The 220,131-nt window shown below is 43.3% G+C and overlaps 8 protein-coding genes and 1 long non-coding RNA gene across 11 annotated transcripts in view; 7 read left to right on the top strand and 2 right to left on the bottom strand.

The window, feature by feature from the left end:
* Positions 1-19,170: 19,170 nt before the first annotated feature.
* LOC311127880 lies at positions 19,171-19,720 on the top strand. Its single transcript, XR_014613153.1, has 4 exons — positions 19,171-19,268; positions 19,375-19,402; positions 19,505-19,539; positions 19,633-19,720. It is a non-coding gene; the product is annotated as an uncharacterized lncRNA (long non-coding RNA).
* A 7,554-nt stretch (positions 19,721-27,274) lies between these two features.
* On the top strand, positions 27,275-51,017 carry LOC311127949 (myotubularin-related protein 10-like). The gene is made up of 16 exons (XM_084159851.1): positions 27,275-27,877; positions 28,061-28,121; positions 34,069-34,205; positions 35,206-35,278; positions 37,517-37,659; positions 43,101-43,194; positions 43,534-43,681; positions 44,248-44,335; positions 44,583-44,671; positions 44,948-45,078; positions 45,741-45,810; positions 47,237-47,307; positions 47,459-47,631; positions 47,966-48,136; positions 48,308-48,490; positions 48,774-51,017. The coding sequence occupies exons 1-16, from the start codon at positions 27,821-27,823 to the stop codon at positions 49,395-49,397; spliced, it is 2,313 nt and encodes a 770-aa protein (XP_084015977.1). The 5' UTR covers positions 27,275-27,820; the 3' UTR covers positions 49,398-51,017.
* Positions 51,018-51,754: 737 nt separating this feature from the next.
* On the top strand, positions 51,755-57,718 carry LOC311128410 (ataxin-1-like). Its single transcript, XM_084160532.1, has 3 exons — positions 51,755-51,885; positions 54,063-55,228; positions 55,722-57,718. The coding sequence occupies exons 2-3, from the start codon at positions 54,200-54,202 to the stop codon at positions 57,117-57,119; spliced, it is 2,427 nt and encodes an 808-aa protein (XP_084016658.1). The 5' UTR covers positions 51,755-51,885; positions 54,063-54,199; the 3' UTR covers positions 57,120-57,718.
* Positions 57,719-64,636: 6,918 nt separating this feature from the next.
* Positions 64,637-81,263, bottom strand: LOC311127271 (zinc finger protein 821-like). The gene is made up of 6 exons (XM_084159075.1): positions 81,163-81,263; positions 70,789-70,908; positions 70,557-70,660; positions 69,493-69,591; positions 68,794-68,960; positions 64,637-67,921 (listed from the first exon to the last, which is right to left on the bottom strand). The coding sequence occupies exons 2-6, from the start codon at positions 70,859-70,861 to the stop codon at positions 66,982-66,984; spliced, it is 1,383 nt and encodes a 460-aa protein (XP_084015201.1). The 5' UTR covers positions 70,862-70,908; positions 81,163-81,263; the 3' UTR covers positions 64,637-66,981.
* Positions 81,264-81,354: 91 nt separating this feature from the next.
* LOC311127270 (AP-1 complex subunit gamma-1) lies at positions 81,355-109,507 on the top strand. The gene is made up of 22 exons (XM_084159074.1): positions 81,355-81,444; positions 90,733-90,936; positions 91,067-91,191; positions 93,567-93,708; positions 96,783-96,879; positions 97,561-97,637; positions 98,917-99,012; positions 99,116-99,196; positions 99,286-99,440; positions 99,554-99,667; positions 99,841-99,981; positions 100,521-100,575; positions 100,870-100,992; positions 101,249-101,338; positions 101,466-101,590; positions 101,710-101,814; positions 101,959-102,100; positions 102,743-102,869; positions 103,210-103,305; positions 103,539-103,699; positions 103,887-103,985; positions 104,237-109,507. Exons 2-22 carry the CDS (start codon positions 90,736-90,738, stop codon positions 104,336-104,338), a joined length of 2,454 nt encoding a protein of 817 aa, XP_084015200.1. The 5' UTR covers positions 81,355-81,444; positions 90,733-90,735; the 3' UTR covers positions 104,339-109,507.
* Positions 109,508-111,822: 2,315 nt separating this feature from the next.
* Positions 111,823-156,772, top strand: LOC311128440 (PH domain leucine-rich repeat-containing protein phosphatase 2-like). The gene is made up of 19 exons (XM_084160584.1): positions 111,823-112,138; positions 117,365-117,645; positions 122,202-122,335; positions 134,099-134,289; positions 134,800-134,925; positions 140,288-140,442; positions 141,634-141,780; positions 142,325-142,555; positions 146,093-146,295; positions 146,412-146,472; positions 148,371-148,466; positions 149,168-149,323; positions 150,231-150,431; positions 150,969-151,131; positions 152,862-152,992; positions 153,154-153,267; positions 154,118-154,312; positions 154,546-154,777; positions 154,950-156,772. The coding sequence occupies exons 1-19, from the start codon at positions 111,935-111,937 to the stop codon at positions 156,240-156,242; spliced, it is 4,314 nt and encodes a 1,437-aa protein (XP_084016710.1). The 5' UTR covers positions 111,823-111,934; the 3' UTR covers positions 156,243-156,772.
* A 5,394-nt stretch (positions 156,773-162,166) lies between these two features.
* LOC311127800 (MARVEL domain-containing protein 3-like) lies at positions 162,167-168,092 on the bottom strand. Of its 3 annotated transcripts, XM_084159679.1 has the most exons (5): positions 167,976-168,092; positions 167,847-167,893; positions 166,132-166,457; positions 163,957-164,054; positions 162,167-163,290 (listed from the first exon to the last, which is right to left on the bottom strand). In XM_084159679.1, exons 2-5 carry the CDS (start codon positions 167,856-167,858, stop codon positions 162,680-162,682), a joined length of 1,047 nt encoding a protein of 348 aa, XP_084015805.1. In that variant the 5' UTR covers positions 167,859-167,893; positions 167,976-168,092; the 3' UTR covers positions 162,167-162,679. The 3 variants fall into 3 exon arrangements, with proteins under 3 accessions (XP_084015805.1, XP_084015807.1, XP_084015806.1); XM_084159681.1 differs by lacking the exon at positions 167,847-167,893; XM_084159680.1 differs by having other exon boundaries at positions 167,847-168,070.
* A 2,311-nt stretch (positions 168,093-170,403) lies between these two features.
* On the top strand, positions 170,404-200,136 carry LOC311128187 (ubiquitin carboxyl-terminal hydrolase 10-like). Its single transcript, XM_084160194.1, has 15 exons — positions 170,404-170,651; positions 179,237-179,305; positions 179,803-179,848; positions 180,231-180,290; positions 181,218-182,501; positions 186,149-186,240; positions 186,362-186,471; positions 186,716-186,774; positions 186,865-186,968; positions 191,840-191,939; positions 192,147-192,324; positions 192,928-193,093; positions 193,897-194,041; positions 194,989-195,054; positions 198,091-200,136. The coding sequence occupies exons 1-15, from the start codon at positions 170,625-170,627 to the stop codon at positions 198,276-198,278; spliced, it is 2,694 nt and encodes an 897-aa protein (XP_084016320.1). The 5' UTR covers positions 170,404-170,624; the 3' UTR covers positions 198,279-200,136.
* Positions 200,137-213,483: 13,347 nt separating this feature from the next.
* LOC311127838 (cysteine-rich secretory protein LCCL domain-containing 2-like) overlaps positions 213,484-220,131 on the top strand; it is a 20,336-nt gene continuing 13,688 nt past the window's right edge. The window contains exons 1-2 of the mRNA XM_084159718.1: positions 213,484-213,629; positions 215,652-216,042. Of these exons, the coding sequence (XP_084015844.1) occupies positions 215,767-216,042 (276 nt within the window). The 5' untranslated portion in view covers positions 213,484-213,629; positions 215,652-215,766. The remainder of the gene's footprint in view (positions 213,630-215,651; positions 216,043-220,131) is intronic.

The following is a 220,131-nucleotide window of genomic DNA, read 5'->3' as shown; positions in this document are numbered from 1 at the left end:
CCAAATAACATGAATGTGAAATAATGTTACAGTATGACATTTAATGGGTGCTCATGTGACAGATGTAAACAACCGTGTGAACACAAATAACTGGAGCAGTAGGATGAAGACAATGCACTCATTGTTCACCGTGTCAAATATAGAAAGAGTTCACCCAAAATAATTGAGTTTTTCGTTTTTCTATCCCTGAACATATACGATGGCAAACAACCCATTTCTCACAGCCAAATGTCAAATGTAATTTGGTTGACTGGATATTTATAAAGCTTTTGCAAGTCAACTCCAACTGCGTCAGCTCATCTCATCTACTGTCACCAATGTGTAGCACACACAAATGATCTCCTGTGCACCAGATCTTTAACTGGGTACGGTTTGGATGTGGAGTGAGGCAGGGAGGGAGCCGGTGTAACATGTGGGTGAAACCTGTTTGACAGGCCTAACAATGGCATGCAGGGCTTGCAGGCTGCCCATGACATTCTGTAACAGGTTATGCTGCTGCCATGAATACCAACTGTTTGATTTCAAACATATACCTGTAGAATGCGTGTGTGTGTCAGTGGCATAGCTCTGTTTCCCACCCAATTGGGAGCCAGGCCCAGCCAATCAAAATTAGTTTTTCCCCACAAAAGGGCTTCATTACGTATCCTCATCAGTTTTTTGTGCATATGGAACATTTCTGGGATATTTTATTTCAGCTCATTAAACATGGGCCCAACACTTTACATGTTGCGTTTATATTTATGTTCAGTCTACAAACCATCTACTTGGGACTATCCAAATAAAGTGCTAACAAACGTTTTTTTTCATTTTGCCATAGTTTGTACATCTCAATTGGCAATAGGCAGAGAGAAAAATGTGCAGTTTTATAGCTAATCTCTTGCTACTTTACATATTTTGCCATGAGGCTGAGAGAAAATGTTGCTGTTTTAGAGCGAATTTCCTGGTGTTCTACACACTTTGCCATGAGGCCGAGAGGAAAAATGTGCAGTTTTAAAGCTAATTTCCTATAATTCAAGAAAAAATAATCATAGTTTATGATGTGTTCAAATGCTATCCCCCCAACCCAACATCTCCTAGGACCACACATTGCGGGGGCTGCGTGCTGCGCCAGTGGCATGTGTGTGTGTGTGTGTGAGAGTGTGTAAGAGAGATGTCATTTTGTTATTCAAAGATTTGGAGAGCCTAATAATTATTCAAAGATAACATGAACATTGATAATTGATAAAAAGTTACAGATGCATGGCAATGCCAGGAAAAACAGGTAAGTATCGCCATCTGCAGGACAAAAGCTTTAAGCACAAACATAAGCCAGAGAGGAACTTGATGCTGCAAAAGGATGACTGGTTATTTAGATATATTTTGTTCTTATTTACCTTGAGATACTTTGACTTACTTCTATTTAATATCCCAAAACAAATGTTTTTGTCATATCTTCAGCACAATGGCGTAGTAAGTAGTCATATAGATATTAATATTCCTATGCAGATTATTATAATGGCTAGAATTTTGAGACATGTCAGGCATAAATACGTGTAGCATCAACTCTTCAAAAACTAGTTTCATTTTCAATGAAATGTACAGAACAGCAAAATAGTTGGGAGTTCTGTAAACTATAACACACTCACATACTGTATATCATCCATTCACACACCACAAACCCCCTCTGTTCATTCTGTCTTCCTGTTATGGTCAGCTCTGCTTCCTCATTATGTGAATCAAGAAAAATAAAAAATAATTATAAGTACAAAGATCATGGACGTGCTCTCTATCTTCATTCTAATGACTCTGGTAGGAAAATGTCAAGGTAGGTAAATATTTTCTCAACAAAGTTTAAGACTTGAATAATAGAGTTTGTGAGTCTACAATCGAGAAGCTTGATTCTAACTTTGGAAACCTTTTTTTTTTTATCTCAAAGGGAACATTTATCTAATTTATCAAGGGGAAAAAAAAGATATATCTCTACAATGTAACGGAAGTTTTTGGCAGATTGACCTAGATCAAAACAACAAGGTGGATTGCACTTTTAATTACACTGCTAATGACAATAAGAAGACATGTAACCAGGATTTGGGGAAGAACATAACACTTGAACTAGAAGAAAAATCCTGCATAAATCTAAGTATTAAACAATGTTTTTATATGAAATTGGAAAGAAACATCACTGGATTTTTTGCGTGTTTCCGCAATGTCCAATCAATTGATGGATACCTATTCCCGTTTAAACCATCAAAAGATCTGGTGGCTTTTTATATTGTGGCATTTGTTGAATCAGAGAGTGAGTTCACATTTACATTTCCTAACTTTCACAATTTCTAAATGATATACAACTCACATTACAGTATACTGTACAGTAGGCCTATATTGTGTATATACAGTGCATTCGGAAAGAAAAACCCCTTGCCTTTTTCCACATTTTGTTATGTTACAGCCTTATTCTAAAATGGATTCAATTGTTTCCCCCCCTCATCAATCTACACACAATACCCCATAATGACAAAGCAAAAACAGGTTTGTAGAAATCTTTGCACAAAAAAACAGAAATATCACATTTACATAAGTATTCAGACACTTTACTCAGTACTTTGTTGACGCACCATTGGCAGCGATTACAGCCTTGAGTCTTCTTGGGTATGACGCTACAAGCTTGGCACACCTGTATTTGGGGAGTTTCTCCCATTCTTCTCTGCATATCCTCTCAAGCTTTGTCAGGTTGGATGGGGAGCGTCGCTGCACAGCTATTTTCAGGTCTCTCCTGAGATGTTCGATCGGGTTCAAGTCCGGGCTCTGGCTGGGCCACTCAAGGACATTCAGAGACTTGTCCCGAAGCCACTCCTGCGTTGTCTTGGCTGTGTGCTTAGGGTCATTGTCCTGTTGGAAGGTGAACCTTCGCCCCAGACTGAGGTCCTGAGTGCTCCGGAGCAGGTTTTCATCAAGGATCTCTCTGTACTTTGCTCAGTTCATCTTTCACAAGATCCTGACTAGTCTCCCAGTCCCTGCCGCTGAAAAACATCCCCACTGCATGATGCTGTCACCACCATGATTCACCATAGGGATGGTGACGGGTTTCCTCCAGACATGACACTTGGCATTCAGGCCAAATAATTCAATCTTGGTTTCATCAGACCAGAGAATCTGGTTTCTCATGGTCTGAGTGTCCTTTAGGTGTCTTTTGGCAAACTCCAAACAGGCTGTCATGTGCCTTTTACTGAGGAGTGGCTTCCGTCTGGCCACTCTACCATAAAGGCCTGATTGGTGGAGTGCTGCAGAGATTGTTGTCTTTCTGGAAGGTTCTCCCATCTCCACAGAGGTACTCTGGAGCTCTGTCAGAGTAACCATCGGGTTCTTGGTCACCTCCCTGACCAAGGCCTTTCTCCCCCGATTGCTCAGTTTGGCCGGGCGGCCAGCTCTAGGAAGGGTCTTGGTGGTTCCAAACTTCTTCCATTTAAGAATGATGGAGGCCACTGTGTTCTTGGGGACCTTCAATGCTGCAGAAATGTTTTGGTACCCTTCCCCAGATCTGTGCCTGGACATAATCCTGTCTTGGAGCTCTACGGACAATTTCTTCGACCTCATGGCTTGGTTTTTGCTCTGACATGCACTGTCAACTGTGGGACCTTATATAGACAGGTGTGTGCCTTTCCAAATCATGTCCAACCAATTGTCCAATCAAGTTGTAGAAACATCTCAAGGATGATCAATGGAAACAGGATGCACCGGAGCTAAATTTCAAGTTTCATAGCAAAGGGTCTGAATACTTATGTAAATAAGGTATTTATGTTTTTTATGTTTAATAAATTCGCAAACATTTCTAAAAACCTGTTTTCATTTTGTCATTATGTGGTATTGTGTGTATATTAATGAGGATTTGTTTTATTTAATCATTTTTAGAATAAGGCTGTAATGTAACAAAATATGGAAAATGGGAAGGGGTTTGAATACTTTCCACATGCACTGTATATATATTATATTTGAATTAATATGATATTGAGATTCCTAATTTTACAATATATTTATGAAAATATTTTACATGAAATTATGTTCTGTTTCTGTAGTGGTGATACCTGACCCTGGTGTGGAAACTAAAACTGTTACCAAACAGCATGGAGAAACAGTCAACCTTACATGTCATTTCACAATAGCCGACCATTTTTCTAACATTCCATTCTCAGTGTATTGGATCAAGAACTTCAGCGGAAATAATTGCACTTGTCTTCATTCTTATTATTTTGATTCTAATGTTGGACCATCATACGACCACCATTGTCTCATTGATGAGGCCCTGCTTAATAAAATGTCAAATACTTCATCTACACCCGTAACAAACCCTCACTTTCATAACCTTAAGATCAGCAATGCCACATATTCAGACAGCGGACAGTATGTGTGTGCCTTACAGGTGCTTAAAGGTCCAAAAGGGCACTGGAAGGTAATAACTAATATCACAGTCACTGTGAATGGAGAATTCAACAACCACACCAACAGGAATGACACAGCCCTGTTAGATACACCTGGTGAGTCACAGTATATTGTTATCACTAATACATAATATGATCATGAATAATACCTCATTGATCTTCATTCTGAATGCTTTGTGTTTTATTAAAAGGGGGTCCTTACATACCACTGTATGTAGTGGGAGCCCTGTTCTTCTCCTGCCTGTTTGTTACTGCCATTGTCATTGTCATGACGAAAAATACCAAGATTTCACAAGGTGAGTAAAAACCCACATACTGTATGTTCTATTATCAAGTATGTATTTTTTAATCATCATAATGTTATTGACATGGCCTTCTGTTTCTTTCTGCCTCCAGCAGAATCTCACACTCTGAGGATGAAAAGGTATTTCATTATTTGAAAATAACATTTCTGATAGCCATGTATCTATTACATGTTACTAATATGGAATTTTATAATAATAAATACTTTATTTAATCATTGCAGAGACCAAGATGGAGAGGAGACACTTGACTCAGACTGTGAGTTGTCATATTATTTCCATAAAAGGAATTTGCAGTACTGACAGGTTTTCAAACCCATTTAACCCCACTGCTTCCTCTTTCTGGATGTAGGCTCCCCATACGCTGAGGTTAGAGGAGAGGAGGAGGGGCCCTACTCACTTGTGAGGCTGACTGAAGTGAGAGATCCTGTGACTGCACAGAACGGGGCTGAGGAACATGCTGCTGTTGCTGCCGAGCCCTATTCTGTAGACATGTTCAATACTGAGTATGAGGCCTTTGACCCCCAGGCCATTCAGACACCATCCACCTGACCACCTCAGGATTGGAGCGAAAGTATGAGTTACTAACAACCATTAGTTACTCATATCATGTAGATAAAGTTAGATAAAGATAATGTTTTCATGATTGGTCCTTCATATTGTGTTTAGACCAAGGTTGGGATGGGGCCACCAGGGGTTTGTTTGGGATGGAGGGTGAGAGGGGTTGAGTGTTGGTAAAAACAATATTTTGTGATTCTTATTGATTGTACAGGTTATGTGACTCAATAAAAAAAAGTTAGTTCACAAAAATTAAGTTAAATTAAAGAGAAAAGGAGGATTTACTTTCTTTTTTAATTGAATGTTTTTGTGCTCACTCATGCTGGACTGAACATTTTCATTAGATGGTGCTAGTGCTCAGTCCTACAGTTGTGCTTACTGTTTCTCTGATATTGTGTGATATGTGTGATTCCCTAATTATTATGTAACATTGAATAAACATTGCATATATAAAATTAACGTGATTTTTTTTTGGGGGGGGGGAATCAATCATTGCAATATCAATTGGAATATCAATAGGCGATAGTGTATACTAAACATGATTAATCAAATCAAATTTAGTCGTAAATAGACATATATGAACGGACCAGATTATACTTTTTATTTATTTATTTTAACTTCCATCAATGTAAATGTCTGCACCACTTCCCATCCCCCATATGTTTTTTTTCTCGCAAATATATATATATATATGTATATACAGTGGGGAAAAAAAGTATTTAGTCAGCCACCAATTGTGCAAGTTCTCCCACTTAAAAAGATGAGAGAGGCCTGTCATTTTCATCATAGGTACACGTCAACTATGACAGACAAATTGAGAAAAAAAATCCAGAAAATCACATTGTAGGATTTTTCATGAATTTATTTGCAAATTATGGTGGAAAATAAGTATTTGGTCACCTACAAACAAGCAATATTTCTGGCTCTCACAGACCTGTAACTTCTTCTTTAAGAGGCTCCTCTGTCCTCCACTCGTTACCTGTATTAATGGCACCTGTTTGAACTTGTTATCAGTATAAGAGACACCTGTCCACAACCTCAAACAGTCACACTCCAAACTCCACTATGGTCAAGACCAAAGAGCTGTCAAAGGACACCAGAAACAAAATTGTAGACCTGCACCAGGCTGGGAAGACTGAATCTACAATAGGTAAGCAGCTTGGTTTGAAGAAATCAACTGTGGGAGCAATTATTAGGAAATTTAAGACATACAAGACCACTGATAATCTCCCTCGATCTGGGGCTCCACGCAAGATCTCACCCCGTGGGGTCAAAATGATCACAAGAACGGTGAGCAAAAATCCCAGAACCACACGGGGGGACCTAGTGAATGACCTGCAGAGAGCTGGGACCAAAGTAACAAAGCCTACCATCAGTAACACACTACTCCGCCAGGGACTCAAATCCTGCATTGCCAGACATGTCCCCCTGCTTAAGCCAGTACATGTCCAGGCCCGTCTGAAGTTTGCTAGAGTGCATTTGGATGATCCAGAAGAGGATTGGGAGAATGTCATATGGTCAGATGAAACCAAAATATAACTTTTTGGTAAAAACTCAACTCATCGTGTTTGGAGGACAAAGAATGCTGAGTTGCATCCAAAGAACACCATACCTACTGTGAAGCATGGGGGTGGAAACTTCATGCTTTGGGGCTGTTTTTCTGCAAAGGGACCAGGACGACTGATCCGTGTAAAGGAAAGAATGAATGGGGCCATGTATCGTGAGATTTTGAGTGAAAACCTCCTTCCATCAGCAAGGGCATTGAAGATGAAACGTGGCTGGGTCTTTTAGCATGACAATGATCCCAAACACACCTCCCGGGCAACATCTATTGGTCTCGGGGTGTTTCCAAGGGTATGGAAGTCGGCCATAATAACGGCCATCTTTAAATCAGGCGACCCTGCTGACGTGAGTAACTACAGGCCCATTAGTATACTACCTGTGGTGTCAAAGGTTGTTGAAAAGTGTGTAGCAGAACAACTGATTGCCCACCTCAACAACAGCCCCTTCACATTACATTCCATGCAGTTTGGCTTCAGAGCGAAACACTCCACAGAAATGGCCAACTGCTTTTTTCTGGAAAATGTGAAGTCCAAGATGGACAAAGGGGGCGTTGTTGGGGCTGTGTTTCTGGACCTAAGGAAGGCTTTTGATACTGTTAACCATGAGATTCTCATCACAAAATTGTCCAAGTTCAACTTTTCCCCCGATGCCTTGAGATGGATGAAATCATACCTTGAAGGCAGAACTCAGTGTGTCAGAGTGAGCAATGAGCTATCGCCCACTCTTAGCTATGATGTGGGTGTGCCCCAAGGGTCAATACTGGGGCCCCTCCTGTTCAGCCTGTACATTAATGATCTGCCTTCTGTCTGTACTGGGTCTGAAGTTCAAATGTATGCAGATGATACAGTGATATATGTGCATGCAAAGAGCAAACAACAAGCTGCACAAGAACTCACTACTGTAATGGTCCAGGTTACAAAGTGGCTCAGTGACTCGTGTTTGCATCTCAATGTGAAAAAAACTGTTTGCATGTTCTTCACAAAGAGGGCAACAGATGCTACTGAGCCAGAAGTCTATGTGTCAGGGGAGAAGCTCCAGGGGGTATCTGATTTTAAGTACCTTGGCATCATACTTGATTCCAACCTCTCTTTTAAAAAGCATGTGAAAAAGGTAATTCAAATAACCAAATTCAACCTAGCTAATTTCCGATTTATACGAAATTGTTTGACTACAGAGGTAGCAAAACTGTACTTCAAATCTATGATACTCCCCCACTTAACATACTGCTTGACTAGTTGGGCCCAAGCTTGCTGTACAACAGTAAGACCTATTCAGTCTGTCTACAAACAGGCTCTCAAAGTGCTTGATAGGAAGCCCAATAGCCATCATCACTGTCACATCCTTAGAAAGCATGAGCTCCTGAGTTGGGAAAATCTTGTGCAATACACCGATGCATGTCTTGTATTCAAGATCCTAAATGGCTTGGCTCCCCCTCCACTCAGTATTTTTGTTAAACAGAAAACCCAAACATATGGCAGCAGATCCACAAGGTCTGCCATGAGAGGTGACTGTGTAGTTCCCCTAAGGAAAAGCACCTTTAGTAAATCTGCTTTTTCTGTGAGAGCTTCCCATGTCTGGAATACACTGCCATCAGACACACACAACTGCACCACATATCACACTTTCACAAAATGCTTGAAGACATGGCTAAAGGTCAATCAGATTTGTGAACATGGTCCCTAGCTGTGTGTTGCCGCTTTCCATGTCTGTTGTCTGTAACTTGTGAGGTGTGGAAACATTTTGTTGCTTTTATGAATTTTGTCTTGCTGCTTTTTGTTCTATGTTGCTCGGTCTGTATGCTACGTCTTGCTTGTCCTATGTTGCTATGTCTGTATGCTATGTCTTGTTCTATGTTGTTATTGTCCATATTGTAATTGTTTTTAATAACCTGCCCAGGGACTGCGGTTGAAAATTAGCCGGCTGGCTAAAACCGGCACTTTTACTGAAACGTTGATTAATGTGCACTGTCCCTGTAAAAATAAACTCAAACTCAAACTCAAACTCAAGGAGTGGCTTCGTAAGAAGCATTTCAAGGTCCTGGAGTGGCCTAGCCAGTCTCCAGATCTCAACCCCATAGAAAATCTTTGGAGGGAGTTGAAAGTCCGTGTTGCCCAGCGACAGCCCCAAAACATCACTGCTCTAGAGGAGATCTGCATGGAGGAATGGGCCAAAATACCAGCAACAGTGTGTGAAAACCTTGTGAAGACTTACAGAAAACGTTTGACCTGTGTCATTGCCAACAAGGGGTATATAACAAAGTATTGAGAAACTTTTGTTATTGACCAAATACTTATTTTCCACCATAATTTGCAAATTCATAAAAAATCCTACAATGTGATTTTCTGGATTCTTTTTTAATATGATGAAAATTACAGGCCTCTCTCATCTTTTTAAGTGGGAGAACCTGCACAATTGTTGGCTGACTAAATACTTTTTTTCCCCACTGTACATATACATACATACACATACATATACACATACATACATATAAATACATATATACATGTCCTTTTAAAAATATATTTCCCTTCATTACTTTCCAACCCCACCACCCCTTCCCTAATTGGAGTAGACTAGTGAACAACAACACATAGGCCTCTACTTCCAGCTTATACATACTATGTACATTTTATGGATACAGTCAATTTTACAATAATTATAATTTGTTTGTTTTTACTCCTGAACTTCCTTTGCCCTCAACCTTCCGATCATTTTCATGATGTCCATCCGGTTTGCTTCTATATGCCATATCTTTCTAACTGTGCTCTTTCACAAAAGCTCTCAACCTATAACCTATATACTTATTATGGACACAGTATGCTTTACATTAGTTATCTTGTTGTTATTAGTTGTTATTAGTCCCATCCTTCAGCTCCATTCAACACCTCCCATCTATCTCTTAACACCATCCATATTGGATTTCTATTTGCCATATATTTTCAACTGTACTGTGATGTTTCACAAAAGTTCTGAACCCTTCTATTCTCATTGTTTCTACAGATTGTAAATTGAAAATAAACATTTTTGCTAAAAGTATTATTAGATTATTGATCGATGACTATGACTTTTCAGATCACCCAATAGTGCTATCTGCAGGGTTAGTTCCAGGTAAATATTGCAATCCTTCAGCCATTCCTGGACCTGTGACCAAAAACAAGCTACAAATGGACAGTATCAAAACAAATTATCTAATGATTCTGTCTCTTCGCAGCAAAATCTGCAGAGCTGGGAAGATTGTATGCCACATATAAATAACATTATATTGGTAGCAAGAATTTTGTATAATAATTTAAATTGAAAAAATCTACGTTTTGAATCCGGCGTCGTTTTGCGTATCAGTTCATAAACACTATGCCATGGAATTGGTACGTCAAAAATCTCTTCCCAACTATTTTGCAATCTATATGGGACGGCTGTCAATCCTTTGGTCCTTAAATGAAACTGGTATACTTTTTAATTTATCACAATTTTCTTTAACCAATTATGTTATTTAATGCAGGGCCGACAGACAAGTTCCTTACTTTTTCCCCCTTCCACTTTCCTCTTCCATTTTTGTGGTAATGCTGCAATTATTTGGTTGTAATTTTGGGTAGAGCAGTCATTTCCATATGTTTTTGTTAGCTGCATGTGCGACATAACTCCACCAGTCCTACCTCTGATATCATTTACGAAGAATATATATTTTAAATTTTTTGTTGTTGAAATGTTATGTTTTTTTAATCAATTAGTATATTTGAGTTTAACCACAATATTTGTTGCATTATTTGTTCTGTCGTTTCTGGAGTATTAAATTGAAATTGCAACCAACTTTCTATGGCTTGTTTTAGAAATAGTGATATTTGGGAGATGATTTCCTTTTCAAATAACTGAAAGTGAGAGGTTGTAATCTGAATAAAGGGAAAAGGGCCATTCTTGAACATGGGGTGAGACAATCTTACTAATTTGCTAGAGAACTAGTTCGGATTTAAGTATAACTTTTGTATGACTGAAGCTTTTAGTGATAGGTCTAATGCTTTAATATTTAATCATTTCTGTCCTCTGAATTAATATTCATTATATAAATAGGCCTGTTTAATTTTGTCTGGCTTGCTGTTCCAAATAAAATGGAATATTTTTTTCTCATATAATTTAAAAAACTGTTTGCTAGGGGTAGGCAAGCCCATAAGCAAATAGGTAAACTGGGATAATACTAAAGAGTTAATCAGGGTGATTTTTCCACAAATAGACAGGTATTTACCTTTTCATGGTAGCAAGATCTTATCTATTTTTACTAACTTTCTATAAAAATGTATTGGAGTGAGATCATTTATTTCATTTGGGATATGTATTACGAGTATATTCACATCACCATCAGACCATTTTATTGGTAAACTACATGGTAATGTAACATTTTTATTTTTTAGTGATCCAATACATAATATAGTACATTTATCATAATTTGGTTGTAATCCAGAGAGGTTAGAAAATGTATCTAGATCCTCTATGAGGCTGTGGAGGGATTCAAGTTGTGGATTTAAAAGAAAACATGCATCATCAGCGTACAATGACACCTTTGTTTTTAAGCCCTGGATTTCTAATCCCTTGATATTATTGTTGGATCTGATTTTAATAGCTAACATTTCGATGGCCATAATAAATAGATATGCCGATAGTGGACAACCTTGTTTTACTCCTTTTGACAGTTTAAAACTTTCGGTGAAATAGCCATTATTTACTATTTTACACCTAGGGTTACTATACATGATTTTAACCCATTTTATAAGAGATTCTCCTAAATTGAAATGCTCCAGGCATTTATATACAAACTCCAGTCATACTTTATTTTACATTTAATTTAAGTCATTTAGCAGACGCTCTTATCCAGAGCGACTTACAAATTGGTGCATTCAACTTAGGATAGCCAGTGGGACAACCACATCTTGATCACAGTAAGTACACTTCTTCAAACAAGCAGCTGTGAGCAACGTCTGTGCAATCAGGGACAACGACATCTCGATCACAATAAGTACATTTCTTTAAACAAGTCAGTGCTAGCTGGTGAAATAAGTCAGGTGTTAGTTTAGACAAAGGACAGTGGTAGTAAAGGGGGGGTAGAAGGATTACTATTAAACTATTCCAGGTATTCCTTAAAGAGGTAGGGTTTCAAGTGTCTCCGGAAGGTGGTTAGTGACTTCACTCTCCTGGCGTCGTGGGGCAGCTTGTTCCACCATTGGGGTGCCAGAGCAGCGAATAGCTTTGACTGGGCTGAGCGGGAACTGTGCTTCCGTAGAGGTAGGGGGGCTAGCAGGCCAGAGGTGGATGAACGTAGTGCCCTCGTTTGGGTGTAGGGTCTGATCAGAGCCTGAAGGTAAGGAGGTGCCGTTCCCCTCACAACTCCGTAGGCAAGCACCATGGTTTTGAAGTAGATGTGAGCTTCAACTGGAAGCCAGTGGAGTGTGCGGAGGAGCGTGGTGACGTGAGAGAACTTGGGAAGGTTGAACACCAGACGGGCTGCAGCGTTCTGGATAAGTTGCAGGGGTTTAATGACACAGGCAGTGAGCCCAGCCAACAGCGAGTTGCAGTAATCCAGATGGGAGATGACAAGTGCCTGGAGTAGGACCTGTGCCGCTTTCTGTGTAAGGTAGGGTCGTACTCTACGAATGTTGTAGAGCATGAACCTGCAGGATCGGGTCACCGCTTTGATGTTAGCAGAGAACGACAGGGTGTTGTCCAGGGTCACGCCAAGGTTCTTTGCACTCTGGGAGGAGGACACAATGGAGTTGTCAACCGTGATGGCGAGATCATGGAGTGGGCAGTCCTTCCCCGGGAGGAAGAGCAGCACCGTCTTGCCGAGATTCCGCTTGAGGTGGTGATCCGACATCCACACTGATATGTCTGCCAGACATGCAGAGATGCAATTTGCCACCTGGTTATCAGAAGGGGGAAAGGAGAAAATTAATTGTGTGTCGTCTGCGTAGCAATGATAGGAGAGACCATGTGAGGATATGACAGAGCCAAGTGTCTTGGTGTATAGAGAGAATAGGAGAGGGCCTAGAACTGAGCGCTGGGGGACACCAGTGGTGAGAGCACGTGGTGCGGAGACAGATTCTCGCCACGCCACCTGGTAGGAGCGACCTGTCAGGTAGGACACAATCCAAGAGTGAGCAGCGCCGGAGATGCCCAACTCAGAGAGGGTGGAGAGGAGGATCTGATGGTTCACAGTATCAAAGGCAGCAGATAGGTCTAGAAGGATAAGAGCAGAGGAGAGAGAGTTTGCTTTGGCAGTGCGGAGAGCCTTCATGACACAGAGAAGAGCAGTCTCAGTTGAATGACCAGTCTTGAAACCTGACTGTTTAGGATCAAGAAGGTCATTCTGAGAGAGATAGCAGGAGAGTTGACTAGAGACAGCACGCTCAAGAGTTTTGGAGAGAAAAGAAAGAAGGGATACTGGTCTGTAGTTGTTGACATCGGAGGGATCGAGTGTAGGTTTTTTGAGGAGGGGTGCAACTCTCGCCCTCTTGAAGACGGAAGGGACATAGCCAGCGGTCAAGGATGAGTTGATGAGCGAGGTGAGGTAAGGGAGAAGGTCTCCGGAAATGGTCAGGAGAAGAGAGGAGGGGATAGGGTCAAGAGGGCAGGTTGTTGGGCGGCCGGCCGTCACAAGTCGCAAGATTTCATCTGGAGAGAGAGGGGAGAAAGAAGTCAAAGCATAGGGTAGGGCAGTGTGAGCAGGACCAGCTGTGTCATTTGACATGCTGGTATCAAATGACTTTTCAAAGTCTGCTATGAATAGCAGGCCTGGTTTCCCAGATTTTTCATAGTGTTCTATTGTTTCCAGTACTTGCCTTATATTATCTCCAATGTATCGTCCATGTAAAAAACCTGTCTGATTAGAATGAACAATGTCCGACAATACCTGTTTTATTCTATGCGCTATACATTTTGCTAGGATTTTTGCATTACAACACTGAAGTGTAAGGGGCCTAAACATTTTTTCATGGACTGGATCTTTATATTTTCCACTTGTATCCTGTTTCAGTAATAATGAAATCAGACCTTCTTCTTGAGTGTCTGATAATCTACCATTTACATAGGACTGATTAAAACATGCTAATAATGGTCCTCTGAGTATATCAAAACAGGTTTGGTATACCTCGACTGGTATGCCATCCAATTCTGGAGTTTTCCCAGACTTAAAGTCTTTAATTGCATCCAGAAGTTCCTCCTCTGTAATTTCACCTTCGCATGAGTCTTTCTGTAAGGCTGTTAATTTTACATTATCAATAGAAAAAAAATCCCTACAATTAGCTTCAGTTAGAGGAGATGGAGGCGACTGAAACGAAAACATATGCTTAAAGTACCTTGCTTCCTCCTTCAAAATATAATTTGGTGAATCATGGGTGACTCCGTCATTTGTAACCAGTTTCAGTAAATTATTTTTGGTAGCATTTCTATGTTGAAGATTAAAAAAGAATTTGGTGCATATTTCCCCATATTCCATCCAGTTTGCTTTATTTTTTTATAATATATTACACTTGATCTTTCTTGAATAAGTTTCTCCATTTCTTTTTGTTTTTCCTCTAATTCATTCTGAGCCTCTATGTTACAGTTTTTATTGCTATCTATCTGTTCTGTTAGACCTTCTATTTCCTTTGTTAGTATGGACTCATTTGACCTAAATTGCTTTTGTTTTCGAGATGAGTACTGAATTGTTTGGCCTATAAAGGCACATTTAAAGTGTCCCATACAATAAGGGGATTTGCTGTACCTATGTTATGTCAGAAAAAATCTGTTATGAATTCCTCTGTCCTAGTTAAAAACAAGTTATCATCCAATAGGCTTTGATTACGTTTCCAATATCCTCGCCCACGTGGAAATTCAGTAAGAATAACGTATATGCCAATTATATGATGTCCAACCGCATTCTGTAACCGATCAACACTTTTTAAACTTTTGGTACCAACGAGAATGACATAAGAAAGAAGTCAACACGACTAGCTTGATTGAGTCTCCACCATGTATATCTCACTAGGTCAGGATATTTAAGCCTCCATATATCTACTAGTTCTAATGTATCCATGACATTCATGATTTCCTTGACTGGATATTTATAACGTTTTTGCAAGTCAACTCCAACTGTGTCAGCTCATCTCCTCTACTGTCACCAATGTGTAGCACACACAAATGATGACATCTCCTGTGCACCAGATCTTTAACTGGGTACGGTTTGGATGTGGAGTGAGGCAGGGAGGGAGCCGGTATAACATGTGGGTGAAACCTGTATGACAGGCCTAACAATGGCATGCAGGGCTTGCAGGCTGCCCATGACATTCTGTAACAGGTTATGCTGCTGCCATGAATACCAACTGTTTGATTTCAAACATATACCTGTTGAATGCGTTTGTGTGTCAGTGGCATAGCTCTGTTTCCCACCCAATTGGGAGCCAGGCCCAGTCAATCAAAATTAGTTTTTCCCCACAAAAGGGCTTCATTACGTACAGAAATAATCCTCAGCAGTTTTTTGTGCATATGGAACATTTCTGGGATATTTTATTTCAGCTCATTAAACATGGGCTCAACACTTTACATGTTGCGTTTATATTTTTGTTCAGTCTACAAACCATCTACTTGGGACTATCCAAATAAAGTGCTAACAAACGTTTTTTCATTTTGCCATAGTTTGTACATCTCAATTGGCAATAGGCAGAGAGAAAAATATGCAGTTTTATAGCTAATCTCTTGCTACTTTACATATTTTGCCATGATGCTGTGAGGAAAATGTGCAGTTTTAAAGCTAATTTCCTGTAATTCAAGAAAAACTAATCATGACTTATGATGTGTTCAAATGCTATCCCCCCAACCCAACATCTCCTAGGACCACACATTGCGGGGGCTGCGTGCTGCGCCAGTGGGTGTGTGTGTGTGTGTGAGAGTGTGTAAGAGAGATGTCATTTTGTTATTCAAAGATTTGGAGAGCCTAATAATGATTCAAAGATAACATGAACATTGATCATTGATAAAAAGTTACAGATGCATGGCAATGCCAGGAAAAACAGGTAAGTAACGCCATCTGCATGGCAAAAGCTTTAAGCATAAACATAGGCCAGGGAGGAACTTGATGCTGCAAAAGAATGACTGGGGAAAGGGGGATTTAGATATATTTTGTTCTTATTTACCTTGAGACACTTTGACTTACTTCTATTTAAAATCCCAAAACAAATGTTTTTGTCATATCTTCAGCACAATGGCGTAGTAAGTAGTCATATAGATATTAATATTCCTATGCAGATTATTATAATGGATATAATTTTGAGACATGTCAGGCATAAATACGTGTAGTATCAACTCTTCAAAAACTAGTTTCATTTTCAATGAAATGTACAGAACAGCAAAATAGTTGGGAGTTCTCACATACTGTATATCATACATTCACACACCACAAACACCCTCTGTTCATTCTGTCTTTCTGTTTTGGTCAGCTCTGCTTCCTCATTTAGTGAATCAAGAAAAAGAAAAAAGAATTCTAAGTACAACGATCATGGACGTGCTCTCTATCTTCATTCTAATGACTCTGGTAGGAAAATGTCAAGGTAGGTAAATATTTTCTCAACAAAGTTTAAGACTTGAATAATAGAGTTTGTGAGTCTACAATCGAGAAGCTTGATTCTAACTTTGGAAACCTTTTTTTTTTATCTCAAAGGGAACATTTATCTAATTTATCAAGGGGAAAAAGAAGATATATCCCTACAATGTAAAGGAAATTTTTGGCAGATTGACCTAGATCAAGACAACAAGGTGGATTGCACTTTTAATTACACTGCTAATGACAATAAGAAGACATGTAACCAGGATTTGGAGAAGAACATAACACTTGAACTAGAAGAAAAATCCTGCATAAATCTAAGTATTGAACAATGTTTTTATATGAAATTGGAAAGAAACATCACTGGATTTTTTGCGTGTTTCCGCAATGTCCAATCAATTGATGGAGACCTATTCCCCTTTAAACCATCAAAAGATCTGGTGGCTTTTTATATTGTGGCATTTATTGAATCAGAGAGTGAGTTCACATTTGCATTTCCTAACTTTCACAATTTCTAAATGATATACAACTCACATTACAGTATACTGTACAGTAGGCCTATATTGTATATATACAGTGCATTCGGAAAGTATTCAGACCCCTTGACTTTTCCCACATTTTTTTACGTTACAGCCTTATTCTAAAATTGATTAAATTGTTTCCCCCCCCCTCATCAATCTACACACAATACCCCATAATGACAAAGTAAAAACAGGTTTATAGAAATTTTTGCACATTTCTAAAAAATAAAAAACGGAAATATCACATTTACATAAGAATCGAAACCCTTTACTCAGTACTTTGTTGACGCACATTTGGCAGTGATTACAGCCTTGAGTCTTCTTGGGTATGACGCTACAAGCTTGGCACACCTGTATTTGGGAAGTTTCTCCCATTCTTCTCTGCATATCCTCTCAAGCTCTGTCAGGTTGGATGGGGAGTGTCGCTGCACAGCTATTTTCAGGTCTCTCCAGAGATGTTCGATCGGGTTTAAGTCCGGGCTCTGGCTGGGCCACTCAAGGACATTCAGAGACTTGTCCTGAAGCCACACCTGCATTGGCTTGGCTGTGTACTTAGGGTTGTTGTCCTGTTGGAAGGTAAACCTTTGCCCCAGTCTGAGGTCCTGAGTGCTCTGGAGCAGGTTTTCATCAAGGATCTCTCTGTACTTTGCTCCGTTCATCTTTCCCAAGATCCTGACTAGTCTCCCAGTCCCTGCCGCTGAAAAACATCCCCACAGCATGATGCTGCCACCACCATGCTTCACCATAGGGATGGTGCCGGGTTTCCTTGTTTCTCATGGTCAAAGTGTCCTTTAGGTGTCCAAGCGGGCTGTCATGTGCCTTTTACTGAGGAGTGGCTTCCGTCTGGCCACATTACCATAAAGGCCTGATTGGTGGAATGCTGCAGAGATGGTTGTCCTTCTGGAAGGTTCTCCCATCTCCACAGAGGTACTCTGGAGCTCTGTCAGAGTAACCATCGGGTTCTTGGTCACCTCCCTGACCAAGGCTTTTCTCCCCCGATTGCTCAGTTTGGCGGGGCGGCCAGCTCTAGTAAGAGTCTTGGTGGTTCCAAACTTCTTCCATTTAAGAATGATGGAGGCCACTGTGTTCTTGGGGACCTTCAATGCTGCAGAAATGTTTTGATACCCTTCCCCAGATCTGTGCCTCGACATAATCCTGTCTTAGAGCTCTACGGACAATTCCTTCGACCTCATGGCTTGGTTTTTGCTCTGACATGCACTGTCAACTGTGGGACCTTATATAGACAGGTGTGTGCCTTTCCAAATCATGTCCAACCAATTGAATTGACCACAGGTGGACTCCAATCAAGTTGTTGAAACATCTCAAGGATGATCAATGGAAACAGGATGCACCGGAGCTCAATTTCGAGTTTCATAGCAAAGTGTCTGAATACTTATGTAAATAAGGTATTTCTGTTTTTTATGTTTAATAAATTCGCAAACATTTCTAAAAACCTGTTTTCATTTTGTCATTATGGGGTATTGTGTGTATATTAATGAGGATTTTTTATTTAATCATTTTTAGAATAAGGCTGTAATGTAACAAAATGTGGAAAAAGGGAAGTGGTCTGAATAGTTTCCACATGCACTGTAGATATATTATATTTGAAGTCATATGATTTTGAGATTCATAGTTTTACAATATGTTTATGAAAATATTTTACATGAAATTATGTTCTTTTTCTGTAGTGGTGATACCTGACCCTGGTGTGGAAACTAAAACTGTTACCAAACAGCATGGAGAAACAGTCAACCTTACATGTCATTTCACAATAGCCAACCATTTTCCTAACATGCCATTCTCAGTGTACTGGATCAAGAACTTCAGCGGAAAAAATTGCACTTGTCTTCATTCTTATTCTTTTGATACTAATGTTGGACCATCATATGACCACCATTGTCTCATTGATGAGGCCCTGCTGAATAAAATGTCAAATACTTCATCTACACCCCTAACAAACCCTCACTTTCATAACCTTAAGATCAGCAATGCCACATATTCAGACAGCGGACAGTATGTGTGTGCCTTACAGGTGACTAAAGGTAAAAAAGGGCACTGGAAGGTAATAACTAATATCACAGTCACTGTGAATGGAGAATTCAACAACCACACCAACAGGTATGACACAGCCCTGTTCGATACACCTGGTGAGTCACAGTATATTGTTATCACTAATACATAATATGATCATGAATAATACCTCATTGATCTTCATTCTGAATGCTTTGTGTTTTATTAAAAGGGGGTCCTTACATACCACTGTATGTAGTAGGAGCCCTGTTCTTCTCCTGCCTGTTTGTTACTGCCATTGTCATTGTCATGACGAAAAATACCAAGATTTCGCAAGGTGAGTAAAAACCCAAATACTGTTAATACAAATTCTATTATCAAGTATGTCTTTTTTAATCATCATAATGTTATTGACATGGCCTTCTGTTTCTTTCTGCCTCCAGCAGAATCTCACACTCTGAGGATGAAAAGGTATTTCATTATTTGAAAATAACATTTCTGATAGCCATGTATCTATTACATGTTACTAATATGGAATTTTATAATAATAAATACTTTATTTAATCATTGCAGAGACCAAGATGGAGAGGAGACACTTGACTCAGACTGTGAGTTGTCATATTATTTCCATAAAAGGAATTTGCAGTACTGACAGGTTTTCAAACCCATTTAACCCCACTGCTTCCTCTTTCTGGATGTAGGCTCCCCATACGCTGAGGGCAGAGGAGAGGAGGAGGGGCCCTACTCACTTGTGAAGCTGACTGAAGTGAGAGATCCTGTGACTGCACATAACTGGGTTGAGGAACATGCTGCTGTTGCTGCCGAGCCCTATTCTGTAGTCATGTTCAAAACTGAGTATGAGGCCTTTGACCCCCAGGCCATTCAGACACCATCCACCTGACCACCTCAGGATTGGAGCGAAAGTATGAGTTACTAACAACCATTAGTTACTCATATCATGTAGATAAAGTTAGATAAAGATAATGTTTTCATGATTGGTCCTTCATATTGTGTTTAGACCAAGGTGGGGCCGCCAGGGGTTTGTTTGGGATGGAGGGTGAGAGAGGTTGAGTGTTGGTGAAAAAATTATTTTGTGATTCTTATTGATTGTACAGGTTATTTGACTTAATAAAAAAACTTAGTTCACAAAAATTAAGTAAAATTAAAGAGAAAAGGAGGATTTACTTTCTTTTTTAATTGAATGTTTTTGTGCTCACTCATGCTGGACTGAACATTTTCACTAGATGGTGCTAGTGCTCAGTCCTACAGTTGTGCTTACTGTTTCTCTGATATTGTGTGATATGTGTGATTCCCTAATTATTATGTAACATTGAATAAACATTGCATAAATAAAATTAACGTGATTTTTTTGGGGGGCGGGAATCAATCATTGCAATATCAATTGGAATATCAATAGGCGATAGTGTATACTAAACATGATTAATCAAATCAAATTTAGTCGTAAATAGACATATATGAATGGACCAGATTATACTTTTTATTTATTTATTTTAACTTCCATCAATGTAAATGTCTGCACCACTTCCAATCCCCCATATGTTTTTTTTCTCGTAAATATATATATATATATATATATATATATATATATATATGTATATACAGTGGGGGAAAAAAGTATTTAGTCAGCCACCAATTGTGCAAGTTCTCCCACTTAAAAAGATGAGAGAGGCCTGTAATTTTCATCATAGGTACACGTCAACTATGACAGACAAATTGAGAAAAAAAAATCCAGAAAATCACATTGTAGGATTTTTAATGAATTTATTTGCAAATTATGGTGGAAAATAAGTATTTGGTCACCTACAAACAAGCAAGATTTCTGGCTCTCACAGACCTGTAACTTCTTCTTTAAGAGGCTCCTCTGTCCTCCACTCGTTACCTGTATTAATGGCACCTGTTTGAACTTGTTATCAGTATAAAAGACACCTGTCCACAACCTCAAACAGTCACACTCCAAACTCCACTATGGCCAAGACCAAAGAGCTGACAAAGGACACCAGAAACAAAATTGTAGACCTGCACCAGGCTGGGAAGACTGAATCTGCAATAGGTGAGCAGCTAGGTTTGAAGAAATCAACTGTGGGAGCAATTATTAGGAAATGGAAGACATACAAGACCACTGATAATCTCCCTCGATCTGGGGCTCCACGCAAGATCTCACCCCGTGGGGTCAAAATGATCACAAGAACGGTGAGCAAAAATCCCAGAACCACACGGGGGGACCTAGTGAATGACCTGCAGAGAGCTGGGACCAAAGTAACAAAGCCTACCATCAGTAACACACTACGCCGCCAGGGACTCAAATCCTGCAGTGCCAGACGTGTCCCCCTGCTTAAGCCAGTACATGTCCAGGCCCGTCTGAAGTTTGCTAGAGTGCATTTGGATGATCCAGAAGAGGATTGGGAGAATGTCATATGGTCAGATGAAACCAAAATATAACTTTTTGTTAAAAACTCAACTCGTCGTGTTTGGAGGACAAAGAATGCTGAGTTGCATCCAAAGAACACCATACCTACTGTGAAGCATGGGGGTGTAAACATCATGCTTTGGGGATGTTTTTCTGCAAAGGGACCAGGACGACTAATCCGTGTAAAGGAAAGAATGAATGGGGTCATGTATCGTGAGATTTTGAGTGAAAACCTCCTTCCAACAGCAAGGGCATTGAAGATGAAACGTGGCTGGGTCTTTCAGCATGACAATGATCCCAAACACACCGCCTGGGCAATGAAGGAGTGACTTCGTAAGAAGCATTTCAAGGTCCTGGAGTGGCCTAGCCAGTCTCCAGGTCTCAACCCCATAGAAAATCTTTGAGGGAGTTGAAAGTCCGTGTTGCCCAGCGACAGCCCCAAAACATCACTGCTCTAGAGGAGATCTGCATGGAGGAATGGGCCAAAATACCAGCAACAGTGTGTGAAAACCTTGTGAAGACTTACAGAAAACGTTTGACCTGTGTCATTGCCAACAAAGAGTATATAACAAAGTATTGAGAAACTTTTGTTATTGACCAAATACTTATTTTCCACCATAATTTGCAAATAAATTCATTAAAAATCCTACAATGTGAATTTCTGGATTTTTTTTTCTCATTTTGTCTGTCATAGTTGACGTGTACCTATGATGAAAACTACAGGCCTCTCTCATCTTTTTAAGTGGGAGAACTTGCACAATTGATGGCTGACTAAATACTTTTTTCCCCCACTGTACATATACATACATACACATACATACACACATACATACATATAAATACATATACATACATATATATATATATACATGTCCTTTAAAAAAATATATTTCCCTTTATTACTTTCCAACTCCACCACCCCTTCCCTAATTGGAGTAGACTAGTGAACAACAACGCTTAGGCCTCTACTTCCAGCTTATACATACTATTTACATTTTATGGACACAGTCAATTTTACAATAATTATATTTTGTTTGTTTTTACTCCTGAACTTCCTCTGCCCTCAACCTTCCGATCATTTTCATGATGTCCATCCGGTTTGCTTCTATATGCCATATCTTTCTAACTGTGCTCTTTCACAAAAGCTCTCAACCTATAACCTATATACTTATTATGGACACAGTATGCTTTACATTAGTTATCTTGTTGTTATTAGTTGTTGTTAGTTGTTATTAGTCCCATCATTCAGCTCCATTCAACACCTCCCATCTATCTCTTAACATCATCCATATTTGATTTCTATTTCCCATTTATTTTAAACTGTATTGTGATGTTTCACAAACGTTCTGAACCCTTCTATTCTCATTGTTTCTACAGATTGTAAATTGAAAATAAACATTTTTGCTAAAATTATTATTATATTATTGATCGATTGACTATGACTTTTCAGATCACCCAATAGTGCTATCTGCAGGGTTAGTTCTAGGTAAATATTGCAATCCTTCAGCCATTCCTGGACCTGTGACCAAAAACAAGCTACATATGGACAGTACCAAAACAAATGATCTAATGATTCTGTCTCTTCGCAGCAAAATCTGCAGAGCTGGGAAGATTGTTTCCCACATATAAATAACATTCTATTGGTAGTAATAATTTTTATTGAACATTTCTACGTTTTGAATCCGGCGTCGTTTTGCATATCAGTTCATAAACACTATGCCATGGAATCGGTACGTCAAAAATCTCTTCCCAACTATTTTGCGATCTATATGGGACGGCTGTCAATCCTTTGGTCCTTAAATGAAACTGGTATACTTTTTTATTTGTCACAATTTTCTTTAACCAATTATGTTCTTTAATGCAGGGCTGACAGACAAGTTCCTTACTTTTTCCCCCTTCCACTTTCCTCTTCCATTTTTGCGGTAATTTTGGTAGAGCAGTCATTTCCATATGTTTTTGTTAGCTGCATGTGTGACATAATTCCACCAGTCCTACCTATGATATCATTTACGAAGATTATATATTTTTAAATTTTTTTTCGAAAAATAATGTTTTTTTATCAATTAGTATTTTTGAGTTTAACCACAATATTTGTTGCATTATTTGTTCTGTTGTTTCTGGAGTATTACATTGAAATTGCAACCAACTTTCTATGGCTTGTTTTAGAAATAGTGATATTTGGGAGATGATTTCCTTTTCAAATAACTGAAAGTGAGAGATTGTAATCTGAATAAAGGGAAAAGGACCATTCTTGAACATGAGGTGAGACAATCTTACTAATTTGCAAGAGAACTAGTTTGGATTTAAGTATAACTTTTGTATGACTGAAGCTTTTAGTGATAGGTCTAATGCTTTAATATTTAATAATTTCTGTCCTCCGAATTAATATTCATTATATAAATAGGCTTGTTTAATTTTGTCTGGCTTGCCGTTCCATATAAAATGGAATATTTTTTTCTCATATAATTTAAAAAACTGTTCACTAGGGGTAGGCAAGACCATAAGCAAATAGGTAAACTGGGATAATACTAAAGAATTAATCAGGGTGATTTTTCCACAAATAAACAGGTATTTACCTTTTCATGGTAGCAAGACCTTATCTATCTTTGCTAAGTTTCTATTAAAATGTATTAGAGTGAGATCATTTATTTCATTTGGGATATGTATTCCGAGTATATCCACATCACCATCAGACAATTTTATTGGTAAACTACATGGTAATGTAACATTTTTATTTTTTTGTGATCCAATGCATAATATAGTACATTTATCATAATTTGGTTGTAATCCAGAGAGGTTAGAAAATGTATCTAGATCCTCTATGAGGCTGTGGAGGGATTCAAGTTGTGGATTTAAAAGAAAACATGCATCATCAGCATACAATGACACCTTTGTTTTTAAACCCTGGATTTCTAATCCCTTGATATTATTGTTGGATCTGATTTTAATAGCTAACATTTCGATGGCCATAATAAATAGATATGCCGATAGTGGACAACTTTGTTTTACTCCTCTTGACAGTTTAAAACTTTCGGAGAAATAGCCATTATTTACTATTTTACACCTAGGGTTACTATACATGATTTTAACCCATGTTATAAGAGATTCTCCAAAATTGAAATGTTCCAGGCATTTATATATAAACTCCAGTCGTACTTTATCAAATGCCTTTTTAAAGTATGCTATGAATAGCATACCTGGTTTCCCAGATTTTTCATAGTGTTCTATTGTTTCCAGTACTTGCCTTATATTATCTCCAATGTAGCGTCCATGTAAAAAACCTGTCTGATTAGAATGAATAATGTCCGACAATACATGGTCCTCTGTAGCTCAGCTGGTAGAGCACGGCGCTTGTAACGCCAAGGTAGTGGGTTCGATCCCCGGGACCACCCATACACAAAAATGTATGCACGCATGACTGTAAGTTGCTTTGGATAAAAGCGTCTGCTAAATGGCTTATTATTATACCTTTTTAATTCTATGCGCTATACATTTTGCTAGAATTTTTGCATTACAAACTGAAGTGTAACGGGCCTCCAATTTTTTTAATGGACTGGATCTTTATATTTCCCACTTGTATCCTGTTTCAGTAATAATGAAATCAGACCTTCTTCTTGAGTGTATATCTCACTAGGTCAGGATATTTAAGCCTCCATATATCTACTAGTTCTAATGTATCCATGACATTCATGATTTCCCTAAGAGCATGAGGGTGATAGTTTGTAGTGTGATTTCCTTTACGGTCCATTGAGCTATTTAAAACAGTATTATAATCTCCCACCATAATAATAGAGTATTGTATTGCTTGCAGGGTTGATCATTTATTCTATATTGTCAAAGAAGTGTGGATCATCATTATTTGGTCCGTAAAGGTTAATGAGCCATATCTGTTTATGGTCCAATAACATATTTAAAATCATCCATCTACCTTGCGGATCTGTTTGGACAATTTGCACATTCGGATCGAAATTACTGTTAATTAATATCATATTTTTCCACACACTTAATCTAGAATTGTTGAATGAGTTTCCTATAAACAATAGATATTATATTCCTTCTCTTTGAGCCATGTAAATATTGTTCTTATTTTGTTATTATCTGCTAAGCCATTACAATTATAACTGGCTATACTTATTTCACCACTTACCATAATGAGATACAAGTTTCAAATATATTTATCATAATATATGTTTGTAAATTTACCAATACAAAAGACCATAGTGATTGAGTGTCCATATAGCTGTACCATGATATTTCCATTGCTACTAAGTAACCCTCCAATTGTTCTCCACTATTCCCCCTGCTAAAGCCCCTCCACATCCCAAGTCATCCCAGTGGTCGGCATACCACCCCCGTCCCCCCGGATCCCTAGGTCCCCTGAGAGGCCAGGACCCATCCTTCAAAAACAGCACACAGTGCCACCCACAAAACAGAAGCAGGTCAACCGCCAAAAGCATTTCCAATGCTCTCACCTCAATATATACAGTATATAGCTATTAAAATTATATATCTATTCAAATATCTTGCATATCTTAATTTCCATCATTATCAATTAATATGCGTAATAATATCGGCAGTTCATGCGAAGGATTGTTACCTATAATCCGGATTGCCATTGTATTACATTACATTTTTGTCAAGCAATTATTATTTTAGCAAACAATTATTGTGGTTCATCCTATATTCTCCCTAACATCCTTACCCCCTTGCAACAGATGTGGGATACACACACACACACACAAGCACATGCTCGTACACACTGAACCCCTTTCTTCCACAATCAACCAGAAGCTCAGATGCTCAACGGTTGTTACATCCCAGAGCCCAACTCAAGAAAGGACCTGATTTACGAATGCATATACAGTTATAGCTGTTTGTGAAAGCATGCAAGATTGAGGAAAAATTTGAGATTTGATTAATCTATGTCAAGTCCTAGGTGATGGAGATCAGATCCACCCTCTTCCCCTGAAACACAAACACTCTGGTCCCCCGTTGAAACCATTTTTCCCAAGCATCTCCATGCAGTCAAACCTTTGATTATTTTGTGCCACCAGGGCCACAATAATTTGCCCCCCTCTCTGATTGTCCGAGTGTGACCCACTCCCCATTGGTTACTGCATCCAGTGTTGCCAGCACTGCCACTACCTGGGTGGGGGTATCCCACCAGAATCCCCACCAGCTAGGTACAAGGTCATCATTTTTACATCTTCATTTTAGTCATATAGCAGACGCTCTTATCCAGAGCGACTTACAGTTAGTGAGTGCATACATTATTTTTTTTATTTTTCATACTGGCCCCCCGTGAGAATCGAACCCACAACTCTGGCGTTGCAAACGCAATGCTCTACGAACTGAGCTACATCCCTGCCGGCCATTCCCTCCCCTACCCTGGACGACGCTGGGCCAATTGTGCGCCGCCCCATGGGTCTCCCGGTCACGGCCAGCTACGACAGAGCCTGGATGCTGGATGCCACTCATGCTGGACTGAACATTTTCACTAGATGGTGCTAGTGCTCAGTCCTACAGTTGTGCTTTCTGTTTCTCTGATATTGTGTGATATGTGTGATTCCCTAATTATTATGTAACATTGAATAAACATTGCATAAATAAAATTAACGTGATTTTTTTTTTTTTGGGGGGGGGGGATCAATCATTGCAATATCAATTGGAATATCAATAGGGCGACAGTGTATACTAAACATGATTAATCAAATCAAAATTAGTCGAAAATAGACATATATGAACGGACCAGATGATACTTGAGGAATCAAGAGAGTGAGAGAAATCACTTTCTGGGGCCCGCCCATGCCCTCCGTTGTAGGTCAAAAATCCTTAAGTTATTTTTTTCTCTCCCAGATCTGTGATTGAGCGTGTAGCATAGACCGAAGCTCCTCCCCTGTCTGTCTTTGTCTCCACCCGAATGTAGACATGGCGGTTGTGTCCATATCAAAAAGGATTGCAAAGCGTTGGAAATAATGCTGCTAGCTAAATCAGTTATCACTGCTGTATGTCAGCAGGGTTTACGTTGTGGAGTTCTTCTCCAGCAAGTTAGTGAATTAACCCACGGTCTGAAGCAAGGCGTTCGCAAAGTTCTGCAAATGGAATGCTTGCTAGTAAAGTTGTTTGACGAACTAAAACTTGCTTGCTAGCAGCTAACTACAAGGCTAGATGGCTAACGTTACTAGTAACTTGCTCGCGAGGAGGACAACCAGATCTCGCCAGCACAGCACAGCAGCTGTGTGTTGACACGAAAGGAGAAAGCCAGCAAGCTATCCCAGCCTGATCCAAATGGGGAAATATATCTCGAAAGATTGACTGTATTGTTGACTTCACATTTTCAGCAGTTTCTTTTTTAGATGTTGTTATTGTGCTAACCAGTTAGCTAACTTTTGACATTTTCTCACTGAAATCTTGGAAGTATCCATTAATCATCTTTAGTTATTGGACTCAAGCTATTAATAATGTTTTCTGTGAAGCCCTTGAAACCAACCTTTAAATCCTACCTTCTGCCTGTACAGGTGAGTAACCTTACTTGACTAACTACGCTACGTTACTGTGTCCTCAGCATACTACTTGCTACTACTGAGTAGCTAGCTAGCTAGGATTACTAGTCAAATTCACTAGCTAACGTTATATGTTGTGCATAATTTAGTTTGCTTATTATAGACTAACAATCTGTCTCTGTTTTATCTTTCATGCAGACGGATCTGAAAAAAACAACACAGCCACCAATCAAGAAGTTAGAGGCCAGGTTACTTCCAGGTGAGTTTACAGTTCCCTCTGCCACAGCTAGCTTGTTGTTTCTGACTGTTCTATTTGTAACGAACAACTATGTGATGAGTACGTAGAGGCTACAGAAATTAAACCACCCATCAAAATATCCCTCTCCTGAAAAAGAACCAGTAAAGGCTGATCTCATCCAGCTATAGTCTTTCTTCTCATGCTAATGTAGAATATTACTGATATTTCAATGACCAGCCAGTGAAAACTCCTGTATCTCTTCAGCTAAATGTAATTGCTTGTTTTGAATGTGTAGTCTGTCAGTGCACCTCACTTGTGTTTTTGCGCACAGGTCTTTTGCATCCCTTATTGTCGCATCATTAGGCTGTGGTAATCTAATCTAATTTAGTCTATTTTTTCTGGGCTGTCTCAAGTCACCGTGGCAATACAGTGCCTGCCTGGCCCCCTTTTCATCACAACAACTAACAGCGCATAATTTATCCTAAATGAACAATGGGCTGGTTCATATATTACTTCCTGATTTTGCAGTCAAATCCCAGCTCAGTGAGCATGCGAGTTGGTTAATGACTGTGTCTTAATAACAAGAGATTCACAAGGGTATTTCCTGTTCACAGAGCATCAGTCACTAAAAGCTATTTCCCCCATTTTGTGTGTTTTTCTTCACCACTTTGAGTTTTTAATGTGTGGCAGGGCCTCAGGTTTGTTGACTTTTTTTCCATTAAGTTGGCAGTGTTTGTGTGTGAGCTAAACTGACACCCAACCTCTCCATATTAGTAGTCCCCTGTAACTCAGTTGGTAGAGCATGGCGCTTGCAATGCCAGGGTTGTGGGTTCGTTTCCCACGGGGGGCCAGTATGAAAATGTATGCACTCACTAACTGTAAGTCGCTCTGGATAAGAGCGTCTGCTAAATGACTAAAATGTAAATGTAAATATTACATTTTGCTCCAGTGTATTAAGATATACAAAGAGATATTTAAAACAGAATGAAAATAATAAAGTCTGTATGTGTCTACCCATCACTCATCAAACTGTGTACAGGGAGGGGCCACTCAATTCATGTTGCCCGCCACCCATAAACTATTGTTGCAAAAAAGCCAGTTATCATTCTTTAGCATTTCGGTTCATTCATTTCGGTTCATTCATGGCTGTTATGGAGGCCGAAGCTCACTGATATAGCGGAGCAAGATTGAGAAACACTTGACCATGTAACATTGAAGTATCATTATGCCTATATCTGAGTCTGAGGACATGTAGCGAACCAGAGGTTGTGCTGTGGGACTCATTTCCCTTTGAGGCGTTCACTCCTTATAATTAAGCAACAGAGGATGGACCTTCCCTATTTCTAAAATAGAAGCTCCTTGCATGGTTTTGCTTGCGAAGCTGAAATAAAAACAAAACCTCCCTCTTGCACTTTATTGCTGTTTTCTCTGCTCTGCAGGGCTCTACACTGACCTTTTTTTTTTTTTACAAGGAGCACATATGCGCCTAAGTTGGAAAATGTTTGTGTACACAAAGACATTTAGGAGCACAATCACAAATATTTGATGTAATAAAGCTAGAATCCTTAATTTTTAAGAATTGCACAGGAAAATATTTAGGTGCTTATGTGAGTAAAACGGTCAAACTGTAGAGCCCTGCTTTGGTTGTATAGTTTTACCCTTCTCTATTTCTCTAATCTATTTCAGTGGATCCTTTTAAGACGCTGGTATGTTTTATAGAGGGATACCCACTGTTACTTGACTGTAGGTTATTGGTTATTGATGGGTTCTGCCAGTGTGTTACAGTGAATGCTGGCAGTGAAAGTAAACATGACACACTCACACAGTGCCACCTGTCCTTGCTTTACAAAATAAGATCGTCACCTCCTCTCACTCAACTGGCCTACAAACAGTTTAGCCTACAGTGAATCTCAGGTTTGATTTTACACCATGGTCTATGTTCTGATCTTTAGTTGATGGCTCTGTGAGGGTGGCCCTGAATGGAGAGACTTTGGCTTTGTTTGTCGTCCTCCCAGCTCCTCGGCAGTGTTGCTATGCGACTTGAATGTGACCCATTCAAATGGGTCTCTGATTGAATGGTCCATTCAAGTCCACATCACACTGACCAGACAGAGGACCACAGTGGGGCTTACTCATCTCAACAAATCAGCTCAACAGTCCTCCTCTCTCTTCCATCTTCCTCACTCTCTCTCTGTTCATCTGTCCTCCTCCACCTCCTCCCTTAATTTCTGTAGCTCTCTGTTTATCTCTCTGTCCTCCTCAGATTCTATCTTCATCCCTGGCTGGATCCTTTGCTGGCTGCCCAACTCTAATTAGATAGTGAACAGTCTGCTTGCGTTTCTCCCTCTTCTCTCTGAATGTTTTTATTTTTCTCCTCCTCTAGGCCTAGTTCTCTCTCTCTCTCTCTCTCTCCCCCCACTCTCTCTCTCTCTCTTACTCTCTCTCTTTGTATGTGACTTGTGTTTCTGGAGTGTGTATGGGTGTCCAAACATAGATGACCAACATTGACTGTCTTGTTGAGGCTACTCGCTGACACACGGTCCCCTTTATTACACACATTCATCTGAACTGTAGGCATCTGTAATGATAGTTAGACAGGTACTGTAATAGATTTTCCACTGTTGTTTTCTCAGCAGGAGAATGTGAGCTGAGGCCTCTCCTGAGGCGGTGGGGAAATGTGCCTGGCAGTGGTGTTTGCATGAGGCAAAGCTAACTCTCTGTACACTTCTCACCTCTCTAGGCCACATACTCCTGCTGTCCTCAGTCTCTCTTCACAACTTAGTTTGTTAGCACAAGAGTTCTGCTCTGTTAATCACACAACCTATGCTAATATGGGCAAAGTCATGAGTTTCTCAAAAGGAGGTGTTCTATCGCTATCCATCAACAATGTGTTGGTGTTACTGGCGCACTGTACTTTACTATTGTACACTAGAATGCAGGTGGAATGCTGAAGCGTATCTGTCCCTTTAACGGCTCTCTTTGTGTTGTAACTGAGGCATTTCTCCCTAGTCTCGTGTGACTCAGAGAGGATTGTGATAATCACTGTATACATAGGCCATGGTGGGTTTCTCTGAGTCTGTGCCCCTCGCCACCAGCTGTCCAAACTGTGATCTGGTCTGCTAGGTGCTGTACACAAACCCAGGAGGCCTGCTTTGAAAACTACAAAAACACAGGAAGAAATGCCAGGTTGTGGTTAGTCAGGTCAGTTGGCAGGTCTGATCACATGACTAGCCGTATTCGCTTTAGGGTTTTGTGGACTTAGTCAAAAAGGAGAACCTCATCCTAGGAAGTGTTTGTTTCCTCCAGTATGGTCACATGATATACATGTTTTTGACATGCCAATCACAAATAGGATAGGCCTTGTGACTATTCTGGATCTGTGTTACCACTGGTCACATGATAGACCCCGACCTTGGCCAACTGACATTTATCTGAATAGGCATTGAAAGTAGCCAACTCTGTGATAAAAAGAGAGTGCTGTGATGTAAGCGGTTGATGACATGAGCACAGTACTGTTTGTTAGATGCTGTGGTAACCCAGGTTACTTACTGGCAGAGTTGCAGTCCAGTGGGGGTTAAAGGTTGCAGTCCAGGCTGTGTGTAGCTGTACTGTACTCTTGTGTCAGACCCGTCAGCATTCTGCCTCCCCAAAAGAGGAGTTAACTCATCAAGTCTGCAGATTATTAGACCCAGCTGTGGAAGTAAACACAGTAGTGATGGATTGGGGTGATGGTGGTCGGTAGCTGCCTTGTCCCAGAATTACGAGAGACCACCTATTTCTTCAGTCTCTCTCTCTGTTCCTTGTCTGATCTTAATCCATGCTGAGAAGCATGACAGTAGAACTCCACCCTACTATCCCCACTCCCCATCTCCAATAAGACTCACAGGCCATAACGCTTTATTGTTACATTCTTGTGCATACATTAAATAACTTGTGATGCAGTGACAACGGTTTTATAATGTAGCTTGTAAACAATGTTTTACATGGAAACAGGCAAGAACAAATAGGCCTAGCCTTGGACGTAATTCATAAGTAACATGTTCAATTTTGTTTATTTGTCATATACAAGAAGTAGCCTACACAATAACCATCAGCATTTCATTTCACTGTGTACTCCATGTGTATTTGAATGTACGGCCAGGCTCTAATTTGAATGTACGGCCAGGCTCTAATTTGAATGTACGGCCAGGCTCTAATTTGAATGTACGGCCAGGCTCTAATTTGAATGTACGGCCAGGCTCTAATTTGAATGTACGGCCAGGCTCTAATTTGAATGTACGGCCAGGCTCTAATTTGAATGTACGGTCAAGCTCTAATTTGTTCATAGACAATGCAGCGCATAATCTGAATGAATGCATCAAAAGAAACCAGCTAAATAGACAGTGACAGATTACAGTTGGGCTGAATGGGTTAAGCTCATGCTGACTCTCAGAGGAAAAACTGTCATTTTGACATGTGAGGATCCTGTTTGCAGTGCTGGGCCTGGTTTTCTTTGGCTGTTCCCTGCCTGTCCTACGGTAACCCTCTGCAAAGCAGCTCCAGCTGTTATGGGCGGGCTGGCCTATAGTCTAGCGACGCTGCAGTGTCACTCACAACCATAGTGCCACGATATTAAACCAGAGGGAATCTGCACTGCATTCATGTACTAGTCCATCATACAGTCTCTTCTACTTTAGTTCTTTTCTTCATGCATTGGTAAATTCATGCTTAATCTATCATGGAAAGTCAGGAATTTTGCACTGTGCAAAGGTAGTAGCTTTATTCATTGAACTGGTCATTCTTTAGATTTGAAATGTTTGAGAGAGACAATGGTTTGCCATAAACATTCATGTCCATCAATGTTGCCAGCGAGGTTGAGAGCTCATTACTGTCAGACCTCTTAGGTCCCTGTTCAGTGACACAGGAAATGGCAACATCAATAAAAACAACGTGAATGGTTTAGTCCAGAAACGTACGGCCTAGTTTAGGACTGGGTACACCTGTCTTTGATAAAGAGGGGTTTTGATCTGAATGTAAAACTTGAGAGGAGGACCTCGATCCATCAAGCAGCCTTACTAACCAAAGCAGTCTCTGTCCGTTTGAGGCTGGGCTCTCAGTTCTCTTAATGGCAGATCGTTTTCCCAAGAGGAGGACAACTAGGCCCATCTGATCCCCATTCTCAGGCTCTGGCTCATGGGGTTTCCCTGGCAAGCCTGTAGTGCATGGGCTGAGTCTGTGAACTCTCACTGAATGGCCAGAGAGAGAGAGAATGATCCTGGAGTAGAAACAGTCAGCCGTGTGTGTGACTCATGGGCTCTTTTTATATTCAAAAATAAATACCTCTTGGAGCCGTGTGCATCTGTTTGTGAGGAGGAGAGGAAAGTCCTGTAAATGGAGGGAACTCTCTTTGGTTCAGACACCAGGTTGTTGTCAGGCTGTGGGTGTTTGTGTTTGGTCCTGAGATGCTACTGGAACCAAAGAGGGGTTAAAGGGTGATGAAAGGGTAGAGGTCACAACAGGCTACTAGGCCTATAGGTTAGGGAACAGAGAGTGTTGTGTTGACCTCCTCTGTCATGAAGAGGTCTAGCTATTCTCTGACAGGTATTTCCATCACCCTGACCCAACGCCTCAGACTCAGGCTGGAATGTGGGGATCATTAGAGCCAATCCGAGGGCCTGAGAGGAGAAATGCACAGATCACTCTCCAGCAGCGTAACAGGATGCCTCTGGCTGGATGGCAGAAACCAGAATGAGACTAGGAGATAGACATCTCAGTATGTGATCATTCCACTTCCATAGCACATTTTCCCCAGCTTCATTAATGTCATATTACTTTGTCATCAGCCCATGTTTTGTTTCATCGCTATAAGACTTAAAATAACTTTGGTTAACACTCACACCTTCTATTTCTGTCCCTTTTAGGCCTTCTACCTCTTTTCCTTGAAACCTCAATGTCATGGTTAATGTTACTTCCTGTTTGTCATCGTCAGGGGAGATTGTGGTGAACGAAGTGAGCTTTGTGAGGAAGTGCATCGGAGCAGACAGCAGCCACGATGACCTTTGGGGGAAGCTGATATGCACCAACTTCAAGGTTTCCTTCATCACCCATGATGCCCTCCCCAAGCAGGTATGTTTTCAATGTGAGTTCACTCCAGTGGAGGCTGCTGAGGGGAGGACGGCTGGAGCGAATGGAATGGCATCAAACGCATAGATACCATTCCACTGATTCCGCTCCAGCCATTACCACAAGCCCCTCCTCCCCAATTAAGGTGCCACCAACCTCCTGTGGTGCACTCTCTATGTGTGCCTCTCTCTCAAAAATGACTGTAGCTCTATGGGCTGGTTACCCGGACATGGATTAATCCTAGACAAACTCCATTCAAATGAATTTTTAGTCCAGGACTAGTCTTAATCTGTGTCCCGGGAAACTGGCCCTACATGATCACATGTGAGTTTATTGGAGAAGGTGTGGTCAAGGTTGTCACATGATAAGCAGCATGTGAGATAGGCCATGTGGGATGTCTCTTGTGAAATACCCATCAACAAAATGGTTTGTAGGACACTGCCGTCTTTCTTCCAGTGTCAGCTTTCAGATGTTTTATGTGACTTCCCACACTGTGCTTATAGACCACCTGTTTTGTGTTAAGCTTATTTTGATGCCGTTGCCTCTTAAACAACTTAAGTGAGTCATCCCAGACATGTTTACTTGAAAAATGAAAGTTTATAGGACTCATGGACGGATTGCACTATTCTTGGAAATCCTGCCTTGATCTTAATGGTCCTTATTGATTGCAAAATATTGCAAAATTGTGGATTTGCCTTTTCAGTTCAAATGGGGTAACTTTTAGATTCACACATTTGCTTGAAAGTTGTCAATGATCTCCATTCATCAGCTGATCCCATGTTAATCATTACATTTCACTGAAATACAAAAACGACAGTATCATCATCAGTGTTCCTGGCAGAGCATTTCCAGATGGTTCAAATGTTCTCTTCTCAGCTGTTGATAACATGTGGTGCAGTCCCACTCCGCTCCAGTTAAAACCTCTGGTCTCCCTGGCACTATTGTGTGCTTTTGCCCCAGGTACCTCCACTCCTCACCATGTTGTGTTCTGTTGTCTCCTCAGAGGTTCCAGGTTGCCAACCGGCTGCTTGGAGAGCACGATGTTCCCCTGGCGTGTGTGGAGCAAGTTGTGACAGGTAAGACCATGTGCCATTATGTTAACCATGGTGACGAGATGGTAAACAAACTCAAACAGCCATCTCCACCAAAAGTAGCCTGCTCATATGACACTGGCAGTCCCTTTAGTCCAGAAATAAAGAGCATTTTAGGTTCCTGACAGGCCATGTTGTTTTTTTAATAGCCAGTGTAAAATAATTCACCTATGAAACGCATTGCCCCCGACAATTCTGTCTCTATGACAGATATCGTGGATTTTGTCAGACCCCGCACACTTCTTGGACTGCTATGGCTGTACTGCTTCATCTACACCCAGCTGTTGAATTATGAATGCACAATGGGCAGGTTGTGCTCTCCTCCTCTGAAATCCCCTTGAATGTTTTTTCTGATGGCTGAGGGACCAGTCGGATCTCTCAGATCCAATCACGTCCCATCTGGCTGACCCCAGTCTCTGTGTTTAGGTTTTATTTGACTGTCCTGTACCAGGCTGATTTTAGACACACACCATTGACTGAAATCAGTTTTGGTGGCTGCCTGCCTTCTCCCCCTGGTCACCAATCCGTTTTTAGTATCTCCATAGATGAGGTCATAGCCCAGACAGAGGGCCCTGGGCCTGGCTGAAAAGCCTGGTCAGGATTAACCTTGTTTGTGTAACTCATAGCCTCACTCTGCTGACATGGCTGGGAGCGTGGGGCTGTTGTGCTGAGCTGATAGAGCATGAAGCAATGTTTTCTACTCATTACGCCCTCAAACAAAGGTCCTTTATGAGAGCCTTGGCTTGGCAAAAACACTGACCCAACGCTCCACCCACCACTCTGTAATGGACAAACAGAGACAAGGCATAGGTCTTGTCCTTGTCTGGTAAGTTAGTGAAGGTGTGTGCAGGTGGTGGTACACAGGCCAAGGCTGGATTCCTGGTGTGCCATGGAAACATGCATATCATCCCCTACTGAACAACAATATAAACGCAACATGCAACAATTTCAAGATTTTACTGAGTTACAGTTCATATAAGGAAATCAGTCAATTGAAATATATTAATTAGGCCCTAATCTATGGATTTCACATGACTGGGCAGGGGCGCAGCCTGGGGTGGGCCTGGGAGGGCATAGGCCCACCCACTTGGGAGCCAGGTCCACCCACTGGGGTGCCAGGCCCAGCCAATCAGAAATAGTTTTCCCCACAAAAGGGCTTTATTACAGACAGAAATATTCCTCAGTTTCTTCAGCTGTCCGGGTGGCTGATCTCGACGATCCCGCAGGTGAAGAAGCCGGATGTGTCCTGGGCTGGCATGGTTACAGGTGGTCTGCGGTATTTAGTCCGGTTGGACATATTGCCAAATTCTCTAAAACGACGTTGGAGGCAGCATATGGTAGAGAAATATCATTCAATTCTCTGGAAACAATGGTGGTGGACATTCCTGCAGTCAGCATGCCAATTGCACACTCTGTCAAAACTTGAGACATCTGTGGCATTGTGTTGTGTGACAAAACTGCACATTTTAGAGTGGCCTTTTATTGTCCCCAGCACAAGGTGCACCTGTGTAATGATCATGCTGTTTAATCAGCTTCTTGAAATGCCACACCTGTCAGGTGGATGGATTATCTTGGCAAATGAGAAATGCTCACTAACAGGGATGTAAACAAATTTGTGCACAACATTTTTGACAAATAAGCTTTTTGTGTGTATGGAACATTTCTAGGATCTTTTATTTCATCTCATGAAACATGGGACCAACACTTTACATGTTGCATTTATAATTTTGTTCAATTTATTTAAGAGGGTGAAATAAACAGTTGAGTCTTGTGAGCCACTGGAAAATGTTTTACCATATGTTATACTCGAGGAACCTCTGAAAAAGATGCTTCTGTATTCAGAATAACAGAAGTATATTTCGAGTACTATGCCAGAAAGGGATGTCCGGACATGAAGAATGAGGTTCCTCATTTGTTTTTAGACAGCTGAAGTCTATTGGATCAATTTCAGTTCCTACTTGATTGAATTTCTCTGAAGCTCTGTGGTGACATAGATACTCGGTTTTTCTGTGGGAAGCTGCCCACTTCACACATTTTACATTTACCCCACACTATACTAGTGTTGTCCCAGATCTGTACTGTATGTGCTTTAGCCCAACTCCTCTACAAAACATTAGGCCTACAGACCTGGGTCCAGGCTACTACTGTTACTATTTGACTCTCCATTCGCCCTAATAAGCACTGTCTCACCCCTGGTCTTTGTTCTGGGTTTGTTCCTCTCAGTGAACGATGCTAAGGGGAAGCAGAAGGTTCTGGGATCTAACCAGAAGCTGAAGTTTAATCCCACCGAGCTCATCCTTTACTGCAAGGACTTCCGAATCATCAGGTTCCGCTTCGACGAGGCTGGGCCCCAGAGTGCCAAGAAGGTTTGTGATATAAGCTTTTTGAACAAAATGGACACTTGATGTATAAACACAATATAAATTGACGTGGTGTTGACTCTTGAATTGAACCTGAGGCTAGATACCAGCCATCTGGCATGGTAATCCTCCAACTCAACTCCGGCTCACCACTACAGTGGATTAGTTTCTAAGAGGATTTCACTGGTAATTCACTGTGGAATGGAATGCCTCTGCTGTCAGTATAGCTGTTCCCAAAAGACTGCCACTGTCAGATTTAAATATTTTTTAATCATCTCTTACTAGCCTACATGATTATCAGAGTTAAGTCCCATTATGTGAGTATGATAGCAAACATGCTGGCAATGACACTAGTTAATCATTCATTTTGGATGAGTAAAAATGCCATGTGTACTATGTCCTCTTCTCCCAGAAAACCAAACAGGACTGTATGTGTATGGTAACCCCATTGACAACCACACTGAGGTGGCTTTTGGAGAGCGTCTCCTTGAAGCGTTCTGGGGCCATGTAGGCTGCCCTGTATCCACCTTTCTATGCCTTTCCTCCTCTCTCCACCCCTCTTCTCCTCTCTCCACCCCTCTCCACCCCTCTTCTTCTCTCTCCATCCGGTTGAGCTGCTCTCTGATGAGGGGATTAGAGTCTATCTCTCTTCCATCTGGCTGAGAGCCTGAGATTGGCCAGAATTAGCTCAGTCTGACTCAGGAAGAGTCAGGGTGGCGTTGTCAGCATGTTATTAACAGATTGTATTGCTTTACATTTGTATTGCCTTTTAAGGCACTGTTCTCTAATAACTTTTTTTCCAAGTAAGAGAACGAAGTCAATGAGATTATGCTTAGATATGTGTACAGAATGACTCGATACACATGTCATGGAGCGCTGCACAACAGCTGTTGTTGCTAGGCAACCTACGTAGAAACTAGTGTAAAATGAACCTTCCACATTGTTACTCTGACTCATCTCTCTGAGCGAGTGGTGGATTATAGTCACAGATGTGTCATGTCTTTAGAGTGGAACCAAAACACCGCTCTTCTGTACACAGCCCATCTGAAATTAGCCCACCCAACTACCTCATCCCTATATTGTTATTTATTTTGCTCTTTTGCACCCCAGTATCTCTATTTGCACATAATCTCTTGCACATCTAGCATTCCAGTGTTAATACTATTGTAATTATTTTGCACTATAGCCTATTTATTGCCTTACCTCCATAACTTGCTACATTTGCACACACTGTATATATATTTTCTGTTGTATTTTTGACTATGTTTTTTACCCCATATGTAACTCTGTGTTGTTTTTATCGCACTGCTTTGCTTTATCTTGGCCAGGTCGCAGTTGTAAATGAGAACTTGTTCTCAACTGGCTTACCTGGTTAAATAAAGGTGGAAAAAAAAATAAAAAATAAAAAAAAGGGCCCCAGTACAGCATGTGAAGAGTCGTGGGCGAGGTGTGTTGGTGGTTTGTTTTCCTCAATGCTTGTTTTTGTTTGGTGTGAGGAAACAACGGCTTCCCTAATTTCTGACAGCAAAGCCAACAAACTAACAGGCCTGGTAAGAGCATTCACCTGGAGTTACCGAGCCCTGTGGGCCTGTTGAGCTCATGCTGGAAAATGTGAGGCAGTGAGAAGGAGCAGGGGAGAAGGGGGCCGGGTAGGAGGCGAGAAGGGGGCCGGGTAGGAGGGGGCCGGGTAGGAGGGGAGAAGGGGGCCGGGTAGGAGGGGGCCGGGTAGGAGGGGAGAAGGGGGCCGGGTAGGAGGGGAGAAGGGGGCCGGGTAGGAGGGTGAAGGAGTCACCCTGGATATAACCTGCCAGCCCCTTAGAACATGTGAAGCCCGGATAGAGAGGCTTTAAAGTCACCACAAAACCAACCAGGGAACAAAACGTCTATTCAGCCCTCTAGTTTCTGATCACTCTGCAAACACAGATGCTGTTGCACCCCAGGTTCAGTTCCAAAGGTCTCAGAAGCCAGGGGGCTGGAAGTGAATTCTAATGTGTTATGTGGAGGAAGGCCTCCAAGAGTTCTTAGCAGCAGCCCTGAGTCCTCTGCATGGCCGTGGCAGGGAGACCGCAGACCTCAGTATATCTTCCTGACCGCCTGCTTCTATGTACACACGCTGACCTTAGATCTCCAGCCAGAGCGCATGGTGCGTGCCACATGGGAGCATTTTATGTCAGAGAAAGGGGGAGCTAGCGCTTGAAGCGCCTCAATACACACCTGAAAGATATTGAGCTAAGAAGTAACTATCAACATTACCTGGCTACTCTGCCTTCCAGGGCTGTTTAAAAAAAATAATCTACAGAGACATTAACATCTTTGTTGGTTGGGTAACCCATGACAATTAGATTTGTTCTGTCTTGGGCACTCTTATGGTAACTCCTGGTTGTTTACGATTACACATGGTGTTTTTTAAGAATGGGTGTTTCTGCTGTAAGTATTGGAATGGTACAGAGTGGGATTTAACTGCGCTCCCTCACTCCCTGTGTCTATTTCTTCATAGGGACACACAGTGTAATTACTGTGGGGAGCTAAACCAGGGCTCGGTCCTTGTTTTTCTTTGTGACATATGGAATGAAGCCATTCTATAATAGCTTATTATACCGAAGGAAATTACAGAGTTGGGAGCAGTGTCTCTCAAATACACATGCAGACGCGCGCACACACACATACATGAACACAAAAGTTCCTTCCTTGCGTCCTGTGTTTTGGTCGCAGCTCCTCCGGTGAATGGACAGCATTGTGTGCTTCTATGCCACTGCCACTGACGGAAAGCATAAAAAACTGCCAGACTTTCAAATGTTTGCTTTGCTTTTCAATGTTAGCCTTTTATTAGAAATAGAGCGACATAAATTAATGTCTTAGTCACTCACTTAAAATGAAATACAGCACGTGGTGAAATTACTTGTATTTTTATTAATGGTGAAATTCAAGGTTGAAAATAAATTTGACTCTTCATAGTATTCCTGTGTGAGGGTTCTATCTACCCATCAATGTGCAGAAAACAACATGATTTAGTGCCTCAGCTGTTGAGAATGTCTGGGCTAAATAATAAATTCTGCTCTTTAAATGGTGGGATTTTGTAGCAACGGTAGAGGCCCCTTGTAGCCAAGCCACAGCTTGAAGTGTTATTGAAAGTTCCCATGCAGGTTCCTGAGTCTTTAGCCAGTAACAGCATCTCCTCCAAATGAATAAAAACAACTCCTGAAACAGGTGAACAGAAAAACATTCTGGCCGTGGTCAGCAGACTCCGAGGCAGCCAGAACGTGCCTCAGAGTGCATTTCAAAGACACAAATCATTGAAAAGGGACAGCATATCCTATGGAGTCACTGAAAACTGTCTCCATTCACAATACAGAATTATCTGGCGTCACGTCTCAAAGATTCTAGCAGACCATCTCCCTTAGATTGTATTGTTGGGGCCAGGAGTTTTTCCAGACTCCCTGACCTGACAAGTGGTGCATTTCCATACAGGATTTACCCCAGTGTTTTACCCAAAAGGCTCAGACTTTTCTGTTTCCATCTATGCGTGCCGGCACCCGTGTCTCACTGGGCCATGGCTCCGGCAGATCTGCTCTCACCTGGGGCCAAAGCCAGGCCACTGGTACTTTTCAGGTTGCAATTACATAACAATGGTTAACTATGAACTTTAACACCTTCTCACAAAGCAAGTCCTCACTGCTAGCCCTAGCTATGGAAACAATTTCCCTAGTATAAGATAAAGGCATATGCACTAGTGTAACACTGGTGTTACAGTCAAAAAGCAGCAAAGGAAAACTTCCAGGCTTCAGTTTTAGGCTATAACTATGCCCTACAGTGCATTCGGAAAGTGTTCAGACCCCTTGACTTTTTCCACATTTTGTTACAGCCTTATTCTCAAATGGATGAAATAGTTTTTTTCCCTCATCAATCTACACACAAGACCCCATAATGACAAAGCAAAACACAGGTTTTTAGAAATTTTTGCAGATGTATAATTTTTTTTACAGAAATATCAAATTTACGTAAGTATTCAGACCCTTTACTCAGTACTTTGTTGAAGCACCTTTGGCAATGATTAAAGGCTCAAGTCTTCTTGGGTATGACGCTACAAGCTTGGCACACCTGTATTTGGGGAGTTTTTCCCATTCTTCTCTGCAGATCCTCTCAAGCTCTGTCAGGTTGGATGGGGAGCGTCGCTGCACAGACATTTTCAGGTCTCTCCAGAGATGTTCGATCGGCTTCAAGTCTGGGCTCTGGCTGGGCCACTCAAGGACATTCAGAGACTTGTCCCGAAGCCACTCCTGCGTTGTCTTGGCTGTGTGCTTAGGGTCGTTGTCCTGTTGGAAGGTGAACCTTCGCCCCAGTCTGAGGTCCTGTACGCTCTGGAGCAGGTTTTCATCAAGGATCTCTTTGTACTTTGCTCCGATCATATTTGCCTCAATCCTGACTTGTCTCCCAGTCCCTGCCGCTGAAAAACATCCCCTCAGCATGATGCTGCCACCACCATGCTTCACCGTAGGGATGGTGCCAGGTTTCCTCCAGACGTGACGCTTGGCATTCAGGCCAAAGAGTTAAATCTTGGTTTCATTAGACCAGAGAATCTTGTTTTCTCATGGTCTGAGATTCTTTAGGTGCCTTTTTGCAAACTCCAAGCGGGCTGTCATGTGCCTTTTTACTGAGGAGTGGCTTCCGTCTGGCCACTCTACCATAAAGGCCTGATTGATGGAATACTGCAGAGATGGTTGTCCTTCTGGAAGGTTCTCCCATCTCCACAGAGGAACTCTATCACTCTGTCAGAGTGACCATCGGGTTCTTGGTCACCTCCCTGACCAAGGCCCTTCTCCCCCGATTTCTCAGTTTGGCCGGGCGGCCAGCTCTAGGATGAGTCTTGGTGGTATCAAACTTATTCTATTTAAGAATGATGGAGGCCGCTGTGTTCTTGGGGACCATCAATGCTGCAGACATGTTTTGGTACCCTTCCCCAGATCTGTGCCTCGACACAATCCTGTCTCGGAGCTCTATGGACAATTCCTTTGACCTAATGGCTTGGTTTTTGCTCTGACATGCACTGTCAACTGTGGGACCTTTATATAGACAGGTGTGCCTTTCCAAATCATGTCCAATCAATTGAATTGACTACACTCCAATGAAATTGTAGAAACATCTCAATGGAAACCGGATGCACCTGAGCTCAATTTCGATTCTCATAGCAAAGGGTCTGAATACTTATATAAATAAGGTATTTCTGAAAACCTGTTTTCGCTTTGTCATTATGGGGTATTGTGTGTAGATTGCTGAGGAAAAACGTTAATGCTATCCATTTTAGAATAAGGCTGTAATGTAACAAAATGTGGAAGAAGTCAACGGGTCTGAATACTTTCCGAATGCACTGTATGTACTGTATATTTGCCTGGACCTGTTCAGTTCCTTCCTTTTGAAGTCATGTGTGTTGCCCCACCCTGTGATTTAAGGTTTGCCTGGCCATCGCTCACTACTCCCACCCCGCAGATCCCCAGCTGCTGTTTGGTTTTGAGTACGTAGGGAAGCAATACTACGGATCTTTGGGTAGGTACACAGTACACTGGTTAATCATCTGGTTCTGAGTGAAAAGGCTTTGACACACCCTTATTCCCTGTGACCTGCCAAACTGTTCAAGCTATCAATAGCATCCCCACTGTACATGTCTTGACATGTGAGGAACCTAAAGGAAAACATGCTGAATACACTGTTAACACAACAATGTGATCGATTGAGTTTTGTTGAAACACTGGGGCATTGGTTGTATCAAATGTGGCTCTTCAATAAAGAACAGATATTTACAATTGTTGCAATGTTTGAGTTGAAGGAAACACAGCAAGCAGGTGTGTGTCTTTAATTTGCATGCGCTCACTGTTACATGTGAAGGGGAGCGAGTTAATGGAGGAGATCCCGGAGGAGGACTGCAGATACCCCTATTTGACCGGCCCTCTGAATGGGACAGAGAGATCAAGAGAACGGGTGCAGCAGAGTGGAGGGTGTGCTCCATCAACGAGGGCTACGTTGTCTCACCCAGGTGGGTGGTCCTCTGTAGCTCAGCTGGTAGAGCACGGCGCTTGTAACGCCAAGGTAGTGGGTTCGATCCCCGGGACCACCCATACACAAAAATGTATGCACGCATGACTGTAAGTCGCTTTGGATAAAAGCGTCTGCTAAATGGCATATTATTATTATTATTATTATAGGTGGGGCCCACATAGTTTAGGGGAGTGGGGAGGGAGGGTTCTGCAGGCCTGAGCTCATTTTCTAAATGACATCATGGATTATTACCAGATTTGGATTATGATTAACATAGCTCATTAGAGTGTCATAATCCTCATCAGGCATAACGGTAACGCTTTATGTAATACACTTAGGTAATGGCTTACATTAACACTTTATGTAATATAATCTTTGTTGAGATGGAAATGTAGTAATTGCTGCACTTGCTGCTACAGATTTGAGGTTAGATCTTTTCATATTGTGGTGAACCATTCAGAATCTGCTGTGGCTAATATGGCGCCTGACTCAATGAAATAAAATGTTAACCTCTTGCCATTTGGAGCATCTCTGCATATTTCCCTCTTATCTTTCTCTCTGCAGTCTCCCAGAGTACTTTGTGGTCCCAGTGTCCCTGGCGGATCAAGACCTGAAGCAGTACTTATGTTTTTTCACTGCTCGCCGCATCCCTGTGAGTGGCCGGCCTCTTTCATCCCCAGAAAACAACAGCTTTTGCTTAATAAAAGCCTTTCTCACTGTTTTAGACAGAATTCCCTAGACAGACCATTTCTATCAATTATTAATGACTCTGATTTGTTAAGTGCTTTGAGAGGAGTAACTATGCATTTCAGCTTATGTGAGCGTTTGTAAGTGAGAGAACGAGGGAGACTTTGTGTGTGACTGCTGAACCATGACAAGCTGGTGTGTGTTTCCCCAAGTTGTGGTGCTGGAATCACCCCAACGGGAGTGCCCTGGTGCGCATGGCCAGCATCAGTGACCCACTGCAGCAGAGGAAGCTGGACCAGAGGTACAATAAGACTGAATAGAATATCAATGAATACATTTGTATTTGTTGATGTTTTCATATTGTTTACTACAATCATCTGTTTTCAATTTTCTTTCAAATAGTGTGATTATCATGTCAGCACTGTGATTTGTTCTTTTGGCATAACTGACAAGCGAGATTGCCAAACTATTCTGTCCAGACTCGCAGTACCAAAGATAAGTAAATAAACTGCTTGTCAAATAAGCAGTGCTGTTAAGACCATTTCCAACAGTCTTTTCCTGCTCTGTGCTGTGGTAGGATCTGTAGTGCCATAACAAAGAGCCACCCACAGCGCAGTGACGTCCTCAAGTCCGACCTGGACAAGAACCTGCCCAACATCCAGGACATACAGGCTGCCTTTGTCAAAGTGCGGCAGATCTGTGTCATCGGTAAGTTGGAGGAATTGAAATGTTGGGCCTCCCGAGTGGCTCAGCGGTCTAAGGCACTGCATCGCAGTGCTTGAGGCGTCACTACAGCCCCGGGTTCGATCCCAGGCTGTGTCACAGCCGGCCGTGACCGGGAGACCCATGAGGCGGCACACAATTGGCCCAGCGTCGTCTGGGTTAGGGGAGGGTTTGGCCAGCCGGGATTTCCTTGTCCCATCGCGCTCTAGCGACACCTTGTGGTTGGCTGGGCGCCTGCAAGCTGACTTCGTTCGCCAGTTGTACAGTGTTTCCTCTGACACATTGGTGCGGCTGGCTTCCGGGTTAAGCGAACAGTGTGTCAAGAAGTAGTGTGGCTTGGCAGGGTCGTGTTTTGGAGGACGCATGGCTCTCGACTTTCGCCTCTCCTGAGTCCGTAGGGTAGTTGCAGCGATGGGACAAGACTGTAACGACCAATTGGATATCACGAAATTGGGGAGAAAAAGGGGTAAAAGTAAAAAAAAATATATATATATAATAATAATACAAAATATATAATGAATATGTGATAAAAAAAATCCTAAGTCGTTTTTTAATGAAGGCACTTTGTTGTTCTTAGGCTTTTATTGCTGCTCTTAGGGATTCTGAAAGCTCTTTGGATGTTTCACTGTGTGTTTGTTTGTGTGCAGAGCCCTTTGAGGAGTCTGAGGAGAAGTGGCTGTCGTCCATGGAAAGCTCTCGATGGCTGGAGTATGTCAGGTATGTAGAAATATTTAGTCGCCACTGGCGTTCAGAGCCCTGCAAAATGACCTCCAGCAGGCCACAAATGTGCATGTGTCTGCTCAAACGGTCAGAAACAGACTCCATGAGGGTGGTATGAGGGCCCGACGTCCACAGGTGGGGGTTGTGCTTACAGCCCAACACCGTGCAGGACGTTTGGCATTTGCCAGAGAACACCAACATTGGCAAATTCGCCACTGGCGCCCTGTGCTCTTCACAGATGAAAGCAGGTTCACACTGAGCACATGTGACAGACGTGACAGAGTCTGGAGACGCCGTGGAGAACGTTCTGCTGCCTGCAACATCCTCCAGCATGACCGGTTTGGCGGTGGGTCAGTCATGGTGTGGGGTGGAATTTCTTTGGGGGGCCGCACAGCCCTCCATGTGCTCGCCAGAGGTAGCCTGACTGCCATTAGGTACTGAGATGAGATCCTCAGACCCCTTGTGAGACCATATGCTGGTGCGGTTGGCCCTGGGTTCCTCCTAATGCAAGACAATGCTAGACCTCATGTGGCTGGAGTGTGTCAGCAGTTCCTGCAAGAGGAAGGCATTGATGCTATGGACTGGCCCGCCCGTTCCCCAGACCTGAATCCAATTGAGCACATCTGGGACATCATGTCTCGCTCCATCCACCAACGCCACGTTGCACCACAGACTGTCCAGGAGTTGGCGGATGCTTTAGTCCAGGTCTGGGAGGAGATCCCTCAGGATCGGCAGGTAGCTTAGTGGGTAAGAGCGTTGTGCCAGTAACCGAAAGGTCGCTGGTTCTAATCCCCTAGCTGACTAGGTGAAAAATCTGTTGATGTGCCCTTGAGCAAGGCACTTAACCCCAATTGCTCCTGTAAGTCGCTCTGGATAAGAGCGTCTGCTAAATGACTAAAAAAAAAAAAAAAAAAAAAAAGATACCATCCGCCACCTCATCAGGAGCATGCCCAGGCGTTGTAGGGAGGTCATACAGGCACGTGGAGGCCACACACACTACTGAGCCTCATTTTGACTTGTTTTAAGGACTTTACATCAAAGTTGGATCAGCCTGTAGTGTGGTTTTCCACTTTAATTTTGAGGGTGACTCTAAATGCAGACCTCCATGGGTTGATACATTTGATTTCCATTGATAATTTTTGTGTGATTTTGTTGTCAGCACATTCAACTATGTAAAGAAAAAAGTATTTAATAAGATTATTTCATTCATTCAGATCTAGGATATGTTGTTTAAGTGTTCCCTTTATTTTTTTGAGCAGTGTATTAGACCTTTTATTTACAGAACAAGTACAGGATAATTTTGGTTGGACTCAACTTTTGGTCAGAGTTAATGAATGTCGTACTTAAGAAGATGTATGTGTAAATGTTACATATTTGTACCTAGAGTAAAGTCAACTGTATCCTTTCATATTCCTGGCTCCAGGGCCTTCCTGAAGCATTCAGCCGAGGTAGTCTACTTGCTGGAGGGAAAACATGTGTCTGTCATTCTGCAAGGTAAAGAAACACATGGTTTTGTTCTTTAGTTGTTTGTCTGTCTCTGTCTGTTTGCTGTCTGTGTGTGTCTTGTCTTTCTGTCTGCCTGTCTAACCTGTATTTCTCACTTTTATTTTCTCTCTCTCTTCTCTCGTCTCTCTCCTCTCTCCAGAGGAAGAAGACCGGGACCTGAGCTGTGTGGTGTCCTCTCTGGTACAGCTGATGCTGGACCCTCACTTCCGTAGCCTCGCTGGCTTCCAGAGCCTGGTGCAGAAGGAGTGGGTGATGGCTGGCCATCGGTTCCTCGACCGGTGCAACCATTTGAAGAAGAATGACAAAGAGGAGGTAGGCTCTGTCTATTTGATACTTGACATGTTGCTTGACATGGATATGTACTTTGAAATGTTGTCATTGTTTTTGTGCCCAGTGATTTTAATCATTTTACATTTACATTTTAGTCATTTAGCAGACACTCTTATCCAGAGCGACTTACAGGATCAATTAAGGTTAAGTGCCTTGCTCAAGGGCACATCAGCAGATTGTTCACCTAGTCGGCTCAGGGAGTCAAACCAGCAACCTTTCGATTACTGGCCCAACGCTTTTAATCGCTAGACTACCTGCCACCCTTAATCACAATATTCTCTACCTTTCCTTCTCTTCCTCTCCTCCATTCCCTCAGTCTCCTCTGTTCCTGCTGTTCCTGGACTGTGTGTGGCAGATTATAAATCAGTACCCAGCAGCCTTTGAGTTCACTGAGACCTACCTGACTGTGCTCAGTGACAGCATGTGGATCCCTGTCTTCAGCACCTTCCTCTTCAACTGTCCCCAGCAGCGCACTGAGAACAGCATGGTGAGGGGCTCACACACACAAAAAGACACAAACACAGGAAGCTCCCCCTCAACCCTCAACAACAAAATTGCGGTTGTATTCAACTCCGTCAACACACCTCTGATATGATGCAGCTCAGAACTGTGTGCAGCTGTGTGCAGTATGAGTAACCATACCTGTCCTGCTCCACAGGACTTTGCTAAGAGTAAGTGCATCCCTCTGGGAAAAGAGACGGCCTTGCGTTTCCCCCCTGTCTGGGACTGGTCACAGCAGTTTACCCCCAAAGACCAGGCCCTCTTCAACAACCCCATGTATGTTGGCAAAGGTGCCACCTGTGTGCAGAACGGAGCAGTGAAATCCTTCAGACGCACCAAGGTCAGTTTGCTCTCTTGGTTTGAGAATGACAATTAATACAATGAAACTACCCCTTAACAGGATAAGTACATTTAAGTTCTAGACAGGCAAATTAGGGAGCTTTGCAAGAATAGCTATGCAAGACTATACAGGGACAGTCACAGATACCTGGCAAATAACCTGAATTCTTGAAGATCAAAATGTCATGTTCATCAAAGTAAAATCAACACCATCTACATGTATGTACATTCTAAATTCTAAATTGAATAACTTGTAAATAAGTTTGTGTTCCTTTCTCTTCCAGAAAAACTACAGTTCTACACTCCGAGGGATGCCCTCTTCCCTGAGGAACATCCTGATGGATGGCCATGACAGCCTCACCCTGACCAGGCGGAACTCCCTGGTGCTGCGGCTCAAACCAGACTTCTCCCAGATCAGAGAGGTGGTGGAGAGCCCAACAGAGCGCTTCTTCAAGGACTGGTTCTCCCGGCCCGCAGACCTGCAAGGGATGCTCATCCCTCAGCTCCTGCCTTCACACCTGGCCCTGTGGAGGCTCTACTTCCTGCGCTGGGTTCCTGAAGCACGCATCCCCAAAGGCGGCCCTGTTACCGCATACCACAAGCTCTCCCAGCTGGCTGATGAGATAGAGATACTGCAGAGCCAGCTACGCCAGTACAAGGGGGCCACTCCGGCCAGCACCCCGACCTCCACCCCCAGCGCCCCCCCATCAGACCACAGCAGGATGTACTTTAAGGCCGGCTCCACCCACGAGCCCTCGTCAACTCCAGAGTACCTCAGCTCCTCCTTCCCCTTCTCTCCTGTGGGGAACATGTGCCGCCGCAGCATCCTGGGCACTCCTCTCAGCAAGTTCCTGAATGGAGCAAAGATATGGCTCTCCACTGAAACTCTGGCCAGTGAGCCACTCTGATGTCCCGTGGCTAAAGTTCTCACTCAAATCAGTGCTTAGCTCAGTTGAATGTGATGATGTGGCAGTTTGTTTTTGCACAAGATTATTCATCTTTGCTTAAATCGCACATTTCTTTAGGGTTTTGCCAGGGTTGCTCTCTGTAGGGTGTCAATTTTGATTTCCAGTTTCACTTTATTGTTTTAGATTCAGTTGAGTACATAGAAGAATGTTAGTGGAATATGATTTTGTAGTGACATTGATGTAGCGCTGATGACACTTTTAGAAGGAAAACAGGAGCTATGAGGAGGAGGAGTTAAATCTGTGGTAGACACTTATCTCTTTATTTGTATCACTTAATATAGTTTAGTTGTATTTCTAGAGACCTTCTGGTAAGGTACTGCATTAATTCTAGAATGAATAATAACCAAATCATGAATAGTGAAAGGAGAAGGACCGACAGGGCTAATTATTAGTAGGCCTTCTTGCAGGAAATGATCATCAATCACGCAACACACCAATAAAATGCCAGGGAACTGGCACTGGAAAATGTCTTCACTGTTCAAGACATTCATCAATCAACTTTTCCCTTGATGGCTTTGGCATTGAAATGGATCAGTATATGGACATGTAAGCTTTGGCGCTGTGGGCAGTGAAGAACCACTGGGCAGGCTGGATACCTGTCCTATCATTACTGTACACCAAGAGCCTGAACTGATGCTGCTAATGGCTGGACACCGCCTGAACTGATGCTCAGACAATCGGCATGTCCGTTCACCATAGCCAGGTGATGTGGGTTTGAAGTGGAGACGTAAACAGTTGGAATCTGTTTTCTCTAATGAGCCCGCATTGCTCATTCACCTGATATTCACTAGACGAATCCCAAATATGAAGTGTTCTATGACATAACTACTGGTAATGGTGGTTGTTGTTTGAATCATGAGAAGGTGAAAATAATATTGGTAAATAATGTACAGTTTTTATTGCTTGAAATTACTTATTTGACTATTTTCTAATTATGGTACTTACTACTTTTAGTTTATATTCCATTAATGCACAGCCCTCATTTTAGTTTACCACTAATTCACACCATTGGTGCACTCAGCACTGTTATTGTATGACAATTGTGCTCCTCTTCATTTGACACAATTTGATATTGATCAACAGTGCACGTATTTATTCAGTTATGCAAATAGTCTCAAACAGGGATATAGGAAATTCTCAGTGCCTTTTTAGATGGAAATGTGGGTTTACTTACTGTGTTCACTGTACCGGGTCACTTCTATCACTTATTCTACTATGCATGTTGTTACACCCAGAGTAATGACATTAGGAGAGACTGAGTACTTCAAAGGCTGCATCTGGAAGCCAAATTGAAGTGCTTGATCTGAAGTAACACCTTGTTGGGATTAATGTTATGTTGTACCTTTTGTGCTCTGTGGAGTGTCACTGTGTTAGATCAAGTTTGGAGATACACATTTATGGTTTGCAGAGCACTTGTTGGACAATTGAGGGGTCTGAAGTGCAATAATGATCCTCTCCCCACTTCAAAAGCACTGTCAACACTCTGACCACAGGGATCACAGCTGTAAGACCAAATGTCAATGTTAAAGAATTTAGAGCATATAAAAATGTCTAACAATTTCTGAAGTTGTTGTTTTTTGTTATGTGGGGGGGTAGATATGTGTGAATATTCTTGTATTTCACAGACACCCAATAAAGTGGCTGCAACGCTTGTGACTGGGCTGGATTGGAAAGCTGTCAAAATTAGACGATTAGCAATGTCTGCAACCCAGATTTATGAGGGAAACTGAAGATATTCACGTGATATTCAAATTAATATATTAACCATGCTATATGCAGGTCTGATATTAGTCAAACCAGGTCATACTACAGTCAGTGTATGGATAAGAAAATGCAAAGCTACTGTACACACTGTAACTCAAATCAATAAGCATGCCACCAGCACCCCCTGCTGTAAGTTCGGAGCATCAACCGGGAAAATTGCAAAAACACATCACAATAACATACCGGTACTGTAAATCTGAGAAAGTACTGCATTCGTAATTCAAGCACCTCCTAAAGAATCTCAAGGAGGGACCCATAATGGGCTAAAATACCACTTGTTTTCATTGCCTTAGTATTGTCATTTAGAGGAACAAGGCAATGTGTGTTCTGAAAGGAAATAGGTAATTCCCTCAATTGTGCATGCAGACATTCGGGGAAAAATGTCAATTCAAGTGTTCCTAGCAGAAGGTAAACGTGCCTATGTTGTTTTTTTTGGCCATGAAGCTTAAATTTATTGAAAATTATCGGATTTCTATGCCGCAAAATCATCCAGGAAATCGAATTTACTATGTGTGACGTCATCTAGGAGCGCCACTGGGTTTTCGTCTGCTGGCCTCCGAAATGGGCTCGACTAATCAGCCCTGATTTCATCCACATTTCCTGATCATATTAACTGTTCCGAAAGCGTAAGGCACTCGAGGCATATCCACTATGATATTTGGAGGTAAGTGCACGAGAAGACAGGAAGTAGTGGCGTCTGGAGAAACTATATTTGACTATTTTAGACCGATAATAACAGGTGAGAAATGGCTATCCAGCTAGCTAGCTAGCCATTAACGTTACTAGTGTTCGCTGATGTCCAGCCATAAATTATGACGTTGCCTGGCCTTCTCATTTTCACTATTATTTTCATCCCACGAAACTTAACTTTTCTAACTATGTCCAGAACAGTAGGTAATTGTCATCCATTTATTTGATCATATTTTGTAGCTAGTATGAGTATTCTCAAGCTTGTTTGAATGACATGAGGAAACACCCAGCTATATTGCTACTTTTGACTCCCAAACCAAACTAAAATTTCAGTTTTAGCTAGAGAACTAACGTTAGCAAGAGAGCTTAATCAATTTGATATCAGATGTTAAACATTTTCTAAGATATAGTGCAGTTTGTCCAATGAAACATGATCTATGCCTAGAGATCATTGCTCCTATTCAAGGAAGATGAAAACAGCATCCTACTGTAGCGAATAACGGTTATTTCTTCATGGACATGTAAAAGACAGGCAATATTCGGGGAAATATTAGCACTAGATTTATGAAAATATCAAGCACCCTGCTGTCCTCCGCTCCTCTGCGCTGTGGAAAGTGAGGCATGTGATATGAATGTGGGTCATTTAACACGTTTATATAAGATTTTTATAAAGAAGGGGAGGAAATGTGTGAGTGGAAGAGGGTTTGTTGTGTTTGTGCATGCCTGGGTGTTTATCAGTCTCACATCTGTCTTCACCCTTACGTTTTCCTCCTCTGGCTTCCTACTAGTAATACAATTGACTGTGGAAAAAATACATAGCAGTGTCATGGGACAAGACAATATAATTAGGCTAGCTGAAAAAAATAATCTGTAAGCATTTCTGGTTGCAGCAGCTGAGGTGTAGAGGTCTCTCCATTACTCTCTTACACACTCTCCCTATCTCTCTTGTCCTGTGATTCACTATGTCATACAGTTTAGCCAGTAACATAACTTCTTGCCATGGTGAGAAGGCAATATGGCACAGACCATAAAATGAGCTGAAGTGTGTGCCTAATCTTTATGGCGCTGTTGGTTTTCTCACCCCCTGTCAATCCATGATGGCAAATAGACCTAATTATTCTAGGAATAAGAGTTTAAAGCTGCAATATGTAACTTTTTGGGTGACCTTACCAAATACACATAGAAATGTGTGTTTATAGATCTGTCCTTCTCATTGAAAGCAAGTCTAAGAAGCAGTAGATGTGTTCTATGTGCTCTATTTCTATTCATCCTTTAAGTTTCATTTTTGCATCTTTTACTTCCAACAGCTGAATATAAAATGTCTTTGGTTATGGAAAATATATTTTTCAGTGGTTTAGATGGTACAATGATTCTCTATACTATACTTGCTTGTTTTGGGGCCTCCCGAGTGGCGCAGCGGTCTAAGGCACCGCATTGCAGTGCTTGAGGCGTCACTATAGACCCGGGTTCGATCCCAGGTTATGTCGCAGACCCATGAGGCGGTGCACAATTGGCCCAGCATCGTCCGGGTTAGGGGAGGATTTGGCCGGCCGGGATGTCCTTGTCCCATCGCGCTCTAGCGACTCCTTGTGGCGGGCCGGGCACATGCGCGCTGACTTCGGTTGCAAGTTGTACGGTGTTTCTTCCGACACATTGGTGCGGCTGGCTTCCGGGTTAAGCAAGCAGTGTGTCAAGAAGCAGTGCGGCTTTGGAGGACGCATGGCTCTCGACCTTCGCCTCTCCCGAGTCCGTACAGGAGTTGCAGCAATGGGACAAGACTGTAACTACCAATTGGATATCACGAAATTGGGGAGAAAAGGGGGTAAAAAGTACCAAAAAAATACTTGCTTGTTTTGTCACAAACTGAAATTAGGCGGAACTATTCGAATTTTAGCAACCAGGAAATGGTGGAGCGGTTTCTGCATAGTGCATCTTTAACTGTAATTCTGTGTCTTTGGTTTGTTTGTGTCCATCATTTTCTGGATCTCCTGTGGTTTGAAAACACACGTTTCCTTTCATCTACTATCTCTTTCAAACATCTTGACACTCTTAAGCCTGGCTTGTGGGTCCAGTATGTGATGATGTAGCATGTTAAGGTGAATCCTTGGAGTCCTCTGCGGCTGGTCACACTGTCTCTCTCTGTGTTTCCAGGTGATGCGGTGGACGAGGTCAGCTGCAGGTTCTCAGAGCTGGTTCCTGTGGTGCTGACTGCCTGGCCGACAGGCTCCACTCCCCGTGCTGCACAGTAAAGAGCCTTTCCCGCCCAGACAAGACCACACGGCACCGCCATGAAGCCAGGTCACGAGCGCAATCAGGAGTGCCTGCCTCCCAAGAAGAGGGATCTCAACAACAGCACCAGTAGTAGTAGTAGTAGTGCGGGAGGAGGGGCAGGAAGTGGGGTGGGAGGAGGAGGAGGAGGAGGAGGAGGAGGGGGAGGGGGGGAGGAAGTGGCCTCCACTCAGAGCTCAGGGGTCGGTGGTGACACTCAGGGAGGAGGCACAGCAGAGGAGTGGCTGCGTGCTCAGCCTGGTCTACACTATGGAATAGAGCATGCTGAGGGCCTCCAAGGGCTGCCTGTTGACCAGTACAGCATGCTCTATAGGGTGGCTCTCCCCTCTGTCTCCTACTCCCAGACCAGTCTACACCCAGTGTTAAGCCATATCTCTCCAGCTTACACTGTCCCCTCATCTCTCCTACAGCATCATCCAGGGATCCCCTATCCCCCTCTAGGCTATGCCCAGATCCCCCACTCCTCTTTCCAGTTTGTCAACTCCCCATACGGTGCAGTCCCTTATGCAGTCCCCCCTGGCTTTGTTCCCAGCTCCCTGATCTCCCCCTCAGGCGCCCTCTCCCAGCCCCACCTGGTCCCCTACCAGTCAGTCATCCAGGATGGGGTGGTCTCCCCTCCTACCCAGGCCCATGTATCTGCCCATGCCTTTGCCAAAGTGGGGTCATCCGGAGGGGTCCCGCTGATGCACCAGCAGCACCTGGGCGTGCTGCCCGCCGCAGAGCTCAGTCCTCGGGGAGTGCCAGTCTTTTACCACCCTCAGGGCACCAGGGCTGTGCCTGCCCCCAGGGACCCCTACAGCGGGGAGCAGGAGACAGACAGGGATAGGGAGGTGAATGGAGGGGAGAGGGAGCAGGCAGCCAGGGAGATGCTCCAGGACTCAGTCTACATTGCCAGGAATGCACGGTTGCTGCAGGCAGCATCCGCCTCTGCAGCACTGGAGCACACACAGGACAGAAGCCTGAAGAGCCGCAGGCTGGACGAGAGGGCTTCACCTGGGCAGCGCAGCACCCCAGACACTGACCTGGAGGTAAGACTTGAGGTTTTGTTGTAGTTACTTTACTTATTTTAAGTTATTTAAGTTACTACTCCATAAGTCAAATAAATGTTCTATGTTCAATTAGTTTTCGAATAAGGAGCGTTTTGAATTGTCCAAAATTCGGACTTTATTTAGTACACTTGACTTTTTTGTCTGCTGTGACAGTTGCACAATATCCATGTTCCCCTCCATTTCCTTCCTTTATTACTGTGTTGAGGGTGTGATGATCATTGGGCAACCAGTCGCATCCACACACTGCCTGCTGCTTCTAGGAAAGACAAAGAATGGTCTGGTTTGTGGTCTCGACTAGAGTTGATAGGAAACCACTGCTTTCTGAGGCTTAATAATGGTGGTTGAGAGGAGGTACAGGAGGACAAAACTTCAGTATTTTTTCATTTTTCTCAGACACAACAATTTATTACATTGAAAGATAAAAAGGTTGATTGAAATGTGTTAATATAATTTATCTTTTGTCATCCTCAAGGTTCAGCAGGTGGTTGGTCGCCTAGCCTCTCCTGTCCAAGGCGTGAGTGGAGGCCGCAAAGAGGTGTCCTTTGGTCCCCTGAACCTATCCCAGGGCTCCCAGAGAGGCAGAGAGGCTCATGGGGAGGCAGGCGCGAGTGCTGGCCGGACAGCGTACGCTATCCACCCTGCGGTGTATGGAGACCCCAGAATGACAGCCCAGCAGCAGGCAGGGCAGCCAGGCCACGCGGTCATCTTGGCCAATGGACAGACAGTCCTGGTCCCCTTAGACTATCACCACCTCCACCACCAACATCAGCAGCCACCCCAGCACTACCCCAGCCAGACCAATGACGACACCTCTGCTGTCACCATGGCCTCCCCCACCACCTACTCTAAAGCCTCTGAATCTCCAGCCAGAGTGTGCCTTCCAGACAGGGCAGTGGTGGAGCTGGCCGCCGTGCAGCACCCCCAGCAGCCTGTCTCTGTCCCAGTCGCGGCAGCCCTCACCCAGGCCCTGGCCCCGGCGCCCACCCCTGCCCCCTCCAATCCCTCCCACTTCATGAAGGGGGCCATCATCCAGCTGGCCACGGGGGAGCTGAAGCGCGTGGAGGACCTGCAGACTCAGGACTTTGTGCGGAGTGCTGAGGTGAGCGGGGGGCTGAAGATCGACTCCAGCATGGTGGTGGACATCAGGGCCAGCCAGCAGAGACCCGGCCTGGTGGCGCTGCACTTCACAGTGGGCGAGCAGCAGAGCAAGGTGACCATCGACGTGCCTCCGGAGCACCCCTTCTTTGTGTTTGGCCAAGGCTGGTCCTCCTGCAGCCCAGAGCGCACGGCCCAGCTCTATGGCCTGGCCTGCCACCTCCTGCAGGTAGGAGACGTGTGTGTGTCCATCACTCTGCAGCAGCCGCCCCAGCAGCAGAAACAGCCCCTACAACAACAACAACAACAACAGCAGCAGACCCAAGCCAGGACTTCCACCAAAGCAAACTCCACATCAGGGGCCATCGGCCAGCCCATGGGGCCCCCTGCCCCCCAGCAGCCCAGGCCACAGCCTCACTTCAGGATGGAACGCGTCCACAGAGAGAGGGAGAGAGGGGATAAAGAGGAGCCCATGCAACTAGGGGGTGTTGGGCAGAGTGAGATGCCCACCAGACCAAATAGGACTTCAGCAGAGCACACTAGGAGCCAGAGCAGTTACTATTTGCACACAGAGGGTCCTGCTCGTCCAGGGGCGGGGGTGGGAGTGGTGTCGACCGTGTCGAGCGCGTCTCAGAGGCGCTGGTCCGCTTCCGGCCTCCAGAGATGCATGAAGGTGGAGGAAGGGGCGCACCCTCAGCTGGGCTCCTCTCGACCCTCCTTCATCCCACAGGAGGTCAAACTGTCCATCGAGGGGCGCTCTAACGCTGGGAAGTAGCACCAACCACGGCAGTCCACACCACAGAAGAGACTGTGTCAGAGGAGCGAAAGCATCAGAGAGAGAGAAAAAGGGGGAAAAGAGTGGGAATGTAGCCTCAGAATGTTTGATATTTTGCACACCTAATAAGATTACAAGCTCTTTGTTTTCAGAGGAGCTACCAGGTCTGGTGGCTGGTCAGGTCTGCTCTATTTGGCAGTCTATCTGTCAGTCAGGACAACTCCTGGTCCAGTGATCAGGAGATTGGGTCTCTTCTCTCCCAGGCTGACAGGGAATGGATGCAGAAGCAGGGAGTGTATGTAGCTGGTGAATCACCTACCAAAGCCCTCAGACTGCATCTTCCTACCGCCCTACCAACCCCTCAGAACCATCCTTATCAGAGGTGATCGCATTCACTGGACTTTCTCTCTTCTTTGACCAAACCATCTCCTCTGGAAACCCAAGACTGGGGAGAATATATAGCCCATGTCTGGTAGACAGACACAGGGTCTGACACAGTGACCAGAGCTTAGCCATCTTATTATGCTCTGTCTGTCTGGCTCCATACTCCTTTCCCCCCACATTTCTATTTTGGTCTGTTACCTTCAAAGCGTTCTCCCAAAAATAAAAAAAGACTAAAGGCACACTTGCGGTGCTGAATTGCTGGCACATAGATGCTTTTCCCTCTAATTATGTTAGTTCTCTTGATGCAGACTCTTGACGTGTGTCATCGTCACTTAGTGTGCTTTTCTGGTAGGAGCAGAGGACTTCTACCAATGCACAGACACTCTCCCCCGCCTCCCTGCCTCTCCTCTTAGGGCCCAGTCTGCTGAGAGAGGGTCTGAGAGGAGGGCAGGCAGCCTTGGAGGTCTTTCAATCAGCTCCTTCAATCAGAACCTAGGAAACCGCTCACTCCTTTCGTAATGCACCAACCACGCTGCCCTGTTTTTCATTTTACACCCCAACCCCACTTTGTGCCACGGTTACATGTCAGTTTTCCTTTTGAAAGAAACCAGATCATGCATTCCAGTATCATAGTGACCACATACAGTACAGAACAAGACAACACAACTCATCTTCCCGAATGCAGCCCTTCCTGCCTGCTATACCTCTCAGCATTCCTCGGCCTGGCTGGTGACTGTTTACTGTCATTGTGTTAGTAGGCACTACTACTAGGGGCACGGGCTGGTCTCCACCAAAGTCACCTGTGGTGAAGTCTGCATGGAGCAGTACTGGCTGCAGACTGCAGCCTGTCGTGGACGGTTAGGGCCAGAGAGTGGAACCCCCCCAAAGAGCCATGTTGGCCCCCATAGACTCTCTCTCAGTACAGCAGCCCCTGGGCCTGTGAGGGGGAATACTGTGTGTGTTGGATGGGAATGGAGTTGGCCCTGCTTCATACCTCTTTCACACTTGTCCCAGCCCAAACGGGGGGGATCTTTTGGCTTGCTTTCCAGTGAATATAATTGGTTTTAAGGTTAGCCTGCCAATTTCCAGCCTGGTTGAGGTGGGTCATGGCTAGCTAACTATGTGCCTCTGCTCGCTTAAAAGCAGGATGGTACTAGATCTGGTCAGGTCGGCTTACACCATCGTCTGAAATGGGTATTTGAGTCCAGTCAATCCTTGCTCAGTTACCAAAATCAAAGCAATAGTGGGTTTTCTGTTTATTTTGTTATTGTTTTTATATAAATATACAGCTAATACTATATATCAGACCTAATGCTATCTTTAACCCTGACCTGAAACGTTCCTGCTTTTCAAAGGTGATGCACAATTTGGCTATGAAATGTTTTGTTCTTTGTATGGTTATTACAGATTCACAATCAAAGCATGCCTTTTTGATATTCTTTTTATTTAGAAAACCATGCATTTCTTCTGGAGAGAATGTCTCCTTTTTGATGGACTGGAGGTTCGGGCTCTGATCCTCACTGATGGTATTCATTCTGGTTTTATATGGTTAGCCTATGTGGTTTTATATGGTTAGCCTATGTGGTTTTATATGGTTACCCTATATGGTTACCCTATATGGTTTTATATGGTTACCCTATATGGTTTTATATGGTTACCCTATATGGTTACCCTATATGGTTTTATATGGTTACCCTATATGGTTTTATATGGTTACCCTATATGGTTACCTTATATGGTTACCCTATATGGTTAGCCTATATGGTTTTATATGGTTACCCTATATGGTTACCCTATATGATTTTATATGGTTACCCTATATGGTTTTATATGGTTACCCTATATGGTTTTATTCAAGTGCATCTCCAAGAGAGGCTTGACTCCAAATCAGTGGTGAGCATCTTTAACTGTCCTCTGTTTTGTCCTCTCCGTTGTCTGTTAATGTACTTGTGTACAATGTAGAATTGTTTTATTTTGTCCATGGCAATATTATTTCCAATGGACCTTAAGATTGTCTTGTATTGCACATAGAAAACTTCACCCGTTGATTCACACTGACCTTGTAATGGGAATCACAAATAGTTTCGTTTTCTTTTATGAAGGGACATTTTCTTTTGTAGTTCTCTTTTTTTTGTGAAGTATTCTTAAGGTAGTTTTGGCGATAGAGAAACTGACTTGCATGGTTGACACTGTTTACAAATTAGCCAAGAAAAAATGCTGCAGTTTCCTTTTTCGGACACAGATTTTAGTCACTGAGAAACTTCAAATGGATGAAATCAAGATTAAGTGCAATTAGATCAGATGTAAAAATCACTCAGACATTTAGTTTGATATGGCATTCCATAAAGCAGCCAGACATTTAGTTTGATATGGCATTCCATAAAGCAGCCAGACATTTAGTTTGATATGGCATTCCATAAAGCAGCCAGACATTTAGTTTGATATGGCATTCCATAAAGCAGCCAGACATTTAGTTTGATATGGCATTCCATAAAGCAGCCAGACATTTAGTTTGATATGGCATTCCATAAAGCAGCCAGACATTTAGTTTGATATGGCATTCCATAAAGCAGCCAGACATTTAGTTTGATATGGCATTCCATAAAGCAGCCAGACATTTAGTTTGATATGGCATTCCATAAAGCAGCCAGACATTTAGTTTGATATGGCATTCCATAAAGCAGCCAGACATTTAGTTTGATATGGCATTCCATAAAGCAGCCAGACATTTAGTTTGATATGGCATTCCATAAAGCAGCCAGACATTTAGTTTGATATGGCATTCCATAAAGCAGCCAGACATTCCCATTAGCTTAGGGTAATTCCAGTTCCAGTTGTATTTTTTCCAGTTAATACTCGTCAGAAAGACATTTCACCTCAGTTCTGTCTAGTTTTAATGTCTCTGGTCACTGAACCGGTAGTCCTTGTCTGCAAATTATGTGTATTTGTTTTGATATCACCTGTGTCATAAGATGTGGTCCAACACAGATCCAAGCATTAATATCCCAGGCTCACTGATAGTGTGTGAGATGGTAACTGTGTGTTAGAGCGTCTCTCAGCTGGCCTGTCTCTGTATCCTGAGCTCTGAACTGAAGACTGGTGATTGTGTGTGGTGACATCCACTGCCTTCTAACGGACTGGGGTCCCTCATCCAAGCTATTTATAGACGGCTGTGTCAAATCTAGTTCATACATCCCTTCCAACCCCACCACCCCCACTGCCTCCAGAACATTTCTGTTGAGTGGAGCCCCCAAGGACTCACGGTTCACTGAGGATAAAACCTCAGACTCTGTCTTTGACAACAAGCCATGAGAGAATGGTCCTGATGGAGAAGGGCGGTCCGTTAGACCTGATCAGGGCAGAGTCACATGCCATTTGATCCCATCATGACAACCAATCAGTCATTTTGTTGAAATATAAATATGTTTTTAAATACGGTAGTGGTCCATACAGAGATGAGCTGGATGATTTTCCACAGTGGAGAAGTAGACATTTTGCCATAAACCGCTCAATACTTTTTAATTTATTTTTTACAGTGATTTACGTTTGTTTTATTTTTTATGCTATAAGCAATATAGATACACAGAATACCTGAAAACATTTAATGTAGTATAAGCATGTGCTATGCAGTAAACTCTGAAGTATTCTGCTCTTCAGTGTCCAAGTGTACCTACTACGGGGTAGGGCAGGTTTGTAATGTATATAAAAAGGTGGCTGATGCAGTCATTGTACACTGATCTCTGTTTGAGTACCATTGCTTATCAGTGCCCACCCTTGGGTGTCTGAATATAGTGGATTTCTTTTGTTTTTGTTAGGTTGTTTTTGTTCAGCAGACCCTAGTTGTCACTAACCGAAGTTCAGCACAGTGTTTTGTTCCAGTCAGCGCAGCTTTTACCTCTACCTTACGCTGCCACGCAGTACGGGCCAAATCATGACCAGAGATGTGGAACTCAAATGTTCATGTAAATCCGTCATTGATGTCTATGGATTTGTGCGGAAATTCAAATTATGTGCATGGATCTCCAGTTAGATTTCGGCCTTACGATCTCTCTTGGTCACGTGTAGCAATACCTTGTTTAGATATGGTATGAATGTTGAGGTGTGCATTTCGCCCTGTAGGTTCAGAGTCTTCTCTGAGGTGAACTCTTACTCTCCAAAATGTACTGTCTTACCAGGGGCTCTCAGCTGGGCCTGTCTCACATTTTATAGGAGATGGTGTTGTCAAAAGTTTTGTGAATGGGTTGTAGCTCGTGTCCCACCTGGGGGGCTCTTCCAGAAAGCAGGATCAATGAGTTAGCCAGCTAACAGTCCCCAAAAAAACAAAAATAACTGCATCTTTTCGAGAAATATAAACTTCAAATTGGCATGGTATAATTGACTTGACAACCAACAATCCATATTCAGGTTTAGTTTGCCAAATGAATCAGAAAATCAAGAGATGTATTTGACTGCTTATCAAAGTTACCTGACTAAGGTAATGATCCTGCTTTCTGGAACACCCCACTGCTCTCCTCAACACACACACACTCTTTCCTACAGTTATTCTTCCAGATATTCTTATTTCAGTGAAATATCATTAACAGAACTACTCACATGCACAAACAGCACTTATGTGGACCACCGTCTCACCACATCCTCCCCTTGCCATGCCACACAACACGTGTATCAAACTCAGTATTCTGGTCTGGGAAAACCATTGTAGGTGCAAGCAGTGCCTCCTGTTTCTTTACCTCTTCCTCTCTGTCTTGAACACAGTATGTGGCTGTATGACTACTCTGACTCTCAGCAGACAGTCAAGTGCACAGGCACATTAGCAGCACGCCCTCTGTTACACTCAGACTAGCATCATTCTCTGACTTCTGCTTGGAGTGTGAAAGTGCTACTTCAGCAGTTTGCTAGGTTCTTTTCTTGACTCTAACCATCGTAAGAAAGGGGAAACATTTGACCTGTACGTTTTTGACCTCACTCTTCTTATTAGACTAGTCTTTTACTACAATTTTATTAAAGAAAGACAATTGCACTAATTTGCCATCCTTTATAGTATTATAAATTTAACAGTTAATTGAAGAGTTTAATTATTAGCGCTAAACAACACAAAACCCAATGAAACAATCACTTGACAGTTGTGCATGTTTTGTAGAGATAATGTTTTGTATGGCTATTATCAAGCTTGTCAATAACGCCTTAAGATCTGCTTCGTACAATGTGTTAATGGAATGATGCTTACAGGTGACCCAGTTTCCCTTTTTTTGTAGCTACAAGGGTGGATCAGTTCACTCTTGTTGTATTGACCCTCTCTTGGCACTCTCCTAGTGTTTTATTCATAAGCAGAAAGGCATTAGGAGATGGACTGTATCTCTGAATAGGAATAGGCTATGGTGAGGGATCATGTTAGAGTGAGTCCCTAGCACTGCTTGAAAGCTAGACCAGTAACTGACTCTCTGTTGTTTTTTTACACACACACCACCCTCTGTTGTTAATGTGAGTGGACGTTGCGAGTAGGTCCCTGAAGGTGAGAGGTTGTGCTCGATGTATTTCAGTTCTGGTCCTGTGATCTACATGGGAGAGAATGTAACAACTTTCTATTGGTAACAATATGACTTGTTGAATTTGTTTTGTGATTATGGGAAAAGGCTTTATGACCCCTGTATAAAGTAGCCCTGTTGGTCTGATCTTGTATGACTGAGGTAAATAGACTGGATGGGATAGTATTGTTGCCAGGCACTAGATGCAGAATTAAATCAGGAAGATAAGAATGGTTAAAAGTTTTAAAGGAGTCGTAGTGTACTTTCAGATTTGACATTGTATTTTGGCACTAAAGTTACTGCTTTTTACGTGACATTTGACCAGTTTTAAAAGAAACAGCATCTTTTTTTTAAAGCATAAAATCTGCAAAAATATATGCAATGATGTATATGTAATATTCAATCCTCAAATATAATCCAGGTTGTATAAACTTTGTATAGTGAGTTTTAATATCGTATGGCCGTACCAATATGTATTGATTCTTATCAAAAGCCTTAGTTGTCTACCCAAAGTGCTCCCTTAGAATACAGTACCCTACACCTACCTGAACTTTACAAAGCATTAATAACTATATTTTGTTGCGTTTTTTATTTGTACCCTTTTTGAATAAAATAGATTTGTACTGTATATTTGTACCGCTGTGAACTACTTAAGGCTGTTTTTTGTTTTTATTTTTGCTGTTTTAATTCTATGTACTTAAGGACACAAAGATATTGTATTTTTATTGTTACAGCTAACTTCTTGGAGACATTGCATTTATCATGTTTGTTAAGTAAACACAATAATATATATATATACTATTACCCTATGTCAGAGTTGTGTTTTATTTGGTCTCTTCTTTGACTAGTCCACATGGAGAGGTGATTATGTGGGTTCTGGAGCTAGTTCCAGGGTCATAAACCATCTCATATGCAGCTTTGGGTTATCAATTATTTGATTACCACAGAGGTCAAACTTGAGTTTCAGGATCATGTCTTAGCAAAAACTGAATGACCTATAGAGTTGGTTAACTACAGTACAATACACCAGTGATAGTTTCATTCCTATCATTCCATGTTCATGCTCTGTTCACAACCCAGAGTTAGCATTGGACAGCACTACTCTGTGTAGGTGTTAGAGGTTTATGACACTGTCTGTGTCTGCCATGAATAGAGGCCATTGTGGCCTGGAGAGAGCCAGTCCATTTCAGTGGCATGCTTTATTTGCTGACTGGTGCTTAGAATGAACTGAGAGAGAACAGACAGATTGAGACCCTCGCTGTGTAGTAAAGTCAATGTTTATTTCCACATTTTATTCCTGCTTTTAATATGATCTGTACATCTGTTAATCCAGTTGCAGAACGACTGCCGAAAAAGTACCGTTAAGAACATTGTGACAACAGAACTAGCATAAATGTTCTCCTTTTCACTTTTGTTTGCCCTCATTGATTTTGGCCTTTTTAAAAGGATTTCCTTTGTAAACATGGACATCAAGAGAATATCCTGAATGACTAGTAAAAAGGCCAAAGTTCAAAGAACATAAGAATCTTTTTATTATTATTTTTTTTATTATTTTTTTTATTATTATTTTTTTTTATAATTTAACAAAAACAGGCAGGCATAGAATAACAGTAGAATACAAGCTCATATTGAACCATTCTAGGACAAATGCAGTTTCACGACATGCAGTGTTAACCTAATCCAGACTGTCACGCTAGGCAGAGCTTTAGACAGTGCTGTTCAAAAGCACAAACAGAACCTGGGAAACTGTCAATACCATTTCCTTTGTAGTATTTTAATGTCAGAGCGTATTCAACATTTTCCATAGCATTATTCCACTGTGTGAGGATGATGACACTGATATCAGCCGCCAGTTCAAATCAGTCAGAATACCCAGTATTCATTATTGAAAGGTGTCTATTCGTTCAGTACTTGGCAGAGATGTTAATACATAGATTTTGTAGCAAAGATAATGAGTGTGTGACAACTTTGTCTTGAGCACGGCTCTGCTCTCTGTGTATCTTAAATTAGGATAGTGATATGACCCTGCTGAAAAGAAGTTCATGGACCAGGGCGCTGAATCTATGGCCAAAGAGGCCTCACTGAGTTGCATCGCCTGAGTTGCACATTTCTATACATTTGAGTCCATTTGGTTTTTTCCTGCACTCTGCATAGTTTTAAAAGAAAAAGTGTCAAATTTCCCTTGGAATAAATAGCACTGTTGCATAGAGGTTTGAACCACTCCTAGACTCCAACTTTTAAGGACAATTAGAATATAAGAGCTTTTTCCCTGTTAAGCGGGATGCTATTCTGTTGTGGGCTTTAGCCTGGTAGTGGCTCAAACTGAGAACCAGTCTTGGTTCCTGTCTTGAGGAATACTCCAAACAACAACTAATCATGTAACATTGTCTATGTGTCTGCAGAGCTCAGTTGTGAAACATTGCGTATCGGAGGTAACCTTTGAGGCAAGAAATTGAGAACAAATGACCAAAGAGAATAAAAAACAGAAATACATACAGTAGAGAACCAAACATGGCAAAATGTGTAATTCTACCTATTATATACCAACAAACAAAATATACCCATTTATTTTTTACAAAATATATATTCACATGTTGCATAAATATGAATTGGAATGAGGTCAATGAAGCAGGTAAGACCAGATATCTCTCCCAACTGGTTGAGGGTCAACGGGTTTAATAATGAGTCTTGAACATGTTCATTGGAGAGTGGAAATGCAGAGATTAGTTATTCAAAATATACAAAATTATTTATCCTGACACATAGACCTATGAGCATATTTCAATATGTTGGCTGAGTGAGGAAGGAAATCATTCAGTAGAATGACTATTTGGGGCATTTAGAAAAATGCTAGTAAATTAGCATTTTCAGTTCACATGTTCAGTCCCAAATGCCCTAGTGAGGTAACTAACATGTATAGAACAGTAACAGCAGCAAAGATTGGGGTTTGGTGAGCCAAAAATGTCAATGCAACAGAAGGTGCATAAAGTAAAAAGGAAATGATTACCAACTACTTGGCAAAGGTTATGGAGTGTTGAAGGTACGAGGGAAAAACACAGATTGAGGAAGGTCAATGTGACTAATAAAGGCAAAGAGACCTACAGTAGTGGCAGTATATATTGAGTTGAAGAGAATATGCTGGAATGGAGGAGAATGTTGCTCAAAACAGGGCTCATTAAATAGTTCAGCATATTCAGAGCATAGCAGATAGAATTGTGATGTATAGAACAGGCCTGTTTTCTATGATTCCTGTTTTATACCGTACATTTCTGACTACGTCTTTCTGAATGTTCTGTCCTGTGAATACATCCTAAAAATATCAAACACACCCACAAATTAAGGAAACAACCCGCATTCTCTTCTGTAGTGTACGTGTAAAGAAGCTTGGAGTCAGAACGTAGGCCACAGAGGGCTCGGCCTTGGCCCTTACTGAGGTAGTTGATTGGGTGGATATGAGCTAGCCAGAGCAGAGACCCACGTTGGCAGCGTGAGACAGAGAGAGGTGTAGCTACCAGTAAACTCCAGCCACTGGGCTAGCAGAAGGGACCAGAGGAGAGGGAGAGAGCTATGGGCTACGTGACCCACTCCCATCACTGATGGTCCATGTGCAAAAGATGGAAGGGTGTAACTGCTCCTGTCACAATGGGCTGCTAAATAAAAGTCTGCTAGCCCGCAAAACAGAACAGATAAAATCTCTTTACAACATGCTTTATCAATTTCTATCATAAAGTGAAACATTCTTGACCCTGTTCTTATTTCCTGTTAGTCTGTAATAAATTAATGTTATTTGTTGACATAGGAGTTTGGGTATCAAGTCGTTGGACACAGAAGCTGCTGGAATTTCAACCAGCATGGAATGGTTCCATCTGTGACCATGGCAACCCATAGGCGTAGTGGAGAGGTCATTGTAACTGTTAGTTGTTCAGTGTGCTGCCCCCAGTGGCCTGGTCCTGCTAGGGCAGCTTCATGAAGAGGCCGTTGTCCAGAGTGGGGACAGGCATGGGGCAGGGGAACTGGAACAGGCTCATGTCTGCCGTCAGGGCGGCCATAGCAGCTGGGTCATGCTCTATCTGACCTCTCAGGGAGGGGTCAATCTTCTCCAGCCGCCGTTTCAGTCTCTTGGCCTCTCTCTCACGGATCAGCCTGGCCTGCCTCTTATCTGGCGTCTCGTTGGCCCTCTTCATCCGCATGGCCTCCCGGTCGCGCAGAAGCCTCCGTGTCCGTTGCTCCTCCGTCTCCTGCAGCCTCTGCATCCGCTTAGCTTCACGGTCCCGCAGCCTCCGCAGCTCCCGCTCCTCGGGCGACTCGTGCTCCCGCTTGGTCTTCTTGGCGGAGCGCTCGCGCTCTAGACGGTGCATGCGTGCCTCCACCGGCTCATTCTTCCTGCGCATGGCCCACTTCCTCATGGGAGACTGGGCGTCCACCAGCTGCTGGTAGGCCACACAGCTGTTACACACCAGCAGCACTCCGGCCGGGTGCACAGGCATGGGGCTCAGGATGTCTGGCAGCAGGGGTAGGCCTGGTGAGGGGCTGAGGGCATCAGGGAAGGAGGGGGGCGAAGAGAGGAGGCTGTGGTGCAGCGAGGGGAGTGGGTGGCCTGCGAGGTGTCCGGGACCTTGGCCGTGTCCTGGGCCATGTCCATGTCCTTGGTTGTGGCCGGGGTTGTATCCCTGGTCGTGGCTGTGTCCCGGGATGTGGCCTGTGTCACGGCCAGGGTTGTGTCCTGGGCCTTGGTTTGGGCCATGGTTGTGGCCGTGCCCGTGGCCGTGTCCCAGGCCATGACCGGGGTTGCCCATGGGGCTGCTGGAGAGAGACCGGGACATGGAACAGTTCTCATCTCCGCTGCTGCACTCCATGCTGCTGCCTGTGTTCAGGACCTCTCTGAGCTTCTCCCTGTGTAGGGGGGCAGAGAGATGAGTAGTTACAGGACACAGCTGTTATAGGCAGAGAGATACAGGACACAGCTGTTATAGGCAGAGAGATGAGTAGTTACAGGACACAGCTGTTATAGGCAGAGAGATACAGGACACAGCTGTTATAGGCAGAGAGATGAGTAGTTACAGGACACAGCTGTTATAGGCAGAGAGATACAGGACACAGCTGTTATAGGCAGAGAGATGAGTAGTTACAGGACACAGCTGTTATAGGCAGAGAGATACAGGACACAGCTGTTATAGGCAGAGAGATGAGTAGTTACAGGACACAGCTGTTATAGGCAGAGAGATACAGGACACAGCTGTTATAGGCAGAGAGATGAGTAGTTACAGGACACAGCTGTTATAGGCAGAGAGATACAGGACACAGCTGTTATAGGCAGAGAGATGAGTAGTTACAGGACACAGCTGTTATAGGCAGAGAGATACAGGACACAGCTGTTATAGGCAGAGAGATGAGTAGTTACAGGACACAGCTGTTATAGGCAGAGAGATACAGGACACAGCTGTTATAGGCAGAGAGATGAGTAGTTACAGGACACAGCTGTTATAGGCAGAGAGATACAGGACACAGCTGTTATAGGCAGAGAGATGAGTAGTTACAGGACACAGCTGTTATAGGCAGAGAGATGAGTAGTTACAGGACACAGCTGTTATAGGCAGAGAGATGAGTAGTTACAGGACACAGCTGTTATAGGCTAGCTCAGACAGACACCACTCTAACTCTCTAAACTCTGCAGATAACCCATGTCATTGTGTGTGTGAAAGGCTGAAGCACTATATTACGGTATGGGGCTGAAATGAGGTAGTAGTTGTGGTGGAGGCACAGACCTGTTGAAGTTGTTGGTGTCGGTGAAGCGTGTCCCACACACAGCGCAGTTGGAGAGGCGGTCCTCAGAGTGGATGAGAAGGTGGCGCCCCAGGGAGCCTGGCGAGCTGAGCGCACGCCCACACACTGGGCACACGTAGCTCTTACTGCTGCCCATCAACGATGTGTGCTGCTCCACAGAGAGAGAGAGGGGGAGAGAGATGGAGAATTATAGTCATTTAATTAGGTAAACCACAATCGTTTTCTTTGTTTGTCAGTGTGTTTTATAAGCAACCTAAAAGTGAGGACAAACCCCAACAGTGCATATCTAAAATACACATATCTACAATTGTGGCATAAACGTATGTGGTTAACACTATACCATCATGTGAAAAAGTACACAAATGGAAAGTGGAGGAAGTGGTTGCTGGTAAACGTGTAATTCTGGCTCAGTTTCAAGACACTGACATAACAACAACTTAAAAACAGGATGAAACATCCAAACCTTAGGTTTGACACATAACCCAGAGACTGATCACATGACTGGATCATAATGATCCTTCCTTCTTTAGTGTAGTGATGACAGTAGCTCCTAGGTTTAAAGGTGATTATCTACCCCTAGCCCATTAGCCCCCTGATCCAACCGCTGAGGCTAAGGAGGCTTTGGCCCTGTCTGAATACTTGGTGCCATGGTAGACTGTCTGGTACTGTACTGCCCTCACCTGGTAGACGTGTGTGATGAGCTGCTCGGGGCTGCTGAACTCCAGGGTGCACAGAGGACACACACAGCTGCTCATCAGGTCGGCTCCCTCCTCGCTCTCCTGAGAAACACAATGTACTGTCTGTCAGGGTGATTTCAGAGGATCAGTACTACTGTAGACCCAGATACTGGGCCCCGTGTAGCTCAGTTGGTAGAGCATGGCGCTTGCAATGCCAGGGTTGTGGGTTCGATTCCTACGGGGGGCAAGTATGAAAAAAAAATGTATGCACTCACTAACTGTAAGTCACTCTGGATAAGAGCGTCTGCTAAATGACTATGACTATGTGGACGCTATGTGGAGCAACCATACAGATCTGTTTCATCAGTAATATTTATGCTAATGATTGTGTAATAATACAGTAAGTTATGGAATGGTGGTCCTGCCTACACTGAGAATGTAGGGCAAATATTAGAAGAGGATTTAATGTATGTGTAAATCTAAAGGGTGGATATGCTCCTCCTCTCTACAGTACATCTATGGCTGGTCCTGGGGGCAGTACTCCTGAGAGGTAGGTCAAAATGTTGTGTGTCTGTGTGGTTGTGGTGTTAGGTGGGTTGAGGGTGTGAGAGATAATTACCCTCCGGCCCCCAGTGACTCATTGACTGTCACTATGACAAACTGCATTACACTGCAATGGGTGTGAATTACACCACACAACCGGAGATGCTCTCTGTTTCTGGGGTCTGAAAGTGTGAGGATATTCTGTAAATCGGCAGTTTCCAATTTACTAACTCAATGTATTCAGACGTATTCTTGTGCTGCATCTCTCTTTTTGTAGGATTATTAAATAACATGGTCTCTCTAAAGATCATTCTGGAAATGGACAGTAAAGGGTGGGGCAATAACCTTTCCACATAAGCCTAGCGGGCCAGATGACCCTGAGATCTGTAGAACACTATAAAATCAGGAAGGAAATGCATGTGTGAATCAGCAACCAGGCAGGCCCACACTGAGTGACCACACATGATAACAGTGCTAGGAGGAGAGTACACCCCTCCATGGGCAACCCTGAAAGTGACACTCACTTCTTTAACTCCCCTGTGGTGTGTTCTCTTGGTGGAGGTCATGTGGTCGTCAGCTGAGGTGTTGGAGGACGAGTCGTGGTTGTCCAGGTCGCTATCACTGTCTTCTATGGAGGCAAACACAGCCCTATCAATATAGACAGACAACAGAACACAGAGCTAGTCATACTCTCTCACTACACCCACTACAGAGAGTATGTCACATTAGGGTCAGGGAAATGCCCTAAATGCCTACCTGAAATGCTGTCCTGTTGGGAGTTGTTGCTGTGGCATTCGTTGTCCTCAATGAAATCATCCCTGCCATCCATATTAATAGTGTGGAGGGGGCCTGCAAAGCCAGTGCTGTGGAAGGGCCCTGTGAACATGGAGGAGTCACAGGGAGATGATAAGTCCATCAGAGGCAGGGGGGGGGGGGTCAATTTACCTCTAGGCAAATCCAACTCATTTTCAAACACTTTTAAAAACACGGAAGCCAAACGCGGAAACTATACATACAACTTCCTTGGCGCTCGCGCATTACCATAATTAATATGCGTGCCACTAGAAATCCATGCATTAGCATGTTTCTGTTAGCCGATAAATCCTGAAAAAATACACCATATTACTGGCCTCCTAATGTGCCTGGACCTTGTAAAAAAACCATAATTGATCAAAATGGTTGCCCAATCAGGCAGGCTAGATGCAGTATTTTCTAAATGAACATTTAAAAACGCCAGGCTTTTGAGTCGTTATTCAAATGACATAGGCTATTCTTGTCCCTAAAAACCTAAAACAATAGGGTAGCTTTTCGAGCTGGTACCAGGGGACTGGGAGGGAGCGCACAGAGCGCAGCCTCAGGAGCGCACAGTGTAGGCCGACCTATGATTTCGTTATCAGATAAACTTGTTTTTCTTTCACTATGTAAATTGACTGGATATATTCACTGCAGTATTAAGCCTAACATTGAGCTTAGGAGACAGTCTACATCCCAAGCCTGTCTTTCTGTTTTGTTGCGCAATTACGCACCTGGGCTCTCTTCTTCTTAAATCTCGTGGAGTCCCAGAAAAAGCCAGACTACAAAAGCGTGTTGGACACTTATTGACTTTTTTTCTTTAGCCTACTAATAGCCTATTGGAGGAGAGATGCATGCTTGCTCTTACTTGCTGAATGTAAAATAGGCTACAGCATTAAGAACAGGCTGGGAGTTCCTGAGATACAGCCTGACAAAATACACCATATGAGTGGCCTGCTAATGTACCTTTCTGGACCTTCTAAACTGTTGAGAATAGTCCCAAACTGATCCAAATGGTTGCATAATCAGGCCTAGGCTGTAGGCATATGCAGTTATTTTGACAAAACAGGACGTTTGAGAGGCTATTCAAATTAGCCTACATCACTGCAGTTTACAGCCTATGGACAATAATTGTGTACTCAATTGATAACAGTAATACATTCCTCATTGCACGGTGTTGCTGTAGCCCAGGTGTAATAATTGTATTGTCTAAAAACGTAGGCCTAGACCTAATCAATAGTGGAGCTTTGCATGCCCGGGGACCACAGAGCACAGCCTGGAGGAACGTGCACTACCAACATCCCATTTCATTATCAGTCCATTTTTGTTCTTGCACTTTGACTGGTAAATATTTTAGCTTATAGCACTAATATTTAGCTAATTAATGGCCTAATATCTAGCTTTATACTTTGGCTACACATCACTAGCCTCTCTCTTCCAGCTGTTCCCGTGCACAACAGGCTATAGCAGGGGTAGGCAACCCTGGTCCTGGAGTGCCGCAGGCACCTCATGTTTTTTATTTAACCAACCTGGAGGATCAGGTGTGTTGAATTTAGGCAATCATTGAACGGCTCAATTAGCTCATTTGGTCAGGTGTGGTGCCTAGTTGGAACAAAATCCTGCAGTACCTGTGTACTGTTGAGAGAAAGTGCATTGGTGTGATCACTTTTGGCCGGTTATTATGATAACACTGTTGCATTGCAAATAATTGCACAGGACAGACAGAGAGATGAGCACAGTGAAACAGAAGACCCAAAGGAATTAACAATCATTAGAAAAATGCTAATCACTTGCAAACCACTTGAGCAAGGAGGCAATGACATGCTGTAATAGATGTGCAGGATATATGGCGTTTGTTGTTGAATTGCAACATTTAAATACAGTAGGAGTTACTATATTGTTTTTCATTTGGCCTACATTGATGAATTATTTGCAGTTGTCACCATGACAATGAACACACCCTACACCCTGAAAGCACTGAATGGTCTGAACCAGTATCTGTTCGGTAGAGACCTCATGTCTCAGGTCTTGTGTTACCGCCTTATTAATAGGCTGCGTGCAGTAGGATGCGTTGATCAGTTGATTGACAGGTGTAGGACTTCAGAACAATAAACTTTCCTCTAGTGTGGATGCTCACCAACGTTTTATAGTTATGTAGCCTATAGTTGATCATTATCGTTATAGGCTTGGTGGATGGCCCTTAACACAACTAACGTTATTATCACAACAGAACTAGCCTAGTAGGTCTAGCCAACGTAAGATAACTTGGATGAAATAAATATAAAATTACACATACTTATACTTGTTTACTTGACTTTTATACTGTATACTATAAATTGACCCCTTCAAATAATTGACTCTGGCAAATTTGCCAGCGGCGAGCTGCAGTAGAGACGTAAAGCAGAAGTCGAATCCATGACTTCCATTGTTTGGCTGTGCCCATAGCAATGTTAGAAAATGAGGTGGATACGATGGGAAAGTGTGACCACTACGTGTCGACTTCTTTCGTTTTTTTAATGTTCTTGAAGAGCAACAGACGCAAACAGAACGCAATCGAAAATCTTAAAAGACATTGTGTAGAAGTAAATTAATACACAAATACGAATATCATTTAATATCTTAAATGACAGCGTTTGGGAATTTTATTATATATAATCTTGAACACATGCATAAACAGTATGGGACTAAATCAAGGAAGCAAGGCAAAATGGCTGGTCACTATCCCATTGTATTCTTGTTTGAGGTGATCCTCAATTATATTTAAAAAAAAATACATTTTGATTAATTTGCGAGAATCAGATGTGAATAAAAAGACAGTTGATATATTACAAGACAATGCAGGAAAATACAGCCAGTAGACAAAGCCTTGAGGTAAAACGTGCTAGGCATAGGGATGACAGCCCTGGAACAGAAGATTGACAGGTCAGTAGTGCAAGGCAGAGCGTGATCATGAAGTCAGGGGAAGACATTTCTAGAGCACAGACCTGTAATATTTAACATGCAGGGCAAAACAAACACCATAGAGCCTGGTGAATAGAATGCACTTTAGTTACCTGGTGTAGGTGCTGACTTGCCACAAAAATCCAAGCAATCTTTCACACATAGCCTACTGAAGAAAGTGCTTCAGATCAGAATAGCAAGCCTATCCTGCATTAAAGGAGCCGTAGCTACACACATAAACCCATCATAGCTGCTATAATACACTAGTACAGATGGTTATAGAAACACAACATAGAATACATGAAAGGCCTAAATCTTTAAAAACACAATCATTCACCTAGCCTATATGCAGTTGACAAGGATGCTTTCATATTCACTGACACGCCAATATAATGCTGCATCAACATATCGCAGAAGCGCGCATTGAAACATGCACACACACATTCACTCACACACAACCCCCACTTTTCACAGAAGCAGAACGAACACACACGCTTATCCAGGCATGCTGCAGTCCCAGGGGGAAGCAGCCTGCACTCCTTTCCACTAGCCGCCTGCAAGGCAGTGTTTCTCCCTCTCTCTCAGTACCACCCACACACTGCACAGCCTGGCTCACCCTCTGTCCTCCCTGCTCATACACAGCTCTGACTGTTCTATATCCATACCAGCAGCTCTGAGGGGGAGGCCAATGCCTCATACCAAGGGAGCCCATATGTGTCTGCTTTAACCCCTCACATGGCGCTCAGCATTTTATAGCATCTCTGCTCATTGCATTAGTATCCCATTTCACCTCCGATCTACACCCAAGCTTTACACGGTTGGGATGGGAGCACAGGACCTCTCCAGGTTTAGTGACAGTACACTCATTCCTGAGGGCCTCTCTTGTAATCAGTATCAAAACAGGATCAGTATATATTAAATGGGAGGTTTTATTGAGATGCTTTTTATATATCTCTAAGGTAAAAAAAATATATTTTAACTGCAAGAGTTTGGGTTCTATAGCCTTCCACTCATCACCCTCTGCTTCTGAATGCAATGAATTCCCCCCTCCCCTCCTGTCCAGTCTTTCCATTCAGTGTGATGGAAGGAAAATCTTTCATTCAGTTACCGGTGGCTGGCAGAGGTAATTACAGCCTCTGTTATAATCCTGGAGTTTTACACCACTGAGGAGCAGGGTCTGTGTGTCTGAGAGGGTTGAGGAATAATCTTCAAGTATAAAACATTTTTAAACTCCCCTCTAATCTTCACGGGGCTGTCATTCCTGCATTAACTTTTTTGCATTAATATAGTATAGTATGTGAACATAGTTTGGGCACATTTCCCATAGTGATCCAGGAACTCATTAGCATTGGTAGAGTGGGTCTGAGTGTTGAACTATGAACTGCTACAACAGACTGGCTCCACGGCACACAGCCAATGATTGATGTGTGAGAGCTACCCATCCCCCACTGCTAGGCTCTGTCTGTACATCTGTCTCTCTTCTCCCTCCTGCCCTCCCCATGTCTCTGCCACTCTGATGTTATCTCTGAGTCTGCGTGTCTGTAGGCAGGAGGTGACGCAGTGTCTGACTGAATCCAGACAAAGACAAACTCATCAGCCAACAGACACAGAGGGAGAGAGGAGGAGGGGGGGACAAAACAAAACAGACAAAAGAGAGAATGCCAAAACTCTACTCAAACACTAAGCAATGGGGCTCCTGTTGAATTCAAGCTCCCCTCTTTTTTACCCACCCTCTGCTCCAACACACACAGTCACACACAGACAGACAGACACCACACACAATACTGTCTCTCCAGGAAGTGCTGGGGCCCCTGCCTTCCATCTATGTACAGGCACTGTGGTATTCAGGAGCATGGGAATGGTGAAACACAGACATCAGATAATCCCAGACTCCCGGATCATTTCTCACTTCGCCTAATTGACGGCCTGGTATTTAAAGCAAGACGGAGGAAACCGCCATCACCCCTTTTCTCCAGAATCCCTCTCTCTCTGTGGAGCCCTCCTCTCCAGTGAAGTGTCTGAAATGATCCCAAATCTGTTCTCAGACAAATCAACACAAAATGAGCCATCTGTATGGCTTCCTCAAGTATGTGTGTTGTGAAGATGATACATTATAGATCCACAATGAAGACTATTCTGATACAACCTGAAGGCATGCTATCAAAACGGACCTGTTTATTGTCACCAACCCTTTCAGGGCTAATGGGACTTCTAACAGGGCTGCTATGTTTCCCCTGCTATGCTTTCCCTCTACCCCAGCCATGATTGGCTCAGACAGGTGATCTGATTAGTTTCCCCATGCTGGTAATGTCTGTGTGGTCTTTAGATCCAGGGACATTTCACATCAGATCAGGACACACACACACCACTCTTAATGATTATTATCATTTTTAATTAGATGGTTGGCAAAAAAAATGGCCTATTACCGTTTTATAAACTATGTGGTATGTGTGTATGTGAATTTGTCTTGGACCAACTGTATGTGGTCATAGGAAAGCGCGAAGGTCTGGTTCATTCTGAGGGTAATAAAAAAGACAACAGTTGTTATTTCATAACTATCAGTCAGAAGTAGTATGAGAAGCTTGGAGCATCACTATGGAAGCCCCCCAAAAAACTGCCTTAGGATTGATAATGCATGTTGTTGTTTTACTATACTGTGTTTGAACTAAAGAGTTATATGGACCAATAAGTCTAGAAACACATCATGCATCCTTACGGTTTCCCTTTACTGATGTTATTAGCGCATAGGGATTACTGAGGTCAATAGAGCAATACGTATTTCAACACCATATTTAAACAAACTAGGCTCGCCTATGTTTAGAAAAGGACCCTAAAGGATACATTGTCACCTGACTGTATTGTTGGGTTCGATCCCCTTGGGTGGACTTATGCGTCCTCAGGCATCCAGTAGCCTACACTGTGAAGGGTCAGCAGGCCAATACATCATACTCTCAGTTGTACCTTTTAGCATGCATAGGAAAAGGCCATCATCTTCACCATGAGTAGAAATGTTTGTCAGGCAACTACACAGCTACCAAACCTGTGGTACCTAGCCTATACCAGCTCTGGAGTAGTCTCCCATTGGAATTGGAGGAATGTTTGCAGCTAGCCAAAGTAGTCAACAGTGACACTGAAAAAGACCCTCCCCTAAGCTGGTGACTATGACAGAGACACAACAGCACTCATGGAACAGAAACATAAAAATAGATTAGCGAAACGTGCTTTAGTGGGCTCTGATTACAGGAACCAAGCAGTGCACCTTTCCTTTAAAAAAAAAGTATCTCTATTCCTCTACCAGAATGGTCTCTTATGTTGGCCCCAGCCATTGACAGCGCCAGTGGTATGAACCATATTGCTACTCTCCACTTGCTGTACTGGTTCTGTAACTGAATCTGAGATGTCAATGTGGAGAGCTTATCCAGAGAAACAGAAAGTACAGTCAATGCAAAAGGATGTTGTACCTAGTTTAACTGATTTTATATGAGGGACAACATCTTAAATGGATTCTGAGACCAATAAGGTTGAAATCTGTCCTACCCTCAATACTAACATTATTTTCATTGACATTGGTAGGCTATATCATGCTCTCAACACAAGAGTTGAAAACAGGGGCCAGCATGCCACAGCAGGTTTTCATACTGCCTCAAACAAAGAATCTTCTTAAAAAACATCAACAAATTATGGCCCAGGAAGAAAACATAAGAGCCGGTAAACACATGGAAATAACTGTCTGAATAGTTTCCCTCCTAGAAAACGACCAAATTTGAAACTGCGCATACAATTGTGAGGTTGTCATCTCCATACAAATATGAATATCATAGTATTAGTAGCCTAATAAATGGTTAATGATAATTTATTTGGTTGAAATATACAGACAATCATCAGTGTCACCTGCGTTGATTCAATGTATCATAAAAATTATTTAAAATGTTGCCGTTTACGCGCCACATAGGTTGAACTATTCTATCAGGCGCTTGTATCAACGATGGTGATTGACACATTGTCTTGCAGTTCACAATTGCAATGGTGGTGAAAACAATCGTCTAGTTAGATGGATGGAAACGATCCTCCTCACTACTTTTCAACAAGTAAAAATGGCATTTACAATACCTGAGATACCTACAATTAACTTTGAAGGGGTTGTTCTGTTTTCGCCTGGACATATTATCCCCCACTCCCGGTTGGAAAAAAATCGAATCTCCTCCTAGCCCAGACAGATTTGAAGATTCCCCTAAGCAATCCAGCTGTATTCCGTAAAGGGACTCCCTTTCGAGAGCACAACAATAACACTAAAAAAAAATATTAAAAATTAAATAAAAAATACCCGGTGATCAAAATGGTCTACCCAGGCAGAGATGAACACAGCTTACACCATTGGTGAGAGTCGGGGTCATTTAAATGAATACAAAACAAATAGCCTATATCTTTTTTTTTTTTTTTTAAGAGCCCAAATGGCTTGGTTACAATCTCATCCAATTAAATTCAAACACTCTCCAGTCGATCTATATATCATTTTAAAATTATAGAAACAGCGATAGGGTCCTATCCAACCCCGCCTGAGATGTTCTTTGCTGAGCAGCTACAATCCTGCGTTGCTGTCGCTTTGCCAATGCACTGCAGCGATACACAGGCACAGCTTCTTCTTCTTCGGTATCATGGCGTTCGCACATTTTGTTTGTGCATGCTGCCACCTACTGTGCGGTAGTGTGTGGTCGATCATGTACATTGTTGTGATATAAAAAGGGGGGGAATGCACCACCAACTAACCCTACACCCATTTCATAAAAATCACCACCCCATTCCACTACTTTGACCCTAACAGATCCTACACCCGGCCTGGGAGGACAGGACTCTTTCATTCAACACATCTTGTATCTCTTCTGCAGTAAAACCTCATACACCCAAGTACTGCCACCACAACATCTACTTTCTGTGATTTACGTTCCATTTCTGCGGTACAATTGATAACCATGGCAATGAATGCTAAGAAGCCAACCTTACTGAAGCACAAACTCATATATCAGTCTGTATTGGCCTAGGCCTACTACTCAACCTTTACCCATCATCCTCTACTCTCTTCACTGCCTCAGCATACGACACCTTCTGTTCTATAATAATAATAATAATAGGTCATTTAGCAGACGCTCTTATCCAGAGCGACTTACAGGAGCAATTAGGGTTAAGTGCCTTGCTCAAGGGCACATCGACAGATTTTTCACCTAGTCGGCTCGGGGATTAGAACCAGCGACCTTTCGGTTACTGGCACAACGCTCTTAACCACTAAGCTACCTGCCGCCCGTTCTACTTTGACCCTGGCAACCTCACCCTGTCTCTCTCGCACCGGGCACTTCTGATCCCCAGCAGTTTTTTCCCACTGATAATACCTTCACTGATTTAACAGTACCCAACTTATTTTCTACCCAGCCTGAGACTATATATGGATCAGCCAAAAGGCAGGATCCACTTTCTCCAAAAATCTCACTCCCACTGGGCCAGAATCATCCTTTGCATGACCATCGGAGCGAGGATCGGAGGTCTTCACCACACCTGCCACCACAGGTAATTCATCCTCACTCTCATCAGGTTCATTTTCTGAGCCATCAGACAGCAGAATACGGTTTGTACTAGGCGTCATTCTTCCTCAACACACATCTTCCTACTACACTCGGCTCATCTTCCTCGTCATCCATCTTAGCAAATAATCTCGGACCGCCTCCCTGACCTTGGTATGGTCTCCATTTTCATCCCACAGGCACAGCTGATATCTATGCTCACAAAATGCGAACCGCAACACACTGTGGGATGTTCAAAACATTGGAGGGTAGATAACCTGTGATTATATAGGAGCAGTGGACTACTGTCAACAGCCAATGATGCATACAATAATACATTGAGCCTACTTCTTTCTCTCCTCATTTCATATATATCATAATATTTAAATATTGCAGGATTTCAGGCTGTATGTTAGGTGATTTTAAAACACACTGACAATTGTTATATTGTGAATTTGAAATAGGCCTATATTCACAAAGCCCCCCAAAAGTAACAAAACTATTTATACCAACCGATTCAATGACTGAGCAGACTGAATTTTGCAATCCTATCTCCAACATTACATTCACCTAGCCTACCTGTTGTGTGTGGAACGTCGTGCACTACGGCCTTTACCAAGAGGTCTAGACTTTTATGGTACAGGTGGTAATGAACTCAATTCACCCATAACCACAGCATTGCTGGATCAAAACCTGCTCCAGCAGCTCGCTCTTATTTTGGAGAAGTAAGAGGGAAGTCCCAACTGGCCGGGCTTGAACCCAGGTGTTTGCGGCAGTCAAACAACACCTTAGCTGTTACACTAAGAGATCAGAAACGTAAGGTTTCAGAAACCTTCCTTCGAAGAGTCCAGCTCGCACTTCTCAAGTTCCCCGTGCCTGCACCCTTGGGGCACAGGCACAATGGCCACAATCGGGAGCCATCCCACTTCTGACACCAGTGTAGTGAAGTTGGAGGGTAGTCCTGACCGGGACTTGAAACTGGGACCTTGCCATTAGGCCAAGAGATCCTAACCTCTTTTGATGAGGTTGCTAGGTGTTGGGTTAGGGGGGCTTCACTACTGGTACCAGCAGTGGGAAACCCATGGTTTCTCTGGCCTTTGATGGAAGTTTTCCCCTGTTCACATTCTGTTTGTGCATGGGATACTTTTCGGGAGATGGGGAATATAGTGCCTCCATGTATGGGAGTGTACTATTGCTTCTGCCAAGAGGTCTGGACCTTTATGGCACATGTAGTAGTGTGGTTGTTGGCCCGAAACCTGGTGACGCTGGTTCAAGCACCGCTCCAGTTGTTCCTATTCAATCTCTGTACACTATAATTTCAGATGGCGGAAAGAAATGCAAACTTGATAAAAAATAAATAAAAATGAAGACGCTATGATGAAGCGCATGTCCTGATTGAACTTAGTGCGGCATTGTCTGTAAAGTACACTAGATGGAGCCCACAAACCTCACAAAATTACAAATGTCATAACATTATGCTGACGTCATCACTGACTGCCACGAGGTGAGGTGTACGGACCGCAGCACGACGTTGATAGAAACATTATTACTCATCCGCACATTTCGGACACAGCTAAATACAACACAATAAGATACAACAAATAGCTACCTAGCTAGGTAAAACACCAGTCAAGCAACATAATCAGCTTGTGGCGTGATATAATAACAATACCTGAAGTTTGCATTACTATCTCTAAACGTCTCACAAGTGCAGCTAGAAAGGCAGGCAAATGCTAGCTAGCTAGCTAGCCAATGCGTTAGCTAACTAGAATGGGTTATTTAGCTAGCTATAGCATTATCGCAGTGGTAAAATAAACATTTTCGTATAACCTTAATGCTTACATACCAGCAACCCATGGTACTCACTCAAATATCACATAACAGTGTCGAAGCTGGTGGATATGCTAGCTAATTGAGAGTTCTGCAAATAAATTGCACGCTCGCCTGTTTAAGGTCTTCGTTCCCTTTTGATTCCACAAACCTTTAAGTTTTGTTTTTTTCGGTGTAACCCTCCGCCTGCGGTAGAAGTGCTGAGGCTAGGAGAGCCACCATTTTGAATGTCTGGTCTGTTCCTCCCTCCGTCGCAAATAGAGAAGATTCAAGCTATTTTCTGGTATCAATACGGCTAGTGAGTATAACTTTATACAAATATGTCAGTTAAACAGAGTTGTTTATTTGGATAATAGCTGAAAAGTCAGAACGACTTTGTCTTAAACCGCGGTGACAATAATGCATGTTGGCGCTGCATAGGATCGGAAGTGAGGCTGCGCTAACCAGCCAGTGCACCGGAGGGGTTGTCTGTCAGAGGTGTTAGCCTTGTGTCGGCTAGCTGGTATGCTTACCTGATCTGTACTTGTGCGATCATTAACCTTAGAAATCTGTTTTTATACTGAACTTTTACTTGCTTACACGCCTTCAATGTATGTCAATATTGCATTTGGTTATTTTCTGTGTAAGTCAAACGAGATGTACCGGTAACTATGTAGGGAAAGGTAGCTCTAGTTAGTTAGCTAATCCTACTAGCTAAATCAGTGCGATGAAGGCCTCTTCGCGATTGCGTAGCTAGCTAGCTATGCTCTGTATGTTCACTTGCTAAAAGTGTTTAGGTCAAAGAAATTAAAGGCTGTAATTGTGCCAAGCTCGGCCTGAAATGGCATCTGCTCCGACGTTAGATTGCCAGCTAGTTCGTGCCAATGCTAACTAGTGGTAACGTGACTATGCATAATATATTTGACAGGTGTGCGGTTAAATGTTCGTAAAGTATTGCGTTCAAGAGATGACTAGCAAGTTAACTCCCTTTCCGTGGGCTTGTGATCTAACGTAGCAAGCTAGCCACCCAACCCAGCTAACGTTACTAGCTAGCCAGCTACTTGGTATGCCGTATGTAGCTATGTAACGTTACCGACTATTGGTACGGACGTGTACCTAACTAGCCAATAACGTTAGCTAGCTACTTAGCTAACATAAACTTAGCTAGCGCAATACGATGATGTGTTCAAGTTTAACTGTTACTCATACCAACGCTTCAAATAAGATGTGTGTGTTATAACGTTACCTAGCTTGGGTGTAGCAGTTGTAGCGTTGGCTGTTTCTACTTGGTTGCAATGAAGTCAAGGTTACTAACGTTACTTAAGCTAGCTAGCTACTATGGTCTTGTTGCCACTTAACGTTAACTAGCTAGCTACTATACTCACATACTGGGTGTGTGGGGAAGTTACATTGGATATGAATATGCTATTATGTCAGTTGTTTCCACACCTCGACAAGTGTCAATCCTCAAATGTGTTAGCTAGCTGTAGGTAACCTCCCTAATTTTTTCAGTTGTGCCATACCCCAGACTTCATTGACGATAATAAAAAAAAAGGGTTATTATGCCACCTGCTTCACTTGTGATTTTTAGGCTATGTATGTGCCATTACAGCCATTGGGTTGTTTATTTGATCTTGCTTGTATCTGTGTAGACATGTTTATAGAAAATATTTTACTCCTTTTTAATTGTGATTTCCTGTTTCCCTTTTGCCACCTCTTCTGTCAGTTGATTCTCCTGAACAGTCAACATCTGTGTCATATACTCAAATCGACTTGCTTTTTCATTGCATGTCATTCTTTCTATTTGCATTAAACCATCTGACAAGTGCCCATGTTACTACCTGCATTTTCAGCCTATTCAATGAAAGCTTTCTGTCTACAGTACACACATATATATATTGGTAGGCCAATACTTGGCTAAACAATGTAGGTCAATGTTTTGTATAAATGTTCTGTCATACTACTTGCAGAATTGTTTTTATGTTGGAATGGAGGTAGAGGCCTGCTGTAACACCAATTAAATGCCTCGGTGAGAGCTTGGCTGAGCAGTGACAGCCAAATGAGTGGCAAAGAAAACAATATGCTGGGATATTGTGTAGAAAGGAGAGGTCCCTATACAATGGTGGCTTTGAATTGTTTCTGTAGCGTAATGAGCTTAATCTGCACAACTTTGGGTAAGGAGGAAGTAAATTGTGGCACATACTCCTTGGGGTTCTCAATTGGAAAGAGCCTCATTGATAGTGTGTGTTGTCTCTGGAGTCTGGACATTGGAAATGTATTGGTCTATGTCCCCAGTGAACTCTTCGGTGTGTTGAGGTTGTTTTCTCTTGCCACTGGTTGCTAGGCTCAGCGGGCTAGTTTAGCTTCTAGAGTCTCAGGAGAGAAATGGGCAATTCCATTCGCTCAGGAAATCTGCCACAGCAGGTGTCAGATATGATCCCTTAGGTGGATATATGAGGGTGTTGATAACAATCAGTCAATATATCATTATTATGTCTTCCTTTATGCCCATTTCCCCCCCAAAGCAGTCTTAAATAACATGATCAAATCCTTTGCTCCAGCTTTTGGGGACATAATAAAGAAAAAGTCCAGTCTTTCATGTTGTAATTAATAGAATAATGTGTGCCTATAAAAGGTATTGCAACAATGTTGTAGAACAGAAATGTAATCAGTATTTGTTAGTCTAGCAGAGACTGGATTTTCCATATCTTTTGTGTGCTCACGCTAATGATTATAGAGGCTGATTGGGGCCTTTGGTTACTTGTCAAATGTCAGGCACAGGAAATATAAGCCTTTGTTTTTGCGCGAGTCATTAAGCCTAGGTGCACTTTTTTTTAATGACAGGCCTGAATGTGAGTTTTCATGATTCATTCATTTAAACTGATTCCTGGACAATAGGGTGTGAATTACTTTAATTCTATACTTTCTTGTACTAATTGGGAGCGACGGAGGTTGCTAATGCGTTGTGCCTAAGAAGAACACCTCTAAGCCACGTACGATATACCATGGGATCTCATCTATGCTGCTCAGTTGCCATTTGAATGGTAATGGTAAGGAGGTAGTCCTAGTCCCCCTGCACCTCTGGAATGTGCACTGCCCTGACCTTCCATTCCACTTTGATCACTGTGAATTCTTACATTATCAACATACTGGCTCATGCAACTATGCTCCTTTCTCTGCACCTTCGTTGATCATTTTATTCCCTCCAGACTCCACGGTAGGGCTGGGCAATATGGCCTAAAAATCATATTTTATTTTATTTTTTTTCAAACATATGGGCTTTACAATGTACACTACATGACCAAAAGTATGTGGACGCCTGCTCGTCAAACATCTCATTCCAACATCATGGGCATTGATATGGAGTTGGTGCTCCCTTTGCTGCTATAACAGCCTCCACTCTTCTTTGAAGGCTTTCCACTAGATGTTGGAACTTAGCTGCGGGGACTTGCTTCCATTCAGCCACAAGCATTAGTGAGGTCGGGCACTGATGTTGGGCGATTAGGCCTGTCTCGCAGTCGGCGTTCCAATTCATCCCAAAGGTGTTCGATGGGGTTGAGGTCAGGGCTCAGTGCAGGCCAGTCAAGTTCTTCCACACTGATCTCGACAAGCCATTTCTGTATGGACCTCGCTTTGTGCACGGGGGCATTGTCATGCTGAAACAGGAAAGGGCCTTCCCCAAACTGTTGCCACAGAGTTGGAAGCACATAATTGTCTAGAATGTCATGGTATGCTGTAGCATTAAGATTTCACTTCACTGGAACTAAGGGGCCTAGCCCAAACCATGAAAAACAGCCCCAGACCATTATTCCTCCTCCACCAAACTTTACAGTTGGGTACTATGCTTTCGGGCAGGTAGTGTTCTCCTGGCATCCGCCAAACCCAGATTCGTCCGTCGGACTGCCAGATGGTGAAGCGTGATTCATCACTCCAGAGAACGTGTTTCCACTGCTCCAGAGTCCAATGGCGGTGAGCTTTACACCACTCCAGCCAACACTTGGCATTGCGCATGGTGATCTTATGCTTGTGTGCGGCTGCTCGGCCATGGAAATCTACTTCATGAAGCTCCCGACGAACAGTTATTGCGCTGACGTTGCTTCCAGTGGCAGTTTGGAACGCGCTTCAGCACTCGGCGGTGCCGTTCTGTTTGCTTGTGTAGCCTACCACTTCGCGGCTGAGCCGTTGTTGCTCCTAGACGTTTCCACTTCACAATAACAGCACTTACAGTTGACCGGAGCAGCTCTAGCAGGGCAGACATTTTACAAACTGACTTGTTGGAAAGGTGGCATCCTATGACGGTGCCATGTTGAAAGTCACTGAGCTTTTCAGTAAGGCCATTCTACTGCCAATGTTTGTCTTTGGAGATTGCAGGCTGTGTGCTTGATTTTTATACACCTGTCAGCAACGGGTGAGGCTGAAATAGCCGAATCCACTCATTTGAAGGGATGTCCACATACTTTTGTATATATAGTGTATATCGCGATTAAAAAATAATACAGTATCTTAATAAGCTTTGTTATACAATTAAAGGTCAGACAGTCAGCAATAATCTAATGAATTCGGTGCTTGTGAAATTCTACCTAGGCTAAATATAAGCCTTCCACAACCATAAGACCCACTAATTATTTTATAACAATAGTTTAACCAGCTTTTTTTGTTGTTGCAATAATCACTAAACTGGCTTTCAAGTCTATGAAAATGCCCTTTTTGTTACAAATTGAACCTGAACCATGTGTAATGCACATTCACTAATAATGACTAACTTCTTGTAGCAAGCATTATAGAAAATCAACACAGGTCTCATAATCAATCTCTCAAGCACACATGCTAGTGAGTAGCCAGCTAATCTTCATATTTGAAGTGTAGCCAACTTGGATCTATTTGCTAGCTAACAAGGTAGAACAGTTGACTTGTTATGAACACACCCTTCTGTCCATCTCTAACTGTTTGAACAGTATGCTAGCCTGTCCACTTTGTTCAGATGTTGAAATCAAGTGGCCTAACTTATTTCTAAATGAGAACGAGTTGCCAATTCATTGCACATTTTTGTAGCTCAATTGGTAGAGCATGGCGCTTGTAACGCCAGGGTAGTGGGTTCGATCCCCGGGACCACCCATACGTAAAAATTTATGCACACATGACTGTAAGTCGCTTTGGATAAAAGCGTCTGCTAAATGGCATATTATTATATTATTATAAAACACAGACTAGACCGCTAGTATAACGGTCTTCTGTTAAAAGGCTGCTAGCGGTACAGCAATGCTGCGCGTGACAAATTGAGCCTTCATTTTCCAGAATCAATGTTAATTGATACTCCCATTTTAGTGTCTGCTCTGTGCGCAATTAAAACGTGTATCATTAGAATTCTGTTGGTCCAAACCTCAAATGCAAATAGCAAATTGAAACCGCTTGTCAGAGGAAGAAGTGATCTTTAATCTTTGTTGTTGTAAGGGGAAGGGGCTTTGTGTGTGAGTGAATGGGAAGGTGCACACAGCAGAGAAGGACGGAAAGAGACAAGACCAAAAAGACAAGCGGACAAACGTTCATAAAAAATATATAACAACTTGATTCTTGTGATACAAGCATTTTGATTATCGTGCAAAAACATACATGCAAATTATTTTGATCGCCCAGCCCTACTCCACGGTGCGGCTAACTCCAGCTGACATTTTTCTCGGGGGCTGCATGGGTGCGTGCTTCTATACATATATAGCTATACTCATCTGACAGTTTATTATGTACACCACCCTGTTCCGAAAATTGATAAATCCTACAGACAGTGTGGCCTTGGCTTCCTATATAAAGCAGGCATCGAGGCATTCAGTTACTGTTCGATTAAACATTATAATGGGCAAAACAAGTGACTTAAGTGATTTTGAGCGTGGTGTGATCGTCGGTGCCAGGCGCGCCCGATCCAGTATCTCAGAAACGGCTGCCCTCCTGGGCTTTTCACACACGGCAGTGTCTAGGGTTTACCGAGAATGGTGTGACAAACAAAAAACATAGTCAGCGGCAGTCCTGTGGGGGAAAACAGCTTGTTGATGAGAGCGGTCAAAGGAGAGTGGCAAGAATCATACAAGCTGACAGGCGGGCCACAAACAAACAAATAGCAGCGCAGTACAACAGTGGTGTGCAGAACGGCATCTCTGAACGCACAACTGGTTGATCGTTGTCACGGATGGGCTATTGCAGCAGACGACCACACTGGGTTCCACTCCTATCAGCTAAAAACAAGAAGAAGCGGCTCCAGTGGGCACACGATCACCAACACTGGACAATTGAGGAGTGGAAAAACATTGCCTGGAACATGACGGCAAGTTTAGTTTACTTGAGTGGCCTGCACAGTCCCCAGACCTCAACCCAATAAAGCATATTTGGGATGAGATGGAATGGGCTGTTTGCAGCATGAATGTACCGCCGACACCTTGTAGAATACCCAGAAGAATGCAGGCTGTTCTGGATTGGTGTACCTAATAAACTGGTGAGTGTAAGTTAACTATTTAAGATGTGCCAAATGAAATTGTATCCGGCTCCAGCTATGCATTTGGTTTGCTAACTTGCTTGCTAAGGTGCTAGATGGCAAGATCAAGCTTCTTGGTTACAGCAGAGACATTCAATCCCCTCCTGGATTAAGATCCATGTTGCCTAAATAATATATATTTTTTGAAATAGCACCACTTGTGTGCACTTCTGTTAGTACCGTATACCCAGGTATGATACAGAAAACGGTATGAAAATCTGGATACCGCCCAACCTTAGTGAAATGTGCAGCACATGGAAGATGCTCAGTGTTTTTATTTATTTTATTTTTTTGGAATGTTTAAGTATTAGTATTGAAAAAAGCCTTTGGTGTGATAACGACAACATCAGTTATTATTGGATTGTCTTTTCTCTGTTGGACCTCTTTCGTGTGTACAACACCAGCCTTTATATTTTCCCTTGTTCTAAGAGGGCCTCTGCTCTGTCCATTTAGCAGGTGCATTCTTTTTTCAGTAACAGCATCAGCTCAAAGGTGGCTAGATGCAGAAAATGGCTTTGTTCAGCAACTAATTACCGTCGTCCCTCTTGCTGTAACTGCTTAATTATGTTATCCATACTAACAGATAAAAGCCATGCTTCTTTTGAGATTGGAAGCCATAAAGCACCCCTTCTCTACACGCAGGAGCCAGCGGTAATAACTTTCCCTGTTTGTTCTTGGCATAGTGCGCGTGATGGATCCCCTGTTGTGGCGGTGGTGCATTAACACGTACCCCTCTCACCAGGCCCTTCACTGCAATAAACAAGGCCTCCTCCAGACCCACTGCTGGTGCCAGGCCCTTGACCTTGTTCTGCCCACTCCAGTTTCTCTCACATCCTCTGTCACTGTGCTGTGTCTGGCTGTAGTACTGTAAGTGTACACTTCCTGAATGTACTACACTAGAGGATAGGCCGCAGTGTTAATTGCGCCAACTCAGGTGTTGAAAGTCAAACGTGTCAGTGCTGTAGGGATTTCTGAAAGCAGGAAGTAGAGTTTGTTTAGCACACCCAATGACGTTGTGCCTTTGGAATGCCGAGATCTGTTGGCCTTTTGACGTGCGAGTCACTTCCTATGACTTGACATCTGTGTTTCATGTGTAGTTATTACACATTCATAGTTTCCCCTTCCAAGGGAGACCGCATATCCATGGCTCTCATTGTGCCAGTTTGTATAACTTCTTTCTATTTACTGAAATCTTTAAGGCTAAAAGCCTATTGATCCATTTTGTCTCACTGTATCTCTTAACTGCCAAGAGAGCAATCCTTCCTATGTGTTTCCGGATTGCTCTCACACCACCACTGGGCTCATCCTCACTAGCAGACAGTTCAGAAGGATTGTGATGGAGCTCAGTGCTCATGCACCATTTACCCACAGAATTCCTGCAGGTTTAAACACAGAGTTTCTAAACCCAGAGGCGCAACATCGCGAGACTTTGGGAACGCTTGCGAAAAGGACCAAACAGACCAGGCCGGGGTTTGAGAATTCAATGAGAGAAGTGAAATTCTTCCTTAGTTGTTAAAAGTCTAAAGGCAACCTAGAATCTAGCAAATGTATTAAGTAGTTGAACACATTATTACTCCAACCTTGTGACAGTGACACGTTTTCATTTTAGTCAAAAACTACTTTATATCGAAAGAGTGCCTTTGAGTTGACGGCCTGCACATGCGCAGTTCGGTGCAAGACGACCGTTCGACCCGATGACGTGCTTCTGCGCATGAGCTTAGCTAGCAAAAGTTTCCATGACATCACCTACAAGTGTGATTTGGGGATTTCTATTGGAGAAGCAGTTTTAACCTATCTTTATACTGTACTCTTTGGTTTAAACCATCAAGGTCTCATTTACCTGTTGTATATTTGTTCCTCTGAAATGGGCATGAGACCGATTCAGTCAACTAGTGTACAGATCCAATATGCAGGCTTCTTCTTCTTGACCAGAGGCCACTTGACTGTGGTAGTGTGCAGATACAGACTAGGTGGTCAAAGCAAAGGACAAGCAACCTGCTGTACCCTGCAGGCCTCTGAAACCTAGGTTTTGCGATTGATGGTGAATGTTATACCACACAGGAAGTCTACTTATCAAATAGGAAGTAGTACAGTGTATTTGTAATTATCATCTTGCAGCCTACCCATTTTAAAAACAAATCAAATCCCTCTCTAATGAGTCAGACACATTAATGGGGTGAGGGAATATATGCTTCTGTCTAATCATTCAATTCTGATTGCAACCTCTCATGGAGCAGCGTTCTTGTTAGAATGGGAGTACATTAGTAACATCAGAGGCACGGTACTGTGAGTTCTCTTGTGTTTGCCAGGTGTGTACTTGGCTGATGTTTTAGAAATGGCGCACTGTGCTCCTATTATTCCTCTATTTTGTCTGGCTGCATGTAAATACTGGAGAAGGTCATCTCACCTCCATGCATGTGAGCCTTCAATATTTAATCACCCTCCACTGGTTTGAAACCTTAGTGCTCTCTTCTGAAGCTTCTGAGCAAGGATTTTAATTTCACCTACCATTCTCCTTTTACTTGTCAAATTTAAGGCTGTACTCACCGAACAATGCTAATTTGCTATTCAAATATTTGTCATCTAATAGGCTACCAAAAAGACCATTGCAAGAGTATGCATTTATCTTCTAGAATGAATGAGCGCCCATGGCCTCCTAATCAACTCTTGTAATAACTACATTGAGCTAGACAAAAGTAGTGGTCAGGTGATTTACTAGCCCCCCAGCTACGTGCAATTTAATTCAGAAATGCATACAGACAGACAGACACTCTGTGGACCCACCATCACCCCAGGCATTTTTCTTTCATTCGTGTTAATGCATTTTCCCTCTATTTACATTTTACTTCTGTAGTAACGCCGTAAGCAATACAAATGTTGGAGAAACAAAAAAGTTACTCATGTAATTTCTTCACACTTTCATAATGACATAGGCCTACTTTCACCTACTGGTTGTCAGATTAGAATAACACTTTGCAGTATGGCCCTTGTTAAAAAAAAGTGCAGCAGTTGGCTCTCGCCCAGCCAGTGCCTTCCCCTCACCAAGGCCACCTGTGCCAACATGTTTAGTTTCTCCGTGTTTTCCAGAGGATGCCAGCGCCGATCAGACTGCGGGAGCTGATCCGGACCATCCGGACGGCTCGGACCCAGGCAGAGGAGCGCGAGATGATCCAGAAAGAGTGTGCTGCCATACGCTCATCCTTCAGAGAGGAAGACAACACTTACCGCTGTAGAAATGTGGCTAAGCTACTCTATATGCACATGCTGGGCTACCCAGCACACTTTGGGCAGGTAAGTTTAAAAATAAGACTATGTTCTTAATTTATTAACCAACATCTGTGAGTGTCTTGTTGTTCCTGGCAGTGAATGTGTGTCTCGCTAAAGAGAGCAGTTTTGTGAACGAATGAGTTTTGTTTTCCAGCTGGAGTGCCTGAAGTTGATTGCATCCCAGAAGTTCACTGACAAGCGGATAGGGTACTTGGGAGCCATGCTACTGTTGGACGAGAGGCAGGACGTCCATCTACTAATGACAAACTGCATCAAGAAGTAAGACAGGCCAAAACCGCATTGGCTCAAACATACACTATCCTGACAGGAACAGCTGCTTATTTGTAGTGTGGGAGTAGAGATAAGAGCTGTGCTGTAGGAGCAGGAGGTGGTGATGTTCACCAACGCCAGTATTCTGTTAATGCCTGAAATGTTAGTCATGAGTGGTCCTCTCGCCAGCAGCGTGTGCTGATGATGTTTGATACGGAAACAGCCCCATAACCTGCCGGACCAGCTGTTGCGTCTTTTTCTCAATCTCTTCCTCTAGTGCACATTTTTCTTCTTTCCTGTCTCCTCTGCTCTATCCTTCGTCGTCCCTTTTACCCTCCTCTTCCTGTCTGTCTTATACTTTTTTCCCTCAGTCTTCCCTCTTTCTCTTCTACATCTCAGCTCCATCCTATATCTCTGATCTATTATCTCCCTACAAGCTGGGACTCCATCCTATACAGTGGGGGGAAAAAGTATTTAGTCAGCCACCAATTGTGCAAGTTCTCCCACTTAAAAAGATGAGAGAGGCCTGTAATTTTCATCATCATCCAGAAAATCACATTGTAGGATTTTTTATGAATTTATTTGCAAATTATGGTGGAAAATAAGTATTTGGTCACCTACAAACAAGCAAGATTTCTGGCTCTCACAGACCTGTAACTTCTTCTTTAAGAGGCTCCTCTGTCCTCCACTCGTTACCAGTATTAATGGCACCTGTTTGAACTTGTTATCAGTATAAAAGACACCTGTCCACAACCTCAAACAGTCACACTCCAAACTCCACTATGGCCAAGACCAAAGAGCTGTCAAAGGACACCAGAAACAAAATTGTAGACCTGCACCAGGCTGGGAAGACTGAATCTGCAATAGGTAAGCAGCTTGGTTTGAAGAAATCAACTGTGGGAGCAATTATTAGGAAATGGAAGACATACAAGACCACTGATAATCTCCCTCAATCTGGGGCTCCACGCAAGATCTCACCCCGTGGGGTCAAAATGATCACAAGAACGGTGAGCAAAAATCCCAGAACCACACGGGGGGACCTAGTGAATGACCTGCAGAGAGCTGGGACCAAAGTAACAAAGCCTACCATCAGTAACACACTACGCCGCCAGGGACTCAAATCCTGCAGTGCCAGACGTGTCCCCCTGCTTAAGCCAGTACATGTCCAGGCCCGTCTGAAGTTTGCTAGAGTGCATTTGGATGATCCAGAAGAGGATTGGGAGAATGTCATATGGTCAGATGAAACCAAAATAGAACTTTTTGGTAAAAAATGACAAATAATGCTGAGTTGCATCCAAAGAACACCATACCTACTGTGAAGCATGGGGGTGGAAACCTCATGCTTTGGGGCTGTTTTTCTTCAAAGGGACCAGGACGACTGATCCGTGTAAAGGAAAGAATGAATGGGGCCCTGTATCGTGAGATTTTGAGTGAAAACCTCCTTCCATCAGCAAGGGCATTGAAGATGAAACGTGGCTGGGTCTTTCAGCATGACAATGATCCCAAACACACCGCCCGGGCAATGAAGGAGTGGCTTCGTAAGAAGCATTTCAAGGTCCTGGAGTGGCCTAGCCAGTCTCCAGATCTCAACCCCATAGAAAATCTTTGGAGGGAGTTGAAAGTCTGTGTTGCCCAGCGACAGCCCCAAAACATCACTGCTCTAGAGGAGATCTGCATGGAGGAATGGGCCAAAATACCAGCAACTGTGTGTGAAAACCTTGTGAAGACTTACAGGAAACGTTTGACCTGTGTCATTGCCAACAAAGGGTATATAACAAAGTATTGAGAAACTTTTGTTATTGACCAAATACTGATTTTCCACCATAATTTGCAAATAAATTCATTAAAAATCCTACAATGTGATTTTCTGGATTTTTTTTTCTCATTTTGTCTGTCATAGTTGACGTGTACCTATGATGAAAATTACAGGCCTCTCTCATCTTTTTAAGTGGGAGAACTTGCACAATTGGTGGCTGACTAAATACTTTTTTCCCCCACTGTATCTCTGATCTATTATCTCCCTACGAGCTGGGACTCAGCCTGAGATCCTCTGGCAGGGCACTGTTGACCATTCCAAAGTCTAGGTTGAAAACAAAAGGAGACCGGGCATTTGCAATTAGGGCACTTAGATTTTGGCTTGCAGATTCAGTGCCTGTTTTTAAATCCCTGCTGAAGACACACGTTTCTAAAGATGCTTTTAATGTATGATTTCAATTTATGATTTTAATTAGCTATCTTTTTTTCATTCTCCTTCCTCCTATCTTTATTTCTTTGTTAGTACTTTTATTATTTTATGATGTGAAGCACTTTATTACTTTATACGCTATACAAATAAAGTTATTATTATCTGCTATCCACTCATTCTTCCCCCTCTCCTTCCTCAGTGATCTGAATCACAGCACACAGTATGTCCAGGGCCTGGCCTTGTGCACCCTGGGCTGCATGGGCTCCTCAGAGATGTGTCGAGACCTGGCTGGAGAGGTGGAGAAGCTGCTCAAAACATCCAACTCCTACCTGAGGAAAAAGGTACCTACCTCTCATTCTCACCTAGCCCACATTCACTACATTTACATTTACATTTTAGTCATTTAGCAGACGCTCTTATCCAGAGCGACTTACAGTTACACTATTTACAAAGAAGTGTTGGTCAGGTGATCAGTTTGAAGTGCATTAGCAGACCTGCCAACGTGCACTCATTTTGCGTACCATGCACACAATTTGAGGTCAAAGTACGCTGGTACGAAAAACTACCCTAAAATACGCTTCTATTGGTACAACCGTCTGAAGTTGGAGCTGATCCAATCAGGACTTGGGCGAGGAGAAAACATCTCTAACTCTCCAGCCTGCCCCCCATAGTCGTAGTAGTCTATTATTTTTCTGCCTCGAGCTGAATGGCAGCTCTCCACCTTGTCCGTTGATACCGCTGATGTGTGAGGACAAAGTGTAGGGAAAATGGAGAACGAACTGTTTGCCGGATACATTTTCCAAATTGTATGTGTTAGTCAAGCACATAACCACTACATTTCGTAGTTAGTTCCTTCGTCATTACGACAAATGTAGAAAAATTTGAAATTGTCACTGAGAGCACCTCAATTTCATTTAGGAGACTTCTGTGTTGGCTACATTGTTTGATATATATATACAGTGGGGAGAACAATGTAGAGGTCTGTAATTTTTTATCATAGGTACACTTCAACTGTGAGAGACGGAATCTAAAACAAAAATCCAGAAAATCACATTGTATGATTTTTAAGTAATTAATTTGCATTTTATTGCATGACATAAGTATTTGAACACCTACCAACCAGTAAGAATTCTGGCTCTCACAGACCTGTTAGTTTTTCTTTAAGAAGCCCTCCTGTTTTCCACTCATTACCTGTATTAACTGCACCTGTTTGAACTCGTTACCTGTATAAAAGACACCTGTCCACACACTCAATCAAACAGACTCCAACCTCTCCACAATGGCCAAGACCAGAGAGCTGTGTAAGGACATCAGGGATAAAATTGTAGACCTGCACAAGGCTGGGATGGGCTACAGGACAATAGGCAAGCAGCTTGGTGAGAAGGCAACAACTGTTGGCGCAATTATTAGAAAATGGAAGAAGTTCAAGATGACGGTCAATCACCCTCGGTCTGGGGCTCCATGCAAGATCTCACCTCGTGGGGCATCAATGATCATGAGGAAGGTGAGGGATCAGCCCAGAACTACACGGCAGGACCTGGTCAATGACCTGAAGAGAGCTGGGACCACAGTCTCAAAGAAAACCATTAGTAACACACTACGCCGTCATGGATTAAAATCCTGCAGCGCACGCAAGGTCCCCCTGCTCAAGCCAGCGCATGTCCAGGCCCGTCTGAAGTTTGCCAATGACCATGTGGATGATCCAGAGGAGGAATGGGAGAAGGTCATGTGGTCTGATGAGACAAAAATAGAGCTTTTTGGTCTAAACTCCACTCGCCGTGTTTGGAGGAAGAAGAAGGATGAGTACAACCCCAAGAACACCATCCCAACCGTGAAGCATGGAGGTGGAAACATCATTCTTTGGGGATGCTTTTCTGCAAAGGGGACAGGACGACTGCACCGTATTGAGGGGAGGATAGATGGGGCCATGTATCGCGAGATCTTGGCCAACAACCTCCTTCCCTCAGTAAGAGCATTGAAGATGGGTCGTGGCTGGGTCTTCCAACACACAGCCAGGGCAACTAAGGAGTGGCTCCGTAAGAAGCATCTCAAGGTCCTGGAGTGGCCTAGCCAGTCTCCAGACCTGAACCCAATAGAAAATCTTTGGAAGGAGCTGACAGTCCGTATTGTCCAGCGACAACCCCGAAACCTGAAGGATCTGGAGATGGTCTGTATGGACCTACAGGAAACGTATGATCTCTGTAATTGCAAACAAAGGTTTCTGTACCAAATATTAAGTTCTGCTTTTCTGATGTATCAAATACTTATGTCATGCAATAAAATGCAAATAAATTACTTAAAAATCATACAATGTGATTTTCTGGATATTTGACTAAAATGTAAATACATACATACATACATACATACATACATACATACATACATACATACATACATACATGCATACTAAACAAAAAATATAAATGCAACAATTTCAATGATTTTACAGAGTTACAGTTCATATAAGGAAATCAGTCAATTTAAATACATTCATTAGGCCCTAATCTATGGATTTCACATGACTGGGCAGGGGCACAGCCATGGGTGGGCCTGGGACGGCATAGGTCCACCCACTGGGGAGCCAGGCCCAGCCAATCAGAATACGTTTTTACCCACAAAAGGGCTTTATTACAGACAGAAATACTCCTCCGTTTCATCAGCTGTCCGGGTGGCTGGTCTCAGACGATCCCGCAGGTGAAGAAGCCGGATGCGGAGGTCCTGGGCTGGCGTGGTTACACGTGGCCTGCGGTTGTGAGGCCGGTTGAACGTACTGCCAAATTCTCTAAAACTACATAGGTGGCTTATGGTACAGAAATAAACATGACATTCTCTGGCAACAGCTCTGGTGGACATTCCTGCAGTCAGCATGCCAATTGCACGCTCTCTCAAACATGAGACATCTGTGGCATTGTGTTGTGTGACACAACTGCACATTTTAGTGGCCTTATTGTCCCCAGCACAAGGTGCACCTGTGTAATGATCATGCTGTTTAATCAGCTTCTTGATATGCCACACCTGTCAGGTGGATGGATTATCTCGGCAAAGAAGAAATGCTCACTAACAGGGATGTAAAAATGTTTGGGGGATATTTTATTTCAGCTCATTAAACATGAGCTACATATATGTCTACATATTTCTAGTTAGCTACTGAAGAGCAGCCAATTACCAAGTACCCATAAGTCTATAGCCTACCATTCCTACTGAGACAGTCTTCTGCCAACATCATTATTAGGCAAAAAAAAGGTGCATTTTGCCTATGATTTGAGCAGTGTGGGTGTTGCGCGCGCCGTCGTGGGGGGCTGGGGGTGCCGCCGCCGCGCTGAAGTCGTACTCATAACAATTATTCAAGGTTGGCAGGTCTGTGTTAGCATGTCACAGTAGAGCACTTTGGAAAACATTACAATTTTGTCCCCAGGCAGCGTTGTGTGCAGTCCACGTCATCAGGAAGGTCCCAGAGCTGATGGAGATGTTCCTCCCAGCCACAAAAAACCTGCTGAGCGAGAAGAACCACGGTGAGACAACAGGGGCTGGGGGCAACTGTGCATTGGGTTTGGTCACTCACAGATAAAATAGGGATGCTGTGTCCTTCAAAGGGAAAATTGGTCTGGTGCCCTTTACACAGTTGAAATGTCCTTCAGTGAAAAGAGCTGGATTAATGACTGTGTCCTGATGAGCTGTGGGACTGCTGCGTCCTTCACAGCAGGCAGGGGTGTCATAGTACAATGGCTGATGTTCTGACAGCTTTATAAAGCGGCACGCTTGTCAGAACCAACGTTATCACTTCGAATATATTTCTAAACGAGTTTGATAGATGAAGTTTGCCCTAGACACTAAGGTCAGTTTTGTGTTTTTCCCCTCAATGGTCAAGGTAAGGATTTGGGGAGGGTAAGTTGATGCTAGATATAAACCTGTAGTCGTCTTTGTAGTGCTAAAATGGGGCTTAATGACGTTAAACTGACACTTACTAAGAGTGAGATTCCAGATTATAAACCACCACAACGGAGCCAGCAAACAGAGCTTCCCCCATAGACTATGTTCCTTATTTTAGTAACAATGCTGTGACATTGCTAAAACATTGACTCCCAGGGAATTGGCAAGGAAATGTGTGCACATTTTGTGAACTACTACTGTTCACCAGGGATGCTGTTTGTAGACCTTTTTTCAAACAACTGGTTTCTCTTTGTCTCCTTAAGGTGTTCTCCACACTTCTGTTGTCCTCCTCACTGAAATGTGTGAAAGAAGTCCTGACATGCTCTTACACTTCAGAAAGGTATGGATAGCCACGATCTAATTAGCTGAAATTACTACTATCAAGAGTTTTTGGGTAACAGCGTAACACATCAGCAAATCTTTAGGGAGTTAATTAAGCATTTGTCTTAAACTCACTCTACATTTCATTCTCTCTGCGTATTCATTTTCCTTTCACTATGACTGTTTTAAGTATACTTCAAACATATTTTGCCTTTTGAAACCTTGGATTGAATTTTCCCATAAGGTTTACTCCACATTCAAAGTAGGCCTATGTCTCAGTCGTATCTCCACATTCAAAGTAGGCCTATGTCTCAGTCGTATCTCCACATTCAAAGTAGGCCTATGTCTCAGTCGTATCTCCTTGCCTCGCTTCTTTCCTTGCTGTATCTCTAGTGGTTTTGTACCTCTTTCCCTTAGCCATAAACAACCTCCAGCCAGCCTCCCACACCTCATGTTCATGATCAAAACATTACTTTGAGCTCTCTCTAAAAGTGAATCTTTTCCCTAACATCTACCTCATATTTTTTCTGTCATTTGTCTTCGTTACAATTCCTGCATTGTGTTAGAATGAGAAGGTAAGAATACATTCTGGTTTCATAGCTGGTGCATGCTGTAACTAGTAATCACTTCACACGGTCACTGTAGATGTAATCAAATCTGTGTTCCGTAAAGTTTTTTTTTTGTGTTTTTAATTTCTTTGACTTTTACAGCGGTCATATGTTGGTGTTCTCTTTTGATATCATGACAGGATTTTTTAAAATGTTTCTTAGACATCTCTCACTATTGTTAATGTGTCATCATTAACCTAATGTATAACTCATTTGATCACTGTATGTTGAAAACAACATGATGGGTCTGTTTTCAATTGATCACCTCCAGTGTTCTCACTATACACCGATGGTTTTATGTCTGTTAAAAGGGGGGATATGTGACTGTATGCATTCAAATATATATTTAAGAAAAATATATTCGCATTGTTGCAAATTGTCTATGAATACTCTTGCCTAGCATTCCTGGTAAGAATTATAATTAGGTTACTATTTCATCCAGATGTGATTGAATGTGACATCACAGTTCGATTAGCTTTTCAAAACCGAACATCCTAACCGAATGTTTTCATACAATCAATGTTGTCTTGACTACCATGATTAAATCAAGAGAATATAAAGAATAACTGCACATTCTACAAAATACTTTGTCAAGTTATTTCAGTAACAAGGTAGTACACCGATTCCTCAGAAATAAAGACCTTGACCCTTGATGGCACCCCCCCTCTCCTGTTTGTTGGTCTTTTGTAGTTGGTTCCACAGCTGGTGAGAATCCTGAAGAACCTGATCATGTCTGGATACTCTCCTGAGCACGACGTGTCTGGCATCAGTGACCCCTTCTTGCAGGTGAGACCTTTGACCTTGTGTTTCGTGCCAATCATTTGATCTTACTCCTCTGTAACATAAACTTGGCTAGGCCAGTCAGTGATGACCCTTGTCTTCATTGCAGGTGCGGATATTGAGACTATTGCGAATTCTGGGCAGGAGTGATGATGACTCAAGTGAAGCAATGAATGACATTCTTGCACAGGTGAAAATATAGGTTAATCAATAGGACTCAAGGCTTACTGCCCTAGATATTGTTTTACAATCAGACTAATGGTTTCTTCACCCTTGTAGGTGGCAACCAACACCGAGACCAGTAAAAATGTAGGCAATGCAATCCTCTACGAGACAGTACTGACCATAATGGACATCAAATCAGAAAGTGGATTGAGGGTGTTGGCCATCAACATACTGGGACGCTTCCTTCTCAACAATGACAAAAATATTAGGTAAGTAAAACACTTGGGCAACTAATTCATTGAATGATCTGAACAGGTCATCAAAGTCCCAGGTAATATAACACTTAATGTGACTTTATGGTGTCTTTTTGTCCACTCTCAAGATATGTGGCACTGACGTCCCTACTGAAGACGGTACAGACGGACCACAATGCAGTTCAGAGGCATCGGAGCACCATTGTGGACTGTCTAAAAGACCTGGATGTGTCCATCAAGAGGTGAGACCTACACCTAAATGAGGAGAACATGAGTGACGTACAGTATAGACATTTAGTACATAACACACTAGTAAAACACACTGCTGGTCACTGTACATACATTTCTGCACAAAATAAGGGTCAGAAGATGTAGAGATTTCCTTGTCTTATCGTCCTCCCATTCTCCTCGGTAGGCGTGCGATGGAGCTGAGCTTCGCCCTGGTGAATGGGAACAACATCCGAGGCATGATGAAGGAGCTGCTCTACTTCCTGGACTCCTGTGACCCAGAATTCAAAGCGGACTGTGCGTCTGGAGTCTTCCTGGCTGCAGAGAAGTAAGGCTCTGGGGTGTGGTCCAGTTAGAGCTGGAAGATCCGTAGAGATCAGGCTTTGCCAATCAGAAGGCTCTTGCTAGTTCCATAGCAACATTAAGCAGTTGCACCATGTGAAACCGTTCTCAACATTATCTCGTGGCTTGTAGGTCTTTACCACCTCATTTTGTTTGTATTGGCCGTTGCTCAGCAGTTGTAGTAGTGGTTCGAGAGGTAAGAGGAGAAGGATTAGTAGTGATGGTAAGAGAGGCCATGGCAGCAGTAGTTTCTGCATGTGGGCTGCTGACACAGATCCTGACTGAACGCCTCAAGCACCTCAAATGATTAACTATTGTTTCGGCTACCTTTGGTTACTGTGTATGGCTTACTTATTAAAATGCTGTATGATGATAAAATGAGTGATCCATCGTCAGAGCATGACATTGTTGATACCATATATTTTCTGACAGCATAAACCTCAGTCCAACCTTTTTGAGTTCATGGTTATGTGATTCTCTGCTCTGTGTAATGCAGAGGTGACTGATGCGTGTTCTGTGTCACAGGTATGCGCCTTCAAAAAGATGGCACATTGACACCATCATGCGAGTCTTGACAACGGTATGTACAATTTCATCAAATACTTTTCTTTTGGTTGACTCAGCACAGATTATGGTAAAACATTTTTTAAAATAATGCTTGACTGTTGAGTGACGAATCCTTGAGTGATCCATCGACTGAAAACTACAAATGATGATCTCATCATATCTGACAACAGCCTCTTTTTACCATCTTAGACACTTTTTAGTGTCTAGTCTTGAAAGTGTTTTTGTTGCTGACCCTATACAAAATGATCATCTGCCTCATTGTCCATTTTGAGACGGGTTTCTTTTAACAACACCTTTTTGTGTCTAGGCGGGGAGCTATGTCCGAGACGACTCTGTCCCCAACCTCATCCAGCTCATCACCAACAGTGTGGAGATGCATGCCTACACGGTGCAGAGACTCTACAAAGCCCTACTGGATGATATCTCACAGGTCCGAGACATCTCTGGTCACACACGTCATACACACGCCTTGTATGATAAGGGGAAAACACACATTGAAACGTAGCCCAGTAACTAGACAAAAAAAGAGGAACCTGACAATGAATATGTTGATTGAAACGTTATTGGATCACTAAAGATCACATTTGGAAGTAGCAAACAGTGTGCGGATGTTTCCCTTCCTCTCTGAGGAGGATTGGTTACAGTGAATCTGATCTATCTGAAGTATAAGCGTTTGTCTCCCATAGCAACCTCTGGTCCAGGTGTCATCCTGGTGTATAGGGGAGTATGGAGACCTGCTGGTATCTGGACAGTGTGAGGAGGAGGAGCCCATCCAGGTAGACTCCTGAAGCACTCAATCACCTCAACTATTTCATCTACAACGTTACACACAACATGTCTACGTGTACTGCCGACCCCCAGAAGTTGAAATGGATATATTTTCTCCCCCTTCCTTTGCAACAGGTGACAGAGGATGAAGTCCTGGATGTTTTAGAAGGTCTTCTTGTGTCTAACTTGTCCACCCCTGTAACCCGGGGTTACTCCCTCACTGCCATCATGAAGCTGTCTACTCGCTTCAGCAGTGTCAAGTGAGTCCAACAGTGTTGAGCAGAGAGAATATCCAACAGGTTATGATGATATCCCTTAGCTTTGAAATGAATGGCAGGATGCACACTCAAGGTGAACATTTTTGTCTTTAAATCTCCAGCCGAATCAAGAAGGTGGTGTCAATATACGGCAGCAGCATCGACGTGGAGCTGCAACAGAGAGCTGTGGAGTACAATGCACTTTTCAAGAAATATGATCACATGAGGTGATTATACACCAAAATGTATTCCCATTCATTACAAGCACTTTTCTGTAGAAATGATTGGCGCTTCCCTTGTTTAGTTACCATTAAGTCAAGGAAATTGACCTTTTTCCTTCTCCTCCCATCTCATTCTCTTCCTCTCTGAAGGCCTGCCTTACTAGAGCGAATGCCCATCATGGAGAAAACCGCCTCCAATGGCCCTACAGAGATTGTTCAGACCAATGGGGAGACAGAGCCCTCGGTGCCTGACACAAAACACCCGCCCCTAGTCACCCAGCCAGCAAACCAGGTGAGGGCCAGGTCACATGACATATCTGTACTTACCACTGCTGGGAGGTTTTCTTTCACAGAAAATGTGGAGCTGAATTAATGGATCAACATTTGGGGACTGATTTCAATCCATATCGCCGAAGTTCAGCGTTATACTCACTTGTAATGTAAAGGTAATTTCCGATTGAGCTGACATATGCAGCAGCTTTTACCGTGAATGCAGTCTTTGCTGATGCGGGAACATTGTCTTTAAATGTATATCATCGATACGAATTGAATTGAGCCCTTAAGCTCTTTAAAACGCACGAATGCACGCACACTCACACGCAAACATTCTTTAAGTTTTGATTGCTATTCATGTGGTGAAAGTCCACAAATCAGTGAGTCTGCTAATGCTTTTACACACTGATCAAACAAGGACCCCTGCTGGTAAGAAAATTAAAAACTGCTGGGCATATCAATCTACAGATTAATATGAAGTTGTCTACATTTTCCTTTGTAGACTTCTGACTTGAGTAAAAAAATATTTTACAATCTTTCATGTTTTAAAATAAACCGTAAATCAGATGTTATTCAGGGCACCGTTGTTTTGTCCAAATCCTTCCTACATTCCAGGTTTAATCTACATGTGATTTCTGATTTGGTTTCTCTTCTGTTGCAGGCTAATGACTTGTTAGACCTGCTGGGAGGTAATGATGTGGTGACTGGGATCCAGACCACCCTGCCCACCAAGCCTGCCTCGGCTGGAGGAGAGCTGCTCGACCTGCTGGGGGACCTCTCACTGTCTGGTAGGACCACAGTCTCTCTGTCTCTCTCATTCCTTTTCTTTCTGTCTCTCCTCTTTCCCTCCAGCCCAAAGCACAGGTGGACCAACCAGGGTCCTTGGTCAGGGCAACTTGATTGGTTTCTTTTTCTCTTTCATAGCAGTGTCTCTCCACCACCTATTCTTCCTGTCACCCTCCCTGCACCTTCCTTCATATAGAAACCACATGAGTCACTCCACATCCTGCTTGACTTGGTCAGGAATCAACTTGTCTTGTGAGCTATCACCAGTGGTATCACTGTTATGTCTGTGTGTGGTTCCCTGTACCCTTTTGGAACCCCCTGTGTTGTTGTCCTCCTCCCTAGGTGGTCCAGCTCCTGCCCCCTCTGTGCCCATCTCCCAGCCCCCCTTCCTCCTGGATGGCATCTCCTCACAGCCCCTGTTTAATGATATTTCAGCAGGTGAGAGCTAGCGCTCATCAGTGAAGCTTTCAAATTTTTCATTTGATCCAAATCCAACCACTCTCCCACCATGTTGTTTAGAAAGCTGTCACTACTCCAGAGTACTCTATGTATCCCTTTTAAAACAATGCGACCTTATAGAAGTTGCTACAATGTTTTGGGGGGGGGGGTTATGATGTTTGGTACTACTTTTTCACTCTGAATTGTATTGACCTATGTGTTCTTGTCTTTAGCTATTCCCCCCATGACAGCGTATAGCAAGAATGGCCTGAAAATAGAGTTCACCTTTGAGAGGGCCAACCCGAACCCGAACATAGCAGTCATCACTATCCACGCCACCAACACCACAGAGGCTGACATGACAGAGTTTGTTTTCCAGGCTGCAGTACCAAAGGTGAGCCATGACTGGACAGTCACATTTGTATAACTATGTAATATTAAGAAAAATATGTGTGGTTCTATGATTGACCTCTGTAGCGATGTACAGTTTACTGAAGGTTGCGAATATGCAGGTGCAGGTGTCCTACGAAGCAGACTAGGCAGGAGCAGTATTTGATGCTCTCTGTGTCCCTCTCCTTCAGACATTCCAGCTGCAGCTCTTGTCCCCTAGCAGTAATATTGTCCCAGCGCTCAACCAGGGAAGCGTCACACAGGTCATCAGAGTTCTCAACCCACAGAAGGTAAGATATGTTCCTGTTTGTCCTCATCTTCCTCCTTGTCCTCACATTCTTATTGGTGCAATCAGAGATATTTAGTGCAGAGGGGTCCTATAGAGTTAACTTGCTCCCTGTGTAAACAAGCTTCTAATAGCAGGAGGTGTCATTGAAGACGTATGACAGACCATTAAAGTTGTTTTATCTCTGGATCAGCTCAACTAGACATTGAGTAGTTCATATTGCTTTAATAAACATGTCTTTCTCATGATTTACAGCAACAACTGCGCATGAGGGTCAAGCTGACGTACACCCACAACGGCTCACCTGTCCAAGACCTGGCCGAGGTCAACAACTTCCCTCCTCAGTCCTGGCAATGATGACCGTGCCCCCTCGCTCTTAAAGACACCGCCAAGGGAACTATGGGAAAGACTCTCCTCTCCCCTCCCTTACCCTGACTGATCCCCCTGTGACATCACTGCAGACTGCTGCCCTGGGGTTGCATGGGAAGCAGCGGAATTTCTAACACACACAAAAAGATGGTATGAAGACCATGATGACGACAACGGCAACAACGACGGCAATGACGATAGACATCACCAGAAATATGTGAAAACATATCCATTTACTAACCCTTCTTTTCCTTGATTGGTTTCACCTCAATCTGTCTGCTTTGCAGTTGCCACTATTTCCATCTCCTCACCCCCTCAATGCACGTACGCCCACATTGCACTCGCTGTGGTACGCCCCTACCCTCTAAGCTGCCGCCGTCGTAGAAAAGAGCTGTTGGCTATGAGCACTTGTTTAATCCATCTGTTTTTCTTTTGTTTCATGTTTAATCTTAGTTATTTAACATGGGTAGGTTTTTTAAACCGATTTTCAAGCTTGAATGAGATGCAACTTAACTCTATGAAATTTGCACACTGTCCAGTCACCACTTTCCCAATTGGGTTTGGAAACTTAGAGTACTGTGGCTCTCAGTAATGAATCTAGTTTGGTCTCCAAAGTGACTATAACACATTCTGTTATAAAGATCTCCAGCTCTATGCTTCAAATGCAAGGTCTTCGGTTGCAGTACAAAGGTTAATCTTTCGTGGACAGATTCTGCGTGTAAACCGAAGAATCTGTCGCGACGGGATGGAATGCGTAGGATCAGTTTTCGTCACTGATTATTTGGAGGTGTCAGGATTGGCCGAAGGTGGTGCTTAAACTTCGACTGCTTCACTCGTGGGGAAATTAGTGGAAGTGGTGGGTGGGGGGCTTTGGATAAGAGTTTCCTTTTGCAAGGGTGGAGACGTCGCAAACCGGAACTCCCAATTTCTAACACGTATGGACCCACAACTACATCACGCAGCTCACTAAATTACGCGAGATTTTAGTTCTGGGTTAACCGAGATTATACAAACATTCACATTATGACTTTTTCCAGTTGTACCGGGCCTGCTCTTTTACATCCATTAACTTTGGCAGCAGAAAAGGTTTTAAAGACCCAGAGCACTTCATTTGACCCTCCATCTCATGAGTGATTTTAAAAGGCAAGAGATATGTTGAGTCGTTTTGAAGTCAGTTTGAGAGTTGTTTGAATCCCATTCACCTTGGTTGGCCGGAGAGGCCTCTCAGCAGGATTGAGATATTGTAAATGGATAAAGTGCATATTTCGAAGGATGGAGTGTATTTGTTTGTCATGGGCTGGTAAAGACACAGTATGGTTCCATGTTCATTAGTTTGGTCAGCAGTTTGGTAGCCATAGTACAGCGCTATCTTGTAAATGTTTATTTTCTGAGGTGGAATCTAGAGGATGGAAGTTTCTGCTTTGTTTGACTGCCATGTATCACACCGTTTCCCCCACCTAGATGGGCACTATTTACAGTTTATTCAAGCCATCTTGTTAAATTCCACTGTTAATTGCTTAGATCAAGCTGAGGTTATTGAAGCAATATGGATATTGTATATCATTGCAGGTCTGAGACACATCTTAGTTATAGGCAAATCCTTAAACAGAGATTCATTGAATATATGAACTTTGGAAGTATTCGATCTTCCATGCATCTGAACAAACAGCCTGAAATGTAATATTCACAGCTTTGGGACAACAAAACGTATGTCCCTTTTTTAGACAATTAACCTGGCTGGACATAGCCATCCTAGAGACATCGTGGACGTACATGTACATTAAGTCTATTTGGAATGTAGTTATATGCACTGAATGCGTTTTCTTTTGTCTTTTTCTGTGGCTCTCCTCTTCTTTGAGGGCGCTGGCCATTTTGTTGGCACTATTTTTGTGGTTGTATGATTTGTTTTTTGCAATGATTTGACATAAACATTATTGCCTGATATCAAAATGATGTGCCTTTTGACATAACTAGATGAAGTCCCTAAACTGGTCTCATCTGATCTGTGTGAGGAGGGTTTGTGTGTCAGGGAGTGCTTATTGTGGGTTATATCCTGGCTAAAGAGCAGGCAAGACAGACAGGCTGGATGGAAGGAGTCGAAGAAGAATGTGACCTTTTATTTTAGAGACATCTCACTCTCTGAGTTTCTAGCATTTAGAGTGGAAATTATGTAGTCGGATATCAGTGTAGCTTGCTGTGTGGTGACTGTTGGTGTGATTCTTTGGCTGTCATACTTCTCCAGATCAGGTTCCCGACCAAGCTGTCAGAAACATTAACCTGAATACCTCAATGTTATCTCTTCCTGTTAACTATCAACAGTACAGTACCTGGATAGCTGTATTCAGTCTTATGTATGATCTTCAATCAAGTGGGCACCTGTAAGACATCTCATTACTAACAAGCTTAGCTGCCCCATGATGCTGTATGTGTTCAGATGTTCAATATACTTCCTGATATTCACTATGCTACACTATCAAACTGTTGTGACCAAATCGGAGATGCTATTAGCTTTGGGAATAAGCTTTGGAAATATTTTTGAGCAATGATATGTGTATATGGAGAAAATTATTTCATTCTATTAGTAAACTTTTTTTTTTAACTAAATGCTATATTTGCTTTTTCTGTACATATTGAGGGCTTTTATGATTCGTCCATTGTCCTATCTTTCTTCCCTTTTTTTAGATACCAACCATTTTCTAAGACTTCCAATTACTCACAGTGTATATTGTCTGAATAGATCTTAGTCAACATTATGGTCTAAAGAAAAGACTTCCCTATTTCATCAGTCATCGCAAAAGATGTATAATCGGCTGCCTGTACATTGTATATAATTGTAAAACGAAACAAACAAAAGATGATCAAATGAAATAAAAACCCATTTGAAGACTTCTACAGATTAGCTAGGGACTATAATTGTATACATATATGTAAAAAAAGAATCATCTTGAAACGATGCAAATGAGCTGCATTCTCTTCATATTCTTCAAGATTGGATGTATCATCTTTTTTTCTTCTTTTTGCTGATTTAGTGGGTGAGTAGGCTGCTATTGGTTTCTTATAGATGTCGACTTAAGGTTTGGTTGGGCAGAACTGGTGTTGTCTGTGAGTGATGTACTGTACGACTGAGAGGTCTGTGAGCTGAGCACGGTGACCGAGGTGGCACCTTGTCTGTATTCGTGGTCCTCAGAAAGGCCTAATCTGTTTTCAAATGCTCCTTAAGAGGAGTATGCCTCTTGCTAAGACGCTGGAACACCTCCCTTGGCCTGTAATGTGCTTTGTTTTTTTCTCTCCCCAGCAAAAGTAATTGGATATAATTAATGCTGTCAGACATGCAAGCTAATTAATGGACGGATGACCTACCTACATTGCACATGGTCCTTCTAAGAGAGCGATTCTCATTGTTGGCCCCCTTTTTAAGTCTCCTATTGGCAGGTCTCTGTGTTGTTTTTCTCCGGTCCTATAGATCCTCTCCCCATTCATCTGGCATCTCACCTCCCCACGTTAATTGTATTGGATTTCAGAGACATGAGAATGGGCCCCGAGTTTCTCTGAAGTGTTGAGTGAGGTCGTTTTTTTACCCTTGTGATGCTGTTGCACATACCTTTTATTGTAAGGTGGGGAGTGAATATCCTGAGTATTATCAGGCTATGAGAGGTTTCATCTGTGTGTGGTATATGATTCATTAAGTAGTAAGGGCTTGTCCTCTCTTGGGGTTGACAGATACAAGGTGCTCTTGGCTGCCTGTCATCATCCACTCTATTACTGGGTCTGTTCATCGCTCCTGGTGACTGTCTTACGGACTGGTTTGTACGGCTCATAGAGAGCAGAGAATAGGCCTGGTTCTGTTACAGGGAACTGGCCAGCGGGGCAGTTGAAGTTCAGGCTCTCTAAGATGAAATATGATCCTTTCTATTTATTGAAATCCAATTCAAAAATCAGGACTGAAGTGTGAGGCTGATCTCTCTGCTGTGTGTATTGCCTTTTGGTGTCGACATTTTTTTCAGAAGACCTGTAATCTTGATGCAGTGCTGCTTGACCTGTCCTTGAGATATGACACAACTATAACACTGAGCTGAAGCTGCATGTTAGCTGTGCTGTGAGCTAATTTCCACAAGGGGGAGCTGGTCAAGATAGAAGGCTGTAGAGGGAAGGGAAAGATATCTCATACTTGTACCTTGTCTTGAATGTTTTGTTTTTATCGGTTCGATTCCGGCATGACCCTCTGTCAATCATGTTTGACCAGTTAACGCTTTTAAGGATACAGTGCCCCCATATAGTTTTAAATGAGAAATGCATATGAAGGTGAAATCCCATTGGTTTGGACACTGCATCTTAAAAAGGACATTTGTAAAGGAAAGAACCCCTCAGAGGTCTGATCAGCTTTTGAAGCGTTTTGTTTGTCTAATCAGCCAGTATACGTGTGTGTAAATATCTCTGAGTGTGTTGGCATGTCTTGCTACACTCACCTGGTAGGACATGACATTGGCTGCAATGATTTCAATTCCCAACTTCTGAGCTGCATGTGAGAACCAATGTAAATAGTGTCATTTCTACTCTTTACGTAATCCTCTTTTTGAAATGCTAGAAAAGTTCAGTTTTCAACAAATCCACCACACCACCTTGTTAGGTTGTACATTTGAAAATGTTGAGTTAAAGCACGAAATTCCGATTTAATTTTTTAGGGTGGAAGGGGTTAAAAGTGCACACCACTCATTCAGATGTAATTGTTTTTTACTTCTATATTTGGCCAGGTGAATTCTCTGTGTGTAAAGGGGTTTGAAGGAGCATCTGACTTTAGCCACTGTTATCCCTTTCCCTGTGAAATCATAAATAAGGCGTCCATTGTACTTTTGAAAGAGAATCTGTATACGTAACGCTAAATTTATCCCGACTATACAACAACATATCTGATTTGAGAAGGGGAGAAAAAAAAAAACATTTTTGAAATTCACTTTTCCAGACAGGTTTAACATTTTGAACTGAATCCCTTGTCTTCAAGGTGGGTGTGAATGGACAGAAAATATGAATAATGATGTTGATGATTAAAGATGAACGGCTGTAAACTACATGGGATATTCTAGACTTATGTGTATTAATGTCTTTGGGTTGGAGAAAATGATGATCAAGAGTATAAATAAAAAGTCAAACAAAATTGTTGACCGGACTCATTCATTCATCAACTCTTATACACTGAACAAAAATATAAACGCAACATGTAAAGTGTTGGTCCTATGTTTCATGAGATGAAATAAAAGATCCCAGAAATGTTCAATACGCACAAAAAGCGTATTTCTCTCTAATTTTGTGTACATGTGTTTACATCCCTGTTAGTGAGCATTTCTCCTTTGCCAAGATAATCTATCCACCTGAGGCGTGGCATATCAAGAAGCTGATTTAAGCAGCATGATCATTACACAGGTGCACCTTGTGCTGGGGACAATAAAAGAACACTTAATGTGCAGTTTTGTCACAACAGGATGCCACTGATGTCTCAAGTTGAGGGAGTGCAATTAGCATACTGACTGCAGGAATGCCCACCAGAGCTGCTGCCAGAGAATTGAATGTTCATTTCTCTACCATAAGCCGCCTCCCAACGCCGTTTTAGAGAATTTTGCAGTACGTCCAACCGGCCTCACAACCGCAGACCACGTATGTGTGGGCGAGTGGTTTGCTGATCTCAACGTTGTGAATGGACTGCCCCATGGTGGGGTTGTGATATGGGCAGGCATAAGCTACGCACAACGAACACAATTGCATTTTATCGATGACAATTTGAATGGACAGAGATACCGTGACAAGATCCTGAGGCCCATTGTCGTGCCATTTAACCGCCGCCATCACCTCATGTTTCAGCATAATGCACATCCCCATGGCACAAGGATCTGTACACAATTCCTGGAAGCTGAAAATGTCCCAGTTCTTCCTTGGCCTGCATACTCACCAGACATGTCACCCGTTGAGCAGGTTTGGGATGCTCTGGATCAACGTGTTCCATTTCCCTTCAATATCCAGAAACTTCACACAGCCATTGAAGAGGAGTGGGACAACATTCCACAGGCCACAATCAACAGTCTGATCAACTCTATGTGAAGGAGATGTCGCACTGCATGAGGCAGATACTGACTGGTTTTCTGATCCACGCCCCTACCTTTTTTTTAAGGTATGTGTGACCAACAGATACATATCTGTATTCCCAGTCATGTGAAATCTATAGATTAGGGCCTAATGAATGTATTTGAACTGACTGATTTCCTTTTATGAACTGTAACTCCGTAAAATCTTTTTAAATTGTTGCAAGTTGCGTTTTATATTTTTGTTCAGTATAGTTACAAATGGGGTTCATCTACATAACTGATCTAGAATAGGCCTACAAAGATACTTTCAGTTTAACATAGCCTATCTGACATGTTTCAGTATACATAGGCTACTTGTCCTAGTAAACTAGATAATGAGTCACCGTGAGGTTGGAACAGCATACAAACAGGAGGAGAATTACGTTAGAAGTGTAACTGTTCCAGTATCGCTGGTTGCACAAGTGCAGATAATCCTTTTCCACAGGAGTAGTTTCTTAGGTCAGTGATTCTTGATTAGCTTTTGAGGAACGTTATCAAGTCCTAGCTGTTAGAAGTGCCTCTTAGTGTGGACTGGTAGTTGAGCATTGACTTTCTGTGAGCCAAACATTAAACTACAGTAGTGGAAGAAGCTAAGTCATGGCAGTCAATCAACAGTGGTCCAGGTGGAATAGAAGTGACAGGATTCTCTCATGCACTACTTTTCCACACTTATTTGCTTTATCAGTGGTGGTATATTGATCTCAGCTGATGTACTGATTGCCAGAATGAACCCATTGGCTGGACATTGCTATAAGTTCAGTACTGAAGAGGACAACTCAAGGGAGAGGTCATGAAGGAACAGGCGAGTTGGAATGGTGCGTTCTTGAAAGCTGATACATGGCTGAATCTGCTCTGTTTCAGACCCACCCCCTTTACTATTTTCCATGACCCTGAAGAGACATGAGTGCCTTGGTTCCCTCTCATTCACTCCACATACCCCTAGCCCCACCTTGACAGATCCTGACATGCCTCTTTAACAAGGTAGTTTGTCATAAACATACTTGTTCCAATTCAAACCATAATGAAATGGGACATTGGCTACTCTCAGATTCCCTATGAGGAATAATTTGATGAGGGGTGCTTATGTATAGGTATAAAACATTTCTACATGTAAGTATCATGAGACTCTAGGGCAGCTGTAAGAAGTAGTCTACATGAAGTGAAATTAAAATGTCACGCATTAAATCAAAATCGCAAGACGGTTAATGCGGTAAAGCACACGTGTAATATGTGCAAAGGAAACCTAATGAATAATTCAGTACGCCTCAACTCTGAAATGGGCAGTGCCTTATGAATAATATGTTACCCTGCCTCTCTAATGTTTATTGGTTGGGTCTATCTGACAGCGGTGAGGTTCAGACTCGTTATGGCGTCGCACCGAACCAGAGTGGGATTTTTCAGCTGCCGCATGTATTGGAATTTACCAGTCATGTTCCACGTTCTTGTGGGGTTTTTGTAGTTAAATATACACATGCAAATGAAGGAAGAAGATCATATAGCGGGCACGGTCAATGGCACGGATATGGAGCGAAAAATAGGTGGTGTCGATAACAGGGGTTGTACGGACACACTGTCGGACACCGTGGTCCACGAAGCGGGATCTAATCAAGCTGCAGGTCGTGGCGACCGCAATGGTCCAGGAAACCGTGTCGGAACGGGGATACGCGTTCTAAAGGTAGCTATCAAGCAGGTCATATTTGAAGGTTTATCAAAATACTGCAAACGCACAGTGCCCCGTTCTAACAGGGCCGAAGTGCGTGTGAAATCAAACTCACGCGTCATCCAGTTTGAGCATCATTGACGTTCTCTTATTTAGTGATAATTACGTTGGCTTTGAAGGCATAGCTTTCAATGCAACAATGTGTCAAACCACATTGCCAGCTAGCAGCTTCATTGTAGCTCTTTCTAGATTGTAACAGAAACATTTGGCTGAACTGTTACAGTAGTTCAAGATGTTGCTACGTATTGTCGTGCTAACCTGTTAGTCTATTCTACTGTAAATGTTTCATATGCTAAATTTGCTGTTGTATTTAATTTGCCAATATGGCAACACTATAGCCTAGGCTATAACGTTACATCAGAACATGTCAAATCACATGTTTTAACTTAATGTTTATTGCTGAAATGAATAATTAGCTTAAACTATTATGGCTAGAGTAACATGTGTATAAACTTTCCAATGTGCGATTTACGTTACATGTTTGTCATTGGCTCAAATCCACATTGAAATTCCTAAATAGCCTATAATAGCCTATAGTCTCTGTTTTGTATGGGGCCTACCGGTGGTCGGTTAGCCTATCGAAATCTTGGACTGACATTGTTCAGCACGCACGCACGATTGACAAGACGTGATTAACTGTTTCCTCACTCATTCGTGTGCTGTACTTCCGCCATTATGTCACTCATTAACCGATTAGGGTCCATGAAATAAGACACATAATGGCTTGTGCCAATAATCGCCATACATAATCATTTAGAAATACATTTAATAGGCTGACATGAACCTCAGCCATGCTTCAATGATAGACTGCTTATCTCACCAATCTCTCATGTGATATTGTCATGGAGAATGACACATTCCAGTTACAATTGCACTAACAATAAATATCCAAAAGACAACTTCAGTGGAAGGACCATTTAAGTTTTATGCTCATTAGATCATGAATGGCTGCTGTTGCAAATAACAACGGTAGCCTAGTATTCAACCAACCAAGATTTAAACCAATGAGTGGTGAGTTTATACACATCAGGGGCAGTCGGTGCCGTTTAAGATGGAGGATGATTTTTATTTTTTTATGAGCATGGCCTTATTTCTATTACTGCATATTGGATGACTGTCATTCATATTCCATTCACCCAGCTCAATGTAACATCGATGGGTTTAGGCTACTGCATAATACTCTAATTTTCCCTGTACCCATCATGAGGTTGCTTTAACCTATGAATGAAAGTTTACAATGCAGGTGCACATGTCAAGATCATTTTTTGTAATCAAGGTGACCGTGACACATTCAAAACCGCCTTGCACACTCTTGCCTGCATTTAGCTGATCTAGGGTGTAATCATTAGTCCAACAGTTGCAAATTAGAGTTTTTATTGGACAAATTGAGGTACAGTACATTCGGAAAGTATTCAGACCCCTTTACTTTTTCCACATTTTGTTACGTTACAGCCTTATTCTAAAATTGATTTAATAGTTTTTTCCCCTCATCAATCTACACACAATACCCCATAATGACAAAGCAAAAACAGGTTTAGAATTTTTTGCAAATGTATAACAAATAAAATACTGAAATATCACATTTACATACAGTACCAGTCAAAAGTTTGGACACACCTACTCATTCAAGGGGTTTTCTTTATTTTTACTATTTTCTACATTGCAGAATAATAGTGAAGACATCAAAACTATGAAATAACACATGGAATCATGTAGTAACCAAAAAAGTGTTAATCAAATCAAAACATATTTTGAATTTGAGATTCTTCAAAGTAGCCACCCTTTGCCTTGATGACAGCTTTGCACACTCTTGGCATTCTCTCAACCAGCTTCACCTGGAATGCTTTTCCAACAGTCTTGAAGGAGTTCCCACATATGCTGAGCACTTGTCTGCTTTTCCTTCACTCTGCGGTCCAACTCATCCCAAACCATCTCAATTGGATTGAGGTCGGGGGATTGTGGAGGCCAGGTCATCTGATGCAGCACTCCATCACTCTCCTTCTTGGTAAAATAGCCCTTACACAGCCTGGAGGTGTGTTTTGGGTCATTGTCCTGTTGAAAAACAAATGATAGTCCCACTAAGCGCAAACCAGATGGGATGGCGTATTGCTGCAGAATGCTGAGGGAGCCATGCTGGTTAAGTGTGCCTTAAATTCTAAATAAATCACAGACAGTGTCACCAGCAAAGCACCATCACACCACCTCCTCCATGCTTCACGGTAGGAACCACACATGCAGAGATCATCAGTTCACCTACTCTGCGTCTCACAAAGACATGGCGGTTGGAAACAAAAATCTCAAATTTGGACTCATCAGACCAAAGGACAGATTGTGTCAATTGCTCGTGTTTCTTGGCCCAAGCAAGTGTCTTCTTCTTATTGGTGTCCTTTAGTAGTGTTTTCTTTGCAGCAATTTGACCATGAAGGCCTGATTCACGCAGTCTCCTATGAACAGTTGATGTTGAGATGTGTCTGTTACTTGAACTCTGAAGCATTTATTTGGGCTGCAATCTGAGGTGCAGTTAACTCTAATGAACTTAATCCTCTGCAGCAGAGGTAACTCTGGGTCTTCCTTTCCTGTGGCGGTCCTCATGAGAGCCAGTTTCATCATAGCGCTTGATGGTTTTTGCGACTGCACTTGAAGAAACTTTCAAAGTTCTAGAAATGTTCCGTATTGACTGACCTTCATGTCTTAAAGTAATGATGGACTGTCATTTCTCTTTGCTTATTTGAGCTGTTCTTGCCATAATATGGACTTGGTCTTTTACCAAGTAGGGCTATCTTCTGTATACCACCCATACCTTGTCAGACTCACAACACAACTGATTGGCTCAAACGCATTAAGAAGGAAAGAAATTCCACAAATTAACTTTTAACAAGGCACACCTGTTAATTTAAATGCATTCCAGGTGACTACCTCATGAAGCTGTTTGAGAGAATGCCTAGAGTGTGCAAAGCTGTCATCAAGGCAAATGGTGGCTGCTTTGAAGAATCTCAAATATAAAATATTTCATTTGTTTAACACTTTGTGTTATTTCATAGTTTTGATGTCTTCTCTATTATTCTACAATGTAGAAAATAGTAAAAATAAAGAAAAACCCTTGAAAGAGTAGGTGTGTTCAAACTTTTGACTGGTACTGTAAGTATTCAGACCCTTTACTCAGTACTTTGTTGAAGCACCTTTGGCAATGACCCTAAGCTGAGGGTCGTTGTGCTTAGGGTGCTTAGGGTCGTTGTCATGTTGGAAGGTGAACCTTTGCCCCAGACTGAGGTCCTGAGTGCTCTGGAGCAGGTTTTCATCAAGGATCTCTCTGTACTTTGCGCCGTTCATCTTTCCCTCAATCCTGACTAGTCTACCAGTCCATGCCGCTGATAAACATTCCCACAGCATGATGCTGCCACCACCACCATGCTTCACCGTAGGGATGGTATTGGCCAGGTGATGAGCAGTACCTGGTTTCCTCCAGACGTGACGCTTGGCATTCAGGCCAAAGAGTTCAATCTTGGTTTCATCAGTCCAGAGAATCTTGTTTCTCATGGTCTGAGAGTCCTTTAGGTGCCTTTTGGCAAACTCGAAGTGGGCTGTCATGTGCCTTTTTCAGAGGAGTGGCTTCCGTCTGGCCACTATACCATAAAGGCCTGGTTGGTGGAGTGCTGCAGAGATGGTTGTCCTTCTGGAAGGTTCTCCCATCTCCACAGAGGAGCTCTGTCAGCGTGACTATCGGGTTCTTGATCACCTCCCTGACCAAGGCCCTTCGCCGCCGATTGCTCAGTTTGGCCGGGCGGTCAGCTCTAGGAAGAGTCTTGGTGGTTCCAAACTTATTCCATTTAAGAATGATGGAGGCCACTGTGTTTTTGGGGACCTCCAATGCTGCAGACATGTTTTGGTACCCTTCTCCAGATCTGTGCCTCGACACAATCCTGTCTCAGCGCTCTATGGACAATTATTTCGATCTCATGGCTTGGTTTTTGCTCTGACATGCACTGTCAACTGTGGGACCTTATATAGACAGGTGTGTGCCTTTCCAAATCATGTCCAATCAATTGAATTTACCACAGGTGGACTCCAATCAAGTTGTAGAAACATCTCAAGGATGATCAATGGAAACAGGATGCACCTGAGCTCAATTTCGAGTCTCATACCAAAGGGTCTGAATACTTAAGTATTTTTTATTTTATTTTTAATAAATGTGCAAAAATGTCTAAACTTGTTTTTGCTTTGTCATTATGCGGTATCGTGTGTAGATTTGATGCATGTTTATCCCTGTTTAATATCTCAGAACATGGTTTGTTGATTGATTTACTGATCACTGAGCTGTTGGAGCTTTATTTGACTGATTTATCTGTGCCCTCTCTGGCCTTGGACGGTTGTAGGGGTCATGGAGTGAAATAAGGGCAATGGTCGATGCTCAGGGTCATGGCAGCCTCTGTGTGAGTGAGTGTGCCTGTCTTGTAGACTCACAGAGAGGCCTCTGGTGTGTGTGTGTGTGCCTTTGTTGCCTGTCACCCATTGAGTTGTGTGTGTTGTCATTGCACATTGAGGCCTGTTGTGTGCGTCTTTGGAGCTGTCGTCTGAAGAGATGCTGCTCGGGACCCTGCTGTCTCCTCTGTTGCGTGTGTGTGTGCTGTGGTGCAGTGGGGATGCCAGCAGCTGCCTGCCTGTGCCGAGGGGATGCACGGCATTGTGGGAGGATGACTTCATCAGTGTCTGACTAATGACCTGATGCCTGGCCCACCCGTCTCAAAAACCAGGTTCCAATTCACACAGCACCGTCCTGGCCGTTCTTTCCTTGTGTAAATATTTGTTCCGAGCTTCTCCAGATTTGAAAACAAGGCCAGTGATTCTGACACAGGCCGGACATGTCATTCTGGGTTGGGCTCCCAGATTTAGCAAGGACCCTGTTTTAAGGTCACTAACGCACATGAGCGGTTTGCAGGTAATCTGATTTGAACTTTCACAGTTTTGCCAACCTGACAAATTTACTCAATTGAATTTGTCCTATGGATGTGTTGGAACATGATGCAGCTTGAAATATCCTTGATTCAGAGCAAAGCCGCTGCAAGACAAGTTATCATTAACTACTGTAGAAGACGGTGTAAAGTTCTCTTCTCTTACAGGCCCAATACATTTACAGTGTATCTGTGGTGTCAGTCTTTTCATCTAATGTTTCTGTTTCTCCAGCGGAACATGAAGAGGAATGGGAGCAGAGGCTGTGTTACCAGGAAGAACCGCTTTGGATCGCGGGAGCGGGACTGGCTGAAGGGGGACGCCCAGCGGGGCTGTGTGTGTCTGTATGGGGGGACAGTAGACCCCCAGCCCCCAGCCTCGGGCCCACAGGCCTCCTCCACCCCCCAGGCAGACCTGCGGCTGGTGCTATGCTCCACCACTACCACGGTGGAGGAGCTGTGTGCCCAGAGAGAAGTAGAGGGACTGTACCTGCAGCTCCATGGAGACCTGCTCAGGTAATACTCACCTCTCCCACTGACACGCACGTCTAATACCACAGTGTTGTGTTCACAACTCTTGACTATGTTAGAAAAATGGCAGTCTCATAGTGTCATTGGTTCTATTTATTGCTAGACAGTGTGTTAAATTCCAATTATAAATAATCCCATTTATGTTCAATATCATATCTTGGTGCTTTACTCACCTAATCTCAAAGCTGCATCAGTCTCAAAGCTGCATCAGTCTCAAACCTTTTCATACTGTTTTAGTTACCTCATTCTGGCACTGCTGATTCCTCCATTCTATTTTTACACATTGGGTCAGGTTTGTACTCTGTTTTCTTGAGTTCTTATGAGAACTCTGCTGCTTGCGTAGAACAGGAGCAGGCTCATAGATCTAGACTTTGACTGACCTATGTGGCCTACAATTCAGCACGTTTCAGTGGCCGTGTCCAAAATCTGGCTTGCCTACTACTTACTTAAACTGTGTACTAATCGTACTACATACTATTTAGAATGTACTGTTTAGTAAAAAACGAATGCAGTAAGCAACAAATATCAGCATACTAGGCTCATCCTACTGAGAATGCGTAATCTAATGCGCAATTGCATTGATTACCGCCATTCGTTCATTTTGATAGAGCACGTCCCCCTTACCTGATTATCAGCTGTTGTCAAACACATATGAGTCTCGAAAGACAAATCTCTTCCGCAACGCAGCGAATTCTACTAGATGAAAAGCCAAAATGAGTATGTCATCCTGGCATTTAAAGCATACAACATTTTTGAAAATGCACATACTATAAAACTTTATTTTTTCGCATTCCCAAACTGCGTACTATTTAGAACGCAGTACAGGCATTCGGACACGGCCGGTGACTTGACAGCTGTTTATGACAGCAGTTTTCCAGAATAACTCCTCTGTAGCTTGAGTGATCCTCTGTAGCTCAGCTGGTAGAGCACGGCGCTTGTAACGCCAAGGTAGTGGGTTCGATCCCCGGGACCACCCATACACAAAATGTATGCACGCATGACTGTAAGTCGCTTTGGATAAAAGCGTCTGCTAAATGGCATATTATGTTATTATGTTATGATGCCTCTGACACAGGCTATAATCTGGTCACACCCACTTGCTCTTTATTTGGTCAGGCCAGGCAAGGGAATGCTTTTTACTCCCTTTTGGTTAAACGCTCAGCACAGCATGATGCACTAAATGGGTCACGTGGGTCAGTGTTGTGCGGAAGAAAGATTGCATCTAACATGACTGAGATTTGTAGTGAATTACACACCTTGCTGCAGGATGCTCTTTACATCCCCCCTATGGTATTGATTTACCCAGCTGGAGCCCTCTACCACGGTGAATTACATTTCTACATTCTATTAACACAGCTGGATATGCACTGGCAGTTTAGCACTATGCAGGTAAAGTAATTTTCTGAAAAGACTGGATCAGCACGGGCATCTCTCTCTCTTTCTTATTTGAGCCTGAAAGCCTCTCAGGTTTGGTTCTGTAACCACCTAGGCTTCTCCTCTCTCCCCTTAAGGGAACTCTGATCAAAGTCATTTCACATACAGGTGGTACAATGTCCGATTCATCTCTGTAGTGCCATGTTGTCTCCTCCCACACCCCTGTTGTATATCTGTGCTGCCTGGTGGAGGTGTCAACACTGAGTAATTTCATGTACGTGCTGATTTTAGTAATAGTGTTTGTTGTATTCTTGTTGTTACAATTTCAAGGCCCATAGTTAGAGATTCTCAAGTACTTTTGTATACTTTTTAGTAGTTCTGGAAGTAGCGCTCACAAGCCAAAATTGGTCCCTGAAAATATGCAGATATGTGCACAACGTCATTGCTCTCTCGCTCTGCTGTGTGTGGATCTTGCTAGCTGTCACTCAAATGGCGAGGGACTTAAGCTTATTGGCTGGAACTCTAATTGCTAAGGGGCTGGCCCACATGGGGGAAAATGGCGCTGCACAGCTTCCAGTAAACCGTTGCTTTCAAACTAGGGATTTTGTAGCGAATTGAGGTAAAACAGTAATTCTGCTCATAGATTATGCCTGTATGAACTACACATTGACACATCTAGCGCAAAGCGGGAGGTTTAAAATATACATACTTTGCCAAAGTTCTGGATAATGTCTTTAAGAGGTCACCCACATAAAATGAAGGGAAAGTATCTAGCCACCCAAATGAAGGAAAGGAGATTAAGCGACTGTAGATTTAAGAGCTCGTGGCCGCAAGGGGAACGGATTTGTGAATAAATGTACATGCTCTCAGAGCATGTGTGTTAGTGTGAATGGTCTACAGGCAGTCCTATAAAGACAGTCATCCCTCCGAGCCTGCCAGGGATCTGTCTAAATCCTGTGTGAGGTGCTGGGGCCACAACTGTGTGTGACCAGCAGACATGATCCTGACTGTTAGACCCCGCTGGGCTGACACAGGGAGTGTGGCCTTGGGCATGGGCAGAGAAACGCCACAGCAACCACCAGATGCTGTGTCACCTCACCATCACCCTGGCTGTGGCTGGAAACTAGTCACTTCTGGCTTAGCATCATGGTAACCCTAAGCTACAGTACATAGAGGACCTGCGCTGGGAGTTAGCTATCACGTGCGTACCGACTAGGGTGGGGCTCTTTTTTAGAATTTATGGAGCGAGGTGGGGAGGAGAGAGCCAATGATTACTTCTTCTAGAGTGGTAATGCGTTAGAATAAGCAACACAATCACACACTGTATGCCGTTAAGAGCTGTTAAATCTGAGGCTTATTGATTTACACCATATTATGAATTCTATTGGGCAAAGCTGGGGCTTCCATAGACAGTGGGTCATTGTGAAAAATACCCTCACAGATGTTATTGAGTGCATAGAGTCTTCACATCTCTGAAGCTGGAGACTCTTATCTCCCTCAATAACTTTAAGCATCAGTTGTCAGAGCACCTTACCGATCACTGCATCTGAAATTAGCCCACCCAACTACCTCATCCCTATATTGTTATTTATTTTGCTCTTTTGCACCCCAGTATCTCTATTTGCACATAATCTCTTGCACATCTAGCATTCCAGTGTTAATACTATTGTAATTATTTTGCACTATAGCCTATTTATTGCCTTACCTCCATAACTTGCTACATTTGCACACACTGTATATATATTTTCTGTTGTATTTTTGACTTTATGTTTTTTACCCCATATGTAACTCTGTGTTGTTTTTATTGCACTGCTTTGCTTTATCTTGGCCAGGTCGCAGTTGTAAATGAGAACCTGTTCTCAACTTGCTTACCTGGTTAAATAAAGGTGAAATAAAAAAACAGTGGTTCTGGCTGTAGTGTCTTCACAGTGGTTCTGGCTGTAGTGTCTTCACAGTGGTTCTGGCTGTAGTGTCTTCACAGTGGTTCTGGCTGTAGTGTCTTCACAGTGGTTCTGGCTGTAGTGTCTTCACAGTGGTTCTGGCTGTAGTGTCTTCACAGTGGTTCTGGCTGTAGTGTCTTCACAGTGGTTCTGGCTGTAGTGTCTTCACAGTGGTTCTGGCTGTAGTGTCTTCACAGTGGTTCTGGCTGTAGTGTCTTCACAGTGGTTCTGGCTGTAGTGTCTTCACAGTGGTTCTGGCTGTAGTGTCTTCACAGTGGTTCTGGCTGTAGTGTCTTCACAGTGGTTCTGGCTGTAGTGTCTTCACAGTGGTTCTGGCTGTAGTGTCTTCACAGTGGTTCTGTAGCAGATATCCTTGGTGTGTTCACTTGGGGATCGGAGGTGTTGTGTTGAAGGCGTGCCAGTGACCGACTGGGGGTCACAGATTGCAGGCTCAGCAGACCTCCTGTTTGATAGCAGCATGAGAGGCCCTTAACAGGATTAGCCATGGAATGAACTGATTTCATTAGGGCTCACACAGGGAACGGATTAAAAGAAAGGGGTGCCATCACCATACCATTCAGACGCATTATTCAGATGAGAGTTCATGTTGGTCATCAGCAGGTGCTTGATATGATTAATGATGTTCTTCCTCCATTTCTGACTTTGAACTTTGGAACTGATACCTGTGTGGAGATTGACATCCGGCACAGAGTCAGACTCTGTAAATGTTTTGATAGAGGAGCCTCGTCAATTCCCCAAGTCTGAAAGTGAAACACCCGTGTCCAGCTCTGCTGATTGGCGTGACAGATGTCCTCTGGACCTTACCTGTCATAACACAGGGAATGAAGGATTGGAATGTCTCTGCTTGCGTGTGAGTGTGTGTGCTTGCATGCATGCAAATCTGTAGCTCAATTGGTAGAGCATTGCACTTGTAACGCCAGGGTAGTGGGTTCGATCCCCTGGACCACCCATACGTAAAAAAAAATGTATGCACACATGACTGTAAGTCGCTTTGGATAAAAGCGTCTGCTAAATGGCATATTATTTATTTATTTATTTATTTTATTATTTAAATGGTTGATGAACTATGCCCCTTTGGTTGGATTCCAAGCGTGGAGGCAAAGATGCACAAATTAATTATACGTGTAGAGGAGAATCTGTGTGTCTGTTAAGGGTATTGACTGTGATTGGCATAAACCCTGACAGTTTCTATTTCTGTCCCTGTAGGAGGCTGGACCCCTCTGAGCGCCCTCTCCAAATGGTGTATGACTACCTTGCTGCTATAGGCTACCAGGACCCTCTGCGAGTGCAGAGAGAGGCGGCCAACTCGGACCTCAGCTGCATGATCCGCTTCTACAGTGGTGAGTAGTGACCCAAGGGGCCTGTCTACGGCCATCTGCAGGCCATGATAGGCTCTCTTTCACTGGGCTCTGGCTGGGCTCAGCCTGCTCTGCTGGAACCAGGCCTGGAGCCCTGTCAATGGACCTGGCTCTGCTGCTGATGGAGCAGTCCAAACTGTCAGCTTCTGGGTCCATAGTGTGTGTGTGTGTGTGTGTGTGTGTTTGTGTTTATGACAGCGTGTGTGTGTGTGTGTGTGTGTGTGTGTGTGTGTGTGTGTGTGTGTGTGTGTGTGTGTGTGTGTGTGTGTGTGTGTGTGTATGTGTCTCTCTTTCCACTACTTCCCTGGGTGCAGGGCTGTTAGCACTACCCTGACTTAATGAAGTAGGCTTCACTCACTTGGATTGGGGTTTATTTTTGCGTAATTTTTTAATGCATATTCTGTTTGTTTGTGCAGGAGCCAAGCAGCCTGGGCTTATTGTACTTTAGCTTTCATACCGGCAGCAAAACACACCTCCTCTGACCGCGCTGGCGGATCTGTCTGTCAGATTGTGGAGCACCCAGCTAGTCTAACTCAAACAGTTTAGTACTTTAAGAGGAGTCAGGCTTGCTAATAATGTCTGACAAGGGGCTGGTTTATCAGGGCTGGAGTAGTAAACTACGAAGCAAGCTAGATCTACTCAGGGTTTTCTAAAGCTAGCCAGCCTCAGTTAGCTTCCCATTCCACCTGAGGCTTCATCTGTAGTATGACCGTGGATATTGCTCGTCCGCCTGCCACTAACTCTAGCAGGCTTGTAACTGCGCGTGCATGTCGCACACCAAACTCTTCATTGAGACAATGCTGAAACATGGGCAAGTCAGTGGCACATTTTAATTAGTGCCGAAATCAAAATGAAAGAAAAGTTATCTTGCAAATTCAGCAGGCTATGGTGTGAAATAGACTTTTAGAAGAGCCGTCTTTATTTTATTACTTTGGTGTGGTTATCAATGCACAAGCACATTTTCCCCCACTCCTATTGATAAAATAATTGTATTGGGTCATACAAAAGTTTTACTGTGCGTGAAGTTTCAAATGCATTTGTCATTACTGAATGTGTAATGTGATAGCTATTTTGACAACTATTATTTTAACACACAACACATTTGATTAATAAAATATTTAATCAGTTGTCTTCCTCAAATGAACTGGATGATGACGCAATTTTTGCGAGAGGGAAGGAATCTGCTTTCGTTGATCCTGAACTCGTGGCTCAGACACTTCATTCAGGATCAATGTAGTTAGCCCTGAGTTAGCCTGCCCCGGTGCAGGTTAGATCTTAAGGATTTGTTGCCATAGAAATTTACCTGGCTAAAAGGTGAGCTACATTCGTGCTACCAGTTATCCCAAGTTGAATTTAAGAGTTGACCAAAGTTACCTCGTTAACTCCTCAAACTACATTCGTAGTATAGGGCTGAGGTGACGTCTGTTTCCATTGTTTGAACAAGGTTGTATTGTGGTTTGGGTTGGTACTAGTTCAATCCCACTTCCTCAAGATGAGGGCCCATGAGTGGCAGCTTTCTCCTCTGGGAAGGGGTTCAGGCCTGTAAGGGATGTGTGTCAGACGCAACCCTGGGCGTGGCGTGGGTAACCTTCATTACTCAGAGGCCAGGACGCATCCCAAACAGCCATACATCAGGGCTGCGTGGCCCCTGACTGACCATCCCTCATCCCTCTTCCATGGGCCTGGCGCAGGTTAGCGTTTTTTGTAATGAATCTTGTTCTGTAGCCAGCTCTGCAGTGGTCAGTAGCTGGCACAGCCACAAAGTAATAAAATCTGATTTTAAACCTAACCTTAACCACACTGCTAACCTTAATGCCTAACCCAAACCATAAATGAATTGTTACAATATAGCTAATTTTGGATTTGCAGCTGGCCTATCTAAGGGGAAATTGCTCAGTTTGGCCTCCAGTACAAGACTCATGACAATAAACGTCACCCTGCGGCCTTGGCTGGCGGAGTCTGCGCTCTGTCACAGCCCCACCAGTGATTAACTGCCTCTGCGTCACTGATGTATGGCACCAGATACAGGATGGATATGGCACGCTGGTTCATTTTTACACACTGGTCCCCCTAGGGGGAAGGGGAGATGTATTTACAATGGTGTGATGTGTCCATACCATACAGTCACACTCTCTCACACACACCTTGAGTCTCACACTCCTCTCTGTTTGTGATCCTGTCTGGTAGTGGCAGGTCTAATGATCCTCCTATCAGTCCTGATAGGCTTTGCTGTAAGGGGAAGAGGAGCGGGGACCTGATGTTCTGTAATGCCTCTCCTATTAATATCCAGGCTGGTGCTGAGACTGGCTGGGCCTAGCACTGTGCAGCACTGTGCTGTGTTGCTGAGTCAGTGTCACTGTGCCTGACTGGCTGTGGCCACGCCCGTGCTGTGTTGGAGAGACAGTGAGAATGAAAGAGGGAGAGAATGAAAACAAGAGAGAACTAGAGCGAGACCGAGCGAGAGGGGAAGAAAGCGTGACCACAATCTCTGGCCGGCATAGCTTTCACATGCAAACGTGGTGAAAGAGCTCCTCCCCTTCCACTGACTGCACATGCTCAGACATTCACAACACAGCCTCGCGATACCTGCCAGAGAAATCCTACTGAACATACTCAGGCTGTTTCAGTGCATATACTCTTCATGTACTGTCACTATGTACTATAATACACTAAAACTATAGTTAAAAAGTGTATGTGCCTTTTTGTATTGAGAATAAAGCATGCCCCTCTTGTCTGTCTGGTTGATATTCTCAGTGCTGTAGCTCTGTTTGTCTTGCTGTCAGCTCTCCAGCACATTGCAGGCCTCATTCTCAGTCACAGTGCGTAGGCTACAGTGGGAACAGAACCGCGCTGGTCTCTCCGCTGCTCGGCCCAGTCCTGTGAGAGCTGGCTGTGCTGTGGTGTTAGTGAGCAGAGCAGGCCTGTGGCCCGGAGGCTGGCCAAGCCCTGGGAGAGATTGCCCTCACCTTTATTAGCTGCTTGTGGGGAAACACTGGCACCCTGGCATCCTAACTAGGCTAGCAGGGTGGCTGGATTGGATCAGATGAGGACTCTCATACAGTACTATGGTGAAATGTCTCCACTCATACAGCCATGGGGTAACAGAAGTCTCTCCACCCACACATCTAAGGGGTTGTTAAAGAGCTCTCCACCCACACAGTGATGATGAAATAGATGGCCTGTGTTAGTTGGAGAACTCCATAACAACCCTGTGTTAGTTGGAGAACTCCATAACAACCCTGTGTTGTACGTAGCTCCTTCTCAGATGCCTGGCAGCCGTTGTCAGGGGTAACCTAACCTCCTGATTGAGGGGATCTCTGCTGCAGCTGTAAACAGTACAGCCATCACAGGAAGGGTTTGTCAATATTTTCACACTTAATGAAGTCTTTGTAAACCCTTTCTAAGGCCTGCATAAAGGTTTCACAAATCATTTATATAAATATGTCATTCTATATAAAGGGTGGAATAAGGGTGTTCAGTTGACACATGACAAAGCACCTCTTATCACCCTTCAATAGTAAGCCTTATGTGTAATAAAGTGTGTTGCTATTAAAGTGTGACCATGAATACTGCATTCACTGTGCTGTGTGTTGGTGTACATACCTGTGCAAGGGCTGCACTGTGCGCACGTTTATAAAATGTGTTGGTATTCACACTGCAGGGGTGTTGAAGTTTTTTTTATTTCTTCCTTCTCTGTTTCTATGTCAGAGAGGTGTTGATAAGGTAACATTGTGTGAGTTATTAAAATACACAAGGCTCTATTTGTACAGGAAACTAATCCCCCCCCCCCGAACCACAGCCCTGTTGCCCACTCACAGCAGCCTGCTGTGGCACTGAGATGAAAACAAACATGGAGGGGGGAGTAAACATGAATAAATGCTGACTTAATAAATCACTCTCTATGAAAAACAGCACTCCAGAGACCTGGGGGGGCGTACAGCTGCAGCTATGAGGGGGCATGTGAGTCCTGGCGCTGGTCCACTGGGCCTGGCTTCACCTCGGCCGGTCCGGACCTGGTTCTGCTGCGGAGCTATGGAGCTCACATCCAGCCTGGGAGCCTTAGTGTCTCAGAGCGGAGGGGAGTTAATCATATTAGGGCTGACCAGGTTTAGTCAACTAATGAGTTATTGATCTGCCAGGATCTTATCAGAAAATACCAAGGAAAACTAAGTTAACGACTTGGAGGCCCTAAGCTGCGCTGACAGGGGCCAGAGGAAGCCGTAGGGGTCCAGCAGCCAGGCCATGGAGAGCCCAGTGGGCTGCTGCTCACACAGGGGTCTGATGGGCCCCTATTACAGACTGGCCCATCTGTAATGGTCAGTGCCTGGAGGGACAGGCCAGCAGAGAGCAGACGGAGTGGGATTACAGTACACTACTTCCCGGTCTCGCTGACTGATGAACTGTATAACAGAGGGAGGGAGAGGAGGAGGGGGTAAGAGAGGGATGGCAAGACCAGGGGGAGAGGAAGAGTGCTCCTACTCCTGAGAGACATGACCCCCCCGCTGAGCAGCATCTCTGCATCTCTCTACCTTCTCTTCTCAATATTATATGCAGATCCTAGATGTGAGTCAGCAATCCACTGCTAGAGATTTTCCAGTGTCAGACACTGGCTCCTCAGCCTTGAGTCACGCAATGTCTGTGGCCTAAAGGGCTGGGTGACTCGGAGGTGGAGGGGATCCTGCAAGTTTATATTTGGTCGATTTCAATGCAATCTTTATTGGGAAATCACCCTTCATCCTATTGCTAAACCACCGAGGGATGGGGAAGATGTGCATATCGGAAAGATGCTAGCTGGACTTTCTACCTTCCCAATGTTCAGTATCCAGTAAACACTGCCACTGTCCCATAGTTCTGTCCTGTCTAAGTTGTCTGCATTATTCTGCTGAAGCAGTTTGACACTTTATTTGATTTCCCTAGTATGGAAGCAAGCTTAAGGACTTTATAAATTGCATTTCTCACAGTAAGAATAGGTCACGGAGGGGGCCTGCGCGGCTCTGATTTGATGTTATTGCCAAAAATGGCCTGCTGTTCTGATCCTGGGCTGCAGTAAGCCTGTGTTTCAGCCTCTACTGGCCCCCTACTGCAAGCCAGCCTAATCTATGCAATATTCTTCTAGTTCTCCCTGTTGGAGACAGAACATCAAGGCAGTTGTTCAGTCTGTGGATGGACGGACGGGGCTGTCTAGAGTCATGTCTGGCCGACAGCTGAAACATGGTCTGGTTTGGGGGATTCTCAGGTGCTGATACTCCATAGGGGAAGTTGATGTACAAGTGTTGGGTCTATAGAAGGCATTTGGCCTATTGCCACCTCCTTTGACTCTCTCTCTCGCTCACTCGGTCTCTCTCTGTGTCTCTGTACGGTAGTTTTAATGCCACAGGGGACACAGTTTGACCTGCCTCACTCCCCTGCCCATCTGGTGACTGTTAAAGTAAGACTTGACCACTGTCGCCAAGACTCCCGTCAACAGGAGGCAGGGACATTAGAGCTGAGGGACAGAGGACGAGTGTGAGGGGGGTTCACCCAGGATATGCACTGTGATCTGTCACTTGTCACTCTGTCCCTGTGGCTTGGCAGTGTCTGAGCAGCGGAAGTGGGACTTGGTTTAGTGATTAGGCATGCCCTCTCTCTGCCCCTGCTGCTGAGGACTCCCACCCTGCTGCTATTGGAACTGCTGCTGGAGTCTAGCCTGAGCGAGAGAACTGAGAGAGAAAGAACAGGGAGGGAGAGAGCGAGGGAGAGGAAAGAGAGAAATAGAGAGAGGGAGCGAGAACAGAGTTGTACAGCATCTGCCTCTCTGCCAGATCTGTACACATTTTATGACCAATGAGATTGGTCCATATCATAAATCACAGTGGTGTGGGATTGGCTGACTCCTGCTCAGGGGTGAAGAGGTAATATACACTCCCCTACATATTTATTTGGACAGTGAAGCTAAAACCTTTTAATTTGGCTCTCTACTCCAGCATTTTGGATTTGAGATCAAATGTTTCATATGAGACGACAGAACAGAATGTCACCTTTTTATTTGAGGTTATTTTCATACATGCCTGTTTTACTGTTTAGAAATTAAAGCATTTTATGTATCTAGTCCCCCCATTTGAAGGTGTATTTGGACAAGTAGTCAAAAGTGTAATATTTGGTCCCATATTCCTAGCACGCAATGACTACATCAAGCTTGTGACTCTACAACCATGTTGGATGTATTTGCAGTTTGTCTTGGTTGCGTTTCAGATTATCTTGTGCCCAATATAAATGGTAAATAATGTAGTGTGTCACTTCTATTATAAATAAGAATAAAATGTTTCTAAACACTTCTACATTAATGTGGATGCTACCATGATTACAGATAATCATGAATGAATCGTGAATAATGATGAGTGAGAAGGTTACAGGCATAAATATCATACCCCTTAAAAATGCTAACCTCCCCTGTTAATGGTAATGGTGAGAGGTTAGCATATCTTGGGGGTATGATCTTTGTGCCTTTGTAACTTTCTCACTCATCATTATTAACGATTCATTCATGATTATCTGTAATCATTGTGGCATCCACATTAATGTAAAAGTGTTTAGAAACATATGTTATTCTTATTTACAATAAAAGTGACTCCAAAATGACATAATACATTATCTACCATTAATTTATATTGGGAACAACATAATCTGAAACGCAATCAAAACAAACTGCAAATGCATCCAACAAGATTGTAGTGTCTCTAGCATGATGTAGTCATTGCGTGCTAGGAATATGGGACCAAATACTAAACGTGCATTTTTCCAAATACTTATGACGCTTTCAAATGAGGGGACTAGATACATAAAGTGCTTTCATTTCTAAGCAGTAAAACAGATAACCTCAAATAAAAGGTAACATTCTGTACTGTCGCCTCAGATGAAAAATGTGATCTCAAATCCAAAATGCTGGAGTATAGAGCCAAACTAAAAGTTGTAGCTTCAATGTCCAAATAAATATGCAGGGGAGTGTGGATGGTGCAGATGTACCAGGCTGGAGCAGACTTTGATTCCAAGGTCTCATCGTTTCCCTGGCAACTCTGACATGGTGGGAAAGCATGCATGTTTGTTTTGGGTGCAGCAGTTTGCCGTGAATGGTTGAGACTTGTTTTCTTTGTGATTGAATGAGAGAGTGATTGTCAGAAAGTGTTATTGTTGTGTTAGGAGAGGAAGTTGAAGTGTCTGTTCTCGCTGTCTGGGCACACTGCAAACATTAGTGGGGTTGTCTTTCATTAAAGAATGAATAAGGATTCTTAAATGAGCATGTGTATGTTTTGTGAACATTTCAGGTCTGTTGGCTGGCTGTTTGAGCTGTGCTGTCTGCTGTAAATTGTTGTATATTAAAGCCTAATGCAACAGGAAAAAAGTTGTGTGCCTTTCTCAGATGGGTGGTAATTGCATACCATTGGTGATGAGGCCACGAATCAGAGATACAGTGAATGTCATTAGCCTATATTATCAATTATAAACTGGGTGGTTCGAGCTTTGAATGCTGATTGGCTGACAGCCGTGGAATACCACGGGTATGACAAAACATGTATTTTTACTGCTCTAATTAAATTGGTAACCAGTTTATAATAGCAATAAGGCACCTCGGGGGTTTGTGATATATGGCCAATATGTTGTGTTGTGCCTAAGAACAGCCCTTAGCCGTGGTATATTGGCCATATACCACACCCCCTCGGGCCTTATTGCTTAAGTATGATCTTGTATTCCCCGTCATTCTGATAGCATGAGATGATAATGATAGTACATACTTGCCAACACCCTGTAGCAATGCAACAGTATAGGCTGTGGGTATTTACACACAACCATGCTACAGTTAATGGGTATGACATTTTTTCATGGCCAGAGCAGGGAGAGCAGAGCACAGCTCAGTGTCTCTATGCGTTCAATTATTTCAGCGTGATGCTGCTCTGTGCAGAGGCCCGCTCCTCAGATTTTGTGTCGAGCGTCCAGGGGGATGTCCAATTTAGAAACGCTTGTTGACATCCTGCGTGATAGTCAGAAGATCTCTAAGTAGATTTGATTTGAAGGGCTTTTTAGGGCTACACTTTGTTTAAAATAGCCCAAGGAGTACTGTATTGTCCTTGAGCTACATTCTGCTGCCGTCTCTGAAAATGCAACCAAACCCCCAAATATTGAGTGACTTTCTCTTTCCTCATATTGCTGTAGAAAACGCTAACTCTATTTAGAAGCGGCGTTTTCAGTCTGTCCCTCTGGCTCCATTGTGGAGAGAGGGCTTATCACTGTAGTGTTTTTGGGGGTTGTTCCAGCTCTGGTCATCACTGTGCGCTAGCTACAAACAAAATATCAACCATTCCCTCTTTCTCACAACCCACTGCACCAGTGTCAACACTATTTCTAATAATGAAGCAGTGTTTGTGTGATGTTGGAGGTGAGACTGCGCAGTGGGACTGAGATTGTATTGGCGTGTGTGTTCTTGGATCATTTCACAGAGAGGTGTAGAGAACAGGGAGGTGATTATTAGGTGTTTTATTCAGTTGGAAGGCGAGATGTGAAAGTGAGAAAGAAACTTGTGGGGGGAGGGGGGGCTGGTAAGCAGCAGTGCATTGGGGGATGAGTGTGTGGATGAGGGAGGAATGTGGCTGTTTGTAGTGGATTTGCTGTGGTGCCAGTGGGAGAGTGCGTCCTGTCTGCCTGTGTCTATTCTTGGCTGTATGTGGATCCCCTACAGGGCTACAAGGCTCTGTCTTTGACAGGTCAGCCTCCTTCACCTTCACTGACACAGACACATAGAGGACAGGGCAATGATGCAGCTCTCCCCCTCTCTCTCTCTCCCTCTTTCCCTCTCTATTGCTCTTCCCCTCTCCCTTTCCTTCTAAGGCTGGTTCTCCCTGGCTGCCCTTGGCCCCTAGGGCCTTTGTGCTGGAGTTGAGGCACTCTGGTCCTTTTCTCTCTGACAGAGGGGAAGCCCTGGGATCAGACACCACTATTGATCCCCCAGCCAGCGCCAGCGGCACAGTCAGCTGTCAGAGGCCATTGTCTTGTTCATTATGGGTTTTCCAGACAGCACAAAGACAAGCAGCCTGACGATTCGTTTTGATCCTTAGACGTGAAGGAGAAGACAGAAAAGGGCAGAGAGAGCGAGGACGTGTCTGCCTGCCTCTGGGAGTTTGAGACAAGGAGGTGCTATTATGGAAAACGCAGACCTTGTTATTTCAAGGGAAATTGAAAACAGAGGAGAAAAAAGTTGTGTGCCCTTTGTGCTTATTTGACCAGCCTTTAACCTAAGTGTACTTGAGGCCTGGCAGAGCAAAGGGAGGGAGGGAGGCCTGCTGTTTGTCCTTCAGCAGCAACATACTCAGGCTGCAACACTAGCCTCACCTCCCTGCTACATAATTAGATTGAAAGAGGGTTTAATGTGACAAAAGCCTGACTGATGCATTCATCAATCTGACTGATGCATCTGGGTTAGAGCATTTCTGAGAACAATCGCAAAGTCGTGTGTGTGTTAATGAAAAGGGGAGACTGATCAAACGCTAGAGACACCTTGAGTTGGGCCAATGAATGCTCACCTGTATCACCTGGTGTTTTGATCAAGCTTGTCAGCAGCCCAGTGATCTCTGATCAGATGTTAGAGGGATTGACACTCACACACCTGTCATCTCTACCATGGATGAAGACATAGATTATAAAGCCTTCAAACTGCCTTTTAGATTCCATCTAGCGAATAAATGGGTTTTGATACGTTATTACAGTTTGTCATATCAGATGTTCGGCATGCTCTAGAGATCTCAGCTAAGGTCTATCAGGAGGATAATGAGACTATATGCTGGGCTGATCTGCTGACATAAGAACACTTCCAGGAAGAGATGTGCTATTCATTGACTAATGCATAGGTGACATCATCGTGACCTGTTTATCAGTTTGACTTCATGTTCTGGCAGCGTCTAGCCCTCTCCTTGTCTTTGTCTCTTGAAAGCACAACCCCCTTGAGAACATATGGTATTAATTAACTTAATGTATTGTTTGTGTACAGGGTGTGGTGGGGGAGTGGTTGGGATGTATGTGCTCTGTGTGGAGTACAGTGAGGGGAAAAAAGTATTTGATCCCCTGCTGATTTTGTACGTTTTCCCACTGACAAAGACATGATCAGTCTAATTTTAATGGTAGGTTTATTTGAACAGTGAGAGACAGAATAACAACAAAAAAAATCCAGAAAAATGCATGTTATAAATTGATTTGCATTTTAATGAGGGAAATAAGTATTTGACCCCTCTGCAAAACATGACTTAGTACTTGGTGGCAAAACCCTTGTTGGAAATCACAGAGGTCAGACGTTTCTTGTAGTTGGCCACCAGGTTTGCACACATCTCAGGAGGGATTTTGTCCCACTCCTCTTTGCAGATCTTCTCCAAGTCATTAAGGTTTCGAGGCTGACGTTTGGCAACTCAAATCTTCAGCTCCCTCCATAGATTTTCTATGGGATTAATGTCTGGAGACTGGCTAGGCCACTCCAGGACCTTAATGTGCTTCTTCTTGAGCCACTCCTTTGTTGCCTTGGCCGTGTGTTTTGGGTCATTGTCATGCTGGAATACCCATCCACGACCCATTTTCAATGCCCTGGCTGAGGGAAGGAGGTTCTCACCCAAGATTTGACGGTACATGGCCCCGTCCATCGTCCCTTTGATGCGGTGAAGTTGTCCTGTCCCCTTAGCAGAAAAACACCCCTAAAGCATAATGTTTCCACCTCCATGTTTGACGGTGGGGATGGTGTTCTTGGGGTCATAGGCAGCATTCCTCCTCCTCCAAACACGGCGAATAGAGTTGATGGCAAAGAGCTCGATTTTGGTCTCATCTGACCACAACACTTTCACCCAGTTCTCCTCTGAATCATTCAGATGTTCATTGGCAAACTTCAGACGGGCCTGTATATGTGCTTTCTTGAGCAGGGGGACCTTGCGGGCGCTGCAGGATTTCAGTCCTTCACGGCGTAGTGTGTTACCAATTGTTTTCTTGATGACTATGGTCCCAGCTGCTTTGAGATCATTGACAAGATCCTCCCGTGTAGTTCTGGGCTGATTCCTCACCGTTCTCATGATCATTGCAACTCCACGAGGTGAGATCTTGCATGGAGCCCCAGGCCGAGGGAGATTGACAGTTCTTTTGTGTTTCTTCCATTTGCGAATAATCACACCAACTGTTGTCACCTTCTCACCAAGCTGCTTGGCGATGGTCTTGTAGCCCATTCCAGCCTTGTGTAGGTCTACAATCTTGTCCCTGTCATCCTTGGAGAGCTCTTTGGTCTTGGCCATGGTAGAGAGTTTGGAATCTGATTGATTGCTTCTGTGGACAGGTGTCTTTTATACAGGTAACAAGCTGAGATTAGGAGCACTCCCTTTAAGAGTGTGCTCCTAATCTCAGCTCGTTACCTGTATAAAAGACACCTGGGAGCCAGAAATCTTTCTGATTGAGAGGGGGTCAAATACTTATTTCCCTCATTAAAATGCAAATCAATTTATAACATTTTTTACATGCATTTTTCAGGATTTTGTTGTTATTCTGTCTCTCACTGTTCAAATAAACCTACCATTAAAAGTATAGACTGATCATGTCTTTGTCAGTGGGCAAACGTACAAAATCAGCAGGGGATCAAATAATTTTTTCCCTCACTGTATGTGTGTGTGTCTGTGCAAAGGTGTGTTTTTGCATAAGTGATATGTGACCATGTTCTTTAACTAACCCCTCTCCTCCCTTGGCTTCCCCCAGAGTGTCCGGTGAACGCGGACCAGCAGGAGCGGACCCTGCTGACGGGCGTGTTCAGCGTCAGGAAGGGCAAGACCCAGCTGCACAAGTGGGCAGAGCGCCAGGTCCTCCTGTGTGGCACCTGTCTGATTGTGGCCTCTGTCAAAGACAGCCTGACGGGGAAGATGCACATCCTGCCTCTGGTGGGGGGAAAGGTGAGGGGTTAGAGGTCAGGGGTTGGAGAGACGTTGTTTTCCAAGCCCATGCATTCCCCAGGGGTCAAAGAGAGACAGAAACAACAGCAGATCACAGATACAACAACACAGCTGGGACTGACAGACGGACAGAGGGGATGCACTGTACAGTACAATGAGAAGGGAGCAAATACAGAAATGCACACATACAAACACACACTAGTACACACACACACACACACATATTGGCTGTGTTTACACAGGCAGCTCAATTCTGATCTTTTGCCCAATTATTGGCAAATGAGCTGATCTGATTGGTCAAAAGACCAATTCGTTCAAAAAAATATCAGAATTGGGCTGCCTGTGTAAATGCAGCCATAGACATGCACATTCAGGCACACTTAAGCACATGTGTCTCTGCCTAATATGGATAGAGCCAGTAGGCACCATAATGCTGTTTAGTAGTTTCTTGGGGACATCAGTGGATGTCTCTGTCTGGCCTCCTCACCCTTTTCTGTTCTGTATGTTCAGGTGGAGGAGGTGAAGAGGAGACAGCACTGTCTGATGTTCAGCTCAGCTGGACCCCAGGCCCAGACATACTTTGTTAACTTCGACACACTGGCAGACTATCAGAGGTGGCATCGGCAGGCTTCAAAAGTAAGTATGTGTTTACTTGTCAGAGTTGTTATGTAGGAGAATCTGTGTGCCAGAGCTTTGTGTATGTTTTCTCTGATAAATTATGCAAGGTCTCTGTCAGGGCACACAGTGAGGGGTGGTCCTGGTTGGTTCCTCTAGGCTGGGAATCAGAGTGCTGAGAGGGCAGTTACCCAGAGTGCCCACTGCCTGGTCTGTCATCCAATCAGAGTCCTGCTGTGGAGCACAGGTGACCTCTCTGATTGGCTCTACAGTGACGACAGAGGACCAGCAGTGTCTGGCTTTGATTAAACAACTGGCTAGGAGGGTGCATGGGTCATTGATTGCATCTGTGTGTACTGTGTGTGTCTGTGTGCTTGCACATGGGACTCAGTACAACTATATGACGTTAGTATCCTCAGCCACTCTGTCTGTCCCTCCCGGACTGCTCTGCTCCTCTCGCTGTGCCTCTACTTTCCTAATTAATGGCCATTGTGTCCCAGACCCTTACTGGGCCCTAACCAGCTCTGTGAATGCCTCCACCCAGGCAGAGCAGGCACACAATGAGCCGTGGAGAAAAAAGGCAACTGAAAAATGAAAATCCAATTAGTAGTAGTTCCATGCTAAGTCAAGGAGCTCTCTCTAACTCTCTCTCGCTCTCTCTCTCTCTCTCCCCCCTACCTACCACTGTGGTGCGGATCACTGAGCTGGACTGGGGAGCAGTTAGACATCAGAGGTTCCTATGGCGACATGATTGGCTGGAGATGAAGACAGAGAGAGAAATAGAGAGAGATGCAGGAGGAGTGACAGAGAAGAAGAGGCTTTGAGATGAAGGCAGAGATGTATGAGGAGCAGAGAGGGGTGGTGCTTGAGATGAAGAGAGGGAGAGGACTGGAGGGGCAGAGAGAGATGAGGGGAGGAGAATTAGAGGAAGGGTGGATGAGATGGTGGATTTGGGGCAATACTCGTGCCAGGCTGGACACAACCAAGCCCTTGTTGTAGTGTATTTGTGCTGATGTGTTTCATTTTGTGTTTGTTTCAGCGTGTGTTTGTGCGTGTGTGTGTTTCTGAATCAGTGAGGGTGAGGGGGATGGGGTTGTTGTGGTGTTTGCTGTGTGATGGGGGCTGTGCTGGCTAATGGCTCCTTGCTCTAACAGTGGCCTGTGTGTGAGTAGCTGGGCCTGGTGAGTGGCCTTGTGGCGTGCCCGGGTCCTCCCAGACAGAAAGGCTTGGAGGCTGTCTGAATGGATACAGTAGAAGGGGGTCATCTTCCACTATAGGGAGGAGGGGGTCATTTTCCACAGCCACACACACTGGGCATCAAGCGCTCCCCCTGCTGCCTAGCTAGTTTCTTTACCCACAGGCTGTTCTCCTCTCTCTGTCCAGTCTACATGTAGGGCACTACTACTTTCTCTCTGTCTCTTTCAATTTCTCTTTCATCTCTCTCTCATTTCTCTCTTTCTCTCTCTCTTCATCTCTCTCTCTCTGACCTGCCCTCGATGGCCTTTTAAAAGCTAGCTGATGAGAACTCTAAGGTTTGTCTTTGTTTATCCCTAAAAGCAATGATGTGACGACGTGCTTTGCTGAGCAACCATCCTATTTTCTGGGGTGTTGCACAGTATGCGGTCCTGTGGTGGATTGAAGCGAGCATGTTTTCAGACTGAGAAATGTATTAAAGCTACTACCCCCAGACAGACAGTGTCCTCCATGTGCTGACGACTATACAGTCTATCTTTTCAGAGCTGAAGGAAATGCTGTTCAGCTGCATTCTGCACATGTAGATACAGTGGGGAGAACAAGTATTTGATACACTGCCGATTTTGCAGGTTTTCCTACTTACAAAGCATGTAGAGGTCTGTAATTTTTATCATAGGTACACTTCAACTGTGAGAGACGGAATCTAAAACAAACATCCAGAAAATCACATTGTATGATTTTTAAGTAATTAATTTGCATTTTATTGCATGACATAAGTATTTGATACATCAGAAAAGCAGAACTTAATATTTGGTACAGAAACCTTTGTTTGCAATTACAGAGATCATACGTTTCCTGTAGGTCTTGACCAGGTTTGCACACACTGCAGCAGGGATTTTGGCCCACTCCTCCATACAGACCTTCTCCAGATCCTTCAGGTTTCGGGGCTGTCGCTGGGCAATACAGACTTTCAGCTCCCTCCAAAGATTTTCTATTGGGTTCAGGTCTGAAGACTGGCTAGGCCACTCCAGGACCTTGAGATGCTTCTTACGGAGCCACTCCTTAGTTGCCCTGGCTGTGTGTTTCGGGTCGTTGTCATGATGGAAGACCCAGCCACGACCCATCTTCAATGCTCTTACTGAGGGAAGGAGGTTGTTGGCCAAGATCTCGTGATACATGGCTCCATCCATCCTCCCCTCAATACGGTGCAGTCGTCCTGTCCCCTTTGCAGAAAAGCATCCCCAAAGAATGATGTTTCCACCTCCATGCTTCACAGTTGGGATGGTGTTCTTGGGGTTGTACTCATCCTTCTTCTTCCTCCAAACACGGCGAGTGGAGTTTAGACCAAAAAGCTCTATTTTTGTCTCATCAGACCACATGACCTTCTCCCATTCCTCCTCTGGATCATCCAGATGGTCATTGGCAAACTTCAGACAGGCCTGGACATGCGCTGGCTTGAGCAGGGGGACCTTGCGTGCGCTGCAGGATTTTAATCCATGACGGCGTAGTGTGTTACTAATGGTTTTCTTTGAGACTGTGGTCCCAGCTCTCTTCAGGTCATTGAGCAGGTCCTGCCGTGTAGTTCTGGGCTGATCCCTCACCTTCCTCATGATCATTGATGCCCCACGAGGTGAGATCTTGCATGGAGCCCCAGACCGAGGGTGATTGACCGTCATCTTGAACTTCTTCTATTTTCTAATAATTGTGCCAACAGTTGTTGCCTTCTCACCAAGCTGCTTGCCTATTGTCCTGTAGCCCATCCCAGCCTTGTGCAGGTCTACAATTTTATCCCTGATGTCCTTAAACAGCTCTCTGGTCTTGGCCATTGTGGAGAGGATGGAGTCTGTTTGATTGAGTGTGTGGACAGGTGTCTTTTATACAGGTAACGAGTTCAAACAGGTGCAGTTAATACAGGTAATGAGTGGAGAACAGGAGGGCTTCTTAAAGAAAAACGAACAGGTCTGTGAGAGCCGGAATTCTTACTGGTTGGTAGGTGATCAAATAATTATGTCATGCAATAAAATGCTAATTAATTACTTAAAAATCATACAATGTGATTTTCTGGATTTTTGTTTTAAATTCTGTCTCTCACAGTTGAAGTGTACCTATGATAAAAAAGTACAGACCTCTACATGCTTTGTAAGTAGGAAAACCTGCAAAATCGGCAGTGTATCAAATACTTGTTCTCCCCACTGTAAGTGAGCCATGACTGTATGAGCATAGCCAATGAAAAGCAATGGCGGGACAGGGAGTGCTGAACAATACAAAAAATCAGATATACTCAGGGGTGAAAGTAAGCCAGTGCGGTCCAGTACAGAGTACCGGCAAAATAAATAGTGGGGGTAAGCCGTACCGGTAAAACATGAGCCTATCACAAGAATTAAAACAGATTTCAAGAAAACTGTAGGCTATTACACTATCATTAGTCATGTGAAAAATTAGCGAATAGACTTGAAGAGGTGTTGAATAGCCAACGCTCGAAGTGCGGTGTGGTTCGACAATAACACTGAAATTTTGCCAATGCAGATATGAGTGGCCAAGACCGAGATTCGCACGGACAGCAGTGTACACACACATTCATGTTACAAGACTTGTGTAGGCCTAATGAATGACAATCACAGAATGCCATTCATAAGACTTTGGTGTTTTGTAACTGATGTCTCTTTGCATTGATCAAATGGCGGGTGCACAGTGCACTGTATGGAGGCCAGAATTATTTTGGAATAGTTGGAATAGTAACGGAAGTCTGGACACTGACTGTAGGCTTCATATGTAGCCTATTATAATATAAACTCCAGCAGAATGAAGTGTTCCTCGCAGTAAAATGATAGACCAAATGTACATTTTTGTCTCGGGAACAGGAGTGGCGAAATATGATTGGATGCGAATGCGCGTTTAGGGACTGGGCTGTGTAGCCTAAACGTGCAATTTCTTTCAGCGACATAAAAGCTGACTGGATTCCATTTTCAACCACATAAAACGTGCATCCAAGACTAATTGAAATACTATCAGAAACATGTTGGATCGTTTTCACAGCTTTTCATTTATTTTCAAAGATGTTGTTGAGTTACAGTTCAAATAAGGAAATCAGTCAATTGAAATAAATTCATTAGGCCCTAATCTATGGATTTTACATGACTGGGCAGGGGCACAACCATAGGTGGGCCTGGGAGGGCATAGGCCCACCCACTGGGGAGCCACAAAATGTCTTTATTACAGACAGAAATACTCCTCCGCACATTTCTGGGATCTTATTTCAGCTCATGAAACATGGGACCAGCACTTTACATGTTCCGTTTATATTTTTGTTCGGTGTAGATTGTTGATGATTTATGACATTATTTCGGCGAGCAAGGCTTTATTTAGTATTCTACACGAGCATCAAGTAATGACAAGAGAAGCTGCATGTACCTAATTATAGACACCTTGACTTACAAATAGCCTACCAAATGTCAGAAATTATAAGCAGAAAAATATCTAAATGAGGCTTAAACTATTTTCTTCTGCACCCCCCTTTCAAATAATCATCACGCCGTCCCGGAGTAAAGTACGCAGGTAGCCTACATGAGCCTTTTTAAGTAATTGTTTGACAATCAGATGAAAACATGACTATGTTGATGCCACATTAAAAGGTAGGCTAATACATTTGAAAAGTTAAACGACAAATCTGTACAATTAGGCCCATAGAGATCCTATGAAATTCTATATGTAATTGTATGATTAGGCCTATAAAAAAATGCACACATAGGAGGTCCCATACCGGGAAGAAATGACATCTACTTTCACCCCTGGATATACACAGCACTCACTGTGAGGATAATGATTAAGTACCACACACCTCAGTGGAGTTCATGCTGCCAACTCCTATAGACCTCAACACTGTGTGAACATCCTGTTTTGTTATGGACTCACAACATAACCTTATCAGTATTCCTTTATTTATAATGCTCAATAAATCATTCTATAATGCTGAAGCGTAGGATTCCAACTTCCCTTTTGTGAATTAAGCATTATTGAACCGACTCAACCTTTTTAAATTAAAGTTGCCCGTTACTCCGTGTGTGTGTGCAAAACTCAATTGCTCCATGCAGGTGGTTTCTGGTCAAAACCTTGTTCTATTATCACTAAGCTTAATTAAAAACCCATTTGGATGCAGTAAACAGTAAACGGACATGTCCTGTGTTTGCAGGTGGTTTCTCAGACCATCAGCCTGGTGGATCTGTCATGCTACAGTCTGGAGGAGGTGCCAGAGTACCTGTTCTACAGCCAGGACATCACCCACCTCAACCTCCGACACAACTTCATGTCCCTGCAGGGCCCCGGAGGACTGCTCAACCTCCCCAGGTAAATGCACTCTCTCACCAGGCAGGGCAGCACACAACCACTGACACAACTTACCTAGGAAAACCCTACCTAAAATAAGTCTGAACATGCCTAGCGAAACCTGTAGCCCAATACTAAACCTGCTCAGTAACACCCCTACCTCGATACTAAATCTTAATCCGTCCACAGATAAACTTGTCCTCCCTGTTACAATGCAATTTGTGGTAGTGTTACAACACAGTCTGACAGTTTTACCCAAAGGCATTATGTAATCATGTCATATGATGTTCTACAGGTACGTACATTGTTTATCACAGAGCTTGTTTTATCGTCTAGTCGGTGCTGATAAGTTCTCCTGACCACTCGTTTGTGGTCGATGCTCAGAGACACGGTGGTTCAGCCGGCATATCATCTGGGAGGGTGAAGGGGCACTTAGCTCAGTGTCCACTCCTATGGTACAACTGGGGCATATTTGAGCAAGCGGGCATTCTCAAAGAGATAATGCTATTAAATGTTAATTATCTACTACCCTCTGTAGTATTTCCTGTTGTATGGCAAGCATTACAGGAGGGCCGAGCTGTAATAAGTGGTGTGTGGACGTGCATGTGTTTATGCGTGTGTGAAGGGCTGTGGAAAGAACACATGATAGAGGATCTACTGTGCTGTGTAGCTGAGAGGAAGACAATGTACACATCACTGCATCTCTCTCTTTCTCTTTCTTTCTCTCTCTCTCTGTGTGTCTGTCACTCCCTCTATCTGTATATTTAGACAGAGCAGGGCTAGGGGAGTGAGGGAGGCTGATGGAGCCTGAGGGAGGGGGTGGAGGAGGGAGGGGATGGTTCTTCTCGGATGCGGTCTGTGCTCTAGCATATGTTGTGACTCACGGCGGCCACCTCCATCCCCCATCCACTCTGCATCACTTCATTCACTAAAATGATTGTATTGCTACTTAGTGTGTGTGTGTGTGTGAGATGGGGTTTTGGCCAGATGCGAAAATGTAAAATGTCAGCAGCCCCTAGTAACGAGGACATAAATTCCAATGGAGCGATTATGATGAACGAGACTGCCTGAGCCAATGCAATGAGCCCACAAAATACATCTATTTTTATAATCAGACAGAAAAACTATCTCTACGTTGAATTACTTTTGGTCATTCATTGAACATGTCAGAAAAGCCAGGTCCAGTTTTTCAAACCCTCTCTTTCTACCCAGGTTTTCCCAGCTGAAGAGCCTGAACCTTTCGCATAACCGCCTGGGAGTGTTTCCAGAGTCTGTCTGTGAGATCCTCACCCTGACAGAGCTCAACCTCTCCTGTAACGGCATGAACACAGTCCCCAGACAGATAGGTAACCTCCAGAGGTGAGACAGTCACATACATACACCCTATATCAGTCAGCCAAAATTATATATTATTTTGAGTTTGGCATAGAGTACATGCTAACATTCCCACTCTAGCTGTGTTAGGTAGGGTGTAATTCCATGATGGTCAATATGAGTATCAGTTCCTCTATGTACTGGATGTTGGGTTGGACATTTTGTGCTGCTCAGTGCTGTGTGCAGTACTCTCCCCTCTGCTCGCCTTTCTGGCCACATGAGCCCACATGCTCATCTTAGCAGTGAATCATTATCGAGCATGTTCTCTGTGTGTGTTTTTTTTGTTTTGTTAATTGAACCAGTGAACTGCATTAAGTTCAGCTGTTTGTTGTTATGCAGTCAGATTAAATAAAGCTTTAAAATCAGGCCACTTTTCATGCTCTCAGCTCACTTACTGCAGCATGATGCTTAATATAGAATGATTTCAAATATACAAACACTGACATTTTCACCTCTTCTTATGGAATGCCAAACAGTTGTGTATCCTCAGAAAACAGAGATGAAAAAGATTTATATGTCTGTCCCCCAGTCTGCAGACCCTGTCTCTGGATGGGAATCACTTGAGCTTCCTGCCCGAAGAGCTTGGCGGCCTAGCTCAGCTCAGCAGCCTGGGGCTTTCCTTCAACAACTTCCCCCACATCCCTGGTGTTCTGGATAGGCTGAGCGGCATGGACAGGCTAGCCATGGCTGGGAACCGGGTGGAGACCCTGGAGCTGGGGATCCTGGCCAGGATGAGCCACCTCAAGAACATCGACCTGCGGTGAGGAACTAGACCAGTCTGTACTCTCTGCCCTCATACGGGCCCCCTGTCTTTATCTTTCTTTTCCTAGTTCTATTCTTTCTCTCTCTCTCTCTCTCTCTTCTCTCTCTCTCTCTCTCTCTCTCTCTCTTCTCTCTCTCTCTCTCTCTCTCTCTCTCTCTCTCTCTCTCTCTCTCTCTCTCTCTCTCTCTCTCTCTCTCTCTCTCTCTCTCTCTCTCTCTCTCTCTCTCTCTCTCTCTCTCTCTCTCTCTCTCTCTCTCTCTCTCTCTCTCTCTCTCTCTCTCTCTCTCTCTCTCTCTCTCTCTCTCTCTCTCTCTCTCTCTCTCTCTCTCTCTCTCTCTCTCTCTCTCTCTCTCTCTCTCTCTCTCTCTCTCTCTCTCTCTCTCTCTCTCTCTCTCTCTCACATCCCTCAGTGTATACACTCTATTCGTCAGTCACAGCATGCATAATTCAAGATCAATACACAATGGTAATAAGAGCCCCCCTGTCATTAAATCTCACAGAGTTGGCAGCAACGGTTCAATGTACTTCCACCCCCCCCCCCAAATGCCCCCTACCCCGATGCCTGACCCTGCCTCACTTAGGCATTTTCATATAAAACACCTTTCTCATCTCTCTATCCAGTTCTGATGCAGCCATTGATAGTGAGATTGATCCCCTAAAAACCTGCAGTATCACCCCCCTTCACTCCCCGTCACTGTTTTAAAGTTTAGTCGTTATTCATCTCTCTCCTCCCATCTTTCTACCTCTCTCTCTCTGTCTCTCTCCTCTCCTCTCTTTGTCTCTCTCCCTCTCTCTTTCGCTCCCTCTCTCTTGCTCTGCCTCACCTTGAGAGTGAGTTATGGGGTGGATTTATGGGGGGCTGGGTGCCTGCAGGATTAGGAGGCCAGTTGGGCTCATAAAAGGGAGAGGAGAGGTTCTGCAGAGTGAGATCAGATCAGGAAGAGGGAGACACACAGGGGCAGTCTGGAACTCATCAGCCAGACATATTCTGTCTAGTGTCTGTCTGCTGTCAGCATTCTAACCCAGTGTTCTGTTTGTCTGATGCCATTGCTTTAACCCCATGTTGATGTTAATATCTTGATCCTATGTTCTCTATGTGTATGAAGCCTGTGTGTTAATTAAGCAATAAGGCCCGAGGGGGTGTGTTGTATGGCCAATATACCACGGCTAAGGGCTGTTCTTAGGTACAGCCCTTAGCCGTGGTATATTGGCCATATATACCGCAACCCCCCGAGGTGCCTTATTGCTATTATAAACTGGTTACCAACGTAATTAGAGCAGTAAAAATAAATGTTTTGTCATACCCGTGGTATACCATGGCTGTCAACCAATCAGCATTCAGGGCTCGAACCACCCAGTTTATAATGCTGTTTATACCATGGCATTGTTGAATACTAGTTTCTGATTGGCTTGAAGGGCATTCTAGAGTGTGCATTATTTCCCTATAACTCAGTATACAGTGGGGAAAAAATGTATTTAGTCAGCCACCAATTGTGCAAGTTCTCCCACTTAAAAAGATGAGAGAGGCCTGTAATTTTCATCATAGGTACACGTCAACTATGACAGACAAATTGATAATTTTATTCCAGAAAATCACATTGTAGGATTTTTAATGAATTTATTTGCAAATTATGGTGGAAAATAAGTATTTGGTCAATAACAAAAGTTTCTCAATACTTTGATATATACCCTTTGTTGGCAATGACGCAGGTCAAACGTTTTCTGTAAGTCTTCACAAGGTTTTCACACACTGTTGCTGGTATTTTGGCCCATACCTCCATGCAGATCTCCTCTAGAGCAGTGATGTTTTGGGGCTGTCGCTGGGCAACACGGACTTTCAACTCCCTCCAAAGATTTTCTATGGGGTTGAGATCTGGAGACTGGCTAGGCCACTCCAGGACCTTGAAATGCTTCTTACGAAGCCACTCCTTCGTTGCCCGGGCGGTGGGTTTGGGATCATTGTCATGCTGAAAGACCCAGCCACGTTTCATCTTCAATGCCCTTGCTGATGGAAGGAGGTTTTCACTCAAAATCTCACGATACATGGCCCCATTCATTCTTTCCTTTACACGGATCAGTCGTCCTGGTCCCTTTGCAGAAAAACAGCCCCAAAGCATAATGTTTCCACCCCCATGCTTCACAGTAGGTGTGGTGTTCTTTGGATGCAACTCAGCATTCTTTGTCCTCCAAACACGACGAGTTGAGTTTTTACCAAAAAGTTCTATTTTGGTTTCATCTGACCATATGACATTCTCCCAATCCTCTTCTGGATCATCCAAATGCACTCTAGCAAACTTCAGACGGGCCTGGACATGTACTGGCTTAAGCAGGGGGATACGTCTGGTACTGCAGGATTTGAGTCCCTGGCGGCGTAGCGTGTTACTGATGGTAGGCTTTGTAACTTTGGTCCCAGCTCTCTGCAGGTCATTCACTAGGTCCCCCCGTGTGGTTCTGGGATTTTTGCTCACCGTTCTTGTGATCATTTTGACCCCACGGGGTGAGATCTTGCGTGGATCGATGGAGATTATCAGTGGTCTTGTATGTCTTCCATTTCCTAATAATTGCTCCCACAGTTGATTTCTTCAAACCAAGCTGTTGCAGATTCAGTCTTCCCAGCCTGGTGCAGGTCTACAATTTTGTTTCTGGTGTCCTTTGACAGCTCTTTGGTCTTGGCCATAGTGGAGTTTGGAGTGTGACTGTTTGAGGTTGTGGACAGGTGTCTTTTATACTGATAACAAGTTCAAACAGGTGCCATTAATACAGGTAACGAGTGGAGGACAGAGGAGCCTCTTAAAGAAGAAGTTACAGGTCTGTGAGAGCCAGAAATCTTGCTTGTTTGTAAGTGACCAAATACTTATTTTCCACCATAATTTGCAAATAAATTCATAAAAAATCCTACAATGTGATTTTCTGGATTTTATTTTTCTCAATTTGTCTGTCATAGTTGACGTGTACCTATGATGAAAATTACAGGCCTCTCTCATCTTTTTAAGTGGGAGAACTTGCACAATTGGTGGCTGACTAAATACTTTTTTTCCCCACAGTATTTGCACTGTAGAATTCAATGGCTGTAGTTCTTACATGTTCTATGTTTGAGCTACTTTTGAAAGTAAAATACATATTGAAAATATTATTGGCATTGTTGAATTTATAATAGCAAGCTAGGACTTTTGGTTTGGTTAGCTAAACTAGCAAGTCTGTTTGATTACGGAGGCAACTACTATCGTTATCTGGTAAACTTGGGAGCTACTTCAGTGGATGTTGAACACATTTCTACCTGCAAATGAACCCATTTCTAGCGGTAAATATGTTAAATTATAGCCATGATATAAAAGGGATAATCAACTCGCAGCTCTATGTGTTCTCCGGAAAATAATACAACTCTGTGGAAGGTCAGTTCCACTCCGCTAGCACGTCGTGGAGGAACACACCTTCCACGTCATTCATTATTTTCAATAGAACACATAGCCCCTTGTTGATTTTCCCTTACGTACTGTATGAGGCCTTTGTGTAAATGCTGTGTACTGTATGCAGGCTGAACGGTCTGCGCTGGGTGAAGAGTGAGGCCCTGGAGGCGGTGAAGCAGGTGACCCAGCTGGACCTGAGGGACAACCACTTGGCCACACTGGACCTGAGCGCCATCTGCAGCCTGGAAACTCTGCACTGCCAGAGAAACCAGCTGAGGGCGCTAACGCTGAGTGGCTTCACCCTGCGCACACTTCACGCCAGCAGCAACTGTGAGTGGAGCACCTACCTCCCTGGCCCTGTCTCTCCAGGCCCTCTACCACTGTTACATAATGCATATAGCCATCCCTAGCTTGGCTGCTGATCACTGCTTTTCCTCTACCCACAGGCCTGACCACGGTCAACATCTACCCAGTACCCAACCAGCTGACACAGATGGACCTATCACGGTGAGTGCTGTGTGGCCAGGGCCTCAGTTTCTCAATCAGGAAGGAAGAAGTGTTATTAATCCATCAACACTTCTAATCATGAACCTGGTATATTGGTAGCTTTTTTCATTTACAGTGCATTCGGAAAGTATCCAGATCCCTTCACTTTTCCACATTTTGTTACGTTACAGCCTTATTCTAAAATTGATTTAAAAAAATTAAAATCCTCATCAATCTACACACAATACCCCATAATGACAAAGCGAAAACAGGTTTTTAGAAATGTTTGCAAATGTATTAAAAATAAAAAACAGAAATACCTTATTTACATAAGTATTCAGACCCTTTGCTATGAGACTCGAAATTGAGCTCAGGTGCATCCTGTTTCCATTGATCATCCTTGAGATGTTTCTACAACTTGATTGGAGTCCACCTGTGGTAAATTCAATTGATTGGACATGATTTCTATATAAGGTCTCACAGTTGGGACATAGTAGCTCATAGTAGCTCAGCCCGTGTAGCTCAGTTGGTAGAGCATGGCGTTTGCAACGCCAGGGTTGTGGGTTCGTTTCCCACGGGGGACCAGTATGAGAAAAAAAAGTGTATGCACTCACTAACTGTAAGTCGCTCTGGATAAGAGCGTCTGCTAAATGACTAAAATGTAAATGTTGACAGTGAACGTCCGTGCAAACCAAGCCATGTGATCGAATGAATTGTCCGTAGAGCTCCGAGACAGGATTGTGTCGAGGCACAGATCTGGGAATGGTACCAAAAACATTCTGCAGCATTGAAGATTCCCAAGAACACAGTGGCCTCCATCATTCTTAAATGGAAGAAGTTTGGAACCACCAAGACTCTTCCTAGAGCTGGCCTCCCTGCCAAACTGAGCAATCGGGGGAGAAAGGCCTTGGTCAGGGAGGTGACCAAGAACCCGATGGTCACTCTGACAGAGCTCCAGAGTTCCTCTGTGGGGATGGGAGAACCTTCCAGAAGGACAACCATCTCTGCAGCACTCTACCCATCAGGCCTTTATGGTAGAGTGGCCAGATGGAAGCCACACCTCAGTAAAAGGCACATTACAGCCCGCTTGGAGTTTGCCAAAAGGCACCTAAAGGACTCTCAGACCATGAGAAACAAGGAAACCTGGCACCATCCCTACGGTGAAGCATGGTGGTGGCAGCATCATGCTGTGGGGATGTTTTTCAGCGGCAGGGACTGGGAGACTAGTCAGGATTGAGGGAAAGATGAACGGAGCAAAGTACAGAGAGATCCTTGATGAAAACCTGCTCCAGAGCGCTCAAAACCTCAGACTGGGGTGAAGGTTCACCTTCCAACAGGACAACGACACTAAGCACACAGCCAAGACAACGCAGTAGTGGCTTCGGGACAAGTCTCTGAATGTCCTTGAGTGGCCCAGCCAGAGCCCGGACTTGAACCCGATTGAACATCTCTGGAGAGACCTGAAAATAGCTGTGCAATGACGCTCCCCATCCAACCTGACAGAGCTTGAGAGGATCTGCAAAGAAGAATGGGAGACACTCCCCAAATAGAGAGGTGTGCCAAGCTTGTAGCGTCATACCCAAGAAGACTCAAGGCTGTAATCGCTGCCAAAAGTGCTTCAACAAAGTACTGAGTAAAGGGTCTGAATACTTATGTAAATGTGATATTTCGGGGGGGGGGTTTTAAATTCTAAAAACCTATTTTTGCTTTGTCATTATGGGGTATTGTGTGCAGATTGATGGGGGGAAAAAACGATTTTAATCCATTTTAGAATAAGGCTGTAACGTAACAAAATGTGGAAAAAGTCAAGGGGTCTGAATACTTTCCGAATGCACTGTACATGTACAGTTGGAGGTTAAAATGTCTTATATCCCCTCTGACCTCTGTGCTGACTGTGACCTCTGTGACCTCTGTGACAGGAACCTGCTGGAGTACCTACCAGACTGGTTGTGTGACAGTAGGAAGATGGAGGTGCTGGACGTCACACACAACTTCCTGTCTGAACTACCAGCCAGGTTAGTCTCCCTATGAGGACTAGTTCATCCTTCTCAAACTCCTCACTTCCAACTCATCTAAATATGCTCTAAACATGCATATTTGTTAAGGTAGATTAAAGGCTGTTACTTACATTGTCCATCATGTTGTACTATATGTTTAATCCTTCCATCTCGTATCATCCGGATTTGGCTTTTAAACAGTCTGCAGTTATTATTAGAATGAGCACCATATTAATCTGGTTAACATTGGGCATCATTTAGCCAATGTCCAGACAGAAATAACTGTCCCTAAAACATCAGCAGATGTGTTGACAGTCAGCTGATGAGAGGATTCCATTGGCTGTGTGAAGCTAATACACAGCTTTTCATCTTTCTGTCAGCAGACTGTGATGTCAGTATGGCGATGCTGGAGCACTCCGCTCAAAGCAACCGTCATTTAACGTTACCCTTCAACACAACTATTTGCATTTGAATAGACCAAAGCCTTCGCAAACAAGATAATATTCGGCTCGACGGCGTAGCTGCAGATGAGACCTCTGTGTTATTATTTCTGGAGTAAATTGTGCTGTGTTGGTATCTTTAGGCTGCCAAGTTCAAAAGGACATTGATGGATTTGTTGTCTGGAGTTTCTGTGCCTCAAGATTCCCCCCAGTTTCACAAGTGATCAAATTCACAGCAGGAGATGATGTTCTTTATCTCTTCCTCTCCCTCTCCACTAGACTGCTCAGCAGCCTGAGTCTGAGGAAGCTGCTGGCTGGGAACAATAGGCTCCAGAGACTGCCTGACCTACTTGACCACGTCCCCCTGGAAGCACTCGACCTCCAGCACAACAAGCTAGGCGAGCTCCCGGAGAGCCTCTTCTACAAGGCCTTAAAGTGGGTCAATCCCCCTTCCTCTCTATCTTCGCACCCACCCTCTCTCCTACCCTTCTCTTTGGTGTTTGTCCTCTCTCCCTCTCTCTCCATTCCTGACAGGTGCTTTGGAGGCTGCAGCTGATGCTCTGTCTCCCCCAGGGCCTGTGACGCTGCTGCTGTTGCTTTAACCCCTGAGCAGCATTGGCCCTGTTCCTCTATTCAACCACAACAACCAATTAAAGGACAAAACAGGATCGGGCATATTGAAATGAAACACTGCCCTATATCCTCCCTACATCATGCAGTAGAAATACAGTATCAATATTTGATGGGATTGAAGTGGTTGGCAGTCTGTAAGAGATGTCTTACTTCACATAGACGTGGTGGCCCTGGTTCGCTGACTGGGTCCACTGGGCTGTATCTGCCAGGCTCTGGAGTGTGTGGCTCTGAGGACCAGTCAGAGAGTCAGACTGTAACGTGATCCCACCCCAGCAGCCTGACGCTCTACCGTTTCCTGTCTGATAAATCACTGGGCACCCATTAGGCCTGGGCTACTCTACTCTGTCTCCCATGCTGAGACATCGAGTGCCAGTGTGACGGCTGTAAAGTGCCTCATTGGTCAACAATGTTTGTTTCTCAGTTAGTGTTACAAAAGAGCCACCATTAGAAGATGTATTCTTATTGATTTTCTCCCTGTCATCATTTATCTGAATCCGTTTTGTTAAAGGAAATGTATGGCCAGAGTGTTGGTAACAAGAGCATTTAACTCTCCTGTCATAACAGCTTTAAGAGGAAGTTCTACATTTTACACTATGTCTAAATCATCTAATGTTGACTTGAAATTACACATTTACATCACTTACATCACTGGCAATTAATCCTGGGTTCTTTCCTATTTACATACATCTCTCTCTGCTCCTCCTCCTAGCTTAAAGTACCTGAACGTGTCAGCCAATGCCCTGGAGATAATTCCCCCCAGCAGCCAATCAGAGGAGAGCCTCAGCACCCTCCAGGAACTGTACCTGACAGGGAACAAACTGAATGAGAACTGTGCCGCCCTGCTGGTGGGACACCAGAACCTCAGAGTCCTGCACATGGCCTACAACCAGCTGCTCTCTTTCCCTGCCAGGTAACCAACTCCACACCCAGTTAAACTGCCTTCATACAGTACCTATGAAGAATGGAAATGCCTTCAATCAGTTGAAGTATTCTACACAGGGTTACCCACTACTTTAGAGATTGCGTCTCAAATCAAATCAAATCAAATCAAATTTTATTGGTCACATGCGCCGAATACAACAGGTGCAGACATTGCAGTGAAATGCTTACTTACAGCCCTTAACCAACAGTGCATTTATTTTAAACAAAAAAAGTAAGAATAAAACAACAACAACAAAAAAGTGTTGAGAAAAAAAGAGCAGAAGTAAAATAAAGTGACAGTAGGGAGGCTATATATACAGTAAAATAAAGTGACAGTAGGGAGGCTATATATACAGGGGGGTACCGTTGCAGAGTCAATGTGCGGGGGCACCGGCTAGTTGAGGTATGTCTCAAGACATAATATGTTTTCTATTGCTCCTAATATACTGTAGCTATTCTCTAGATCTGATATGAGCCTTTGTTCTGTGTGGTTGAGACGTCTCTATACTGCTCTGTGTGTGTGCAGTAAACTGAGTAAACTGGAGCTGCTGGAGGAGCTGAATCTGAGTGGCAACAAGCTGAAGACCATCCCCTCCACTGTGTCCAGCTGTAAGAGGCTACACACCCTCATAGCACACTCCAACCACATCAGTGTGTTCCCTGAGATCCTCAACCTGCCAGAGATCAAGGTCAGTTTCACTCATATCTGTTTATATGTGTGTTTATGCATATGTCTTTTAGATATGTATACAGTGCCTTGCAAAAGTATTCATCCCCATTGCCGTTTTTCCTGTTTTGTTGCATTACAACCTGTAATTTAAATGGATTTTTATTTGGATTTCATGTAATGGACATACACAAAATAGTCCAAATTGGTGAAGTGAAATGAAAAAAATAACTTGTTTCAAAAAATTATAAAAAATAAATAATGGAAAGGTGGTGCGTGCATATGTATTCACCACCTTTGCTATGAAGCCCCTAAATAAGATCTGGTGCTACCAATTACCTTCAGAAGTCACATAATGAGTTAAATAAAGTCCACCTGTGTGCAATCTTAAGTGTCACATGATCTCAGTGTATATATACACCTGTTCTGAAAGGCCCCAGAGTCTGCAACACCACTAAGCAAGGGGCACCACCAAGCAAGCGGCACCATGAAGACCAAGGAGCTCTCCAAACAGATCAGGGTCAAAGTTGTGGAGAAGTACAGATCAGGGTTGGGTTATAAAAAAATATCTGACGGAGCACCATTAAATCCATTATTAAAAAATGTAAAGAATATGGCACCACAACAAACCTGCCAAGAGAGGGCCGCCCACCAAAACTCACGGACCAGGCAAGGAGGGCATTAATCAGAGAGGCAACAAAGACACCAAAGATAACCCTGAAGGAGTTGCAAAGCTCCACAGCGGAGATTGTAGTATCTGTCCTTAGGACCACTTTAAGCCGTACACTCCACAGAGCTGGGCTTTATGGAAGAGTGGCTAGAAAAAAGCCATTGCTTAAATAAAAAAATAAGCAAACACGTTTGGTGTTGGCAAAAAGGCATGTGGGAGACTCCCCAAACATATGGAAGAAGGTACTCTGGTCAGATGAGACTAAAATTGAGATTTTTGGCCATCAAGGAAAACGCTATGTCTGGCTCAAACCCAACACCTCTCATCATCCCGAGAACACCATCGGCGTGGACTGGGAAACTGGTCAGAATTGAAGGAATGATGGAAGGCGCTAATAAATACAGGGAAATTCTTGAGGGAAACCTGTTTCAGTCTTCCAGAGATTTGAGACTGGGACGGAGGTTCACCTTCCAGAAGGACAATGACCCTAAGCATACTGCTAAAGCAACACTCAAGTGGTTTAAGGGGAAACATTTAAATGTCTTGGAATGGCCTAGTCAAATCCCAGACCTCAATCCAATTGAGAATCTGTGGTATGACTTAAAGATTGCTGTACACCAGCGGAACCCATCCAACTTGAAGGAGCTGGAGCAGTTTTGCCTTGAAGAATGGGCAGAAATCCCAGTGGCTAGATGTGCCAAGCTTAGAGAGACATACCCCAAGAGACTTGCAGCTGTAATTGCTCCAAAAGGTGGCTCTACAAAGTATTGACTTTGGGGGGGTGAATAGTTATGCACGCTGAAGTTTCTTCTTTTTTTGGGGGGGTCTTATTTCTTGTTTGTTTCACAATAAAAAATATTTTGCATCTTCAAAGTGGTAGGCATGTTGTGTAAATGAAATGATCCATTTTAATTCCACGTTGTAAGGCAACAAAATAGGAAAAATGCCAAGGGGGGTGAATACTTTCGCAAGCCACTGTATATCTATTACAATGTTATAATGTGTAACAGTGTGTGTGTTATCTTTTCCCACTCCCCTCTCTCTCTGTGTGTGTGTGTGTGTGTGTGTATATATATATATAGCTGGTGGACCTGAGCTGTAATGAGCTGACTGAGATCCTACTGCCAGACTCTCTACAGGCCACCCTGCACGAACTGGACCTGACTGGCAACAGCAGCCTCTTGCTGGAGCACAAAACACTCAACCTGTTCAGGTGACACACAGAGACCACAGTGTCAGACCGCACAGAAAAGTATCAGGCCACTGGTGTACTTCGAAATGCTATGAGATAAATGATATTCTTAGACGTGTGCTACGGCGTGAATGATTGTTCGGTCCAGTGCGTAGTGAGGTAATCTCTTTGTCTCTCCTCAGTCACATCACCACCCTGAAGCTGGACCAGAAGCCAGCTATGACCACCGGCGACTCCCTGGGCTCCTCCACCCTGTGGAACCACGGTTACTCTGAGATGAGCGGACAGAGGAACAAGTGAGCACAAGGGAGGGAGGAAGGAGGGCTGAGGGAGAGAGAGTTACTTTATGAGACAGTGAGTGAGCGTGTGTGAGAGAGCATGATAGTGTTTTGTGCCTGTGTGAAGCCCCAATTTATGACGATATTCTGATGAGAGGGTATAAATGGGATTATGAGATCATGTGTGGTTTTAGAGAGCGTCTTTAAGAAGGTCAGAGGAAATAGCATTTCCTCTTTCAGGGAATCGCTGTGAGCAGCACTACATTAAATGGTCTGAGAAGAGGATGTGCTTCTCATAGTCCATATCAGCCAGTTTCTTTTCTGCTCTGCCTCTTGGCTGGGCTCCTATTTTAAACCCCACCCGGGGCTATAATTTGCATCTATGGAGGACTTACTTAGTTATCTAACTGTACAGCCCCAGCACAGCTTCCACTGCCTGGGTGAATGTCCGGCGGGGCTGGCCTCAAGGCCCCTGGGCAGTGGATCTTGTTGAATAGTAGGGAAGGCGGTGAAGCCTAATACTTCCTGTGGATAAAATGGGTATAAAGCAGGGTCCCCTGCATCATTGATGGTGGCCCAATGTGCCTGACTGCTGCCCTAACAGGGCCTCACAGGGTCATGACCACCACAGTGTCACGAGGCCGTGTCTGGTGTCACACCCACCCCCTGCTGCCTCCGTAGGAATGGGGCTCTGTCTGACTGTTTAAGTATAGATGAGTGATTCCTGTTTGGCTTGTATTTGAGCAAGATTGTATGCTTATGAGCAAGATTGTATAACGGGATTTACACAAAGTGTAAACACATTTTGTTTACACTTTTTCTGTTAATCTTATCTATATTTATGGTATTTTCTCTTCCTTGGGGACAGGTTGTGTGTGTCTGTGCTGGCAGTGGACCGCTTTGGGGACAGCGTTGAGGCGGCCTATGGCATCTTCGACGGAGACCGCAATGAGGAAGTGCCTCGTCTGCTGCAGTGCACCATGGGAGATGTGCTGTCGGAGGAGCTGCTGCATTCCAGTGTGGACAGTGTGTACATGAGTAACACCTTCCTCACCTCACACAGGTATGAGCATCATGTATACACAGACACACACCCAAGGACATGCGCACACACACAGACAGAAATTACTCTAATACAAGCTAAATGTATGCACATTTCAGTATCCTATGAATTACTGTTGCCCCACAGGGAAGACAATCCTACAATTGTACTGTTCCTTGTTCATTTACATTTGATTGACTTAATTCACAACTGCATTAGCAACTGATAGTTGCATTCTGTAATGTATGATGCAGGAAACTGGGCATGGCTGGTCAGAAGCTGGGTGCATCTGCCCTGCTATGCTACATCCACCACGAGCCGTCGGAGCTGGGCAGCTACTTCAGCCTGACGGTGGCCAACGTGGGCAGCTGCCAGGCGGTGCTGTGTCGAGATGGCCAGCCCCTGCCCCTCTCCAAGGTCTTCAGCCTGGAGCAGAGCACCGAAGAGATGGAGAGGGTCAAACTCAGCAAGGCTATCATAACTGAGGTACTGTGGGGAATTACGTGTGTGTGCGTGGGAATGCACATCTTTGTGAGTGCCTTTGTGTTCATTAAGATCTACTTGTTAGTTAACGTTTGATGTGATGCCTTATGCTCAGAGGTATTCATTTGTATTCAAAGTGCAGAGCTGAGTCCCCTCCTGTGTTATTGTGTTGCAGGATAATAAGGTGAGTGGAGTGACATGCTGCTCTCGCCTGCTGGGCTGCTCTTATCTGTCTCCCTGGGTGCTGCCCAAGCCCTGGGTGCGCACCGAGCCCCTGTGTTCCCAGGACGAGTTCCTGATCCTGGGGAACCGGGCGCTGTTTGAGAGGGTGTCCTACCAGGAGGCCGTGTGCACCGTGCAGGCCGTGAGGGACCCCCGCGCTGCTGCCAAGAAGCTCTGCACGCTGGCCCAGAGCTACGGCTGCCGGGACAATGTGGGGGCGGTGGTGGTGTCCCTGCACATCGGGGAGGACAGCTGTACCTGTGAGCCCGCTCTCGCCAATACTGGGACTGAACCCCGGGGACCCCCTCCAACACCCCTCCCTGTCTCTGCTCCCCCAGGGGACCCGGCCACGCCCTCCTCCAGCAGTGGCATCGCCTCAGAGTTCAACAGCGAGACTTCAGCCTCGGAGGTGGGGAGTGAGGCAGGCTCCACGGCCTCTGACGAACACCCCTCCTCTGGCCCCACGGCCCGACCTGAGAGGCGCTGTAGCCTCCACCCTGCAGCCACGCTCTGTGGCCCCACGGGACCCGGCTCAGCCGGGGTAGGGGGGCCCCACCCAGTCCTGTTCCAGCGCCAGCCCTCCTGTGCCACCTTCTCCAGTAACCAGTCTGACAACGGGCTGGACAGTGATGACGAGGCTCCACTAGAGGGGGTCATCTCCAACGGGAGCAAGCTGGAGGTGGAGGTGGACATCCACTGCTGTGCTTTCCAGATCCGCTCTGGGCCCCCCGCGAACCCCAAGGACCACAACCTGGACAAGACACGCTCGGACTACCCCAACGGAAAGATGCGGCGTCAGAACAGCGTGGTGGTGTCAGCCACTAACGGCTGCCTGCTGGCTGTGTGTGGCAGGGAGATCTCCGACCTGAAGAAGTCCCCCTCCACCTCCAGCCTCTTTGGGAAGAAGCTCTCCAACGGCTCCGTGGTGGCCCCGGAAGATAGCCACAACCTCATTGAGGTAGCCCTGGAGGCCCCTAAGAAGAAGTCGGGTTACTTCACTGCCCCCGCCCAGCAGGACCCTGAGGACCAGCTGGTAGTGCCTCCCAGTCTAGAGCAGGATGTTAGGGAACAGCTGAGGGGCCAGAACCCTATGGTCCCAGGACCTCCACCCCCTTCCACACCCCCCTCCATCAGAGACCCTGTGTGGGACCACCCCCACCCCCCTGCCCCCATGCTGCCCCAGCGGGACCTCGCCCCCAACACTATCCCTGCCCTACAGCATGAAGTCTATGATACTGCCCTCTAGAGGGGGCCAGAGCATAGCTCCACCCTGTGGCAGTCCTGTGACAGTGCCATACCAGGGGGGCAGAGGAGGTCTCTCTGGCACAGGTGGGATATTCCAGTTCAAGTTTCCATTCAGCTCTGTCATGAAGACCAGATGGACATGTGGGGCCTTGACTGTTCACACATGAATGCGTTACGTCACGTTAGACGTAGAGAAATGCTTAGCTAACTGTCTGATGAACCTGGTAGAACTGTCGGAGTATCAGAGCTGAACAGGCACAGAAATCACCACCCATGAAAAGAGGTTGTGAAAAGAAGGGGGCCACCGCAGGCCAAAATACCCCAGCCTGAACTAGAATACCTCATGCGTTTTAGACTGCAGAACTTGTTTGCAACATTTCCCTTTACTTGGAATGAAGGTCAAATAGTGAAACGGTAGAAGAATCCCTTTGAGTGTGTTATCATTCCATTCCTTGGGGCTCCAGGGGCTCCTAGATCCCAGGGACAAGTCCTGCGACCAAAGGGTGAAAAAGTGCCTACTGTAGATGACTCAGCCCCTGCCTGCATGTGTGTATGGAGGGGAGGGCGGGGACATCAGTATTTAACCCTGGAGGAGGACATCACTGTGTGACAGCGTCCTCCAGGGGCCACCAATGGTACAGCCACTTCTCTCCTCCCTCCCTCCCTTTCTATCTCCCTCTCTCCCTCTCTCTCTCTCCCTCTCTCCTCTCTCTCTCTCTCTCTCTCTCTCTCTCTCTCTAACCTGTTGACTGCACTATGGCAGTCGACATGGCTGGCAGGACTGGAACCTGGGCTGACTGGCCTTACTCTGTGGTACAAGGATTCAGACTGTGTATGCTAGAGGCAAGTAGGAACATAACAGCAGACGATAAAAAACTAACTGAATTTAAATTTGCTGAAAAAATAATGTTAAGATGTGACCCTTTCTATCTACACCATAATCCTCTATATTGGAAATACAGTTAGTATCTATATACACATTTAGTCTGAGCAGTATAGTGCAGAACCACATAGTGGTGTAATCACATGGCCTGCTTGGCCTTGTCTGAGCATCAGGATGCCTATCCATTTGGAAACCATTGAAGCCTTGCTGGGAGAAATAATGCATTCTACAGAAATGTTCAAGAAAAGGCAAACGCAAAATAACAGTGCATTGCTCACCTGTACAGAACCAATATGGTATACTGCTTCAAAACCATTATTGTATCACTGTATCCGTGACAGTGCATGGTCATCAAATTTTTACAGAAAAAGTTGTTATATTAATGATGTTTTATGAGCAACATGAGTGGTGACAATGAAGGCAAAGCAATCGTTCAGTGTTCATAGCTCAAAGAAGCTAAAATGCACAGTAGATACTATAAAGTAATCATTACAAATTATGGGTGAAAAAACATGCTCTTCAACATGAGTTCTTCACATTATTAGAGTGCCATCATTTAAGGAGTCCAGATACTGTGAGGTGTGTAGACCCCGTTTTCTTTAGATTTTCTAGTTTCAGGCTTGTTGTACCCAGGCAATTGTGCAAAATCTCTCTAGTGATCAACGTATCAGAATCATTCCATTCCCATCATTCCGTTAGCTTCACAGTCATCTGAACAAAATATCCATGAGTAGTGTACTAAAATGAGGATGTAACATGGTATATTTTTTGTATATGTAAAGTATGTATGTTGTGAAATATGTGTACTATTTGGTACAAAGATGTTCTATTTTAGCCATGCAGTTTGCATAATTATTTTGGAGGCTATAGATATAGCTGGTTGATGCTCTTCATTTTAAGTCAGTGACCAGAGAGGGAAAGAGTAAAAATAATATGATTTACTCATTGAAATAATTAGATATTTCATTCTCATAGATCTACTGACAGATTCAATAGGGGTTTGTGGGACATCTGGTGGTGATAACTATGAATTGCCTCAGTTGTTTCTTCTATATCAGTGAATATCACCAGTGTGTACTCCCTGGTGTACTCTACCACCTACTGTACAACAGATTCAGAACAAGCACAGTGTGTTTTTGTTGGCTGGACAGAAAAGCTCATTGTTGTCTTGGCGACAATAAGGGCTGGTTTGAGTAAGAGGGGTGGTGTGAAGCTCACACAAGGGGCAACACCAAACCAATTCAACAGGTGGGTGGATGACTGGATGGGGTATTGTAAAGGAACAATGAGAAAATGGGTTTATCAGATTACGTTTGTGGAATTTTAGCAAATATCTACAATATACAAATTTTCTATGAGTCCCATACAATACTCTTATCTACAAATCACCTCACCGGAGCTAATGATTTCATCCATCTCACATTTGTGTCCTGGGATGATGACATGATGCAGATGTGGGTTAAAGTATCGACTGTATTTTGACACACAAAAGAAAAAACACAGGTATTCTTATGTATAGGGCCAATGAGACATTAACTTAGACATTACATATCCACCTCACTGGATAATGAAGTGATGACATCACAATGAGCAAAGCACTTTGTGTCATGAGAAGAGTGAACAACCTAAAGTATTGACTGTAAGCCATTCATTTTGCATCAGAATTTGAGTTCAGACTTTATTTGGGGCATTTGCTAAGGGTTTTAGTGTTGTATGGCCCTAGCTTATATCTAGCACAGACATGGTGAAATATGTCAGTCATGGACATTGCTTTGAATAAAGACATCAGCATAATATGGGTCAGTAGACTGTGAATGTGACATTTCTATAAAGTTGCACTTGTGCTCTGGCGATGTTAGAGGATAGGATACCACTAATTGACTCATCATTGATATAACATAGCTGCAGACCAAAATCTACCCCCTTCCCCCTTGTGCCAAACTGTCTAACCCTAACCCATTCTAGAGAGGACAACAGTCTGACTTAGTAAGAGAGGGCTTGTGGTCTGACTAGAGAATGACCGGTATGTGTTCCTAGATGCCACTGTGAAAAGGCTAGTGGCATGGTTGTAGCACCTACTATAGCTGCTTAGCTAGCTACAGCCCTCTCTAAGCTTGTTCAAATCCTTAATGCAGCGCTGCCAGTCCTAATGATGATGGGGACTGTCTTTTTCTGTTGGTTTTATTTCCTTTAGCGGAGCTGGTTTTGCCCTTGACCTTACGTGGCAAGGTCAGGAGCATAGAACACCTGAAAACGCCAATATTTTGCATTCTTTTCCCCAAATTGCAGAGAGAGCAAGGCAAAGTTTCAGGCCAGTAGAACAAGGCTTGGGACCAGTGGGGTGGATTCTAAAGGTTTAATAGAATTGGCAGTATTTAAGATGCTCACAAACCTCACAGCTGCTTCGAAATGGCTATTTACATCCTTAACGTTCTAGACTGGAATGATTGGTGAATTTGCCTTTCCAAAGCCTGCTCGCTTATAATATGAGATGTATTATATAAGTCTAATTTACTTATTTTGTCCCAGCGTCGGACAAAATCTGCTCTTGAAAGGATCAAACACTGTTTAAAGCACTTTGTACATTGGGAGATGAATATATTCAAAGGTTGATATTTGAGTATTATGTGAGATATTTATCGACAATGCACATTAACTCATAGGGCTTGAGTTGTCGTTGTTGTAGCTTCTGTCAGCCAAACATATCATGTCTTCTCTAAGAGAAAGTATCCAATAGAAGTGCTAATAATTCGAAGTAAAGTGTGAGACAATTACAAAACTGCTTTTCTGGTGGATGCAAGTTTGTCTTTTAGCACAAAGATAGGCATTGTTCTTCCTTGTTCAAGTCTTTTTTTGTATTGAGTCATTCTGCTTCCATGAGAGGAACAGCAGCTGGTGTTGAGTTGTAAAAGGTCCTGGCTCCTTCTAGGGATGATAAGTGGCAGAAACCAACCATTTGAATATTGCTTTGTTTGCTAACGGAAGCCACCTGCTGTGCCTCAGGCAGTAACACAGGTACATGTAAGCACCACAGGTGTGGGTTTGCCCTCCACCCTGGGCACAGATAGAGCATTTCAGGACAGACGAAAGAAACAGATTTGAGCTGGCACACATCTGACATTTTCATATGGCATTTAAGTTGAGAACACAAGAACAGTATGAAGAGGTGATTGTCTTTGATGTGGTTGGTGGAATCCTCTTAATGAACAGGTAGACTTCAAATACACTACAAAATGTAGATGTTTATGAACATGAATTCCCTCACATCAAATATGCAAAGTGTCACCTGTATATATTACTAACAGGTTACACACCTGACCTGAAAATAGGAGAACCTTTTTTTTTTAACTATGAAAATGAGTAGTAACTGAGCATTCATGTCTGTGTGTGCGGATGTATGTGTGTGTGAATCGTGAAGTGCAGTGTTCTGCCATCGTGTGTGTTTTGACCTTTTGTCAACTCTTTCCGAGCAGTGGTCCTTGTAGAATAGTTGATCAAGAGGCTCCATAATTGGGCCCTAGTTTGCCAGGTGAGGACCAGCAACACACTACTAAGCTCTGTGCGTCCCAAATGCACCCATGCTACATGCTCTAGCAGCCAAGTATGATTTGCTATTGTGTTTACAGTCAACTCTCTCTTATTTTTGTAAAGAACCAAAAAGTTTACTCCTACTAACAAGAGCTAGATACAATATCATTGAGAAGATCATTAACATAGATATAAATAGAGGAATAAATGTGCCTGTACATATGCATACCGTATGTATGGCTACAGTAAGAGGGGGCACAGAGTAACAGATCAAGGTGCCATCAGAATGGATGGCAAAGTATTCCCTTTAATTATTTAGTAGAGGAGATCAACTTCTGTTCATGATCTGATGAGTGCACCATAATCTTGTGTAAATACAACTGAGTTTGTGTTTGTGTGAGGGTGTGCACATTTAAGTAGGTTATGGTATCAGAATGGTTTTCTGGGCGACTTTTCAATTTACTCATTCTGAATCCGTTTAATCCACTCTCTGTTAACACATTATAGGTTTTATTTATCTTCTCAGAGGGAGAACATGCTGCCTGTTTGTCATTGTGGTCTGTGAAAGAGGTGTGAGTGTGAAAGTATGCACGTGTACATGCATGTTTGCTGTTATATTTAACAGAATGAATCTCGATCATTCTGTTAAATGATTATAGTTAACTCTGGAAAGAATCTGATATTGAGGACGTTCCAATTGTTTAACATGTGACCAAAGTAAACATTGTTTGATCTCACCTTTCTTTCTGTACATTATTTTCTAGAGATGCTTGAATATTTTCTCTCAATGCCAAGAAGCTGAGGTTTATTTTTGTACATTGTTCATGCAAATGTATAGGTCCTTCTCCACTACAGAATCTAGAATAAAGGGATTCTATAGTATACCGTCACAGATTATGATATTTTTTATTTAAGATACTAATTATTAATGTATTTAATGTCTGAAGCATGCCATATATAAATGCATATAAATATAAAATATATACAGTGCACATACAATGTGATTACTTTGTACAAAATGTTAACATTATGTTTGTAAGGCATTGTTTTGAATATCTGGAGCATATCTAATATTTTTGTTTATATTTTAGCATGCAGAAAACTGCTAAAAAATATTAAAATTCTGTTAAATATTTGATGTAATTAGTTTTAGAGGATACCTTGTGTTTTATCATTTAGGAAAAGGACTAACCATGAGCACTTTTGCTGTTTGTCAGCCAGAATTGTACTCATTTAAATTGAGTGGGCGATGGTTTATTATTTCATTTGAGATGCTGCTATGACTAGTTTTGAGCAGAAAAGCTGTATTTTTAATTAACTTTCAGCCAAGTAGCAATAAAATTTATACTGTGAAAAACCTGGGCGTTGTTGCATTTCTCTCATTTCCCTAACTTCTGTTCCCCTCGATTGTCTTTCTGATGATGGCATTGGCCATACACTGTCCTCAGAAACACCATTGATTTGCGTCTGAGCTGCATTACGGAAACCGTTTAAGAACCAAATGGAAGCAAACAGAGCAAAACAAGAGTTTTATTGGATCAATTCAGGTAGGTCCTTCCCTGTTCGCTTCCGTTTAAGAAGTGTTTTGCAACAGAATCGGCAGAATGAATACACTGCTGATCTCTTTGCTCTGCTCCACACCAACACAGATTTATGTTTTCAGTCCCACAGAGGCCACAAACAATAACTATTCTTCTACAAGGTAAGATGGAGATATTCTAGGCTAGAGGGTTCATGAGGAGGAGAAATACATCAGTTTAAGAGTTTTATTAGTAAAGAACAATGTATTTGACAGTGTAGATGTCTCATCTGTAACATTTAGTAAAACAAGTGTGCAGTTTGAAGTGTATAAAATTGATCAGAATAAAGAAAATGTACAAAATTGCTCTTTGATTTAAAAAAAGTGTTAAACTGTACAATCACAATTCATATAAAAAGGCACTAGCATTTATAGCTGTTTGACCGAATTTGATCTCAACCCTACATTTGTATCAGTTCTATTCACAGTGGGGGGTGAGCAAACCCCGTTATAAGTTACCATCTTCCATCGCTCTCGGTCTCTTCATCTCCCGCACTGCCCTGAAAGCACGGATGGCCAAGACCATTCCGAAGATGAAAACGATGACTCCAAGCACCCCGAAGAGGCCTCCAGCGATGTCTGCTCCATTGAGTGCACATGCAAAGCCCTGATGCCCTTTGCTCTTGTAGAGTGCTTCCCTCTCTGTGCAGATGGGGTTGTCGTAGGTCTCCTGCAGCTTGATGAAGTAGAAGGCCAGGGCAGGGATGTAGCCCAGGCCGATCAGGAGGTTCACCAGGGCCTCACCCAGCAGCACATGGGGCCAGCGGTAAGGGACTCTCAGGATCCCCAAAGCCAGAATAATGCAGGCATAGACCATCAGAGCCCCTCCACAGGCCATGCTGAAGATGTATGGAGGCAGCTTGAGCTGGTGGAACAGCTTGTCCAGCTCCTTGACCCTGTCTACATCGGCTCCAGTGAAAGCCTGTGCTCCTCCAAAGTAGTACTGGTAGATACCCCCGAGGCTGGCCAGGTCCCGGTAACCCCCTGAGTTACTGTAGGTCACTCCTGAGCAGATGACTATCAGCAGGTTTACAAAGACCTCCATTATCTGGCACAGACCTGAACAGAACAGATTAAGAAAGGGCGAAAGACATTACTTATCATACAGTAAGAGTCTCGGGAGATGGCGAGCTGAGTTGAAGGTCATGTTATACATTTCACAAGAGAGGGAGGATGATGCAACAATGCAGCTAAATTGAGGTTGATCTGAGTACGACCAACACTGCCTCATGGAGTGATGGTTAATTTTGGTGGGAATTCCACCTCAACAGAGGGAGATAGAACATACAGTATGCCATATAGTGTGAATTAAACATACGTACTGCATATCATGGATAATCATCCAATTTGGAGAAAGAAACCACATACAAAACCCAATAATTCTTAAACGTTGAGTAATACGCATACTATAATACAAAACTCCAATCCCCTCATTATAAAGACCCTGTACCCACAGAGGCCTGGTCATGTGGTTGGTCAGCTCATTCCTACAACAGGGGTGTAATCATTAGTCCAAAACGTTTTGCAACGGAAACCGTTTACTCCAGCAAAAACGAGAGTTTCTATTGGACAAATTCAGGTACGTCCCTCCCCATTTGGTTCCTTGTGGACCAATCAAACAGACAGAACAACGCCTACTACACCTTACCAGCGAGATTCACCCACACACATCCTACAACATTTCAGTTGTGTTGGTGTTTGTTCTTTAATATAAACATGACTTGCCTCTGGCTGTTAAGGCATATCTGAGGTTGTACAGAGCCTGTCTGTGTTGTGGCTCATAGTATTCCCCCATGGAAGGAGGCGTGGAGGCTTCTGTATACCTGCAAAGACAAAATCAGAAGTTGATGCCTGCCAAATCTTACGTTGAAACTACACCACATAAACCCACCACACCACAAGCCTCCTACATGGCAGAGAGCAGGTTTCATATTCCAGGGGTGTATATTTACTTTGGGCACCCCAAGAGTCAATGTGCCATTCAAACACTGGCAGACAGTTACTTCATTACAAGGAGTCAATCCCAAACCAGTGAAACCGGAGCCTTCTCAGACTGTACGGTATACGCGGGCAATTCCATGGTAACAGAATGATGCAGACTCTGATTTCTCACTATAAAATGTATGCCAAACAAAAACCAATGATTGGAAAGTTAAATAAACCATCCAACTATATGCACAAGGATTACTTTTCCTGTGTTTTATATACACTGATTGTACAAAACATTAGGAACACCTGCTCTTTCCATGACAGACTGACCAGGTGAAAGCTATGATCCCTTATTCGTGTCACTTGTTAAATCTACTTCAATCAGTGTAGATTAAGGATTTTTAAGCCTTGAGACAATTGAGACATGGATTGTGCATGTGTGCCATTCAGAGGGTGAATGGGCAAGACAACAGATTTAAGTGACTTTGAACGGGGTATGGTAGTAGGTGCCAGGCGCGCCGGTTTGAGTGTGTCAAGAACTGCAACGCTGCTGGGTTTCTCATGCTGAACAGTTTCCCATGTGTATCAAAAATGATCTACCACCCAAAGGATATCCAGCCAATTTGACAACTGTGGGAAGCATTGGAGTCAACATAGGCCAGCCTCCCTGTGGAACGCTTTAGACACCTTCTAGAATCCATGCCCTGACGAATTGAGGCTGTTCTGAGGGCAAAAGGGGGTGCAACTCAATATTAAGAAGGTGTTCCTATTGTTTTGTACACTCAGTGTATATTTCCACACTGAGGTTGGAATAATACTGTGAAAATAATAATAATAATAATAATATGCCATTTAGCAGACGCTTTTATCCAAAGCGACTTACAGTCATGCGTGCATACATTTTTTTGTGTATGGGTGGTCCCGGGGATCGAACCCACTACCTTGGCGTTACAAGCGCCGTGCTCTACCAGCTGAGCTACAGAGGACCACATGATGATAATGCCCTTCTAATGTCAATTTCAGCCAGTTTTGGTGGGACTGAGTTTTGGTGACATCACCAGGCGGTAAATTAGTTAATAGACCAATAAGAAAGAGTTCCAAACCTCTCTGCCCATAGAGGTGTTGGTTGTTTATCAACAAAACCAACATGTGCTCAACTATGGGGCAAAACAGACAGGGTTGGCTTAGATTGTTGTTAACTATATTTTTCTCCAAATGTTTATTGAAAACATTTTCACAATGAGCACTTGTCTCAAATACATTATTACATTTGTTGGTTAGCTAGCTAGCAAATGTTTGCCATATTAGCATCGACATGAAATCAGTCAAAACACCTCAAAACAAGACATGCTATCAATAACAAGATACAACGAGCTGAAACGAGCCACCTACGATTCCCCACAAAGCAGCTTCTTGTCATTGTTGCTAGCTATCTGACCATACAGAATCATAACGCGCGGCTACATCGATGCGTGTGTATCATTTTCGTGATGTTGTCAGCCAACCTGTCTACCGTATAACAGCTAGTTTTCACTTTTCCCCTCTTTGCTAAGAAGCTATTTTCATTTTAATTGAAAACAATCACAGTAAGGTACTAAATTGTTACCCAGAAATTATTTGATATTGAGATAAAAACGGCTGCATTGGACAAAAACACATTTACTTGAAGAACAGTGCAGATGCAAAGTTTGGTAACAGAATGACAGCACAAACCGTCATTCTGTTACCAAACTTTGCGTCTGCACTGTTCTTGAAGTAAATGTTTTTGTAAAAAAAAAAGTGGAAATTAGGTAGTCCTTGTGCATAGAGTTGTACAGTATGGTTTGTTATGATTTTGCAATCATTGGTTTTTGTTTTACATAATTTAAAGTGAAAAATCTGAGTCTCAGCATCATTCTGTTACCTTGGAATTGCCCATGCCCAGGATGGTCACTGTGGAAGCAACTCTGTGGCAGTCAGATGGTCTCTTACACTCTCTGTTGTCCTTGTTGACTACCGCCTCTGTGGTCAGGTGGTGGGTCCTTGTGCGAATGGGGTGTCATATCCCGCTGTCTGTCAGAGTAGTCCTTCTCTCTGTCCCTCCTGTCATCGCCAGAGCCCTTCTCATCCCTGTATCTCTCATCCATTTTGTCTCTCTTCCTCCGGTCTCTCTCTCTTTGCCTTTCCCAGTCTTTCTCTTCATGTGAGGAGCTTCCTCTGTCGTGAGAGTGGTCCCGCTCCCTGCTGTTGTGCCTCTTGTCATACTCATCCCTCTCCAGGTATCTGCTCCTCTCTGGCATTGTCTGGTCTCTTGGCCGCTTCTCAGAAAAATTATTAGAATGAATATTGCCATGATCAATTGAGTATTAGTGTAAAGTTGTCATACAGATATCTCAGGGAGATCAGATGACAATCCCAATCTATTATTTGTGCATGTAGGCCTAATAAACATTGGTTGCAATGCTTGTTGACACTAGTGACAGTTATACCACATGTGGCATTCCTCCGATTCAGAAATGACTACGGAGTAAAGATGGAGAAATCTAACAACAGCAGTAAGGGGTATCTCTCCTTAAGGAGCCCTGGGGCAGGGATGAAACCTGAATTATACAATATGCCCTCCCAGGCAAGAACTGCCCAGGAAAAACCTGCCCCCTCTTTCAATTGGCTCCTGGATGCTTCTCTTTTTATTGTCTCCTGGCTATTTCCTCATTCTACGGGTCACAGTACCGCCGGCAACACTGTGATACAGCTGCCCAGTGGGAAGCAGTTACCCATGACTCACTGCTACCCGTAGAATGAGGAAGTAGCCTGGAGCCAAATGAAAGAGGGAGGAAGTTTTGGGCTGGTTTTTCCTGGGTGGTTCTAACCTGGTCAGGTAAGAACCGCCCAGGATGCGGGTCACAGTCAGACCCAACTCGAATGATACTGTCATGAAACTGCACACAACTGAATGAACACTGAAAAACTTTGACAAACATTAAAAACGTCAAATCAAAAATGCTGACACTGACTCGGGAACCTGGTCTCAGAGCATTTCGTATTATTGTGTACGTAAATCCGAGATACTCGCTTTAGTATGACGTTAGTTATGGTTACATAAGACAGATGGTTACTTAAGGCAAAAACGAAAGTATAACGCGAACGTCTAGCAACCCAAAAGTTGCGAGTTCGAATCTCATCACGGACAACTTTAGCTAGTTAGCAACTTTTCAACTACTTTTTTTTTGCTACCTTGCCACTACTTAGCATGTTGGCTAACCCTTCCCCTAACCTTAACTATTTTAGCTAACCCTTCCCCTTCCCCTAATCCTAACCTTAACCCTTTAACCTAACTCCTAAATTTAACCCTAACCTTAACCCCTAGCCTAGCTAACGTTAGCCACCTAGCTAGAATTCGTAACATATACGTTTTGCAAATTTGTCAAATATAGTATGTTTTTGCAAATTAGTAACATATTGTACGTTTCGCAAATTCATAACATATAATACGAATTGTAATTCATAACCTATCATACGAAATGTGGGATGGACATCCACAAATTAATACATACCATACTAAAAGTAACACATGATATTAAATGGAGTGTCTCAGATTTACATACAGAATAATACGAAATGCTCTGAGACCAGGTTGTGACTCGAGGGTAGTAGGCACTAGGCAGTAACGTTGGTCAGTGTATTTGATGGTGAAGATAAAAACATACATGCATTTCCATGTAACCTCTGACGAACGATAAGGCTCACAGGTATGCTGTTGGTTGAAGCGAACCAAACATTGAGACGACGATAACGAATTGATGAATGAAGAATCATAGAAGAAAGATTAACATTACCTCTTAATTCTGGTTCTTATCTGGATTAATTTGTGCGAATGATTGGATTATTTACGTATTTTACGTTTCCTGTATTTTGGCACTTCTTTCCTCTCCAAGCTCCTCCCTCTCACCTGTACGCCCTATAGAACTCCACCCCCTACTACCAAAACAGCATTCTGAGAGCATGGGACGAAGGAGTGTGTAGTTTCGGTGGAAAAAGTGGTGCTTCAAATTGTGGAGGTGGCCATGTTGCTGGGGATCAGAAATGTCCTGTGCGAGTGAGACAGGTTGACGTTTCCAGGGTGAGAGCAGCGCAGAAAGTGTCGTATGCTGATGCGGTGATGAAAGTAGAGGATAGGGTGAGGGAGCCTGAGAGGATCCCTGTGAGTAGTAGGGATCCGAACAGTTTATGCTTTAGTAAGGTTGGCTTCTTGGCGTTTATTGCTATGGTCATTAATTGCACCGCACAGATGGAAAGGAAATCCCAGAAGATTGAATTGGTAGTAGCAGAGAAGTTTTTGGGTGTCAGAGATTTTAGTGCAGAAGGACTACAGGGGGGTTTGAGAGAAGGGGTTCCAGCTTCCAGGGGGGTAGGATCTTTTGGTGCCAAAGTAGTGGGAAGGGGTGGTAGTTATATATATATATATATATATATATATATATATATATATATATATATATATATATATATATATATATATATATATATACAGTACCAGTCAAAAGTTTGGACACACCTACTCATTCAAGGATTTTTCTTTATTTTTTACATTGTAGAATAATAGTGAAGACATCAAAACTATTAAATAACCCATATGGAATCATGTAGTAACTAGAAAAGTGTTAAACAAATCAAAATATATGTTATATTTGAGATTCTTCAAATAGCCACCCTTTGCCTTGAGGACAGCTTTGCACACTCTTGGCATTCTCTCAACCAGCTTCACCTGGAATGCTTTTCCAACAATCTTGAAGGAGTTCCCACATATGCTGAGCACTTGTTGGCTGCTTTTCCTTCACTCTGCCATCTGACTCATCCCAAGCCTTCTCAATTGGGTTGAGGTCGGGGGATTGTGGAGGCCAGGTCATCTGATGCAGCACTCCATCACTCTCCTTCTTGGTAAAATAGCCCTTACACAGCCTGGAGGTGTGTTGGGTCATTGTCCTGTTGAAAAACAAATGATTGTCCCACTAAGCCCAAACCAGATGGGATGGCGTATCGCTGCAGAATGCTGTGGTAGCCATGCTGGTTAAGTGTGCCTTGAATTCTAAGTAAATCACAGACAGTGTCACCAGCAAAGCACCCCCACACCATAACACCCCCTCCGCCATGCTTTACGGTGGGAACTACACATGCGGAGATAATCCATTCACCCACACCACATCTCACAAAGACACGGCGGTTTGAACCCAAAATCGCAAATTTGGACTCCAGACCAAAGGACACATTTCCACCGGTCTAATGTCCATTGCTAGTGTTTCTTGGCCCAAGCAGGTCTCTTCTTCTTATTGGTGTCCTTTAGTAGTGGTTTCTTTGCAGCAATTCGACCATGAAGGCCTGATTCACACAGTCTCCTCTGAACAGTTGATGTTGAGATGTGTCTGTTACTTGAACTCTGTGAAGCATTTATTTGGGCTGGAATTTCTGAGGCTGGTAACTCTAATGAACTTGAGAGCCAGTTTCATCATAGCGCTTGATGGTTTTTGGCTCAAACGCATTAAGAAGAAAATAAACTTTTAAAGAAGGCACACCTGTTAATTGAAATGCATTCCAGGTGACTACCTCATGAAGCTGGTTGAGAGAATACCAAGAGTGTGCAAAGGTGTCATCAAGGCAAAGGCTGGCTACTACTACAAGACCATGGTGCTTGCCTACGGAGCTGTGAGGGGAACGAAACCTCCTTACCTTCAGGCTCTGATCAAAGTGGTTGTCCCACTGGCTATCATAAGTTGAATGCACCAATTTGTAAGTCGCTCTGGATAAGAGCGTCTGCTAAATGATGTAGATGTAAATGTATTTGAAGAATCTCAAATATAAAATATATTTTGATTTGTTTAACACTTTTTTGGTTACTAGATGATTCCATATGTGTTATTTCATAGTTTTGATGTCTTCACTATTATTCTACAATGTAAAAAAAAATTAAAATAAAGAAAAACCCTTGAATGAGTAGGTGTGTCCAAACTTTTGACTGGTAGTGTATATATACATTTCATTTTTTCCCCACATTTCCCTTTTTTTGTGAACAAATATGCATGGATGGAATGTTGAATTATCAATAAATCTTCGTTATAACAACACAATCTGTCTGTCCTAAATAATACATAGCTGACAGCTCTTTTCGCACCTACTCAAGCTGTCAAACGTTCTCTACTATACCCTCCTACCCGGACGTGAACGAACGCGTTCCCAGAAAACACTACCCATCCGCGGCGCGCGCAGGCCAGAAGCAAGGAGGCGAGACAGAAATGGCGGCGACGGCGGGGGAAGCAGCGTGATATGCTGGAGCAATAAAACAACCTAAAAATACAACTGTCAGTACATTGTCGAGAAAATGAAAAAGATGTCGAATTAGGCCGTCTTTTGTAATAATTATTACAAAAAAACTAACATCTTCCCCGGAGAACGTCCATCTTCTGATTGGAAAAGACAATCTCACCGGGAGCATGGCTTCTCACAGTAACGTTAACCAGGTAACGTTAGAACTCTTCACGCTGCTGATACGTCTAGGATTTTTTTTTACTGTTTCACGTTTTGACACAAGATTAATGAAAAAGTAGTCATAATATATTACATTTCTAGATGTGTTCCTTGCCCGAAATATAGTGGTGACTTGTGTCATTGAAAAGTGTGATTAAATTGCTTGCTAATGCTTCCCTAAGCACGAAAAGCCTATTTCCCCATTGAAACACCAGCATGGTACAGGCCCGAGGAGCCTCCATTCAAATTAGCCAACAGTACTCGAAACAGGGTTAGATTAAAATATAAAAATGGGCAAAATCGTATGTGCACGTGTTGTGTGGAGAAAATAACACATTCAAAAGACCCCAACAGGTGATATTTTCCTTTGACAATTTGTAGTTGTTGTTGAAGATTGCTGCGTGTATGTGCATGGCCCACCTGCTCTGGCTGATGCGACAGGCCTGCTTATCCCAGTGTAGATTTTCATAACTGGTTATGTTAGCTAACTTGCTAGTTTAGCATTTAGATATGAGTGATTTGTTAAAAGTGCCGACGAGTTATAAGCAAAGAATGAATACAAATGATATATGGTCAAACGTGAACTTTAATTGATTTGTCTAGCCAGCTAGCTACCTAGCTTAATTTAGCTAGCTAGCCAAATTGATTTGTCTAGCCAGCTAGCTACCTAGCTTAATTTAGCTAGCTGGCTAGCTTGCCAGAGTTCGTGCGGACGCAGGTTGTGTGGCTAATGACATAGCTACAGTGGGCTTGTCTGATCAGAGGCAGTTTTGCTAAATATCCGAATCTGAACCAGTGAGGATTCTGCAAACGGTTCGGAGCTTGCGCATTGTACACTCTGTTTCTGCTGTCCCTTTTAGAGCACGTAGCTAGTTGTGCTTCTTTCAAGGGAAGCTGACTCATGTGGACAGACCTCCATGATGTGTTTAGCTGTAATGACTTGTCACGGCCTGAAGTCGTAACTACTAACTAGGTAGCTAGCTAACTATCCTACATTGTAGTCGAACTTTAGAAAAGTAGCTAGCTAGCTATATCTTCTGCCCAGGTATACCATTAGCCAACTAGCTAGATGTGGTTGTATATAGCCATGTACGTTAGCTAGCTTGCCTGCTGGGGACCAGACTGGTGAATTTCTAAATTCACCAATGTATGAAACATCTGTATTTAAAATGATGTAAAATTTGAACCTACTCTACCGGTTGTCTGCGTGACCGGTCCTTGTGGGCAGCAATAAGACAATATTCTCAATAAATTATTATTAAACCAACTATTCAAAGTGCTGGTACTGTGTTTAGGTTACTCACATGAAGCATGAGCACACAATGCAAATACATGCAAGCAACGCATGCATACTTGCCAAGCTCGTGCACGTGTTTACATGGTTTTGCTCATGCTTCAGGTGATAGAAATCTGGATACACTACCAGCACTTTGAAAAGTTGGTTTAATAATACTTTCCTGTGGATATTGTTTAATTCCTGCCCGTATAAGGACCAGCCACGCAGACAACTGGTTAAATAGGTTCAAATTAAATTTGATTAAACATTCCGGCTTGTAGAGGATCTAGGAGGACCTTTTTCCTGAATTGAACACTGAGATGTTCCAGGTTGGTGGATCTAGAAATTCACCCGTCTGGTCCCCAGGCAAGTAGCTAGCTAGTAGTGCTGAGCGATTAACAGAAATATTTGTTATTTTTCGTTTTTTAAACTACTAATTGACCGACTTGGAATGAAAGTCATTAATATATGTGGGCAATATATGTAGTCCCCTGTAGCTCAGTTGGTAGAGCATGGCGCTTGCAACGCCAGGATTGTGGGTTCGTTTCCCACGGGGGGGCCAGTATGAAAATGTATGCACTCACTAACTGTAAGTCGCTCTGGATAAGAGCGTCTGCTAAATGACTAATATATATATTTTTTTTAAATGTAAAGTAATGTGAGTAAATGATGGTTGATAAGTAGTAATGGACAGTCACTACCATATTTTTTTTTACTTTTATTAATTGTTTTGTGTTACAGCATTGAACCAGCATGACTACCACATCTCTGTACCCCATGCAATTATCTGTAAGGGCCCCTAGTCGAGCAGTGAATTTAAACCACAAAGACCAGGGAGGTTTTCCAATGCCTCACAAGGAAAGGCACCTATTGGTAGATGGAAAAAAAAAAAAAAAAGTTGACATTTAATATCCCTCAGGGATTTCACCATGAGGACGATGGTGACTTTAAAACAGAGTTTAATGGCTGTGATGGGAGAAAATTGAGGATGGATCAACAACATTGTAGTTACTCCACAATACTAACCTAATTGACAAAGTGAAAACAAGGAAGCCTGTACAGAATAAAAAAATTCCAAAACGTGCATCCTGTTTGCAACAAGGCACTAAAGTAATACTGCAAAAAATGTGGCAAATCAATTAACTTTTTTTCCTGAATCAAAGTGTTATGTTTGGGGCAAATCCAATACAGCACATTACTGAGTACCACTCTCCATATTTTCAAGCATAGTGGTGGCTGCATCATGTTATGGGTATGCTTGTAATTGTTAATGGCTGGGGAGTTTTTCAGGATAAAAAAATTAACGGAATGGCACAGGCAATATCCTAGAGGAAAACCTTGTTCAGTCTGCTTTCTAATGTATGGGTTGTGCACAAGGAGCAGCAGAAGCCACACCTTTTGCTTTATGACTCAGGGATTCAAGATTGAAGCAAAAGGCAGAGGAATGGTAGCTGTCGGAGACCGTTCCACACCATAGCAGTGGGTTGTCTGAGAGTTGCATACCAAAGTATCAACACAATATTTTCCAAGTTAATAAAATGAATGCTATGAATCTTCAGTTGAGTAAACGCTTCCATGTATTGTGGACCTCAAGCATAAAGTGGTTAATGGGCCTGTATAGTTTCTACCTAAGTATATTGTACTGTGTATTTGCCCATATTTTAGTTGACAGTTTCGTCAGTTGGTGAACAGCGTGGATTTGGCAATGGTGGATTGTCTTAATGTCAGATGACAAATGTGGGGGTTAGGAGTGGGTAGCTGTGGGTAAACCTAGACAATTCCAGGTTTGTAACTGAAAAAGATGGGAACCTCTTGTCACAGTGAAGATCGGATGTGTTAAAGTAAATAAATAAACTACGGAAAGGGTTATTGTTCATTTCCAAGCATGATCTGATATGCTGGTGGTGGCCTTACTTTTTTGAATGGTGAGCTCCTGATTCAACATTATGTTAATAGCACATGAGGTTGAGTTGCCTGGCTAGTTAGGTATTTTCCTGAACAGCAGGGTAGAGCAGTGTTTAGAGAGCTGAGCTGTCTTCCCATTTGTCTTACCCTTGAAAGGTATTGCAACACCAAGGCCTCAGAGAATCCCATCAGCTGTTGTTAGTGTTTGAATGACATCGCCCTGTATTAGTGTCTCTTGCGTGAATAAATGATAGTGTTCTTCTCTGTCTGGCTCTGCTCAGTGTTTAGTTAATGTTTTTTCAGTTCTTGGGCATCACTCCCTGTGCTAGCTCATCATTCTCAATTTTTCTTCATAAGAGAATGTAATACTCAAGCCCCGGCCTGCATCAGAGGTTTATTCGAAACGTGTTTGACCTTATTTGTAGTGTTGCATATTCATGGCATGCCAAGTTTTCTAATAGTGACTCTTTGCATTCCAATTTGTGAGACCTTGCAAAGCAGGGCTGGCTGAGTCCCTGTCCAATAGGGAACTCTGGGTAGTAGTGATGAGGGAGTCCCAGTCCTTGTAGGTATAGGGGTTTGTGGATTGTTATTCTATGCATCAGGTGGAAGTTGGCAATGTCTGGTAACTTGAAATTCCAGTGAAACAACTAGTTTGACTGGCTCTTATCAGCTCTGCTGCTGTTTGACGCATTTGATCTTATTACACCCCCACCCCTCTAAGCCATCAACGCCACGTCTTCCCCATAAAGCAACCTTTGGATGTCTTTTTGTTAATTGTTAAACAGAAGCTTTATTGAATGCCATCTGCAATATATTATTATAATTCTAACATTAGTATACTAACATTAGAAATGTGTATGTGTTCAGTTTCTCTGGTTTAGCTCCTTTTAATATCGGAGACAATATCATTGTGCTTAAAATGTCATATGGACCCCTCCTTACTCTGTAAGCCCCACCCCTGCTCCCTGCTCCCTGATCTCTAACCCCATTCATTAAAAGTGTGTGTGTATGTGCGCACGCCGTCTCACTGGAGCATGTTGAGGTAATACAGATGGCCATTTTGTGGTAATCCTCAGTCCAAACGAACAGCGAGGGAAGCTTAGTGTGGTACGTGTGGCACGCCTGTAGAAAGAGGCAAAGGGACATTCTTTCTGTTGTGATTGTATTAGCTGTCCTGAGGCCGTTGGATTATAGCAGGCTGTTTGTCGCTTGTAGTGCCATTTCAGCAATGTTGGGCCCTTGTTTGCAAAGATTTACATATGCTTGAACTGCACTTTCTTTTCTCTGTGCCTCCCTTTTCATGTCCCACTGTTAAATGCGCTGGGAGGATTCTGTGTGGTTAGCGAGCTTGTTTCACCTTTTCTTTACTGCTCCATATCATTGGACACCTTCCCCTCACCATGCACCACCAACACTTGTTTTGTTTAGAAATAATTTTTCCTTCTATTTTTTATATGTTGCCTAATGAAAGACTTCAAGGATGTCTTTTCAGGATGTAATGTTATGCAGAGTTGTTTTTGTATCGACAAGTGCCCCTGCTATTCTGTAATGAGCCAAACCAAGAAAAGTCGCCATGTGATTGAAGGACCAATTCACCCCACTGCAGGGCTGTCGGGTGTGCAGCAAGTGCAAGAGTGCGACTGTGATTAACTTAACCTGCCTTCCCCATGCTGGCTATAATTATCTTTACAAAGCAGTGTATGGCTGTGGCTGGCTAGAGTACTCTCCCACTATTAGTGTCTGGTCTGGAGGGGGGTTGCTTTGCCAGGTTCGTAACGACATTTTAACGCCTTCTCTAAAGATTCCTCTTTAGTTGAACACAAATTGGCCTTGGTCCAGTTTGGTTTCAAACTGATTGATAATGGCAGAAGGGGGTGGGGGGGGTGTTATTGGGGATTCCTATATTTATGAATATTTGAAACATCAGATGTGGTTAATTGAAAATTCACAAAATTGACTGCATGGATCCTCAAACAATAAGAATGACCACCCAACTTCCAATTATTAATATGGGGAATTTGGTTGTCTAGTATGACAAGTGTTGCCAGTACTCAACTCAATTTGCACAATGACATTACAGTGTGAAGCCTTGTGTAAAATGTGCAGCTAGAATGAGTAATCCCTAGACAGGGCTTGACATTAACTTTTATTTTACACTTGTTTTTCGGAGAAGTAGGACTGAATTATTATTGTTGTACTTGTCCAAAAGCACAAGTCACTTGTCCAATAATAGAAAAATGGTCTGTAACACCATTTTTACATCATCGTATGATGCAAGTGCAACCACTTAACAAAATAAAATGCATTACTGTATTTTTTACCATAGAGATGAGAATTGGACAAAAATGCTTATTGAAGACTTTGCATATTCAAGCCTGTCTCAAAATAAAACACTGCCCCGTTAAGGCTCTCCTGGAGGACATTTGGTAGCCTATAAAATACTGCAACATTAAAATGACAACCTTGTACTTTTGTATATGTCTACGGTTTAAAACACTCTGGGACAGTTCTGGGATGACAGATCCAAAATTCATAAAACCACTGCACATAAAAAAATGTAAAAAGCAATGAGGCTGATGAAACTGATCAGACAGTTTAGCTTAAAATGTTGATCAAGTTTAATTTCTTAATATTATAAGCTCAATATTTAAAAAAAGACAGTTTATGGTTAAATAGTTTCAAAATGTAGACCCCCTCCGCTCAGATTCAAGGTGGGTGATGTGCGGTGCGCAACAGGCACTGTCCTTCACTCTCTGGTCTTGTGACCATTTGATCTGAACAAACTGCTCCTCGAGTATGTCGACAGAATCGAGCCTTTAGACGTTAATATTAATGATCCTTAATTATATTTGTCAAACATGACTGGTGTTTAGCCTATGTTTATGTAATTAAAAGACTCATTTAAAGTTTGGCTACATTTTCTGGCGTCGCCTCATGTTAGCATCGGTTTGGACATGAGGCTGTAGCTAATATGCATATCACATACACTTTGACATGAGGCTGTAGCTAATATGCATATCACATACACTTTGACATGAGGCTGTAGCTAATATGCATATCACATACACTTTGAAATGTAGGCTTTTTTATACAGTGAGGTAAACTATTTGATCCCCCTGCTGATTTTGTACGTTTGCCCACTGACAAAGAAATGATCAGTCTATAATTTTAATGGTAGGTTTATTTGAACAGTGAGAGACAGAATAACAACAACAAAATCCAGAAAAACGCATGCAAAACATTTTATAAATTGATTTGCATTTTAATGAGGGAAATATGTATTTGACCCCCTCTCAATCAGAAAGATTTCTGGTTCCCAGGTGTCTTTTATACAGGTAACGAGCTGAGATTAGGAGCACACTCTTAAAGGGAGTGCTCCTAATCTCAGCTTGTTACCTGTATAAAAGACACCTGTCCACAGAAGCAATCAATCAATCAGATTCCAAACTCTCCACCATGGCCAAGACCAAAGAGCTCTCCAAGGATGTCAAGGACAAGATTGTAGACCTACACAAGGCTGGAATGGGCTACAAGACCATCGCCAAGCAGCTTGGTGAGAAGGTGACAACAGTTGGTGCGATTATTCGCAAATGGAAGAAACACAAAAGACCTGTCAATCTCCCTCGGCCTGGGGCTCCATGCAAGATCTCACCTCGTGGAGCTGCAATGATCATGAGAACGGTGGAGTTCTTTGGCATCAACTCAACTCGCCGTGTTTGGAGGAGGAGGAATGCTGACTTTGACCCCAAGAACACCATCCCCACCGTCAAACATGGAGGTGGAAACATTATGCTTTGGGGGTGTTTTTCTGCTAAGGAGACAGGACAACTTCACTGCATCAAAGGGACGATGGATGGGGCCATGTACCGTCAAATCTTGGGTGAGAACCTCCTTCCCTCAGCCAGGGCATTGAAAATGGGTCATGGATGGGTATTCCAGCATGACAATGACCCAAAACACATGGCCAAGGCAACAAAGAAGTGGCTCAAGAAGAAGCACATTAAGGTCCTGGAGTGGCCTAGCCAGTCTCCAGACCTTAATCCCATAGAAAATCTGTGGAGGGAGCTGAAGCTTCGAGTTGCCAAACGTCAGCCTCGAAACCTTAATGACTTGGAAGATCTGCAAAGAGGAGTGGGACAAAATCCCTCCTGAGATGTGTGCAAACCTGGTGGCCAACTACAAGAAACGTCTGACCTCTGTGATTGCCAACAAGGGTTTTGCCACCAAGTACTGAGTCATGTTTTGCAGAGGGGTCAAATACTTATTTCCCTCATTAAAATGCAAATCAATTTATAACATTTTTGACATGCGTTTTTCTGTTTTTTGTTGTTGTTATTCTGTCTCTCACTGTTCAAATAAACCTACCATTAAAATTATAGACTGATCATTTCTTTGTCAGTGGGCAAACGTACAAAATCAGCAGGGGATCAAATACTTTTTTCCCTCACTGTATATGTACAATATTATTCCAATGTTGGCCTCTGATCCAATTCTGATTGGAGTAATTGTTTGATATTGTGATTTGCGCCTGAATTGTTTTACTTGTCCATACGGGCAACTTAAATCCATATTCATCTTGCCAAACTATTTTTTTACTTGTCCCCGGACAAGCGTTAATGTCAAGCCCAGCTGGATGAACCAATGGGATTTGAAGGTCACAAGTCCAGACCAGCTTACCAAGTAATGGTACTTCACTGCCATTAACATTTTCCTGCCCCAGAACATTGTGTGAACATTTTTGAAGTTGTTACATTGGGGACATAAGATTGATAAAATAATGCATTGTAGCCAAATGTCAGCTAAGATTTCAAATGCTGTGTTTTACTCCACTTGTGAAGAAACTACAAAAAATGTTACATATTGGCTGAAGCCAGTGAGTCAGGTCTCTTCATTTGGCTCAGTTCTCTGTGAAGTGGGCTGCCGGGAGCCATTTTGCCATTCTAATGCTGCATGACTCATCACTTTTCCATGTTGTCCCTTACTTTTACCGAAACCCATTGCGCAATCTGGGCAGACTGATGATAGGCAGGCCCTCTCCCAGGAGGCCTAGTGTTACCTCTCCATCGGGGCTGTCACAACTGTGTCAGTTCATTGATAAGAGGTGTACGCCTAGTCTGTAAAATTCTCTGTAGACAAATGGAGGGCTATAGCGGCCTTTTTTCAAAGTGTGTTTCTCATGGGTTCTTGGATGTTTTAGCAATATTTCACACTTACGTTACCCACACATGTTAATATTGAAGATACCACATTTCCAACATTTATCTGAGCTGAAATATTTTGTTATGTAATAGATGTAGTGATTTAATATGTTGATTCTAATAGGTTGCACATGATTATCCTCAGTATGTTGAATCAGATGTGTTTTATGTAAATGTGTATTTTCTCTCTCCGCAGTACATCTTCGGGGAGTTCAGCCCTGATGAGATCAATCAGTTCTTTGTGACTCCACGATGTTATGTTGAGGTAAGACAAAGACTTTTGAATGAGGCTTGAATTAGACAGTTATTCACATACGTTTCCTCCAGCTTATAGCTGTTTTGACACCATATAGTCTACGGTGTTAAGTGTTGGAGTGCCGGTGGCTCTTAATGTTAACCGGGTCGATCTTAAGAATGGACTTTTGTAAGCTCAACACCCAAACCGCTGAGTTTATAGATTTAGACCAGTGTGTATATCTACTGTCATTGTGTCTAAAACACAGAGAAGACAATGGTTTATTGCTCATGTTTGCAGTTTAGTGAGCGTGAAGAATATAAGCCAGCACAAAATAACGTGTTTTTATCACCAGGACTGTCATCTGCCCCACTTCTCCAAAGTGCACATCACACAGATGTGATGAATTGATAAGCAGGAAGACTGAGAACAGTCGTGGTCTATGAGATTAATGCTATATTTGATTGTTTACTTTAATTAGAAAGTGTTTTTTTTAGTTGTAATCTAATCTCTCTGCTCTTTGACAGCTTCCCCCCTTCAATGACAAAGTCTCCTGCGTCAGTCAGTCTTCAGGTAAGAACGTCTGTACTGGATTGCTCTGATTTTATTTAAGTTTGTCTCGTAGACCATTCCAAACGTCATCCGCATGAGGCTGACCAGCGCTCTCTGGGTTGACAACACTCTTGCCCCCACATGATTGAATGGTTATGACCAAAGTCAAACATACGTCCGTCTGTGCTAGTTGGATCCAGACCAACCTGACTGAACTGCATGGAAGAGAGTGACAGTCTGAATTCATATTGTTTTAAGATAAGGTTTTACTTGTAAAAAATATGTCCAAACATACCTGCAGAGCAGGGATTTTTGAGCCACCAAGTTACAAAAAGTCTGTCAACCATACCCCTCCCCTGCTCATAACACTTGATTTTTACCTTGATTTGTATGAATTATTCAGGAAGTTACTGCACTCCTGCTGTGCCTTACATTACGGAGTCTATGAGACGGCAGGTTTGCGGTGAGTTTTGGGTCCGACACTCTGTGCTTATTACTTGTTGCTGAAGAACTCAAACCCAGGTCTCAAAAACTGGTGGCTTTCTAAACCTTGCCCCTATTTACTCTCATTCTTCCCTGTCCGTACGATCTGTGAGGCTTTGCATGCTTAGATGCCGTTAAATATCTCCTCTCTCTATTGCATTAAACACATTTGCACCGCAGCAGTGCTTTAAGTTGACTTGTGATTTGTATACCCCCTCACTTAACTGGATGGATTGAGAGAACCCTCTTTTATTGGACTTATAAGGGCATAGTAATGGTCTTATATGGAAGCTAACAATTACAATAGGCATTTTGTTTTGCAAGGGTATTACTCTCAGTGCATCATTATGACTCTCTGGAATGAAATCCCTTTGATAAAAACACTAACAGAGGACACTCTAATCCACAGAGAAGAGCGAATCACAACCGTACTCTAACCATACCTTACATTCCCCCTCAGGGTTTCCGGTGGCTGGGTTGTATGGATGACCAGTCATGTCTTATATAGCCCAGCCGTACCATATTCAGAGTGTTGGGATGATCTGATCTGCATTTACTAACGTTTTCTTCATGTTCACCTTCAGCTCTTTCTCTCACTGCCTATAATCTTCCAATTTGAGATGTTAGCAACTTGTTAAATTTAATCGATATTGAACTTACTGTTCGTTGCTTGATACTTTTATTTGTGGAGTACTAAAGGTCAATGTTTGTTATTCAATTGAGTTTGTGACAGTTAAAGAAGTTGGAAATTGTGTTGTATATTTCATGATGCCAAAACCTGTTTTGGAGGCCAGATATTGGCCAAGTAGTATTTTATTGTGTTGTGTGATCCTTATGAACCTTTGTCTTCAGTGCAGAACTGTAGTGCCTTATGTTCCCAAGCTGACTGACTTATCCTCCTCTGCAGGCGAAGACTACCAGCGCATTGAGTTTGGTGTGGACGAGGTGATGGACTTGGAGCCTGTGGGAGTGAAGGATCCTCTCTTCAAGGTGTCCAGCACTCTGAACCCCCAGGCTCCGGAGTTCATCCTGGGCTGTCAGCCGTCTCAGAATGTCCTGCAGACAGCCACAGCCCTCTCTCCGGCGGCAGACGTCCCAGACGGAGCACACTACAACTCCCTGGACGGCCCGGATGGCCCCGACGGCCCAGATGGCCCAGACTCGGAGCCCTGCGCCATGGACAGCAACCAGAACTGCCAGGATGGGGACGGGGGCCCGGGCAGCTTGGGCCAGAGGGAGAGGAAGAAAAAGAAAAAGCGACCGCCAGGATACTACAACTACCTGGAGGGCTCGGGCCCCAATAGCGGTGGCATGGGCATAGACGGGCCTCCTGGAAAGGGGTTGGTGAATGGACACGCTCTTAGCGGCCCTCACCTTGGGTCGCAGGACATGGTTGGTAAGGCATTGTCAGGGGGCAAACTTTCCACCTCAGCCCCTGTCACTAGGGCAGCAGCGGCGGATGCGTCGGCTGCTGTGAATCAGAGGACTTGTGATAGCCCTGATGAATCGTCTTTGGACTTCACGAGTGGAGCCACCTCTTTATCAGATGGTAAAGACGCGGCTTCCTCCTCCTCCTCCTCTTCCTCCTCCTCTCAGAGCAGTGGGCGGGCAGAGGGGGGCAGGACTGCAGAGCAGCAGCCTGAGAACATGGCTCCAGAGAGCCCTGAACTGCTGGGCAGCGGCGGGCACAGCCCCTGCCCCACCTCCCCTCCTCCCCCCTCGGTTGCTGAGGCCAGCCCCCCTGCCACCATTGCTACTGCTACTACTGAAGAAGAGGAGGAGACTGGGGACAGTGGGGTGGCCAATGGGCTGGCTGAGCCCCATGCTGGCATCAGTGCAGACGGACACAAGGAGGCCTCTGAGGCAGGGGAGCAGCCCCAGCAGCAGGCCCCAGCTCCCTCAGTGGAGCCTGCCTCGTCCCCAGACTCTGAGGCCCAGCCGGCGGTGGCAGAGCAGCCTCAGTCGCCTGCCCCTCCGGCTGCGCCCGCTGCCAACCCCCCCAAATCCTGGGCTAGCCTCTTCCACAACTCCAAGCCTCTGCCTGGAAGCCCTCAGGCCTACGTGGAGGTAAAGAACGTGGTGGAGGTAGTGGCTCCCTTCCTGGCCGCCGTGGAGCAGCATGAGAAGACTGGGGAGGTGAAGGAGAGCCCTGTCCATGTATCAGAGGATCCCATGGCCCCTAAACTTGCAGGTAGTGTACTCACAGATATCCCCACAGTGTGACAAAGAAGAGCTCACAGGTTAACCCTTATGTCCTTTCGAGTGTGTTAGGGCTGTCTCCAACAACAAAAAATAATCTTTGTTGACAGTAAGTCGTCTGTTCTTTCGACCAAATGTGTATTTTTCCATATAGATACACCCTATGTGTTTTAATAAAATTAACTATATATGCATTGAGCTTGTTTGATGCTTTAAGCTCACTGTTTGTTAAATAAGACACAAATGACTCGAGGGAGCCAGAGATCAAGATAACCAGAAGACAAAACTTTAACCTGTCCCCACCATCCCCCCGCTCCTACTGGCTTTCGCAGATTCTGCCGTTATTCTCCTGAAGTTGCCGGTAATAGGCTTCATGAGGAGTCAGCAAACTTTCCCATGTGGAATGCCAATTTATTTTACAATTTCTACCGATCTGCGTGCCTGTTATGGTTTTCATATGCACGTTTTCGTGGAACAGTTTCATTTAATTTATAACAAGGTCTTCGTATCTCAAAATCATTGTCATGTGGTTAATCAAAAATCTAAATGAAAATGATACAATCCTAAAAAGTAACTATGTAAAAATAACCTATAAAGCCAACAAATAAAAACATTGCATCCAGCAGGTAGAAAAGATCCTGATTTAAAAATAAATATCCTATAAATCACATTGGCTACGCATGGCCTGTCTGCAAAGAACTTGAAACATTGTATCAACTATTAACTTGGGTGCGGCCTGAAGCTCCTTGCAACATTGTATAAAATATTCTGGGCCCTCAGTTTCCCGTGCCAGTGAACTCTGGACACACCGCTGTAGGCTATTTGCGCAAGGGATAAGAAGTAATCAGGTAGGCCTATTTTGTGACGTTTCCACTGGATCAGAGCATGACATTTATCTAAAGGGAGAGAGCATGAAAGATTTTTCAAATACATTGAGGAATTATTGTCATTCTCAATGGATGTAAAAACAGACTTCGTTTGCTTGCTGTTTGAGGTGAGGAAAACATTACTTTGAGAAGCTCCACGACAATCAGAAATACTATCAGATCCCCAAATGGGCACATTTATATGCCAACATTTGCGCGCATGCCAGGTAACCTATAGGCCTACTTCTATGCGTAATCAGGTGCACATCCTTACTCAACATTGACAGGAGCGCTCCAAACAAAAGACTGTGACTAAATTGACAACTCGTAAATGGAATGAAATTAACCAAAACTTGGTTCTCACAAGTGTAGCATAGGTTGTGCGCTCTTTAAATAATGTGTCCACTCCAGTGAGAACGGTAAAAGACTGGAATAATAATATTGAATGCGTTAACAGACATTACCGTAACCAAACAAACATTGTAGATTAGAAATTATAGTAATTAACAGTATATGTACTACTGGTGATATATGTAATGGTGAATTGATAGACACTAACAGTCAAACGCCAACAATTCACACAATTTATGAAACAATGAATGTGCACAAATTGGCGGGAAAGCGCATTCTGGAGAGAGACGTGCATTGTGCGCCACACTCCCCTTCTTCTTGGAGTGTGCCATCCCCACGGCCTCCGCAATGGATTAGTCTCGGCCTCCGCAATGGATTAGTTCACTGAGATGGGGACGAATAAGATGGGTCTTGTGTGCCATAAAAACAAAAATATATATATATATATTTGCTAAAAAATATTGGTCGACCAACAGCCTATCGACCAAACAATCGACCAGTCTAATAATTGGGGTCAGCCCTAGAGTGTGTTGACAAAACTATACCCATTGATTATTATAATAGTCATCAATTTGTGCACTTTTCATGTTCTGTATGCATGTGCTGAAGTTCAGCCTACCGTCCACTTGGTGGCAACATTGGGGCATTTAGCCAGACTGATACACATGAACACCAGGTGGTGCTAACACTCACTGCTTGGTAAGGCCCAGATTGCTATGACACATCTCCATGACTTGCTTTACCTCACCACCCCTATTTTCCCCAATCATGCCCCAATGAATGGAGCTGGGGAATTAATGTCAGGCCATGTGAGCCCAGGGAGACTCCCATGTGGCCGGCTGGCCTTGATGGCATCAAAGGGAGTCATTGTATATAGCAGTAATACTTATACATCTTGAAGGCCTCTACTCCAAGCTGCAATCATGAGAATACAGGCAGAGGGCGGGCTGGAGCTACTGCTTTACCAATAATGTATGAGCTGCACTAATTAAGTCCGTTACCATGACATCAACCTTATGGATTTTCAAATGTACTAGACTAGAGCAGGATAGATCACTGACCTCAACCCTTTCTCCTAACACACACACAGAATCTAAAAGAAAATTGCGAAGTTGCATAATGAGTTGAACTTGTAAGCTGCTTAATTAAAAGTGGTATGTAGGATCATATCCTGATTACTCTCTCCACCCAACAACAGCCTCCAGGTGTTGGGAACACACAGGGTACACTGGTGGTTTTAAACAGACTGTGACAGGGAGGATTGTCATGTCTGGGTAATGTGTGGTTATTATCTTGATGGGATTATTGCTTGTTTCACTCAGTGCTATGACCCTGGGCTTCCTCAGGCCTCATGGATATAGTCCAGAGAGACCTTATCTCAGTGGGTTACTTAAGCCTCCTTGTAAATTGTGGTTGACACTGCATTTTTGTCATCCTTTTAGTAAAATGGGATTTTCCATCTCTCCGGCACCCTTATGAAGTATTTATGAGCGAGAGAGGGGTTCTGGGCAGCCTAATGTGCTGTAAATAATTCAACCATGCTCCACGTGGTTGCCTTCACCGGCCAGTAGAAAGGCTTATTTTGTACCCACAATACAGTGCTCAGACTGCGCGCTCCTGTCAGGAAAGAAATTTACATTTTACATTTTAGTCATTTAGCAGACGCTCTTATCCAGAGCGACTTACAGAAGCAATTAGGGTTAAGTGCCTTGCTCAAGGGCACATCGACAGATTTTTCACCTAGTCGGCTCGGGGATTAGAACCAGCAACCTTTCGGTTACTGACACAACGCTCTTAACCACTAAGCCCAGAGGATGAACAGGAGGCTATTTATAGGACCCCTAACTGGTGTCACCATTACCACGTCTCATTTTGATTTCCAACCCCGTATACAATCTTATCTCTGGGCTGGATTTTATCTGTAGTGTGCATTTACAGTTTAGCCAAACTATATTTATCTTCTCTCCTGGAATGACCATTTCACTTTTAGCAAACCTGTTATCTATAAAAACCATGTTTCTATAATTTGGAGATTGTTCTTAATATGCTATGTACGTAGGCGGAACTATCAAAAAAATTGCCTGGTATTTTGAACCCATTGTTTTCCCATAATGTGATTGTGGTATTGTTTTATGATACTTTCTATGCTGGAATGTCTGGCCACGTTACCATGGAAGCTGTGTTGCCAGTGACAGTCTCCCTTCCTAGGCGTGGCACAGTACTCCTTGTTCTGACAAACCAGCCTTGTGTGCCACTGTCATATGATGCAGAGTTGGAAGAAGGGACACAATCTATATAGCACAGTATGGAGTAAATTGATATTATTTTTGTTTGAGGTTTACAAACTAACTTCTATTTTAACTTTTTGTTTGATTTAGTGAGGGATGTGTTCAAAATCCTGTATACTTGTTTGAATCCCCAGAACTAATTGAGAATGTGAAGTTAATACACAAACCAGTTTCTTTGCAACCAAGAGGATTGATCAACAGGGGAAACTGGTGCTATATCAATGCTGTATCCTTTTCTCAGCTGCATGTGAAATGCTTCAATCACACCATGTCATAAAGTTACATTAAATGTCTATATTTAGTGTTGTTGAAATGAGGTGATTTTGCCCTTGACTGCCTCCCCCAAGACATTGCAGGCCCTGATTGCTTGCCCCCCCATGTATCACCTGTTGAAGTCCATTCCCCTGTTCAATGACACCCAGAGACCCTGTACTTCCACACCCATGATGGACAACTTGTAAGTAGCTTCTCTCTCCCTGGGAGCTGACTGGCCATATTTAAAAGTCAAATCTCACAATCAATAGAGGTCTTGTTTGTGTGCAAATAAGCAGCGATGACAAATTCCTGCCTGAACAAAATTGGTAAAACCGTGTTAAGAGTATTGAGTAGGTGTTAAATGTGTGCTCACTGCATTGGGTTGGGTGTATACTTCCTTTGCTAATTGCAACTCCCTGACCTTGTTTCTCCCCCACTCCCTCCAGTGTAAGGCTTGTCAATGAGTTCAGCAACATGCCTGTGCCATCCAAAGCCAAACAGCAAGGTAAGCTGTCAGCATCTTCTAAAAGAGCTAGAGTTTCTTTTATTTCCTGTTGATGTTAATTTGATGTGATCCTTGTTGCTTTTTCCGTAGCTGCTGGCGAAAAGATAATAAAAGACATTCGACCAGGTGCTCCTTTTGAACCCAACTACATCTACAGACTCCTCACCCTCATCAAGTCTAGTCTCTCAGAGAAGGTAAAGCCATGGGGCATCCAGACCAAGCTTTACCTTCGGCCTGTAAAATGAGTGATGTGTCCTCGGAGGGTGTACTAGCAATTAGGGCTGGGAGATATTAATTAGAATGTTTTAGGGCGGAATATCGCAACAATCATTTTCATTTTTTTATGCACATTTTTTTCCGCTTGTTCTCATGTTTTCTTTTTGGTCTAGTCTCCTTTGCTCCCTCTGTGCTGTGTGTACCTTACCATTCTACATGCACACACCAAGCCCCTCCCCCTGCCACTCACAACAGCAAAGATGAGAGATCACTTCTTCCTCTCTGAAAAGCGGCTTCAACATCTCATTTGCATTTGTGGATTGATCCAACAGAATCGGTCATATGGACACCGAAATGCATTGAGACATTATTTTACTATAATAGAGGAAGTTCACCTTTCTAACGATACCCTTTTTATGTCTCAACGCCTCAAATTGCGCGCAGAGCAGACACTACTAAAACAGGAGTGTTAATGAACATTGATTGTGGAAAATGTATGCTCGGCATTTTAGCCAAAGACTTTTATACTAGCTGTCTAGTCTGTGTTTTATAAATGTGCAATAAGCATAAAACACAATTATATAACGAATTGCCAAACCATTCTAATTCTGAGAAATAAGGTAGGCTACATGATTTCAACATCTGAACAAAGTGGACAGGCTAGCATGCTGTTCAAACAGTTGGAGACCAACAGAACGGTGTGTTCATAACAATTTAACTGTCCTACCTTGTTAGCCAGCAAATAGGTCCAAGTTGGCTAAACTTGAAATATAAAGATGAGCTGCTTACTCACTAGCACATGGGCTTGTGCTAGAGTGATTGTTTGAGACCTGTGTTAATTTTCTATAACGCCTGCTACAAGTTAGTCATTATTAGTGAATGTGCATTATGCATGGTTCTGGTTAAATATGTAACAAAAAGGTCATTTTCATAGACTTAAAAGCCAGATAAGTGATTATTGCAAAAAAGCAGGTTAAACTATTTTGATAAAATAATTAAATTATTAGTGGGTCTTATGGTTGTGGAAGGCCTATATTTACCGTAGGTACAGTGGGGAGAACAAGTATTTGATACACTGCCGATTTTGCAGGTTTTCCTACTTACAAAGCATGTAGAGGTCTGTCATTTTTATCATAGGTACACTTCAACTGTGAGAGACGGAATCTAAAACAAAAATCCAGAAAATCACATTGTATGATTTTTAAGTAATTCATTTGCATTTAATTGCATGACATAAGTATTTGATACATCAGAAAAGCAGAACTTAATATTTGGTACAGAAACCTTTGTTTGCAATTACAGAGATCATACATTTCCTGTAGGTCTTGACCAGGTTTGCACACACTGCAGCAGGGATTTTGGCCCACTCCTCCATACAGACCTTCTCCAGATCCTTAAGGTTTCGGGGCTGTCGCTGGGCAATACAGACTTTCAGCTCCCTCCAAAGATTTTCTATTGGGTTCAGGTCTGGAGACTGGCTAGGCCACTCCAGGGCCTTGAGATGCTGTCTACGGAGCCACTCCTTGGTTGCCCTGGCTGTGTGTTTTGTCTTCAATGCTCTTATTGAGGGAAGGAGGTTGTTGGCCAAGATCTCGCGATACATGGCCTCATCCATCCTCCCCTCAATACAGTGCAGTCGTCCTGTCCCCTTTGCAGAAAAGCATCCCCAAAGAATGATGTTCCCACCTCCATGCTTCACGGTTGGGATGGTGTTCTTGGGGTTGTACTCATCCTTCTTCTTCCTCCAAACACGGCGAGTGGAGTTTAGACCAAAAAGCTCTTTTTGTCTCATCAGACCACATGACCTTTTCCCATTCCCCCTCTGGATCATCCAGATGGTCATTGGCAAACTTCAGACGGGCCTGGACATGCGCTGGCTTGAGCAGGGGGACCTTGCGTGCGCTGCAGGATTTTAATCCATGACGGCGTAGTGTGTTACTAATGGTTTTCTTTGAGACTGTGGTCCCAGCTCTCTTCAGGTCATTGACCAGGTCCTGCCGTGTAGTTCTGGGCTGATCCCTCACCTTCCTCATGATCATTGATGCCCCACGAGGTGAGATCTTGCATGGAGCCCCAGACCGAGGATGATTGACCGTCATCTTGAACTTCTTCCATTTTCTAATAATTGCGCCAACAGTTGTTGCCTTCTCACCAAGCTGCTTGCCTATTGTCCTGTAGCCCATCCCAGCCTTGTGCAGGTCTACAATTTTATCCCTGATGTCCTTACACAGCTCTCTGGTCTTGGCCATTGTGGAGAGGTTGGAGTCTGTTTGATTGAGTGTGTGGACAGGTGTCTTATACAGGTAACGAGTTCAAACAGGTGCAGTTAACAGGAGGGCTTCTTAAAGAAAAACGAACACGTCTGTGAGAGCCGGAATTCTTACTGGTTGGTAGGTGATCAAATACTTATGTCATGCAAATTAATTACTTAAAAATCATACGTGATTTTCTGGATTTTTAGATTCTGTCTCTCACAGTTGAAGTGTACCTATGGTAAAAATTACAGACCGCTACATGCTTTGAAAGTAGGAAAACCTGCAAAATCGGCAGTGTATCAAATAACTGTTCTCCCCACTGTATAATTTCACAAGCCCTGAGAATTTATTAGATTATGCTGACTGTTTGAAATGCAGTGTATTTTACCTTTAATTGTACAACAAAGCTTGTGTAGAGAGAACATTTAAGAAAAAAAAGATATACACTACCAGTCAAAAGTTTGGACACACCAACTCATTCAAGGGTTTTTCTTTATTTTTACAATTGTTTACATTGTAGAATAATAGTGAAGACATCAAAACTATGAAATAACACATATGGAATCATGTAGTAACCAAAAAAGTGTTACACAAATCAAAATATATTTTATATTTGAGATTCTTCAAATAGCCACCCTTTGCCTTGATAACAGCTTTGTTCACTCTTGGCTTTCTCTCAACCAGCTTCATGAGGTAGTCACCTGGAATGCATGTCAATTAACAGGTGTGCCTTCTTAAAAGTTAATTTGTGGAATTTCTTTCCTTAATGCTTTTGAGCCAATCAGTTATGTTGTGACAAGGTAGGGGGGGTATACAGAAGATTGCCCTATTTAGTAAAAGACCAAGTCAATATTATGGCAAGAACAGCTCAAATAAGCAAAAAGAAACGACAGTCCATCATTACTTTAAGACATGAAGGTCACGGAAAGTTCAAGAACTTCGAAAGTTTCTTCAAGTGCTGTCGCAAAAACCATCAAGAGCTATGATGAAACTGGCTCTCATGAGGACCGCCACAGGAATGGAAGACCCAGAGTTACCTCTGCTGCAGAGGATAAGTTCATTAGACTTACCAGCCTCAGAAATTGCAGTAAGTAACAGACACATCTCAACATCAACTGTTCAGAGGAGACTGTGTGAATCAGGCATTCATGGTCGAATTGCTGCAAAGAAACCACCACTAAAGGACACCAATAAGAAGAGACTTGCTTGGGCCAAGAAACACGAGCAATAGATATTAGACCGGTGGAAATTTGTCCTTTGGTCTGGGGTCCATATTGGAGATTTTTGGTTCCAACCGCCGTGTCTTTGAGACACGGTGTGGGTGAACGGAAGAACTCTGCATGTGTATTTCCCACAGTAAAGCATGGAATAGGAGGTGTTATGGTGTGGGGGTGCTTTGCTGGTGATACTGTCTGTGATTTTATTTAGAATTCAATGCACACTTAACCAGCATGGCTACCACAGCATTCTGCAGTGATACGCCATCCCATCTGGTTTGGGCTTAGTGGGACAATCATTTGTTTTTCAACAGGACAATGACCCAACACACCTCCAGGCTGTTTAGGGGCTATTTTACCAAGAAGGAGAGTGATGGAGTGCTGCATCAGATTACCTGGCCTCCACAATCCCCCGACCTCAACCCAATTGAGATGGTTTGGGATGAGTCGGACGGCAGAGTGAAGGAAAAGCAGCCAACATCTGCTCAGCATATGTGGGAACTCCTTCAAGACTGTTGGAAAAGCATTCAAGGTGAAGCTGGTTGAGAGAATGCCAAGTGTGCGCAAAGCTGTCCTCAAGGCAAAGGGTGACTATTTGAAGAATCTCAAATATAAAATATTTTGATTTGTTTAACACTTTTTTGGTTACTACATGATTCCATATGTGTTATTTCATGTCTTCACTATTATTCTGCAATGTAGAAAATAGTAAAAATAAAGAAAAACCCTGGAATGAGTAGGTTTGTCCAAACATTTGACTGGTACTGTATATATCGTGAATCGCAGAGAAGTATAAAAAAATCTAGATTTCTAGGCCGTATCGGCCAGACCTAGCAATAACATCAATCAAAATCTATTTAGTCTTTACATTTCAAGTGGGTTTGATTTTTAGAATGTTGAACTATCCAGACATTCCACACTTTCAGGTGTTCAGGGACTTGGAGCAAATAAACTGAAACACTTTGTATCCCCTGTTTCCTGACACTGGTTTTATGTAAAATTCCACATCCTCATCAGTACACCTGAGGAGTCTATGCACCAGAGACATTCAGTCTGTACCTATCTGGTGGTACAGTACGTTGATACATGTACGAATACTCATCTATTGGTGCATGAGACATGCTGACTCATTATTGATTCATAACCAGATGAAGTGCAATTAATAATGCTATTATAAATGTAATGTGAGAGTTAGCGCCTGACCTATGTGGTTTAGATCGTATCTCACCTGTGCCATGTGCGCACTGATGTCCTGTCCTGAAGCTCCGTAACAGTGGACAGGGCCTGTGTGTGCTGAGTCAGTGGTTTTGCATTAGAAAGCAGGCTCTCTTGGCACCGTGGTCTCGTTAGTGCTGATGGTTGTGTGTTCTCTGTCAGGGTCGACAGGAGGATGCGGAGGAGTACCTGGGCTTCACCCTCAACGGACTGCATGAGGAGATGCTGGCTTTGAAAAAGCTAATCTCCCCTCAGGAAGATAGTAAGTAGTGCTGTGATCTAAATCTGATGCATGAGGTCATGAGATGATCTATTAACACATGCTCTCTGATTTATGAACTGATCTAGTCCCTTTTCACTTCACATCATTTCCTTATGTTCTTTGGCCTCACTGCTCAAGGTGTATCTGCTCTATGATTGCCATTGACTGTGGTTCTAAATCAGTTGTCTCTTCTCCTGTCTTGATCAGAAGCCCCCACACCCAATGGCCCAGAATCCCAGTCAGGTGTGGATGACGATGCTGCTGATAAGGAGGAGGGGAGCGATGAGGAATGGGAGCAAGTGGGCCCCCGAAACAAGACCTCCATTACCCGTCAAGCTGACTTTGTCCGCACCCCCATCACTGACATATTCGGAGGGCACATCCGGTAGGGTAACACCGATGACTTGTGTTGACTTGTGAGGTGTCAGGAAACTCTTACAGTTTCTTTACATGTGATGTGTTGCTTATAATGGAACTTAATGTTGTTCAAGAAGATGTAGTCAAGTCAATGTTTTGGTGGACCGAAAGCCTTTACTACTATTTCCATGAAGAGAAGCCTGAGTCTTGGAGAGACACTTGACTTCTCTCGCACATGAAGCCAGAGTGATGGTCAGCCGCTGAGTGTTTCTTTTCTCCCTGCCCGTTGCTTATTTTTCTTAAAGCCCAGCAGCAGAACTGTGGCACCAGTGGTGTCCTTACCCTTCTTTTTATTGGCTGTGGCGCGGGTGCCTGGTATGACAGGAGAACTGACAGAGTATAGTGCCATCTTTCTGGGCCCCCTTGGGCTGACTTCCCTGGAGAGACGTGTAGAGAGAATCAGTATTATGACCCATCCACTTTCAACACTTACCTTCAAAGCTGTGATGCTGTTTTCTGAGGTTGAGATGTCGTTGAGACACTCCATATCCATTACTGAAGTTTTTGAAAGAAGCTGTGTGAAGCTTTAATGTCCTTGTATGTATTGTATTTAATTGTCTGTCCTATGCAGGTCGGTGGTGTACCAGCAGAACTCTAAGGAGTCAGCCACCCTGCAGCCCTTCTTCACCCTGCAGCTGGACATCCAGTCAGAGAAGATCCGCACCGTTCAGGAGGCCCTAGAGACCCTGGTGGCACGCGAGTCGGTTCAGGGCTACACCACTAAATCCAAGCAGGAGGTAAGGGTCTTACACACACAGTACAGCTATGCTTCTACTAAACCATTACAAGGCTAGGATGTGTTTCTGATTTCTTGCTCAATCGCTTTGTTTTTCACCCACGTGCAATTAGTTTAAGTATGTTGATCCAAACTTGAATGCTGCCTCAAAAACCAAAAAATTGGTTTTCTTCTGCAATCCGAAACAAGGATGTGGGAATGTTGGCAGTTGAAAATGTAGTGTTTAGAGAATGAGAATGTTTGTTACTGTGGTGTCTTGTTTCTTTTAACTGGAGTATTTGGGATGCTTGATGGGCCCCTTCTAATGGGCTGAGTGGTCAGACTGACAGATCGTCTTCCCTTTGGCCTGGTTGCTGTTAATACACTGAGGGCTGTGTTGTGCGTGTGGAAACTAAAGCATTGTTTATGCTTCATGTCCTCTCTGACTGCGCTGCCTGGTGAAAACACATTGTTTTAAAGCCAGTGTAAGAAGACAAATGTGCCTTGCCTGCTTCCTATGTATATTTTCTTCTTTTACAAGTTGTTACAGGACCTTTGTTGTTTTAGAAGTAGCTGATAGTTTGGGTCACAGCCTGGTTCTGACAGTGGAGCAGTTGTAAAACCCCATTGATTCCTGGGTGACTAGATCAAAGCTCACAGTAGGCTCTTAGTGTAGGCCTATGTGTCAGTGTGCTGGTTTTGTTCAGAGTAATCCCTGGGTAAATTGGGAGAACCTGTTCTGGTTTGTGTTAGCTGTTTGATGTGGCGCCACTGTGTCAAATAGTCCCCTGTGTCAGTTTGATCATCTCTCTCGTGTGTTTGCAGATTGAGATCAGCCGGAGAGTGACCCTAGAGGAGCTCCCTCCTGTGCTGGTGCTCCACCTCAAGAGATTTGTGTTTGAGAAGACTGGAGGCTGTCAGAAACTGATCAAGAACATTGATTACCCTGTAGACCTAGAGATCAGCAAAGGTACGTGAATCACTGAAAAGCCTCCAGACCATTGGGTAAGGTCCCCACTTAAAAAACACATGCCCCAATTATTGAATTAACTCTATTGAATGTGTGTTAAGATCTGAACCCTGTGTGAAAAAGGCAATCATTTTTAACATACTTCTCACACTGTCAGCATCTGATCATATTCCTGTAAAGACTAGTATCTTTCCACGGTCTGTGTCCTAGGTAGACAGACACACACAGGTGTAGCTCACTTGACTGCCATCGCATATTTAAACGAGGGTGCCGACAGAATGCTGGGAAGTCATCATCAGCGGCAGGGAGAGATGATTTGTGGGTCGACCTCATACCGTTAAAGGCCTCCTCATCCAGCACCGACACCCAACCTCACACAGCTTCACACCTCATCAGTCCTGTACCCTACAAGCCCTGAACCAGCAGCACACAGAGGAAATATTTATAGAGGACTTCCCTCCCCCTAAAAAAAAGGAGGGAGCCTCTGTATCCATCTCTCCCATGTAGGAGGTTCATGTGGGGGTTCTGTAGCTAGTCCTAAAGGCACGTCTACCAAATCCCCATAGACGAAGTCCCAGCAGCTTGAGGATAGTAGTACTGTAGATTTACAGAATAAGCATCAGAATGTGGAGAGAATCCCTGGCTCGTTCCAATGTAAACTGGGTCCAGCGTGTTGGGCCTGCTCCGGTGTATATATTATAAAAAGTAGGCTACATTTTACTTTGGTTTGGGACGAGCGGCAGCCTGCCAGCATTCTAGCCTAGTTGGAACATCTAATCTGCATACAATTTACCAAACGCTACACTGGTGTATTTTTATAGCCACCTTTATTTAGATGGGCTGGCTTTCATAACTGTAATTGACGGTGCTCTGAGGGATGTCTTAAACCTCTGTTTCTCTCTGTGATGTGGCTGTATTGTATGTATTAATTTGGCTGCCCTCCTTAGATCTCCTCTCTTCAGGGGTGCGGAGCAAAATATTCAAAGGCCAAAGAACCTACAGGCTCTTTGCAGGTATGTACCGTATACACCGATTTATGATCAACTACACACCTCTCCTTATACTACCACAGTATCACACAAATGGTCACAATCATTCAATTATACGCAGTTAATAGGGCATTGGCCCAATGCGAACAGGTAACAGCATATATAGTCAAGCATAATATATATTCAAACATTAAGTTTGATATTTCATAGGATTCTCTTTTGATGTGTTGTTCAGACTCACTGAGGTTTCCATTCATTCTCTGTTCACTCCACATGCTATCTCAGTGGCTGATAGTATTGATACTCTTTATTTGAGCTACCTTGAACGGCTCTCCTCGGCTACTGTATTTCTGATAGAAAGCAGATTGAACTTCTCGGAGCCATGACTTTGCTCTTGGAACAATTTTATGTTTTGGACAAATCTCAATTGACCCTTCGCTGAGCCACGCCCCACAATTTTCGGCAACCAATCGCAGCACTCCAATGGATAGCAACTGTCGTCAAGTCCGACACCTCGGACAAGCTCACGCTTAAATCTCATGAAAGCCAGTGATGTCTATAGCAAAAACTGAGTTGTCTGCAAAAAAATGGTTTAAATGGCTAAATCATTTAACAGTGCACCATTAATACTTGCTACTGTGATTCCTGAAATACAGAGCCTGTTGATTGAGTATTTTTCAAATCCAAAATTATACTTTTGTTACATTGTTTGCTAGCTCAGCTGGTTAGGTAGCTCTGTCTCATTGACCACCAAACGTTGCTAATGCTCGATAGGTAGCTAGTTAGCCACTTAATATAACTTGTTTTCTCAATGTATGTTAGCTAGCTAAGTTAGCAACATTATGAATACAACTCCTTTGAAAGCACTAGTTAGCTGAAAGTGGCTTATAGCTTTGATTGCATGCAAATAGTGAATTCAGAGCCATTCAGTGGCTAGCTACACTACAAACATAATTTCACCAGGTTCCCGTGAAGAAATTGTAATGACAGTCCACCACAACATAGGCTACCCAAGAGTTTCCTGACTAGCAAGGGGTGGTCTGTTTTTAATTTCATTGTGTATTAGAAACACAGTTTGAGATCATTGTGAGGGGATTTCGCCAGTGGTTTTAATGGGGAATTGGGCTTCCCGGGCAAATTTTGTCAGAGGTTGCAATAGTAACCAAGGGGGGCGGGGCTTAGTGGAAGGGCAATTTGAGGAAAGGTTGACTCAAATCATGTTCAGAAACTTTTAGTTGGAGCAAAATGCTGTTTCTTTTCTGTAAACTTCTCTATGTCCTACAAAATTCTAGAATATAAACATACCTGTTTAATGTACTGGATAGTATTATGACTTGGCTATGGAGAAAGGTACGGTGGAAAAGTACAGTGTTGAGTTCTGTTGCTATGATTCCAGAGGGCTCCTTGTGGAATGATGCCCAAGGTAGCTAGTGCTGATCTCAGCTGTGAAATTACACAAGAGTTTAATTCTGTGGTAACATGCATCAGTAAAACCACATTCTCTCACTCCACTCTTCCTCCTAGACCCAGGAAGTCTTTCTAGACTAGAGCATTACCCCAGACTTTGCCACAGCCCTGACCCCTCCCCACCCCTATAACCCCCTCCTTGGCAGGGCCAAAGGGGATAAAAGTGGTCCTTCATTAGGAAGCTCTGCCTGCCCCATGAAAACATCTCCACTGTGCTGCTGTCTGGTGTGAGCGGCCAGTGTCCAGCTAACTGTTATTTCCAGCAGCTCATTCAGCATGTAGTTCTCCTGCCCCCTCCTCCCCTCCCTTCATGCCTCACTGACATGTTCAAACAAAGACAACCTCCACTGTGGATATGGGGGTCCTGTTAATCTCCCCGTAGTTTGGAATTAAATTGTCTTCAGCCATTTATTTTCCTTTCAGAGCCGAAAAGGGCGCACCTCACTTGTCAAAAAGCTGTTAGTAGAGTAACCCCTGGCAACTGTTGCTATAGCGGTGCAGTAAATCTTTTACTGTAAGATCCTGGAGGTAAACGTTTTGCCTTCTCTCTGACCATCTGGCCCATGGACGGAGAAAGTCTTGATGAAAAGGTCTCGTGCTACACAGCGTGTAATATGATAACATAACAGTATTGTAAATATGTAATAAGCGCCTTTGGAAACTTCAATCATGTCAATTTTTATGTTCTTGCTCCAGTGAAAAGGTGAACCTGTGCAATCAAGCACTTAGGGGAAAAGTTGGCTCAAGTACACACTGGTATTTCTTTTTTCCCTCCAGCCAAGCCAATCATTCAGTTGGTTGCACATATCTGTTTTCTGATGAGGGGGTAATGACATTGCTCCTTGCCTATAGTAGGTTATGGTTTCAGTACAAAGAATGAGTTACCGCCTGAGGCTAGTTCTGTGTCCAAATCAAACGGATCTAACAAGATCGTCATGTTTACTCAATTTAATGATTTATTTCTGCCCGGTAACAACTGTCACTGTGGCTTAAATCCGAAGCCCACTTTTTAAATGTGTTCTTCTTCGTATCGTTGTTTTTCACGTTAAGGGCATTAAGTCTGTTTGGAACACGTGTTGCCAGCCCAGCTTGTAAATATGGGCACAGAATGGACAATGTTCTTTTCTTTCCACATTCTCCTGGTGTAGTTACTAAGGTTTCTACATTTGGTCATGATTGATGCATTGCCAAGAATTCTTATGACACTTGATCAGATATCTGAAAGAAGTGTAATAGAAGTTTTAACAATATGCTTACAACATGCTATTCAATGCCTACATCAATAACACACTGAAATGGAGGCCTCTCTGTAAGGCAACCCGTCTGTCCTGGTCTACATGCCTAGTGTGCTCCAGAAAGTTGCTGATATCAGTAGTTAGTTACTGGCTCTGACCTTGTGTAGCCAGAACCAGATAACAGAATTACCTTTTCAATTGGACATTTTAGTCATTTAGCACTCTCTTATCCAGTTAGTGCATTCCTCTTAAGATAACTAGGTGAGACAACCACATGTCATAGTAAGTACATTTTTCCTCAAATTTCTGTTTGGTTTCCGCCTCTGAAACTCTTACATTTTGTGTGTCCCTCTCGCAGTTGTCTATCACCATGGGAACAGCGCTACAGGCGGCCATTACACCACGGATGTCTTCCACATCGGTCTGAACGGCTGGCTGCGCATTGACGACCAGGCAGTGAAGGTCATCAACCAGTACCAGGTGGTGAAGCAGACTGCTGAGCGCACTGCCTACCTGCTGTACTACCGTCGCGTCGACCTGCTGTAGACGCCACACACATATACATGCACACTCACACAGCAGAACACATTCAACTACATATGCACACTCCCACTACAGACACTCAAGTGCACATACACATGCATACATACAAACGCATACAAACACACAAACTAATGAACAGGAACACTGCCCAACTTCTTCTCTTGCAAGATTTTCCTCTTCCTCCCCCTCGTCCCAGCTTTTCCAGAGAACCAGCTTTTCCAACAATGCCTTTTTTCCTTTTATCTTTTTTGGAAGAATTAGAGGAAAAAAGGACGCGTTCTAAAATAATTTCCCTGTGATGGCTTCCTCTTCTCTGTTAGCCACTGCTGTTTTTTTTTTAATGCTGAGAGGAGAGACTGTTGAATGGACTGAGGGGAGGGGACCTTGAGACTCGCCTCTGAACCTACAGCCTCGTTCAGACTGGGAACAGTGAGTACTTTACCCACAGGACGAACTATCTATCTACAACACGAGGCTGCAGATGGACTGTTGGACTGCTGGAGAGAAGTTGTATTTTTTTTTGTTTATCTACTGTTTTTTTTCTTCTCATTTTTGGGGGAAAATGGCATAGAATAATCAGTGTTTTGCCTTTTAGCAAGGGGAGTTGTTGTCCTAATGAATTTGCAGCAGTTTAAACGCCTGTTGAAATTTTGCCGGAGTGCATCAAAAAAGGCACAGCACCAGCAAACTACAAAACGTTATCGGATGAGTCTCTATAACTCCAGAGGCAAGATGCTCTTCATGGCCACCATCTCTTCTTCCTTCTCCACCTTCCTCACTTTCCTGATGCTTTTAAATCTAGGTAAAACTTGAGCCATCAAAAAAATTGAAAAAATTACAGGAGAAGAGGTGCTGCTACAATGTGCTGAAACAAAACAGCTTTGTTTGAGAGAACCTTGTGGTTTCTGGGTGTAGAATTAGAATGACTATCTAAAAACAATTTTAATGCGCTTTAGGATTTAAATGATTAATAAAAATAAGCTTCTGTGCACGTAAAATATAACTGATCAATAAAAAGATGTGGACGTGCAAATGCACACTTGCAGATATTTTAAGATTTAAAACTGTGAAAAAATAAATAAAAAATAGGAATCTGAATCTAGGTGAGTGTCACCTTGTTTGGCTCCCTGGGTGGTTGTTAGTTCTAAGGCTTTCTGAGTACTCTGGAGCACTGGAGAGATACCAATGAAGACTGAGATTCCACCGCAAGCACCGGCCCTTGTTTATTTTATACCTATCCTTTCTCCCCTCCATCCTTCATTTATCATTTTTTCCCCTGTTCTGGTCTAAAGGTTGCATCTGTGTATAGGCGGCCTGCCTTTGTAGTTACAAGAGCCACATTACCCCTTACCCCTCAACTCATCAGAAAAAGGGGGCTGCCTTAGGTTCGCTATGCGAGGCTTTCTAATCCAAATCTCCACTCAATGTACAAGTCCAACCCAGTGAGTGTGACAACTGTAAGTCAAATGTCTGTAAAGTGTTATGGGAATGTACCTGACCTTTGCATTTCCTCTTTGGTGGCTGAGTGCAGTTCCTCTCCAGTGAGAGAGACTGTCCATGTTGGGGGGTAAGTGGGAACACTTCTGCTGCTTGGCTCTAGAAATGAAATCCCCCACAATAAATGCGCACAAAAGGAAATCATGTTTGTTTTTGTTTGAGACCTTGCTTTTTGCATCATTATTATTCATTGATTGTGTTTTGCGTTTCGGTTAAATGCTATTGTTATTTTTCATTTGTTCAATAATACCATGACCGTTTCCCAGAATAATACTATATGGCATTTAAATTGATATTTGAGCGAAATTACCCAAGGTAAAGCACAACAATGAATAAAATTGGACAAGTTCTTTGCTTGATCATATTTTCTTTTGTCATTTTCTTTTTTCCTGAACTAAGTTTGATCCATAGTCTAATCTTAAGGGATATTTTAACCAAACCAATTTCAGAATCTGTCAGTATTTAATCCTTTACAAAAATAACATAACTGGTACATTACTTTGCTGAAGGCTTGGTGCATTGTGGTTTACCCTTGTATACTCTATGTCCTTAATGGGCAAAGCAGACTATTTTCTAAAGAGCTTTCACATACAGTATACACTTTCTCACATACACACACTACTTGCACACACACTTGGCCATTAGTTAACACGAGGTACACAACTGGGAATGGGTCCTTTTGTAAGTCGGCTCTCACACTTTCCCATTTCTGACCACTGGAACGTTGGGGCAGTGTGAAATCATTTTTCCCACATCGGAATAGCAGCGCATGCATTTTAGATCCAACAGGAAGAGCTTATTTTATCCCATTTCTCACTTTGTAGTTCACTCACTGATGGTAGCAGAGACCTATTAAATATACTTCTATCCCCTTATATTTAAAGTGACTGGAAACTGAGTCATAGAAAGAGTTATCTGACCATGTGCATTTTCTGTGTTGCATTCTTTGCGTTTGGAGCAGTGTCATTTATATTGCCAACACAATTCCCTTCCATGAATTAGCGTTGTATATTTTGTCCTGAAAATGTGCATTGTGTTAAAGTGACTGCAATTTCATAGTCTAAACTGCTGAATTTGGTTCCCTCAAGTCATTTGCTTATTACTTATGGGTATGTAAAGTCAAAAAAATGTCCCCAAGTGAAACCAAAGGATACGTCACATTGACCCTGTTGCCTTTCGTAATTGCGCTAATGCTTCTATGTCTAACTTTGATTTCACCTCTGCACAATATGTTCTGTTGCCACAGCTCATGATTCATTCAATCAGCATGACTCAGTCATTCCATATAAGGAAATTGAGCTGATCCGTTCAGATCATTATAAAACTCCTTATAAGTGTTAGTTCAATTGTGCTGATGGCTATGTGGTCATATCTAATACACTCATTGTGACAATGTTGGTTTGATTTGTTTTTCTTTCCCCCCCTGAAGAATGTTTTGAAGAAGATGGTTTGAAACGGACACTAAAGCTGTCAGAAAGCTTTCTGTTGTACACGTTTTATCCCTGAGTCTTTTTTTATGACTATGGTCAGGATATATGCTGGCGAATCGCTTCAATGATGTCGTTCTGTTTAGTTTGTGCTTCCTAACACGGTTGTCTGCTGAGGGCTTGTGTTGGGATATCAAGCTGAAAACAAACTATATGCTGTCTTTTCATCTTAATCCTCCAGCATTCTGCTCTTTTTGTTTATTGTTCAAATAAAAGATTGTGGAAAACCGAAGCCGTTTGCCAATGAAGTGTAATCCGAAGACTGCTTAGCTTTCTTCTAGTACTTCAACATCATGTAGTCTCTACACCTTCAACTGCCCTAGTACAGACAATGTGCACAATAACAGCCTGGTCTCAGACTAGATGTTACATAGTAAACGTGATTCCAGGACACTCAACTTAGTATTATATGTTGCTTTTGGTATGGTTACATAACACAGATGGTTACTTAAGGCAAAAACGAAAGTAGGGTGGTTGGTCGGCATGGATGGGTGGGCGTATAACGTCTACAGTTGAAGTCGGAAGTTTACATACACCTTAGCCAAATTTAAACTCAGTAAAAATTCCCTGTCTTAGGTCAGTTAGGATCACCACTTTATTTTAAGAATGTGAAATGTCAGAATAATAGAACAGTGATTTATTTCAGCTTTTTATTTCTTTCGTCACATTCCCAGTGGGTCAGAAGTTTACATACACTCAATTAGTATTTGGTAGCATTGCCTTTAAATTGTTTAACTTGGGTCAAACGTTTCGGGTAGCCTTCCACAAGCTTCCCACTATAAGTTGGGTGAATTTTGGCCCATTCCTCTTTACAGAGCTGGTGTAACTGAGTCAGGTTTGTAGGCCTCCTTGCTCGCACACGCTTTTTCAGTTCTGCCCACAAATTTTCTATAGGATTGAGGTCAGGGCTTTGTGATGGCCACACCAATACCTTGACTTTGTTGTCCTTAAGCCATTTTGCCACAACTTTGGAAGTATGCTTGGGGTCATTGTCCATTTGGAAGACCCATTTGCGACCAAGCTTTAACTTCCTGACTGATGTCTTGAGATGTTGCTTCAATATATCCACATCATTTTCCTTCCTCATGATGCCATCTATTGTGTGAAGTGCACCAGTCCCTCCTGCAGCAAAGCACCCCAACGGCATGATGCTGGCACCCCCGTGCTTCACGGTTGGGATGGTGTTCTTCGGCTTGCAAGTTCCCCCTTTTTCCTCCAAACATAACGATGGTCATTATGGCCAAAACAGTTCTATTTTTGTTTCATCAGACCAGAGGATATTTCTCCAAAAAGTACTATCTTTGTCCCCATGTGCAGTTGCAAACCGTAGTCTGGCTTTTTTTATGGCGGTTTTGGAGCAGTGGCTTCTTCCCTGCTGAGCGGCCTTTCAGGTTATGTCGATATAGGACTTGTTTTACTGTGGATATAGATACTTTTGTACCTGTTTCCTCCAGCATCTTCACAAGGTCGTTTGCTGTTGTTCTGGGATTGATTTGCACTTTTCGCACCAAGGTACGTTCATCTCTAGGAGACAGAACGCGTCTCCTTCCTGAGCGGTATGATGGCTGCGTGGTCCCATGGTGTTTATATTTGCGTACTGTTGTTTGTATAGATGAATGTGGTACCTTCAGGCGTTTGGAAATTGTTCCCAAGGATGAACCTGTCCCAATGATGAACCAGACTTGTGGAGGTCTACAACTTTTCTTCTGAGGTCTTGGCTGATCTTTTCCCATGATGTCAAGCAAAGAGGCACGGAGTTTGAAGGTAGGCCTTAAAATACATCCACAGGTACACCTCCAATTGACTCAAATGATGTCAATTAGCCTATCAGAAGCTTCTAAAGCCATGACATCATTTTCTGGAATTTTCCAAGCTCTTTAAAGGCACAGTCAACTTAGTGTATGTAAACATCTGACCCACTGGAATTGTGATACAGTGAATTATAAGTGAAATAATCTGTCTGTAAACAATTGTTGGAAAAATGACTTGTGTCATGCACAAAGAAGATGTCCTAACCGACTTGCCAAAACTATAGTTTGTTAACAAGAAATTTGTTGAGTGGTTGAAAAACGAGTTTTAATGACTCCAACCTAAGTGTATGTAAACTTCCGACTTCAACTGTATGTCTAGCAACCCAATGGTTGCGAGTTTGAATCTCATCACGGACAACTTTAGCATTTTAGCTAATTAGCAACTTTTCCACTACTTTTTAGCTACTTTGCGACTACTTAGCATGTTAGCTTACCTGTTCCCTAACCTTAACCCTAACCCTTTTTGATAACCCTAACCTTAACCCTTTAACCTAACTCCTAAATTTAACCCTAACCCCCTAGCCTAGCTAAAGTTAGCCAGCTAGCTAATGTTAGCCACCTAGCTAGAATTCGTAACATATACGTTTTTGAAATTCGTAACATATTGTATGTTTTTCAAATTCGTAACATAATTTGAATAGTAATTCGAAAAATATACAAAATGGGTGATGGACATCCAGAAATTAATACATACCATACGAAACGTAGCATATCATGCTAAATGGAGTGTCTCGGGTTTACGCACAGAATAATATGAAATGCTCTGAGACCAAGTTGACAAACAAACAACATGAAATAAAGTGGAAACTGATCTTCACAGTATATATTTTGCATGTATTGTAGCCAATCTAGAAATAATCACCTGTATTGTAGCCTACCAGTATATAGAAATAACCACCTATGGTCTCATTCCATATTCCTCATTTAGTTTTCACCTACAGTATCTGATGTACAGTATTTCCAGTATGCTGTAGCTGTCCTCCCCCTGACCAGGACTGTGGTCAAGCTGGCTGCCTCTGTGTCCTGACTACAGTCTGGTTCAGGAAAGTGAGCTTGCTTCTGTTTGGTTTATACAAGCATGCCCATAATTTCAGATTTTGCCAGGGAAGGATTTTCCTTCTCTGTTTTTCTTGCTATAATTGGGCCTTGTACAGGGATGCGGGGTGCAGGTTTTACTCTCAGACTTGAACATGTAATTAAGTGTGGTATTTTTCTTGTTAATGTCACAGCACAGCTAAAGATCCTCTTTATAGGCCCCTGTCCTGGGGGGGAAATTACAGCCCTGGGCACCCACTGATGGACCACCTATATACTCAGAGAAGTGTCTCTTTCAGCCACGCTGAGAAAATGATATGTTGTAAGGGAGCTTGTTTTACCTCTTCCATTTTTAAGCCATGAGTGGATGTTAATAGCCAGAACATATTTTTAAAGCCAGTAACTTCTAATGGGCATATTGCAGTGAAGACCCTGGCATGAATGTTCGCTGAAAACAGGGGCTACTCTTAATGTTGGTAGGGGATTTAAAGTGAAGTTTGAAGCGTCTGAGATACTTTAACATTACCTGTGACGTTTTGAACACTAGCACCACTGCCTGTGGAACAGAGGATTGAACCATCAGGGAGAGATTGTCTAGTGAGGGATGGCTGACTCAGAAGATGGCTGACTCAGAAGTCCTTAGAACATTGAGTGAACATGAAGTTCAGAACTCTCCTTCTACATGGGGGCTGAGTGCAAACTCCCCCCTTCTTTATGAAGCATGTGGATGGAGAGATGCAGTGCATGAGAGAAACCTCATATACCCCTAGACAAAATATGTGTGGTTACAGACATCCATATCAACACCATAGCCTCCCCAAACCTGTCCCCTAACCAACTCAGTCCTTATTTTCAGAATAATTTTTCTTGGCTGTAGAAAACTATGCAACCTGAGACAACAATTTCCTGTCTGTAGTAACCAGCTAGGTCACTCAGAGGGGGAATCACATAGTTTTAAAAGTTGCACTTACAACAACACTTTGCTGTGGTTTAGCATACACATTTCAATAATTTGCGTTAGAATGGTAATGAGCAGTTAGTTACTCCCGCCCCCTCCACTGTGTTGGCTCAGGACTATCCTGGTCCAGCCAAACAAACTGTACACCTTGAGACTGGAATCCCAGGCATGCACTCCCTTCTCATGCCAGTCTGGTGCTGTGTTGGTCCCTGTGCCCTCCAGCTACGCAGACCTCTCCCTATAGCTTCTGAGGTAAGTGTGAGTTTGATTCTGAAAGTGATCTTCTCTTCTGCTGTCCACCTCTTCCCACAGGTCTCAGGGAACAGCACCCTCTTGTGGACATAAATCACACAACCATCAAGCCTGTAGAGATTGTTTAAATGTACAATATAAATTATTCAGTATACCGGTAACAGGTATTCCCTCCATTCATGCCACCATTCATTGGGGTGAAAAGAACCCTGTGACACAGAGAGGGTTTGAGTGTAAATGGCTGTGTTCTGCCTTTGTAACGTGAGCCTATTCTCAGGACTAGAAATTATATTAATCCTAACAGTATTTCCCCGAGCATTTTGGTATCTTTACCAAGCACTGGACCCATGCCTGAGAGAAGGGGGGTGAAGATGGAGAGAGATTTTCTCATCCTCCGTCCTAGCGCTCTGTTGACACACGAGCTGTAGTGCTTGGGCACCTGGGCACAGTGTTTAAACTGCTGAGTTTCACTGAGGGTTTCTCCGGTGATTTGAGTAAAAAAGAAGAGGCCTTCAGCTGGTTGCACACACTGTGGCCTTTTTAAAGTTTTAAAGGCCAACAGAGGGGTTTCACACAGAAAAAAGTAAATCACCGGATTAAAGGTTCCCCCGTCTCTGACTGCTGCTGACCAGTAATGTTACTGTGGTTACCATAATGTTGTTATGTTTGGCCTTATTAGAGCGGTACAGAAAAAAAATATGATTGAGGAGTAATGTAAATGAAGTATATGTGCTGGGTTCTTAGCAAGAGGGTGGTGGAGGATGTAGATGTTTCCAGCTTCCAGCTTTGCAGCACTGGCACTGCAGGCCAAACATGAGTGGATAGGGGGTCAAGGCTTTCCTGTGAAGGGCAGGAAAAGTAGGACAGCGTACCCTCTTTGGGAAATTCTTTCAGGACAGGTTAAGGAATTATTTGTGTTCTTTTGAAAAACCATCAAGAGGAAATGAAAGCAGGTCCATCTCCAGACAGAACATTAGTCCATGGAGCTCCTACATCAAACATGGAACATCTGAAACCCATGACTTATTTTAGGCAAGTGTCCCAGAACTACTATAACGATAGGGGAGGAGAGGTGTTAATAATATGGGCATAAGACTTTCATTCATGTACAGTGAGTATACAAAACATTAAGAACACCTGCTCTTCATCGCGCTCTAGTGACTCCATGTGGCAGGCCGTGCCCCTGCAGGCTGACTTCGGTCGTCAGTTGAACGTGTTTCCTCCGACACATTGGTGCGGCTGGCTTCCGGGTTAAGCGGGCGGGTGTTAAAGCGCAGTTTGGTGGGTCATGTTTCAGACGACGCATGACTCGACCTTCGCCTCTCCCGAGCCCGTTGGGAGTTGCAGCGATGAGACAAGGTTGTAATTGGATCGCAATTGGATATCACAAAATTGGGGCGAAAAAGGGGGTAAAATTAAAAGAACACCTGCTCTTTCCATGACGTAGACTGTCCAGGTGAAAGCTATGATCCCTTATTGATGTCATTTGTTAAATCCACTTCAATCAGTTTAGATGAAAGGGAGGAAACAAGTTAAAAAAGGATCTTTAAGCCTTGAGACAATTGAGACATGGATTGTGTATGTGTGCAATTCAGAGGGTGAATGGGCAAGACAAAATATTTAAGTGCCTTTGAAAGGGGTATGGTAGTAAGTGCCAGGCATACTGGTTTGTGTAAAGAACTGCAACGCTGCTGGGTTTTTAATGCTCAACAGTTTCCCGTGTGTATAAAGAATGGTCCACCACCCAAAGGACATCCAGCCAACTGGACACAGCTGTGGTAAGCATTGGCGTCAACATGGGCCAGCATCCCTGTGGAATGCTTTCGACACCTTGTAGAGTCCATGCCCCAACGAATTAAGGCTGTTCTGAGGGCATAAGGGGGTGCAACTCAATATTAGGAAGGTGTTCTTAATGTTTTGTACACGCAGTGTATGTGCAAGACTGACAAGCCCAGATACACATAAAAGCCACCGCAACAGCTTTCTGATGTCTCTCACTGGTTTACTATACCTGTATTCAATAAAACAACATGTGGATGCCGGTAAAAGCCTTTTGAACAAATTGTTTCTCAATCATTGAGGCCATTTGCAAATGCTAATTTATCAGTGGTCTGGGTGTGATCTGATGAGACTTTTGCTTTGTCTTGGCTCTGGTGGAGGATTGGAGAGATCCTTTGTTAAATGGAGCAGAATTCTCAAAAAGTCATTTTGATTTGTTCCTTGTAAAATTCACAAGCTAAATGTTTCAGAGCAATATCAACTTCATGGAGGAATTATGGGTCGAAAAATGTGAGCTATTTAGGTCACCGTGCAGCTGGCTTTTCTTCTGCTAGGTAAATAACAGCGACAACATGATGAACCATCTTCTCAGCAGCACATGAAGCCTCTGCTTCTCTGTGTTACCGTGCCAACCCTAATCCATGTCTGGTGGGTCAACACCCCTCGTGTCGTCCCCCGTGCCAAGTGTCATAAACTCGTGTTTCTTCTATGTAACATGTTTGTTAGTGCGTCTTTCATGTGCTGCTACTGAGCCAAATGAAGGCCAGCTGACATTGTCATCTCTCTTTTTCATAAACTAACAAATGTAACATGGCTCTCCCTCTGTGGTCCCATGTGGCTGTGTGTTTAGATCATGACGGAGTACTACCATGCCAAGTACCATGCCTTTACATCCACAAGTCTGGGTCAATACAGAAGATGTAGGCATGTATGCTATACTTTACATGTGGTGGAGCGTGATGTAGAGGTTGGTGTGCTAGTGATGCAGTGTGTGAATCAGTGTGTGTGTTTTGTAAAATTCCATCTTGGATTCCCACTCTGATGGGAGTCTTGGTCTCCATACCTGGGGGTAGAAATGTGAATTTCCCATGGGTTAAGTCATCCTCACAGAGACAATGCTGAGCTGTACCAGCCAGCAGATAGAGGGAGGGAGATAAACAAAGAGACTGCTCTGACAAACTGGGTACTTGGTACAGATGTGAATGATGTGTTTGCACATGTGAGGACAGTGAAGAGAGAAGAGTGTGGTAAGAGCACCCCCTATTCTTCATTCCTGTTTGATTTACAACTGTTCTGTTTTAGAACCGAACTGCCCCTCCACTCTGCTATGGCTAGAGGACATTCTGTCATGGCATACCTTGAGTGGCATCAAAGCAGGCTATCAAAATAAAAAGCCAACAAGTGAATAGTTGTTAAACCATATAGTCATTTATCATACCAGCTATCATATCATATGAATGATATATTATAACACAGCTAAAGAGATAATTATTAATAATAATACAGTTATACACAAATTACACAACCGGTCAAAAGTTTTAGAACACTTACTCATTAAAGGGTTTTTCTTTATTTTTACTATTTTCTACATTGTAGAATAATAGTGAAGACATCAAAACTATGACATAACACATATGGAATCATGTAGTAACCAAAAAAGTGTTAAACAAATCAAAATATATTGTATATTTGAGATTCTTCAACTAGCCACCCTTTGCCTTGATGACCCATACACAAAAATGTATGCACGCATGACTGTAAGTCGCTTTGGATAAAAGCGTCTGCTAAATGGCATATTATTATTATATGACAGCGTTGCACACTCTTGGCATTCTCTCAACCAGCTTCACCTGGAATGCTTTTCCAACAGTCTTGAAGGAGTTACCACATATGCTGAGCACTTGTTGGCTGCTTTACCTTCACTCTGCGGTCCGACTCATCCCAAACCATCTCAACTTGGTTGAGGTCGGGGGATTGTGGAGGACAGGTCATCTGATGCAGCACTCCATCACTCTCCTTCTTGGTAAAATAGCCCTTACACCGCCTGGAGGTGTGTTGGGTCATTGTCCTGTTGAAAAACAAATGATTGTCCCACTAAGCCCAAAGTAGATGGGATGGCGTATCACTGCAGAATGCTGTGGTAGCCATGCTGGTTAAGTGTGCATTGAATTCTAAATAAATCACAGACAGTGTCACCAGCAAAGCACCCCCACACCATAACACCCCCTATTCCATGCTTTACTGTGGGAAATACACATGCGGAGATCATCCGTTCACCCACACCCCGTCTCACAAAGACACAGTGGTTGGAAACAAAAATCTCAAATTTGGACTCCAGACCAAAGGACACATTTCCACCAGTCTAATGTCCATTGCTCGTGTTTCTTGGCCCAAGCAAGTCTCTTCTTATTATTGGTGTCCTTTAGTAGTGGTTTCTTTGCAGCAATTCCACCATGAAGGCCTGATTCACACAGTCTCCTCTGAACAGTTGATGTTGAGATGTGTCTGTTACTTGAACTCTGTGAAGCATTTATTTGGGCTGCAATTTCTGAGGCTGGTAACTCTAATGAACCTATCCTCTGCAGCAGAAGTAACTCTGGGTCTTCCATTCCTGTGGCGGTCCTCATGAGAGCCAGTTTCATCAGCGCTTGATGTCACAACACAACTGATTGGCTCAAATGCATTAAGAAGGAAATAAACGTTTAAAGAAGGCACACCTGTTAATTGAAATGCATTCCAGGTGACTACCTCATGAAGCTGGTTGAGAGAATGCCAAGAGTGTGCAAAGCTGTCATCAAGGCGAAGGCTGGCTATTTGAAGAATCTCAAATATAAAATATATTTTGATTTGTTTAACACTTTTTTGGTTACTACATGATTCCATATGTGTTATTTCATGTCTTCACTATTATTCTGCAATGTAGAAAATAGTAAAAATAAAGACAAACCCTGGAATGAGTAGGTGTCCAAGCTTTTGACTGGTACTGTGTATATCGTGAATTGCTGAGAAGTAAAATAAAAAAATAAATAAAATAAATCTAGATGATTTCTAGGCCGTATCGGCCAGACCTACAAGCATTAACATCAATCAAAAACTATTTAGTCTTTACATTTCAAGTGGGTTTGATTTTTAGAATGTTGAACTATCCAGACATTCCACACTTGCAGGTGTTCAGGGACTTGGAGCAAATAAACTGAAACACTTTGTATCCCCTGTTTCCTGACACCTGTGGTTTTATGTAAAATTCCACATCCTCATCAGTACACCTGTGGAGTCTATGCACCAGAGACATTCAGTCTGTACCTGTCTGGTGGTACAGTACGTTGATACATGTACAAATACTCATCTATTGGTGCATGAGACATGCTGACTCATTACTGATTCATAACCAGATGAAGTGCAACTAAAAATGCTATTATAAATAGAATGTGAGAGTTAGCGCCTGACCTATGTGGTTTAGATCGTATCTCACCTGTGCTATGTGCGCACTGATGTCCTGTCCTGAAGCTCCGTAACAGTGGACAGGGCCTGTGTGTGCTGAGTCAGTGGTTTTGCATTAGAGAGCAGGCTCTCTTGGCACCGTGGTCTCGTTAGTGCTGATGGTTGTGTGTTCTCTGTCAGGGTCGACAGGAGGATGCGGAGGAGTACCTGGGCTTCACCCTCACTTTTTTGGTTACTAGATGATTCCATATGTGTTATTTCATAGTTTTGATGTCTTCGCTATTATTCTACAATGTAACATTTTTTACAAATAAAGAAAAACTCTTGAATGAGTAGGTGTGTCCAAACTTTTGACTGGTAGTGTATATATATACAGTGAGGGAAAAAAGTATTTGATCCCCTGCTGATTTTGTACATTTGCCCAGTGACAAAGAAATGATCAGTCTATAATTTTAATGGTATGTTTATTTGAACAGTGAGAGACAGAATAACAACAAAAAATCCAGAAAAACGCATTTCAAAAATGTTATAAATTGATTTGCATTTTAATGAGGGAAATAAGTATTTGACCCCCTCTCAATCAGAAAGATTTCTGGCTCCCAGGTGTCTTTTATACAGGTAACGAGCTGAGATTAGGAGCACACTCTTAAAGGGAGTGCTCCTAATCTCAGCTTGTTACCTGTATAAAGGACACCTGTCCACAGAAGCAATCAATCAATCAGATTCCAAACTCTCCACCATGGCCAAGACCAAAGAGCTCTCCAAGGATGTCAGGGACAAGATTGTAGACCTACACAAGGCTGGAATGGGCTACAAGACCATCGCCAAGCAGCTTGGTGAGAAGGTGACAACAGTTGGTGTGATTATTCGCAAATGGAAGAAACACAAAAGAACTGTCAATCTCCCTCGGCCTGGGGCTCCATGCAAGATCTCACCTCGTGGAGTTGCAATGATCATGAGAACAGTGAGGAATCAGCCCAGAACTACACGGGAGGATCTTGTCAATGATCTCAAGGCAGCTGGGACCATAGTCACCAAGAAAACAATTGGTAACACACTACGCCGTGAAGGACTGAAATCCTGCAGCGCCCGCAAGGTCCCCCTGCTCAAGAAAGCACATATACAGGGCCGTCTGAAGTTTGCCAATGAACATCTGAATGATTCAGAGGAGAACTGGGTGAAAGTGTTGTGGTCAGATGAGACCAAAATTGAGCTCTTTGGCATCAACTCAACTCGCCGTGTTTGGAGGAGGAGGAATGCTGCCTATGACCCCAAGAACACCATCCCCACCGTCAAACATGGAGGTGGAAACATTATGCTTTGGGGGTGATTTTCTGCTAAGGGGACAGGACAACTTCACCGCATCAAAGGGACGATGGATGGGGCCATGTACCGTCAAATCTTGGGTGAGAACCTCCTTCCCTCAGCCAGGGCATTGAAAATGGGTCGTGGATGGGTATTCCAGCATGACAATGACCCAAAACACACGATCAAGGCAACAAAGGAGTGGCTCAAGAAGAAGCACATTAAGGTCCTGGAGTGGCCTAGCCAGTCTCCAGACCTAAATCCCATAGAAAATCTGTGGAGGGAGCTGAAGGTTCGAGTTGCCAAACGTCAGTCTCGAAACCTTAATATCTTGGAGAAGATCTGCAAAGAGGAGTGGAACAAAATCCCTCCTGAGATGTGTGCAAACCTGGTGGCCAACTACAAGAAACGTCTGACCTCTGTGATTGCCAACAAGGGTTTTGCCAACAAGTACTAAGTCATGTTTTGCAGAGGGGTCAAATACTTATTTTCCTCATTAAAATGCAAATCAATTTATAACATTTTTTACATGCATTTTTCTGGATTTTTTTGTTGTTATTCTGTCTCTCACTGTTCAAATAAACCTACCATTAAAATTATAGACTGATCATGTCTTTGTCAGTGGGCAAACGTACAAAATCAGCAGGGGATCAAATACTTTTTCCCCTCACTTCCCATCATAGCGCTTGATGGTTTTTGCGACTTCACTTGAAGAAACTTTCAAAGTTCTTGAAATGTTCCGTATTGACTGACCTTCATGTCTTAAAGTAATGATGGACTGTCGTTTCTCTTTGCTTATTTGAGCTGTTCTTGCCATAATATGGACTTGGTCTTTTACCAAATAGGGCCATCTTCTGTATACCTCCCCTACCTTGTCACAACACGATTGGCTCAAATGCATTAAGAAGGAAATAAATTCCACAAATTAACTTTTAAGAAGGCACACCTGTTAATTGAAATGATTTCCAGGTGACTACCTCATGAAGCTGGTTGAGAGAATGCCTAGAGTGTGCAAAGCTGTCATCAAGGCAAAGGGTGGCTATTTGAAGATTCTCAAATATAAAATATATTTTGATTTATTTTATACTATTTGGGTTACTACATGATTCCATATGTATTATTTCATAGTTTTGAGGTCTTCACTATTATTCTACAATGTAGAAAATAGTAAAAATAAAGAAAAATCCTTGAATGACTAGGTGTTCTAAAACTTTTGACCGGTAGTGTATATTATTATCACTATCAAAATAGATCAAATTATAATAATATCGTATGTGGAATTATGAATTATATGTATCCGACTATAATGATATATAGTCATGCAATAATGTTTATGATAGGCTAATGGTAATTATCGATTAACTGTCTTGAAGAAACTCTGGCAACATGTTTGAATTGGAAAAGAAACAGAAAAGTTATACAAAACTCTACTACGCATTTCGATTGCTCTGGTTCGTAGTGAATTACATACTTTGCGTTTTCCTTTCGACATCAATCGTCATAGCGCAGGATGCTTGCCAAGAACATAGCCTTCTTGAGGAGGGAGCTGGGGGAGTGACTAAAGAAAGAAGAGTTAAGATTAGTTTCCCTCCTCACTCGTTCAGCGGGGTCTCCTCTATATAAAGCACTGAGCTGCCGCTTTAACGTCAGTCAAAAGTTACCAAGTTACTCTGCTCTCTAGGACCGCAGCCAACGAGTACAGCTCCACTTCAGCACCAAATTAGCAAACGGGAAATACTGAACCGGCGCAGAAGCTTTTGGATAATTGCCGGATAAACCAGTGATTGAGGTAAGCATGTTTTTCTACATTTAATTAGATTTATTCTGCACCATGTAATTATATGCTTTTGGGTGCCACTGAGTTCAAACAGTTTACAGTGTAAGGAGGAAAGTTTCCCCAAATAATTGATGTTCAGATTTGATAAGAATATGTTAATATATTTAAAAAACAAATGTTTTCTTTCATCAATGCTGTTGTAAATGAATTAGCCTGTCATGAAACGCTAAACATTTCAATATTGTCTTGAACATTGTTATAACACATGCAAGTGCAGTGCTCCGGCCATCATCACTGTCCACATTTCCGCTTCTGTGCTATAATGTCAATCCCAGGTGTCAATTCCTAGGGAGCAATTTAATGAAAACTGCATACAGTAAGTAGCCTATATCAACAATATACCTGTTTTGAGTCAGGCTTACCTAGGAGTATGTGTTGTCAACGTGTCCAAGGGGAGCTGTGTTGATGTGTGACACTCCTGGGCAGTAGAGGACTGCAGAGCCAGCAGGTGAGAGTCCTCCAGGCTCCTGTATATGTAGGCAGGGTGGCCAGTGTGTGTGTGTGCCTGGCTGCTCTGTCTGCCACTCAGGTATAACATTCATGAGAATGATGAGAAAGGCCCAGAATAAAGGCTGGTGGAGGTTTGGTGTGAGAAGGTAGGCAGGGAAACAAAGAGAGGGCCAGAGGAGGGGCGTGGTGGGATGGTTGGGCTGCCTCAGGCCGGCCGGCTGGCTCCCATCGCTGGCTGGGGCTGCTTGGTGCTGTGACAGTGTGTTGATACAGACCGGCCGTCAGACCTCAAGCCGCCGTTCCAAGCTGAGAGAGAGAGAGAGAGAGAGAGAGGAGGAGGAATTGAAGGGTGCAGGGAGCAGAGCAATGACTGCTCTCTCTCTCGCTTTCCTTCTCTCTCCCTCTCTCCGTGTCTCTCTCTGCCATGCCTTCTCCTGCCGGCTGATTTAGTAGCCCTGCTGTTTGTCTTCTCCTGGCCAATGGGGTGGTGGCTGAGGCTGAGGCTGGGAGCCTGCCCTGTGAGCCCTGTGTGCTGTGGCAAGGAGGATGAGAACCACACACTACCTCTTATTCATACTAAAATCTTCTGTTTTAGTAAAGAACTCTGCATCTCTGTCTCTCTCCCCCTCTCTCTTTATTTGTCTTTCTCTCCCTCTATCTATTTTCATCTCTCTATCCATCATTCTCTCTCATTAACTAATAACCCTCTCTGCTGTAGTTCTTCCCTACTCCCTCTCTCCCTCTATAGTTTTAGATGGTGATTTTGCAGGTCAGCCAGAGGAGGATCAGAGAGAGGTCACAGAAATTATGCTTCTGTGCCCGGGAGCGTGAACCTGACTGATTACTGTCTTTCCACCCCTGATTTATATATCACTCTGGAATCCAGGGCCATTAAGGACAATTAATGGCTTCAATAAAATATCTGCAGTCATGTTTACTGGTAGATCATAGTTCCAGAGGAGCTGAGTAAGATTCTGACAAAAGAAGCAACATTTCCTTATGCACCAGACCCCAGATCTAAGTCACTGTGTTGAGGAATCGATGGAAGATTACAATCAGTCATTATTATGGATCTGAAAGGATATCCCCAGTTAATTGCTGTATTTTGATAGAGCTGAAAAGAGCTTTGAAAGGATTTGGCTAAGCTGAAGATCAGGTACAATGTGGAGATTAAACTGATGAGCTGTTGTCTGACTACGGCAAGCCTTGTAGAGAGAGAGTGTATCCTTTGATATGGATTGAAATGGATCAATACCTCTAATACACTGTTTCCCATGGCAAAAACCAGAGTTATTTGCAGGTAGTTGCTGAGGTTTCATATTGATGGCCTCATTCACTTATTTTGGAAGTAGTGAGAGAGTGAGGCAACAGCAATTGATGGAGATGTTTGCTGTCCAATGTTTGGTGCCAGGACTCATGGAGCATGCGCCTCTTGCGTTAGCTCAGTCGTCTGTCTGGCCATGTGCTCTGCTCTGTAACCTGCTTTGTTGGCTGGCCGGCTCACAGTGTGTTTTCTCCCCACAGCATCGTGTCTGCAGCGCTCAGGACCAGAGCTCACACAAGGTTGCCCACTGTAGTCTGCCCAGCCTGCCCAGAGCCCTACATACAGACGCCCAGAGACCCGTCCCAGAGACCGGAGATGACTGCTGCCATACCCTGCTGGCTGTCCGCCCTCACACTCGCCCTCACCCTCCTGGTCCTCTCTGCCAGGGAAGGAGCTGCTCTCTTCCTGCCCGACTCCAATGAGCTGCGGCAGCTACTGAGCCGGTACCAGGATGACCAGAACAGCACCGATAACACAGCGGGCAGTAGGACGCGACGGGCCATCCAGTGGACGGACCGTGGGGAGCTACTCCAACTGCACAACAAACTGAGGGGAGGAGTCTACCCCACCGCATCCAACATGGAGTACATGGTGAGACACGCCTCCTTCCTGACATGTACATACTGTAGCTTTAGCTATCATCACCCTCACAGATACGCTATCAATACACTGTAAAGAGGGTCACTATTCACACACTACTGTAGAGCAACAACTGCTATTACATGTGGAATACATAGTGAAAGTGACGGGTTGGAGGTTGTTTCACTAGCTGGAGGCACAGAAAGATAATGAATAGCAGGTGGGTGGCAGGTAGCCTAGCGGTTCGAGCGTTGGGCCAGAAAGCGAAAGGTTGCTAGTTCGAATCCCTGATCTGACAAGGTGAAAAATCCCTAATTGCTCTAGGGTTGCTGTTGATAATGGCAGACCCTGGCTGTGACCCTACTCTCCAAAGGTGTCTCAGGGAGAGTTGGGATATGCAAAAAAAAAAACATTTCCAATTCACACTTGTGAAATAGGACAAATATAAGCAATGTATTAATATTAGATAGTACAGAGAGATGGAGGTAAATGTCAGTCTCTGCTACTCAGGCAATACCAAGGTCTTATGTACACTACCGTTCAAAAGTTTGGGGTCGCTTAGAAATGTCCTTGTTTTTTTTGGCCCATTAAAATAACATCAAATTGATTAGAAATACAGTGTAGACATTGTTAATGTTGTAAATGGCTATTGTAGCTGGAAACTGCTGATTTTTAATGGAATATCTACATAGGCGTACAGAGGCCCATTATCAGCAACTATCAGTCCTGTGTTCCAATTGCACGTTTTGTTTGCTAATCCTAGTATATCATTTTAAAAGGCTAACTGATCATTAGAAAACGCTTTTGCTATTATGTTAGCTTTTGCTATTATACAACAGCTGAAAACTGTTGTGCTGATTAAAGAAGCAATAAAACTGGCTTTCTTGAGACTAGTTGAGTATCTGGAGCATCAGCAATTGTGGGTTCGATTACAGGCTCAAAATGGCCAGAAACAAAGAACATTCTTCTGAAACTCGTCAGTCTATTCTTGTTCTGAGAAATGAAGGCTATTACATGTGAGTAATTGTCAAGATACTGAAGATCTCGTACAACGCTGTGTACTACTCCCTTCACGGAACAGTGCAAACTGTCTCTAACCAGAATAGAAAGATGAGTGGGAGGCCCCGGTGCACAACTGAGCAAGAGGACAAATACATTAGTGTCTAGTTTGAGAAACAGACGCCTCACAGGTCCTCAACTGGCAGCTTCATTAAATAGTACCCGCAGAACACCAGTCTCAACGTCAACAGGGAAGAGGCGACTCCGGGATGCTGACCTTCTAGGCAGAGTTGCAAAGAAAAAGCCATATCTCAGACTGGCAAATAAAAATAAAATATTAATATGGGCAAAAGAACACAGACACTGGACAGAGGAAGATTGAAAAAAAGTGTTATGGACAGACAAATCGAAGTTTGAGGTGTTCGGATCACAAAGAAGAACTTTGTGAGACGCAGACCAAATGAAAAGATGTTGGAGGAGTGCTTTATGCCATCTGTCAAGCATGCTGGAGGCAATGTGATTGTCTGGGGGTGCTTTGATGGTGGTAAAGTGGGAGATTTGTACAGGGTAAAACAGATCTTGAAGAAGGAAGGCTATCACTCCATTTTGCAACGCCATGCCATACCCTGTGGACGGCACTTGATTGGAGCCAATTTCCTCCTACAACAGGACATTGACCCAAAGCACAGCTCCAAACTATGCAATAACTATTTAAGGAAGAAGCAGTTAGCTGGTATTCTGTCTATAATGGAGTGGCCAGCACAGTCACCGGATCTCAACCCTATTGAGCTGTTGTGGGAGCAGCTTGACCGTATGGTACGTAAGAAATGCCCATCAAGCCAATCCAACTTGTGTTAGGTGCTTCAGGAAGCATGGGGTGAAATCTCTTCAGAATACAAATTGACAACTAGAATGCCAAAGGTCTGCAAGACTGTAATTGCTGCAAATGGAGGATTCTTTGACGAAAGCAAAGTTTGAAGGACACAATTATTATTTCAATTAAAAATCATTATTTCTAACCTTGTCAATGACTACATTTCCTATTCATTTTGCTATATTTCCTATTCAAACTCATTTCATGTATGTTTTCATGGAAAACAAGGACATTTCTAAGTGACCCCAAACTTTTGAACGGTAGTGTATATGGGTCAGCGATATAATGTAGGTGAGTGTTTATAGGCTCCACTTTTGATGGGAGGGTGTTGGTTTTACTACTGTTAGGTTCTGAACAAACAAAGTAAAAACTCACGGACAACTAGAAAAAGCTCAAACTAAGTTTACAGCTGCAAAGACAAAGACATGATTATGCAAGCACATATATTTATACCCTCCAACTAGGCGGAGTCAACTCCTTGCACATCTAGACAGCCAATACATCTCTGTTGCTTGTCAGGAACTTAATTGGTTCCTCTCACTGGTGTAGTCATGGCCCTGCCTGATGCTAGAACCTTCGTGGACGTGGAAGTATATGTGTGTGAAAGACAGTGGGGAAAAAAAGTATTTAGTCAGCCACCAATTGTGCAAGTTCTCCCACTTAAAAAGATGAGAGAGGCCAGAACATCACATTGTAGGATTTTTTATGAATTTATTTGCAAATTATGGTGGAAAATAAGTATTTGGTCACCTACAAACAAGCAAGATTTCTGGCTCTCACAGACCTGTAACTTCTTCTTTAAGTGGCTCCTCTGTCCTCCACTCGTTACCTGTATTAATGGCACCTGTTTGAACTTGTTATCAGTATAAAAGACACCTGTCCACAACCTCAAACAGCCACACTCCAAACTCCACTATGGCCAAGACCAAAGAGCTGTCAAAGGACACCATAAACAAAATTGTAGACCTGCACCAGGCTGGGAAGACTGAATCTGCAATAGGTAAGCAGCTTGGTTTGAAGACATCAACTGTGGGAGCAATTATTAGGAAATGGAAGACATACAAGACCACTGATAATCTCCCTCGATCTGGGGCTCCACGCAAGATCTCACCCCGTGGGGTCAAAATGATCACAAGAACGGTGAGCAAAAATCCCAGAACCACACGGGGGACCTAGTGAATGACCTGCAGAGAGCTGGGACCAAAGTAACAAAGCCTACCATCAGTAACACACTACGCCGCCAGGGACTCAAATCCTGCAGTGCCAGATGTGTCCCCCTGCTTAAGCCAGTACATTTCCAGGCCCATCTGAAGTTTGCTAGAGTGCATTTGGATGATCCAGAAGAGGATTGGGAGAATGTTATATGGTCAGATGAAACCAAAATATAACTTTTTGGTAAAAACTCAACTCGTCGTGTTTGGAGGACAAAGAATGCTGAGTTGCATCCAAAGAACACCATACCTATTGTGAAGCATGGGGGTGGAAACATCATGCTTTGGGGCTGTTTTTCTGCAAAGGGACCAGGACGACTGATCTGTGTAAAGGAAAGAATGAATGGGGCCATGTATCGTGAGATTTTGAGTGAAAACCTCCATCAGCAAGGGCATTGAAGATGAAACGTGGCTGGGTCTTTCAGCATGACAATGATCCCAAACACACCGCCCGGGCAACGAAGGAGTGGCTTCGTAAGAAGCATTTCAAGGTCCTGGAGTGGCCTAGCCAGTCTCCAGATCTCAACCCCATAGTAAATCTTTGGAGGGAGTTGAAAGTCCGTGTTGCCCAGCGACAGCCCCAAAACATCACTGCTCTAGAGGAGATCTGCATGGAGGAATGGGCCAAAATACCAGCAACAGTGTGTGAAAACCTTGTGAAGACTTACAGAAAACGTTTGACCTGTGTCATTGCCAACAAAGGGTATATAACAAAGTATTGAGAAACTTTTGTTATTGACCAAATACTTATTTTCCACCATAATTTGCAAGTAAATTCATAAAAAATCCTACAATGTGATTTTCAGGAATTCTTTTTCTCATTTTGTCTGTCATAGTTGACATGTACCTATGATGAAAATTACAGGCCTCTCTCATCTTTTTAAGTGGGAGAACTTGCACAATTGGTGGCTGACTAAATACTTTTTTCCCCACTGTAGGACTGTTCCTTCTCACTTCATCTGACCTGACCTCGGGCCGACTTCCTCGCTCCTCCCTAATCCGCAACTGTCCTACCTT

Source organism: Coregonus lavaretus (genome assembly GCF_964263955.1).
Source record: "Coregonus lavaretus genome assembly, chromosome: 4".
NCBI classification, from domain to species: domain Eukaryota; kingdom Metazoa; phylum Chordata; class Actinopteri; order Salmoniformes; family Salmonidae; genus Coregonus; species Coregonus lavaretus.
Note: the sequence above shows the minus strand (reverse complement) of the source record. Positions and strands in the feature narration are given on the sequence as shown.

Coding starts and splice junctions, on each gene's coding strand:
- LOC311127949 (XM_084159851.1), top strand. CDS start 27,821: ATGTTTTCTGTGAAGCCCTTGAAACCAACCTTTAAATCCTACCTTCTG. Junction 27,878..28,060: donor CCTACCTTCTGCCTGTACAG/GTGAGTAACCTT, acceptor TCTTTCATGCAG/ACGGATCTGAAAAAAACAAC. Junction 43,682..44,247: donor GGCTACGTTGTCTCACCCAG/GTGGGTGGTCCT, acceptor TTCTCTCTGCAG/TCTCCCAGAGTACTTTGTGG.
- LOC311128410 (XM_084160532.1), top strand. CDS start 54,200: ATGAAGCCAGGTCACGAGCGCAATCAGGAGTGCCTGCCTCCCAAGAAG. Junction 55,229..55,721: donor CCCCAGACACTGACCTGGAG/GTAAGACTTGAG, acceptor GTCATCCTCAAG/GTTCAGCAGGTGGTTGGTCG.
- LOC311127271 (XM_084159075.1), bottom strand. CDS start 70,861: ATGGATGGCAGGGATGATTTCATTGAGGACAACGAATGCCACAGCAAC. Junction 70,661..70,788: donor CCAACAGGACAGCATTTCAG/GTAGGCATTTAG, acceptor TTGCCTCCATAG/AAGACAGTGATAGCGACCTG. Junction 69,592..70,556: donor ACCACAGGGGAGTTAAAGAA/GTGAGTGTCACT, acceptor TGTGTTTCTCAG/GAGAGCGAGGAGGGAGCCGA.
- LOC311127270 (XM_084159074.1), top strand. CDS start 90,736: ATGCCAGCGCCGATCAGACTGCGGGAGCTGATCCGGACCATCCGGACG. Junction 102,870..103,209: donor GGGGGACCTCTCACTGTCTG/GTAGGACCACAG, acceptor CCTCCTCCCTAG/GTGGTCCAGCTCCTGCCCCC. Junction 103,306..103,538: donor GTTTAATGATATTTCAGCAG/GTGAGAGCTAGC, acceptor TCTTGTCTTTAG/CTATTCCCCCCATGACAGCG.
- LOC311128440 (XM_084160584.1), top strand. CDS start 111,935: ATGCAAATGAAGGAAGAAGATCATATAGCGGGCACGGTCAATGGCACG. Junction 112,139..117,364: donor CGGGGATACGCGTTCTAAAG/GTAGCTATCAAG, acceptor CTGTTTCTCCAG/CGGAACATGAAGAGGAATGG. Junction 146,296..146,411: donor ACTTCACGCCAGCAGCAACT/GTGAGTGGAGCA, acceptor CTCTACCCACAG/GCCTGACCACGGTCAACATC.
- LOC311127800 (XM_084159679.1), bottom strand. Junction 164,055..166,131: donor CAACAAGGACAACAGAGAGT/GTAAGAGACCAT, acceptor TTGTCTTTGCAG/GTATACAGAAGCCTCCACGC. Junction 163,291..163,956: donor ATATGCCTTAACAGCCAGAG/GCAAGTCATGTT, acceptor TGTTCTGTTCAG/GTCTGTGCCAGATAATGGAG.
- LOC311128187 (XM_084160194.1), top strand. CDS start 170,625: ATGGCTTCTCACAGTAACGTTAACCAG. Junction 186,775..186,864: donor ATCCAAAGCCAAACAGCAAG/GTAAGCTGTCAG, acceptor CTTTTTCCGTAG/CTGCTGGCGAAAAGATAATA. Junction 191,940..192,146: donor AATCTCCCCTCAGGAAGATA/GTAAGTAGTGCT, acceptor TGTCTTGATCAG/AAGCCCCCACACCCAATGGC.